This window comes from Mesoplodon densirostris, chromosome 11, assembly GCF_025265405.1.
Source record: "Mesoplodon densirostris isolate mMesDen1 chromosome 11, mMesDen1 primary haplotype, whole genome shotgun sequence".
Lineage (NCBI taxonomy): Eukaryota > Metazoa > Chordata > Mammalia > Artiodactyla > Ziphiidae > Mesoplodon > Mesoplodon densirostris.
Window position 1 is genome coordinate 85,903,750 of NC_082671.1, and position 288,358 is coordinate 86,192,107.

General features: G+C 39.1%; 4 protein-coding genes across 15 annotated transcripts; 3 read left to right on the forward strand and 1 right to left on the reverse strand.

Moving 5' to 3' along the window:
* Nucleotides 1–2,034: 2,034 nt before the first annotated feature.
* On the reverse strand, nucleotides 2,035–77,790 carry VEZT (vezatin, adherens junctions transmembrane protein). 5 transcript variants are annotated; one of them, XM_060113293.1, is made up of 13 exons: nucleotides 77,676–77,790; nucleotides 41,931–42,065; nucleotides 37,855–37,941; nucleotides 36,425–36,538; nucleotides 32,736–32,911; nucleotides 30,055–30,330; nucleotides 27,188–27,337; nucleotides 23,453–23,600; nucleotides 16,037–16,368; nucleotides 13,299–13,492; nucleotides 8,610–8,707; nucleotides 6,762–6,969; nucleotides 2,035–3,158 (listed from the first exon to the last, which is right to left on the reverse strand). In XM_060113293.1, the coding sequence occupies exons 1-13, from the start codon at nucleotides 77,772–77,774 to the stop codon at nucleotides 2,644–2,646; spliced, it is 2,532 nt and encodes an 843-aa protein (XP_059969276.1). In that variant the 5' UTR covers nucleotides 77,775–77,790; the 3' UTR covers nucleotides 2,035–2,643. The 5 variants fall into 5 exon arrangements, with proteins under 5 accessions (XP_059969276.1, XP_059969277.1, XP_059969272.1 ...); XM_060113289.1 differs by lacking the exon at nucleotides 36,425–36,538 and having other exon boundaries at nucleotides 2,037–3,158; XM_060113290.1 differs by lacking the exon at nucleotides 36,425–36,538 and having other exon boundaries at nucleotides 2,038–3,158; nucleotides 27,188–27,325.
* Nucleotides 77,791–78,322: 532 nt separating this feature from the next.
* FGD6 (FYVE, RhoGEF and PH domain containing 6) lies at nucleotides 78,323–188,271 on the forward strand. Of its 3 annotated transcripts, none has more exons than XM_060112218.1 (21): nucleotides 78,323–78,348; nucleotides 84,917–87,341; nucleotides 118,598–118,751; nucleotides 132,243–132,310; nucleotides 132,394–132,424; nucleotides 143,196–143,347; nucleotides 144,541–144,697; nucleotides 146,574–146,661; nucleotides 162,700–162,750; nucleotides 166,315–166,373; nucleotides 166,457–166,528; nucleotides 167,245–167,313; nucleotides 167,852–167,935; nucleotides 168,755–168,834; nucleotides 175,109–175,211; nucleotides 175,696–175,842; nucleotides 176,677–176,779; nucleotides 178,502–178,629; nucleotides 184,831–184,959; nucleotides 185,577–185,725; nucleotides 188,096–188,271. In XM_060112218.1, exons 1-21 carry the CDS (start codon nucleotides 78,333–78,335, stop codon nucleotides 188,130–188,132), a joined length of 4,302 nt encoding a protein of 1,433 aa, XP_059968201.1. In that variant the 5' UTR covers nucleotides 78,323–78,332; the 3' UTR covers nucleotides 188,133–188,271. The 3 variants fall into 3 exon arrangements, with proteins under 3 accessions (XP_059968201.1, XP_059968202.1, XP_059968203.1); XM_060112219.1 differs by having other exon boundaries at nucleotides 118,601–118,751; XM_060112220.1 differs by lacking the exons at nucleotides 132,243–132,310; nucleotides 132,394–132,424; nucleotides 143,196–143,347; nucleotides 144,541–144,697.
* A 12,647-nt stretch (nucleotides 188,272–200,918) lies between these two features.
* Nucleotides 200,919–242,474, forward strand: NR2C1 (nuclear receptor subfamily 2 group C member 1). 6 transcript variants are annotated; one of them, XM_060113039.1, is made up of 15 exons: nucleotides 200,919–201,226; nucleotides 205,695–205,767; nucleotides 207,074–207,145; nucleotides 209,349–209,579; nucleotides 212,600–212,681; nucleotides 213,879–214,058; nucleotides 215,133–215,280; nucleotides 215,381–215,471; nucleotides 219,561–219,745; nucleotides 220,964–221,129; nucleotides 226,706–226,827; nucleotides 234,134–234,273; nucleotides 235,863–236,000; nucleotides 238,437–238,542; nucleotides 240,707–242,474. In XM_060113039.1, exons 2-15 carry the CDS (start codon nucleotides 205,714–205,716, stop codon nucleotides 240,879–240,881), a joined length of 1,890 nt encoding a protein of 629 aa, XP_059969022.1. In that variant the 5' UTR covers nucleotides 200,919–201,226; nucleotides 205,695–205,713; the 3' UTR covers nucleotides 240,882–242,474. The 6 variants fall into 6 exon arrangements, with proteins under 6 accessions (XP_059969022.1, XP_059969024.1, XP_059969025.1 ...); XM_060113041.1 differs by having other exon boundaries at nucleotides 240,716–242,474; XM_060113042.1 differs by having other exon boundaries at nucleotides 220,964–221,117.
* Nucleotides 242,475–252,846: 10,372 nt separating this feature from the next.
* On the forward strand, nucleotides 252,847–276,421 carry NDUFA12 (NADH:ubiquinone oxidoreductase subunit A12). The gene is made up of 4 exons (XM_060113029.1): nucleotides 252,847–253,032; nucleotides 253,806–253,888; nucleotides 257,156–257,243; nucleotides 276,144–276,421. The coding sequence occupies exons 1-4, from the start codon at nucleotides 252,947–252,949 to the stop codon at nucleotides 276,322–276,324; spliced, it is 438 nt and encodes a 145-aa protein (XP_059969012.1). The 5' UTR covers nucleotides 252,847–252,946; the 3' UTR covers nucleotides 276,325–276,421.
* Nucleotides 276,422–288,358: the final 11,937 nt, after the last annotated feature.

Here is a 288,358-nt window from a genome sequence, read left to right on the forward strand (position 1 = left end):
GATATTACTCCTTACAAGAATTATTCTGTCGGGTTTCCCTGGTGGCGCAGTGGTTGAGAGTCCGCTTGCCGATGCAGGGGACGCGGGTTCGTGCCCCGGTCCGGGAAGATCCCACATGCCGCAGAGCGGCTGGGCCCGTGAGCTATGGCCGCTGAGCCTGCGCGTCCGGAGCCTGTGCTCCAAAACGGGAGAGGCCACAACAGAGAGAGGCCCACGTACCGCAAAAAAAAAAAAAAAAAAAAAAAGAATTATTCTGTCAAAATACCACTGTTAAATTTGGAAAGCACAATTACAAATTTTCCCCACAAAATAGTTTCCCCAGAGGGCTTCTTTTGGACATAGGGTGGCAGCTATTAAAACTAGTCACAAGCCTGATAAGAAAAAGTGAAATATTATTTGAAAAGTAACAAGAATATCTAGTTATATTACATGGACTTATTTATTTCCTAAGGTATTCACGGCAAGAAGAATAAAGTCCTAGACAGAAGTTCTTAGATTTTACCGGGTATAAACATCAGCTAGGTCTCATTTCAAAATGATCAACTAAGAATAATTGGGAGTATGGCCCCAGATCTGTATTAAAAAAATAAGACCTATGATTTATTCTAATGCAGGTGGCCCCATGAAAAAAAAACAGAAAAACACCGACTTTTAGATTATTATAAGAGAAAATTAGGAATTTTCACAGGGAAGATAATATTTTATCTTGGAAATATTCTAAAAGATGACAAATTTTGAAAACTACATAAAAAGAACATTCAATTAAAATTCCTAGATCCTTATTTCATGGTTTCAGTAAGTAGAATTTTCATGGAACTAAGTAACAACTAGTGAATAAAACAGATCAGACTGGAAGGTTAGGAATTCCTGATTAAAATTAGTCTTTCAATATTAAAAAGTATCACCTTAGAAAGCATTAAATAAAACTGATATAATACTATGAAGATATTTCCCCCAAGCTGGTATAATAAAAATCATATATGATAAAAGAATTAAAAATTATTAAACTCTAATTCTTATTATATAAGGTTACAGATTAAGAGAAAGATTACCAAGTTTTTCCATAATTCTTCTAAATTCAAGGAAAAAAGGAGTCTGGCAAACTAAGCAATTTAAAATGAAAATAAACTTTAAGCATTGTTATGTAAGAATATAATAGTCAGTTACAACACAAGATTTTTTTCTTGAAATTTAGCTAACTATCTAAGTGGTAAACTAGGCCCACCCTAAGATATTGCTCCTAAGAGCTTAATTATGGGTTAAGTCCTAGAATACTTAGCAACAGGCAGAATCACTTATAGTACAAAGGATCGCTACTATTCATATAAAACATAACCAAGTTTTTCCTCAGGATAAAAAATAAATTTCCTTAGATTATTGAAAAAAAAAATCCCCTTTGGTATATGAAAATTTACTCACTTGAAGTGCTAAGTTACAGGAATTCAAAAGCATTTTTTAACTCCAAAGGCATACTAGATTCACAACTTCCTTTCTAGGACAGCAGCATAAATTGAGTTTTTCCTACATTTTCCTCAAATAATGTCTATAAACTATATCACTGCATAGGAGCTATAGGTATTAAGAAACAATATACTCCTGGAAGTATCACTCTTTGAAAATGTAATCACAACACAAAATAGATGAGATTGGATGATTTGGAAAGCAACCCCTTTTAAGAGGTAGTTTGTAAATGAAGTATTAAGGAGACAAGGATGCTTTCCAGGAAGCCGACAGGATGTTTCCAGAATCTTATTAAGGTGGAGAGGGTACAGCTTCAGGCTAGAAATCAGCAGCATGGTAACCTGCTTGTGTTAATGGCACCCATTATCTCTAGGCAAACTGATAAAAGGAATTTTTTTGCAAAGTTGAGGATGAGGCCTCAGACTATAGGGATCCCACTTTGATATCATCTCTTTTCGTTGCAACAAGAACAGAAAAAGATAAACACACAAAACTGAAAGGGTAATTCTTAAAAAGGTACAATGTGTTTTTTTAAAAGATCATTTAGAAATCTTAAAATTAACCACTGAATACACATACGAACAAGGAAACATAAGACACATGTTATAAGCCAAGTAATTCTGAAACTACATTTTAGTTCCAAACCCCAGTACACATCAATTGCATGAATTCAATTTTTTTTTATTCAGAATGTGTATCTTTGTTTTAAGACTGGTATAAACAAAAATAAAATACAAACAACTTGTTACTAACACGATAGCTGCAGTCATTAACTGCAAGAATACAGTAAAAAGGAGCCATATTAAATGTTAATGTTCTTGCAACAGAATTATCCCAGTCATTTTATGGTAGTAAATTCTGGCAAGAAATGATAAATTCATTTATTATTAAAGATACTTAAAGAATTTCCAAGATCAATCAGTTGTGCTGAAAATAAAATAGCAGTTTATTCAAAAGAGGCCTTACCTTTCTCTTATTTTCCTAAAAGATCTGCCATTTACAGGTCAACTACTATTTTCAGATCAGCTGTTCAAACCAGGGTTCTTCCTGTAAATTCACATCTTAGCATTAAATATAGTAAACTTACACTCATTTTCCCTTTCCAGTGGAATATCTAGTCTTGAAGTTAAAACACTTTCACAAAAAAGAACAATTTAAAATCCTTAATGGAAATCTTGGTTCTTACTTTTCTTCTACCTCATTTTCATTTTCTTGCATTATTTGTTCTTCTTCCTCATCACCAAAAGTCTGTTCCTGCATGGTAGTAAAGGAGAGAGATCTAGCAGCCACTTCTGCAGCAAGGCCAGCAGTGAAGGTAAAATCCGGTGACAGCTGTAGCTGTGCCAGCCTCTGCTTGATGGAGGGCGGCAATGAGGCCCCGTGGATTGGGTGGGCAGGGGCCAGGCCACCTGCATCAGCCTGCTGGGACTCATCTTCGCTCTCACATTGGTAATACACTCTTTCTTCAGCTCCTTGGAGGAAGACTTCATTTGCAGAATTGTCTTTATTTTTACCATCTAGAGGGTATTCACATAAATACTCAGTCCTATTACTTATTTCATTGTCGGTTGTAGAGGGTTTATTATTTTCCTCTTCAGTATCATTTTTACAAACTTTCCCCATATCTGAATCCACTGATGGTTCTGAATTACTTATGGGTTCCACTGGGTCTACAGGACACAAGGATTTCAACACAGCTTCAAAGGAAAAAAACAAAGAAAGAAAGAAAGAAAAGAAAGAAAGGAAGAAAGAAAGAAAATAACTAAAAACCCAGCAATGATTTAAACTTTAATTTAAACTCCCAGTAGTTTTTTCTTATAAAGAACAATAAATAAATAAAAGCTAAATAAAACTTGCCAGTAAATCAATGTAAATTTATAAAACCAGAGAACTTTATAAGAGATAAAATGCCTAAGATATGAAATGAGATGGGGTTTTGATGAATATTTTACAACACCTCACATATCTCTATTCAAAATATTAAAGCAGTGGTTCTCAAGGTGTGGCCCTTGAACCAAGAGCATCAGTCAGCATCACCTAGGAATTTGGTAGAAATTCAAATTCTTCGGCTCCATCCCACACCTACTGAACTGGAAACTGAGTGAGGACTGGCTATGTTTTACAAGCCCTCCACTGGATTCTGATGCACACTAAAGTTTGAGAACCACTGTACTAAAGAATAAGCAGCATGGTTTTCACTAGTAGTATGTCAGATAAAACACCTAAGAGTAATCCAGGTAATCATCCTATCATCAACACATATATATTTACAAGTTAAAACAGCATGGGAAAAAAAATGCAACATACAATTCAACTCACTTGCCAACCACCTAACAAGACCCTGATGAAAATAAAGGCAAAACTTGTACACATTTTGTAATGCCACAGAAAAATATAAAATTAAATAAAACCTGCATTCCAGATCAACTACTGTACAAAGTGTAATACATAAATATTATATCCATACGGCAGAAGTTGTCCTTTCAAGGAAAATGAAGTTTTATTTAGCCCCTCTTGATGTTAGTAGGCAGTGGGTTGCTTGCTAGGCAGTCTCTCCTCCCATTATGAGGGGTTAGTACAATACAATATGTTATGAAGCATGACGGAAGAAAAAAAAAAGCACGTCTTGAAGATCTGGCGTTTATTTAAAAAATAATTTTGTAAAACATGTCCATTTCCAAGAAACAGGTCCCTAAGCTGCAGTAACTCCACTAGAGAAGCAGCAACAACAGAAAAAAATGGCCACAGCAGGTTCCAGTGTAGAATTTCCCTCTCTAATTCCATTCGGACTTTACCCCTGTAGGCAGAGACGAAAACAACTCTGGAAGATGTACTGAAATTTTTCATGGGCAAAGCATTTTAAAGTTTCAGCTTTTTATTTCTTTTCACAAACTAAATTAGCATTATTGCCTTTTCAAATGTAAACTATGGAAAACACATACCTGAAAAAGAGATACATTTCTCTCATCATTATATCTTTACCCATACTGTCAAGAAGATAATTTTAAAGCCACATGAAGAAAATACTAAACAATAAAAAAGGATGTAAGTTCACATACAATGTTATTTTCAGATTTCATGTACAGTGTTAGTCTATAAATCTGCTAATTAATTCTTAAAGAATGCAACATATATTAGAAGTTGATTGATATTCCTGATTATTGTTAATTAAATGGGGGCAGGTAATCTGTATAATGCACCAATTGTTAACTCTGGGTTAGCATATAAACCTCCAGGAGTATGGGGATTTTGTCTCTCGATCTATGTGCTAGGGATACAGCAGTAAACAGTATCTTAATATCTACTTGTTGAGTGAGTAATTTACTAAATGAATACTGTGGGGGATAATAAAGCCCCTATTTAAGACCAATTTAATTATAGACACAAAACAAATTGAATGCATAGGAAACAACAGTGTCTAAAATATAATACTCTTAATCTCTGGTTTATGTAGGCCATAAATATATAGACAAGCAAGTTCAGGAACTCTGTTTTTACTGCTGCTTCTGGGAAGTTCTTCATCTGCTACATGTTTTGCTGCTCAAGATGTCCTTTCATTTCACTAGAGTGCCCCCAGGTGTGAGGGTCTGTAGTGGTGGGAGAGGTGGAAGGACTGGAGCAGTAAGAGGGGGATGCATGGAGGAGAGACTGGTGGAGAGGACAGCATTCCTGGTAAAGGGATCACCATATATGTTTTTCATTAACAAAAACAGCAACCATCGTCTAATTAGATAGATATAAGTAGAGGAAGATATCTATGTTAGAAATAGTGGGGAATATAATTGGATATGATGAACTCATGATGGAGAGGCTTGAAACCAGGAAAAGGAGTTTAGATTCAATACAATTAGAAAGGGGGAACCACCACAGGTTTTTAAGATAGAGAGCTATTATCAGTGTGCTGTTTGAGAAAAATCTAAGTAGCTTTCAAGGATAGATATAAGCTATCCTAAAAACTTAGAAGCCATTTTCTAAGAATAGCTTAGAAGAAAAAGGTATTGAAAATGCAAGTCAACTAAGAGGCTATCACAATATACGACCATAATCTTATAAGGACCTGGGCTACAAAGGGGACCAATGGGAAGAAAGAAGGATAAAATCAAGAACTGGGGGTTTCCCTGGTGGCGCAGTGGCTAAGAATCCGCCTGCCAATGTAGGGGACACGGGTTCGAGCCCTGGTCTGGGAAGATCCCACATGCCACGGAGCAGCTAAGCCTGTGTTCCACAACTACTGAGCCTGTGCTCTAGAGCTCACGAGCCACAACTACTGAAGCCCGTGCACCTAGAGCCCGTACTCTGCAACAACAGAAGCCACTGCAATGAGAAGTCCGCGCACCGCAACGAAGAGTAGGCCCTGCTCACCACGACTAGAGAAAGCCTGCATGTGGCAACGAAGATCCAACACAGCCAAAAATAAATAAATTTTTAAAAAAATCAAGAAGTGTACATCTGGACAAGGGAGGATGGTAGGGCTCCTAAGAGAAGAAAAGAGAACGATGAGGAACCTTCCAGAGTATAGGTAATCTATATACTTCTAGTGAAAAAGAGAAAAGGAAGAGAAGGCAGTTGATTCTGAGGCTCCACATACTCTAAAATGGAAGGGAAGTCCCACTCTACCATCTTAGAAATCCATAGGAATTAATTCCTAATTACAAATTAGCTAGTTTGATATTGTCAAGTACTAAGCTTCCCCTCTTTCCCTTTCCTGCCTCCCATGAAGTTCGACTAAAGAAAAGATGGGTGGTTAACATAAAGAAGTTTAAGGGTAATCTTAGGTACTACCAGTCATCCAACTTTGTCCGAATCCAAGTATGGAGACAGCGTGCACAGAAGCATCTCTGCTTCCCATCTACTAAAGTGCTTAGATCAATTAAGTAACCTAATGATATAGTTAAGGCCCTAGGTTTTAACTCATTTGTTTTAATAGTGAACGTAGTTATTAATTTTGTGTTTTATTAAAGTAATTATAAAATCAACATAGGACAGAGTTTAGAATCTCAAATTCACTAAATTTGAAAACACATCAATTTATTCACAACTCACTATCCATTTCAAAACAAATTTAGTAAAAAAAATCAAATAACCGATGAAAAAGTCTAATTTCGTATTCCCAATCTGATTATATACTCACTCTTTTATTGATCAAATTAATTTTGTGTCTAGAAGAAAAAGTACTATACTTACTGGTGGATCCCTAAAATTAAAACCATAAGAATTCTATACCTAAAATAAGATTTATAGTTCAAGAAAAAAGAATCCCTTACATTGAAATAACGTTTTACTCTGAAGTCAGTGCTTACCATGATCACTAAACAGAAGTTGCTTCCACTTCTGCCTTTCTGCCTCTGATGCTTTAAATCCCAGCACAGATTTTAGTTCTTGGAGTACCCTCTTGGATTCTTCATGCTCACGCTCCTGTCTCTCTCTGTCTTCTTGAGACAAGTAACAAAAATCATCCTTTCTGAAATCACTGTCCATATCAATATCATCTACATAAGCTTCTAACTCCTGAAAATGAATAAAAGAAAAAGCACTGTACTTCAAGAGGACAATTTTCTAGTAGCATTCATTTACTTGCACCTATTGATCTCCAAGATTAAAAAAAATGAGGACTCCTGGCACAGGTCATTAAAGCACAGCTGGGTGAACAAAGCAAACATAGATAAATTGAAATCTTAAAAAAACTTACCTGATATGAAAAGGGTTGTGGATAAGAAGTTTAACAACTTCGATTGTTATTTTTCTACTCTGATACCATTCTATAGATCTAGTCAAGATTACAGCTTTAGCTTTGTTAAAACCAATCAAAATTAGCAGGGCTGCTGGTTTGGGGAGGTGGTCAGGTATGTTAGTCTTCTTTGGTAGACATTTGTGGTTCTTTCTGACTTCCCAGGAAGTTTGAACACTATTGCTAGGATTGGGGAACACCTCATCTTATGGTTCTCCTTATCTCTAAGGGAGAGGGTAGGATCCTTGCTTACTCAGCTTTCCTTGCAGTTATGGTTAAGGAAAATGAGTTGAGATCCTCTAATCGGTTGTACCTGGATCAGATCTGATTCAGAAGTTTGTTATAAAAGAAATAGGCATACTACCAAATGTAAAATAGATAGCTAGTGGGAAGCAGCCGCATAGCACAGGGAGATCAGCTTGGTGCTTTGCGACCACCTAGAGGGGTGGGATAGGGAGGGAGGGAGGGAGATGCAAGAGGGAGGAGATATGAGGATATATGTATAGCTGATTCACTTTGTTATAAAGCAGAGACTAACACATCACTGTAAAGCAATTATACTCCAATAAAGATGTTAAAAAAAAAAAAGAAGAAAAAGAAATAGGCATTTTGAGGAATCCATTTGGCAAGGATGGTGGCAGATCAAGTTTCCAGAGGTAGAGGTTCTGAAGATAGTTTTCATTATTCAACATTGATGGAGCAAGTGGCAACATCTGCACCCAGTGACTTAGCAGTGATGTTGCCACTGGAACAGTTCTTTTGAGTGATTTTGGCTGTTTACCCCAGCCTGCTTCAAGCCTGATTATCTGGACCTCTGAAATATTCTGTCAGCTATGTAATGTTTTTAAACAAATTTCTTGTAGGTTTAACTAAGTAGGGTTGGTTTCCCTTTGCAATTAAGAATACTGAATAGACAGTATGACCTAAGGAAAAGAAGCCTTCTTCAGAATGAGCAATCTGTTGTCAACAACACAATCATTTAAAAAAGTGTTTTATAAAAAAGCATATAACATACATACATGCAGCCAAATGCACAAATCTTAAATGTACAGGACTTTTACATAGGCACAGGTACTGGTAAACCACCACTCTGATCAAGATAAAAACATTTCCAGCATCCCAGAAGGTACCTTTGCTAATGCACTAATTTTTAACGCATTTCATCATTTTTGAGTATTTAAAAAATGGACAATTAGATATAAACAGGAAAATGTGTGGGTAGATTCAATGGATCCAAATGCAAGGCACTAAGAACTAATGATATGACATAAATTCAATACATTGTCTTGTGATTTTGAAGTTCATTAGAAATATAAATTCAACAACTTACGTGAACTTATCCATGTCACTTACAGAGAAAGGTAGGTAAGTTATGTACGTGAAACTCTTTAGGGGAAAAAAAAGCAATTTTCACCCTTACCTGCTCCTCAGGGATTGGATCCTTGTCTGCAATGTGTAGAGGAGGCATCAAAGGTCCCACAGCACAGTGTGGGTTTTCACATGCCATTTCAGGTTGGCCTTAAAAAGAAACACAGAAATGAGTGAGCATCTATGAAAGTGAACAAGAGTAATATCTATAGATTTACAATCTAAGTTAAACTCTTGGAGAAGAAAAACCTGTTTTTTCTCTTCCTTTTTCACCTTACCATAGTATCTGGCACACAGTAGGTACTCTAAATACTCGCTGAACAATCAACTTTGTTCATGGCACAGAAACAGGCTCAAGACAGACCCACTGTTCCCTACAAAAAACAAACTTTGATCTTGTACTTTGCTTATACTATTTTTATTCTCAGGAGAAGTTAGGATTGGAAATGAGTTTCACAGGTAAACAGATTGAAAAGATCACCCAGATGAGCTTAACTTTAATTATTTAAAATTGGTGTTTGGCATCTAATCTCGGGGTTACTTAGCCTCATGTCCAGCTCTCTCTCTTTTCTCAAGAAGCAGGGGTTAAGCCTCTAGGTTTTTACCTTTCAAGAGTAATGACAGATACATGGTTGGGAACAGAGTTGGGGGGACTCTCAGCTGGCATGGGCTGGTGTGGTCAAAGCAAGCTAGGCTGGGGTGGGAAGAACCTTCAGTAGGTGTGAATCAGCAGAAATGTGACTTAGCCCACAGCAGCAGGCGATTGGTTACATACAAAAGATTGAGTAAATAAGTAAATATATTGAAACTAATGACAGCCAAGCTTCTCATAATCACAAAAGGGAGGAACAAATATAGAGGGGGGAAGGCCAGAATAAACTATGTGGTATTAGAATTGAATTGGAGGTATTGTTATGAACTCATGGCTTACAACATATATGGACAGACAGATACAGAAATAGAGATGGAGTGTATACATGTATATACACAGATGTATTTCACAGCTCTGTACACTGAGAAGTGGTAAAAGAAGTAACATCCCAGTAGCACCTCGATCTTGGTTTCTAAATGTCATTTTCCATTAAAAGGAATGAGGGCTTCTTGGAGACAAGGCTGATGTTATGGCTGGAGGCAGGGAAAGTATGAGACAAAGTGAAGAAGTGCTCAAAGAATGATGGTGACACGAATCACCTTGAATGGGTTCCCTCTGGTCAAACTTTGGACAACCTGGACAACAAACAATATAACATAAAAGTAACAAACTACGACCTACTGAATAAAATAAAAATCCATATATCCACACTGATATAAATAAGTAAATAAGTGGAAAGGGGGGGATGCTTAACCTTATAATAGAGTGTCAACTAGTAAGTGTAAATGGAAAATGGAAGTAGAAAATTACCATTTGGCAACCATCACAGTAATACCCAATTCAAGCAGGAACTATCAATGGATGCTAAAACTGGTGGGTGAAAACATTTTAAGCTAATTTATTTTATTCACTCATAAAATTCACTCTTTTTTGTATATACAATTTTAGGAGTTTAGACAAATTAGAGTCATGTAATCACCTCTCCCACCACCATCATGATACAGAATTGTTCTATGACGTCACAACATTTACTTATGCTACCTCTTTATACCCTATTCCTCCCTCCATATCCAACGCCTAGTAACCATTGATACGTTTCCTGTTCCTATTAAATTCTATCATTTTCAGAATGTCATATACATGGAATCATACAGTATGTAGTGATTTGAGTCTGTCCTCTTCTGATTAGCATTGTGCATCTTCCATCTTATTAATGTATCAGTAGTTCACTTCTTTTTTATTTGAGTAGTATTCCATCGTATGGGTGGATACAATGGCTTACCTATTCATCAGCTGAAGGAGCCTTGGGCTATTTCCTGACTTTGATGGCATACTACGGGTATGTAAAAGAATGTCTGTTTTTCAAAAATGTGAACAGAAGTATTTAGGGGTAATGGGGTTTCATGTCTGTATCTTACTCTCAAATGGTTCAGAATAATACCACCAAAAGAATTTATAGACAGATACACAGATAAAGCAAATGTGGTAGAATGTCAACAACTGGGGAATCCGGATGAACGGTACTTAGAATTATTATTCTCGTGATATTCCTATAATTTTGAAATAACTAAAAAAAAAGATATGGCTAACTAAAAGCACCTGCTTCTTAAAAAAATTCAAACGAACAGTTTTGGGGTTTTTTTTGTGTGTGTGTGGTACGTGGGCCTCTCACTGCTGTGGCCTCTCCCGTTGCGGAGCACAGGCTCCGGACGCACAGGCCCAGCGGCCATGGCTCACGGGCCCAGCCGCTCCGCGGCATGTGGGATCTTCCCGGACCGGGGCATGAACCCGTGTTCCCTGCATCGGCAGGCGGACTCTCAACCACTGCGCCACCAGCGAAGCCCCAAACGAACAGTTTTATTTCAAGTTGTGTAGCCAAGGCTACTATGGGCATTTTAGTGGGAAAAGTTTGTGAATACTTGTATCTTACTTCATGTCATTATCACCTATGAGCAAAAGCCACATATACAGAGGACATCATGAAATGGCTTATCATCTGCCCAATGATTTGGAGACAATTTTAACAATCATGTTTGAGTGACTAAGATTCAACATCTCAGAGTATGCTAAGGGAGGGGTGAATGAGATGCATCTTTTAACACCCAGTGGTCTTCTAAATGTTTCTATTTATGGAAAATACACTTAAAAGCTCTAGAGTCATATCAAAAAGTTTAATATGTATAAATATTTGCACATATTAAAAATTCTTGGCAAAGTTATCCTTTGGAGAAAATTATTCACCATTTACATTTGAGATATAAAGGAAATCTATTGGTAATATATCGGTAATTAGCTTGTTAACATTTCCTTTGAAAGAAGTTAATACTTTTACTATCTAAGGACTTACTCAGTTTGTTTAAGACATTAAACAAAGTATTACAGATCTAGCTGTAAACAAAACAATGACTAACAGGATGATAAAGCATTACTCACCTTTGGCAGCAATACAATTTCTATACATAAATCTGATTAACCTCATAATAAGGTTCCAAGGGATAAACATGGTATTGACTTGTAGCATAAGTTTAAAGATTAATATGTCAACCATTTACAATGGAATTAGTGAAATTAGTAAAAACAAGTATAAAATCTGGATCCAAAGGAAAGCAGTTTTGCCGAAAGTTTCAAGACTGCCTTTTTACCTAGGAGTACAAGGCACTCTGATGCTCCTATTAAATAATGGCACATTTTAATACATTTTCTTTTTCTTAACATCTTTATTGGAGTATAATTGCTTTACAATGGTGTGTTAGTTTCTGCTGTATAACAAAGTGAATCACCTATATGCATACGTATATCCCCATATCCCCTCCCTCTTGCGTCTCCCTCCCACCCTCCTTATCCCACCCCTGTAGGTGGTCGCAAAGCACCGAGCTCTTCTCCCTGTGCTATGCAGCTGCTTCCCACTAGCTATCTCTTTTACATTTGGTAGTGTATGTCAATGTTACTCTCTCACCTCGTCCCAGCTTACCCTGCCCCCTCCCCATGTCCTCAAGTCCATTCTCTAGTCTGTGTCTTTATTCCTGTCCTGCCCCTATGTTCATCAGAACCTTTTTTTTTTTTAGATTCCATATATACGTGTTAGCATATGGTATTTGTTTTTCTCTTTCTCACTTACTTCACTCTGTATGACAGACTCTAGGTCCATCCACCTCATTACAAATAGCTCCATTTCATTTCTTTTTATGGCTGAGGAATATTCCATTGTATATATGTGCCACATCTTCTTTATCCATTCATCTGTCGATGGACACTTAGGTTGTTTCCATGTCCTGGCTAATGTAAATAGTGCTGCAATGAACACTGTGGTACATGACTCTTTTTGAATTATGGTTTTCTCAGGGTATATGCCCAGTAGTGGGATTGCTGGCTTGTATGGTGGTTCTATTTTTAGCTTTTTAAGGAAGCTCCATACTGTTCTCCATAGTGGCTGTATCAATTTACATTCCCACCAACAGACAGCACTTAATACATTTTAGATCCTTAATAACAAATATGCAGTACCAGCTAACATAGCATTTGTATACTATTTTTTTTTTTTTTTTTTTTTTGCGGTACGCGGGCCTCTCACTGTTGTCGCCTCTCCCGCTGCGGAGCACAAGCTCCAGACGCGCAGGCTCAGCGGCCATGGCTCACGGGCCCAGCCGCTCCGCGGCATGTGGGATCTTCCCGGACTGGGGCACGAACCCGTGTCCCCTGCATAGGCAGGCGGACTCTCAACCATTGCACCACCAGGGAAGCCCTTGTATACTATTTTTAAATGACTGAAGTATTTTATCTTAAAAGTAGACTCAATTTCTGGCCCCTGACTACCAAACTCATTATTACCCTAACTGGAAAAGAGTTTCTGGAAGTCCTAATAATGGAATAATACTATTAAAATCTATTTGTTTAATTAAGTTTTTAAAAAAGGAGGTATATGATTCAGGGAAGTTTCAAAGCATATTCATTTTTTATTTACAAAAATAAGAGCCAAGACTTTATATTCAGTGTCAATTTGTACATATAAATTTAACTTTTTTTTAGTAAACTAAGTAATTTTGTCAAGTCAGTTTCATCACATAGATAAGAAGTACACCTAATAAAATTTTACCAGAGAAGAATAAGCATATCTGATAAGGGTACGCAAAAGAACTCTCTCATACGTACCTTTTTTATCTGTGTTTCTTCGTAGCAACTTGTCCACTTGAGAAATGGCCTCTTCCCAGCAATTGTTGCTCGCTTGAACATGGGGCTGAATCAACTTTAATTTCTGTTCTAAGATTTGATAAGCTTCTGACACTAGTTCTTGTGTTTCTTTAGTACAAACAAGCTTTTCAAGTTCATCTTCAAAAATTATTACCCTGAGTAATAAAGAAAAACAGCAACAGATTTCTAAACTATGAACTGAAATGTATAATTCGCAAGGTTGATTTAAGAAATAAGTTTATAAAATGAAAAAAGCTCTGGACGTGGAAGGTGGTGATGGTTGCACAACAATATATATGTAGTTAATGCCACTTAACTGTATGCTTAAAAATGGTTAAATGGTAAATTTTATGTTATGTGCATTTTACCACAATTTTTTTAAAAAGCTTATAAAGAGTATTCATACATTTATTCCACAAGTATTTCTTGCATACATACCAGGCATTTTACAAACTGAAAGGATAAATTAAACCCATTTCCTACTTATAAGAAACTTAAACCAAATCAGGGAAATTATACATATATAATACAATATCATAAAAAATTAAAATTAACATTTTATTTCCATTCCAAATTAGGTCTAGAGAGTTGAAGAAACTTGCCCAGGTCATAGAGCGGGTAAGCTGTGAAGCTGGGCTAAATCCAGGCACAAAATGACTGAGAGATAAAGACAGGCTTGTAAGAATTCAGAAGAGGGGGAAGTTACTACAGCTATGGGTACAGACAGGGAACAGCTAAGGAGGAGGTACTTCTGAGGCAGGACTGAAAGGATGGATGAAATCGGAGCGTGTACAGAAGACGGGGAAAGTCATTCTAGATGGTACACGGGGAAAGGCATTTATACAGTTTGGCTGGACTGAAGGAAAGAAGTGAGAAATAAAGACAGAAAGCAGCCTGTAGTCAGGTTATGGCAAACCCTTTCTGTAGAATGTTTTATACAGACTTTAGTCTAAGCTGTTATAGTCCAAAATCAGTGAAAATTTTCAGATAAGAAAGCATATAGGGGCCTCCCTGGTGGCGAAGTGGTTAAGAGTCCGCCTGCCGATGCAGGGGATACGGGTTCGTGCCCCGGTCTGGGAGGATCCCATATGCCGCGGAGCGGCTGGGCCCGTGAGCCATGGCCGCTGAGCCTGCGCGTCCGGAGCCTGTGCTCCGCAACGGGAGAGGCCACAACAGTGAGAGGCCCGCATACCGCAAAAAAGAAAAAAAAAAAAAAAAAAAAAAGAAAGCATATATATGCCTCAGAAACATTAATCTTGCATCTAGAGGCCAGGAGAACAGTTAAAGGGTTAATGTCCTAGGGTAGGCAAGTGAGAGTGGGAATAGCAAAGGGGACAAGCGAGAGGGAGGGATGAAACACAAAATTTTTTAGATAACACTTTTAAAAGTTGTGTGTGGCAGTGCTAAAGAGCAAATCAGATATGATGGTTTGTGACTGGTTTGCTCTCTAGTGAAAGTATTTTGAAAGGTGACATGTAGTAGCATACATAGCATATTTCATTTTAAAATAGGAAACATACTTCCCACGCATCATTCATAATCCCTGACCAAGGTACAAAGCCCTTCTTTATCATTTGCATGTCCATCCAGTGTAGCACTCCTTCTCGAGCCACCTTCCCTCACGCTAATGCATTCCATTGTGCCCTGTATATTTCTGATTCTACTGCCAAACACTAATTCTTTATAGACCCTGGCTTTGCCTAACACAGCCTTTCCACTGAAATCTTTTTGTCCTCTCATGATGACCCAACTCTTGCCACCCACTCAAGTGGAGATTGCCTTATCTCCCATATTTCCTGTGGGAGACAGGGTTTTCTTAGAACGGCAGCAACAGACCACTGGAACGCCCCTGCCTCACAGGTTCTTAGTTTTACCCTATGCTGCAACCTTTACATCAAACTTAAATACCTATCTCAGACCTTGAACTGATGGGTAAAAACTTCTCTTCTTAAAATGTCTTTCTGAACTTAATTTCCTATCCTTGTACATCACCGGCTTCTTCACTCCAGTAAATTAGCTTTTTGATTTTACTGAGACTTCAAGTACTTTTGGCCCATTTTCTTATCTTACAAAATCAATTGCTGCCCTCCCCCTTCTACTTCTTGCCTGGTATCCAGGGTCAAGTACATCAACTACAATCTTCTCATCTCATTAAATTCCTATGACCTTCCCCTGATTACAACATGAACCCAATCATTCATTTGATCCAGTCCTATACTATGAGTATCTGTTACAGAAAAATTTCACCGAAATGACTGGACCCTACATTTCACTAAGGTGGAGTATCAAAGTAGAAGATCAACAAATATAAACTATGGATTCTACATTTTTATTATTCAGCTGGGGCCAAAAAACTTGTTGTATGCTATAGAAAAATGTCCAAACCTGCTGATTTATTCAGAAAAACAGCAATATTTTTCTCATCAACTGTATGTAATAATACTTCTCTGCTTTTGTCCTATCTTTCTAGGTTTTCTGTTGACATCAGGTAAAGTAAAAACTATAAATGGCTCCCCCAAATTACAGTACTTACAAATCACTGTTTGTCTGCTACATTTGTACCTTTAAACCATCGTTTAGGCTGCATGTCTCGATTTTGCTGCTGCTTTTTAGCTAGGACACAAGCCAACAACCACAATGGCACAAGACTGAAGCTTGCTAATCATGGGGACATTTCCTTACACGCCTTCTAAACTTACTCATTCAGTAATGCTTTCAGATGGAGCTGCAAGCTGCGTACTGCTGTGTGAACATTATTCAGTTCTCTTGACTTCTGCTGAGTTTTGGATAAACGCTGGGGTACTGACTGGTGCTGAGTTTCAAAGTACCGATAGAACTCATAGCTGCGCTTAAGCTCTTCCAAACAGGCAGAATGAGCATGAGGTAGACCTTGAGTCACATCAGATAGAATATGATGAGGCAAAAGTTCTGGAGTAAGTAAGGGCCCAGGAGGTGAATTAGCCGTAGAAAGTAACAGGGCTAACCGCCTGAAGAACTCTGAACTCTGTGCCACCCAGAGTTGGAACAAAACCTAAAAAAACAACAACAACAAGAAAAAGGACTAGATCAATAAAAAATATTGGTCAACATTCAAAACAACAAAACAAACTATAGATTTGTTTATCTTAACTTCTGGTTTAAACTTTTCACTTTATTCTAAGTAACGAATATAGCTGAGTTTGAACTAACTCTAAGAGTAGCCAAGAATGTTACGTCAAATTATATAGTCATGGCACATGGGAACTTCTGATCATAATATAGCAGCTAATACCAGTATTTTTTTTTTTTTTTTTTTTTGCGGTACGCGGGCCTTTCACTGTTGTGGCCTCTCCCGTTGCGGAGCACAGGCTCCGGACGCGCAGGCTCAGCGGCCATGGCCCACAGGCCCAGCCGCTCCGCGGCATGTGGGATCCTCCCAGACCGGGGCACGAAGCCGCGTCCCCTGCATCAGCAGGCGGACTCTCAACCACTGCGCCACCAGGGAAGCCCGTCCAGTATATAATTTAGTACAGTTCTGTCCTAAAAGAGAAATGCTGGTGGAATGAGACACAGCTAATTAGAAATGAATGTTCTTCGATGAATTATTTTAAAAATGTGCACAAAGGAGAAAAGGAGACAACAGGAATGATGGACCTACGTGAGTCCAAAGAAACAACCCATTGATGGAGCCAGAGTTTGGGCTTCAAACTATGCCATTATTTTGGCCTAGGAAATAGCTAAGAAAAAATATAAAAATCAGTCCCAGAGTGATCATACTCAGGAATGTCTGGCATGAGAAACTACAACACACATTCTCGAAAGACACACCCTGAGTCTGGCAGCAAAGGATTCCTCCAGATAGTACTATTCAAGAGGACAACATCAAACAAACAAATACAATCTAGTCTGAACAGGAGTTAGCAGACAATAAAAAGAGGATAATTTACCACTCTGGATAATTTAGATTTCAATTTTTTATAACCATGAAAATGGACATTATTTAAACTGTTTTATTAAATGAATTTTAAAATTATGCAAATAATGAATTAAGATAATTTAATGTAAACCTATTTTATTATTAACTCATTTTTTTTTAATGAGCAAGGCCAAAATCCTAAATCACTGAAGATACACTATCTAGGGATTCTTAAATATAAATACAAGGTATCTCACAAGTCTTCTTATTTAACCATTAAATTTTGTTACTAAAATGATTTTCTTTATCCTTTATTTTTTAATTCACCAAATATTTCTTGAGCACCTATGATGGGCCAGGCAGTACTCTAGGTGCTGATAATACAGCAGAGAACAAAAGTGAAAAATATCTCTGCCCTGATGAAGTTTACATTCAAGTAGGGGGAGTAATAGATATTCACAAGTAAAATAAGTTTCTTGTCTGATGGGGTATGGGGAAAATACAGCAGAGAAGGGGAACAGCAAATGTGGGTTTGTGTGTGTATATGTGAGGGGAAGAAGAGGGAGAGAGAAGCAAAGGGAAGGAGGGGTGGCTAGGAGGGTCTCTAAATTCATCTGGAGGAACTGAGCCACCATGAGGAAAGAGTTCCAGGGAGCAGAAGGTTCAAGTGCAAAGTCCTGTAGTAGGAGTATACTTGGCACATGAAGGATTCTAAGCAGAAGAGTAATATTATCTGAGTTAAGCTTTAACAAGATCATCCTGTGTTGACAGATCATAGGGAGGTGAGCACAAGTGAAGACAGTTAGGAGGTTACTGCAATAATCCAGGTGGGAGTTAACATGGTAGCTCATACCATAGTGGTTCGTGGTAAGAGGTAAGCAGCGGTGAGAAAACTGACAGAATCTCTTGACAGACTGTTTATGAGTAAAGGTGTTAACAAGGATGATTCCGGAGTTTCAGACCATAGCAATTAAAAAATCAAGTTGGCATAGGTTACTGCCATTTTAAAAAAGACAAATTTATTATCTAATCACTGCCATATTATACAGTTAAACCAAAACTCAGAAATACACATTTTTTTCTGTTTGTTCTTTGAATAAGGGAAGCCGCTCTGGATGAGGGGATAACCATAGTTTATGGGCAATTAGGAAATTTTGATTTAAAGCATTTTCAGGGAATTCCCTGACAGTCCAGTAGTTAGGACTCGGTGCTTTCACTGCTATGGCCCAGTTTCGATCCCTGGTCAGGGAACCAAGATCCTGCAAGACGCGCAGCATGGCAAAAAAAAAAGTATTTTCACAAAATGCAGATTTGTTTTTTAAAGCAGGAAATACACTCTTTATAATAATAATAATAATTTTATTAAAAAAACTAGTTAAAGTTTTAAACTAAGAAAAAAAGAGCGATAAGGACTCTGTACTAGATATTTCATGTCTCTCCTCAGGATGCAATTAGGAAGTTTCTTTCCTTTTCAAAGATGCAGCACTTGCAATTCCTAAGTTCTCCTGAGGGAAGATATGTGAACAATTAAAAAAAAAACCCCCAAAATGTATTTTCTTTAGAGGACACAATGAAGATTACAAAGGAAAACAAGAGGCCCCGATTTATTTGTAAACCATCTTTCACTACATTTTTTAAAAAGCTTTAGTTAGTGTTGCTCTTTTGAGAAAGAATTTTAAAATTTAACTTACAAAATCCATTTTAAAATTCTTTATCTGGATATAATGCCAACTGTACAAGGTGGCACTACACAGTTTTTGAACATTACAGGGATTTTCAGCAGTTTATAAACTCTGTAAATCTCAAGATAGGCTTCTTTTGGAGTCTGATATTCCTGGTAACAATGCAACATAATCATCAGGTTTAGTTATAGATTAGTTATATGTTAAAATAAAGCAGAATTAAAATACTAAAGTTTGTCTGACTTGTAAAATACTATGGGTGAGCAGAAAGGATCCAGCTACAACCAGTACCATTCGTGGTGGAGTAGAGAGATAACGAGCGAACAAGTCCCACAGTTTAGAGTAGGTCATGTCAGATGCAATTTAAAAAAACAGCTAACATTTATTAATCACTTACTCTCTCCCAGGTATCGGACTGGCAAATATTTAATCCTTTAGTGATCAGCATTATGGTTATCTCATTTTATGAACGCAGAAACAATGACTTGCTCAAGTCCACATTAGCAGTCAGGTGAGAGTCAAACCTAGAAAGTCTGACTCCAGGAGGCCCATTGTTTCTTTTTGCTGCCTGTACTTTGGCCAAAATATAATCCAGGATTTAACAAGCTTTTTAAAAAGCATAAAGAAATAGGGAAATCACTGAGACATCTTGATGAGTAAACAAAAAAATAAGTTAAAAGGGAAATTAAGAAATATGACCATAATTCTTTCTCCAAATCCTTCTTTTTTCTTTTTTAAATTTATTTAATTATTTGTTTTTCTTTTTTCTTTTTTATTAGTTTCTGCTTTATAACAAAGTGAATCAGTTATACATATACATCTGTTCCCATATCCCTTCCCTCTTGCATCTCCCTCCCTCCCGCCCTCCCTATCCCACCCCTCCAAATCCTTCTTAAAGAGTAACAGCTAGGGCTTCCCTGGTGGCGCAGTGGTTGAGAGTCTGCCTGCCAATGCAGGGGACATAGGTTTGTGCCCCGGTCCGGGAAGATCCCACATGGGCCCGTCGCTGAGCCTGCACGTCCGGAGCCTGTGCTCCACAGTGGGAGAGGTCACAACAGTGAGAGGCCCGCATACCGCAAAAAAAAAAAAAAAAAAAAAAAGAGTAACAGCTATTACCATTTTGGGTTAACCATTATACAACAAGCCCTGTTGTAGGTATTTTGTATGTTTTCTCATTTAATCTAAGGCCTTGTAGGGCAGGTATGGTAACTCCTTTTTTTTTTTTTTTTGGTAACTCCTTTTTACAGATTAGGTAAGTTCAAAGAACAACTCACTCAAGGTCAAATGACTAGTCAGTGTCAGGGCTAAAATATAAACCCGTGTCTGCTCAATTCCAAAGTCCCTGCTTTTTCATCATTAAGAATCTCCCAAATTGTTCTTTGAAAATAACTTTATTTCCATCATAGAGTAAAGCATGGTCATGGTATTGAATTTGGAAGTAAATGGAATTACCTATAGTGCAGCCACACTAAAGAGGAGCTATTGGTATATTAGTATTTTCTCATGGTCTTTTTCTAAACAGAGTTACTAAATATATATTTATGTATCCTGATTGTTTCACTGGTTTCTCCAAGTTTTTACAAAATCTTCATAAGCAAGTTGTAGCTGGTATACAATGGTTCACCATGTTGGACTTACTCTAATTCATGCAACTATTCCTCTACTGCTGCACATTTAGGCTGTGTTCCATTATTCACTATCATAAGCAAAGCTAATAAGCAACCTGGTATATAAAGCTTTAGTATATTTGAAATCATCTCCTTAAGAAAGACTTGCAGAAGTGGAATTACTGATTTAAAGCATATATCATTTTTAAGGCACTTTACTGTATTTTACTGTATTTACTGTATTTACTGTCAAACTGTATTCTGAAACGAACTTTAGGGAACTAAGGAAACCAGTAAGAAAACCATTGTAGCAGCCTCGGTAAGAATGATGGCGGGTGGGACTAGAATGGTGGGAAATGACATGAAAAAAAGTGAATGAGTTTAAAATGTATTTTGAAGGTGGAACCAACACAAAAATCTACTCATAGCTTATACGTGAAGGGTAAAAAGAGGGATAAGAAGGATAGTGCCCAGGTTTCTAGCTTAATAATTTGTATGATGCCATTTATTAAGATGGGTTAGAATGAGGTTAAAAATAAATCAAGGCAAATTTCAAGTAACTGGAAAGAAAAACAAACAGGAGAACTAGAACTTTTATGTGGATCTGAAAATTTTAAAGATGTAAAAGTTTATACGGTTCAAAACAAAATGAATCTTGAAAAATATGCTGTTAACTACACTTGCACTGATTTCCATGGTATCAAGTGAAGTTAAAGGCTAGAAATAAAAAAATATCTAAGTGGAGTTTGCTAAATACTGAAAAGGAATTTAAAGACATTTGGCTTGACTTTTTAAAAATACTACTGGAATCTTACAATGCGTACAGTTAGTTTTTTTAAGATGCTTTAACTTATGTTTTTTCATGTTATTTTTTTCTACTACTAACTCCAAAGCAGTTCATTAAATGAATATACCATAAATCTCATTACCAAACTCAAATCACTGAATTTTTAACTCATTTCGAAGATTTGCTGCTGTAGTAATATTATGAACATATATCTTTGATTACTTCCTGAGATGAATCTGTGAGCTTAAAACTGCTGGCGTAAAGGGTACATACCTTTGTGAAGACTGGTATTCACAGCTAAAGTGAAGCAGTTTATACTTTGACCACTGGTGTGAGGTCTCTCAGAATTTTCACTGACAATGAGTATTATCAACTTTCAATATCCTTGGCAAAATACTAGTAAGGCTGAAAATTTTTATCACATTTATTGGCCATTTCTGGTTTTTGTGAACTGGCAATTCACACACCTGACCTATCTTTAATAGGTTTCACATACCTTAGTGCTCTTTATGTAGAAAGAATTCAAGCCCTTTGTTTATAAATCACTGAAATTTTTTTCCTGAGCTTATTTACATTTAAAGTATACAGCATTTGGGGCTTCTCTGGTGGTGCAGTGGTTAGGAATCCATCTGCCAATGCAGGGGACACAGGTTTGAGCCCTGGTCCGGGAAGATCCCACATGCCACGGAGCAACAAAGCCCATGCACCACAACTACTGAGCCTGTGTTCTACAGCCCGCGAGCCACAACTACTGAGCCCATGTCCTGCAACTACTGAAACCCACGCACCTACAGCCCGTGCTCAGCAACAAGAGAAGCCACTGCAATGAGAAATGAGAAGCCTGTGCACCGCAACGAATAGTAGCCCCCCCCTTGCCACAACTAGAGAAAGCCTGCATGCAGCACTGAAGACCCATGCAGCCATAAATAAATAAGTAAACAAACAAACAAAACAAAACAAAAAAAGAATCCATCTGCCAATGCAGGGAACACCGGTTCGAGCCCTGGTCCGGGAAGATCCCATGTGCCGCGGAGCAATGAAGCCCATGCGCCACAACTACTGAGCCTGTGCTCCAGAGCCCACAAGCCACAACTACTGAGCCTGCAAGCCTAGAGCCCGTGCTCCACAACAGGAGAAGCCACCACAGTGAGAAGCCCGCGCATCGCAATGAGGAGTAGCCCCCACTTGCCGCAACTAGAGAAAGCCCACGTGCAGCAACGAAGACCCAACGCAGCCAAAAATAAATAAATAAATTTAAAAAACATATCTATATAGGGCTTCCTTGGTGGCGCAGTGGTTGAGAGTCCGCCTGCCGATGTAGGGGACGCGGGTTCGTGCCCCGGTCCGGGAAGATCCCACATACCACGGAGTGGCTGAGCCCATGAGCCATGGCCGCTGCGCCTGCGTGTCCGGAGCCTGTGCTCCACAACGGGAGAGGCCACAGCAGTGAGAGGCCCGCGTACCGCCAAAAAAAAAAAAAAAAAAAAAAAAATATATATATATATATATATATATATATATATATATAGCATTTAAAGTTTAGAAGTTTAATTCTTATGTAGTCAAATATATCCTTTTATGTGGTTTTTAAAATATGAAAAGATTCTTGTTCTATATAAGAATTTTGGAGATTTTCCAAGGAAAGATGCTGATCTTGTATGTTCTTTACCCATGTTTGTTGAAACAAATGGCTAGTAAATAAAATCACTCATATTGGGTTCCTACTAAACTCATTTATCTTCAAACTCTAATTTAATACAAGAAATGCCTATAGTAAGAATTTAAAGTATTTCAATATCAGAACATAAGCATCTCCTCTCTTCATTCATTGATTCATTTATTTATGGCTGCACTGCGCAGCATGTGGTATCTTGGTTCCCTGACTGGGGATGGAACCTGTGCCCCCTGCAGTGGAAGCGCAGAGTCCTAACCACTGGACCACCAGGGAATTCCCACTCTTCATCCAGTCTTCACAGTGCTGTCCCTCTTTAAAGGCAGTTTCAAAAACATCAGTAAGGCTATTATGGTAATGGTATCCAGCAAACAACAAAAGAAACAGGTGCACCATTTATGTTCAGAAAGCGCAGGCACAATCCAAATGCATCTATCTTTTCTTTGGCCCTTCCCATCCATGAATGGATTACCTTCAATGCAGGCAGGCTAAAGCCATCTGTAAGGTTATGTGCTTCCTCTTCTGAAATCTGCTCTTCACTAAGTCCAAGGCCCAGCTCCTTAAAAGGCACCACACAGATGTAGTTGGTTACATTGTCACTCTCAGAGTTCAGGGGGTAGGTTAAATTAGGTTAAGGCAATCAACAAATCCTTTTCATTAAAGCATAAAGAGTACAATAAAACTGTCCAAAATTACCTTTACTTATCTTTGTTCTGAACTTTGAGGAGATTTACATCAGTTTTTTAAAAAAGAAACTAATCTTAAAATCTAATACATTAATATACCTCAAATCTTACAGGATACTTGAGAATAAAATGTCTTTATAGCTGGACAATTAAAAGTTCAACTCTTCACAAGTGCTAAAGTGCTAATTTAGTTATTTTTCGCATCTACCTTTTGAAACTGTATTATGTACTTTATTGTATCATGGCTCAGGCCCTCACCACCCTACAGCAAATACTTCCTCTTTTCCTCCAAGTCTGCACACTGCAGGACATCATTACCTGACCGCTACCTGAAAACATAAACTACTGATGTAAGTAACACTAAGCCTGTTCCAGCTAGGTTGTTGACAGAGACTGCTGCTCTGTTTCTGCCTTCCTCTTCCTCGTACGCATCTATCAACATTACTATGTGATTTCCTCCTCTTTCATTGTTTTTGTAAAGAATTACATCCATACAATTCTTGATATCTGAACTCTTCATGCATTTATAACATATCCCTATTTTGTCATATTATAATAATCTTTTGATATAGTACTAGGCGGAATCTATAAATATTCTATTTGTGAGATTGGTTTTTATTTGGAACTGAGATGATAGTATCTGCATAAATAAAATGATGTACTGTAGCTTTCTAACCTTTTCTATGGTCTGAAATAGTTTTTTTTTTTAAACTACAAAACCATCTGGGCCAGGTAGTTAAACATTTTTTCATTCACTTAGTTTTTGAATAAGTAATATATTCACAGGATTAAAAATTTATAAGGTATTAAGGGGTATAATAAAAACTGCTTCCTACCTCTATCCCTTAGCCACCTAGTTCACCTACCCAAAGGCAAAGGCAATCACTGTTACCAGTATCTGGTGTATACTTCAAGATATCTTATGTTTATGTACATACATAAAAGGAAATCCAAATATAAATGTGTGTGTATGTGGGGATATATATATGTGTATATACACATGCACACACACTCTTATTTATCCCCTCATATATACAATCCCTTCTACGTACAAATGGAAGGGTAGTATAAATACTGCTCTGTGCACTTCGTTTTTTTTTTCCATTTAACAACATAATTTGGAGATCATTCCACAATAGTGCATCAAGACCTTTTATCAGTTTTTTACAGCTGCACATTTTCCATTGTTTACATATATAACCAGGTGCTTTCTTTTTTTAATGGAGTTCTTTTTATTAATCTCCAGTTTCTGAATTCTTCCTAGGTCAGTTTTAGAGATTTGTGTTTTGATATGAAATGATTCATTTCTCCCTACAGTTTCAAAGTTGTGGCCACAAAGTTACAGATACTATCCCCTTATAATAATTTTAATTTTTTGCTCTGTTCTCATTACTAATCTTGTATATTTCTATTCTTTTTACTTTGATCAGGCACACGAAGGTTTATATAACTTACTGGTCTTTCCAAAGAAATAGTTGGTGGATACTTTTTTAATTCCTTAAGGTTTCTTATATGGAGAATATGATCCGGCCCCTGCCTACCTCTGAATCTCATCTCATACTCGGACTCCCAACTTACTGTGCTGCAGTCTTCGAGTATGATGGTCCTTTTTCTATACTCCAATCATACTAAATTAACTCCTGCCACAAGATCTTTATACTCGCTGGTCCATCTGACTGGAACTCCATCTCAAATCTAAGTTTAAATTGCAGGCCTTCCCCTATCATCCAATCAAAAACAGCAACCCACCAATCACTCGCTATCCTATTCCCCTGGGGTTTTTCCCCTTTATAGCAAATATCTGAAAATATTCTGTTCAGTTTTTATTAATTATATCATTCACTAGAAGGCAAACTCCATAAGAACAAGGATCTTGTCTATCTTGTTCACTGCTAGGTTCCCAGTATCTAGATAAGTGACTGGCCCAGGGAATTCATACCATCTGCAATCTTTGTTAGGGCCCTCTCAGCCCACCTCACTCCCAATCCCTCACTAATCTATAGGCTCCCCGAGGTAGGGACCATGTCTATTATGTGGACCACTGTATATCTAGTGACTAGCAAACTGCTTGGCATAATATTCACTGAATGAATAACTACTTGCAGTTAACATCCCACACTGTCATATATCTATTTCCTTCTATATCTTTTCTTCCTTCTACTTGCAATGCACACTTTTATCCTCAAGGTCAACTCCTACTCATTCCTTGAGGGTCAACTCAGGTGTCGCTTCCCTGAAAGCCTTCTGTGTCTTCTTCACAGAAGTCACAGGTCAAGTACACTGTCCTGCTATGCTGGAAGGCACCCTGGGCACTTATACTGTATTATGAATATCTACTGACTACACTCAAAAGTCTTTAAAAGTAGGTAGGACAGGTTTTTGTTCTGTCTTCCTAGCACATCGCAGGCAGGTATTTAGGCAGTAAACAAATTGAATAGATAAGTTCTTGACTAAAATGAAAGTGCTTTCTCCCAATTTCCAAAGAGGTAATACAGTACAATATGTGTATGTATGTATGTATGTGTGTGTGTATCTAGATATAGTAAATCTATACTTATATAGAAAAGGTTTAAAGTCCTAAGTCCTACAGTCAAGACACAATTTCACCTCTTACTAACTGTGTGACACTGGGTAAATCCCATATAGAGATTTTATTCAGTTTTCGCATAAAGTGGAGATAAGAAAATCTAGATGGAAAGGTTTGTATAAGGATATAATGATAGAACATAAAGCACTCTGTTAACTTTCAAGCATTATATTTATCAATGTTACAGTACTCAACATACTGAAGGTACAAAGTAGTTTTTGCATCCCATTTACTCATAACTTACCTAACTAAATTTTAACTAAAATAAAGATCTTATACACTTTTACTTTCTAACAGACCTAATTTCCTGATTTAGTAAATTTAAGAGACAGACTTATTGTCATGCAGTCTTTAAGTGCTTATTATATACCAGACACTGCCTAAGCACTTTATATGCACCAATTCATTTGGTCTAACAAAAGCAGTCAGGAAGATTTTGTTATTATTGTCAGTTTACCAATAAATAAAGCAAGGTATAGAGAGTGAAGAAACTTGCTTACGGTCACCTACACAGTAACTGATTCAGCCAAAATTTAGACAGCCAATCTGACCCTAGAGCCTCTGTTTTTTGAAAGGGGAAGGATTTCCTGTTGCCAGTTTATTTCCATGTCATGACGCAAATTTGTCACGTTCAATAATTTGAAAAAATGTCTGACCTAGAGAAGCCAGGTTCTTTTGACTTTATTCTTTGGACCAGTGAAGGGAGGGACTTCAAATGTTTTCCTTGTTAAAAATGAGCCACATGAGAGCAGAAGAACTTTCTTCCTGTCTATTATTGTCATTCCCCTAGTTTTAAAATAGAAGTGATGATGGAAATCAGCTTCAAAATAGGCAATTTAAGTTTACAGTTAACTTTTATAGGATGCAGCTATGATATCTATATTCAGGACTCTGGAAACATTGCTTATTCTTACATACAGACAGAAAAGGATATTTTTTCAGCATGTATAGGGTAGCTAGCCTTGCTGCTTGAAAGTTGGCTCTTACAGTTCTGTAGACAGCTTTCCGAAGACCGATGAGATGCTGACTGGGATGCTGTCCAGCTTTATTAAATGGGCAAGCAGCACTGACCCTGTCAAGCAAACTTGAAAAGTAAAATGTGATACAACTGTACAGGTGTCCTAAAGTTTTTGTTTTCTAAATCCACAATTCTATTAAACTTAGGAAAAAAAATTCCTTTTTCATGATTTTCATTAGAAAATGCTTATAAATATCCCAACTCAGGTCTCATAAATAGATATTTCCCTGACACATATATAGCCACCAGAAAAAAGACAAATGAAAAATTTAAATCTCAAAGAATAAAGGCTCCCTCTGATATGGGGAAACAACAAATTTTAATTGAAATATAGTAGAACTGTAGGAATATTTATATAAGAAACTGTAACTTTTTGATATAGATACTCTATCTGCCAGAATATACTAAAGTGGTACTACTTTACATTTAGTTTTCAAAACCTATGTCTACAGTAAGTCTGAAAGCCTTAATTATAAACACTTTCACATTCTTAATATGCATTTACATATGTTCATCAATCGTATTTTTGGTCATTTGTACAGAACAATCAAATACTGTATAGAAATACATTCTGTACATTCATAAAAGTAGGGTAAAATGACTTACCCACCTGCAGCCACTGGCACTTACCTACTCAAAATGAAGTAGGGGACGCAGAAAGATAACAGGACCAGTGGCCAACAGGGGAATGCAAGTAGAAAGGCAAAGTAAGGGTTACTACGTAGTAGCATAGCTACTCTCAAAACTGTTCAAGAGGAGGCACATTTCATAAGCACTTTTCCAAAGATAAATGGGGAGTACCTATTTGCAACAACACCATGTAATGTATTATGCTTTTATAAATAAAACTATGAGTGATTTCATATTACATAGTTTTCCAGACAATAAGTTTTTCACCTAACTAGTAACCTCTCCTAATAGTAAAACAAAGTATTTGGAATTTATAAATTTCTTACACTATAACCACAAATTTGTAAAATAAGACATCTAACTCAAAACTTAAAAAAATGTTAAACCAAACTAAACATATTCAGGCATTAAAAATCTATAAAAAACAGGACAATGACGGATAGGCTTATTTTAAAATAAAGAAATGAGGCAAAGAAGGGTTAAATTATTTGCTAGAGAGGAAAAGCTGAGGCAGAATAAAACAGCACTAATATTTTCAATATATGGACACTATCGTTTGTGTTCCATTTTACTAACTCAGTCTTAAAAATGAAAATATTTCTAAAAAATTATGATTCAAAATTTATTATTCCTCGTAACTTTTTCAATCCATTTTCCAGTGAGATGGAGACAAGTGAAGTACAATTGTTCCATAAATTTTTCTGTCTGTCTGCATTTGAACAGACAGAAGTCATAATCCAGAGGGAAATCATGCCTAACGGACCCATTTTAGCTCTTCATGCCAATTCTATACATATGGGTAAAAGTGGGATAATGACAAAAGGCACAGAATCATCTATACAGGCCTAAGCATTAATTGGACACAGAGCCACTTTGCTTAACCTGTCAGTCCTCTTGTTGTGCAAGTCCAGAATGAAAAGGAGCCATAGTACTTACTTAGTACGATTTTTAACTTTTAAAATTTGACACTCAATATTTGCTACGCTCTATCAAGAAGAAGTGGACTTTAACTACAATGGAAAGACCAAAATTAACAGACACTAAGGACTGTTACATTTTGAATTAAGCAGAAAGAGAAATTATAAAATCTCTCTCATGTCTCTGGAGTTTAAAACAGTGTTCCAGAACACAACAGAGTGAAAAATGAGAGGATTACTGGAGATTCTTCTACTTTCCTGTTTCATGATATTCCAAATACAGCTTTTATGTCAAGATTGTTTAGGTACTACTCTAGAGTGAGCAGAGTGGAGGGTGCAATGACTACCCAAGGTTCTTCTGCCCGCCTCTTTTCATGACTTTCCAGATACAACTAATTAAGAGCAACAATTATTCTCTGCCATATACTTAGTTTCTCCCACCTATAGGTTGCAGACGTTATATGAGTTATATAAATTATTAAATATACTATACTACAACTGTCATCTGTAAGTGCTTAGCTGGCAGCCTAGTGTACGGGAAATAAGCTTTAGAGGCAGATGGAATGAACTTGAACATTTGCTCTACCGCTTATAATTGTATGCCTTTAGTTGTATGCAAAATTGTCTGGCATAGAATATGGAACATAATTGGTGTTTTCCCTTTAATAATAGAATAAATAGCCTATCCATCCGGTAGCTTAATACACTTACAGCTAGACTGTTGAATATTTAATTTCCCATATTAAATATCAGTGAGAGTATCTGAGAGTATCAGTGCCAAAATATCTACTATTAACCTAAAGAATATTATTAATACATGGCAAGAGTTTTCAAAATGAATTCTTGTCAGATACATCTACCATGTAAACTGAGTAAAGAGAGCATCTGACAGTGAGTAAAGAGAACAAATATTTATTGGGTAACTACTGCATGCGAGGATCAAGGCTCTCTCTATATATTATCTTATGTAATCACGTAGTAACACACAGAAATAATCATGATTCTCAAAGCACTTTGGTTTCTCAAAGTAGAAAAAAGAATCATACCACTTATTAAATCTAATATATAATGTATTTATTCTTTCACTTAGCAGTTAACAGACTTTAATAAGTGCTAAAGAGAAACCTAGTTTTTTCTGTAAATGCAAAACAAAAATGAAAATAGGTAATAAACATTCTAATTTAACTATGTAGTAGAAAAGAATTATTTAAAAAATAAAATGAAAAATGAACTCACAGTGTAAATCCTCTGGAAATGACTTCAGTTTCTTGAATGAGACGTAAAGCTTTTCTCACGAGGTTAGTAAAACCTCGGCTATTTGTTGCTATATCTTCCAAATGGACATTGTATTTTTTTAGGGTTATTTGTAGTTTTGCTGTCCTCCATATTCTCAAAGCTCTTATGATCAGATAAACAAATAGAATCACTCCCCATAGCAGCCAGGAAGATACAATCCACCAAGTGGGAAGCATAATGAGCAAACTAATGAAGGCAAATAGCACTGAGACATCCCTAGAATAGAAAAGCCAAAAAAATGATATCCATCAGTCCAGAGAAAGATGAGTTACTTTAGTTAGCAATTCAGGTTTCCTAAAATAGATAAAACGCTAGCTTCTTTATAAAGTATGACTTTATAAAATATGACATTTAAAAAGTAATATGAAACAGTTAAAAAATATCTAGCACCACTGTCCAGTTGCTAGACACCCACTGTCTAGAGCTAATCAGTTTAGGTAAAGGACATAAATAGGTATCTTCTGAAAAAACCTTTTTTTTTTAAAAAAAAGATATGTGTTCTTTAACCTAAAAACAAATTACAGATTTTAAAATCTGACTTTACAAATATAAAATTTAAAAAAACTTTAATTTTTACTAATTTTTAATACTAAAAACCTTAAATATTTCGAGATATCATGAGGTCTTTTCCCCTAAAATTAGACTTTAATTATCTGTGCAAAAACATATAATACCTCAAGAAAATATAAGCATTTTTCCAATTAGAAATAATATATACTTCATGAGTAATTGCTTTGAATAAAGTCATCTTATTTTATTTTATTTTATTTATTTATTTTTTGCGGTATGTGGGCCTCGCACTGTTGTGGCCTCTCCCATTGCAGAACACAGGCTCCGGACACACAGGCTCAGCGGCCATGGCTCACGGGCCCAGCCGCTCCGCAGCATGTGGGATCTTCCTGGACCAGGGCACAAACCCGTGTCCCCTGCATTGGCAGGCGGACTCTCAACCACTGCGCCACCAGGGAAGCCCCATCTTATTTTATTTTATCATTAATTTTATTTTTTATTTTATCATTAATTTTAAATAACCATCACCAGAATTCTGGAATATACATATTTACTGCAGACCGTAATATGGACAAGCTTTATATTTTTAAACTGCTTTAACTGAAGTCAAAATATGTATGAAATTTTTAAAATTTAGGTCAATTACAAATCTACAGACTAACATACATCATTCAAGCAATGAAGGCTTAGATGAAAATGTGAAAATAAAAGAAAGAGGTAAATATAGGGGAGCTGTATCTGAGGATATCCGAAAAACAACATCAACACTACTTGAAGACAGTTATATAGTCAAACTATAAAGAAAATGTAAGAATGCTTCTTTTTTTTTTTTTTTTTTCTTTTTGCGGTATGCGGGCCTCTCACTGTTGTGGCCTCTCCCGTTGCGGAGCACAGGCTCCGGATGCGCAGGCCCAGCGGCCATGGCTCACGGGCCCAGCCGCTCCGCGGCATATGGGATCCTCCCAGACCGGGGCACGAACCCGTATCCCCTGCATCGGCAGGCGGACTCTTAACCACTGCGCCACCAGGGAGGCCCAAGAATGCTTCTTAATAAATATTTGCCTGCTCTAATTTCCCTTGGAATCCTTTACTGTTAGACAATATTGGTAATATCATAAAGCAAAATCTCATCATATACTTTTATGTATTTATAGCAAAGTCTATAACGTATTTATAGGGCTCAGAATTGCTTAATGACATTTGAGGTCAAAGAAAACTTGAATATAAAGTTATAAAATTCTTAAAATCTATGCTTCCTTCTAGCAGCTCCTTAAGTTCTTATATTTTTAAAGGATAACATGCTTTACTTCATCATGATATCTGAGTGACTACATATTTGGAAAACACCATACTTTGCTATCTATTACAATATGAAGCATTTGTCAATGTGACAGGAAAGACAGATAAATTCAGAACACTGCGGCCAATGAGTGTAACTGCCCATATGGCTTGAACAGTTCGATCAATAATTTAGTTCATTTAATAAACTCATACTTTAATAGGAAGAGGCTATTAACAGTTCTGTATATATAATCCCTTTTTACTATACATATATATTTCTTTTTAACAGATTATGGCCTGAGACTTCTGCATTAGACCCAAATACTTTAAGTGGTTGACAAGTTTTAGGATAGTTTGAATTGTCTATTGTCTATGATCTCTTCTCACCCAACAAAGCAGGATTCAACTGTTTACCTCCGTGCCCCATGTCCTATCCTTGGTGTCTCTACAATGTAATTATTACATAATCTATTAATGGTAAAGAAACATACAGCACTGGCTAGGCCTTCATGCGCACATGTGTATAGGTATATGGGTAAGAGAGATTTTTTTTTTGGCATATGTTATACCTGCTTATTGGGTTGTTAAACACAGCACTAACTATACTGAGTTGAAAGTATATAATAATCAAACTGGATATTTTTTCCACCTTCACTTGAAATAGTATTTACTTTAGAAAGGGACTTTTTTTTTTTTAACCTCTGGCGTATCATTACATTAATTAAAATGCTAAAATGTTTATAATGCCTTTATAATGGAGAGCGTGATGATGGATTTCCTCTGGTAATACTCTGTATGTAAGCAACGGATAGATGTTTTCTGGACAGTACCAAATATTAGGGGTCGCCAGGGAGCAAAGTGTTGGAAGGTGTCCATTTTCCTGTTGTTGAGGTTGCCCTGCAGACAGGACACTGGGATCAAGTAGCTCAATCAGTTCCACATCCTCTTGTAACAGGACTTCCTGTTGCAGGATGGTATGTAATGAGTCGAGTCGGAATCCAATATCCTTGACATTAAAAGACCGGAAGAGAGGTATTAATACATGCATAATTTTGTATTAAATATTAAGCTCCTACCCTGCTAATAAAATTAGAGGTGTTTATTTTCAGTACAGACTCCAAGAAGAAGAAACAATAGTCAATCTATTTTCAGTATGATGGAGAGGGTTTTATTTTCATTAAAGACTGAGGTAGACATTATGGAGCCACATGTGAGTGAAATATATATTTTTAATAAACAGATGTGAAGTAATTACAGATTAATAAACCTGTTAAGCCTAATTAATTAAATTGTTGGAAAACAACATGGAAAATAAAATCCTGTAACAGAAGATGCTGTCCCTGGATGCTGTAACAATATAGCCAATATCTAAGAATTACATCAGCAGGATCAAGGCTTTCTAAAAATGGACATTTAGAATGTATTAAAAATACATCATTAAGGAATATAATACAAAATGACAAAACCATGTGCATAGCACTTTATAGTTTACAAAATGCTTTCACATATAGCAGCTTATTTATTCCTCCCTCTTTTCCTTCTACCCACCTATCAAGGAATACATACCAGGCAACGTGCTTGACATCAAAAGCATAAAAAAATGAACAAGACATACAAGACTTTACTCTTAGAGAGTTCATCGTCTAACGCAGAGGACTGAAAAGTAAGTGCAAAGAAGTGTGATGAGGTATAACTAGGTTATTATCAAAATGGCAGAGAAGGAACAAAACCTGCAACAAAAGAGAAAGTAAAAGAGGTGATGCCTAAACTGAATCTTAAAGGATGAACCAGATGAAAGAGTTGGAAGAATGGGATGAGACAGAATGAAAGCAAGTCTCTTCTAGTTTGGGGACCTGCAAGTCACCAATATTAGTTTTTGCAGAGTGTACCTGGTGGAGGGGTGAGAGATGAAGTAGCAGTGTTAGAGCGATCCTCACAGTAACCCTGTGATGTACATTGTCATCCTCCTGTCCACTCTACAGAGGAGAAAACTGAAGCTCCAAGAGATTAAGTAACTTTCCAGGATTATGATTTCAAACCCTAAGTCTTTGGTAGTTGATTCTTCTTCCCTGACTATGGTCTTCTCTACCCGAAAATTTAGTTTTATTTTGTATTAAACTTAGGAATAGGGAGATACTATTGTATGATAAAAATAAAGAGAACTTCTAATGGACAAGACCCTTAGCAATTAAAGTAAAACCAGCTAGGTCTAGGGTTTGAGGGCAGTGGCTTGCTCTTCTTCATCATTCCCACACCACAGATTGTAGCCCTAGCTAACCATGAGGACTTAACCAGGGATCTATACACTACAGATCCATACACTATGCAGTGATCCATACACTAAGAGCACATATCCTCTTGGTCATGGGCTATCCATCACTTTTAGAGAAGGAGAAGAATATTTTTAATATTAGGCCTATTTGGATATATTTCTTTTAATTATCTAAAACAAAACAATCTCAGTGGAATGCTTATCTTCCTTTTAGCCTCTAAGGCTTTTTTACCATCTACTGACACCCCCTGCACACACCCCTGCAGCACTTTCATATTTGAACTATTGCCTCCTCTCTCTTACAGTCCTAGCAGTAGGAACTACTTAGTTTTCGACATTCCACCCCACTTTCATAGAGAACAGCACAACTCACTGTATATTACTGTTGGGGGTGGAGAGGGGGAAGTGGGCTGCAGGGGAGCGACAGCAGGTGGGCAGTGGAAGGCAGGAGGGCAGGGGGTGGAGCACGGTAGCTTTCCCAGTAATCCTTAAAATAAACCTTCACATATTGGCCTTATAATTTGGTTTGGATTCCCCAATCAGACACGACCATATTCAAATACGAGTACTAAAAATAAAACTTTTGCTACAAAAACTTGCAATCAGGCCTTTTATGAGACCTCTAAGTAACTGTGTAGGGGTAAGTTTAAAGAAGCCTAATTAAATGAAGGCTAAGGCTGACGGAGAAGGGGAGGCTGTTAATGCAGATTGGGAACTCTTCCTCTCACAGACCCTCTTACGGGCATGCCGCTTAATCAGGAACTCACCTTCTTCAACGCCACTCCTTGGCATCAGACCTGCTGCAGAACTGGGATAAAGCCTCCCCCAAACCAGTGTGATTCGAGGCAGTATTAATAGTATGGGTGCTCTGTGCTGGGGGAGGTGTGCTACGTGAACTTTGGTCGCCCTCTACAAGTATCAAGACTTACTTAGTGCCTGGGTGTATATTTTGGTCCCACAACTTAAGCAAGTTAATAACCTTTCTGTTCCAGTTTCCTCATCTGCAAAGTGAGGATAATAACAGTACCCACTTCACAGGGTTGTTGCAAGGATTAAATAAGTACGTATTTATAAACTACTAAGAATATCTGGCACACAGTAAGTGCTATGTAAGTGTTAGCTGTTAGTGTTCTTAATACATATGAAATAATTAAAAATACAATCAAGAAAAGCTCACAGGATACACAAACTTACAGAACATAGCATAGATAATTATTACAAGGTGGTTGCACAAAATAAGAGATCCAACAGACTGAAGTTTCTGGGAAAGGCCTTGGGGAAGAGCAAGTACCACTTAGTGGAAAGATTCCAATAATAGAAAATGGAACAAATTTCACAGTATAATAGTACAAATATAGACATAGAGAATAGGCAAGGAATAAAGGAAAAGGAAGGGTGCATTGGGCTGATGAAAATATTGGGGGATAAAGCTGGAAAGGTAGATTAGGGCCAAATTACGCAGACTCCTTCATGCCAGCCAAAGTGATGAATTGGACTTGATTTGATAGGTAGTAGGGATCTTTGTAGAATTTAAACAGAGAAATAGCATGAGAAGATAACTTAGGATGAATTCCACTTGGATGGAATGAAAAGACTATGAGAAGCACAGCTAAAGAATAAAGAGATTTCTATTTTGGCCCCTAGGGATGGAGAAGAGAACGTATTCATGTGTCAATATACTTCAATGATCTTACACACTTTTTAATATATAGTGCTATTTAATAAAGCTGATGAGGATCAAGTGAACTAGTGTATGATAGCACTTTATAGGCTAAAAAGCACTTAAAAAGTGCCAATACCACTAACATCATACTTGCTATAAAGGAATTTTTTTTTTAATCTTTAAGAAGAAAAGTACTACCTTAATGAAAATGAATAATGGTAAAATGTTCAGATATCATGGAGCAATTGCCAGTATCTTTATAAAAGGAAGAGACTGGTTCAATATCTGTATAGCTAACAAAATTTAAAATATTTCATAATCAAGGGGAAAAGTCAAGCAATCTCATGCCAGATGCTAACTGGGCCATTCCTTGTTCCATTACTAGTAAACTATTTCTCAGGAATGAACTTCCGACAATTCTGCATAATATAGGCACAAAAGGGATGCATTCAGAAGCTGGTACTTTACAGTGAAATATGACATGAAGCATGTGGCCAGTGATAAAGAACCAAGAATGAAAAGATCAGGACTATGCAGACTATGATTAAACCACAGAAAAATGTATATGGATCCATATACCTTACCACAGTCCTAGTATTACTGAAGAATGAGGATGGCTCCACCTGGCTAGAGATGATGTCTACGTAGATGACAAGACACTTCATTGACCTTTTCAACACACCTATGAAGATGAAACCCTGAAGAGAGAACTTGCCCATATAAGATTGCTAAAAAAGTAATTTTAGTCAGTCAAAACATAGTAATACTCAAGCTAGAAAGTTGGTACATTATAATGAAAAGAGCCTGGGATTTGAAACCAGGAGACCCGAGTTCAAATTCTGATTCACTTTCTAGCTGAACATTCTTGAACAATTCAATTAATAAGTATTCTTTTTTTTTTTTTTTTTTTTGCGGTACGCGGGCCTCTCTCCGTTGTGGCCTCTCCCGTTGCGGAGCACAGGCTCCGGACGCGCAGGCTCAGCGGCCATGGCTCACGGGCCCAGCTGCTCTGCAGCATGTGGGATCCTCCCGGACCGGGGCACGAACCCACGCCCCCTGCATCGGCAGCATCGGCAGGCGGACTCTCAACCACTGCGCCACCAGGGAAACCCTTATAAGTATTCTTAACCAAACTGAAATGTCTGACCCTCAGGCTTCCAAGTGGTAAAACACACTAAACCTTATACAGCATTTGGATTAACAAATCAAAATGTGAAAGCACTTTGTAAACATCCTTTGACAAATGATAGTTTACAAGAATGATCATTATCATCTTAAGGTCACAGGGCAGCAGAAGATTCTGAAATCTGCTTACTTGTGAGAGTCATAAGAATTTTAAAACTTTAATTTTTTTTAGCTATATTACCTAGACTTCATCTTGTTAGGATGTACTCCCTCTTGGGGCTCAGAGATCAAGCTAGTCTTTGGGAAATTCGGTGATTTATCAGTCCCAGAAGACTAAATTTTATATATGAAGTTGTCAGAGAATGGTAGATTAATGATAAATAAATTAGGGAGGAACCACTCTTGATTTTGCCCAAACTTTGTAATCATAGGCTGTGGAATAGAGACAGTCAAGTTCCTAATGAAAAGGGGGAGGGTCCCACTAATAGATCTATTCCATTCCTCACGGAGAGGAATACCTGTCAGTGGAGGAAGACGGCAGCAGGAAATGAGTAATCTAACAAATAGGGCTTCAATAATTACCAGAATATCCTATTCTCAGTGGCTAATAACCTCTTAGAAGACCTATGAAATAATACTAATGAGTCCAAGTGCAAAGATCCCCAGTTACTGAAGAACTTCCTTTCCTTTTTTTTTTTTCTTAGGTGATACAAACAAACTTTAACAGTTCATGAAGCAGACAGTCTCCTTTTGAAGAACAGCCCAGAATTTCTAATCAAAATCAATCACTGCCCAAATCAGTAGCAAAACAAATTCGGATTCATCAATTTTCTCACTAATAAACCGGAGTCCTGAAAAGTGACAAAAAAGAAGTAAAGTGAACACTCACCAACTTGTGAAGTAAGTCGTCATTCTTCCTGCACTGAACCAAAATCCAGCTTTTGATGGTTTCAGCCACTTTTAACAGGATGCCTCGCTGAAGGAGATGAATGACATTGTAAAGGATTATTAAACCACACCTCAACAGCAGAAAAACTTCAAATAACTTAATTCTAATTGATCATAACTTTTATCAGAAAAAGGAAGAAAAAAGTCATCTAGGTTATATTATATGCTTTGCCAGTGTGTTGCAGCCTCCTTATTAGATCCCCAATTTACTCACACATCAGAATCACCTGGAGGATTCAGTCAGAAACATACTCCTGGGCCCCCCAACTAAAGATTCAGATTCAGTGAGTTTGGAATGAGACCTGTAAACCTACATATCTTGGGTACACTATATACTACCTATGTCCACATGACGATGGTATTGGGTACGTATTTCAAAATGAAAACCACGTACTCCAAGTTCTCAAATATTAAGAGCATTTCATTCTACAATACTAAGGCAGAAAGATATTTTAATCAATTAAAAAAACCTGTCTCATATTGAAATAAAAGTTATATTATTGAATCAATCAAAAATTCAATTTACCTTAATAGCCCATTTCCTGAGCAGGCCAGTAAATGGAGTTTACATTCATTGAGTGACTATTATATTCCAGGTACTGAAAAAGGGTCATGGGAACAAAGATGAATATACATAACTGCTGTTTTCAAGAACTTAGAAGAGACAGTACAAATAATTACAAACCAATGTAAAATCTGAAAAAGTGTGGGAAAAAGGAGGTCAAGAGGAGCTGACACTGGAGCTAAGCCCTAATAGCTGAATAGGAATTTAATAACAATGGAGGGAGGAACACCCCAGGCAAGGGGGAAGGATGAATAAAGGAGAGAGCCACGGAAGTACATGCCATTGGGGATGGTGGCATAGTTTGGGACAGTTAAGACCCAAGGGAAGAATAATGAAGTTTAAAAGGTACACTGAGATAGGTTGTAAAAGACTGTGGTCTTAATAACAGTTTAGAATTTATCCTACAGACTGTGAGGAGTCACCAAAGGTTTTTATATAAGGAAGTGAAACAATAAAAATCAGCGCTTTAGAAAAATAACTGGCAACAGTGCAGAGGCTGTACTAGCGGGGAATGAGTGTTGCCAAGAAGCATGATTAGAAGGATATACAACAGCCCAGCTAAATAATGATAAAGGCTTGAACTAGCAAAAATGGTAATAAGTAAGGACTGGCTTTTAAGACAAAGATGTTGAGTCACTTAATGACCAAATCAATGTGGGAGTGATGGGAAATTGCAAGATAATTGAGAGGGTGGTAATTTGGGAATACAGAAAGAATATTTTGTTTCAGGAATGCTGAGAAAAAAAAAATTGTTTTAGACATGTTGAATCTGAGTTGCCTGGAGCACAGGCAAATGGAAATGTCTAACAAGTATCTGGAACTCAGTGAAAATGGAGAATAAACAAAAGTGGCCAATGAGGGTAAGAAAGCAGATGAGATAGCTCAGAGAAAACAGATCAAGCAAAGAGGACTGATGCTGAAACTTTGTGGGAGGAATGTTTAAGAATAATCACAGGAACAGAAACCAGAAAAATATACAGAGAATGAATATTCATGAAAAGAATACCAGTACAGACTACTCAATAAGTACTTTAACAAACACATTTTTAAAAAAAGTTTAAAAAGGGTGGTTAATGCTAATGAGTGTTTCATCATGGACTCATATAGAAAATTTGCTTTCCAAAGAAAATAACTGCTACTTCACAGCTTGAACAGAATTTGGGGGGCAATTCTAAAAATATATCCGCTAAGAAGGAATAACAAATCTTTCTAAAATTTAGCTGCTTCATATCTAGAAAAACTCCATTTTAGAAAGATATAGCTTGTACAGTTGAAATGTGTAACATGAAGACTAAATGAATTTTCTAGACATGTGGTAATTTTGAAAAACACCCTCTGGCTATGCTTTTTACTGTTCCTCTATTTCTAAGAGGATGAAATTTTAAACTCTCATTTATTTATAAATTAATAACAACATTTCTATATGTAAAAATACCTGTCATAAATGAAAATTAAATACTTACAAAACCCAAGTTTACACACACACACTCACACACACAAGAGGTCAATGTCCATCTCCTGCCCCAGCACTATCCCTTGGCCCATTCTTTGTCTTTTGTTGCCAAGTAATCTCAAATTCAAATTTTAGTCTGTAAATAATCTTTTATTTTTTATTTATTTTTTTTTTGCGGTATGCGGGCCTCTCACTGTTGTGGCCTCTCCCGTTGCGGAGCACAGGCTCCGGATGCGCAGGCCCAGCGGCCATGGCTCACGGGCCCAGCCGCTCCGCGGCATATGGGATCCTCCCAGACCGGGGCACGAACCCGTATCCCCTGCATCGGCAGGCGGACTCTTAACCACTGCGCCACCAGGGAGGCCCAATCTTTTATTTTTATTATTTTTTAAAAAATATTTATTTATTTGGCCATGCTGGGTCTTAGTTGCGGCACTCAGGATCCCCACTGCGGCATGCAGGATCTTCAGTTGCGGCATGCAAACTCTTAGTTGCAGCATGTGATATCTAGTTCCCCGACCAGGGATTGAACCCGGGCCCCCTGCATTGGGAGCGCGAAGTCTTAGCCACTGGACGACCAGGGAAGTCCCAATAATCTTTTAGATATATCTTTAGGTCTTGCTTTCAAAACTTTTCCCAGGAACATTCATATTTGAAAGGAGCAAGGAGAAGAAAGGGTTTAAGTACAGAGGACTCTTGCTCCCCTAACTCCCACCTTGTGAGTGTTAGTGGGAAAAAAAAAAAATTTCTCTGGTGTTTACTCTGCTGTTGCAATTGGGCCCAGCTTGGTTACCTCACATTTTAGACTTTTTCTAAGAAGTACAGAAGGAAAGGTCTTTTCCTTTCTATCACACAGAGTAAATGACTAATTGAAAACTTTAAAATTCTCCTCCCGGGCCTCCCTGGTGGCGCAGTGGTTAAGAGTCCGCCTGCCGATGCAGGGGATACGGGTTCGTGCCCCGGTCTGGGAGGATCCCACATGCCGCGGAGCGGCTGGGCCCGTGAGCCATGGCCGCTGGGCCTGCGCATCCGGAGCCTGTGCTCCGCAACGGGAGAGGCCACAACAGTGAGAGGCCCACATACCGCAAAAAGAAAAAAAAAAAAAAAAAAAAAAATTTCTCCTCCCAAAAGGAACTTGAATTATAATAAAACACTGATTAAACTAGAATGCTTGAGAAATGAGGTAATCTGGTTATATTTTTTCTGTTAAATTAGAATTCCTTTTGTTAAAACTGAAATATACTGGAATTTTTATTTTAATAAATACAGCTAATAGAACATGAATCAATCTAGTAAATATATTTTATAGAACATAATTATTGGTGGCTTCTAGTATCTCAGCCTCACAATGATGTACATCAACTATGAAATATTCACTGTATAAAAGTATAGGATACTGCAGATATAAAGGGCATCAGAAATTGAGGTAAATACACCCACTCCATCATATATCCTTGAAACTGTTTATTAAGTATTAATCTGCTTTCTTATAATTTGCATTCTCTTTAAAAAACTTTTTTTGTTTTGTCTGCACTTGCTATCCCACTATTTTTTTCTTTTTTTAAAAATTAGTTATCTATTTTGTACATATTAGTGTATATATGTCAATCCCAATCTCTCTCAAAGAAAAAAATTCTAGTTACTATAGGAATCCTATAGTTAGTTGGGTTCTCATTAAGGTTTTAGTTTATTTGTCTGGTTCCTTCCAGATAACTTCAATGTTTAAATATGTAATATATTTTAATCTTCAATCATATTAATTTTAATTCATTATACAAACTACCCATGAGATAGACCAAAACAGCATGGATTCATGTTTATCTAAACAGACATGTACTACTGATGAAATAAAAATTAAAGTCTTACCAAGGGAGAACATGGAGGTGCCAACAAGGTGTTTTTTTGTTTTTGTTTTTTGTAAGGATAAGGGTAAAGGCAGATTAAATAATCAGTAAAGAACAAAAGATTTGAGTCAAAGAGAATGAGTATGCCTTCTTACTTTTGGCAGGGCTCTTGCAGGAGGCTTTTGTTGTCCCTCTGTCACTGTGCATTTTTCTGGTTTTGGTGACAGAGAAGAACATACTTCGAAGTCTGTGTGTCCCAGATCCTGTAAGTACTGGTAAAGCGGAGAATTCTGAAAGAGACATAAAGTAAATTTCAAGATAATTACTACAGTTGACCCTTTAACAATAAGGGTTTGAACTGTGGGGTTCCACTTTGATGAAGATTTTTAAAAATAAATACATATTATAGCACTACACAATGGAGGGTTGGTTGAAGCCCGGGAAGAGGAACTGAGAAAAGAGAGGGCTGATTGTGAAGTTATACGCGGGTGGGTGCCTCTAACTCCCCTATGTTTCAAAGGTCAACTGTATTTCAGAAGTTTTAGAGGCCAAATTCAACATTATGACAAGTATGCCCAAATTCTTTACAGCTTCTTCTATAAAGAATTGAATTATCTGTCACAATGCCACGTACCATTAAAAAAAAAAAATCAACAAACAATTCAACAGAGTAACCCAAAAAAGGAAAAACTAAATAAAACACAGACTTTTTTTTTTTTGAGTGAGTACCAGCAAGAAAAAATGAATTTAGGAATATAAGTAGATTTGTTAAGCAATTTCTTTGTCCAAATTTTTGTAGTATTAGAATAGATTGCTTCATAATAGCTAATTCTGGCTAAAGATAGCTCCGAAAAGGACCTACAGTGAAAAAGTTATTACTTGAAGCCAAGAAGAATTAATCAATGATCATACTATATCAATTATAAATTTATCATACCATCATATTGATTAATTCATTCAAGCACAAATGAGTATTATGTATCATATGCCAGCACTGTAAACAAACTTAAAACTCCAAGAAAGTTACCTAAAGTATGCCTACATAAAGCATATAGCAAATAAGACAGGTAGGTTTGTGCAGGTTAAGAACACAAACTCTGGAGCCAGACTGCGGATTCAAATCCCAATTCTGCCTCTTACTAGCTTGGTAACCCATGGCAAATTATAATCCTTCTCTGCTTGGGCTGTCTCATCTAAAAACAGGAATAATAATTAACACCTAACTCACAGGGTTCTTACGAGGACTAAATAAATATAAAGCATTGAGAACAGTCCTTGGCACATGGTAAGCATTCAATTTATACCTCAACTTTATATAAGCTATGTGGAAAGAGCACAGGTTTTGGAACAGACCAAAAAAAAAAAAAAAAAAGAACATCAAACAGAAACATCATCACTATTGAATGAAAATCCATGGGACAACTCTTTCTAGGTAAGTGGCAAGCTTTAATTTTAACTTTTAGTCTTCTCTAAAGCACAAAGTTGGTAAATGTTTAAAATAAACCTTGGTTCCAGTCAACAAGATTTTTAATACTTAAAAAAGACATTATGTCAGATATTAGAGATACAATAACAACCACCACCAAAACAACAGCCACTCAGATACACAGTGCTATGTGGCAAAACCTCAACTAAGCATTTTACATGTGTCGTCTCAGTTAAGGTTTACAACAAACTAAATTACCATCATCATTACTACTGTTATTCCCATTTCATAGATGAGGAAAGATTCACTCAGCTAGAGAAAGCAGGATAGGTCTGACTCCAAAGCCAGTGCTCTGAAATATTGTGCTATATTACCTAAAATTACAAATAGTCCCTCCTGTGTTTAGAGAGGAAGACACAAAAGAAGCTTACTTATAGTTTAGTTACAGAGACACGAAGCAAATTAATAATTACCGGAATGTATTGGTTGCTATGGAAACAGAGGAGAGGTAGCTAAATTAGACCAACGCTTTTAGGGAATATATCTTTGAGTTTGGAAAAATGAGGAAGAGTGGGAATTTGCTGGACAGGTAGCAATTCACTGGCTATTAATTTGAGGGAACAGGAAGATGAGTCAGATGCCTTCCTTTTAAGCTATGTTTAATTTCTCTTTTGAGAAAAATATGCAAAAATTTTAAAAATAAGGAGGAAGAATTTACTGTCTTATCCCTGTTATCAGACTTTAAATCTCTGGTGGCACAAATGGTTAATCTTTTTATCACCCATAATGTATCTTCAAATATTGCCTTGAGTTACTCCATCTGTATTTTCAAACTGAACTGTGAACCCCACCCTGCCCTGCCCCCAGAGTGGCAAAAGAACAAGAACGCTAGCTCTTTGGGCTGACCTTTGGAAAAGTTTACATACTTTAGAAAAAAACCCAAAACTTGTTTTTAAGGCAGTAGAACCCTTTCTTCAAATGAACTCCCATGGGGAAGAACAATAAATAAGATGGATCAAAGTGGAGTTACTCTAATTCAAGGGTCATCAAACTTCTTCTGTAAAAGGCCAGATAGTAAATATTTTAGGCTTTGCAGGCCATATGGTCTCTGTTGCAACTCATCAAGTCCGTTGCAGTAGTGTGAAAGCAGCCACAGACAATATATAGACCAATGAATGTGGTTATGTTCCAGTAAAACCTTATTTATGGAAATACCAAACTTTATAATTTTCATGCATCACAAAATATCATTCTTTTGATATTTTCCCCAACCATTAAAAAAACGTAAAACATCATTCTTTGTTCACCAGCCACATAAAAAAGGCACAGAGGGAGTACAAATTGGCCCAACAGCCTTAGTTTGATGACTCCCAACTCAATTAAGATCATGAGGGGGCTTCCCTGGTGGCGCAGTGGTTGAGAGTCCGCCTGCCGATGCAGGGGACACGGGTTCGTGCCCCGATCCTGGAAGATCCCACATGCCGCGGAGCGGCTGGGCCCGCGAGCCATGGCCGCGGAGCCTGTGCTCCGCAACGGGAGAGGCCACAGCAGTGAGAGGCCCGCGTACCGCAAAAAAAAAAAAAAAAAAAAGATCATGAGGTACACTCTTGCCTGCTAATTGTTCTCTGGGAGGAGGCCTGGGGGCTGGGGACGGGGCCAAACCTCTTTTTATTCAAACTGTAATGTCCTTCCTTACAGCACACTTAGCTGATGCTAAGTCAGCACTGACCACAATATCCCTTCCTTTTCCAGCTTATGTCACAGCTCACAAAATAACAAAATGGAGTATCTGTAACACAGATTTTTAAGAAGTGATTACACAGAAGAGATACAATGAATACTTTGTTCTCCCTTTTTGTTTGCACATTAAAAACATACACACTCAGTTTGGATCACCATAGTCTGGAACACTTGCTATTTCATATTTCACAAAACAGCAGCATTAATTGTTTACCTTGTGTATTACTGATAATGCCCAACAGTGTCTTTTTTAAAAAAAAAAATTTATTTATTTTTGGCTGTGTCGGGTCTTCGTTGCTGTGCGCGGATTTTCTCTAGTTGCAGCGAGCGGGGGCTACTCTTTGTTGTAATGCGTGGGCTTCTCATTGTTGTGGCTTCTCTTGTTGCAGAGCACGGGCTCTAGGCACACAGGTTTCAGTAGTTGTGGCACGTGGGCTCAGTAGTTGTGGCTCATGGGCTCTAGAGCACAGGCTCAGTAGTTGTGGCACACGGGCTTAGTTGCTCCGCAGCATGTGGGATCTTCCCAGACCAGGGTTTGAACCTGTGTCCCCTGCATTGGCAGGTGGATTCTTAACCAATGCGCCACCAGGGAAGCCCCAACAGTGTCTTTTGATACAGTAATTCTACCAGTAACTTATCCCGACTTTTCTCCAAACAAAACCTCTCAATAACTTTTTGGCTGGTTCATACTTCTGGTCAAAGGTGTGACATACATACCCATTTGTGCTACGCAACTATGAATGATGCCTTAGCAGTTCTGGTTTCTTCCTCATCTTTAGTGATAGAATTCATCACTTTCAGCCTAGAAAGCACCGTTTTACAGTTCTGGAAAATTCTGGCTTGCCAAGGCCATCATTGTACTTTGCTTCATGACTTTATGTAACTAAGTTTTTGGCAAAATTTCAGAGTAGACCACCTCTGGAGACAAGGGATGAAGGTACTGCAGGTCCAATAAAATGTTAATTCCAATCATCATCGTATTTCATGTCTGCACTCTTCTCTTTTTGGCTGTTAATGCAAATCATATCACTTTCTAACACATATAAACTCAGACTATATGAACACTAAAGCTGCACTATGTTTATGATAGTTTTCTGAGTTGTAGCATTTATTTTACTGTTTTATTTCCACTTTTACGATTCAATCACCTTTGAGCCAGAAGAAAATTTTAAATTTAACCAGTGATGGAACTTCCCTGGTGGTGCAGTGGTTAAGAGGGGACGCAGGTTTGAGCCCTGGTCTGGGAAGATCCCACATGCCACAGAGCAACTAAGGCCGTGAGCCACAACTACTGAGCCTGTGTGCCACAACTACTGAAGCCCGCGTGCACCTAGAGCCCGTGCTCCGCAACAAAGAGAAGCCACTGCAATGAGAAGCCTGCACACCGCAACGAAGAGTAGCCCCCGCTCGCCGCAACTAGAGAAAGCCCGCACGCAGCAACAAAGACCCAACGCAGCCCAAAATTAATTTAAAAAATTTAACCAATGATAACACACAAATGAAAAACAAACATCCTTTGGTTAACAAACTGAACATTAGCCAAGAAGAACTGACAAGGATAGACCTTGTAGCACATGAGCAATTTTTAAGAATGCAAAGGGATTTTTAGTAAAGTTATTATTTTATATTAATTTTAAAAATGTCTGGCAGATAAAATTATCTTTTTCACTGAAACTGACAAATAACCTGTGCACTATTTGAAAGATCTCAGATAACCAAACCATGACCAGTGGTTCTCAAATTGTTTTGGTCTCAAGACCCCTTTATGGTCTTAAAAATTATTGAAGCTCCCAAAGAGCTTTTGTTTATGTGGCTGTCTAACAATATTTACCAGATTAGAAATTGAAACTAAAAAATTGAAACATTTATTAACTTACTTAAAATAACAATAAACCCATTATAAATTTATGTAAACAACATAATTTTAATGAAAATTTTTTTTCCACAATGAAAGAAATGTAGTAAGAGTGGACTGTTTTATATTTTTGCACATCTCTTAAAGTCTACCTTAACAGGCGGTAGCTGGATTCTTATATCTGCTTCTGTATTGAATCAGTTGTAATTTTTTATTTTGGATGAAGTATATAAAGAAAATCAGACCTTAAACAGATATGTAGTTGGAAATGGAGGAGTATTTTAAGTCTTTCCTGATAATTGTGTTACCAAAGAATAGCCATACCAAACTTGACAAGTGATAATTTTGAAAAGGTTAATTTTAACAGGCAATACGAAACCATATTGATTAGTTTTTCATACTCTGTACATGCATGACAGAATGAGAGAGAGGCAAATAACGTCTTTGTATAAAACCTGATCACCCAATATAAAATACTTTTTCTTTTACAGCAAGGTGAGGCTCCCTATTGTAACAGCCTTAACCACTATATTTGGAGGTTTGCAGCTATTAGGCTTAAAAACGAACACACAGAAATTTCTATGATTCATATAATGAGTATTATTATAGGTTGATCCAGCTTTAGAAAGGGACTTTGTGTGTGTGTGTGTGTGTGGAGGGTAAGGCAGAGTAGGTGGTGATAGGTAATTTTCTCTGTTATAACTTTTTCCTTGGTTCAAGCGAAACAGAACCACAAATGTTTCAGTTAAGTTGTTTTCTTGAAGAGAAATTATTAGCACTGGACTCAAACTGTAATTCTGTAGTATTGGAGAATGTTACTGCTGCCAAAAGAAATATGAGAAATCCCAGACACAGCATGGGGGAGCTTCTCCTCAGGAAATCCTTGTGGTTCACTATTCCTGTAAATTTTAGCTGACAGAAAACACACATCGTAGCACCAGAAAGAATTTTGCTAAGTGAAAAAATGCCAACAGTCCTTGGTTGTGCTAAGATTGTTCTGATGACTGAAATATATTTTTGTAAGAAAAATAAACAAAAATAGACAGGAAACCCCAATATTTTTGCTGAACAAGCACTGCAATAAAATGACTCTTTAAGTCCCAGACTACCTGCACTTCATGCTCCCCGCAAGATATCAGATCCCACACTAATGGATATATAAAGTTTGAATGCATTGTTTATTTTCTGCATGATTTATGGTGCATTCTATAGAAGTGCCAGTACCATTATTGCTGGTTTGCAATTAGAAAGGAAGATTAACTAGTGCAGAAATGGAGGTGATGAGTGAAATGCTTTTATTATTAGGTTTGCTCTCCTAAACCGCTTTAAATCCTTATGGATAGAACAAGTTGTAACCTTTCAGGTTCTAGCCCAGAAAGGGAAGAGTAGGCCAAACCTGGCAGAATTAGACAACTCATAATAATAAATACTAATTAAATATCCTCCACGTAGCAGGTAATATGTAGGCACAGGGGAGAAAACAACACAGGTGAGGTCTTTGCTAAAAAAGTTTCATCCTATGACACTTCTGATAAAATCATGGTACACTCGGCTTTCAACAGTACCAAGGAAAATGCTGAGTAGTCTGATACTTTCCAACTAAGTTGCTAGTTTCAGGAAAACCCTCTCTTGGTCTTAGCTTCCTTAAGTACAAAATAAGAATGCTACGAAGTTCTTAAACTTTTCAGGTAGTAAAACAAAACTCATGACGTTCTTTGGGAAACAAGATAAAAAAGTGGTATGTTAAAATATAGAATTTTGTGCTAACAAGAATGCCATTTTATCCTATGTAATCGGCCAAGTCCACAATGTGGAAATTCTACAGATCAAATTACCCAAGTTTCTTCAATGAATAAATGATATAATAAAGGTGGAGGAGGTGGAGAAAACTGCTAAAGATTAAAAGGACGTATCACCCAAATGTGATAAATGGACTTTGTTAGGATCCTGGTTTGAACAGTTGTAAGAAGACATTTTTGAGATACTTGAGGCAATCCAAACACAGATTAGGTATTAGATGATATTAGGGAATTATTATTAATTTTTTTAGATAATTGTATTGGAGTTAGCATTAAAAAAAAGAGAGAGAGAGAGATTACTTATCTGTTGGAGATGCATACTGAAGCATTTACAGGTGAAATTAAGTAATGTCTGGAATTTGCTCTAAAATACTCCAAGAAAAAAGATGGGGGTGGGAGGGGAATAGATGAGACAGTTTGGCAAAATGTTAACAGCTGCTCAAGCTGAAGCTGGGTGATGGGCACATGCAACTTTCACTGTATTACTTTTTATGTATAATTTTAAAAGTCCATTATAAAAGTTTTGAAAAGTCAGATGCTAGGTTTTCGCAGTCTAGTATAAAAGATTAAGAAAATACTATGGCAGAAAAGTGTAAAATTGAAAAAATTCAAGTTATTATTTTAATCTGGGCAAAAGATAAATTTATTAAACTTTAGAATAGAACACTCAAATCTTTACAAACTCCCATATAACGGTAGTGGTACTTTTCGTATCTAGTGAAAGAGAATATGACAAAAAGCAAACATTAATTTAGTAACATCTTTAAATGAACTTGTGAGTTAATCACACAAGCATCAAATAGTATAACATGTGTACATGATATTTTATTTATTTACTAAAAAAATTTAGATAACACTGGGCAAATGTTTGGATTTGCAAACTTCCCGCAAAACTTCAGGCCACTCAATACTTCCACCTAAAACAACAAACGTCAAAAGTACTCTCGAGCAACAAGATTTCCAGTTACCAGTCTTACTGGAGGTAGAAATAAATGACCAATTACATATCAATGTCAATTATTCATATTTACTTTTCAAAAATTAATGTGAAGCTTGTGGAACAAGCAATTCTCAATTATATGATTTTTGAACCCATGCTTAGACAGTGAAAAACAAAACCCCAGTATATTCCTACGGAGCAGTAGTTCTCAAAGTAGACTTTGCCCCCATTCCCCAACTCCGACATTGGCAATGTCTGAAGCTATTTTTGGTTGTTATGACTGAGGAGGCGAGGAGAGTTACTGGCATCTAATGGGTAGAGATCAGGGATGCTACTCAACACCCTGCAATGCACAGGATGAACCCCACAAGTTATGCAGCTCAAACTGTCGACAATGCTGAGGTTGAGAAACCCTGTTTTAGAGTATAAGGAATCACAGGTTGAAAAAATGCCCCCAAAATAAGTAGCCCAGCAGCTGCTTTCATGACTTACTTCTTACTTTGGGAAAATGATTCAAAAACCAAAATGGAAAATTAGTTATTTTTCCATGACTTGCAATCTAAAAACTCAATAGGCTCTCTAACAGTGAAATGAGTTACCTTCAAAATAACTGTATCAGAGTTTATGCATTAAAATTTTAACCAGCCACCAATACTATATAAAACCAAAATAATTACAGCACTTGGTTATATATGGAGATTATTTCTTTTCTTTTCTTTTTTTTTTTTTTGCGGTACACGGGCCTCTCACTGTTGTGGCCTCTCCCATTGCGGAGCACAGGCTCCGGACGCGCAGGCTCAGCGGCCATGGCTCACGGGCCCAGTCGCTCCACGGCATGTGGGATCTTCCCGGACTGGGGCACGAACCCGTGTCCCCTGCATTGGCAGGCAGACTCTCAACCACTGTGCCACCAGGGAAGCCCTGGAGATTATTTCTAAATGAACTTCTTGTTCGTCTAACTGAACTTCAGTCTTCCAATAAAATAATTTCCTTATTAAAACATTTCTGTTGGGGTCTCAGCATATATATTTCTTATATATAAGAAATATATATGTGACTAACTGGGCCACATATGTAACTAGGAAAGTTAGGTATCTAAATAAATTTAGCTTCTTCCACAAATGGCATCTTACTAAGAAGTGGTTTCCTTTGGCTACTGGCACACCTCTGTCAATGCTATAGGCCCACAAGCAAGCACCTGCATCAGGTGCAGCCAGCAGAACCCTAAGATCCTCTTTCCAAACTAATCCTGATATACCCTCTGGATACTCTCCGTCTCTTCCCCAGAAGAGCTCTGTCAGAAGAGCTGTATACCTTTTTAGAAAAGCAATCTGTAGTCTGCAACAACTACTGGCCAAATTCTGATTCTGGCTCCTCATCAACTATTCGCTCTGTCTTCTAGATGCTAGTGATTGACTGCTAACAGCATTCCACTAGAAAAATTTAGCAAAAGGGAAACTTAAATGGCAATCATCATTTGTTCATCTACCACTAACTGAATATTTATTGAGCACCTACTATACTAACTACAGTTATACTAATTTTCTACCATTAACTTCTCCCAGAGGATATCAAGGAAAAGTTAACATTGCTTTACCTATAAAAGGAAACTGAGTTCAACTGCTCAACTTCATGGATTTTTTTTTCTTACTGTTTTTAAATTAAAAATTCAAACAGTACAAAAAGATATAAAATGTGAAAAAACTTTTTTTCCTGCCCCTAATCCCTACTCCTTCTTCCAAAATGTAATAAGCATTCTTTAGTTTGTGAATTCTTCCCCCCAAATTTGGTATCCATTTATGATTGAAAGTGGCTGTCAATAGAGATGACTAAGATGACTCCTAGATTTTTGGTTTGAACAAGTAGGTGGTGCTAGTTACTGAAATATAAAATAGCAGCAGAGGAACAAGTCTGAAGAGGGAGGCAATGAGTTAGAGGCACCTGTGAGATATTCAAATGTGAGTAACTTGGACCTAAAATATTTGGAGATCAGGAGAGTGGCCTAGTCTGAATGAATAGATTTTTTGGCAAATAGGTATGGTGGCAAACCCATACAATAGTATATAGGTATGGAAACACATGGAGTAAATGAGATCAGCTAAAGATAACACATAGTGTGAGAAGACAAGAGGGCCCTAAGAGAGATCAATATTTTAGAAGAGAGTAAAGCCAAAGCTGGAAAATAATAAGAGTAACAGTAAAAATAGTTAAGATTTGTTGAGTTGATTATATGTTAAGCATTAAGCTAAGCATATTTTATAATACCTCATTTACTCCTAACAACAAACTTCTGAAGAGGTATTATTACTACCACCCCCATTTTAGAAGGAAACTGGGGTATGTGGAGGTTAAATAACTTGTCCAAGGTCACCCAGCAGAATGTGAAGCTAGCTGGTCTGAGTCCAAAGCCTACACCCTTAACCATAACACAAAATTGCCTGAGGAAAAAGGAGATCTAAAAGGAACCACTAACGCTTCTCTCACAAATTTGTCTTACTATTTTAAGATACAGGTTTTAATTTTTGTGTGTGTGTGTGCGGTATGCGGGCCTCTCACTGTTGTGGCCTCTCCCGTTGCGGAGCACAGGCTCTGGATGCGCAGGCTCAGTGGCCATGGCTCACGGGCCCAGCCGCTCCACGGCATGTGGGATCCTCCCAGACCGGGGCACGAACCTGTGTCCCCTGAATTGGCAGGCAGACTCTCAACCACTGCGCCACCAGGGAAGCCCTAAAATATAGGTTTAAAAAAAATTTTTATTTACTTTATTTTTGGCTGCATTGGGTCTTCATTGTTGTGTGCAGGCTTTTCTCTGGTTGCGGCGAGTGGGGGCTACTCTTCGTTGTGGTGTGCGGGTTTCTCTTGTTGCGGAGCACGGGCTTCAGTAGTTGTGGCACACAGGCTCAGTAGTTGTGGCCCACGGGCTCAGTTGCTCCGCGGCATGTGGGATCTTCCCGGACCAGGGCTCGAACCCGTGTCCCCTGCATTGGCAGGTGGATTCTTAACCACTGTGCCACCCTAAAATATAGGTTTTATTGTACAGGTGTGGTGAGGTCAACAGATCAGCAGACAACTGCCATTGGAAAGACAGTTGGTTATATTCACAGATCCCAAGAGAAGGGAGCAGGTTGTGCCACAAGGGAGGGATGGGCATGTGGGCAGCACCAGGGTCAGTCAGGAGGGAGAGGAGGGAAATTATGGGAGAGAGCCTTTATTGTGCTTTCTGTGGGAAGGAATGGGCGAATGGGCAACGCAAGGTAAGCAGGCTTAAGGCTGGCAAAATGGATGATTTCAGCAGTCTCTGGAGCACAGGGGCTGTCCCTAGTAGGGTCTGGTACCTGACCCCGGTATGATTAGGCAGATAGATAGTAGCCAGGTGAGTAGTGTACTATCATTTAGTAACCTGGGAGGAGCAATCCCTCCAGAGTCAGCAAGGCTCCAAGTTGTTAAATGCATCAGAATACAGAAAGTAAAAGAGATGGCTAATATATGTCAGATTTTATATTCTATAAGGTCTAAAATGCAGGCCCTGCAGGGTACAATTTTTAATTCACTTATTTATTTCCTCCCCCCCTCTCTTCAGGCTGTCCTCATCTCAAATTATTCCCCTTTCACTGGTGGCTCTAAGTTTCACAGAACTACAGTCTCTTAAATCTGGACTTTTTTCCCTGTGAGTGTATTTTAGAAAACGGCAGCTCCTCCGAACCTTCACAGAATTGGTATTCTTATGCTCTACAGGCTCCATGATTTTTCTGGTTACTCATTCCAGGGTTCCGGTTTCCCACAGGCTATGGGGGCCATAGGTAGTGGACACCTGGAAATAGCCCTTGACTTGCTCCCTCTGCCCATTTCTCACGCTAAAGCAGTGTTTACCTCTGGTTTGGAAATGTCAGCAGAGGCTGCTAATTCTGTTTGATGCTACCAGCTGCGCTTTTTTCTCACAAGAGGATGATCAGTGTAGACTCTCATCTGTTTGTTGATTCCCTCCCCACTAATTCCTCTCCAAACAGCAGCACTAAACATTTACTGAGTAACCACACTGCCAGGCATTGTTCTAAGCATTTTTATGTACTAACTCTCATCTTTACAATAACCTTTCATGGCAGAACTCATTTACGATAAGAGGAAACTAAGGCACAGAGAGACCAAGTAACTTGGCCAAGGTCACAGAGACAGTAAATGGTAGAGCCAGGATTTGAACCTAGGCAGCCTGACAGAGTTAAAGCTGTTATTTACTCCACTACATTGCAAATAACTTAAAGTAAATAAGTTCATTAACTTGGTCTAATATAGTATTTTGTATAGTTTGCATACTTTTTAACCAGAAACTGAACTTGTAATTTTTAAATTACTTAACAGATTAAGTTAGAAAATTCAAAACAGGTCAGCATAAGTCTCCCGATAATATCTACATTTATTACCAATCATTTCTCTTTCAGGTGAGCTATAATTCATATGCATTTGCCTCAGATTACACAAGCCTAGAAGCTGGCTACAAAGAATCTTGTTTTAAAAATCCAATGAGCTGGACTTAAAAGTGGTTTGAAAGAGTAGAGTGTTATTACAATGACAATATATTCATGTGTGTTATTTGTGTGGAAAAAGGTGCCCAACATAAGGCCTGATTAAAAAGGTGCTGAATTCTTAATTTAGCAAATGAATAGAATGATCCCGAGCACTTTTCTATATCAGAACTAACGATCTACTCGACTATTACACAGTTCCTTTATTTACAGCATCAGTACTATATCAAAGCAAAATGCTAACTACTGTCAGATGTCAGATGTTATGTGAGCTCTGCAAGTCTATATTAAACACAAAAAGCAATAGGAAAATAGTTAGCTACTAACAGAAGGTAGTAGGAGGCAGGAAGCATTGGCATAGAAACCTGAAATTGTGTGATGTAGAAGTAACTGTTAATGAAGACTTTACAACGATATAAATCTGTGCTTAGAAGCCTTCAATTTCCATTCCCTTGTTCATAGAATTTATCAAATTACTTACAGGTAACGTTTTTTAAAAAGTCTGTATCAATTTTTAGTTTCTTCAGGAAAAAACTACTATAATTTAAGTTACATACTTTAAAAAGTTTCTATCATACCAGTAGAACCTCTAAAAGATCTTTTATTCAAAACAAAATCTTTAAGGAAAAAGATATCTGTAAAAGGAATCTGATGGAGAATATTTGCTGGGAAACAATTATTTATTAGCTATTAAAAATATTTTTAAAGTCTTTTATCTGAATATTGCTTAAAGCTGTAGGTCTAAATGTGATTATCAGTATAGAACAGCATTTTTTGGGGAAAATATGATTGAAAAGGATGAACTCCTGTTGTCAGTTGCTATGATTTTCTTATTTCTTCCCAGCTAACTGCAGAACCCCCAAAAATAAGATGATGAGGAAGACAAGACTGTCATTACCAAATTACACAAGGTAGCTATTTTCTCTATTTTTAATGAAGAAGCTTTTGGTATATACAGAGCTAAAACCGTCACAGTTAACAAAACCCTACAAAGGGAAATAAATTTCTCCATGACTATTAATTATATTGCCAATATACAGAATTTCTATAGACCTTTCACTTATCTTTAATCAGTACACAATCACAAAGTATAATTTAAAAATAACTACTTATTGCCACCCACCTTAAACCTTGAATAATATCATAGAAAAGTACCTTGCAAAATTAAAGATATTATAAAATAACAGGAAATACTTTTGAGTATACACATTTCAGTATAACTTCTAAATTACTATTCCAAAAGCCCCAAATCCATGTGTTAATTTAATTGTTCCTCGTTATCAGCAAAGCAAAATCTAATCATAAAACTTAAAAAGATTAAGTAAGCTAAAAGGGTTCTTTAAAATTGGTCCAATGAATTAAACTACTCACAGGCAGCATAGTTCTAATTTCTCCACTTGACCTAGAGGAAAAATTTACTGCCTCTTGACCATATTCCTTTGATCCGTACACTTCTTTCTTTGATGGTTCCCACTTGTTTCTCCAGCACTACCGTACAAAATGGCCACTGAACTGGAGGGCGTGTCTTCATCATTACTAAGCATTTTCCTATCAGAAGCAGTTCTTTGAAAAAACCTGAACATAATTTCTTCACTGCCACTCAGTATTACTCCAGAACTGCAGAAGTAGTAATAGGGATAGTGGTGTTTAAAAAATACCATTAGAGAATATTACTTTATATTTACTTAGGTTTTTTTTTTTAACCAACAGCAGATAAGACATATATTCATAAATTTTCCTGGCTGCAGGTTTCTGATATTTTCCAACAGAAATTCATCCTATCCAATTAACCTTTCATGAAATGTTATAAACAACAAAAAGCTTTAAAAACATTAACTTTACATTTTTTCCTATATAATAGTACAAATGTACTTAAGTACAATAGCATCTAGTCCAAATCAAAACATATCCATCAAAAGAAAGATGAAGAGATGCAAAGGGAAAAAACTCACACAGCTTATAGGCTCAACTGATTAAAAACAAACAGCAATAGTGACTTGGTCTTAACTAAGGAAAGAGAAGAAAGTAATCCTGATTGAGCTCTCTCTAGTTCTGATGCTACCCTTAATGTTATTCAGTATATGGTTCATCAACTGGCATATACTGGGCATTTACTGAATGTACAGTAGAAGCAAGATGAGAAAGGAAAACTATCACTTTTAACTGCTTTAGAAAAAAAAATTAGAGCCAGGTTAAACACACTGGCAAAATGTTGGGTGTGAGAAGAGCGTGCAGTAAACATTAAAACGAGGTTTGGACATTATTAGAACACATCCAACCTTATTTTCTTTTTTCCTTATTCCAAATAATAATAATAAAAAACGTGGAGACAGAATTTGTGGTTCTGTTAAGAGATAGAGGGGAGGTCGTTCTCTCAAAATGATTCATTATTCCCTATCATCAGGGAGATTCTGCGAGGAAAAGTAAAACCAAAAGAACATGGCAGGGGCTTCCCTGGTGGCGCAGTGGTTGAGAGTCCGCCTGCCAATGCAGGGGACACGGGTTCGTGCCCCGGTCCGGGAAGATCCCACATGCCGCAGAGCGGCTGGGCCCATGAGCCATGGCCGCTGAGCCTGCGTGTCCGGAGCCTGTGCTCCGCAATGGGAGAGGCCACAACAGTGAGAGGCCCGTGTACCGCAAAAAAAAAAAAAAAAACATGGCAAAATATATACTAAAGTAGAAAATCCACTTTAATAAACGTGTTAAAGAGATATGAGGTTAACGATTGTGGATTTATCAGCAAAATCTCAACAATAGTTGGCCAAATTCTGTCAGCAAAATAAATTACAAAGTGGATTTAAAAATAACAGATGTCCTCAAATATTTCAAATAAAGATGAATAGGCATTCTGATCTTCTGTAGTGGGAGTAACAATACATGTGATAGCAATATTCTAAAAATCCAGAGGCCATGAAGTCAGTACACTAACACTATAGCCATGTGGAGTACATTGAGCTTTGGGCCTTTTCTCCTAACTCCTTAAGGCATGATTTGCTCCTGGGAACTCAGAGAACACCTGGTAGAGAACCAGGAAAACTAAAATTGAGCCAGGATTTTGATCTAAAAATAGACTGGAGGGCTTCCCTGGTGGCACAGCAGTTAAGAATCCACCTACCAATGCAGGGGACATGGGTTTGAGCCCTGGTCCGGGAAGATCCCACATGCCACTGAGCAACTAAGCCCATGTGCCACAACTACTGAGCCTGTGCTCTAGAGCCCGCATGCCACAACTACTGAGCCCATGTGCCACAACTACTGAAGGCTGTGCACCTAGAGCCCATGCTCCGCAACAAAAGAAGCCACCGCAATGAGAAGCCCGCGCTTGGCAACAAAGAGTAGCCCCCGCCCACCGCAACTAGAGAAAGCCCACACACAGCAGCGAAGACCCAATGCAGCCAAAAATAAATAAATAAAATAAAATAAAATAAATAAAAAAATAAAAACAGACTGGAAATGAGCAGAATCTCTTCCTGTATTTCCTAATTAATGGAAGCTTCTAGGGGCCTACTCTCATTTAGTAAACCAACCTACCAGAGTCAAGAAAAATTTAATACTAAAGGATGATCTGGTATAACTCCTTTATAACTGATGGGAAACAAGCTCTAGAGAAATTAAGTGATTCACTCAAGATATCATTGCTAATCAATCTTAGTCTCTTGACTACTAGTCTAGTCCCCTTTCCACAATGTTTTCAAAAAATGAAAGCTATAGGACTTCCCTGGTGGCACAGTGGTTAAAGAATCCGCCAGCCAAGGCAGGGGACATGGGTTCGAGCCCTGGTCCGGGAAGATCCCACATGCCGTGGAGCAACTAAGCCTGTGCGCCACAACTACTGCGCCTGCACTCTAGAGCCCACGAGCCACAACTACTGAGCCCGTGTGCTGCAACTACTTAAGCCCACGTGCCTAGAGCCCATGCTCCACAACGAGAAGCCACCGCAGTGAGAAGACTGGTCCCCGCTCACTGCCACTAGAGAAGGCCCGTGTGCAGCAACAAAGACCCAACACAATCAAAAAATAAAAAAATAAAAAATAAATAAAAATAAATAAATTAAAAAATTAAAAAAATGAAAGCTGTTAATATAGCTACATAAGTAATTAAAAGTAATTTAAGAACTGTGTATCATAGCTTGAGACAAAGGAACCTGCATTTTAATAAATGCAATAAAAATACATAAAAGACTAATTTACTACCTTTTGTGATGTTTACATATTTTTTAAAATGTTAAAATCTATATTGGAGCTCTGAGGATACGTGATGAAGCCAAAATAGTAGAAACAACATGACCCAGACAGAAAAAAAGCAAAGACTTGTCCCTCAAGAAAAATTTGTACAATTCATGTTAAACAAATTTATTCTTGCATATGTGGTAATAAACTAGCTTTGGACTTAATGGTCAATCTTGTATGTGAATAGGTTCCGATTTAATAACTCCATTAATAAATTTCCTTTCTATTACAGATACTGATAAAAGCAGGAATTTTGCTATGCTTCTGATCTCAGCTGCTATTCAGAAGTAAATTACAAAATACAACTGTAAAGCTTTATGTACTATGGGTAACTGAAAATGCATTTTAAGGAAAAATAAGATGACATAACAATACCTACAATTTTATATGTATAATTTTTCCAGACAGCAAGCTCCATTGTCAAAATAGCAAATACTGTCAATGTATACATACACAGACGAAAACAATTTCCTTCCATTAGTCAAATCAATATTGCAAGTAGGAAAGAATCTACAAACGTTACTTATAAAACATGCCTTACTGTTCTTTAGAGATGTAAAATAACCTTTAAAAATATAAAGAAAGGAGAATCTTTCAGGCAAGAGAGGATTTTTTTGTAACTTTCTTTTAAATGTGGGAGATTATGTGAGAGGCATCTCACATTCATTTGACTGATTTAGTGCTGGGGGTCAGGGGAAGCTAAACCTGAACACACTGCCAACAAAGGGTTAACATATAATAATTTACTGAGAAGGATGAAGGAGGGAAAGAAATCAAGACAAGAGGGGCTTTCCCAGTTCTGAACAGTTACTTTCCCCAGTCATGAACAAGGGAAAAAAGAATGAATTTCAACATCGAAAGGAATTCAACTACAGAAAAGGGTTACCATGGATGGAGAGTTCATAGTTTACTCTAGGTCCCTTGAGAACAACACTGTCCCTCTAAGAAAGTTACCAAAAAATGGTTTAGATGCACTACAAATAATGCAAAGAGGTAGAAATATTAGTCCTTTAAATAATAAGTTCTTATTTTCAGGTACTCTTCCCTCTAGGAGTAGAAGGATTCAAGATAGGATAAATGACTCAAAATTTCTGCAATTAATGTATAATGAAAAAATCCAACAGCTATGAATGAGCAATATCAGAACTAGTCTCCTAAGATGACTAGAGAATTTTTACTCTCAAAACATCTTAATTAGAGATTACAATAACAGAGCAAAATGACAACATTGGTATCTCAGTATTTATCTTGCTTAATACCCACGTTAGATACGGAGTCCATCATTTTCTAAATTTTGTCCTGTTGCTGCTCAGCCTGAGTGTGAGGTTATGTTGTCCTTCCCACTTCAGCCTCCAGGGGGTAGTCAGGCTCCAAGATAAAGGAACTAACTTTGAAGATATATACGGAATCTAGCCTTGAAGAAATGAAAGTGGTCAGATTCTAGGGCAAGGACCAGAGGACCAGAAGTTGGGCCTGGGAACCTCACTCCTCCTTCCTTTTCTTTCAGACCATCCCCAGTCCTCCCAGACTAGGAGGACTCAAAGGTGACTTCTGGAGGGAGAATACGAAAGACCAAGATTAGAAGATAGTAAAATTGACTAATAATCAAGGAAACTGGTATTAAACCAAGCCATTTCAAAAAGGTTTTAAATAGGGAAAGGATGTGATTAGAATAGTTTCCGAAACTGCTTGATTTAAAATTAAAATTTTAACACAGCACATGACTCTCTGAGTTAGTTTTAAGACATAAACGAGTCTGATTTCCGATTCTGAAAATCATTAAAATAACAGTATTACACCAAGTATACTAAAAACATCCCAGTTGTGGGTGGAGTCAAGATGGCGGACTAGGAGGATGTGGAATTCATGTCTCCACACAACTAGGGGACCTACCAGGCACCGGTAGGGGACTATGGACACCTAAGGGGAAGGGAAGAACCGTCAGCAACCAGGTAGGGCATGGGGCGTGGGGGGAATGAAGGGAGAGAAGAAGTGGAGGTGGGACGGGACTGGTGCTGCTGAGGGGCGGCTGGGGAAGGGGAAGGGATCCCACGCCCGAAGGGGTTAAGTTGGGGGACCACTGGGAGGACAGAGGATCAAACGGGAGCACGGCCACGTTTCCCCTGCCCACTTGGGCCCCCAGGAACCTGCTGAGATCGGGCCTGATCCTTGGCCCACCTAGGCCCCCTCCAGCCGTGCAGGTCCTGAGGGAGGGGGAGGGAGGGAAGGGGGAGCAAAAGTAAAGGCTGGACCCTGAGGGGGGGCTGGGGGGGGAGGAGTTCCTACACCCAGCCAGACCCACCGATGGTTAGGGTTCCAGTGGCAATGAGGGGGACCCTGGGGGAGATGGTGGGGGAGGGGCGCGAAGGAACGGAAGGGAACGGGGCCAGCGCTTTCCCTGTCCATGTAGGCACCGGGGAGCCTGTTGGGCTCCTGGGCCTAATGTTCTGCCCTCGGAGCCTCCCTCCTGCCCCACAGAATCCAAGCCCCACCCCTACACCCCCACCCAGGGCCCCACCTCTATACTCGGAGACCCCCTCCAGCGTGCTGGGCCCAAACCCCCCACACACCCCACCAACCCAGGGCCCTACCTCCAAACCCCGGAACTCCACACTCCAGAGGCCCTCCTTTCCACGCTGCCTCTCCCTTTCCACGCAGGTCCTAAGCAGAGGCCCCGCCCCACTCTTGAACGTCACCCGCCCCCCCAGGTCCCGAACCACCCTAAACCCTGCCCCTGCCTAAACTCCGTCCCCATAGCCAAGGCTTTTTTTTTCCTTCTTCTTTTTTCCTCTTTTAGATTGGGGTTCTATTTTACCTTGCTGACTCGTTGTTGATTCATTTATATTTTTCCTAATAAACCTTTTATTTTTCTAATTTTATGTTATTCTTTATAATTTGTTATTGTCCTTTCCTTTTGGCTTGTTTCTCCCTGCCCCCCCCCCACTTTATTTTTCTTTTTTCTGTTGTGGTTTTATTTTACCTTGTTGCTGTTGTTTCAATTATGTTTTTATTTTTCCTAATATATTTTTTATCTTTCTAATTTTATTTTGTTTTTATTTCTTTCATATTGTACTACACCTTTTTTTGTTTCTTTTTTTTTTTTTTCTGCCATGCCATGAAGCTTGCGGGATCTTGGTTCCCAGGCCAGAGGTTGGGCCCAAGCTCCTGTGGTGGGAGCTGCGAGTCCAAACCGCTGGACTAACAGAGAACCTCAGACCCCAGGTAATATTAACTGGAGTGAGGCCTCCTGGAGGTCCTACTCTCAGCACCAAGACCCGGCTCTATCCAGCCTGAAAACTTCAGTGCTGGATGCCTCAGGCCAAACAACCAGTAAGACAAGAATACAGCCCCACCCATCAAAAAAAAAAAGAAAAAGAAATGACAAAAAAATATGTTACAGATGAAAAAACAAGGTAAAAACCTACAAGACCAAATAAATGAAGATGAAATAGGCAACCTACCTGACAAAGAATTCAGAGAAATGATAATGAAGATGATCCAAAAATCTCAGAAACAGAAAGAAGAAAACACAAGAAACATTTAACAAGGGTCTAGAAGAACTAAAGAGCAAACAAACGGTGATGAACAACACAATTACTGAAATTAAAAATACTCTAGAAGGAATCAACAGCAGAATAACTGAGGCAAAAGAACAGATAAGTGAGCTGGAAGATACAATGGTGGAAATAACTGCCAGGGAGCAAAATAAAGAAAAAAGAATGAAAAGAATTGAAGACAGTCTCAGAGACCTCGGGACAACATTAAACGCACCAGCATTCGAATTACAGGGGTCCCAGAAGAAGAAAAGAAAAAGAAAGAGTTTGAGAAAATATTTGAAGAGATTATACTCGAAAACTTCCCTAACATGGGACAGGAAATAGTTAATCAAGTCCAGGAAGCACAGAGAGTCCCATACAGGATAAACCCAAAGAGAAACACACCGAGACACATATTAATCAAACTATCAATAATTAAATACAAAGAAAAAATATTAAAAGCAGCAAGCGAGGGCTTCCCTGGTGGCGCAGTGGTTGAGAGTCCGCCTGCTGATGTAGGGGACGCAGGGAAGATCCCACATGCCGCGGAGCGGCTGGGCCCATGAGCCATGACCGCTGAGCCTGTGCGTCTGGAGCCTGTGCTCCACAAAGGGAGAGGCCACAACAGTGAGAGGCCTGCATACCGCAAAAAAAAAAAAAAAAAAAAAAAAAAAAGCAGCAAGGGAAAAGCAGCAAATAACATAAAAGGGAATCCCCATAAGGTTAACAGCAGATCTTTCAGCAGAAACTCTGCAAGCCGGAAGGGACTGGCAGGACATATTTAAAGTGATGAAAGGGAAAAACCTACAACCAAGATTGCTCAACCCAGCAAGGATCTCATTCAGACTCGATGGAGAAATTAAAACCTTTACAGACCATCAGAAGTTAAGAGAATTCAGCACCACCAAATCAGCTTTACGACAAATGCTAAAGGAACTTCCCTAGGCAGGAAACACAAGAAAAGGAAAAGACCTACAAAAACAAACCCAAAACAATTAAGAAAACGGTAATAGGAACATACCTATCGATAATTACCTTAAATGTAAATGGATTAAATACTCCAACCAAAAGACACAGACTGGCTGAATGGATACAAAAACAAGACCTGTACATATGCTGTCTACAAGAGACCCACTTCAGACCTAGGAACACATACAGACTGAAAGTGAGGAGATGGAAAAAGATATCCATGCAAATGGAAATCAAAAGAAAGCTGGAGTAGTAATTCTCATATCAGACAAAATAGACTTTAAAATAAAGAATGTTACAAGAGACAAGGAAGGACACTACATAATGATCAAGGGATCAATCCAAGAAGAAGATATAACAATTGTGAATATTTATGCACCCAACATAGGATCACCTCAATACATAAGGCAAATGCTAACAGCCATAAAAGAAGAAATCGACAGTAACACAATAATAGAAGGGGATTTTAACACCCTACTTTCACCAATGGACAGATCATCCAAAATGAAAATAAATAAGGAAACACAAGCTTTAAATGACATATTAAACAAGATGGACTTAATTGATATTTATAGGGCATTCCATTCAAAAACAACAGAATACACTTTCTTCTCAAGTGCTCATGGAACATTCTCCAGGATAGACCATATCTTGGGTCACAAATCAAGCCTTGGTAAATTTAAGAAAACTGAAATCGTATCAAGTATCTTTTCCAACCACAATGCTATGAGACTAGATATCAATTACAGGAAAAAAAACTGTAAAAAATACAAACACATGGAGGCTAAACAATACACTACTAAATAACCAAGAGATCACTGAAGAAATCAAAGAGGAAATCAAAAAATACCTAGAAACAAATGACAATAGAAACACGATGACCCAAAACCTATGGGATGCAGCAAAAGCAGTTCTAAGAGGGAAGTTTACAGCAATACAATCCTACCTCAAGAAACATCTCAAAGAAACAACCTAACCTTACATCTACAGCAATTAGAGAAAGAAGAACAAAAGAACCCCAAAGTTAGCATAAGGAAAGAAATCATAAAGATCAGATCAGAAATAAATGAAAAAAAAATGAAGGAAACAAGAGCAAAAATCAATAAAACTAAAACCTGGTTCCTTGAGCAGATAAACAAAATTGATAAACCATTAGCCAGACTCATCAAGAAAAAAGGGACAAGACTCAAATCAACAGAATTAGAAATGAAAAAGGAAAAGTAACAGCTGACACTGCAGAAATACAAAGGATTGTGAGACATTACTAAAAGCAACTATATGCCAATATAATAGACAACCTGGAAGAAATGGACAAATTCTTAGAAAAGTACAACCTTCCAAGACTGAACCAGGAAAAAATAGAAAATATAAACAGACCAATCACAAGCACTGAAATTGAAACTGTGATTAAAAATCTTCCAACAAACAAAAAGCACAGGACGAGAGGGCTTCACAGGAAAATTCTATGAAACATTTAGAGAAGAGCTAACACCTATCCTTCTCAAACTCTTCCAAAGTATAACAGAGTGAGGGATACGCCCAAACTCATTCTACAAGGCCACCATCACCTTGATACCAACACCAGACAAAGATGTCACAAAAAAAGAAAATCACAGGCCAATATCACTGATGAACATAGATGCAAAGCTCCTCAACAAAATACTAGCAAACAGAGTCCAACAGCACATTAAAAGGATCACACACCATGATCAAGTGGGGTTTATCCCAGGAATGCAAGGATTCTTCAACATATGCAATTCAATCAATGTGATACACCGTATTAACAAATTGAAGAATAAAAACCATATGATCATCTCAATAGATGCAGAAAAAGCTTTTGACAAAATTCAACACCCATTTATGATAAAAACTCTCCAGAAAGTAGGCAAAGAGGGAACCTACCTCAACATAATAAAGGCCATATATGACAAACCCACAGCCAACATTTTTCTCAACGGTGAAAAACTGAAACCATTTCCTCTAATATCAGGAACAAGACAAGGTTGCCCACTCTCACCACTATTATTCAACATAGTTTTGGAAATTTTAGCCACAGCAATCAGAGAAGAAAAAGAAATAAAAGGAATCCAAATCAGAAAAGAAGACATAAAACTGTCACTATTTGCAGATGACATGATACTATATATAGAGAATCCTAAAGACACTACCAGAAAAGTACCAGAGCTAATCAATTAATTTGGTAAAGTAGCAGAATATAAAATTAATGCACAGAAATCTCTTGCATTCCTATACACTAATGATGAAAAATCTGAAAGATAAATTAAGGAAACAATCCCATTTACCACTGCAACAAAAGAATAAAATACCTAGGAATAAACCTACCTAAGGAGACAAAAGAGCTGTATGCAGAAAACTATAAGACCCTGATGAAAGAATTTAAAGATGATACAAACAGATGGAGAGATATACCATGTTCTTGGATTGGAAGAATCAACATTGTGAAAATGACTACTCAAAATAATCTACAGATTCAGTGCAATCCCTATCAAACTACCACTGGCATTTTTCACAGAACTAGAACAAAAAATTTCACAATCTGTATGGAAACACAAAAGACCCCGAATAGCCAAAGCAATCTTGAGAAAGAAAAATGGAGCTGGAGGAATCAGGCTCCCTGACTTCAGACTACACTACAAAGCTACAGTAATCAAGATAGTATGGTACTGGCACAAAAACAGAAATATAGATAAATGGAACAGGATAGAAAGCCCAGAGGTAAACGCATGCACATATGGTCACCTTATCTTTGATAAAGGAGGCAAGAATATACAATGGAGAAAAGACAGCCTCTTCAATAAGTGCTGCTGGGAAAACTGGACAGCTACATGTAGAAGAGTGAAATTAGAACACTTCCTAACCATACACAATAATAAACTCAAAATGGGGCTTCCCTGGTGGCACAGTGGTTGAGAATCTGCCTGCCAATGCAGGGGACATGGGTTCGAGCCCTGGTCTGGGAAGATCCCACATGCCGCGGAGCAACTAGGCCCATGAGCCACAACTACTGAGCCTGCGTGTCTGGAGCTTGTGCTACACAACAAGAGAGGCCACGATAGTGAGAGGCCCGCACACCGTGATGAAGAGTGGTCCCCACTTGCCACAACTAGGGGAAGCCCTCGCACAGAAACAAAGACCCAACACAGCAAAAAAAATAAATTAATTAACCAACATCTTCTTTAAAAAAAAATAATAATAATAATAATAAACTCAAAATGGATTAAAGACCTAAATGCAAGGCCAGACACTATAAAACTCTTAGAGGAAAACAGGCAGAACACTCCATGACATAAATCACAGCAAGATCCTTTCTGACCCACCTCTTAGAGAAATGGAAATAAAAACAAAAATAAACAAATGGGACCTAATGAAACTTAAAAGCTTTTACACAGCAAAGGAAACCATAAACAAGACGAAAAGACAACTCTCAGAATGGGAGAAAATATTTGCAAACGAAGCAACTGACAAAAGATTAATCTCCAAAATATACAAGCAGCTCACGCAGCTCAATATCAAAAAAAACAAACCCAATTCAAAAATGGGCAGAAGACGTAAATAGACATTTCTCCAAAGAAGATATACAGATTGCCAACAAACACATGAAAGGATGCTCAACATCACTAATCATTAGAGAAATGCAAATCAAAACTACAATGAGGTATCACCTCACACAGGTCAGAATGGCCATCATCAAAAAATCTACAAACAATAAATGCCGGAGAGGGTGTGGAGAAAAGGGAACCCTCCTGCACTGTTGGTGGGAATGTAAATTGATACAGCCACTATGGAGAACAGTATGGAAGTTCCTTAAAAAACTAAAAATAGAACTACCATACAACCCAGCAATCCCACTACTGGGCATATACCCTGAGAAAACCATAATTCAAAATGAGTCATGTACCACCGTGTTCATTGCAGCTCTATTTACAATAGCCAGGACATGGAAGCAACCTAAGTGTCCATCGACAGATGAATGGATAAAGAAGATGTGGCACATATATACAATGGAATATTCCTTGGCCATAAAAAGAAATGAAATTGAGTTATTTGTAGTGAGGTGGATGGACCTAGAGTCTGTCATACAGAGTGAAGTAAGTCAGAAAGAGAAAAACAAATACCGTATGCTAACACATATACATGGAATCTAAAAAAAAAAAACGGTTCATGAACCTAGGGGCAGGATAGGAATAAAGATGCAGATGTAGAGAATGGACTTGAGGACACGGGGAGGGGGAAGGGGAAGGAGAAGCTGAGATGAAGTGAAGAGTAGCACTGAGATATACACACTACCAAATGTAAAACAGATAGCTTGTGGGAAGCAGGTGCATAGCACAGGGAGATCAGCTCGGTGTTTTGTGACCACCTAGAGGAGTGGGATAGGGAGTGTGGGAGGAGGACGCAAGAGGGAGGGGATAAAGGGATATATGTATGCATATAGCTGATTCACTTTGTTATACAGCAGAAACTAACACAACATTGTAAAGCAATTATACTCCAATACAGATGTTAAAAAAAATTAAAAATTAAAAAATCCCAGTTAAATTTTCTTAGGAGAAGAGGTTAGGTCCTATGATGGATATGGTGGGCTGGTTTGTTCAGCCTCTATACTACATTCCTTCCTAGTGTGACTCCTGTATTAAAGGGATGGAAAGGCTAAATGTGATATTTTCCAAATTATCTTGCAGCTAGGGTTCTAGATATAAATGAGGGTTCCCAATTTGTAAGGAAGCCAGGAAGCAGAGATTCACTTCTTGCTGCCTTCTTTTTTTTTTTTTTTTTTTGCTGCTAAACTAAGCTGTGGATGCAAAATGTTTCTAAAGCAGTATTCCAATATGTATTCTCCAGCTTACCAGTAAGGCAGAGGCAGTTGTGGAAGAGACAGTGGATGGTTAACCTGAAATACACTGCACAGGCTTAGGAGAAGTCAAATGGTAGGTGGCAAGGAAACATATTGCAGGTTAAAAAGCTAATGACTCATTCCAGCCAAATGGCAAAACATTTTATAAAACTACTGCCGCTGTAATATTTGTACCTTGAAAGACAAACCATGTGCCCAACAAGCTTTCAGCTCTGCAAAAGAAGGGTGTCTCTGCCTGTGGCCTGAGATTCCAGCTGACTGAAAACGGTAATGGGGGGAGGGGGGAGCAGTGTTCTCATGGCTGGAAAAGCCAAAAGGCAGGAAATAAGATGGTGGCCTGAAGCCTTTCCGAAGACCCTCCCTCAAAATAATGGGAACCAGTCCAGCTGCTAAGATCTAATTAAGGGTGATACCTTTCCACCCAAACCTCTTATTGCAGATGATGCCATGAAGTTGAAAAAGTCCAAAACAGAACCAGTATACAATCTACAGACTTCGGATTTAAGAGCTTGGTCTAAATGAGCTCTTTAACTGTGGTTACTTGTGTATGAAACTGCCTAGAAGCAAACAGACTGGAAATCTACTACATTTCAGGGAACTATACTGCTAAAGAAACCAACACCCTGCAAAAACTCATATTCAACCTTTAAAGCAATTCTTCGGTCCACAACCTACACCAGCAGGAATCCGGCTGTGAAAGGTATGCAGTCTCCAAGAAAGGTATACTTTAAAACCCATTTCATATGAGGCAATGGAGTGCTAAGAGATGAAGAGTAAGTTCTCAGAGGGCAAAACCAAAGGTCGTGGATGACAATGGATAAGAGTTAATCCTAGAGAATAGAACAGGGGCTACAAAATAAGTTAACCAAGGAAGTCTTCTTGAAGGAAGACTTTACAAGAAACAGATGGCACACTCAAAAGGGATAACTGAAAAGAGTTTAATGAAATGACCATTTATTTACCAAGGCGTAAGAAGGGTTGAGGTAACCAATAGGGGATAGTGAAGCACCCAGGGACTAGCAACAGCAGGAAGTTATTATCTTCCACAGGCCTAAAGGCCAAAGGAAAGAAGCAGTGTCACTGAAGCCCTGTAAGAGATGAAGTTAAAGGAGTCCCCCAAGAAGACTTGTGGCTTTAGGTACAGGAACACAATCACTACCAAATGGTAGCCCTGCTGGGAGGGAACTAGGAATATAAATATCTCTCCAGTGCTCTCTCTTCTACCCTCTTGCTATATGTTTGCGTCCTCCCAAAATTCATGTTGAAACCTAATCCCCAATGTTATCAGTATTTGGTGCTGAGGCCTTTGAGAGGTGCTTAGGTCATGTGGTTGGACCCCTCAAGAATAGAATCAGTACCCTTTTAAAAGAGATCCCAGAGAGTTCCCTCACCCCCTCTGCCATATGAAGACACAGGGAAAAGACAGTCATTCATGAACCAGGAAGTGGGTTCTCATCAGAACTCAACCATGCTGGCACCCTGAATCTTAGGTTTCCCAGCCTCCAGAACTGTGAGAAATAAATTTTTGTTGTTTATAAGCCACCCAGCCTATGGCATTTTGTTATAGCAGCCTGAACAAATTAAGATACCTCTGATTTAAGAGATCTTTCTCATTGGGTGAACCTAAATGGAATCCATAAGACAAGGAAATACAGGTGATGCGTTCCATAATCTTCAGGGTAGAACTACGGGTCTGGAGGAGCACATGAAGAAAAATCATCACTAACAATAACATCAATCCCTTGCCCATACACCTATTAAATCACCTATTAAGAACAAATCAGAAAGGAAATTACAAAATCGTGAGACAAACCACATTTCAAAACTCATGAAATACAGCCAATGCAGCACTCATAGGGAAATTTATAACCTTACAAATTATTTTTAGTACTTAAGTCTTTAACTCAAGAAGCTAGAGAAAAAAAACCCAGCAAAATAAACACAAAGTAGAAGAGAGAAAATAGATAAAAGTTAAAAATTTAAAAAAAAGAAGAAAACACTAACAAATTCAATTGGGTCCATCAAACAAAACCAATAACTGATTCTTTGAAAAATAAATCTGGTAAGTCAATACTGCAGCAAATCTATGCAACATAAAAAGAGAGGGCATGAATAACATAAGTAATAAGACCTAATTAGGTCACTTACATTAAGTCATTTAATACTCACAACTGCTCTATGAGATTGATACTGTCATTTCTACTTAATATTGAGAAAACTGACACACAGACAAGTTAAGTAAACTGCTCAAAATCACACTAACTATTATGTACTGGAGCTAGGATTTCCTATGCTATCCAACTCCAGAGTCTGTTCCTTTGACAACTGTATTACACTCCCTTTCAGAATAAAAAAAGACTATCAAAATATCCCCCCAAATAGAAAACTGGAACTAAGCAATAACCATAAAAGAAAAGGAACCAATAGACATCATCCATTCCCTATACTCCCAGCAAAGGCCTAGACCAGGGGTCCCCAACCCCCAGGGCCGCAGACCAGTACCGGTCCGTGGCCTTTTAGTGGCCTGTTAGGAGCCGGGCCGCACAGCAGACAAGTGAGGGAAGCTTCATCTGCCGCTCCCTATCACTCGCATTACCACCTGCACCATCCCCACCCTTCATTCCCCACCCCACCCCCACTCCCCCCACCCTCCCCTGCCAGCCCGGTCTGTGGAAAAACTGTCTTCCACGAAACCGGTCCCTGGTGCCAAAAAGGTTGGGGACTGCTGGCCTAGACAGTTTAAGGGCCAATTTTAGCTATGCCCTCAAGGAATAGATCATTCCTGAAAGGTAGCAGAATATGCCACCCCAAAATTATGTCATTGGGCATATTGATTATTTTGAGCTGTAGGCACTTGAAAAACAGCAAATGAAGGGGAAAACTTTCTCTGAACTCTCCCCCTTATTCTGCCTAAGACAGAGCTTCCAAAAGGAACTCAATTATCATAAATCCCCTCCCTGGGAGTTTCATCAACTAGGGAAGATTGAGTCATCACAGGAGAGGAGGCTACACCCAGACAAATTCTGTCTTATCTCCCATCTGCTCTTCTAAGGGTCCATTTATCTTTCCTAAGTAAACATTTACTCTTCCCTAAGAGGTCTACAACCCTCCCCCCATATAAATGCTATCTGAGCCTGAATTCCAAGCCATCGAGTGTTAGAATTTTCCCCTGGGTATTGACAAAGATTCTTTCCTTAATCAAACTTTAGTCAGGCTCCTGAAATTTCTACCTGTGCACTTCCTTGCAAAATCTAGTTTTAATAAGAACCCCGGTATGTCAGTTTAGCAAGCGTCTCCCATCCGCCACAACTGATCACCCTCAATATTGGGTTCCTCATCTTCTATCATTCCCCTAGGTGTAATCATGCCCCATAGGGTTAAAAGAAGCTGCTGACTAACAGAGATTCTTGAGCTTGTCTTACAGAACAAAAGATAAGGGAACAGCTTGTTAAAACCTCTCTGCTTATAAACTGCCTTCACTGATCAGCTTGCTTCAGTTTTTTCCCCTCTCCTTAATTGCATACCCTCCAAGCTTCACATAGCCTACCTAGGTAATACACCACAAGATACCTTAACCACCCCACAGATAACACCTGGATGTATGGGTTGCTATAGTAATGGGGGCAGGGACTTAAGTTGTTTTTTCAGAACTTAAGAGTCAGCTCTTGTTCAGTTCGAGCTAAGACTGGTTGGGACCACGGGCCCTAACACTGGGCCTGCACAGGTGTTGGATGAATGCTCTTTTGTTGTCAGAGGGCCAAAACCTCCACCCACAAATCATGCTAAGCACCTCCATTTTTTAACATGCATCCCTGGAAGAAGCATGTAACCAAGGTATGTATGCACAGAACACCGACTACCTCACTTTTCCCCTACCTCCAATCACCTTTCCTCGCACCTAAGACCACCCTGCTCTTTTACCCCATAAATAATATCCCACCTTTGGGAGGGTGGATTTGAGACTTGTTCTCCTCCCTTGGTTGCTTTGTGAATAAACTCCCTCTGCTGCAAACCTTGGTGTCTGAGGTAACAGAGGTAATGTCTGACTACCCTAGCCTGTCTTCAGCAAGAATCCTGTTATATTGGTTTAGCCAAAACCCCTCTTGACCCCGTGTTTCCTCTTAGTAATTAAATTCCCATTTATCCATGCTGTATTTGCAATAGAACCCAGTTCTATATACTGAGGTCTCTTTCCTCCTATTGCACGTCCTGAATAAAATGTTTTAACTGCTTTAACTACTGTCTAGCTCTGTTTTGGTTTTTTTTTAACAGTATCTCCCATGTATATATGCAGTATACATGTTGTTAAAAACAGGATAACGGGCCCCAAATGGAGTCACTTATACTAAGATCCACCTTACCAAATCAAGACTTAATTACATTTTTGGCCTCTCCAAGAAATGTAACTGAACAGGACCTGTGGAGCCTTCCCAGGACAGAGACCCTCCCCCGTATCTTCTGCTGTAGCTCCTCTTAGAAGTACCAAGATAACAGTATTTCATGCATATTTCCTGAGCTTTTCAGATGCTAAAACTGCCACCAAATGGGAGAAATTAGCTTCCTGATGATCATGTGCCTGTAGCCCCCAGACCTACTGGTACCTAAGGATTGATAATGTTAACTACCCTGTTACCTCAAGATCAACCAATCAGAGAATTGTGCATGAATTGAGATGCCAGCACATACCCTGGGATGCCCCTCCCCTCACGTGGCCTTTAAAAATGCTTTGCTGAAACCCTTCAAGGAGTTAGGGGTTTTTTGGGGCACAAGCCACCTGTTCTCCTTGCATGGCCCTGCAACAAACCTTTCTCTGCTCCAAACTTCGACGTTTCGGTTTGTTTGGCCTTACTGTGCGTCAGTCACAGGAACCTGCATTCGGTAACAGAAATAGAATCTTAAGCCAGTCAGTCAGGAACTACCCAATCAACACTAGTGAGGTAATCTGCCTGACAGACCCGTGCCATCCCCTAAAAGAACGTGACCTTGACACAACCAATCCACTCTTTTTTTTAAATTTATTTTTTTATATAGCAGGTTCTTATTAGTTATCTATTTTATACATATTAGTGTATATGTCAATCCCAGCCATAAAAAGGAACGACACTGGGTCATTTGTAGAGACGTGGATGAATCTAGAGACTGTCATACAGAGTGAAGTAAGTTAGAAAGAGAAAAATATCATATATTAATGCATATATGTGGAACCTAGAAAAATGGTACAGATGAACCGGTTTGCAGGGCAGAAATAGAGACACAGATGCAGAGAACAAACATATGGACACCAAGGGGGGAAAGTGGCAGGGGCGGGTGGTGGTGGTGGGATGAATTGGGAGATTGGGATTGACCAATCCACTCTTTGCTAGCCTAACTTCCTTGTCCCACTCCCTTCTGCCTACAAAAGTCTTTCATTTTTTACAGATCCTGGGAAGAAGATCCTTTCTGTCTGCTGGATGGGATGCTGCCTAATTCATGAATCGTTGAAGAAAGCCAGTAAGATCTTTTAAATTTACTCCAGTTGAATTTTGTTTCCTAACAATGTTAATAAACTTTTGTTTTTCTTTTGTTAATCTATCTTTTATGACAGGGGTCTCAGCCAAGAACTCGAAAGGTAGAGGGAAAATTGTTTTTCCTCCCCTGTATTCCCAGTTTGTAAAATCAGTCCTACAGCACAGAAAGTGATGGGAAGCTGCTTGACTCATTTAGGAGGCAAGCAATAAAAATGCTATTGGAATATTCAATACTGTAAAGATGTCAGGTCTCTCCAAATTAATCCAAAGATTCAAAGCAATTCCAACAAAATCTTGGTAGTTTCCTTTTTCTAAAGTGAAAATGATAGGCTGATTCTAAAATTCATTCAGAAATACAAAGGACTAAAAATAGCCAAAACAAACTTGAAGGTAAATAAAGCTGGCTGTTTTTATTCTATCAGACACTAATATGTATTATAAAGTTCAGTAATTAAAATAATGTGGTATAGGCACAAGAATGATCAAATTAACCAATGGAAAAGAGAATACCCCAAAACAAGGCCACACATACAAGGTATCCTGATTTATGACAAAGGCAACACTGTAGTTCAGCGAGGAAAGGATGGTCTGTTCAGAAAATGCCAGGTTAGGACTTCCCTGGTGATAAAGTGGTTAAGAATCTGCCTGCCAATGCAGGAGGCACGGGTTCAAGCCCTGGTCTGGGAAGATCCCACATGCCTCGGAGCAACGAAGCCCATGTGCCACAACTACTGAGCCTGCGCTCTAGAGCCCGCAAGCCACAACTACTGAGCCCATGTGCCACAGCTACTGAAGCCCATGCGCGCAGAGCCCATGCTCCACAACAAGAGAAGCCACCACAGTGAGAAGCCCGCGCACCGCAACGAAGAGTTGCCCCCAGTCGCCACAACTACAGAAAGCTGGCACACAGCAACGAACATCCGACACAGCCAAAATTAAATAAATTTATAAATAAATAAATAAAGTTGTTTCCCGAAGATGGAAATTCCTTCTTAAAAAAAAAAAAAAAAAAGAAAATGCCAGGTTAACTAGACATCCATGTGGGAAAAAAACATATGTTGACCTTTACTTGATACCATACAAAAATCAGTTCCAGACGGATAGCAGATCTAGAAGCAAAAGGTAAAATAAAGCTTTTAGAGAAAATAATCTTTGTCACCTTAGAGCAGGCAAATATTTCTTTAAAGGCACTAACCATAAAAGAAAATGGTTTCCTTGGATTATGATAAAGTTAAGAGCTTCTGTTCATTGAAAGACACTCTTAAGAGAGTGCCATACACCTCCTGAGATATTTGAGGTACACAGATCCAACAAAGGACTTATATCCAGTATATGTAAAGAACTCCTTCAAATCAGTAACAAGAAGAGATAATCCAAAAGGAAAATATGCAACAAACTTGAATTGGCTTCACTAAAGTGGATACAAAACTGGTCCTTAAATATATAAAAAGACTCCAGCTTTCCTTATCAGAGAAATGCAAATTAAAGCCAAGAGGAGATACCAGTACACACCTACCAGAATGGTAAAAAGAGAAACTGAAATTAGCAAGTGTTGGTGAGGCTGTAGAGCAACTGAACCTCTCCTGTACTGCTGGTAGGAATATAAATTGGTACAACCACTTTGGAATAATGTTTGGCAATATCTACACAGGTGAATGTATATATTTCCTATGACTTAGCAATTCCATGTCTAAGTATATACTCCACAGAAATATGTTCAATAAGACATATATACTAAAAGGTTCACACTAGCGCTGTTCATAATAGTCTCAAACTGGAAATCACCCAAAGACTATTAATAGTAGAGTGGATTTAAAAATGGTCATGCACTCACATGGAATACTACAGAGAAATAAAAAATGCTCACACGACCATATGGATGAATCTAACAAAACCAGAGAGCAAAAAGTCAGAGCAAAAAGAGCATACACAAATGGAATTGCCCAGTGTGTAAACTATAAAAATAGACAAAAGGAATCTAAGTTAGTTATTACAAGTCTGAATTGTGGTTATCTTTGGGGTGGGGAGAAGTGACTGAACGGGAGTAAAAGGGAGTTTCTGGTGTGCTGGTTGACGTTCAGTTTCTTAACATGGGTACTGGTTACATGGATGTATTCAACATGTGAAAATTCATCAATCTGCACATTTGTGCACTTTTCTTACAAATATCATGCTGCGATAAAAATTAATGTATGTGACAAAAAGCAAATAAATTAAACTACAAACTAAAAAAAATTTCTAGAAGTATGGTAAGGTTAAGTAATATATGAAAAACGTATGCAAGGGACTTCCCTGGCAGTCCAGTGGTTGAGACTTCACCTTCCAATGCAGGGGGTGCAGTTTCTATCCCTGATCAGGGAGCTAAGATCCCACATGCCTCACAGCCAGAAAACCAAAGCATAAAACAGAAGCAATGTTGCAACAAATTCAATAAAGACTTTACACCGGGTTCATATCAAAAAACAAACAAACAAAGAAAAGTAAAACGTAAGCAAGTCATAAGAAGCTAACATCCAATAGTAAAATGAGCAAAAAATACAAAAAAATGCTCAAGAAAGAAATAAAAATGTTTCCAGTAAATGCACAAAATGTAAATTATAACAACAGAATGCTATTTTTCCTATAAAATTAACAAAGATTAAAGGAAACTAATAAGGTTGTTGCTGAGGATTTGGTGAAAATACTCCTAACAGAAACTTGAATAGGTATAACCCTTCTGCATAAGTCTTAAAAAATGTTCATATCCTTTGACCCACTAGTTTCCCTTCTAGAAATTACTCTAAGGAAAAATCAGAGATGCAGTAAAAGATGGACGTATGTCAGTGCTGATTACAATTGTATTTTGAAACAATATAACTATCCAAGAATGGGAAAATAGTTATATTATGATACACATACATGATTGGATATTATGTTATTGTTTTCAAAGAGTAATGAATAGGAAAAGACTCACTGAAAAATACATATAAAATTCTATGTGATATTTTTTGTGCTTAAAAAATATCAAACATACATTTGAATAGGAAAAAAGTCTGTAAGAACATATACTATAATGTTAATAGTGGCCATGTGTGGGTGGTAGGAAAATGAGTGATTTTAATTTTGTGGCTTGTTTTCTACAATGAAATGTTCTTTGAGCATGTATTACTATTATACACAGATATCTAAGAATAGGGTAAAAAAGTATCCACCCAGTTCCCTCTCTCTAGCAATCTAAGCAACATAGATTTTTGTCTCTTCTTCATCTCCCACATTCAATCTTGTAACTGTTTCCTCGATTTTACCTTAGAAGTATCTGTCCAAGCCATTATTCAATTATTTCTTCCCTCTTTTCCAGAACTCAGGCGCTTGCCTTCCCTACTGACATCCTCAAATCCAGGCATTTCCTTTTGGTAAAAGAGCCCTATCTTCCACTACTTCTTCACTCCAGCCCCATCAAACCACTTTATATAGCGACACTCCACACTCAAGTCCCTGAAAAATCTACACCAGGTACTTTCACACCTCCCAACCTTGACATACTCTGTTCTCTTTCCTTATAATGCATTTTCTCCCCTCCATCTCTCTAAACATATTCACAATTCAAGATCCACCTCCAATATCCATTTACTGGGTGTAGTGTCTCCGAGGCCACAAGAACAGACGGCGGTTTCCAAATCAATCCTCCAATGACAGTTTGTATATATTTCAACATTTACCATTTTGTACTATTTATTGCGTAGCTCTCTGATGGTATGGAATGAGCCGTTTCTTTTCTTAAATGTCTTAAAATCTTGTCGGATGAATGGATTTTAGTAAAGTATACATACATGCCTTATACAGGGGTGTGACTTTTCACCTGTGTCTGATAGACAAATGGCAACAAAAACACTAGACTGTTTTTTTGTTTGTTTTTGTTTTCATTCAAGATGGCAGAGAACGTCTTAAAATAGTCCTACACAAAAGCACTAACACCCGAGCCTCGAATCAGAAGAACTAGCTACACCTAGCGCAACAGCAAAGGACAAAAGAATTAGACGTTGAGATGCCCCGGCCCAAATCACCCACAGTAGGTCCCACATACAGATCTTAAACCACGGTATAAGAAAACAAAAACAAAAACAAAAACTAGCACCTGCTGCCTCCATTCCGAGGGCCACGCCTCGACCGCGAACTGTGACCTGGGGCATTTCTGGATACTGACCCGAACAAATCGAGGACGAAAAAGGGGGAAGCTAAATCGTACGGGTGAGTAGGAACAAGCAGGGCTCTAGTCCACCGGCCTGGCTGGGAATTCTGGGAGGGCCCGAGGCAGAGGCCAGGCGCGGCGAGACAGCCTCAGGCTACACCTGTCAGGCTGCGTCCAACATTAGGCCCGGAAATTGCCGAGATTCGGTGACCGAGGCCGGCAGGAGCGACACCCGACTCCTCGCCCCGGGATCGGCCTCTCGCCCGGCCTCCTCGCCTTCTCCCTCGTCCTTCTCAAACAAAGGCAATTCACACGCACCGCCATTTTCCCCTTACCTCAAAAACCACCTCTTCGTCAAAATCCGGTGTCATCCTTCTCCGCCATGCCACCCGCCTCAGCACGATGGGAAATGAAGGCGGGAGAACCGGCTGCATGCGCCCAGGCGTCTGCTTCTGCAGGTCCCGTGAGTCCAGAAAACTACAATTCCCAGCATGCCTCACAGCTCACGCCCCCTTTTCAGGCCCGCTCATTGGCGCTGAGCTTGAACGTGTGGGCGGGAGGGGCGGGAACGGGCTGAAACTCGGGCTCCCTGATTGGAGGAGGCTGGGGCTTTTGTCCGCTTTTTACGGCCGCGACTAGCAGGGGGCGCCTGGAGCTCTGATTTTTTTTTTTTTGGAGCTGGAGAAGGGCGCGCGCCGGCGAAGCCGCGGTGAGCACCGCTCGTGTGCGCGCGTGGCCGTCTGCCGGGAGCTCGGCTGGGCGGCGCTCGTGCCCGCCCGCCCGTCGCTAGCGGCTCGCGCCCGGGAGCGCCGCCGGGACCCCGGAGCCGGCCGCGTCCTTTGTGCGGCGCTGGGGTTGCGCCTCGGGGCCGCGGGACGGAATGTGGGCTCTGCCGGGGCTTTTATTTTCTGCCCAAACTGTTGAAACAATGGACTGTAAGGGGAGCGGGGATTGAGGGGGGCGAGCGGGGAAGCGAGCTACACGGGGGAATCATGACTTCTGCAGCCGGTAAGTGACGGCGCTCGCTCTGCCGCTGGAAAGTTTGTAGTGAGCGCTGCAGGTCCTGGGCTCGGAGCAACTTTGTCCTCCGGGATGGGTTAGCGATATTCCCTCTACCTTTCCTCAGGACTGTGCGGAGGAGACGGTGTTTGCTGCCGGATTTTTTCTTCCCTTCGTGCCAAGAGGGGCTCTTTGGAAATAGTGTGTCTCTTGGGACCTCCTTTTAAAAGAAGACCGTGTTGGGGGCTCTTAGCGCCAGGTGAAACGGGAAATGTAAAGAGGGCGTTTACTTTTCTCTCCTAAAATTTGAGCGACTTTGCCTTTGCGTATGAAAATAGTTTAGATTCCCATGTTAAGAAATCAGTTATTCTAGGAAAGGGCAGTGTTCCCGGAGTGTTGAACTCGGCGACTAGGCTGAGTGGCTTTAACCCCTAATGTCGACTGGAAACCTTGACCCTTATTAAGTAAAGAGGTTTAGACACTTTTACTCCTGTTTTGCTGGTTTTCCCCCGGTTACCTGAGGAGCAGGAGTTGAATTGCCGATGCCAAGGTTTTGGTTCGTCTTCATCCAATTTTTTATGGATTTTTTCCCCCTATTTCTACCTGGTTAGTGTAGACAAAGCCTTATTTTTTGTCTGCCTCCTGTCGCCGTTTCCCTTTATCCAAATGGCAAAGCCTGTTGTATTACCTTTGTGTAGACTTTGAAGAATTCTGGACGTTGTATTTCTAAACATTCCGAAGGAACAGTTCCTATTTTCCAAAATAATTACTAAAGTGGTGTTAAATTCACTTATAAGAACATAGGTTAATTTTAAAGCCAGAACTTAATGATGTATTCAGTATTAAGGAACATTTTTGCCCACGTTGTAATAAATAAACTTTCATTAGACATTTTATAGTAAAATAGTGTAAAGCTTCACCACAGTTACTTCTAGAACCAGCATGTAAGTATCAGATTAAATTTTCTTAGCTTTTCTTGGCATTTATTTTAAATTCCTGCATCTTGTAACTGTCAAACAGCACTCTAAATATTCTGGTTTGTATTCTTTCTAAAGCCTAGATATATTGGAGGTTGTACGGCTAGGTGTAATCGGATTACAACTAACGAGGCAAGAAGTTTAGCCAATAGGAATAAGAAAGCAAGGGATGAAGTGTTCCCATAATAGTATTCCTGAGGAAGATGTTGTGGATCTTTCCTTTTTGATGCTCTATGTGTGTACAGGAGATATGTCATCGTGTACTGAGAATTATGTTATTTATAAACTCTCTTTTCCTTACCAAAAGGAGGCTTTCTACTTACTTGAGGTGAATTATTTTCATCCTAAATTTCTGTGCCTCACTTTAAGTTTTATTAAGGAACAAGTCTAATTTAATTTCAATTTAAAGTGGTTGGAGATTTTAAAATCCTTCCAGCCAACTTTAACTCTCCCCTCCAGTGTCAAACACATTTAAAATTCATACCTTATATGTATCAGTTTTCAGTTCCAGTCCTAACAGTTTATAATGAACGCATACAGAAGCATTTAATTCTACATTTAAATATGTAAACCGGATCTAGGTCTCAGTCTGGAATTTTATTATTCTTTCATTTGAATGACCCTCGAATAATGCAAACTATTTTTATATTTTATCAACTTTATAATTAAAGAAGTCCACAGACATTTTTGTGGTGTTTAAAAGAGGGACACTTCCTGTGTTTAGCTGAGTTAGTTGGTTTTTAGCACGGCTTGCTGAGAAGCATTAACTACTTTTTTATTCGCCCATCTGTTAAGATTTATTATTTCTTCTCATGTCTAAATGGAGAATATGGAAAAGAACTGGGGTTTTATTTGCATCCTATTCTTATAAAATTATGTGTTCATCATTCTTACAAGCTGTTTATGATGCTTTTTGGAACAGTATTCAGAATTCATTAAAACTTTAGGAATGTTATTTGAAGTTGGGGGAGGGGATGTTTGTTTACACTGACTGTAATCTGTGGTATTTGGGATGGTTGGCTTAATTTAAGGCAATAAGAAAAATGTACAACATCTAAGTTATATGTATCCTGAAGAAGAGCTTGCTTTGTTTTTCTGTGTCTATGAAAGAGTAGGCCCACAATAGAGATTTTAGAATTATTCTAATCAGTATATGAAAAAAGGAGAGATAATTATAGAAATATATTTCATATGTTTTTGAACATGTACAGGTCTCGGTGTATATGTGCCGTGCTTTGCTTTTTGGCTGGTCCAATAGCTAAGAAAGTGTTGCACGTGGACTGCCGCCATCTGTGTGTAACAGATGATGAGTGTGTTTGTAATTGTTAGTAAAATGGTACTAGTGCTTTACTTTCTTACCTTATTTTTCCCTGGAGCCAAACAGCTGTGTAAATAAAAGATTTGCTGCTATGCTCTAAAAAGCTTTGGGTCTGACTGTTGATACAGTATTAAGATCCAAAGGTGCTGGATCCATTTCCAAACATTGTGCACTTATTTCAAGAGTTTGACATTAGAGCAGACCGTAATATAAAGGCTTGTTATTTTTTGAGCTGTGTTTCTTTCAAAATAGAGCCACTAAAAAATAAATAAATAATTTAAAAATTAAAAAAATAATAATAATGAAGGACTTCAAATATTGCTATTCTATGACTTAGTTGAATACTTGTTCCTACTAATAATTAAGAACTTAGGGACTTCCCTGGTGGCACAGTGATTAAGAATCCATCCACCTGCCAATTCAGGGGACACTGGTTCAAGCCCTGGTCTGGGAAGATCCCACATGCTGTGGAGCAACTAAGCCCGTGCGCCACAACTACTGAGCCTGCACTCTAGAGCCCACAAGCCACAACTACTGAGCCCTCGTGCCACAGCTACTGAAGCCCGCGCGCCTAGAGCCCGTGCTCCACAACAAGAGAAGTCACTGCAATGAGAAGCCCGTGCACCACTAAGAAGAGTAGCCCCCACTCGCTGCAACTAGAGAAAACCTGTGCGCAGCAACGAAGACCCAACGCAGCCATAAATAAATAAAATAAATTTAAAAAAAGAAGAACTTATTCAGTAATCCTATGGAAGTTGATTCCTGCTAACTTTTCAAAATATTCTACATTTAAGTGGATACTGATTTCTTTTTAAAGAAACATCTTGTTATTGAGACATAGTAAAGACTATGCGTATGTAGCAGCTCTGACTGTTCCCAGGCCCTGTGCTTAGCATTGGGGATACAGCAAAGAGAAGAAGTACCTGCCCTCCTGGAGCTTGCCTTCTAGTGGTGAAGACAGAGGGAGGTACACCGAAGAAAAATCACACAGGGCAAAGCGGCTAGAGAATCTAAGCGTTCTCCTGAAGCAGATATCTCCTGAAGTTATCCTCTCAGAATCATTTAGGCTTTAGAGATCTGTTCAGCTCCCTCATTTGCAAGTAAGGAAGCTGAGGCAACCCATTCTCCACAGAGGCACACCCAGTTATGTTATTGGCCTCCTCCAATACACGGTTAGCTAAGCCAGAGCTCGCAGTTCTTTATTTACTTCAGTGAGTATGTGTTGAGGCAGTTAGGTACATAATGCTGCACTATATCTGTTGGTAATCGACCATGATTCATATAGTTAATTGAATTTCTAGGACACTAAGAACAGAGATTTATGAAAAATGATTGAACTAAAATAGCAAAAATTGGTTGGGTAAATGACCCTGAAGCTTCTGAAAAGGCTCTAAGATTCAGAAAGTAAAAGATTAATGAGACGGGGGTTTTTTGTTTGTTTTTTTTAGTTGTGGTAAAATACACCTAACATAAATTCACCGTCTATACTTTTTTATTTTTTAATTTTATTTATTTATTTATTTAGGCTGTGTTGGGTCTTTGTTTCTGTGCGAGGGCTTTCTCTAGTTGCGGCGAGCGGGGGCCACTTTTCATCGCGGTGCGCGGGCATCTCGCTGTCGCGGCCTCTCGTTACAGAGCACAGGCTCCAGACGCGCAGGCTCAGTAGTTGTGGCTCACGGGCCCAGTTGCTCCGCGGCTTGTGAAATCTTCCCAGACCAGGGCTTGAACCCGCGTCCCCTGCATTGGCAGGCAGACTCCCAACCACTGCGCCACCAGGGAAGCCCCTGTCTGTACTGTTTTTAAGTGTACAGTTCAGTAGTGTTAAGTACGTTCATACTGCTGTGCAGCCAATCTCCAGAACTCTTTCCATGTTACAGAGCTGATTTCTTTTTTTTTTTTTTTAATTCCTTCAAAATGCCCAGAGATAGGATGTTTTCAGAATGCTTACAGAAATGAAATCAATGTGATGGTCTGTCTGTTTTCCTTATCTTAAGTAAGATGGGAGGTAAGAGGCCTAGGGCATTCATACTTTCTCTTAAGACTTGACTTTAGGGATTTTTTTTTGTTTGTTCGTTTGTTTTTTTTGCTGTACGTGGGCCTCTCACTGTTGTGGCCTCTCCCGTTGCGGAGCACAGGCTCCGGATGCGCAGGCTCAGCGGCCATGGCTCACGGGCCCAGCCGCTCCGCGGCACGTGGGATCTTCCCGGACGAGGGCACGAACCTGTGTCCCCTGCATTGGCAGGCGGACTCCCAACCACTGCGCCACCAGGGAAGTCCCAAGACTTGGCTTTATATGTCAGGGGTTTAATAGACCATTACACCAAGCTTTATCATTAGGCTTTGAATGATTTAAAATTTTTTTCTGCTTAAGAAAACAATAATAGGGCTTCCCTGGTGGCGCAGTGGTTGAGAGTCCGCCTGCCGATGCAGGGGACACGGGTTCGTGCCCCGATCCCGGAAGATCCCACATGCCGCGGAGCGGCTGGGCCCGCGAGCCATGGCCGCGGAGCCTGTGTGTCCGGAGCCTGTGCTCTGCAACGGGAGAGGCCACAGCAGTGAGAGGCCCGCGTACAGCAAAAAAAAAAAAAAAAAAAAAAAAAAGAAAACAATAATAACATGCTTATTGAACACAACTGAAATTGCATGGTGTTGGGAATTTGTAGTGTCATTTTGGAAATACTTCATATCTTTTTTATTATAACATTATCCTGAGGAATTGAGTGAGAAGGCATCTGTCATCAGGTGATCTTGGTTGAACAGAGTATTAGGGGTTTGAGAAATTCTTCCTTGGTTGGTAAAAGGAAGTAGAGAACCCTACTTTTTTTTTTTCCTCCCTACTCATGTCCCTGTCATATCGTCCCGGGTTGGAGTGTTGTGACTAATTTCCTTTGTTGAAAAGAAACTCCTCACCAAGTGAAGAATCGAAACCTCTGTGTATTCAAGTACTTAAACAATGTCCAGCAGATGATATTTTGAAAGTTTATGTTTATGTTTTTCACTAACTACGTTTTCATTAAACGTTAGATCCTGTTGGAGGAACAAACATAAGTATAAGAAGTATAAGATAAAATACGTTTTACCTTGTCTTGGGAAATAGGACGGGGTGATAAGTGATAGTATAGGCAGAAAAACATAAAAGAACGTTAAAAAATGAGGATGTTCAGAATCTGTGTAACTTCATTTTACAGGTCTTTTGTGTGAAGCTTTTTTTTTTTTCTTGAGGTACACGGGCCTCTCACTGTTGTGGTCTCTCCCGTTGCGGAGCACAGGCTCCGGACGTGCAGGCTCAGCGGCCATGGCTCACGGGCCCAGCAACTCCGCGGCATGTGGGATCTTCCCGGACCGGGGCACGAACCCGTGTCCCCTGCATCGGCAGGCGGACTCTCAACCACTGCGCCACCAGGGAAGCCCTGTGTGAAGCTTTTATTTAGGTTCCTGTAGGTTAGTAGCAGATCTTTGCAAATCTAGCACAGTGTAATAGGTGCTCATTGAGTCCTTTTTACATAATGCCAAGAAAGAATTGCTACAATAGGAATTATGGTCATCTTTTCAATGCACTAGAATAGTGGTTATAAATGAAGGGTACACAGCATAATCACCTGGGGTAGAGCGTAAGCATGTGACTTTTTAAAAATAAAGCTCAGTGAAGGATTATAGTGAAAATTCCCATTTGACAACCCCTGCACAGAAAAAATACCAACCTTATCAAGAACCTCAAATATTACAGTATCATTACTTTTCAGTTTGGAAATTTTCTGATTTCTGTATTCCTTTTTAGGTTATTTTGTGGTTCTAGTGAGATAGGTCATTGATAAAGGACATTCACACAATTTTACTGTATGTCATTGACATAGAAGAATATGTACTGCTTATTCACATGAGAAGCTTAAAGAGTTGCATCCTACATAAACCTTAGGCAGATTCAACTCTTAGCACTCAGCAAATGAACTGAAGTGCCTTCTCCTGCATATGGATCTCAAGCAGAAGCCAGTTACTGTATTTCATTTAGTGTTGCCTGAAGATATGGTAATCCATTCCAGAGTTAGAAGAAAAACTGTATTGGACTTATTAAGCAATGTACAATATATCCAAAGCTATGTGTACTGGAACTGAAGGGCAATTTAAGGAATTTTCAAGAGTAATAATAGACTCTGTATAATATAATATAAACTACCTAGTAAAATGCAAGTTCAGCATATTGTCAAAAGTAAAAATGTTATCAAATTTAATCATTTGTCTTGTGCTTTGGTTTTTTGGTTATCAGATTTTTTTTCCTTTCTAGAGATTAAGAAGCCACCAGTGGCCCCCAAGCCAAAGTTTGTGGTGGCAAATAATAAGCCAGCTCCACCTCCTGTTGCACCTAAACCTGAGATCGTGGTTTCTAGTGTTCCACAGTCAACAAAGAAAACCAAACCAGCAATAGCTCCGAAACCAAAAGTGCTGAAGGCCTCATCCGTTCAAGACATCAGGCGGTCACCATCAAGGAAAATCATCGTGAACCTGGAAGAGCATAAACAGGAATCCCCTGAAAGCATTGACAACTCTAGCTGCAAAAACAGAGGGCATCAGAGCAGTGATTATATTTTACCAATGTGTTCCTGCCGTTCTGAGTGTAACCATAAGCTTGGAAATAGAGAGAATTTGTGTGTCAAGCAGCTTGTCTTAGGGCCCCTGGAAATGCATGAAAATTTAGAAAATAATAAAATTGGTGAGTCCTCTTCAGCTATAAAAACTCAGCGTAAATGTGATTCTAATGATGAAAAGGTCAAGAGCCAGAGTGAAGTAGTTTTAAAGGCAAGCATCCTGGAAGAGAAGCTCAAAGATGTTTTAACACAACGAACGTCACCTTTTATTTTTCCACAGAAGCACAGATTCACAGACAGTCCAGAAATGAGTGATGGCTGTAATTCCAACAGACAATTCAGAATTGAATTTGCAGATTTGTCACCGTCCCTGTCCAGCTTTGAAAAACTTTCTGATCATCACCATTGCCACCTACAACTTCCTAGTGATGAATTTCAAAATTTTGAAACTAGTCAGGGTGACAGTGAAAAAAGCAACACTTACTTTCATTCATCTGAACAAGAAGTTCTAGAACATGATAAAAAGAGTACTTTTTTATCTTCAGAAGGAGATATTAAGAAATCAGAAGTCAAAGACCTTGGTCCCTTGGAAATTCACTTAGTGCCATACACCCCCAAATTTCCAACTCCCAAGCCCAGAAAGACACGTGCTGCACGCCTGTTACGCCAGAAACATATAGATACTCCTAGTGAAAGTAATGAAGAACCAGAGAACGCAGACAGTAGCTCTCCTTGTCTTTTTGAAGATAGTTTGAAAAACAATAAAATCAGTGTTTTTCATCGGAGTGTTTTGTGTAACCAGGAACAGGTGGACAAAGTGAAGTCAGGAAATAAAAGTGAATTGAATGTGGACTTCAACGGTGACAGACAAAACTTAATCAATTCACAAAAAGCTTTGTGTCTTGAAACATCTTCCTTTGAAAATATGGCATCTCCTTTAGAGACAGACTCTAATTTGAGTTCTGACAAGACAGGAGATGGTTCTAGTATGTCACCTGCTGTGGACAAAAGGACCAGTTTTATAAGATGTAGTACTCTCTCTATGAGCCTGCCCAAGCAACTCAAATTAACCTGCACTGAACATTTGCCTACTGCCTGTAACCCGGGAGTGTCTGCCCCTCAACTGCAAAAGGAATCTATGATAAAAGATGAAAGTTCCTCAAGAATTGTCCCCAAAAAACCTCAAAGACACAGCTTGCCTGCTGCAGGAGTGCTTAAAAAGGCTGCCTCAGAGGAGCTTGTGGAGAAAAGTTCTTACCCCTCAAACGAAGAAAAAAGTTCAGAGAAGGGTCTAGAAAGAAATCACCTTCAGCATTTATGTGCCCCAAACCGTGGTGTGTCGTCCTCCTTTGATATGCCTAAACGGGCTTCAGAGAAGCCAGTGTGGAAATTACCTCATCCTATTATACCCTTTTCAGGGAACCCAGAATCCTTAAAGTCTGTTACTATATCCTCAAACAGTGAACCTCCCACTGCCCTGACCAAGCCTAGAGCAAAATCGCTATCTGCTGTGGATGTAGAAAGGTGCACTAAGCCTTGCAAAGACTCTCAAAAGAAGAACTCTTTAAAGAAGTTGCTCAACATGAAGCTGTCCATCTGTTTCATGAAGAGTGACTTCCAGAAATTTTGGTCCAAGAGTAGCCAACTTGGAGACACAACCTCAGGCAGCCTTGCTGGTGGGGAGAGAAAAGGGAGTGAAAGTGATTGGCATGGCTTGTTGGTAGAAGAAAAGAGAAATAAACCCATTAAGGCATATTCGGCAGATAACTATAGCCTGGAATCCCAAAAGAAGAGGAAGAAGTCGCGGGGCCAGACCAGTGCAGCTAGTGGACCAAGAGCTGAGTCTTTGGATGACCAAATGCTCTCCAGGGAGTCATCCTCTCAGGCACCTTGCAAATCTGTTATAAGCGGCTGTGCGCCGGAGTATGAAAATATACGCCATTATGAGGAAATACCAGAGTATGAGAACTTGCCATTTATTATGACTGTGGGGAAAACTCCAGAGCTGGGATGGCAGAATTCCAGCAGCGTGGAGGACACCGATGCAAATGTGTATGAGGTAGAAGAGCCATACGAAGCTCCAGATGGCCAGCTGCAACTTGAACCCAGACATCAGCATTCCAGGTAACACTTGGGTGTCAGACAGACACTACCCTTTTGCTTGCATCACTGAAATTAACCTTCAGCAGCCCTGTGAGGTAGGTTATGATCTCATACGTGGGAAAAAAATCACTTCCTGAGGGAGTGGTTTAGTTAAGCGTATATTAAATTGTTTCCAAAGTGCAGTCTCTTTTTATCATATAGTCGGGATGGGTGTTTGCAATGCAGCCTTTAAGTAGTTGACTTATTTTAGTAGCTGATTCAAAGAATTTGAACCAGTAGTAGTAGTAGTAGTATAGGTACTACAAGGAACACCTAGAACAGAGACATCCCAGTTCCTCTAAAGCACCAACTTGGAAGTCATAGCAAGAACCTACGGGAGGAAATTGGCCAGTTCAATGAGGTTTATTTGCTAGGTGTAAGAAATCTGTGAAGTTTTTGAAATCTGTGTTTACCTGTGTTGCCCTTGTCAGGTAAAACTTCTAAATTTGCAAAATTCACTACTCTTCGAGGATTAGTTATTTTACTTGTTGAAGGCTAATTAACAACTTCAGAATGGACATAGGAAAAATGCGGGAAAAACGTAATTACTGTCCTTTCTCACTTTTGTATGTGTGCTTCCTACCTCTGGTGTACCTACTTCATCTGTCTTAACTGAAACCTTGCACATTCTTGATGGTCCTGCTCAGCAACCCTTTGCATCATGAAGCTTCTACACTTACTTAGTGGCAAGTGTATATTTCCTATTCTGACTTCCCAGTTATGCTGTGGTATCCTTTATCTCAGTCTGATTTATGGTAGAATTGTCTGATTGGTATTCTGTTTTAAGCTCCAAGAGTTCTGGTCATATCTTTTTGTCCTGCATAAGGCCAAGCAAGGGTCTTAGTAGGAATCAGTAGAGGTTGGTTGAGTATATGAGAGAATGAGTGAAAGAGAGGGAAAGGAGGTAACTGGGAGCAGCTTCCTTCTCTCTCCCTAGTCACAAAGGGAGCCTTGGCATTGTACTTAAAGTGTTTTGTGTTTAACACGAAGTACACAGTACACAGACTTTTTTTTTTTTTTTTTTTTTTTTGCAGTACGCGGGCCTCTCACTGCTGTGGCCTCTCACGTTGCGGAGCACAGGCTCCAGACGCGCAGGCTCAGCGGCCATGGCTCACGGGCCCAGCCGCTCCGCGGCATGTGGGATCTTCCCGGACCGGGGCATGAACCCGAGTCCCCTGCATTGGCAGGCGGACTCCCAACCACTGCGTCACCAGGGAAGCCCCACAGACCCTTTTTGAAGTCTTCATATTCTTAGGTTACTAACTTCAAGCCTTTGAGTGCTTAGGTCTTAAAATAGGACTTCTGTAGAAATAGTAACACATGTGGCACATAGTAGGGGCTCAAAAAAAAAGGATTATTGGGTGAATTGAATAAATCAAATTATTAAGCAAAAATCGCATCAAGTACAGTAAATTGTTGTTTTAACTTTCAGATGGTCTCCTAGCGCTTTTCTTTACTCAGTCCTCTCTGCCCTTCCTCCTTCAGCCCATAAAAGACTTACCTTCCTTGTCTGACTTCCTTTTCTCATATCTGACTCCAGTCTGTTTACAACTGTCTACTCTCTGAATGTTAGTACCTAGGCAAAAGCCTCTCCCTTGGCATAAACATTTCAATGGAGAGTGGAGTTAAGTATCCAACTTAAAAAAAAAAAAAGTCTTATCTTCATGCCTGCTCTTCTCACCATGGAACAATTTTGTTGGTACTGCCCTCCTTTTAACAAGTTTTTGTGTATTATTTTGTGTGTGTGTATGTAAGGAATGAATTTGGCTTCTTTGTGACATACTACTATCCTTAGCTAAGACGGAGTTTTTCCTTGAAATTGGAGGTTTGGCCCTTAGTGTAAGTTTCCTGTTGGCCCTCAGGCTTAATCTGAAGGGTTTGTCATTATCTCTAACACAAGCTGTAAACTTCTAGAAATTGTTCTTATGCCTTTAGGGCACTGCTGCTTGGGTGGGGGCAACCAGCATGGAAGGGGTTAATGTTCACAGCCAGCCAGTGCAGCTGGATGGCATTCATAAGGAGGGTTCTTTCTCAAGGCCACAGGAAACCGAGGGCGGCTTTGGACAGGTTGAAGCTGTCAAGTAGGGCAGCCTGGTGAGGAGTGGGTGAGCTCTGCTTTTGAATTTTGCTTTCCGTGGAGATTTTTGTTTAGGCCTGGAGCAGGGAGGCCTAAACTGGCTTGAGATTCCTAAAATGTGCCAGCTGAATCAAAAGCCTTCAGTCATAGGGCCATACTAACAGTTTTGCCTGGGAGGTTGTACCTTTTGTAAACAACATCACGTAGAAAGAGAAAGCAAAATTCAAGCCTTCATGAGGAGGACACCTGGCCACCCCAGAATAAGGTAAATGAGAAGTGGGGCATCCGTTTCAGGTGAGCTGAGTGGATCCACGTGGAATCCTGTTTGGGAATATGGCTGTTGAAAATATAGACCTGTGTTTTAGAGTAATTAACTCAAAATCCAACACCCTAGTTTTCTAAAATGATAAGAAAAAACACAGATGAACCCTGTTTAAGATTCTTCTGCTGAAGTAAATCAAGAGAGTGTCTTTAACAGTTTCTTAGGCCTCGGGGAAGAGGTTTTGGATCTTACAGAGGGGACTGATTCACAGAGACTCACTAGTTTTACCGAGTCTACATATATAACCAAGAAGATTCTGGATTAGTAAACAGACATTTGCCAAGCTTGGGGGAGCCCATGTGGTCACCTTCTTTAGAGTATAGATGTTTCATGAATCCAACTACTTAACATTTACCAATTTATAACAACGTGTTTATAACTTATCAGGAAAGAATTGCAGGCAGCCCCCAATTCCAAAAAGGATTGTGTTCTAAAAGTTCATGATAATTTGGAACTCAGAATGTGTTTTCCAAAGAAACAGTTGTGGAAATGGTGGTAAAGATCCCAGTTTAGTCCCCCAATTATATTAACCATTACTGTACTGGCTTCGCCTTCCCTCTTCCCAGGAAAATTCTTCCTCTCTGTGCTTTGTGCTGATGCAGGAGAGTTGGCCAGGGTGGAGTTGAGCCACCGGGATGTCAGTGGAGCAAATCTGCTGCTTCTGAGGCTACAGGGTTTGTGGAAAGGGTGAGGTGACTAAGGAAAAATGAGGAAATTGGGGGCTGGGCTTGCGGTGAGAAAGACTGTAAGGCACTGAAGCCACTGCGAGTGATAAGGAGAAGGGAAGGGCTGGGTGGTTGGGAATTAGGATGCAGTGGATTTGCTTTCCCTCTTTTCTTCTTTATTATTCCTATCCCTCCCCTTTCACCCTCCCCAGTCTCCTTTGTCCTGAGTGGAAGAAACTGGGGGAGGGGGCCTGGATGGTAAGGAGCGGCACTAGGAAGGCTGAACGGCCAAATCTCAAGGGGAAGGAGGGTGAAGCCAAAGAAACATAGCTTTAGGTCTTCCGAGCGTTGTCATCATCGGGCCATCGCTCTGGGTTCTCAGAAACAATTTTGTCTGAAGTAAGATTGTGAGCCACTTTGGAGTATTCCAGTGCGTTTGGGGTATACTTAGCCTCTTCCTTGATATGTTTCAGACATAATAAATCTAAAACAGCTATCAGACCGTGGGCCTTTTTCTCTCACTGGCATGCAGGTGATGAGTGCTCATTTACTACTATTATTTAAGAAGTGTGATTTCCATAAGGAAGTTCCTCAAGTTTGGGCCTCTGCTATTAAAGAGTTAGGGACAATTCGCAAACTATTTGTGTCCAAACATTGGAATTTTCCTCTTAAAAGTGTAGTCCATTTCTTGATTCTATAACCAAGAAAAATTTTCCCTGGAAACATTCCAGGTTTTTCCTCTGTTATTTTAGTTTGTTCTTATTACAAGCACTTCAAAGAAAATGTGTGGTAATTGGGTTTTCCTGGGTAACGTAGCAAGTCCTCAGTTTATTTACTGCACAAGGCTGACCATGTGTCAAGCACTGTGCATTCAAAGGTGGAAGGGGGTGCTACTCCCTAGGAGTTTCTGCCCAGTGAGGTGGCTCAGTTATAGGACACACGGTTTTGGTAATCTAAGCTTTGTCTGAGTTATATCCCTCGCAGGGTGCGTGACTTCACAGAGATGGTGACACTTGACCTAAGGCTTATAAAATGGACATGATTGGATTTGGCATTTAGGAGGTCATTTTCTAACCTGGATAAGAGCAGGTTCATTGTTTGTTTTCTCCCTATTTTAAACACAAAACTGGACTTAAAGAGCTGCCGAATGGTATTTCAAGTCTCAGATCCCATTATGGCATTTGTGTCATAAATCTTCAGACCCCGTCTAGAAGCTGTCTCTCTTGGGTTGCATTTACCATCTCGTGGTATTGTTGGATTTTAATATAATGATGAAATTATAAATTAAGAACCCTAACGAGCATTTCCATGGTTGTCATAGCACCAGTGAGATTAAGCTCGGTTAGAAGGTGAGGGTTGGGACTCATGTGTCTCAACAGCAGCCCTTTCCTGTAAGTTATTTTCAGCATCAGCTCAGGAAATATCAAACATTTGTATGGCTCTTTAACTCTGTGTTTCTTGTGTTGGACCCATAGCCACACAGGTTTGGCAAATCTATTTGTTTACATACTTACCCTACATTTGAAACTGTGGATTTTATTTCTTGGCAGTAAGGCTTTTCTTTTTTCCTTTTAAATATGTATTAGGAATTAGTTAAAGTGCAGTATTTTGTCCAACTATATTACTTTGGTCTCATTCTTGCCAAAACAGATTAAGTGATATTTTATCAAATATATATGTTTTTAAGTGATAGAGCATCACTTTATACTTTTAGAGTGCATATTTTTAGCCAGAAATGGAAAAACAAACATCCTACATTGTGATTGTGTGTACACACACACACACACACACGCGCATCCTGTCTTCCTTGGTAAAAATACATTGTTTTGAGATAGCTTATGTTTGCACATTTGGGGGAAAAAAGGTGGCATTATTTTTTGAGATAATTGATTGGTTATCCATTGCTAGGTTTTTATTAAATTTTGAATAGTAAAAATCAAATATGTATTTTAAAAATTTAGCCAAGGTTCTCATTTTGTTTTCATAAAATTGCAATTAAAAATTAGGGCCTCCCTGGTGGCGCAGTGGTTGGGAGTCCGCCTGCCGATGCAGGGGATGCGGGTTCGTGCCCCGGTCTGGGAGGATCCCATGTGCCGCGGAGCAGCTGGGCCCGTGAGCCATGGCCGCTGGGCCTGCGCATCCGGAGCCTATGCTCTGCAACGGGAGAGGCCACAACAGTGAGAGGCCCGCATACCGCAAAAAGAAAAAAAAAAAAAAAAAAAATTAAAAAAAAAAAAATTATATCAGTGATTTTCAAAAATGAAAACACTGAACAAGGAGGTGGAGCTGGGGCACAGGACCATGGAGGTCTGCCCAGTGTGGTGTATCTTGGAGTGGCTTTTCAGCATTGCGTGGTCCAGCTGGATCTGACCCTCCAGGTGACAATGACACACACATAGCCCTAACAGTTCGCAAGTTGGGAGAGGGGTATAGGTTTAAATGCAGGTGGTTTGAAGGAGGTATGTTTAATAAAGGCTTTGATTTAATCTTGAAAAAAATTTATATCAGTGAGATAGAAATTGCTTTGCAGAATGAGATTCTGACCTGTTTTCTGGAGAAATGTTCCCAACATGAACTTTTTGGGAAAGGGCAGATGTGGGAAGGATGACAAAGAGGGCCTTCATTCTTTTCCCGAGCATTTTTAATTCCTGTAAGGACCTGATAGATAAAGATAATCAGACAATCCATCAGTCTGTGAATGGATTAATCATATAAGTCAGACGTTTGGAACCTAATGAATTTTTGCAGTAGAAATAACCAGAGTAGGAGTTGGGTTCCCAGCCAGCCCACAAGAGCATCGTTAGTATATGAAAAATGCAATGGAAAGTAACAGGAAGTGAGACTGGGACAACAGCATTACAACAGAACAATAAAGTTAAATAAATCGTTTTTATGACTCTTAAATGCTGGTGTATCCAAAGAGGAAAAGGTTAATGTGTTGATGAGGAAAATATTAAGGGAGGAGGGAACAGGATGAAGAGGTGGAGAAGATGACCTTTGGCTCACCAGTCCTCCAGGTGGTTCAGGGGAATTCCAGGTGCAGGCTCCTGTTCAGACATAAGGGGATGAGTATATTCATATTTCAGGTATTCATAAGTAATGCCTGTGCTTGTGTGATACTTTGGTAAGCTTTCTGTGTTCTCCCAGACATTTCTTTTAAATGCATCATCTTTTCATGGAGTTGCATAGATTAATTTGGTATTTAGGGAAAGCCCTTTATTTAAAAAATAGACATGTTTATATGAGCCTGTTTATTTTAATACTTTATCGAAACTATATTAGGTACAAAGAGAAGGTCGAGTCATGGTACTTTTGGGTGTGGGAAGCTACAAAGCAGCGCTGACCTTTTTATTAAAGACTGAGTTTAAAAGTTAAGTTCAAGAATGGAACTGCCGAATTTCTTCTGGGTGGTATGGAAAAACTACTTTGGTGGTTTGGTCTGGGTCTGGTAATTGTGGATCTGTGGAGGGAAAAGAGTATTTGCAAGTAGTTTTGACATCAGGCAAAGACAGCCTATCACCGGGGCTATAAAAATTGGGTCTGTAAAATAGACTGTCCGTGGAGTAAAGTACTGTGATAGTATTTCCAGAAAGGACAGCCGTGTCTGCAGTTTTCATTCAATTTTCTCATCCCTTCTTATTTGCATGTATTATAGATCCATTCTGGTTCCATGTAAGTGTGAATTGGAGTAAGGCTGTATTAGGTGTTATTACCCTTTTATATATAAAGAAACGGAAGCATTGTGGTGGTGACTTCAGGAAAAAGGGGCAAAGATGGAAATGCAACTGGATTAGTGGTTCTGAGCCCTAACGTTCAAGGGTCTGTTTACCAGACTATCCCATTTATCAAAGTGTTTTGGTTTCTGCTTCAGGAAAGGTAAAATAATAAACACTGAACAAAGCAAGTCAGTTTCCCCTGAATGTTTGGATAAAAAATAAAAGGAAAACAAACACATTTAGCCTTTTTCTGTTTGAAATAATATAACTGCTTGTTCTTTTAGCTCCTGTGGATTCTGTTGAAAACTTTGTTTTACTTAGATCATGTATTTTTTTAAAGTCAGTTTCTTGATAACATATAACAGTTGATATACTTTGGCATATGTTATTATCACTTGAAACATTAGGAATTAAAGTATAGACTTGGTTTTTAATAAACTTAGAATAGCTTGGTTTTTGTTTTGTGGGGTTTTTTTTTTTTTTTTTTCCCCTTAATCTGATAGGCAGTTCTGATTTGAATTGCATGGCAACTGTAATTTCAAATCCAGGAAAGAAGATATAATGAATAAATAAGGAGTAACTGGTAACTGTTTTTTCCCCTCTTTCTGTTGGTCTTTAGATGTATCTACAGTCATAAGTAAACAGAGATTTCAATTTAAATGAGTAGTTTTTTCACTACTTAATTTTTCTTTCAATAGCTCCACTATTAGAAACAGGAGAATAAAGCACAGTTCCTCTCTAACGCTCTGTTAGGTTGCGGGAAGGACTCCGGAGAGGGGAGGGAGGGGTAAATAATGAGATCGTTCACTAGTCCAGGTATGATTTATTAGCAAAAGTTGGAGTGAAGACATTTAAATGAGGGCCTTTGGGATAGTTTGAAGAATTTGGAAAGGATGTCTTTTAGTGACTTTAGGTCAAATGTAGTCATAGAATCATTAAAGTTTAAAACGAAAGGAGTCATTACAAATCATTCAACCCAGCCTCCTCATTCACTGATAAGACCAAGCACAGCAAGACTTGTTGACTTTCCCCACACCACAGAGATGGGAAATTGCAAAACCATGGTTCCAACCTGGTGCTTCAAAATACCACGGTTGCCACTTCTAACGCTGCTGTGGTAGCATTACAGAGACCACAAGATTTAGAAAACTCAAGTGATCTTAGTTGCAAAAAGTTTCAGGATTGCTTGTACCATTGCCTTTTTTTCTCCTGCTATGACAGATATTGTTCCCCCTATCAGGAAGGAGAGCTGCTGCACAGCTGCATATGAGCACAGGATTATATGACTCCTATTTTTTAAACGGTGATTTCAGGGAGGTTGAGTGTCCAAACTAAGCGGAAACTTTCAGCCAACAAATATCTGTTGCTGCTAATATATGTTAGTATATTAGTATTTCTTCCCTTCAACTCTCTGATTCTCACCATCAATCCAGTTTTTTCCCCACTTCACCGAAACTTTATTTATCAGCCAATATCAAGGATAAGAAATGCTGTTAACATCAGATAGCATAGATTCCATGTTTAATAGTAACAGCTACTATTTACTCCGTATTTCTGACATGCTAGGAGCTCTCACAAGAATTATTTAGTCCCTATTATCCTATAAGATAGAGATTATCTTCTATTACAGGTGAGGAAACTAAGACTTTAATGAGGTTTAGTAACTTGCCCAGGGGCACACATGATATTTAGATAAACTCAGTATGGAACCAAGTTTTCTGATCCTGAGACATAATGATTTTAAATCAGAACATGTTCATATTACAGAGTTGTCTACCCAGGGGACCATGATTGAAAAAATATTACTGTCCCCAATTTGTTCACTGTCTAGAGGGAAGACACAGGGACACCTGCAGTGATATGTATAGAATTTAATGAGCAGTTTCAGAGGCTCTTTTCATGCAAAAAGAGCTTGTGAACTGGAAAGGTTTTATCATTAGGAAATAGATACTTCAGTCGTTGAAAATGGAAGTAACCATGCCATGTTTGCATTTGGTCAAATTAGTAGTGGTTACTATTCAAAAGTTAAAATGGTTTCTGTCATTTACCAGTTGCATGTGGACATCAATGACACAGAAAAGAATTATGCATGTCTCATATTTCCCCACTGATTTACATGACACTTGCTTTTTTATCTGTTATCCCAGTTCCTCATTTCATTTTCTGTCAAGTACTTTCTGAGCTCTAAAGCACTGTCGTTTAATATTAATTACTATTTATGGATTCCCCAAAGTAAATAATTTTGTAAGGCTGAAACACCTCTTATGATAACATAATATCCCTATTATCATAATGAAAAATTAGATTTAAGTGAATGGTAGGGTTTTTTCCCCAAAGAGGCAGGTGATACACTCTCCCTAGTTGAAGATTAGAAGAGGTAGGATTTCTGGAGCCTTTTGAGTTATGAAAGTATAAGACCTGGAAACTGGGCAAGAGAGCACATTCAGTTGGGTTGTAGGTTGAAAGAAATTCTTAGATAAAGCATTTCTAACATCATTGCTGGGACCGCTGACACGGGTCACAATCACTGACCCTCTCCACCTGCGGGCTGGCAGAATACCTCCAAGGGGAAACTGATTGAGATGCCTCTTTGTGACTTTTTAATTCAGCATCTATGTTCATCCTGTCTAGGCTCCACTAAACCTGGCTAGTCTTCATTTTAAGCAAATAATGCTATAAATCATATTATAGAAAACATTTAAATTCCTTCTGTGCACATCCTGCTGGAGATTTTAATACTGTATTGGCATAAAATAATTACAGTGCTTATTTTATAACAGACTTCTCTGAAGCAAGCCTGGTAAAACCTCTACTTGGCTGTTAAAGGTAGATACGTGTGTGTGAAAGTACTCAAACTGTGTTTCATGTTCAATATCCTATAATTCTAATGTTTAATGAATTTTAACTTTTTTTCTCTCCATTTAATCCCAATTAAAAATCTACCCAGAAATAGCTACACAATTGGCTTCATCATCAGGATGTTTCATTGTCAAAGGCATGTAAATCAAGTTTTTAGTCTACAAACGTAGATACATAGATGCTTCACTGCTCTACATCACGTGTTTGCCGCCTCTCCTCTTCCCCATGTTTTATGCTAAAACAGAAGATGGAGAAGGGACAGTGGAGTGGTACTGCTTTGAAGGCTTTTGTTCTAGGAGCCAGCTGAAATCCCATGGCCTCAATCTGCCACTTTTCCATGACTCCGATGCCCAGAGACTCCTACCTAATGACAGCTGCTTTCAAAGGCATCTGGTTCTCATGTAGACATAGTGACATTTTAACTGCTAGAGGGATATTTTCAAGTGATTTTATTCCCAAGTGGCTAATCAGTGACTTTAGAGAGAGTTGGGTTTTTACATTTCATTTTATAGAATTTTTATGGAGACTTTTAGTAAAATATAGGTTTTTACTTCTATAGAAATTGATAATCTTAATTTTCCTTTGGATAAACCAGAAACCAAATAGTTACTGTTACCTCTTATTATTCCCTTCTCTCAGGCTGGTCTCAGCATTTGGAAATTGCAGGAGTGAGGTGGAATCAGACTAGAAGTCAGAGAAATTAAGGACATTAATTTCCTATCCACAAGGAATTTACAATCTGGTTTACTGTTTTTTAATTGAAATTGTTATTGATATAACTGTAGATTCACATACAGTTGTAAGAAATGGTACAGAGAAAAACTAGCTATACTTTAACAAGATTCCCTTACTGGGAACATTTTGCCCAACTATAGTTAAAATAGCACAACCAGGATTTTAACATAGATACAATCCACTGACCTTACTTAAATATGCTCAGTTTTACTTGTACTCAGTGTGTGTATATGTATTTAGTTCTATATAATTTTATCAGGTGTGTAGGTTTGTATATACACAATCACAGTCAAGATACCATACAATCCCATCACCACTAAGCTGCTTCCTGTTGCCCTTTTATAACCACACCCACCTCCCACCTACCTCACTCCCCAATCCTTGGCAATCAATACTCATTTCAAAAATGTTATATATAATAGAATCATACAGTATGTAACCCTTTGGGATTGGCTTTTTTCATTTAGCATAATTCCTTGGAGATTCATCCATGGTGTTGCATCGGTAGCTCTTTCCTTTCTATTGTTGAGTAATATTTCCAGTTAAAGGACATCCAGTTAAAGGGCTATTTCTTACAAATAAAGCTATAATGGACATTCATGTAAAGGTTTTTGTGAGAACATATCTTTTCATTTCTCTGGGATCAATGCCCAGAAGTACAATTGTGGGTTATATGGTAACTGTATGTTTAGTTTTTAAGAAGCTGCCAAATTGTTTTCCAGAGTAGCTATGTCGTTTTACTTTCCCACCAGCAATGTGTGAGTGATCCAGTATCTCTGTATCCTCACCAGCACTTGGTGTTTGTCACTTTTTTATTGTAGCCATTCTGATAGGTGTGTAGTGACATCCCATTATGGTGCAATTTGCATTTCCTTAATGGCTAATGATGTTTAATATCTTTTCATGTGCATATTTGCTATTTGTATTTCTTCTAAGGTGAAATCTGTTTCTTCTGCCCATGTTCTAATGAGAATTCTGGTTTTGTGTTTTAAAGAATTATTTTGTAATTAAGCATCATTTGGTGGCCTATGCCCTGGATGATAAAATTCAAACTCCCTAGCTTAGTATATAAGACTTTTTGTGGTCTGGCCTTTCTAATCTCATGATCTTACCCATTTATATAAGACTGACCAACATTCCTAAACACCCTATTCCTTTTCATAGTTTTGTTCTACTACCTGACATACCCTTTCCCCCAGACAGATTATCTCTCAACCCTGTAGACCTTATTCAAAAGCTACCTTTCAAGGAGGTCTCCCCTTCCAAAGTAGGAAAGGTAACAAAATACCTCTACTTCCACCTATCTACTTATCCACCTACTCAGTCTGTTTTTCCTTCCAGTACGTCCTATTCCTGTCAGTAATATCTATTTATTTATTTGCTCATCTGTCTCACCTACTAGAACGTGACCTACATGAATGAAAGGCGCTTAATTTTTTTATTGAAGTATAGTTGATTTCCAATGTTTTATTAGTTTCAGGTATACAGCAAAGTGATTCATTTAAATATATATATTTTTTCAGATTCTTTTCCATTATAGGTTATTACAAGATGTTGAATATAGTGCCCTGTGCTATACCGTAAATCCTTGTTGTTTATCTCTTTTGTATATAGTAGTGTGTATCTGTTAATCCCCAGTTCCTAATTTAGCCCTCCCCACCCCCCAGTCCCATTTCCCCAGTGGTAACCATAAGTTTGTTTTCTATGTCTGTGAATCTATTTCTGTTTTGGAAATAAGTTCATTTGTATATTTTTTTAGATTCCACATATAAGTGATATCATATGACATTTGTCTTTGTCTGACTTACTTCACTTAGTATGATAATCTCTAGGTCCGTCCGTGTTTCTGCAAGTGGCATTATTTCATTCTTTTTTATGACTGAGTAATATTCCATTGTGTGTGCGTGTGTGTGTATATATATATATATATATATATATATGTATACACACACCACATCTTCTTTATCCACTCGTCTGTTGATTGGCACTTAGTTTGCTTTCATGTCTTGGCTATTGTAAATAGTGCTGCTGTGAACATTGGAGTGCATGTATCTTTTCAAGTTATGGTTTTCTCTGGATATATCCCCAGGAGTAGGATTTCTGCATCATATGGTGACTCTATTTTTAGTTTTTTAAGGAACCTCCACACTCTTCTCCATAGTGGCTGTACCAATTTACATTCCCACCAACAGTGTAGGAGGGTTCCCTTTTCTCCACATGAAAGGCACTTAATTTTGTTACATTGCTTTATCCCCAGTGCCTAGAACAGTGCTTGGCATACAGTAGGCACATAGTAAATGTTTATTGAAGGGCTGAATGAGCAAGTGAATTTGTGGATACTTGTGTTGCCACTCCCTTCCATAGCATACTGCCTGGCATATCCTGTTTGTATCATTATAAAAGTAATAGCTGGGCTTCCCTGGTGGCACAGTGGTTGGGAGTCCGCCTGCCGATGCAGGGGACACGGGTTCGTGCCCCGGTCTGGGAGGATCCCACGTGCCGCGGAGTGGCTGGGCCCGTGAGCCATGGCCGCTGGGCCTGTGAGTCCGGAGCCTGTGCTCCTCAATGGGAGAGGCCACAACAGTGAGAGGCCCGTGTACCGCAAAAAAAAAAAAAAAAAAAAAAGTAATAGCTAACATTTACTGTATTGACTGTATACTAAGCAGTACAAGGCACACCTTTCCTTGTTCAGTGATTGCACAACACTAACTTGTCCTTCTACCAGAACTTTATTAACCTTACTCTTACCACTCCCTCCAAAAGAGGAAACATGAGGTACATGAAATATAAGAATAAATAGTGTAAGAGATTATAAGCACATTTGTATCCTTGGCCCCAGCACATTCCTGGCACAAGCCAGGTGACCATAGGTGGTCACATCTGAGTAAATAGTTGTCAGGTTATATATGCTTTTACTTGCGTGAGGTCAGAATCCAGCTGCATTTTGAGTAAACCAGGCTTCCAGAATGCACAGGAAACACCTGTTAATTTTGGAAAGCAATTACACTGATTTGGAGAATTACTGCTGTTCACTAAAACAAAGCTTCCTTGGAGAAGACAAGTGGAGTTAAAAGGCCTCACATGCATCTGTCTTTATTAATTACGTAGTGAGCACCCTTCCATGTGATGGATTGGTGACACAGGAAACATTCCAACTCTCATTCCACTAGTCCTTTTATCAAACCTGCAGAAAGAAGCCATGGAGTCTAAATTCCCACGTCAATCAAAAGCAGTTTTTAACAATTTCTTAAGTAGTACAGATCTCAAGATGTTCATATGCTATTCAGAAAACACAGACAATTGTATCACTAAGAAAATCAAAGTTTTATAAAACTCTTCTTAGATGAAAGAACTGTCCCTGTGTCTTACATGTAAAACTGAAAGTAAAAAAATCTGGGCAGTCTGTAGGTACCTTTGGAGGTAGCAAAAATGTACTAAGATATCCCAAAGTCAAGAGCCTGGTAAAGGGCCTGATGCAGCTTTTTTTTTTTTTTTTTTTTTTAAGAGCTGTCCACACAAAATTTACATAAAATTTAAAAACTCAGATAGGTCACAAGTAAAAGGATAAAGACTTTTGCTTATTACCCGGTTAAGTAGTTCCTACCAGACCGAGACCCAGCTATGCCACAGATAGCAAATATAATTTTTAAAAAAATGCACATACAAACTTAGAAAAACTATCCAAAGGCAGCAAGATTCTGAAGGCAAGTCAATACTTGGAAGTGGTTACACATTTTTCAGCTTTAGCTTGAGTGCTGGCTAAAGTCAGTGTATTGTGTAAAGGATAAAATCCTAAAAAAACAAAACAAACAAACAAAAAAACCCATTGTCTTTCTGGCCTAAAAAATCAGAGGCAGAATGTAAAGGCATCCATATTTGCTAGAAAATAAGGTTTTTATTTTTATTTATTTATTTTTATTGATCTTTGCTGCTGTTTTCTTTGTTTTTTAAATTATTTATTTATTTATTTATTTTTTTCACACACACGCTGTATTTTATTTTTACAAGAGATAAATAAACTGACACCAAGGATTGTAAATGGATGACCACAACAAAAGCAACAATGATTGCAATTACCAAACATGAAACACACTCATGCTATGTCATAATATTGACATTCAGTCCAGTAATCCTCCACTGAAACAGCTCCTTTACTTAGCAGTGAAAATTGATTTGTATATATTTTGGTGCAGTTTTTATATTGATATATATGGAGAAATGCTCAAACGGTTTAGCTACAGAAAACATGTTTTCCCTTATAAGGTGAATTATTCATAAAATTGTCTCAGGATTTGAACATCTGTCTGCTGGAATATATTATTTCAGATTCTTTGCTCCACTGTCTCCAAATAAAGTGTGTTATGAATCCCAGTATGGACTAGTTGGGTATCCAGATGGGAAAGATGTAAGAGTCTTACCTAAGAAAGTTATGAAATCTTTTAGAAAAGTATTAACTTAAGAAAACTCCTTACCTTTATCTTTTAGAATTCTCACTCTGTAACAGGTAAAATCCCATGTCTTAGCTGTTAAGAAGCTAGGTAAAAGATGCTTATGGACTTGCACAGATAACCTGTGAAAGCTATTTAATAGATTACATCTTTCCTCAATGTATTACGTACTGTTTCTAGTTAACAGGTACCTACTGCACGTTGACTGTGTGGTGGGAACCATATTTGAGGGAGTATAAAAAGAACTCTTAAAATGAAAACTATGAAGGTTTTAGTGAAGAATGTAAAATAAAGATCTAGAGGGTTAAGGTTTTCTATGACTATCAAAGAAATGGGTTTTCATCTTAATAAAAATGCATGAAATCTTTTTGTAGGACAAAATTTAAATTCTATAAGAATAAGAAGATACATCAGCTCTAATAGGTTCAAGAGTTTTTTGATGGTAAAATGAGTTTAAATATGTTTTTATACCCAGTTACTTGAATAACTGTTGATGCTTTCATACTGTAGGCTAAAATGAGATCTTAGCCATTTTCTGGAATGTGGCTTCATTAGATTGACCCTCGATGGTAGGAATTCTAAGCCACTTTAATTCATATTGAGTCCTTTCACTGTTAAGAAACAAAGTATTTTTGTAGGCTCTTCTGTACTCAACAAATTAATGTCTTCTCTGCCTACTCACTGCAATTTTGGCTCCAGTAAATATTTCTGCTGGCCTTTCTGCTAATGCTCTGTGGGTGGATCCATGAGTAAAATCTGAGTATGAACACAGGTGTTGGAGTTTATAGAAGCCTCCATGTCACTATACTTACCTGATGCTAAGGTAAAAACATTCTTTCTTCCCTGGGTTTGCCTTACAGGGAACTTATCTTTTTCTCTGATAGGGAAACACTAGACACTATAGAAGATTAGAAGTGTGTTCATTTATAAGCTGTCTGCAGGAAACACACTAAAAATCATTGCCGCAATCCACATGTCAGCATGGTCTGATTTCTTTTTTGCATTTTGGTGGAGGTCCAGATGAGGATGACTGTCTCCAGCCCATCCTTTCTCTTGCCTTTGACCTTTCCTTCCTAAGTATTAAAAAAAAAAAACTGTTTATGAGGAATGCTTGAAATAATTCAGATAAGTAAGCTTGGAGAAGGGAGAATGGGGGGTTTCAATCCTTTACATATTATTATTTTTTTAATTTTAAAAGTTATATAGAGGGGCTTCCCTGGTGGCGCAGTGGTTGGGAGTCCGCCTGCCGATGCAGGGGACACGGGTTCGTGCCCTGGTCCGGGAAGATCCCACATGCCGCGGAGCGGCTGGGCCCGTGAGCCATGGCCGCTGAGCCTGCGTGTCCGGAGCCTGTGCTCCGCAACGGGAGAGGCCACAGCAGTGAGAGGCCCGCATATTGCAAAAAAAAAAAAAAAAAAGTTATATAGAAACCTTTAAAAAAAAAAAAGTCAAATGTACATAAAGTGAGAAGTAAAATGCTCCCTCCTTTCCCTCTCATTGTCCCCCTACATTCCAGTTGAGAGAAAAGGGTTTTGTTTGTTTGCTTGCTTTTTAATATGGAAAGTTTTAGGACAAATGGAAAGTTTAGGGGTAGTTCATCTCTGTCCCCAGGAGGCTGTTGTTATCTTGGAGGTACGTGAGAAAGGCAGAGGCTGTCAGTCCTATTTCCCCCCTTGGCAGGAACAGTGTCTTCCTTCTTGCCTGTCACCTCAGTACCTAAAACCAAGCCTAACCCACCAGGAGCTCAGTAAATGGCCAGGGTAACGCACATCACAGATGGAAGAGCGGACGACACTTGGTCTTTCTAACCTGCTCCTTATTTTTCTCCTCTTCCCCTCTTTCCTGGTATCTTAATTTCTCCTTACTTCCCTCCTCTCTTCTTTTTTTGTGCTTTTAGCTAGTGGCTCAGAACAGAGGATCAGTGTTTTGAAGGGCTGTCTACTAGCCTCTTTCTGCTATTTAGTCCCATGTGAAAGTCTGTACGGGTACTTGGCTTTACATTGCGAAGTGAAGTTCATATTAGCAAAGAAATCAGCAACTTCATTCCATAAGTTACACTTGCTTCTTATGTCATTCGTAGGCCATTTCAGCCTGTTTGGTCTTTAAGGTTGTCATCATTGTGATCATTATGTACCAAAGAGGGATGAAGCTATTTATTTATTTATTTATTTGGCCGCAAGGCATGCAGGATCTTAGTTCCCCGACCAGGGATCGAACCCATGCCTCCAGCAGTGGAAGCGCAGAGTCTTAACCACTGGACCACCAGGGAAGTCCAAAGCTAGCTTTTAGAAAGATACTTTAAAAAGTATCTTGAGACCTAGCAGGATACCTTTAAGTCATTTGTGTTGGTGATGGAAATTCTTTTATAAACAGGAGACTGTATTGTGATAGGCGTGAAACCATTATTATTCTGAGCTTTGGATCTTAACTGTACAGGTAGTAAGCTACCACAAAGAAGCAGTGAAATTAAACATGGAAGCCCAGGAGTGACCTGCAAAACCACAGCTCACATGATCTCACTGCAGGAGTTCTTTACTCAGACGTGTGCACTGGAGGAGTTCTTTACTCAGAAGTATACTCTGGTGATGAGCTGTTTCACATGACTGATAATGCAGAAGCTTCTTTCTGCTGTCCTTTTTGCTACAAGTCTAGACTTCTAAGTGTCTAGAATACTAATTTATTTTTTTTAATAATAGAGATGACCCCCTAAACATATATATGAGGAGAAAGAGAGTACACACGGCAAGTGAGCTTTCTGTGTCTCAGGCATTGTTAGAGCATTATTTGTATTAATTCATTTAATCCTCATAAAGCCCTGTCAGGTAGGCATTATGATTATCCCCATTTTATGGATGAGGAAATGAAGGCATAGTGAGGTTGTCAGTTTCACTTAGCTAGTAAGTGGCTGAGCTAAGATTCAAACAGGCAGTTTTGCTCCAAAGCAGAGCATTTCTAGCATCTACTTCTAGAATTGTATGAAACTATGATGAAATGTTTGTGACTCTGTTAGAAGTGAATCTGTTTATCTCACTTCTTGAATGCATGTTTATTTTCACTTTCCTTCCGTTTTCTCTGACTCTGGCTTTAGAAGCTTGGGTAACAATTTTGATAGAAATGTTGTGATTTTTTTTTCCAATCAAGGGAGTTCAAAATAAGCAAGAAGCTGGTCAACAGTGTAACTAGTGGAAAGATACACTGATACTAAGAGTGGAGGACAAAACGCATGTCCTTTCCTGATGCTGTCTGCAGCCCCTCAGTCTTGGAAAAATGGACCTGTATTCCCAGTATACTCTGAGAAAGAAATGGGTTCCGTATGGGTCTTTGCGGTTGTTGATGATTCATAGCGGTATAGGGTAGACCTTTAAGACAGTTATTTTGTGGATAGTGTCTGAGGAAGAGAAGTGGTAAATAGAATTGTTCATGTATGGTTTTATTTATTTGTTTATTTTAAATTTATTTATTTAATTTTTGGCTGCGTTGGGTCTTCGTTGCTGCACGTGGGCTTTCTCTAGTTGTGGCAAGTGGGGGCTACTCTTCGTTGCGGTGCGCAGGCTTCTCGTTGCGGTGGCTTCTCTTGTTGTGGAGCATGGGCCGTAGAGCGCGTGGGCTTCAGTAGTTGTGGCGCTTGGGCTCAATAGTTGTGGCTCACGGGCTCTAGAGTGCAGGCTTGGTAGTTGTGGTGCCCGGGCTTAGTTGCTCTGCAGCATGTGGGATCTTCCCGGACCAGGGCTCAAACCCGTGTCCCCTGCACTGGCAGGCAAATTCTTAACCACTGTGCCACCAGGGAAGTTCCCTCATATGTTTTTTTTTTTTTTTTTTTCTTTTTTGCGGTATGCGGGCCTCTCACTGTTGCGGCCTCTCCCGCTGCGGAGCACAGGCTCCGGACGCGCAGGCCCAGCGGCCATGGCCCACGGGCCCAGCCGCTCCGCGGCATATGGGATCCTCCCAGACCGGGGCACGAACCCGTATCCCCTGCATCGGCAGGCGGACTCCCAACCACTGCGCCACCAGGGAGGCCCCTTCATATGGTTTTAAATAAGGAAGTGGACTGATTTATTCATGAGCGATAGTTTAACCCTCCCCCCTGTAGCTACTTACGGGCTCCTGAGAAGCCTACTATCTTTTTCTCCCATGTCAGTGGGAAATCCGAATTACAGGTTGTGGTTCCTGTTAGAAAATGGGAACATTCAAGTAGGCTTGGATAAAATAAGATCTAGGACCCTAAGCAGATGTCCTTTTGGTTTAACTACTGGTTTCCTTGTTAATTCCCCACTATTTTATTATAGTGGAGTCTGTATGTAATGTAACATTTAATTTTAGGTAACATGGACTAGGTCGTATTTCAGTAACACATAACAGTAATACCTTTAACTTGAGAATGGCTTGAGTTTATCCAGGCAGAGTCTGTTTAGATGTATATGCAAAGTATAATTAGGTATTCATGAAGCTAAGTTCGTATACCTTTCGATATGATTTCTCAGGATAATCCTATCAGAAACCACCAGTGCACCTGCTTTGTGCTTAAGGATCCCAGAAAATGGCACCCTCTTTGGTGGTTGTTTTAATTATGTCCTATTCACTCTGTTGGTGAGGGAGGGTCGAGGCTGGTCAAACACATGACACTGGACAGATGAGATTGATAGCAGTTTGTCGGTCACACGCACCTTAGGGGAGGAGGACATAGCATGCCACACAGGGCCACGTGGAGGTTGCACTTGGGGACAGAGGGAACCACCAGGGGCTGTAGTAGGCACACTTTGTACTATCAAGAGGGTGAGGTGACCCTGGTTTCCAGGGGAGGATGTGATTGACTAGTTTGACTAAGGAATTAAAATCCTCTACTCGGGGATAAGCCAGAGCAGTCCCCGTGGTACAGAAGGTTGTTTGGCTTGGGGACCTTATCTGAGGGAGCAGAGTGGGAAGAGCAGCTTGTACGTAGGCCCTTTGGGCCCTCTTGGTTCTCCCCAGATGTCAAGGCAGAACACCATAGTGGTTTCATACTGAGGCACAATCAAGAGCATGGGCAGAGGGCCGGGTCATGTTTTCCAAAAGTCTCACCACCTTTTCAGTGACTTAGGATTATGATGAAGAGACCGTAGCAGAAGCAATGTGGTGTGTGATGACTGACACAATGATTGACACAAAAACACGTGGCCACCCTGTTAGAGACGGCAGTCAGAGGGTGAGCTGTTCACCTCTTCCTACTCGCCGCCCACTCTCACTCCCCTAGCCTGACTCCCCCGCTAGGGTCCCTGCTCTAGTGTTAGAACTTGATAAAGCCAAGGGGAGGGGTTGGGTTTGGGTCCCCAGCTCCCTTCATGGATGGATGATGTCTCTTCTGTCTTGCCTGCTTGCTAGCCATGTTAGCAGGAGGAACCTCTTTCTAACTAGTGAATCTCCAACTTCTCATCACACGGAAATGCACTCGCCTCTCGCTCCTCATCACCCTCCACATCACTTCCATTCCTACCTCCAAGCCTTTGCTCACAGTATTTCTCCTCCAGTCCTCTCCCACTTAGGAGGCCTTTGCTCCTCCTTCCATTCACTGGAGTCCTCTCTCCCAAGTGCCTGTACCCTGCCATCTCTCTGACTGCCCCGGTCTGCATGGGCTACTTCTTTCTCTGGTTCTGTAGCCCTTAGTGCCTGTGCACTGCCTTTAGCATTTAACATACACTTACTTTTAGTTGTTCTCTTTTTAGAAAATGGTGCCTGCCTTTGCCCTACTTACTGTGATTATACTGATTCCTTTGGCCTTTATCAGTTTAATAAAGTTTCAATTAGCAGGTGAAAAGAAAAGCAACCAATAGCATTTACACTTTGAACATTATCTGTGACTAATTCTATTAGATTATCTTCATCCAACCCCTAAAAAATGATGCATAATAAGTCCACAGTAAATATTTATTGAAATAAATGGCATAGTAGTTTTATATATATATTAAATATTATAAAATATATATGTGAAAATATATGTATATAGGTGCAATAAATGTGTGTGTGTGTGTCTAAATATGAAGTGTCTGCGTGTATTCATCCCAACCTCATTATTTCTAGTGGCCTTTATTTGGTCTGGTACTAATGAGTTACACATTACATAATGAGGTAAAGAGAAGAAATGATGTTGAGTCAATATATAACTTTATTTAGACATTTTTAAAATTTTTCAACAAAATAAATACCATCTTTGCCACAATGAGAAAACTGGATTGGGAACCTGCTATCCATTTTACTTGGAGGCAATTCTTAACTCAGTAGAATGCTTTTCTATTTGTATTACAAATTTCTATCTATATTTCTTTTTTTTTTTTTTTTTTTTGGCGGTATGCGGGCCTCTCACTGTTGTGGCCTCTCCCCTTGCGGAGCACAGGCTCCGGACGCGCAGGCTCAGCGGCCATGGCTCACGGGCCCAGCCGCTCTGCGGCATATGGGATCTTCCCGGACCGGGGCACAAACCTGCGTCCCCTGCATTGGCAGGCGGACTCTCAACCACTGCGCCACCAGGGAAGCCCTTTATCTATATTTCTTGAAGAGCATTTTAAAGAATCATTCCTCAACCCACCTAAGAAAGCAAAATTGCTGGTAATTAAATGTTTGGTACTTACTTTAGCCAGTCCTTGTTTCAGTAGGCATGTTTATAACAATTTATTCCACTGTGGCTAGGAACAGCTCAGGCTCTAACCAGACACTCCCAGCTGAGCCTGAGGGGCAGGAGGGTCTGTTGGATTGTGATTGGCCTTGGGCTCCTTCTTTGTCCTTAAGATTGGACCAGGAACCCTGGAGGGCATGATCCTTACAGGCCAAGAGTTCTCCCACAATCCAGACAGCACTGCGGGAGATGCCTAATAGTATGGTGCTGTTTACTGTGGTCTCCTCAACAGTTGTGTGGTTACTCTGTGGCCCCTACAGACTGTTGAACAATCCCTTTACAACATCTTTTTCTCTTTTTAAAACTGTCAGCTGCCTAGCCAGAAGGTCAGTCCTCCTACCTATTATCTAGAGACTCATGCTAATGGCTTTCCTAAATAAGGCCCTACAGGCTGTAAGGGAAGGCATAGTCTATGTAACTTTCCCACATAAGAAGTAGTTAAAAGGGAAAAAATAAAGGCAATCTTGAATATGTGCAGACATCTGGGACTTCCCTGGCGGTCCAGTGGTTAAGACTCTGTGCTTCCACTGCAGAGGACACGGGTTCGATCCCTGGTCGGGGAATTAAGATCCAGGCCAGGAATTCTCCTACAACCCTGACAGCACTGTGGCACGGTCAAAAAAAAAAAAAAAAAAAAGTGCAGAAATCTAAACCTGGGGTGTGGGGAGGAAGGAACAGGAGTTTCTCTTTTTCTTCCTTACTTCCTTTTCTTTCTTTCTTTCTTTTTTTTTCTAAATATAATTCTCATCTCCCTGTGAAGAAATAAGCTATCTCTAAAGAGTTGGTGCTCTGAACCATCTTTTATAAAACTTTTCAAAGTTTCTGAGTTTGTGGGATGTGTGTGTGTGTGTGTGTGTGTGTGTTGTCTTTGAAAAAGTAAATAGAAATGTTTTTATTGTAAAAGCACCAAAGGGTAAATAATGAAGTCTCTGTCTTATCTCAGACCATAGTCTAAGAGGCAACCATTGTTATCAGTTTCTTCTGACTCTTTCTAGAGATATCTATCAGCATATTTGTGTTTGCCTGCCTGTGTGTCTACATTTTATATGCATACATATATATGTATATACACACATGCACACATATATGTGTGTTTTTCCTTTTTACACAGATGGATACACACTGCTGTGTGCCTTGACTTCTTTTTAATCTAGCAGTATTCTTGGAGAGCAACCTGTATCATTGTACATAGACCTATTTCATTTTTAAACAGCTGTTTAGTAATTCATTGTATGGATGTGCCCAATTTATTTAACCAGTCTCCTATTAATGGCCATTGATGAAAACTCCTTTTAAAACTGCTTATTTGTCCTTAAACCTTACTGACTCTAAAATCTGCTTACATAAAGTGGATGTGAACATCTGGGTAGGTTCTCTTCTACTTTAAGGAATTTTGAATTCCATTTGTTTTTTTAACCAGTTTTCAGAGTTTTTCCTCGATGACTGTATTTTAAATAGCAGCCTCAGGTACTTATCCTGATTTTGTTTTTGTCAGTAGAGTACAATTTTAAGAATCCTAGTAATAAATGCATTTCTGGGGAAGGGGATGGTAATGGTATTTATAAGGGTAGAAGTTGCCCCTGTAAAATTAAGCAGGCCTGTTTTTCAAAGTTCATCACTAAAGCCTGGTTTTCCTTCCTACAGAGTCACCCAAAGCCAGGTTTTTTGCTGTTGTTGTTGCTGTTTTTATTTGTTTTTTTTTTTTTTTTCCAAAGCCAGTTTTAAAATAATCCTCTAGTCTATATTTCAGGGAATACTGGATATTTTTCTGTGTTTTCTTTTTTTTGTTGTTGTTGTTTTTGCGGTACGTGGGCCTCTCACTGTTGTGGCCTCTCCCGTTGCGGAGCACAGGCTCCGGATGCGCAGGCCCAGTGACCATGGCTCACAGGCCCAGCCGCTCCGCAGCACGTGGGATCTTCCCGGACCGGGACACGAACCCGTGTCCCCTGCATCGGCAGGCAGACTCTCAACCACTGCGCTACCAGGGACGCCCTGTGTTTTCTTTTTTTTGAAGCCATAGAACTGCAACTTGCTAGTTTTAAAGGCTTGGTGGTTAACACCTCTAAAATTAATGAGCCAATGAGTAAAAACACTAATTGTGTACATTTTACACTGCAAGTTTTTGTTTTTGTTTTTACACTTCTTTTTGGTAACAAATTCCTGCTGTGCTATCCCTTATTTTAGTGATTTTATTTATTTGTATTGTGTGGGGGGGGGGTTGTTTTTTTTTTTTAGTGTGGACCATTTTTTTAAAAGTCTTTGAATTTGTTACAGTATTGCTTCTGTTTTATGTTTTGGTTTTTTGGCCGTGGGGCATGTGGGATCTTAGCTTCCTGACCAGGGATCGAACCTGTACACCCTGCAGTGGAAGGCAATGTCTTAACCACTGGACAGCCAGGGAAGTCCCTATTCTGTGGTTATTAATCAAAATGTTTAATTCCAAAAAGTTAATATACGTTAAATTATATATATATTTTTTTACTGAAATCAAGATAATAAAATCATTAATTTTTTAAATTAAAGTTTGCCCTAAACTTTAGGCACTCTAAGATACTGGGGTGAGGGGGTGGAGCGGAAGCGGGGGTGAGGATTTCTGCTCTTCAGCTGTCATAACATCAGCCATCTATAGTCTTACATATTATGGAAGCATCAGTGTTTATTTTTAGTCAAAGTAGTTAGTAATGGAGAAGACCTATCAGATGATTTGGTTTACCTCTCAGCGCAGAGGGTCACACTTGATAAACCTGATTTTTGTTGAAGTCAGATAAGTTTGTTTCAGACTCTGTGTTATTTCTTGGCTTTTATGTTCTGTCACCCTGGCTCTGCATGGACTTAAAGTAATTATGCAGGCTTCCCTTGTGCCGCAGTGGTTAAGAATCCCCCTGCCAATGCAGGGGACACAGGTTCGAGCCCTGGTCCGGGAAGATCCCACATGCCGCGGAACAACTAAGCCTGTGCACCACAACTGAGCCTGCGCTCTAGAGCCCGCGAGCCACAACTACTGAGCCCACGTACCACAACTACTGAAGCCCATGCGCCTAGAGCCCGTGCTCCACAACAAGAGAAGCCACCGCGATGAGAAGCCCTCTCACCGCAAAGAAAAGTAGTCCTCACTCGCCACAACTAGGGAAAGCTCATGTGCAGCAATGAAGACCCAATGCAGCCAAGAATAAAATAAATAAAGTAAAAATAAATTAAAAATTAATAGTAATAATTATGCAAGATCCTGCATTTGGAAAACATAAAAACATGACACGAATATATGAGTCTTGCTTTATTAGAGGATGAAAATGCCTGTGTAGGGCTGATTCCCAAGTTGTGCCATGTTTCCTGAAAGAAGTAGAGAGAAAACTTGCTTATTTTAGGGGTAGTTCCCAGGAAAATCATGTGAGTAGGGGGTAGAGAAAATTCCACATGTACTGCATAATTGAGAAGAGGACCTGAAAATAAGAAGAGGAATGGTTTTTTTTTTTTTTTTTTTTTTTCCTTTTTGCGGTATGCGGGCCTCTCACTGCTGTGGCCTCTCCCATTGCGGAGCACAGGCTCCGGATGCGCAGGCCCAGCGGCCATGGCTCACGGGCCCAGCCGCTCCGCGGCATATGGGATCCTCCCAGATCGGGGCACGAACCCGTATCCCCTGCATCGGCAGGCGGACTCTCAACCACTGCGCCACCAGGGAGGCCCAGGAATGGTTTTTAAATGGTTTTTTGTTGATTTGATGCATGATTTTCAACCTGACACTGGAATCTGCAGTTCCATAAGGGAATTGAAGTAAAAGAGTAAAAAGTTTTCTGGGGAAACTAAATAGAAACAATTTTCCAGTGAAAATTGTAAACCTATTTCATATACTTGGCATATTATAATACATAACTTATTTTTAAGTTTTTTTTTTTTTTTTTTTTTTTTTTTCTTTTTGTGGTATGCGGGCCTCTCACTGTTGTGGCCTCCCCCGTTGCGGAGCACAGGCTCCGGATGCGCAGGCTCAGGCTCCGGATGCGCAGGCCCAGCGGCCACGGCTCACGGGCCCAGCCGCTCCGCGGCATATGGGATCCTCCCAGATCGGGGCACGAACCCGTATCCCCTGCATCGGCAGGCGGACTCTCAACCACTGCGCCACCAGGGAGGCCCAGGAATGGTTTTTAAATTGTTTTTTGTTGATTTGATGCATGGTTTTCAACCTGACACTGGAATCTGCAGTTCCATAAGGGAATTGAAGTAAAAGAGTAAAAAGTTTTCTGGGGAAACTAAATAGAAACAATTTTCCAGTGAAAATTGTAAACCTATTTCATATACTTGGCATATTATAATACATAACTTATTTTTAAGTTTTTTTGCTAACTTTTCCATGGAGTGTTGTTCATCCTTCAAGTTTTCCTTGGTAGTTTTTCCCACTCATTCTGTGATAAATATGAAAGCAGCCAAAGGAAACACGTAATCACCAAGTCATAATGAGACAGCATTTGCCAAAGAATTTTGACATCCTGAGGACTAGCAGGTTCTGTTCAGTTTGGTCCAGGAGTAGAAAGAAGAGGTGGAGAGAGATGACAGAAGTTTAGGTTTATATGTTGTGACTTGGAAATGAGAAAGACACTTTGAAGGTGAGAATACTGGAATGAACTTCTTTCTTCACATTTGGGAGGAAGTACATGGAGTATTCTTTGTTTATGGGGTTCAGAATAAAATCACAGGCAGAGAGGAAAAAGATAACTGGATTTGTCAACAACTGAGAACAGGCTTCAGTGCTTTGAGCGCATTCTTCAGTTAACTTTGCTCCCCTTTTCCTTTTTGTGCCATCCTTGGCCTCTTTCCTCCCCTTGCTGGACTCTTTAATTTAATAGAGTTTCACAAGGATGTTTCCGTGGTGAACCCTGGCAACTTTTATGCCTGGCTTGGCACTGTGCAGGTTTTATGTTCCTAAAAACTCTTCGAGGAAATGGATTAATTATTTTTTAAAAGACAGTTTCTTTTGAAAATGAGATCATCCTTGATGTGACATCTTACCTGAAAGAGAAATTTGATGTACTTCCAGTATAAGATGTGCTGTTTATATACAGAAAATAACATAAGTAATTTTGGGGACTTCCCTGGTGGCGCAGTGGTTGGGAATCGGCCTGGCAGTGCGGGGGACATTGGTTCGATCCCTGGTCTGGGAAGATCCCACATGCCACAGAGCAGCTAAGCCTGCATGCCACAACTACTGAGCCCATGTGCCGCAAGTACTAAAGCCCGCGCGCCTAGAACCCGTGCTCTGCAACAAGAGAAGACACCGCAGTGAGAGGCCCGTGCACCGCAACGAAGAGTAGCCCCCTCTCACTGCAACTAGAGAAAGCCCGTGTGCGGCAGAGAAGACCCAATGCAGCCCAAAATAAATAAAATTAAATCTTTTGAAAAAGAAAATAACATAAGTAATTTTTTAAAAAACGTGATGGCAGTAAATAATCATCACTCCAAATGCAAGGATCCTTGGCACGTGGAATTGAAGGAACAGTTGCCTAATGAGTAGAAATTTACTTCTGGCTTTACTTGTCTCTGTTTTTATCCCCGTGTACTTGGAAAAAAGAAATTATTTTCTGGAAACCAGGCTTCTTCCCTGTTAGAAGCAAATCTGACTTGGAAAGGATGGGCTGGGGAAGGAGAGCCCAGTTTTGGCTCTTTCTGGTTGTTGTTGCAGCTTACTGTCCTCTACTTCATTTATCAAATTATGTAATAACTAGGCAGGAAAGTGTGGAGGAAACACTATGTCCTGTTCCTTTAACCCTAAAAGTAGACTGTATTAGGATTTATCTTCTGACAGTGGGAAGGAAGTGTAAGGAATGGAGGAGCAGCATAGGTAAGGAATCCATGTTTCATCATCAGGAATCTAAAATTATTAGATGGCTTTGAAAACGGTTCACGGTTATATGGGAAAATAGATTAATCAACAGGTTTTTTCTGTTTAATCATTTAGAGGTGAACGTGTATGTGGATACTAGGTACCGTCTTTCCTGATTTTGTTGCTGACCCCATTATCTTTCCTTTAAAATCAGATCCTTTGTTGACATATTTCTGTTTCGATTGATGTCAGCCTCATTTTGCTGGTGACTGTTCACGAAACCTCGAAGGAAGACTCAAGTTTCTCCCCCTCCTCTTTACCCTAGCTCTGGTGATTTTTCTTCTTACATACAACCCTTCCTCTCAATTCCTGATGTAGCCACCCTGGCGCAGGCTGCCTGCACTATTGAAATTAACTCCTAGATCTTCCTCCATTTCTGTCACTGTGCCTACCTCCATTTCACCCTTAGTTCATTGGTTTTGGGTTACAAGATTAATACTCTTAAAACCCCATTTTGCTGCACTCACTTTCCTGCCTCCTAAGCTTCAGAAATCATAATTGGTTTCTACTGTTTACCATTCAGGTATGTGGGGAGCTCCTTTAGCTTCCACTTAAGCTGTGAGATCATCAAGGTGATCTCACTGATGCTAATAAACAAGGATGTCCTTTCCTCTGGTTGGTGGGGGTGGGGTGGAAGGTGCTGTGCTTACACAGCTTGACTGACCGAGGAGGTGCCCTTTTTATCTCTGTTGGCACTAACAAGAAAGAAGTATGGTAGTGACAAGCTTGGAGGTATAGTAAGGAAATCTTTGAGGTCTACTGGAAGATTTGAGTCTCCTCGTTGAAGGCCTACAAGATGAGTATAAACTCCTTAGCTATTGTTCATGCTCCTTGACAACCTGGCACCTGTCGTCTTCTCCAAGCTTGTTTTCCGTTAATTCCTTACAGGAGATTCCACTTGTAGCCAAAATGTTTTTTTTGTTTGTTTTGTGAATACCAACATTCCCACTTCTACACCATTGATTATGATGTCCAGATGTCCCTTCTCCTTTAAACCATACAGTTTTTCCAGTATTCCCCCCCAAACCTTTCTTTGTGATCACCACTACCATATATACTAATGGAAGTTCTGAAATTTAATACACATTGGTTTCTAATATCATTTTGTTCATTCAGTAAAAATTTGTTGAGTGCCTATTACATATCAAGTAGTATGCTGGGGATTCAACTGAAAAAGAGAATTGCCTTGTTCTTGGGAGTTCACATTTTCATGAGAGAAACAAATATACCACGGAGTAAGATCACGTAGGATTGAGAAAAGCCAGGTAAACTAATTTGTGATAGGAAGCGGGCAGTCAGGGAAGGTTTTCTGTAGGTAAGCAATTTTCAGAACTAAAATCTCCCAAAGTTTTATGGCGGCATGTTTTGAGCCATGTTTTTAATATTTAAAGCTTATTTATTTATTTATTTGTCCCCTTGTTCTTAACTGTTAACTTTTGTAAACATTTATATTCCTAAATAGATGTGGCAACTAACTGGTTACTATCTTCTTAATAGCTCTCTGAATGTTGATCCAGGAAACACCTCTCAGCGCTCTTTAGACAAAATAAACCTACATTTCCTCACAGGTACCACAGCCCTATTACTGATTATTCGAAATTTTTATACTGTTGAGTCCAAAAGAGCTCACAGATGGGCTGATCCAAAAAATCAAATTACTGGGGTTTTGTTACAACCAGATTCTGATTCAGTGGGGTGGGGCAGGGACTGAGGTTTTATTTTTCTAAAAAGCTTCCTGGTGATGCTGAAGCTGCTAATAGATTGAATATGTTTTGAGTAGCAGAGTTTCAGAGTATCTCTTTAGAGTTGAAGAGATAAAGAATTAAGATAAAAACAGGTTGAAGGTATATTTTCTTCTATTTATATGGATGGATCCTGCAGTCTGTACATCCTAACTCACTTACTGTCAGTCATCTAAATCAACTAATTTCCCAGCTGGGTGGGGCTCCTATCCCGGCACCCAGAGACAAATGAATCTTGCCAGTGATTTGACTAGAAAGCTTCTGTTCCCCACCCCCCCACCCCACCCCAGGGGTGAGTCTTCTCCATGTCATGGGGAGCTATGATAAGATATGCACCCACCTAATTGAGGCTGTGATATGATTCCCTGAGGTCCCCAGCCACTGAGTAATAGGAAACCCCATCTTTAGCAGAAGGAAGTGTTCCTTTTGGCATTCTGCCTCCATCCAACTAGTTTGTGTAACTGTCAGGCTCCAGGAATGGCTTCTGAGGCAAGTCTGTATCCTACAATGTGTAATCAGGAACTGGAAGAAAATTTATCTTCAGCTTTTAAGATTCCCAGTTGAAATTCTCATAACTTGTAGGAAGCTTGGCAGTTGAGTGACCTGCCCATGCCCTGAGGAAGGAACCTGCTAGAGTGAAATGCAACTGTCTCTTTATTCTGCCTGAGTATTTCCCCTGACGATTTTCTGTGGATCTTTTTCTGACTCTTCTATTCTGCAGGTATTCTTTATTTATTTATTTTTGGCTGCATTGGGTCTTTGTTGCTGTGAACGGGCTTTCTCTAGTTGCGGCGAGCGGGGGCTACTCTTTGTTGCAGTGTGCGGGCTTCTTATTGTCGTGGCTTCTCTTGTTATGGAGCACGGGTTCTAGGCGCATGGGCTTCAGCAGTTGTGGCACGTGGGCTCAGTAGCTGTGGCACATGGGCTTCGTTGCTCCGCAGCATATGGGATCTTCCCGGCCCAGGGCTCAAACCTGTGTCCCCTGCATTGGCAGGCAGATTATTAACCATGGTGACACCAGGGAAGTCCTCTGCAGGTATTCTTGTTGACTGCAGACAGGAAAGCAGTTGCTACAGGCAATTTGTTCCTGACTCTTTACAACTAAAGCTAGAAAGAATTATTTCTGTTGCCTTTCTTGGGAACTTTCCTATGGAATTTCCCCCCACAGGTTGGACTGCAACAGTGGCTTTTAGATTCGAGAGATCTAAAAAATGTTAGATCTGAGAAATGTTGTTGATGACAGGCTGGCAAGAAGCAGTTGGTAAATGGCCTGGTACAGGGGTTTTGAAACTTTAGCCTGTATCCCTTGGGGGCCCTGCACCTCTAGGGTTTCTGATTTAGCAGGTCTGGAGTAAGCTGGAGAATTTGTGCCCATCTCATTCCTTCCCATGTCTTGTGATGTGGTTACATGAAAGGCAATTGGTGATAACCAGAGAGGTGGGCACATGTCCACAATAGTACATTATGATCATCATCATCACCTCCCAGTCCTTGTAGATTTGTTACTTGCTTTTAAAAAAAAAAACAAAAGCAAACCACTGAGGCCCAAAGAAGCAGCACCTCTTCTAATGTTGGAACATGAACATGGTTGGTAACCCAGCTCACCTCCTGTGAGGCTTTTTGGTTTGTGCTAGTAGAGACCTGATTGTCTAGAGTTAAGGGATAGGATGGGTGCAGCTGGGAAACTTGCTCCTTACCCACCTTCCTATCACAGAAATACATGTTGGGTTTTTTTTATTTTTAAAATTTATGTAATTTTTAAAGGTCACTTTCCATCTACAGTTACTACAAAACATTTGGCTATATTCCCCATGTTGTGTAATACATTTGAGTCTATTTTATACCCAATATGTTGTACCTGCCCCCTGCCACTAGTAACCACTAGTTTGTTCTCTGTATCTTTGAGTCTGCTTCTTTTATGTTACATTCACTGGTTTTTTTGTAAAAATGCATGTTTTTCAAGATGATCCATTTTAAACCCAAAAGTAATTTGGGTTTTGGACAACTGAGATAGGGAAAGGGAAGGGAGAGTTTTGTTGATCTGACTCTTTTTATCCCTCCAAATCCCTTAGATGTGCCTTGCTTATATCACACAGTTTGTTTTTGGTAGCATTCCTTGTTCTCAAAGGTGACTAATGAGATGCTCTCTATTGCAGCAGTTCTGGAGCATCCCAGGAGGGACACAATGATCTGGACCTTCATCTTAGTGACCTTCCTTCAGATGAAGAGGAAGTCATCAGCAGTTCTGATGAAGACAATGTCAGCTCTGCTTCTAGTAAAGGGGAGCCTGACCTGCTGGAAGATAAACAAGTATGTTGTTGGTATTTAAATATTTCTACTTTTGTGTTTGTTGGCCTCTCAGGACACTCAGAAGTAATATTTATTAACATGATAGGCATAAAATCCCTGTTCTAAATGTTCTAAAGTTAGATTGCAGTGATGGTTGTACAATCCTGAATATATTAAAAACCATTGAATTATACATTTTAAAAGTGCAAAAATATATTGTATGGAATGCAAATTATATCTCAATAAAGGTGTTAAAGAAAATTAAAAATTCTGATAAAGGGGAAATGATAGTGCTAAGTGGAAGATTAGTACAGAGTCATGCATATCATGTAGTCCTATGTACATCAGCCCAGGATGGGCCACAAATGTGGCTTTAACCAACTAATAACTCAAGGAAAGAAGGTGATAGCAGTTTCTAAAAGAAGAAGTCTTTGGTGTAGAAGCATAGGAAGAGATCTTCTTTTATAACTTCTTTGATTTTCAATTTCTCAGTTTATACAATGGGACAGTAATGTTGTTCTGAGGCTCAAACAGGATAATAGTTGCCAAAACACTTCGTAAGTCAAGAAAGTTTATGCACATTAAACATGTATAGGGCTTCCCTGGTGGCACAGTGGTTAAGAATCTGCCTGCCAATGCAGGGGACACGGGTTCGAGCCCTGGTGTGGGAAGATCCCACATGCCGCGGAGCAACTAAGCCCATGCACCACAACTACTGAGCCTGCGCTTTAGAGCCCACGAGCCACAACTACTGAGCCTGCGTGCCACAACTACTGAAGCCCGTGCACCCTAGAGCCCGTGCTCCGCAATAAGAGAAGCCACCGCAACGAGAAGCCTGCACACCACAACCAAGAGTAGCCCCCACTCGCCGCAGCTAGAGAAAGCCCTTGCACAGCAACAAAGACCTAAAGCAGTCAAAAATAAATATATTAAATAAATAAATAAATAAATAAACACATATAATATACTTCTATAGTTGTGTTTGTGGTAGGTTGTATTAGTTTCCTAGGGAAGTCGTCACAAACTACCACAAACCGAGTGGCTTGAAAACAGAAATTTATTGTTTAACAGTTCTGGAGGTCAGAATTCCAAAATCAACATGTCGGCAAGGCCTTGCTCTCTCTGAAACCTTAAGGGAGAATCTTTTCTTTCCTCTTCCTTGTGGTTTGCCGGCAATCCTTGGAGTTCCTTGGCTTATAGCTACAGCACTTCAGTCACATGGTGTGCTCCCTTCATGTGTGTGTGTCTGTGTCTTCTCTTCTTATAAGGACAACAATCAGATTAGATTAGGTGCCCACCATAGTCCAATATGACCTCATTTTAACTTACTGATTACATCTGAAACAACCCTGTTTCCAAATAAGTTCACATTCTGAGGTCCTGGGGGTTAGGACTTGAACATTTATTTTGGAGGGACGTAATTCAAACCATAACAGGTACCATAGTCCATGGACATATATAATGGGCATATCACTGATATGTGTCTAGATGCCAGTAACATTCCCTCATGAAAGTGCCAGACTCGGTCTTAGTAGGAGGAGAAAAGAAAGAACATGTGCTGCTGTGCTCTTGTCTTAACTTTGTGAAGGAAAAGCAAGCTGATGTTCAAAAGGTTATTCCTGGAAACATAAAAGTACCACCATAAAAGGAAGAAAATTACCCCTGCACCACACCTGTGTGTCTGTGCTTATCTATGTGCAGGTTATTACATTTAATCTTCAAAATCATCCTAGGATATAGATATAACATATGTACTGTTTTTCTCCTTTTCACATGAAGAAAAGGAGTTTTAAAAACAGGTTAAGTAACTTGCCTTGGAACCTCCTGAAGTGAGGTTTTTAACCTAAATCTGTCTCTGCTAATAACTTGGTATAGGTCCCAGAATCTGAATGATTTTTTTTGTTTGTTTGTTTTTAAATAGTTATTTATTTATTTGGCTGCGCTGGGTCTTAGTTGCAGCACGCAGGATCTTTAGTTGAGGCATGCGGGAACTTCAGTTGTGGCGCGTGGGATCTTTTAGTTGCACCCTGCGGGATCTTTTGTTGCGGCATGTGGGCTCCTAGTTGCGGCATGCAGGATCTAGTTCTCTGACCAGGAATCGAACTCGGGCCCCCTGCATTGGGAGCACGGAGTCTTAGCCGCTGGACCACCAGGGAAGTCCCCAGAATCTGACATGTTGATGGAACATGTTTGGGGTGGGGGTGAATAGCCATGCTAATTTGTTTTTCTTTCCTCCAAGTTTTTAGTTTTATATTTTTTGGTCTTTACTTTCAGTGCTTAATAAATGATTGTTTAAAAATGAGATCTGTTCATTCTGCTTCATTGTGGTTAGAATATTCACCACTGTTCACCCCTCCTAAATATTGACTTCCCTGCCGTTTTTACCCCCAAATTTTCTTTGTAAAATAGCTCATCTGATATATACACTCACAAAGAGATGCGAAAACCTAAGAGAATATTGTTTTTTAGAAGTTAATTATGTGTCACCTCATTTTGGGGATAATTTAATGATAAGGAGATGTTTCTCAGGCAGATCTGGTTGTTCAGTTTTTTGCTTTTTAGTAGAACTCTTGAGTAATATAGCAGAGGCCTTTTATGAATTCTGTTTAAAAGTAATGGATAAATTTCACTGAATTTTACTTGTAGTGAACAAATATGAAAAGAGGAGAACAGAGTTAAGAATTTACAAAGCTGGGTCTAGGCTGTTATCAGGAGATCGGAACATGGATTTCAGAGCAAAGGTTCTGTTTTGGAATTTGTTTGAATTATTTTATGGCCTTGACAAAGTAATTTCATTTGTGGTCCATGTTTCAGCTTCCATGACTGTATACTTTGGGTAGATGCATTTATTTAACAGGCAGTCTCCTTTGAAATGCGTTGTAATTTAAGTGAGGACTTTCATTAACTGAAAAGTTAAGATACCAAATAAGGCCTCTCTCTCGCAGTTTTACATCATTGTTTGACTTGGGTCAGAATCATTGTTCTTACAAGTTGAAGTTAATATAGAGCTTTTTATTTTGTTTTGGTTTTTGGTTATCTTTGACTTTCTATTTTGAAAATTATTGTAATCCACTGAATCATTTTCTGATAGTTACTGTCCCTCTTTAGCTCTATAGTCTTCCTACTTTGAAAGGTGAAGTAGATAATTGAATACACAGACTCCTAGAATTTTAGAATTGCAAAAGGCCTTAATCGTCTAGTCCAACACCCTACTCTTTTACATGATGAAGTAGCTATAATGAGCTTTTTGTTTGTTTCAGTTTACATATTCATGTTACTCAACACATATTCAAAAGCCATGTGCTCTGGTCTTAGATTCTGAGAAGGTGGCAGCCACCCTTGTACACTTGCTTTTTCAGGCATCTGAAGTGCATAGTGAACCAGGCGCTGCGCCCTGCACAGAAGGGGGCAAGGGTGAATAAGATCACAGACTAGAGAGAGAATTCAGACGTGTCAGCAAATAAACACAATCCACTGGGTTAAGCCCTAAAAATTCTCCACTAATAAGAGAATAATCTTGGGACTTCCCTGGCAGTCCAGCAGTTAAAGACTCTGCACTTCCACTGCAAGGGGCGCGGGTTCAATCCCTGGTTGGGGAACTAAGATCCCACGTGCTGAGCGGTGCGGCCAAAAAAAATTAAAAAAAAAAAAAAGGAATAATCTTGTCATTTGGGGATGGTAGGGAGAGCATATCAAGGCAGCCTTCATAAAGGAGGAATCCTTTGAGTGCCTGTCACCTTAAAGGATGAGTTGAGATATGACAAGCAGAAATCTTTGGGAGAGGAGGAGGTGGTGAGGAGGGATGTTGAAGCAGAAGGACAGACATGTAAGGGCAGAGCACACTTGGAGTTGCAACGTGGTTGCAATTTGGCTGAATTCACAGTGTGGAGGAGTAGGAATGAAACTAGTGAAGATAACGAGACACATTGTGGAGTGTCTTCTAAACACAGAGCAAAGAAAGTTCAGTCTTTGTTGCCCATAGGTGATAGGGAGCTGCTAATGTAGCTCAACCTGAGAACTAATGTGATCATATTTGCATTTTAGAACTAGTACTCTGGTGGCAGTGGAGAGAATGGGTTACAGTGGGGTACATCTAGAGCAAGGAAACCACTTCCTAGGTTACTGCAGTAATGTAGGCAAGAAATATAAGGAGGCAATATGGAAGGAGAGGAAAGGATTAATAAAATATTCAGAAGCACAAATCAACAGGGCTTGATAATTGTGATCATAGAGTGTGGAGAAGAAAGTAGAGTCCAGGTTTCTGGCTTTGGCCAGTAGGTATATACAGTACGTAGCAACGAGTGACTGAAGGCCATCAAATGCTTTATTCTTTTTTTTTTTTAACATCTTTATTGGAGTATAATGCTTTACAGTGGTGTGTTAGTTTCTGCTTTATAACAAAGGGAGTCAGCTATACATATACATATATCCCCATATCTCCTGCCTCTTGCTTCTCCCTCCCACCCTCCCTATCCCACCCCTCTAGGTGGACACAAAGCACAAAGCCGATCTCCCTGTGCTAGGTGGCTGCTTCCCACTAGCTATCTGTTTTACATTTGGTAGTGTATATAAGGCCATGCCACTCTCTCTTAGTCCCAGCTTACCCTTCCCCCTCCTCGTGTCCTCAAGTCCATTCTCTACATCTGCGTCTTTATTCCTGTCCTGCCCCTAAAATGCGTTATTCTTTATGAATCTTTTCCTGATTATGATTACACCACTCCCTGATTATGATCCTTCCCTCCTTCAAGATATCAGCACATTTCATAGTTGTCCTTATGTATAGTTATTTGTATATATGGTTTGATCCCTTGTTCACTTCTTGAAGGCTGGAGCTATTTCTTATTTATCTTTAATCTCCTCTTCTAACATCTACTTTCATGCCCCGTTTCAGAACTATGAAATGAGAATTTCCAAGACAGTTACCTAGGAATCTGAAATTTAAGAGCTGCCTGGTGGTTTTAGTGACCAGTAATGTTTTCAGACAGCTGTAGAGCAATGAATTAGCTGACGGTGGAGCTGTTTTCTACTACTAACCTTGCTATCAAATTATGGATATTGAATTACTAACGTCAGATTTTTAAATGATGGAGTAAAAATGGTACATTCTTCCTTTTGGGAATGATCTCAGAATAACAAGGAGGATAAGAAATGTAAACTCTGCCTTCAGTGATATTAGGAGACAGCTGAAACCCTAAATCACAATATGTGAGTAAGGGCTACCATAAGGTTCCAGTTTCTCCATATCCTCACCAATACTTGCTATTTTCTGAATTCTGATTATGCCATTCTGTGGGTATGAAGTGATATCTCATTGTGGTTTTAATGCATTTCCCTGATGACTAATTATGTTAAACATCTTTCATAATACTTATTGGCTCTTCTTATACCTTCTTTAGTGAAATGTCTATTCACCTCTTTTACCCATTTTTAACAGAGTTTTATTGAATTATAAGAATTTTTAATGTATTCTGGATACAAAATTCATGATTTGCAAGTATTTTTTCTCACCTATGGCATATCTTTTTATTTTCTTTATGGTGTCTTTTGAAGCATAAAAAATTTTAACGTATGACGTTCAGTCTATCAATATATTTTTTTTATGGACCATGCTTTTGGTGTTGTATCTAAAAACTGTTAGCCTAAACCAAAGTCACAAAGATTTTCTTCTAGAAGCTTTATAACTTTATAACTTTAGGTTATTTAACTCTATGATAAATTTTCAGTTAATTTTTGTATATGGTGTCAGGTAGAGTATAAATTAATCTTTTTGCTTGTAGATATCCAGTTGTTCCAGCAATTTGCAACCATTTGTTGAAAATAAAGAAAAAAACCCCAACTGTCTTTCCATTGAATTGCCTTGACAACTTTGTCAAAAATCCATTGACCAGGGACTTCCCTGGTGGCGCACTGGTTAAGACTCCGTGCTTCCAATGCAGGGGGCCCAGGTTTGATCCCTGGTTGGGGAACTAGATCTCACATGCATGCCACAACTAAGAGTTCACATGCCACAACTAAGGAGCCTGCAAGCCACAACTAAGACCCGGGGCAACCAAATAAATAAATAAATACATTAAAAAAAGAAGTTAAAAAAAATCCATTGACCATATTTAAGGGTTTACTTCTCTCAGTTTTTTTCCTGTTGATCTACACATCTGTCTTTATGCCAGTACCTACCATTTTTTCCCCAAACTTTATAATCTCAGCTTCTAGAAAAGAAACACATACGTTATAGTCACCACTCCCAGTGCTGCCTCTGAATCACTGTCACCCTTCGTCTCACTGACTTGCCATGCAACCCCTGAGATCTGAGATATTTAATGTTTAAATATCAGAATTTTAAGGTTGAAAGTTCAGCACTCTAATTTTACAGATGAGGAATGTCAGGCCCACCATAGTTGTTCTCCTAAGTTAAAGTATTGTTGTCCCCTGCTATAATATCTGCCTAGGGATAACATTATTATAGAGTCACTCTGCACAGTTCTCTTTAACCCAGGGCCCAGCAGAGCAAGGTCCTGAAGAGGGGGGAAAGAAAAAGGTTCAGAATAGAGTCTTAACAAGGGGAGAGTGATAAAAAGAGGAAAGGAAATAAAAGGTAGATGCCAAAAATAAAGTACATCTACTTGAAAATTTTGTATAGAGCTGATACACATTTTAAGTGGTTCTACTTATTAAATGTTTCAGCACCTGTAGTGTGCCTAGATTTATTTAAAGCTAGTAATAAAACCTCCTCTTGACCTTTAAGGGACCTCACAGCATTTGAAAATGGAGCGTGCAGTACCAAGGCTTCAGTTCTTTCTGTGGTTTAGGTTTCTGTTTTTAATTTTTAATGCATTTCTTCTGGCTTTCTAATTTTTAAAAGACATACTGTATTTTACAAATCTTAAACTTCCTTCCTAGCTACAGACGACATAGAGAAATCATTATAATAGTTAGAAAGGGGCTTCCCTGGTGGCGCAGTGGTTGAGAGTCCGCCTGCCGATACAGGGGGCACGGGTTTGTGCCCTGGTCCCGGAAGATCCCACATGCCGCGGAGCAGCTGGGCCCGTGAGCCATGGCCGCTGAGCCTGCGCATCCGGAGCCTGTGCTCCACAGCGGGAGAGGCCACAACAGTGAGAGGCCCGCGTACCGCAAAAAAAAAAAAAAAAAGTTAGAAAGCATTGATTTGCTAAAATATTTTTCAAAATAACAGTTATCTGTGTGTGTATACGTGTATGGCATACATAGCCATGGTTATTAATGCATGACTGATACATGGTCTTTAAGATGAGGCTGTGCTTAGGACTGCTTCCTGAGGAATGTTATCTACATGTCGTTTAAAAGGTAAGTGAATGGAGTTGTTCAGTTGAGCAGAACTTATCCAACCTGTTAGTAGCAATCATTCAACAACCTGTCTTAGAAAAGAGGAATGAATGGGGGATAGGGGTCAAATTCATCTATCTAATTGTCCCTTTAAAAAATAGAGTTTGGGAGCTAAAGTCAAGTAGCAGGGCTAATTAGACCAGACTATTACTCACTCTGAATTAATAACTGATTGTTCTTTAAAGATTATTTTTGGGGACTTCCCTGGCGTTCGAGTGGTTAAGACTGCGTGCTTCCAATGCAGGGGCACAGGTTCAATCCTTGGTCAAGAAACTAAGATCCCGCATGACGCGCGGCACGGCCAAAAAAAAAAAAAAAAGATTATTTTTGTAAGTAGTTGATTTCATAGCTTACTTTGAATATTTTTTGGATGACAATACTTATATTCTGATGGAGGTTTAGGATTTCTTGATATTGTATGTAAATTCTTCTGTAGTAAAATATGAAAACATGGAAGCAACAAATGCACACTGTGACGTTAGTGTTTACTCCTGGAGAAGGAGGGGAACTTTAATGTTATATATAATAATTTGTTTCATAAAAAGATTTAAACCAAGTATTGCAGAATGTTTGGATTTGTAAAAATCTGGAGGGGAGAGGAGAGGAGATATACATGGGTATATGTTTAGCAGTGAATGTTTGTAGGGACATGCCATGATTAGCAGCAGATAATGAAGAGAGATTCAGTGTGTAATAGAATTTCTGGGTGAGATATTGGGAAATCTGTGTTCTCGTCCCAACTCTGCTAATAATCAACTTTGAAGCTTGGCAAATCCCTGTTTTAAATGGGTGTTCTTTGGGATTCTGCTCTTGGTCCAATTCTCACTTTATATATTCCTTGTGTTTCATCTCCTTCACTTCCAGGACTTCTACTACCATGTTCGATTCAGTGGTTTTCGATACACTAAAAAAAGAAATCTAAAAATAAAGTTCTTATATTTCTTATATCTATATCTGTGTGACTTCTTATGAGAATAGAAATGATTATAATTTAAAAAACCTAAATTTTAACATGGTGTAAAACCTTAAGGAATCCTCTTCCTATTTACTCATTTAAATGTCACCAATGCTTTAGGTTAATATAAGTGTTTTAATGTATACAGAACATAAACAGACATACTTTAAAAAATCATTAAACTAATTTTCAGAAGAGCTTCATTCATTGTTAAACTGCATCTATTTCTTTTTAATAATAACTTTTTCTTAACATCTTTATTGGAGTATAATTGCTTTACAATGATGTGTTAGTATCTGCTGTATAACAAAGTGAACCAGCTTATACATATGCATATATCCCTATTTCTCCTCCCTCTTGCATCTCCCTCCCACCCTCCCTATCCCACCCCTCTAGGTGGACACAGAGCACTGAGCTGATCTCCCTGTGCTATGTGGCTGCTTCCCACTAGCTATCTGTTTTACATTTGGTAGTGTATATATGTCCATGCCACTCTCTCACTTCATCCCAGTTTACCCTTCCCCCTCCCCGTGTCCTCAAGTCCATTCTTTACGTCTGCATCTTTATTCCTTACTGCACTCTGTATGACAGGCTCTAGGTCCATCCACCTCACTACAAACAACTCAATTTCATTTCTTTTTACGGCTGAGTAATATTCCATTGTATATATGTGCCACATCTTCTTTATCCATTCATCTGTTGATGGACACTTAGGTTGCTTCTGTGTCCTGACTATTGTAAATAGAGCTGCAGTGAACATTGTGGTACATGACTCTTTTTGAATTATGGTTTTCTCAGGGTATATGCCCAGTAGTGGGATTGCTGGGTCATATGGTAGTTCTATTCTTCGTTTTTTAAGGAACCTCCATACTGTTCTCCATAGTGGCTGTATCAATTTACATTCCCACCAACAGTGCAAAAGGGTTCCCTTTTCTCCACACCTTCTCCAGCATTTATTGTTTGTAGATTTTATGATGATGGCCATTCTGACCAGTGTGAGGTGATACCTCATTGTAGTTTTGATTTGCATTTCTCTAATGATTAGTGATGTTGAGCATCCTTTCATTATCTCTAATGATTAGTGATGTTGAGCATCCTTTCATTAAACTGCATCTATTTTTATACATTGGTTCTGACACTGAAATTCTGGAAGCAGGTAAAAACAATTTTCTTTGCAGATAATGAAGTAAGGCAAGATAGGGGTAGCGGATTAAGAGGCACAAACTACTATGTACAAAATAAATAAGCTACAAGGATATATTGCACAGCACAGGGGATATAGCCAATATGTTATAATTCCTTTAAATTGAGTATAATCGGGGCTTCCCTGGTGGTGCAGTGGTTGAGAGTCCGCCTGCCGATGCAGGGGACACGGGTTCGTGCCCCGGTCCGGGAGGATCCCACATGCCGCGGAGCGTCTGGGCCCGTGAGCCACGGCCACTGAGCCTGCGCGTCCAGAGCCTGTGCTCTGCAATGGGAGAGGCCACAGCAGTGAGAGGCCCGCGTACCGAAAAAAAAAAAAATGAGTATAATCTATAAAAATTTTGAATCACTATGTTGTACACCTGAAGCTAATATAGTATTGTAAGTCAACTATACCTCAATAAAAAATTAGGTTAGGGCCTCCCTGGTGGCGCAGTGGTTGAGAGTCCGCCTGCCGATGCAGGGGATACGGGTTCGCGCCCCGGTCTGGGAGGATCCCATATGCCGCGGAGCGGCTGGGCCCGTGAGCCATGGCCGCTGAGCCTGCGCGTCCGGAGCCTGCGCGTCCGGAGCCTGTGCTCCGCAACGGGGGAGGCCACAACAGTGAGAGGCCCGCATACCACAAAAAAAAAAAGAAAAAGAAAAAAATTAGGTTAATAAAAATTACAAAGGCTTGGGGGCAGCGCCACGAGCCAGCAACCTGTACCACACAGGGCCCTCACTTCCTTTGACGCTCGACTGTCACAATCTCGATATTCTTAATAATTTTGAACAAGATGCCTACCTTTCACTTTGCATCAAACCTGCAACTTATGTAGCCAATCCTGTAAAAACTGAAGCATACAAAAGATTCCCTCATCCTCACACCTCCTAATCCTGCCCCCCCGCTGTGAGTGACTACCACTAATAATTTAGTTTATCCGCCTGGAGGCTTTTTACAATAGGATGCATATTCAAGTGCATACATTATCATGCTTAAGTCTTTTTCTCAAAACTGCTACATTGAAATCTACACAAAGTCACTGTGTGCTGTATCTTCTTGGAAAACACCATAATCCAGAAGGCTACAAACTTAAAAAAATTTTTTTTTTTTTTTTTTTTTTCTGGCTGAGCCAGGCCACACAGCATGTGGGATCTTAGCTCCTGACCAGGGATGGATCCTGTGTCCCCTGTAATGGAAGCGCAGAGTCTTAACCGCTGGACTGCCAGGGAAGTCCTAAAAAAATTTTTATTTATTTATTTATTTTTGGCTGTGTCAGGTCTTAGCTGTGGCACGTGGGATCTTTCCTTGCGGTGCGAGGGCTCCTCTCTCATCGTGTGCAAGCTCCAGAGCACATGGGGCTCTGTAGTTGAGGCACGAGCTGGGCTTTCTAGTTGCGGTGCTGGGGCTTAGTTGCCCTGCGCCATGTGGGATCTTAGTTCCCACCAGGGATGGAACCCATGTCCCCTGCATTGGAAGGTGGATTCTTAACCACTGGACCACCAGCGAAGTCCCCCTAAAAATTGTTTTAAAGGGGCTCTAAAAATCTCAGGCATAAGAAGTTGGTACTGAACTGCAGTTTCAGATTTTATATTGGTGTGTTTGTTTTAAAGCATGTTTTACTTAAAGCTTTAGGGAAATAGCTTAAGTTTCAGAGTATTAAGATACCTATCTCTAATGAGATTTCACTTTCTAAAATCTAGTAAAATAAACACTAAGCCTCTCATAGGCAAGTCAAGAATGAAAATAAAGTTTATTCATCAGTTTGGCTCAATTGAACAAGGGGTTCACTAGTGGGTGTATAGGATTATTTGGGGCTGTATTTAGTTTGGTGAAGGGGAAAGGTGAAGGATTCTTAGAAGTAGCTCCATTAAATGGTAGGAGCAGAATGAGCTCACAGTTGTTAATGAGACCTTTTGTTAGGGAACTTAGGTAAACTATTTTGTTTAATCCTCCTGACAACCCTTGCCAGAGGTGGTGTTATCTTCATTTTACAGATGATGAAGCTGTGGCTCAGGTCTCAGAAACTTTCCTAAGGTTACAAATAACGCATGGCAGAGCAGGAACTTGTATCCTTGAACTTAAAGTTCATGTACTTTCCACAGCCTCACTCTTTCTAGAGGTTTGTTCGTTCACGCAGTACCTGTTGACTGCCTACAGTGTCCTAGGCATAGATGCCAAGAAGGTTAGACCAGCAGCAGGACTTGCAGGAGACTTACTGGGGCAGTTGCCTCTGAGGGGAAAGAGGGAGGGAGGGAGGGAAGGAGGGAGCAGGAGTGGAAGGAAAAGCCTTTGACTTCTATGCAGGTGGGGCCTGTGCTAGGAGAGAGGGGAGGAGGGACTGGGGGGAGAGCAACCTCAGGCCAAGGCAGTTCTGAGAAAGTCTTGATCAGGCTGCTGAGGGGTCTGCATCAGGCAGGGGGGCCTGGCTCTAGTACCCTTTCCTGGTCATCCTTGCTGGGGGCAGCCTGCGGGACTCGTGGCCTGATGTTCTTGCTGTGGTGACTCTGAATGTGCAGCAGCTAGAGGCTCTCGGTCGGCCTGGCTCCCTGCAGCAGGTTCCCTTGACGGGCTGTCTGAGCGGGCCACCCCCGTGGCCACCACACGCAGCACTGTTCTATCCTGGTGGGCATGGGGGAGAGACTGACAGTGTGAGGAAGCAAATGGATACCAAAAAAAGAAAAAAAAAGAAATAAGATAGTCCTTTTCTTGATGCTCAGGTAAGCAGATGTGCTAGCATCCTAGCCATGATTTCAGTTTAGAAAAGAAGACTATTTCACACTGTTACTATTATTATTTTTAGAGACTTAAACATTGGGTAAAACTTTGAGATAATCTGAGAGTTCACTTCCTAAATAAATAAATAAGAATTAGTCACCACCATTATTTTTTCCTGTCATTTTATTAGTGACTGGCTACTGGACTGTCATGGTCACTTTTTACCCTTATTGTGACATTGCCTTGTCCAACTCTGCACTCTGTGCAGCACAAAATAACGGGGTCCTGGTACTGCCAATGCCAGCATGAATGTAGAGGCCTCTTTCTAAAACCAGATCTGACATTTCTTCCACAGAAACATCAGTGCACTTTCCTTCTAATGGCAGCAGTCATAATTTTCACCTTACATGTAATACCTGAAATTTTATGACTGCTTGTTCCTTGTTTACTCTCTTGCCCTTCACTCTGTAAACGTAGTGTTCAGATCTTTCACCAGAAGAGAAATGGAGAGAAACTCTTCTCCTTTCCTCTACTGCCCTGGAGTCAAAGCCAGCTCTGTCAGTATTTAAATGAAAACAGCTACAACAATAATCTCGCATAAATATTGAGACCTCATTCATAATCACCTCTCTTTTTTTCAAAGGTGTAACATATTTTGTCCCTGCTAGAGCTTTTAGTTTTCACACCATACGATACATATTAAAATAAATTCTTTTCAGCTCTTTAGAATAAAACTGCCTTGACTGTAAGAGCATATTTCTAAAAGGGATTTTAAGTAAGTTGAGAGTGCCTGTGGCTATAATATTGGCATGTGTGTGGTATAGATTGTGAAGAGCCCTTTTCAGATGGCACTTAAGTTGCCTGATTTAGAGTGGCTTTACTAAGGGTGAAGTGCTCTTATACATGCCTATTGAACCTTTCCTAATCTTAAATTACTTGTGTGCACCCCAGGAACTCACATCATGTGATATCTGTAGGTTTCAGTGGCTGCAGAATGTGGCTTCAGTTTTGAACCATTGACAGTATGCCCTACCAGGGCTCTGGGGCTCCTGGGGCAGTCTATCAGTCCATTGTTGATGATGGTGAGGATTACCGATTGCTCTCAGCAAATCGTGTATCATGGTTTAATAACCACATCTAAACCTCCACGTTTGCCATCTGAGACATTATATAGTATGAAATGTGTTCTAATTGAAACCTATAAGTATCAGAGCTTGAGTGTACGTCTAACTAGCTCCAAGCTGATCTTCATTATCCTTTTATGAGTTCATGTTTTCTTAATGCACTCTTATCACAGGGTGAAGATACTGGAATGAAAAGTAAAGTCCATCATATTGCCAAGGAGATCATGAGCTCAGAGAAAGTGTAGGTATCCAGTTTCCAATTCAGAAGACTATTTGTTTCCCCATTGACTCATTTAAAACATGTCTCATTGCTGTTTTTTACAGGTTTGTGGACGTGTTAAAACTTTTGCATATTGTAAGTATCTGCTAATATTTTCTTGAAGTCTGAGACTATCCACTTTTACATCTTTTCCTGTCCCTCAATATGTTCAGCATAATTAACTTAAATATATTTAAATTAACATGTATATACATGTATGTGCTTTCTAATACATGATTATATTTTTAAATTCACACATATGTGAAGAGAGAAATTTTCTAAAATGCATTAATCTCATGTATGTGTAGTATACCCAGATGATTTCTGAAACATAGAGCCTTTATATCTGTATTTCCAGAGTCTTTAAACTTTCTATCTTCATAATAAAGAGTTATTAAAAGGATAATATTTCTTCTTGGGCATTTTGCAGAAGATGTCTGCTACAGTAGAATTTTGCACAGCAATGGGTAAAGAATGTCATGATCAGTGTTTAAAACTATTCTAACTGAACAAGCTCCTAGAAAGACACTTAAAATAGACATTTTTACAACTAACTTTTTAAAGTTCTGTTTTCAGTTTTTATAATTGTGAACTTGAACAAACCTGTTGGGAAACAATTATGTGTCTGAATGCATATTCATTTTTCTCATGCACTCCTTTGTACCTGCAAGTTTTCACAAGTTTCATTACTCATTGGCAGTTAAAATGCTTTTAGTGTTACTTTATTTTAATTATATTTGGGCAAGATATTAAGACTTAACAAAAGAAAAGGTTGAAGTAGAGGAAACAATAAAAAAAGAAATGGAAGTGAATTGAATTACCATCAAGAAGTTTACTTATATGGTAATTATTAACATCATATTAAACTGAATTGCTGAAAAACGGTAGGTTTACAAAATATACACCCATTTATGTCTCTGCAAAGAGTATGATTTTCAGTGTTTTTTTTTTAATATATAAACATGAAAAATGGGTTATACTTAAAGGTGGGATCATTCACCAAATGATCCCCTTGTGCTCTGTACTTGGTCCAATAGACACATGGAGGCCTAATTCCTGTGTGAAAAATCTCTAGCTTTGGAAATTTTTTCTTAAAAATTTCTTAACATTGCTAATTTGTTTTGAGAAGTTATTTTCCCATGAATAGTTCCTCATATAACTCTTGACTATATTGGAAATTTCCCTTTTAAAATCCATATATATATATATATATATATATATATATATATATATGGCAATATTTGGTCACCCAGAGTTATTGACAAGCATATTGTCAATTCCAAAATTAATGATAAGCTTGATAAATATAAATGACTTAGCAAAATAAACTCCATATACATTTGCTGTTATGCCCCAGCCTCTATTGTACAAGCAATTTCAGGGGGAGAAGAAAATGCTAAACTGCTGTTTTTCTGGAAAAGTTAGAACATATCTCTAGGATGAGCAAACTGTATCTATTGGACATATTTTCTGATAGACATGTTTAAATACAAATAGGACCACTCCAAGGAAATTTTAAGCATCTGCAAGTGAATGAGTAAACTTGTAGAGGCAAAAATTGCTATGTTTAACTTCACTGTTCGATTTGATCAAATCTTGCATACCAATAACAATTTGTAGACCACATCTGGAGAAGCATTGGCTTAGTAGATTGTATTTCTTACCAAGTATGTGAATTTTAGAAAATAGTTTGGGGAATTTCCCGGTGATCCACTGGTTAGGACTCTGCACTTTCACTTCCGAGGGCCCAGGTTCGATCCCTGGTTGGGAAACTAAGATCCCACAAGCTGCATGTCTTGGGCAAAAAAAAAAAAAAAAAGTTTGACCTGTTAGGTCTAGCTTTCCTCATTTGTAAAATGGGGATAAAAATACCCATCTCTCAGGTTGTGAGGAATCAGTGGAATAAAGTATGTGAAAGAACCTAGTATTGTGCAATATATGGTAGGGTCTCAAACTGCTGTTACATTTTCTTCTTCTTCCCTTGTAGAGCATCAATGAATGGGAAGTATTCATTTTAATAGTACCAGGCAGTAGACTTTTCACGATTCTGTCCCTTTCAAATGCCCTTTCCACACACCCCCATATTAAAATTTCACTTTAATGAAGAAGTTCTGATTCCAGTGGGTAGAGAAGCAATTAAAAGCTTTACCAGTATCAGCTCGGTGCTTTGTGACCACCTAGAGGGGTGGGATAGGGAGGGTGGGAGGGAGGGAGACGCAAGAGGGAAGAGATATGGGAACATATGTATATGTATAACTGATTCACTTTGTTATAAAGCAGAAACTAACACACCATTGTAAAGCAATTATACTCCAATAAAGATGTAAAAAAAAAAAAAGAAAAGAAAAAAAATTTTTTAATGATATCTTCTAAATTGAAAAAAAAAAAAGCTTTACCAGTATGTTTATTTGATTTTAAAATATATATATATCCTGGTTCTTACCTATATATTTTTGGAACAAAGCATAAGCCCTACAAAAATAGACAATTAGACCAAAATATTTCCCTTATCTCAGATCTGACTGATGGCCTTGGCCTCTTCCCCGCTGATGTTGAACGGAGTGAATCATCCATAACCCACCTTGATTTGCACATCTTCAAAACCTCCTAAGCCTTTAATGTAGGAGTGGGAGTAGGTCATCTGCCAACCTCATGTTAACATCCTGTCTGGTATGTGCAAATGTTAACTCACTAGAGCCCAACATTAGCGGGTATCTTAACAACCAAGCGTTAAACAGGTTCTCAGCCATTACTAGGAGGGGTTTGTCACCAGGATAATGTGGGTGAAGCCAAAAGCATCTTGTTTGTTTCAATCCAGCACTCCCACTGTGCTGTTAAGGCTCATATTTACTCTTCTACCAAAAGTACCCCATAAAGGTAGCACGTGGATTGTTTTAATCCTGAGCGCTTCTGCTATCTGATTTCCTCTAAATGGATTAACTTCTGTGTTAATTATGTTAATTATGGTTCCCCCTGCCTGTAAGGCACCCTGTGATTTGGCCTTTAGTAATGAGGTGAAATGTTGGTGAAAGAGAGAAAGACATTCTCTCACTTGCAGACCATGTTCTGGCCATACCAGCCTCCTTTCAGTTCTTAGTTCAGTGCTAAGGTTATTCCTGCTCAGAGATTTTGCCAATGCAGTTTCCTGGAACGTTCATCCTTCCTTCATTTGCTCATGGCTAGTTCTTTATCCTTCCAGTCTGGGCTTAATGTGACTTCCTCAGAGAGGTCTTCACTGACCATCCTTTTCTCTTCAACTTTCCTGTGTTTCTTTTCTTCTTGATACTGCATATGTTTTGTATATCTGTTTGTTTACTTGTTTGTTTTTGGTCTCCTGTACTAACATGTAAGCTAGGTGAGGGCAGATATCCTGTATCTTCAGAGCCTCCCATCATTCCTATTCAGTGGAAGGCCCCCAGTAAATGTTATTGAATGAATGAATGGGACTAATTGGTTAGTGGTTAAGAATTCTGCTTCTGCCACTAACTGTGTGCTCTTGGGCAAGTTAATGAAGCCTTGTTTTCTTTGGAAAATGGGAATAATAATAACCACATAAAGTTGGTGTAATGGTTAAATGTGATCATACAAAAAACTGTTAGGCACCAGTTAGTTTTAGCTGCAGGCTAAGTGGAGGTCCTTCAAAATATAGTGTTGTTATTTAGAATGTATTTATGTCAGTTAAAATCCATACTATTTAGTTTTAATGTTATCTTAGTAAGCTTTTACTAAAATCAATCAAAATAGAATTTGTTCCTGAAAAATACCCTACTAGGTTTCTTCTTCCGTTAGAAAGTAAGCTCCATGAAAGCAGGGATTTTTATCTGTTTTGTTTATTGGTATCATACTAAATTAGTATGTTAAATGAATGATAGGAAACTGCTGAATAATACTTGGTTTGGTGAAACTCTAGTTGTTTATATTTCTTCTCCTCTTTTGTAGCAGAAGTTGTCCAATCCAGAGGTTGCTATTATATTGTATATAAATGCCATTTTCCAGATAAAACACCTTAGACATCTAATATAATTAAGTACAAATGATACAGTGTTTTTTTGCTTTCGTTATCTTATTTGCTTTCTGATGGGAGACTGGTTTAATAGACATATCTATAAGTTTATTTTTTAAATGTCTAAATAGCATGATTTAAAAAATATATTTTGAAAGAAAATGATTAGAGACTTTGAGGTCTTTTTAACAAAGATGGGCTGGTTAAGCAGTAGGTAAGTAGTACTCGTAATGAAGCATCTTTGTTCTACCAATTGCCTTAGACTGGGATATACATTACCTTGAAAATTTGAGAGACTCCCAATTAAAATCCATAGAGTTAGAGGCAAAGCTACTTGGACATTCAGATGTCTGTTAGTAAATAGAATATATCTTTTTAAAAAATGCATTATAAAAGACTTCCTTGGGCTTCCCTGGTGGTGCAGTGGTTAAGAATCTGCCTGCCAATGCAGGGGACACGGGTTCGAGCCCTGATCCGGGAAGATCCCACATGCCGTGGAGCAACTAAGCCTCTGCACTGCAACTACTGAGCCTGCGCTCTAGAGCCCGTGAACCACAGCTACCAAAGCCCGTGCACCTAGAGCCCATGCTCTGCAACAAGAGAAGCCACCGCAATGAGAAGCCCGTGCACTGTAACAAAGAGTAGCCCCCATTCACCACAGCTAGAGAAAGCCTGCACGCAGCAACGAAGACCCAACACAGCCAAAAATAAATTAAATAAATAAATAAATAAAATAATAAAAGACTTCTTCATAGAAGCCTCCAGTTTTTACCATCTTAAAATGACTTCATCTTGTTCTACTGAATATACCTTGTCTTTTCAGTTCTGAGAACCGTTTAAGTATCATTTGTTCTTTAGTTATAAAGAATCCGCCTTTAGTGTCTATTGATGTGGCTACCAGACTTTCACTTCTGAGCAGCTTCCTTCACGTGAGGACTATCCTTCACTGAATGAAGTTCATTGGTTTTTGTTTGTTTGTTTGTTTGTTTTAATTTTTGACCACATCTTGTGGCACGTGTGATCTTAGTTCCCCAGTCAGGGATCAAACCCGTGCCCCCTGTACTGGGAGCATGGAGTCTTAACCACTGGACCGTTAGAGAAGTCCCTGAAGTTCATTGTTAAGAGTGCCTTTGTCTTGCTGCTGAGGTGTTTGTTTCCCTCACCTTGGTTTGGTATAATGTTTCCTTCTGTTTATAGACCTCTGTTTGAGGGCTCTCTTTCCAAGCTTCCAGGGACTTGTGGATCTTAAATGGTGGTCATGTATCATTTAAGATAACCAAATCTCCTTTAATTAAATAAATGGCCTTATTGAGTACTCTCTGTGCACCTCACAGCATGATATGTTACACAAATTATCTATTTTAATCCTCATAACCACCCTATCAGATAGATGTCATTTCTGTTTTTTTAAATGAAGAAAGTAAGCTAACTGCCAAAAGTAACCCACTAAATGGCAAAACCCATTAAATGGCAAAGCCAGACTTTGAACTCTGGTCTGTTTGAGCCCTTGCACTAAGTGAATGTTCAGAAATTGATTAAAAATTGTTACTTGAAATCTCTGCCATGTTGTGTAGGGTACAGTGTATCTTTGAGTATATTGGCTTGCATTCAGAATTCTTTCAGTTGGGTCAGGAAACTGGAGAAGTTCTAGTTTTTCATCTTCTAAAGATGATCATTTAGGATATATTATGATGATTATTTCTTAATGTTATTAAGCAGGGGTTGGAGATTTGAGACAAAGGGTAGGTTTCATCCATGTTTTATACAGTTTTGCATTGATGATTGTACATGATATCACCAGGTCTGAACATAGAGGGAGGAGTAACTTCATTCGTCAAATATTTTCATTTTAAAACAAAATCAACGTGGAGCCTTCCCCCCACCCGCTTTAACTTCATAGTATCACACTGCTTTCTGTATATTTTTCAAAGCTCTTTGACCTTAGCAGCTGCTTTGCTTTTGCTTAATATGCAGTGATTCTTAATGCCCTACATGTAGGCAGGGAGCCCTGCAGAGCTCCCTGTCTGCTCATATGTCCATTTAGTCTTTGTAATTCACTGTGTCATCATAGTGGTTAAGTAATGCCCTAAGGTCAGGAAGCCCAGTCAGGACAGCTGGTTATTAACTCACTTACTTCTCTTTGGTCCTGGAGATATAAAGCCTGACCTGACAAACAAGGCCATCTGTTTTGTGCTTCATTGCTTTAGATGTTCAGACTTGATTTTATTTGCATTGATTTTTGCTTGCTCTTGCCCAAGTGATCAGAGCTGGTAAAGCTAGTATGTTAATACCTCAAAGGAGCTGAGTTTTTTTTAAGTTGATCTGGTTCTTATTTGTAGGTTTTCTTAGTATTATTAAGAATACTATTATGGTATGCTTTTTAATCCAGAAGCCCATTTCTGTTTCTAAAAAGGCCAAGTTGTTGGTGATCAGAAACTAGAGTGTAGATGGTTCCGTTTTGCATACAGAATCTTTGGTAGGTTTTATGTTAGAACAATAGATTGAAGTATATGTAGTTGATATCAAAAACCTCACCTGCTTACCTAACATTTTTACACTCTAGCTCCCCTCACCTCTTTTATTTTAATTACCCACCTTTTCCAGTGTGAAAAAGTATACTTTGGATCTTATTGAAAGTGCCAGTCCTGTGGTCTTGCATCCTCACTGATGTAGTCAAGGGGGTGTTGGTAAATTTAGATTCTTCTGCCTCAAAATAGTTTTGCCTCTGGCTCTTAAGTGTCATCACACTTTCCCAAATTATCCTGGCTGTTAGCATTTAGAAAAATAACCAGAGATATGTTGTAATCATCTTTTCTATTAAAAAAAAAAAAGTTTCCTCCTTCCAGTGGCATGAGTTTGGAAATGGCTGAGGTTCATGAAGAGCTGAGAAGTTAGAGACTGTGTGTAGTTCCTGTGTGGATTAGTTGCATCTGGCACTGGGGCCATTGCACATGGCTTTCAGGGGATGGTAGCCCACGAGGTGAGGGAATGAATTGGGGCCAGGGCTGCGCTGTGCAATTAAGAAGGCCATCTGTTATGAGTAGGGCCCTTGGTCTGAGTTGCACTGGCCTGGAGGAAGGGGTGCTCTTTTCTGTTTTCAAAAATCCACCATGAAGACTAACAATGGCCCTGGTAGTACTTGTTTAAAATATGTAACTCTCTGGGTCTTAGGAATAGTATTTAATAGTTGGGTATAAACTCTCTAAATTCCTATTGTCTTTGTTAAACGTTCTTCTTTTGTGCTTATAATTATATTTCTCTTTTATTCTGACATGCTACTCATAATTTTTAAAAAGGCATCATAGCCCATTCATTCCTCTAGAGCTGTCGACACCACCCAGTAGTACTGGAAAAAAAACTAAAGTTTTGCCTGGTATGTGACAGGGACCTCCAGTTAGAAGTGGCCACCTCACTGGTCAGTACAGTGTGGATTTGGCTAGTGTCTGTTGCGTGTGTCTTAAATAAACCAGTTTCCTTTTTGGCAATGGTGGCAGACATATGGAATACAGAGTCTAGCAAAAGCTGTGTCAAACAGGGTCCTTAAGCTACTTAGCAGCTAATGTCTGCTGTCATTGTCCTGGCTGAGGAAATGTCTTCCAACTGGAAAATAAAAGTCATCCTGCTGCCAAGGGACAAACATATTCATCATTTATCCTACCAGAAGAAAGGGCAGTGCTTCTTGTTTTGCTGAACAAGGAAACTCTTGCGTCTAAATTATATTAATCATTAAACTGGTAAAAAAATGCTATGGAAGATGTTTAACTGTTGTGCTTTGAATACATTTACAGTTGAGGATGTTATTCGTGGTATGTAAATATATTCTGTATAGTTCCGCCTGATGGAAAGTCTAATGACTTTCGAAAGTGTTAAGTTGGCTCTATTTTCTCTTACTAAATGTGAATGCTGATAGAAACAAGCTGTTGGGAGATGGAATTTGGCCCAGATCCATTTGGTTTCTGGAGCTGTTTTGTGTGGTTTTCTGGATTGTAGTTTATACAAGTAACGGATTCTTATTTTATATTAAAGTAATTAGTTGTCAAAGTAGTTCTTTAGTTACTGGTCTAACTAGTTGGTTCCTTTGGGTGAATATGACGGTTTTGGGCTGATAAAGTTAGTCCCAGGTACTGAGGCCTAAGTGAAGGGTTTATTAGCACTTGTTGAACATAGGATTTGCCTTGTCTAAAATATACCTTAGAAGAAGAATCGTTTTTTAATTTTTTTTTGGCCACCCCTCGCGGCATGCGGGATCGCGGCATGTGGTATCTCAGTTCCCTGACCAGGGATAGAACCCATGCCCCTGCAGTGGAAGCCCAGAGGTGGAGTCCTTACCACTGGACCACCAGGGAATTCCCAGAAGAGGAATCTTTTTGTGTACTTTTATTTATTTTTTTACATATACATATATCCATTCTTTTTTAGATTCTTTTCTCGTATAGGTTATCACAGAATATTGAGTAGAGTTCCCTGTGCTCTACAGTAGGTCCTTGTTGGTTATGTCTTATATATAGTAGTGTGTGTGTTCATCCCAAGCTCCTGATTTATCCCTCCCCCTCACATTTACCCTTTGATCACCATAAGTTTGTTTTCGATATCTGTAAGTCTTTCTGTTTTGTAAATAAGTTCATTTGTATTGTTTTTTTAAATTAGATTCCACATATGAGTGATATCATATGATATTTGTCTTTCTCTGTCTGACTTTACTTAGTATGATGCTCTCTAGGTCCATCCATGTTGCTGTAAATGACATTATTTCATTCTTTTTTTTAATGGCTGAGTAATACCCCCATTGTATTTGTACACACACACACACACACACACACACACATATATAAACATGTTCTTTATCCATTCATCTGTTGATGGATATTTAGGTTGCCTCCATGTCTTTTGTGTGTGTGTGTCTGCACCACAAGGCCTGTGGGAATCTTAGTTCCCTGGCCAGGGATTGAATCCGTGCCCCCTGCAATGGAAGTGTGGTGTCTTAACCACTGGACCACCAGGGAAGTCCCCTCCATGTCCTGGCTATTGTAAATAGTGCTGCAATGAACATTGGGGTGCATGTATCCTTTTGAAGTATGGTTTTCTTCTCATATATGCCCAGGAGTGGGATTGCTGGATCATATGGTAGTTCTATTTTTAGTTTTTTTAAGGAACCTCCATACTGTTCTCCATAGTGGCTGTACCAATTTACATTCCCACCAACAGTGTAGGAGGGTTCCCTTTTCTCCACACTCTTTCTAGCATTTATTGTTTGTAGACTTTTTGATCATGGCCATTCTGACCAGTGAGAGGTGGTACCTCACTGTAGTTTTGATTTGCATTTCTCTGATAATTAGTGATGTTGAGCATCTTTTCATGTGCCTCTCTGCCATCTGTAGGTCTTCTTTGGAGAAACGTCTATTTAGATCTTCTGCCCATTTTTTGATTGGATTGTTTGTTTTTTTGACATAGAGCTGCATGAGCTGTTTATATATTTTGGAGATTAATCCCTTGTCGGTTGCTTTGTTTGCAAATATTTTCTCCCATTCTGTGGGTTGTCTTTTTATTTTGTTTATAGTTTCCTTTGCTGTGCAGAAGCTTTCACGTTTAATTAGGTCCCGTTTGTTTATTTTTGTTTTTATTTTCATTACTCTAGGAGCTTTTTGTGTACTTTTAAATTAGGTATGAGGTTGGTGCCCTTCACAAGAAGCATAAGAAATACTAATGGTTACTGTATGTATGTAAGGGGTAGGTGCTGAAAGGATCAGGGAAGAAATCAGGGTCTTTCTTTTTGTTTATTTGATTTGCCCAGTGAATTCCTGAAGGGAAAGCAGTTAGAAAGGAGAAAGAAGATAAAGCCTAGTAGAGAGTCTGTTTTACCAAACCTTTGCTTCACGGTTTTAATTAAACCTCCTGTTTCTAAGAAGGAACAACCTTTGTTATTGAATCCTCAGGACTATAGAACAGAGTCCACCATTGTTTTACTTATCCCCTGGGGGTAGGCTTCAAGATATAGTGAAATCTAGAGAAGTACCATCTCCAACCCCACCCTTTCCAAGTCCTCTGGAGTGATAGGGTAGGGTGGGGTGGGGTGGGCCTGTCTTAAAACATGTTATAAATAGTCTTACAGGGAAAAGTGCTATGTGATGAGAAAAGGTTTTATTTGTGAAAAGTATAGATTCTGGTGAATTTATGGGGAGGTTGGATAGAGGGAGGAGAGAGTTTAAGGTCCAGAGTTAAAATGTTTTGTTGATTCTGTGTGCCAAATACATTGTAAGAAGCTTTGTGTGCAGTATCTAATTAAAGTCTCATAACCCATGTAACAGATGAGGAAAATGGAGCTAGCTCAAACAAACACAGTATTTTAGGAGTAAGGGCTTGGATTCAGTATTCTCTGATTATCAAGAATGTACCACCCTCCACATGCCTCACTTAGAATGCTCCAGCATTTGGGAAATAATTACTGAAAGTGGACAAAGGGACACTTCCAAAATAAAATTAAGATCTGGAGACTTTTAAAATAAATGGATTTTGTTCATATAGTAGTATTGGAATAATTTTAAGGACTACTTAGAGTTGCAATACAATTTACAGATACCCCTTAGTATAATTACTAAGTTTGGAGATCAAACCAAAAGATTTAAGAGAAATACCACACAGTCTGTTTTAAGACCAAATATCCACCCCAGCCATTTTGTGTGTGTGTGTGTGTGTCCTATCCAAGTAAGTGGGATAGGAGGAAGTGGGTACTTTACAATTTGAGTTCTTCGTGGGAAATACAATTTGCAGTTTATATTGTTGTAGGGAGGAGAGTGACTGGGGAAAAAGCTTTTTATTAAGTTACATATGTATGTGTATTGTTTTTCCTCCTCTGAACTGTAACAGGATTTCCGGGATGCAGTAGCCCATGCTTCCAGGCAACTTGGGAAACCAGTGATTGAGGACCGGATCCTAAATCAGATCCTATACTACTTGCCTCAGCTATACGAGCTCAATCGGGATCTCCTGAAGGAACTGGAGGAAAGAATGTTGAACTGGTAAAAATGGACTGACTAGCTTTCCCAGTTTCCAAGTTTAGATGAAGCCATAAGGGCCCTGCATATGACAGAGAGGCATTGTTCCTGACATTGTGTTTTTTCAATATATTGAGTTTTCTTGGCAGTTACCTGCGGATTGATCACTTTGGATGGCCAAAATTCACTGTTGCACCTAATTCAGTACTCTAAATTTTTAAATTCTTTGGTAATGTTGCCTCAAAAGCAGGAAGGGCCCATAGTCAGCCAATTTAACTTTCTATAGGTGACCTTTATAATCAGGATTTTTGAAATTGGGAGAGTTTAGTTGATGTATTCACATTGGAGACATTTTTAAATGTCTCATCTATCTTTTTGGAGCTTCAAGCCAGGAAACTGCATTTTGGAAAGGAGGGCATTCACCGAGATAATAGGAAGATTTGTTGTTTGGTTTGGAAAATTTACACATATATGACATTGTTGCAGATGTTGTAGATTTTAGAACAGGAAAAGAATACCAAAGGTTAACTGCTTTTATTGGTCTTTAGACAGTAACAGAAACTTTGGTGACATCTTTGGAAATGTGTACAGTTTGGTCTAGGGGGATTGAATTTATTGTTGAAGTCCGTGGGGAACCCAAAATAACAACATGGTGTATCACCTACTTTCATGATAAAAATGATGAAAATTTCCCTCTAAGCGTTCTTTATACATAATCCAGGAAAATACCTCTGCCTGTTTTACAGATACCTTGCTTCTGCATGTTGGGAAAATATGCTAAATAGTGATTAATGCTTAGCTGCAGCCTAAGTGTAAAATTACACAGAGTTTAAGGGCTGAGGAATGATTAAAAGCTATTTTTTAAAAGCATGATAAAATAAAACATAATTAAAAAGAGTTTTCCTGTCCATACTTTATCATTACACTTATAAAAAGTTATCTTAAGAGTTCATCTGAATTTTCTGAACAGTCTCTGGCTATACAGAAGCATGAGATGGTGAAAGCAGGGAGACCAGTCAGAGGACTGGCAGAGTCCAGGCAAGATGTAATGGTAGCAATAATGGAAATGGGAAAGAGTGGGCATTTGGGGATATTTCTTACAAGAAGAGGGAAAAAAGGTAAGTTGATGGCTTGGAAATGGGGCTCTGCTCATCACTGGATATGTTTTGGATACCGTAATGACTCTTTTTCTGTTTTTGTCTATCCTCTATCCTTAGGACAGAACAACAAAGAATTGCTGATATCTTTGTAAAGAAGGGACCATATCTAAAAATGTATTCCACATATATCAAAGAATTTGATAAGAATATAGCTTTGTTGGATGAGCAGTACAAGAAAAACCCAGGTTTTGCTGCTGTTGTTAGAGAATTTGAGGTATTTTTGCTACCGTCCTCTGTTTTGCTACCATTTCTCTGTTTTGAAACTAAAAATATTAGTGAATTCCAGTTACAGCAAACTAGAAAAGTTTTAGAAGTATTAAGATATGGCTGATTTCTAATTTGTACGGTAATTAAACTTTAAAATCATTTGTCATTTTTTCTTCCCTCTTTTCCTTTCTTCTGAAATTTTCATGCTATTGATATTAAGAATGGAAGTGTGGTATATACAGCTATGGCAACTGATAATTGACCCAGGTTTTCATCAGTGTCCAGTGAGTTGTTCTGTTGCCTTGGCAGCAAAAGAAAATATGATGGAGAAAGTTAGCTGTCTAATATCTAATGATGCTTGCATGATCGACGCTTTTTTGTGTGTGTGTGTGTGGTACGCGGGCCTCTCACTGTTACGGCTTCTCCCGTTGCGGAGCACAGGCTCCCAGACGCGCAGGCCCAGCGGCCATGGCTCACGGGCTCAGCTGCTCCGCGGCATGTGGGATCTTCCCAGACCGGGGCACGAACCCGTGTCCCCTGCATCGGCAGGCGGACTCTCAACCACTGCGCCACCAGGAAAGCCCTTTTTCTTTTTAAAGCTTATGTCTCATTACTTCTCATTTCTTTTTTCTTTTTTTAAAAATAAATTTATTTATTTATTTTTATTTTTGGCTGTGTTGGGTCCTCTTTGCTACGCGCGAGCTTTCTCTGGTTGCGGCGAGTGGGGGCTACTCTTAGTTATGGTGCGCGGGCTTCTCTTGTTACGGGGTTTGGGCTCTAGGCACGCGGGCTTCAGTAGTTGTGGCACATGGCCTCATAGTTGTGTCACACGGGCTTAGCTGTTCCACAGCATGTGGGATCTTCCTGGACCAGGGCTCGAACCCGTGTCCCCCGCATTGGTGGGTGGATTCTTAACTACTGTGCCACCAGGGGAGTCCCTCGATGCTTTCTTAACATGCATTGTCACTATACTTTAATAATTATTCTACATACCAAACCCTGGATGTACATATTTAGAAAAAGATAGAACCATCATACTTGAAAAAACTCTTTCCTTCCCACTTGAGCTGTGTAAGAAGACCAGGACATCTTAGGAGGCAGGGACATTTTCACTTGGCCATTTTGATGTCACCCCACAGTAAATACCTTTATTGGAGATAGGAGGAGAGGCTCAGGAATGGGCACCAGTATCTGTTGTACATACTAAGAAAAAAACTTTCAGCAGAATCAAATGTCCTTGTGGTCAAGTCGAAAGGGTTCCAGAATGAAATGTTCCCATATACAGTGTGATTTGGGGGCTGTGTTTTGTAGCCATTCATCTGAGAAAGTTTACATTCTTCGGGCTTATAAGACAAGGTTTGCTTAGCAAGGCTGCTTTTCACGTTGTCCTTAATTTCTGCATTCTCCCCAGCACCAACTGTGGTTATTATGAGTATATTGATGATAGGCTCTGATGGTTATTTGAGTCCAGTTCCCAGTAGTTTTATCTCTGCCACCTTATTTTGGGGGTCAGGCATTTCGTTCTCGGTTGTTGGGTTGGTGTGTGTTCATGAATACACTGGTAGATGCTTTTCTGAGTGGTAGCAGCTGCCTCTGACTGGCCTACCACGCAGACCGCAGCCTCCACCCTCCACCCTCTGCGAGAGGGCTGTGAATTTCCCAATGAGTCAGTGATTTCAGAGATGTCTCTACAAGAGCAGGTAGACTCCGTGGTGAGTGGTTCTGGTTTCCCACTCAGCCTAGGAGCTGTGCCTTGAAGGGAGCTTCTCCATGAATCCCAGAGTTGCTGGCTATTTAAAGTTCGGCTTCTCGAGCACTTGGATCTGGGTCCCTTGCTTCTTAGGAAAATGCGTGTGTTTACTTTGGATGCCTTTTCCTTTCAGATGAGCCCACGCTGTGCTAATCTGGCCCTCAAGCACTACCTGCTCAAGCCGGTTCAGAGGATCCCCCAGTACAGGCTGCTGCTAACAGGTGGGCTTCTCTGGCAGATTACCAAAAAGCAACTCCTGTCATTCTTAGGAAACCCTGCCTTTCCTAAGAACACCTCTCTTTTTCTATCCGGTAGCCGATTTTCCTAACACATGAATTTATACACTGCTGGCAGCCTCACGTAGACATTGCCGGCACTGAACTTCTTTAGTTCTTTGGTCATCCATGTGCATTCTCTGCTCTAGGCATTCATACATGTTAATTCCTTTTGCTCAGAACTTCTTTTACGGTCTCAGCCCCACAACGCTGTGTCGTTTTACCTGGTTAATATTATTAATTCCAAGAAGGTACTTTCTCAGCCACTCAAGAATGAGGTTTAGAGTGTCACTCCCACATATTTGTATATCAACTACCATGGCCCTCTAGTCACTTACTTCAAAGGGTTGTTATGAGGATTGATTGATGAGCTATGTGCTTAGAATAGTGCCTTGGTCATAGTAAGTTCTAAATAAATATTAGCTGCTATTGTTAGTAGTATCCATATCCTTATCATCATCATGATTGTCATTATGTCTGGTCATTGTCTGTATCTTCTACTGGAACTTCAGGATTACAGGGCTGTGTGTCTAGTTTACCACTGTAATAGTTAAAAAAAGAAAAAGCTGTGATTTGAGTGAAGGCACACACTGTGCTCAGGACTTTATATTCATTGGGTCTTTAAGTCTTCACCATAGCTAGACATATATCAATATTATTTACGTAGATGAAATAACAGGCTTATAGTGATTGAGTGGCCTGGCATCATGAAAAGCCAGTATAGTCTCAGTACCAAGCATAGTATCCAACACATACTACTTACTACTAGATCCTCTGTGGTATTTGCCGAGATGGATTGGATATGCAGTGACTTAATATACATATATAATGTGCATTAAGAACTATGTCAAGGACTTCCCTGGTGGTCCAGTGGTTAAGACTCTGCGCTTCCAACGCAGGGGGCACAGGTTTGATCCCTGGTTGGGGGACTAAGATCCTGCAGGCTGCATGGCATGGCCTAAATAAATAAATAAATAGATAGATAGATAAGTATCTAGATAAATAAATAAAGAATTGAAGAATTGTGTCCAAATGCACAAGAATATTCAAATGCCACTGCCACTCAAAATTCAATCAGTTGTAATTTTATGTATATAGATTTTGAGGTACTTGGTTCCTATTAGTGTTCTTAAGCAATGGCACCCCTGCTTTAATCCTTAATCACTTTCACTTAAGCCAAGAGCTATACTGAATGAGGTAGGTGAATTCTGGAAAGCCAGGATTTCCTGATTTCACTTTAGGCAAAACCTTCATACCTTCCAAGCTTGCTTAGTAAACTGCTGATGAGGAAGTCCTGCCTTTCAGCCCCAGGACTGGCTACCCTAGGTATTTCTACTTAATTTGAATTTCTAACTGTGAATCAGGCACTAGATTTCTCTCTGGAATGACGTAGGCAAACCAAATAATTTGAGGATATCCTGTCCATCTGTACTTTCTTTCCTCTGCATTTGGCAGAGATTTAGACTACACAGGGCAAAAGGAAGTGCCCATGCATGTGTTGTGTTTTTGCTAGATAAATTCAATGCTGTATCATAAATGAGCTATTGAATGGCTTAGGCTATTTCTACAGCTATCGAATTAAGTACTGTTTTTAGTGGCAAAAGACTATGGTTTCAAATGAGAGAAGGATGGAGCAAGGTTCTGAAATTTTCATGTAAAAATATTTTTTTTCCCACACTGTGACTGATCTAAGTAAAAGAGTTACACATGTGTTTAATGTAGGTTTCATACTGAGTTTGATTTTAATTGATTAATGGTGAAATAGCAATGGCAAGTTTTAAAAATTCTCTTTAAGAGAACAGATTTCATTTGTTTTATAACCAACATGATGTGAGCGTGGGGTTAGTTTTGAGCTTTGTCTTCTTTAATCTTAAAGCCCTCCCCACCCTTAACTTGGAAAATCTCCATTATTTAAATGATGTACCACACTTTATATATAGCAGACCCTTAGTGGATTTATTTGTTCAAGGTTACAAAGTCAGGACTAAAGTTAAAGAAAGAACATAGACTTTGTAAAGCAATAACCGATGATTCATTCTATGCCTTTTCTTCCATTGATTCAAATTCTTCCCTTCCTCCACCTGACCTGAAGTCCTCCATTACCTCTAAAGCCATCTCTGATTACTCCAGTTCTCCTTAACCCTTTGTATTGGTGCAGTGTGACTTAGTAAATATTTATTTGATGCCTTGTGAATTTGCTAATATTTATATGACTTGAATGTTGATTCCTTAATTTGATTATAAACTCCTTGAGGTCAAGGAGTGAGTCTTTTAATTAATGATTAATAATTTAGTGCACCCCAGTATATCTGGGTCCCTTTGGGATAGCTTGGAAGCTGTTTAGGAAATAATTCTGGTTGGTTTTAAGCTACATTTAAAACATCCCTTTAACCAAAATATCTGTAGCTTAATTAAAGGACAACATTGAGAGAGAGAATTTCAGAGACAGTCTCTCCTCCAGAGAGGCGAAGTGTCTTGCCCCAGCAACACAAATAGTGTCTATTAGTTGAAGCGCCTATGGTCATATAATCCTAAGGACACGTGGGGGTCGGTACCAAAAGTTTGTTTTATACGTATTTTTATTTAAAACTCTTATTTTCCAATGCTCCTTTTTGTTATGTTCTGATTTCTGTCTACTCTGCAAGATATTTCTACTTTTGTTATCAAAGTGCCCCTATCTACGCACTTAGATTTTTAGAAGTTGGATTTTAAGTCTTACGTTTGCATCTGTTCAAACATGTGAATTAACTCTGGATCCTCATCTTTGGATAAACAAGCTCAATGATTTAATCCTCCACACAACCTTGTGAGGGAAGTATTGATACTTTTATTTCCATTTTAGAATTTGGAATAATTCCAGGGGCACAGAGTACACAGGAACAGAGAGAAAGAGTGAGATTATTTCAGGCAACTCCTGACAACTTCAATTTATTGAGTTTCAGCCAGAGAAAGGGATTCCTACCTGGCTTGGTATAAGTAGGTTTGTGCCCACCTTGGCTTCTTGAGAAGGGAAGATTGAGAAATGCAGGGATGAAGTACAGATAAGATAAGATAATTTCTTTTGGAATCCTTTAGAGAAAGGTAAGTGGAAATCCCCAGATACAGCAGTCCTGCCCCTACTGTTCAAACAAGCATCCTATTGTCTGCAGTGTTTTCTTCAGGACCTAATTTGGGTTTCTAGTGGGTATTTTACTTAGGCTATTTCTTCCTTCGTTGTAGTAAAACATTTCCAACTGAATTCTTGGTAATATTTTTTTAAGCTCAGCTCAAAATAGGATCAAATAGAATGTATATGTTGTATAATGAAATGCTTAAGATTAGAATTGTTTTTTTTTAAGTAGTAAAGAAAGTGATTTACTTAATTTAAGCAGGGAAAACTTGTAAATTTTACCTTTATTTTGGCCACCTAAGAGCAGTGGATCTGGCCAGATCTTTCAGTCTGTGTGGGGCCCAAATCCTATGTGAAGTTAGAACAAAGGGGGATCTTGGGGCAGCAGTGAGGGAGCAGTTTTTAAAAAGTGAACAGATGCTGCTAAAGGAGCAGCATTAATTCTTTACCACTGCTTATTTCCTTCCTCCTCATCAGTTCAGGGTAGAGACTATCTGTTTTATCCTAACTCAGTGTCTGCATAGATTCTGGCACAGAACAGGGACTCAGTAAACTGAAAGACTTAGGGAAATAAATGTTGTTCCTTTTTTGAGGTTGAGAATCCCTATGCAGGGATGCCTGTGAACATCTGACGGATGGATGGATTGATAAATTGCTTTTAAGAGTAAAAACACTCTTCCAGTTACCCAGAAACAAAACTGTGGAAAGGACTAAAATGCTTCTCTTTCCTTGTCTTTCCTCCGTCATAAGACCTGCTGACTAGTTTTCCTCTGCTTCTGCTTCCTGCCCTTTCCATTTCCCTTGTTATGCTCCAGGCCAGGCCTTTCTAAACTCACGCCAAGTTGTGGCAATATCTTCCTATTGGTCATGCTCCCTTTATCACGCCCGCTTCCAAGAAGACCATAGAAAAAACGCACTCCTCCCATGTCTCCACTTGGCTCTCACACTACCACACTCAACGCTTCTGACACCAGATATATAGGTTTTTTTCCACACCAAGCGACTCTCTTCAACACCAGCTACGTGTCCTATAATTCAATTCAATTCTGACACTGTCTACCTGGAGATAGTGGGCTCATTTCCACAAGCCTGACCTTTCCAAACTTCAGATGCCATTCGCAAGTCCCAGGCTGTAACCTATATTTCTGACCGACCGACTGTAAATCTGGGTTCCCATGGCTTTCTCCTTGGGTTTGAAAGTTTGCTAGAATGGCTCACAGAACTCAGGGAAACACCTGTTTACGTTTACTGTTTTATTATAAAAGGGTATGCTAAAAGATAAAAATGAACTTCATATGGAAGAGATACATAGGGCAAGGTATGGGGGGTGGAAATCCCATGCCCTCTCTGGGCACACCAGCTCCCTAGAACCTCACCAAACCCTGTATTCTGGGGTTTTTATAGAGGCTTCATCACGTAAGCATGACCCATCATTAACTCTACTTCTAGCCCCTCTCCCCTTCCTTGAGGGTGGAGAGTAGGGCTGAAAGTTTTAAGCTTTTAATCATGGCTTGGTCTTTGTGGCTACCAGTCCCCATCTAGGAGCTGACCAAGAGTCACCTCATTATAACAAAGGACACGACTGTCACTTAGGAAATTCCAAGGTGGCTTTGTGTCAGAACTAGGGTCAAAGACCAGATATTAGAACAAAAGATGCACCTACTGCCCTTTTTTAAAATTAATTTTTGATATGATATATTTTAATAGATTTATTTATTTATTTATTTTTGGCTGCATTGGGTCTCTGTTGCTGCGCGCGGGCTTTCTCTAGTTGCGGTGAGCAGGGGCTATCTTTGTTGCAGTGCGTGGGCTTCTCATTGCGGTGGCTTCTCTTGTTGCAGAGCACGGGCTCTAGGCATGTGGGCTTCAGTAGTTGTGGCATGCAGGCTTCAGTAGTTGTGGCTCACGGGCTTTAGAGTGCAGGCTCAGTAGCTGTGGCACACAGGCTTAGTTGCTCCGTGGCATGTGGGATCTTCCCGGACCAGGGCTCGAACCCGTGTTCCCTGCATTGGCAGGCGGACTCTCAACCACTGCGCCACCAGGGGAGTCCCACTCCTAGTGCTCTTATCTCTCAGAAAATTACAAATATTTGGGGAGCTCTGTGCAAGGAACCGGGGCCAGAGACCCTACAGTTGGCCCTTGGTATCAGCAGATTCGGAACCCATGGATAGGGAGGGCTGACTTTACTACACCACTTTATATAAGGGAACTGAGCATCCACAGATCCTGGTATCTGAGGGGAGTGCTGGAACTAATCCCCTGCAGATACCAAGGGATAACTGTGTATATGTTTTCTATCATTTCACAGATATACTTTTATTCTGCTTATTAGGAAAGTTGAAAACCTGCTTATCCTACCATAATGATGGATACATGTCATTACACATTTATCCAAACCCACAGAATGTACAACACCAAGAGTGAACTCTAATGTAAACTGTGGATTGTGGGTGGTCATGATGTGTCAGTGTAGGTTCATCCATTGTAACACATGGACCACCCTGATGGGGTATGTTGATGACGGGGTAGGCTGTGCATTTGTGGGGGCAGGAGATGTATGGGAAATCTTCATACCTTTCCCTCAATTTTGCTGTAAATGTAAAACTGTTCTGAAAAGTTAAATCTTACTTTAGAAAAAAAAATGATTTATCCACAGTATAAAGACCACAATTATATACCTGTTCTATATAACCAAAGAATTGCCCAAACCTTATTTTCCTTTGTTCTAGATGCATTCATTTTCTTACCTTCTCCTGAAACCTGACTTTCAAGGCCAGATTCTCACCTCCATTAATCAATCACCTACTCATTCAACCAGTATTGATACAGGCTGGCTCTGAGCTGGGCACCTGTATACACTGGCAGACAACACAGTGGTGGTCCCTGCCCTTATGGAGCTTACAGTCCTATTCTTTGGGGTCACACCCAACCCCTAAGGGTGCCTCCCAGCTCCTAAAATTTATATTGATCTGGTCACCTTTTTTTTTTTTTTTTTAAGTTTAACACATTTCTTTTCCTCCAGGTCTTTTTTTTTTAATATTTATTTACTTATTTTATTTTTGGCTGCATTGGGTCTTTGTTGCTGCACGCAGGCTTTCTCTAGTTGTGGCGAGCGGGGGCTGCTCTTCATTGCGGTGCACGGGCTTCTTGCGGTGGCTTCTCTTGTTGCAGAGCACGGGCTCTGAGCACGCAGACTTCAGTAGTTGTGGCACATGGGCTCAGTAGTTGTGGCTCACGGGCTCTAGAACTCAGGCTCAGTAGTTGTGGCACACAGGCTTAGTTGCTCCACGGCATGTGGGATCTTCCTGGAGCAGGGCTCGAACCCGAGTCCCCGGCATTGGCAGGTGGATTCTCAACAACTGCACCACCAGGGAAGTCCCTGGTATTTTTTTAAATTAATTAATTCATTTATTTATTTATTTGGTTGTGCCAGGTCTTAGTTGCAGCACACAGGCTCCTTAGTTGCAGCTCGTGGGCTCCTTAGTTGTGGCAGGCGGGCTCCTTAGTTGCGGCATGCAAACTCTTAGTTGCAGCATGCATGTGGGATCTAGTTCCCTGGCCAGGGATCGAACCCAGGCCCCCTGCATTGGGAACACGTAGTCTTATCCACTGTGCCACTAGGGAAGTTCCTGGTCACTTGTTTGAGTGAGAATATTCTGAGGATTTATTTTTGTAGGGGTCACTTTTCTTTTTTGAAGGGATCTTTTGTGCCTATAAAAAATATGTTACATATTATAAAAAAACAAACTCCCTCTTCATCTTCTACCATCCAGGGATGACTATCATATATCCTTTTAGGGTTGGTGTTTTTTTGTTAGGTAGGATTTTTTTTTGTTTGTTTTTTATTGTCTTTATTTTGTGTTATATGTATTATAAATTTTTCAATGAAAAGTCTTTTATTTGTGGAAAGCTACTACATTGGTGTTGAAACAAGGTGAATCAGTGGGGATCACAGTGGAGAAAATATAATGAAAATATAATTTAAAAATTCCTCTGAAGTATTTTTTCCATTTCTGTATTTGCGGAGGGGGAGAAAAGCTTTTGAACTTTGATTAAATTTGGATCAGGTAGTTTCTTTGATCTTGTTCAAAATATTTATAAGTGACTTTAACAACATATTATATTACTTTTCCTATAATCTTTGCCTTTAGTCTGGGATGGCATTAACTCCCTCTAGGTTTTAGAAATCCAGGATTTCCCATGTTGGTAGAAAATGGGATATTAAAAACATCTGTTCTGTTCTGAAGCTATAAATTTGAGTTATGAACAGGCTAATAAGCAGATTTGACAAAAGATCAGAATCGAATTAATACATGACTTTTAAAAATCCCTTACTGAAAATTGAAACTTTTGCTTCTGAAAATTCAAACTTCTGCTTAGCAAGTGTTTGTTTGAAAACCATAGGCTAAAATCATTCTAACACTTTCTGTAGAGCAGAACTTGATGAAAGGCGAGGCTGTCCTGGATGCCAGCCAAAGAATTTATTTTCTGAGGAACCCAAAGGCCCTGATACAAAGCAGCTCCGTCCATGTAAAATGGGAGGGTGATAATTAGCTCAGCTCCTGTTCTGTTGCAATTCTTTTTTTTTTTTTTTTTTTTTTTCCGCATGCGGGCCTCTCATTGTTATGGCCTCTCCCGTTGCGGAGCACAGGCTCCGGACACGCAGGCTCAGCAGCCATGGCTCACGGGCCCAGCCGCTCCACGGCATGTGGGATCTTCCCAGACCAGGGCACAAACCGGTGTCCCCTGCATTGGCAGGCAGACTCTCAACCACTGCGCCACCAGGGAAGCTCTGCAATTCATTTTTAATTGTAGTTGTGAATAAGGTATTTTGAGAGATGATGTGTAATAAATTATGTCTATGAAGTATTTTAATACTACAGAAAGACTTCAGGATATAAGAGGTAAGCACATTTTATCTGCTTGTTCTATTAAATTATAGCTTTTAAATGTAATCTCACTTTCTGTATAAAACAAGTGTTCTTAACCTTTTTAAGGTTAGGCCAGAATCCCTCTGGGAATGTGGTGAATCCTATGGATCTTGTCTCGGAGTAATTTTTGAAGTTACAGAATAGAATTCATAAGATTAAGAGGAAACCAATTGGCCTGAAATAAAGTTATTAAAATAATTTTGAGGAGTGACAGAGTAATACATGTGCTTCTTTAGGTAATACATTAAATAGGAAGAGGTGGTGTGGATCTAATAACTGTCATGATTTTGAATTTACTGGTGAGAGTAAACAATATTTTGAGATGCCTGCAACAACCGTAATGTCATATAAAAAAACATGCGATTTCTATGGTGATAAAGCCCTGGTGTCATTGATAATACTGTGATTTGTTGACTACATTCGTAACGGAAGGAAATTCCGTATTTCACTTAGAGATTAGTAGAAAGATTTTTTGGTTTTGCCTGTCCAAGTTTGCAGACCCTCTGAATTCTACCCATAGACATTACTGCAGAGCCATTCTTTTTCCAATTCTCAGTATAGATTTGACTCAGATTCCCTGCAAGTAACCAAATGCCTCTATTGCTGGAATGGGCCTTGCCAAAGATCTAGCAAGCTGACTCTGTTGCCAAAGAGTTTCCCTCTTAGCATGTGTCAGAATCATGGGCTCACATCAGGAACTGTTCCAGGGAATTCCCTCATGGTCCAGTGTTTAGGACTCTGCCTTTCCACTGAAGGTGTACAGGTTTGATCCCTGGTCAGGGAACTAAGATCCCGCAAGCCGCACGGCCATTTAAAAAAAAAAGAGAGAGAGAGAGAACTGTTCCAGTTGGAGAAAACACTGAAATTCAGTCAAACTTGAATTCACTTTGGTGTTTATATTTGCTTTATTCTTCACTTAGCAGTTCTTTGGGTAGTAAAATATACTTCTCTCCTCAAACCTCAGTAATTAGGGTAGTGGGGACCAAATTTGGATAAGAGGTTCCTTAAGTGAGACTTGCCTCTGTCAAGGCCATTTCTGTACATGTGAGATTCTCACTTGATAAACTGGCAGGCTTAAATGTATCCACAAAGAAAAGCAGTCTCAGTGAAGTCAAAATAATGGATGTTTACATTTGTTGACTTTCCTATGGGTCTGACTCCCCTAAGGGCATTCTGTATATGCCAAGCCAACATGTCCTGCTAAAAAGGGACCAAAGGGAGATTCTGTCCATTGTAAGATCTGATCCAAAATTTTGTCCTAGGACGAGCCTGGCATCAGGTTTGGTTTGTGAGTCCTTTGGGCATGCCACCTCTGGACCAGACTTATCAAAGTAAGCCAGGCCAGGGTTGCCTCATGTGGCTATGTCCTGACAAGGGCTCCTGGCTGAGTTCTAAGTCCAGCTAGCGCTCCACTTGCCATATTGTGTGCCCTGGCGAGGGGCTGCATCAGCCCAGGAGAAGTGGCCTTTTTAATTCACAGAAAAGCATTGTCAGCTTTCCAAGAACATGAATCTGTGAACCTGAGAGCCCGGAAAGGTCACTTTTCTAACTTAGGAATCTCTGGGCCACATTCTCAGAGGCCAGAACTGACCTAATATTTGAGAAGCAGGAGAATTAGAGCAGAGACTGCAGCACTTTTTAATTAGACCCTCAGAGTATCATCTCAACTGCTTAGTAAAATATGGAGCAAGAAGTGGTAACCCTAAATGAGTGTCATTTAGTCCATCATAAATTAAGGAAACATTTGTTGCATATGCACCAGACCTTGTTCTAGGTGCTGGGGGATATAAGGATAATTAATTCAGGCTCCTGGTCCTCCTGAAGCCCATGATTTAGCATTTGTGCTTAAAGGGATACTTGACACTATAGAACCATTAACTTAGCTTTTAACTAGTTGCTTGCACTCCATATTCTCATTAAGGTTAACTTAGTTTGCAGTTTTATCCATACATATCAAAATGATTTTGTGTATGGTAATAAATACAGTACATCATTAAAGAATATTCTGAGAGGGAAACATCAGTCAATACGTATTTTAAAACATCAACGGTTAAAGACACATAATACCATTGCAAAAACAGACCTATTGATTAAAAATAATAATTATTATTCTGCCATTGGAATAGGGAGGTAACTTGAAATAGACTGTTGTTTATAAGAATCTAATGTTGACAAAGTAGGAAGTGCAAGACAATAGAAAGGATTATTTGGTGAATAACCTGTTAAAATTTGAAAAACTAACTAAAATTCATACATTATTGGATACACTAAAAATAAAATCAAAACTAAATATAAATAGGCAGAGCACAGAGGATTTTTAGGGTAGTAAAAATACTCTATGATACCATAATGATGGATACATTTCATTGTATATATTTGTCCAAACTCATAGAATGTACACCAAAGTGAGCCGTAATGTAAACTATGGGCTCTAGATACTAATGATGTGTCGATGTAGGTTCATCAGTTGTAATAAATGCCCAACTCTGGTGGGTAATGTTGATACTGAGGGAGGCTGTGCATGTGTGTAAGCAGAAGGTATATGGAAAATCTTTGTACCTTCCCCTCAACTGCTCTAAACATAAAATTGCTTTAAAAAAATAAAGTCTTAACTTAAAATAAAATTACATATGAAGCATTAAAATATAGGAGAACCAGGGAAAAAATAAAAATTGGTTATTTATTAAAACTCTCAGGGTAGGGAGAGGAGGAGAGATGATTTTCTAAGCCCCCCAAATTAATGAAATTATAAAGGAAAATATTGACACCTTTCAACTCTTCTATATAATAAAAACATTATAAAGGTTTAAAATATAGTTGAAATAAAAAGATAAACAGTACATCAGAAAACATTTGTAGCAAATACGAAAAAATACTATTTCACTCAGAATATTAAAACTTTTATAGATATCTGGACTAAAAATATGAACAAACAATTCACTCAGAAAAAGTATACATAATAAGTACACTGTGGCATGTTTAAGGTCCTCTGAATTATAAATATCAATTAAAATAAGTTATCAATTCCCCCTACTACATTAGCAATAAAAAACTACAATACACAAAACTCGCAATCATTTAGTGAAGCTGGTATTTTCATATATAAATAATGATCTTTTAAATTGGTATATCCTTTTAGGAAAGGTTTCTCATGAGATATATAAAGTACTTAAAAAAAACAAAAACCTTCTCATTCCCATTGATATTCTGCCCCCTGCACATACACACCCAAAATGTGAAGTATAGAAAAAGACAAATATATCAAGACATTGACCACTGTTTCTTGTAATTAAAATAATCACACAATTTATTATTCAAACCCAGTAACTTTAAAGAGTGCAAGGGGCAGTATTTATAGTAATACCTGGACAACAGGTATATGCAGAATCATATGGGCAAATTAGGATGTATGGCCATCCAGTTTATAACAGCCAAAACAAGATAACTAAAAAATGACTTAAGTCTAATAATAGAGTACCTAAGTCCCATATCATATATCCCTGGAGTGGCATGTTTGCTACTTCTATGTATTAAAAAAAATGTGCAGGTTAGAATACTTTAAATGTGCTATAAAATTCTATATATTATTAAAATTAAGTAAAGTCAAGCATTTATAAAAATAGAAGGAAATACTTCAAAATAAATAGTTGTTTTAGAGAGATGTTCATGGTATGCTTCATGGTACTTTAGAATGAGAGTCATTAGTTTTTCAATCTGGGCCAAGCCTACTTATTTTATATATGGGGATACTGACACCCAGAAATGCCACAGGACATGGTCAGAGTCACATGCCTACCTCTGCTAGACATGGCTGGACAAAGAAAGTACGAATCTGTCTTCTCACCCCCAACAAGGGCTCTTGAGCTCTTCGCCAAGCCACCTTCAAGATGGCAGCAGTGTGTCTTACAACCTGATACTTGATCTTTATTCTGGTGTTTAAAATATCATCTCTACTCTGTTTCACAAGTCAGGATAATTTTAGGTGGCTTCTTTTAACATTTGAAATTTTGGCAAACAGGCTTTCATTGACTAGACTTATTATTCTCTGGATCTCATAATTCTGTATTTTGTTGCCGATTTCATTACATATTTAGGGAGGAAAGAAGAAATCTAGATAATACAAAGCAAGACATGTCCTTGAATTCAAAACACTTGACTTTGGAACGTTACCCGGTCCTGTATGCTAATTTCCTCTGTGCTCTGCCATCACTCGTTTCTGAGCACACAGTCCAGGAACCTTACTGGGTGCTGTTGAATTTAGAAGTCCCCGATTCCCACAGATGACTCATTTTTAGGAAATGGTTCCTGCACCTCTGAATCATTTTCTGCTTTAAGTTGATTATTCGTTCATTAGGCAATCAAGGGATTGTAAGACTTACTAGGAGCCCATGTATTGAAAACTTAGACCTCTCACAAGATATGATATTTGTTGGGTCCTCATTCTTTCACTCTGGTTCTCATATATGAGGACAGAGTTAACTTGCATAGCCCTTGAGACTGCACATGCTATGTTTTGGTTAGTTTTGTGCTGCTAATGTTGGATGATGGCGATGATGGGGACTGATCAACTTTTAATCAACGATGCCACCTGGTGGCCAGAAAGTACATTTTGTGGTGTCCAGGCATGCTGTACCAACCTTTTTTTCTTTGATAGAAATAACCTCCGTAGCATTTGAGGCATTTTTATTACTGAAGTTTTGAAACATCCTTGTTTGGTTTGGTGGAAACAGGAAAGTCAGAATACTACAAGTCCGACATGGCGAGTTGAGATGACTCCTCCGCTCTCCTCGATTTTTTTAAGGAAGCTCCAGCAGGATGCTAGGACCTAAATGATCTGTAGTAAACAATTCCAAATGGCCAATGCAGGAGTGTCTGTCTGGTTTGCCTTCCTGCGTTTCACCTGGGTTATGACAGTCACTGGGGCAGCTGGTGATTTCATTGCTCCTTCCATCTGACTCAGAGGGTGATCAGTCTCGTTCTTCTCATTCTGTAGTTAAGGCACTAGTGATTCTTAACTGAGGGGATCATGGTCTTGTCTTCCTAGAAAAGGTAAAAGTTCTCAAAAGGAGTATGTACTGCAGTGAGATGCCCTGAAAATATGGATGAATACATGAGAAAGTAGAATTTCTAAAATTCAGTTTTGGAAAGGTGAATTTTGCAAGTTGAATTTTAAGATTTTTTTTTTAATTGGCAAGGAAAGTAAACCTTAACCCCATTTTCTCCTTGATTAATAACATGATTTTGCAACATTTTTATCCTGGGTTTTCTGCCCAGCCAGTTTGTGTATTTCCACTTTGTTCCTAAAAGTTTAGGTTGGCGAGCAGCAGCTGAGCTTGAGTACAAGGAAAGAAAATGCAACTCAGAAGCTTATTGGGCTCAGCACAGTGATTCTGAGGTCAGGATTTCCTAATATGGACATCTTCCAGTGACCTCTTTTGGTTTAGAGAAATGTCTCAGCTTGCATGGATATGCTTCTGTATTAAAGAACAAGAATTGAAGACAAAATGGGAACTTGCTATGAATCTGATACTTAGGTAAATCTGCTTTCATTTCCACACTCTTCAGCTACCTGTGGCTTTAAGGAACATCCCTTTTGATTAATGAAGTAGCCCAAGAAGAGTAAGTTTTTCTTGCTAACCCTGTCGCTCTCATGGAAAAGTTAAATATTTGGATTCACTAAACATGGCTTATATATGGAATGCATTCTGAGTAGGGTCAGAGTGAGATTAAGTTCATTTTTCATCTCCAGATGAGGCCAAGTATAGTGTATAATCAATGTATTTTGTTAATTTTTGTGGGTTTCTTATTTATTTGGTTGGAAGAATTGCTCTCCAACTTTTATGTTCAGATTACTTTCAGATCTAAATTGCTTGTGATGGTCTCTGGCAAGGTAGAACCTATGCCTGGGCACAGAAGCTTAATGTCGTCATACACGATATCTTGCTGTGGCTTGTTGCCAGGGCTGGATATTTATAATGTGCATGTCTAGACTCACACAGGTTCTTGGATCACTGTGTCAAAGATGTATAGTTTCAGCAGTTGGGTGTGTATGTTAGTCGTCTATTAAGTTTGAAAATCTGGCACTAACGTCCAAGTTCCCCTTTGTGCCTTTGAGCGTGACTTAATAAATCCATGAGATGAAATTATATCTGTTCCATAATATTGCTAAATGGAGATTGGATCTGATAAAAATGCATTCAGTCTTTTAATATGCCTTTCCTCTTTCCATTTCCCAACTCCCACGGGCATTAGGATTGGTTTCAGCCTTTATTGCCTTTTACCTAAAATAAGACACAATCCTGTCTCAAAAAAAATTATTTTTTAAAAATTCATTAAGCATTTCTTGTCCCTTGCATGCAAAGTCTCTGGCTAGGTGCTATGAGAGATAGAAAGATGAATCAGATGTAGGCTGGCCCTGCCCACAGGAGCCTTGAGTCTAATGAAAAAGAAAATGATAGAAGGCATACAGTAACTGCTGTGTAATGTGTTATTCAAAGGGAAGGAATATTTCTTTCAAATGGAAAGTTTGGTAAGAGAGGAGGAATTTGAGATGAGCCTTGAAGAATTATGAGTAGAATTTTTATACGCAGAGACAGAGAAAGGATTCAGAAGAAGGGAACATTAAAGACAAAAAGTATGGAGCCAGGGAACACATGGGAGGTGTTTAAGAAATTGTGCAGAATCAGACTTAAGAACAAAGGGCCTGTGTAAGGCAGTAGCAAGAGAGAAAAGCAGAAAAGTCAACAGGAGCCATGTAGCGGGGACTTGAAATTCCAGGAAATAGAATTTGTTTTAATCTGAGAGTTAATGGGAAGTCATCCAACATTTCTCAACAGAGAAGGAAGTATTACCTTGAAATCCTGTAACATTCCTTGGTTACAGGATTTATGAAATATAACCTATTGCCTTAAATGTTTTTTCGTATTACTAGAACCACTATATACCATGTTGCTCGTTTACAGACCATCTTTTTTTTTTTTTTTTTTTTTTTTTTTTTTTTTTTTTGCGTTACGCGGGCCTCTCACTGTTGTGGCCTCTCCTATTGCGGAGCACAGGCTCCAGACGCACAGGCTCAGCGGCCATGGCTCCCGGGCCCAGCCGCTCTGCGGCATGTGGGATCTTCCCAGACTGGGGCACGAACCCGTGTCTCCTGCATCGGCAGGTGGACTCTCAACCACTGTGCCACCAGGGAAGCCCCCCGAGACCATCTTCATCTAGACCAGGGTTTCTCAACTGCAGCCCTATTGACATTTTGGCGCAGATAATTCTTTGTTGTAGGGCTGTCCTGTGCATTTGTAGGATGTTTAGCAGCATCTCTGGCCTCTAACCACTAGATGCCAGTGGCATCCCCTTTCCCCAAGTTGTGATAATCAGAAATGTCTTCAGACATTTCTAAATTTCTCCTGGGGGGCAAACCTGCCCCCATTTGAGTACCACTGGTCTAGATATATGTACTGCATTTTTCTGGTGTTCTGGGCATTGTTAGACTCTTAAGATTGCTAGATCTCAGAGTTCCTTAGACATTCAATCTATTAATGCTTGAAATTTGGTACTAAACATGCATCTGATCTTGAGATTAAGGGACTTTGTGCATGTTGGAGTTAAAGAGCTGAACTGGGCATCAGGAGACCTGGGTTCGGGTTCTGGTCCTGGCTCTGCCACAAAGAGGTTGTATTACTTGAGTGAGACCGTGTCCTCGGTAGCCTGATTCCTCATCTCTAAAATCACTAGTGCAAACTCTCAGGCTCTTTCTAGCTCTGATTTTGTGTCCTGATTTCAAATTGACCCCAGGGCTTTATTCTTTCATTTTTAGAAAGGTAGCACAAACAGAGTGAATATGTATATTAACCAATAAGGCTGACTAGAGTATTGAATAAGAAAGACAAATGTTTTTTCCTTAGTGCTTTATTGTACTAAATACCATAACTTTTTTTCCTTTTCTAGACTATTTAAAAAATCTCTTAGAAGACGCTGGAGATTACAGAGACACTCAAGGTAAACAATTTCTGTGGTCTCATGTGTTATAGAAGTTTTTAGATTATGTTCATTTGAACCTGGAAAGTAAAAACGTAACAAAACCCATATACAGAACTGTGTTTTATTCATAAGAAGCCTTTTAAAACTCTGTTTTAGGCAGATTAAAATAGAACTAGATAAAGTGGTGCTGGATGCAAGTGAAATTATAGGGGCAAAAGATGCCCATGGTCAGGCAGCCATTGGAGCCAGCCTCCTGAGAGAGTGGTCCCAGCATAGTCTGTTGTCAGGGAGCTTCATCCTCCTGGGCTCAGTCTCTCTGTGCCGGGGTGCATTCACCTTCTCTAGATGTCCACTGCTTTCAAAAACAGAGATTGAACCAGTTGATCTGCAAGGTCCTTTCAAGCTTTAAAATCATGAGTCCAGGGCCTCCCTGGTGGCGCAGTGGTTGAGAGTCCGCCTGCCGATGCAGGGGATACGGGTTCGTGCCCCGGTCTGGGAGGATCCCACACGCCGCGGAGCGGCTGGGCCCGTGAGCCATGGCCGCTGAGCCTGTGCTCCGCAACGGGAGAGGCCACAACAGTGAGAGGCCCGCGTACCGCAGAAAAAAAAAAAAAAAAAAAAAAAAAAAATCATGAGTCCATGAAGTGATCAAACTACACAAATTAGAGATAAGGTCTAAAATAGTCTATTATTCTGGGGCTGTTTAATGCTGGGCATTAGCCTTACCATCCTTCCACGCCCTCACCCCAGTAGTACTTAAGGAAAATAGTCCATTACAACACAAGGGACTCGTTGATATTCATGGGATAATCCACTGTGTGTGTCTGTGTCTGTGTGCGTGTGCATGTATGTCTGCTGTCTTTCTCTCTCTCTCTCTCTCACACACACACACACACACACACGAGGATTTAGTTCTGTTTAGGAGAGTAGTGTTTCTTTCTATTTATTCCCGAACTACCTCTTTTAAATGTCATAGGTATAGCCCTGGTTCTAATCTACAGAAACACATTAGACAAATCCATCTCCACGCCATTCATTTTATGAATTTTGATCACATTCTTGTGCATCCTTTACATTATCAGATTACAAAGCTGAAAGGTTTTTAACCCATTTTTGTAGAGATTCTTATTCATTCTATTAATCATTTTACTTCTTCTGTAACATCTTTTATTCGCAAGTGTTATGCCTTTTTTTTTTTTTTTTTTTTTTTTTTGCCGTACGCGGGCCTCTCCCGTTGCGGAGCACAGGCTCCGGACGCGCAGGCTCGGCGGCCATGGCTCACGGGCCCAGCCGCTCTGCGGCATGCGGGACCCTCTCGGACCGGGGCACGAACCCACGTCCCCTGCATCGGCAGGCGGACTCTGAACCACCGCGCCACCAGGGAAGCCCCAAGTGTTATGCTTTTAAAGGTGCTTTTTTAAAGGAAAAGTTTGGAGTGGGGGACATGACATGCTTCTTATCTCTGGTAAACGTAATTTAGTTGAAGAAGAAAGTCTGTGATAGGGACTTCCCTGGTGGTGCAGTGGTTCTGACTCATGCTCCCAATGCAGGGGGCCTGGGTTCGATCCTAGGCTGGGGAGCTGCATCCCACATGCATGCTGCCGCTAAGAGTTCTCATGCTGCAACTAGGGAGCCCACGTGCCGCGACTAAGACCCGGCATAATGAAATAAATAAAGAAATATTAAAAAAAGAAAGAGAAGAGTCTATGATACCTGTCAGATAGAGAACAAAGCAGATAGCTTTAAAGTAAGGATGCACTCAGCAGTATAGAATCATTTGGAAGATGGAGGAAAGTGTGAGGATGGAAGAGGCAGAGCTCTGCTTAGAGGGAAGTAGAACCAGAGAGGAGTTGATGAGAGGTGGTGGACGAGAGGATGAGGGGGCATTCCAGGTCAGAGTCTGTCCCATGAAGATAAATAGTTTAGACAGATTTTAGCAGATCGGGCCTCAAGAAAACATCTGTCCCAGGGCTTCTGCCTTCAAGGAAAGGGAGTTATTAGCTCCATTTTGCAGGTAAAACAAATACAGGGCCAGAAATTAAGGAGCTTGTTTAAAGGAAATTACACACTTCAGCAAAGACCTGGCTTAGGATAAGCAGTGAACAGTGATGTGCACTGTATGGCCAGAGGCAATGCAGTAAAGTGATGAGATTGCCCAAGGGTGAGGGAAAATGAGACTAATATACCTTGGGAAGATAAGCAGAAGAGTTAAAGGAACAGAGTCACCAGGGCCTCTTAAAGGAATGATATGAGGAAAGTAGAATTGCAGAATGGATGGGAGAGGTCAGAGCTTGGAGGCCAGGTGACCAAATAGCAGCAGCTTTTTTACTTCATCCATTCATTAAATTTTAAAGCTTTTATCCCTGTCTGCTGGAATTTCAAGCAGGCCAGAAAGCAGGGAATGTGTCCAAGGTCACCTCTTGAATATCTGCCATGATGAGTGCCAGATGCAGTAAATTCTGATACGTGGTTTGAGTCTCTATAAGGAAATACAGCTTTCCTTTAATAATGGTGATAATAATACATTTAAAGACTATAGAAACCTCCAGGGTTGGTACCAGAAAGAGTATCCCTTGGTAGGTAATAGTAGCTGGACCAAAACACCTCAAACCCTTTCTGGAAATTGATTTTTTTTTTAATAGTCCTTTTAGTGACGATTCCTGTCATTGCCACACCAGCCTCAGAAGGGCATGCTTCCTCCTTTAACACTCTTACCAGTTTTTCTCAATGGTAGGGCTTCTGTCATACCAGATAACTGTCTTTGTGTGGATTTCTAATTAGCATTGCAGGATGTTTAACATCCCTGGCTCCTACCCATTAAAGGCCAGTGGACCTTCCCAGTCATTGTGACAACTGAAAATTATCTTATACATGTCCAAGTGTCCCTAGGGGAACACTATTTTCTTGAATTGAGAACAACTGTAGCCCAAAAGGAGACAAAGTACAGACTTTTTCCTTTATATCTAGTTATGAAGATGACAAGACTGAAGCATTCAAAAACATTTAATAAAGGCAAGAGGTTAATAAAAAGAATAAAACACAGGTGAAGCTAAATAACCCAACTCACAAAATAATGTGTGTAATTTCCTAAGGTCTAGTATGCTTCCATGTGGCGTTTCTTCCCTCTTGGGATCAGACTAAGAGAAGGCAGCTAAGCCCTGACCCTCTTAAATAGCTGGTCCTCATAATTCTGGTTTCCTATCCCAGGATCCTTCTCTCCCAAGACAGTTTATCCTGGAATGGTCCTCAGCTTCCAGGTAAAATCCTATCCATCCTTGTAAACTTCAACAGAATAATCAACTCTCAGCACAAAACAACCCTGACGTTCATACTATTGATACACATGGTCTGTAATGTATCTTTAGAGTCTTTCTTCGGCTCATTGTTTCATAAGTACTGTTTTTCCTTGGTTTTGCTCTCATCGAACCGCATCGCCTATATTTCTGGCTGCTCACAGTTAACTGATCTCCTGCAGTGGTCCGTGGCTGTGAACTAGCCGTCTTGTTGTCTGGAGTTGCTCAGTGTTGCAGTTCATTGGTAATGATAGTGATCGAATGCCCCTTCTGTTCCTACATATTTTAGATGCCCTTGCCGTTGTTATAGAGGTAGCCAACCATGCCAATGACACCATGAAGCAAGGAGTAAGTATCTTCATTTCAACGGCCGCTGTACTGTTGAACCTGGGAGCCCGTGCCTTCATATGCTCTGCATTCTCTTTCTGTAGGACAACTTTCAGAAACTTATGCAAATTCAGTACAGCTTAAATGGACACCATGAAATAGTTCAGCCTGGACGGGTAAGTGTTTTAGACTGCCTTTTGCAAACTTAATACAATGGATTTAGGCACGGTTTGTAGCTATTTTCATTTGAGTTATGAAAATAGGTTATTTGTTATTGTTACTCTTCAGTGATCCAATCTGGATCAACTAAGTTCATTCTATCCTTTCAAAACATTCATGATTTAAGTCATTGTGACAAGAAGTCCAATTCAATTAGGAGAACGGCAAGGGACCCCACAGAGTATCTGATCAAATAGGATCATTTTATTGTGTAATACTAGCTGACCTCACACAGCTTTAAAGACAATTTCAATTAAAATCTTTAATGTAAGAGAAGATTATGAGGGGAGGGAGAAAATTGGTATTTTGATGTTCTTCACAGAGCACAAAAGTGACTGAGGGAATGAATTCAGGAAAATTACAAAGTGCAATTGTCAGGATGTTGGCTATGCCTCAAGATCAAGTACACACTCAGTCAATTACATTTCAAACCGTATGGTACCCCTGGGCTCAGTATTGGAGTTTTGAAACTCTGCTGGCTTATCCAATTCCTAAATGACTTACAGGGTTTAAAAAGAAGCCATGGCTGTAAAAAGTAACAAGTAAACTATGTCTGCCAAGCCTCCATGCAAAATAATTCTGGGGAAAGAAGGTCAAAAAGGAAATTACATGTATATGTATATTGTAGTTGTGTTGTGAGGGTACTAAATGGGTGTTTGTTTGGATGAATCAGGTTTTTCTCAAAGAAGGAATTCTGATGAAGCTATCTCGGAAAGTCATGCAGCCCCGAATGTTTTTTCTGGTAAGTGGCCACGTGTGTTTCTGTTGAGCCCGAGGCAGGGATAATTGCTTAATGAAAGGAGACGGTTGTTTAGGACAGATAAGATTGGCACATTCAGACAGCAGTTTTAGTAGGATCTTTGACTGGCTGGATTGCTTGTTTGCATGTCAAGTATAGGAAACAAAGTCTTGTATGATACATAACTAGAAATTCACTTCCTTTTTGAATTTAGTTTATTTCATCTCTGATTTGGAAAAATTGATTCAATCAGTGATTTGTTTTGGCAGATTATAATACCTTAGGTGGGATTTAGAATTCAGAAAACGTTAAATCTGTTACAGAACTTGGAAAGAAAGCACAATTTCTAGAAATTGCCTTCTAGTAATATTCTAATAGAACATTCTAGGTGGTTCTGGTTTTATAAGCAGAATATAAGTATTCTATTCAGAGAGTTTTAAACAAAGAGGTAATATTGTTCCTTTATTCCTGTATCTTACCAATATCTTTGTAGCTGAAATTTGTTGCTTTACTTTGTCCTATGAAATGTTTCTACTTTCAGTTTAATGATGCTCTGTTGTATACAACACCGGTGCAGTCCGGGATGTACAAACTGAACAACATGCTCTCGTTGGCTGGAATGAAGGTCTGTGCATCTGTTAGAAGATTTTTCTTTTTTTTTTTTTTTTTTTTGCATGAGATATTTTTTTACCCAAATGTATTTAGAGAAAAAGCCCTAAGATAATCATCTTCTCATATCTCTATCTCTTCTCTCTCCATGTGTTACTGTTCATTTATTCATTTTTGTAGTTATTTGTTCCCTCATACATTAATTTGGTCATAAGATATTGAGAACTACTATACTGAGAACTACTATAAACAAAATGTGTTATCGGTTTAGTGAAAAATATAAAGATGAATTGAAGCATGATCCTTTTGTCTCCACCTCTACTCCAATCCCTCCAGGAGTTTAGCAACTAGTTGGGAAGCTAATACGCTGCATATCAATACCTAGAAAATAGACAGTAATAAATATCACTATAAAGGCACAGTTAAAGTTTGTGGGAGCTCAGAAAATAAAGAACGTGCAGCTTTTGATGGGACATGGTAGAGGGATTGGTGGTAGTTAGGAAGAGGGAGACTTGAGGAAGTCTTTTTGGAGGAAGAGCCAAGAGCCTTACAGAATTGGTCACATTTGGCCATGCTGAGATGGAGGGAAAGGCATTCTAGGTACAGGGAATAGTGTGAGCAAAGGCCTGAAGGTGGGGAAGTTGGGCCTTCTTGTATGTGGGTATTTAAATTCATCTGGAGCACAGGGCAGATGAGGGAGAGTGATGGTAGATCAAGCTGGATATGACGGCTGGGGGTGGGTGTCAGCGGTGGGGGCATTGGGCAATTTTAGCTATGCTTCAGCAGTGAGGTGTTCAATTGGATGAGTCTGCTCAATCATTTTGTTTTCTTCCAGGTCAGAAAACCCACCCAAGAGGCATATCAGAATGAACTAAAGATTGAAAGTGTAGAACGTTCCTTCATACTCTCAGCCAGGTAAATTTAAAAAATGTATGGGTGAACATTTGTCAGTATTGCAGAGTCAAACATCTCCAGCATTTTTCACATTTAGGTTAACTAGTAAACTTATTTTTTTCCCTTTCTTTTCTCTCCTAATACCATGCAGTTTACTCTTGACTTACAATGTAGGTAGGATGTCTAAGAGCTGATGCAGTAGTGTGCTAGAGGTACAAAGACTAAAATGTTCCTCTGAATGGAATAATAATGCCGAAAAGTGCTTTGCTGATCTTTTTTTTTTTTTTTGCGGTACGCGGGCCTCTCACTATTGTGGCCTCTCCCATTGTGGAGCACAGGCTCCGGATGTGCAGGCTCAGCGGCCATGGCTCACGGGCCCAGCCGCTCCACGGCATGTGGGATCCTCCCGGACCGGGACACGAACCCGTGTCCCCTGCATCGGCAGGCGGACTCTCAACCACTGCGCCACCAGGGAAGCCCTGCTGATCATTTTTTAAAAGTGGTTATTTCAAGTCATTTTACAATGATACATAATGTTTTTAAAAACATCTAGTGCTTTATAGTTTACTAGGAAGTTTCCGTGTAACCTTCAGAGGTCATAACAAATCTACTGAGGTAGGTGTCATAAAAAGGAGGAAGACTAAGGTACAGAAAAATTGAGTTGCTTTCTTAAGGATGCATAGCTGGCAAAGTCAGGATACAGGTAGAAACTTTCTGCTTTTAAATCTGTTGTTATTATGACGTACCACATTGCCTCAAATCAGAACCTACAGTGACTTATGTGTAAATCAAAATATATTACCATAATGTAAATCAAGTACTGAGGAAACCTGGGGCTGTGTGACTCATACACACATATATTGGCTGAGTGGTAGAAGTGCATGTGTGGCAGGATTTGACTGGTGAAGGGAGAGTCACCAACAGTCATAGCTTGCTCCATTGCTGAATCTGCATGACAAGTCTGGGCGGCTCTCAGATCTCACCTTTGACATAATAAAAATCGAGCAAACATTGATGTAGCGCTTACTTTGTGCCAGGGACTATCCTAAGCACTTTCTGTGTGTTAATTCATCAAATCTTCACAGTAACCTTTTAAGGTAAGTGACTACTATTATACCCATTTTATGGTGAAAAAAGCCAACCAGCTGTTAAGTAGCAGAGCAGTGGCGCTGAAATTTGAATCTGACACTAAAATTCATGCTTTTAACCATTCTGATATTGCCTATGTCTGTGGATGTCAAGGACTGAGACCAAATGTGCTGACTTCCCAAATCAGACCGCAAGAGCATCTCCCTGGGTCGTGTCACTCTTCTGAAATGGAATGGCCACCGCTGCCTGACACCAAATCTCAGGATGACAGGAGAAGACAAATTCCTGTATTCAGGGTTTGTCAAGTGCTTCCCAGCTACCAGCAAGAGCAAGCAGAGTTCCGTCAAGGCAGGGGGCACCTGAAGCATCCTCCAGATCAGTATTTAGAAAGTGAAAGTAGGGGAATTCCCTGGCAGCCCAGTGGTTAGGACTCCGCACTTCCACTGTAGGGGGCATGGGTTTGATCCCTGGTCATGGAACGAGGATCCCATACGGCCAAAAAAAAAAGGTAAATGCTTGATCACCTGGAACTATGCCCTTTTTTTTCTTTCTTTCTTGAGTCTGAACAAAAGTGCAAAGAACATCAAGTCCCTGTACATCAGGCTCCTGGCAAATACTTAAGCCTGGTTCTTAAAATCAAGAAAGTTATTTTCAAAGATCCAAAGCGTGTATAACTGATTCACTTTGTTATAAAGCAGAAACTAACACACCATTGTGAAGCAATTATACTCCAATAAAGTTGTAAAAAAACAAAACAAAAAAAAGTCTTTTAAAAACAGACCAAAAAAAAACAAAACAAACAAACAAAAAAGATCCAAAGAGGACATGCCTATAGGGAAGTTAAGTTTTCAGTTGCACTTAAGTTTTCTAACTAAAATAGGCTTTTATAAAAACAAAATTCTGTTTATTAAAAATTAAACAATTCAGGAAATGATGGTTGATCTTTCTTTCTTTGGTTGCCTATGAGGTAAATATCTGGATGTCGAGTGTTTTTTCAGATGGGCCTCCTAGACCTTAGCAAGATCATTGGATTTTTAAGTGTGATGGGAAACCATCCAAAGGTTTTAAGCTAAGAATTGGTGTGACATCATTTTTATTTTTAAAAGAGCACACTGTCTGCCTTGTAGAAGTAGACCGCCAGAGACTAGAGTAGAAGTTGGAAGACCAGGTAGGAGGTTGTAGATGGTGATGTCTGGACTATAGTTGTAAGAAATGGTTCAATCAGGTAGAGCCAATCAGGATGGAGTGAATGTGGGGTATGCAGGAGAATGATAAACCTGGAAAGTTATTGATAAAAGAAAAGTAAATTTCCACAGGAGGGTTAAGGTGGCATGCATGCAAGAAAGGGAACAAACACATACTAAATGCCACCCATATGCCAGGCTCTCCTTCTGAATTCCCCCAACCACACTGAGGTACAGTGTAACAGGTAAAAAAGGGATAGGAGGCCTCTTGTGATCTTGCTCCTGTCTGCCTCACCAGCCTGATCTCCATTCACTCTCCTTGTCACCAACCCCACCAAAGCATGGCATGTTCCATCAGCATGTGGATCTGCTAATGATTCTCCATGCATGCCAGCCTACTTCACATCCTTCTGCCTTGCACAGGTGGCTACCTCCACCTAGAATTCATCCCTTTGTTCAATAAGTAATATGGAGCGTCTCCCCTGGGCCAGGCATTTTGCTGGGCATCAGGATACAGGGGACAATGAAAAGGGCCTTTCCTTCCCTGAGCTTATAGTCCATTAGGAAAGACATACACTTAGCAAGTATTACCACAGTCAATTATCAGGGAGATTAAGTAGTATACAGGGAAACTACCAGGTGCTATGAGGCTGTAAAACAAGGGATCTTAAATTAGATTTGGTGGAAAAAGGGCAGTTAGGGATAGCTTCCCTAAAGTCCTGTGTCTGTTAAGAAGGATAAGTAGCTGTTGGACAGCTAGGCAGAGAGAAAAGGAGGAGGCTTCTGGCCATTAGGAACAGTGTATACAAAGGTCCTGAGGTGGAAAGGGACATGGTGTATTCAAAGAACTAAAAGGCCAGTGTGTCATGAACATAGCGAATGAGAGGGAGAGTGACCCAAGATAAACCTGGAGGGCCAGGGAGAAAGATTATGCAGAACCGTCTTGTGGATTTTGGTCTTTAGCCTAAGAGCCACAGGAAACCACTGAAAGGTTTCTACACGGGAATGATGTGATCGTATTGGCATTTTTAAAAAGAATATCTGGTTGCTCTGTGGAGGATGGTTTGGGAGGGGAACTGAAGGAGACGAGTAATGGGACGGAGAGAGGCAGAAAGAGTGAGTCTCCAGCCTGTATAGCGTATTGGATTGCTGTGATAAGGAAAACTGGGAAAGGTGCAGCTTTAGGAGAAAAATCAGGAATTTAGGTTCAGATGTGCATATTGAATGTGTGGTGCCTATAAATCATCAAAATGGGGTCATCAAGGAGGCAGTTGATGTCAGGAGCTGGATGTCAGAAGGAAGACTGGACTAGAGGCATATCCTGAGGAGTCATCAGCCTCGAGACGATGACCAAAGCTAGGAGACTGGCTGAGGGTGCACAGGGAGACCGCAGAGTTCCCTGTCAAACACCTGTAGTTGTCCCAATAGCACCTTAGTCATCACCTCTGCAAAGCCTTCCCTGCAACCCAAATAAGGTAATTAACTACTTCTATGTTACTTATCTATCTTACATTTATTATATCATATGGTAATTTTTACCTGACTTTATGTCTCACCTCAGTTAGATGTGAGCCCTTGCAAGTGAAGTGTACTTTGTGTGCCCAGTTCATGGCGTAGTACCTGGCCCATAGAAGGCTCCCGGTAAATGTTACTCAAATAAACTTAAGTGATGTGGCCTTTGGACCTCAGAGTTGCATCCCACAGTTAACACAAGAAGTAAATAGTGTGGCAAGGTCTAACACACCAGAAATCTCTTCTGTTGGAGAGTTTTTTCCCTTAGAAATTATTTCCATTCATTGGGGAAATGGTGCTTGTTTAATGCAAATTTGCTATCTGGTAATGTCCACATTCCATAAAGAAAAGAATACTTGGCTTAACTGTGTTTTTCTGTGAGGAAGATGCTGATTCTTCTACTAGCCATGTCACAAAGGCAGAGCTAGAACATCTCCACTCGATGCTGTAGGCAAATGTGTGTGGTCTATGAGAAATGTGTTATCAGCTGATAAACATTGTTTTGGCAGAACCCCACACAAGAGAGAGCCAGGAATGATTAAATGAAAGAACAGCATATGTGACATGATTTGCACAGTCGAGTCACATTCCACGTGCTCCCAGGGCTCCAGGAAAATCAGACGGCAATCCTCAAATTAGCCATCTGCCTCTCGACTTTCTGTTACTTTTTCCAGTGAAAAGTTGGGGAGGGAGAGAGGGCAGGGGGGACAGTAATATTTTATGAATGTTTACTTGGAACCTGAGCCTATGTTCTCATAGTGTAGTCCTTCAGAGAACAGGAACAGAGGCCAGAGGTGACATGGTGGTGAAGGGTTCCATCCTTAGCCACACTTGGATCTGATACCAAGTCACCATTTAGTACAGAGCCTGTTATCTAAAGCAAATTATCTAACAGTTCAAATCCTCACATTGCTTTTCTGTAAATGGTGATGGTGTGTGACGTTGGGATTGGGGGAATGGGGTGTAAGATCCAATGTATTTTCCATGGGGTACCTCTGAGGATGAGAAGTGATGATGTTTGCAAAGAAAGCATTCAGCATAGTTGGCTGATACGTAGTAAATGTTAAACCAGCGGCAGCTAGTTGGGGCAGTGATGATAGCATAGTAGAGGTAACTGAGGCAGGCAGGGTTTGTTTGGTTTAGAGAGAGAGGGGCTGTTTCTATTTTAGTTTGGTTTTGGTATATAATGAAACTTTGAGAAATATACTAGTTTTAAAATTTTATTTGTAAACTTGATATCTTCCTTTTAACATCCATATGAGCGCATTTTCTAAAAGGCACTGAAGCCATTTAGTAGGAAGATACATTTCTGAGAATGATTATTGTGGGGAAGGTGAGTGGTTTTTAAAGTTATCTCCTTGACCTGCTCTGGATTCATTAAAATATGCCTATTTGTATCATTTTTTGTGATGGAATTTTTCATTTTAGAGTCATTATTTAAAAGTTAAAATATACTTAAAATTAGAGTGAATAATACAATGAAACTGCATATTCAGTCACCCAGACTCAAAAATTACCAAGATTCTGCCACAAATTTTCCTGTTTTCTAAAGTACTTCAAAACAAATTACAAATATCAGGTCATTTTACTCCTACCTACTTTAGTATGCTTCTCTTAAAAAAAGGAAAGTTTACATTTTCTTATACAATCATTCCCATTATTATGATGGATTTTATCATGATAGAGATTTAAATTCTGTCTCTACAAACACACGCACATACACACACAGTACGTAAAATGTGCCTCTCCCTCTTGAGTATGCAAAACAAAATGGGCGATACCAGTGATGATTCTGAGTTACCATAGCATTTTTTTAAGAGGGAGGTGTGGTTGCAAAAACGGAGAACAAGAATGTGTTTTTCTGAGCAGGCTTTCCCCCTATTTCGCCCATTTCCATCTACATTCGAGTCACATAGCTCCTGATGAACTGAGGGTTAAGAACAGAAAATGTGATGGGCCAAATAGGTAGAGGAACCCTAACAACCACTGAAGGCTATTTCCCTTATTAACCACTCCTTCAACATCTATTTATGACACCAAAAATATGTTTCCTTGACTCCAGTGCCCTTTCTAGAATATTTAGTAACCTAAAAATATTTAGTATTCTATGCTGTCAATTTGGATTTGAAACTTGATTTCTTGGAATATTTTTAGATTCTAGGACTATATCTCAGGAAACTCCTTGGTTATATAAATAATCATAATTATTAATTGCATGAATAGCCCTTAAGCCAAACAAAAATACCTCCAAATTTAGGAGACTTCAAAAGCCATTCCGTAGAAAGCGGTATTTTTGGAAAGAAAAAAAGCATTGTGTTTGCTAAAATGCCGTGTGTTCTCTAATGCCTGCTCTGATTATTTGTGCACATAAACCTCAGAGTTGTTGCCTGTGACTAGCATTGTTGGAGGGTGGTGGAATCTGTTGCCATGGCAGAAGGAAAAGACGTAAGAAAAAGGCAAAGAATAAAAGCTGACATCTGGTTGACAGAACTCTCTTTTGCCCCCAACAGTTCTGCCCCAGAAAGGGATGAATGGCTAGAAGCGATTTCCAGGTCAATAGAAGAGTACACCAAGAAAAGAACCACATTCTGTCCTAGTAGGAGTCTTGATGAGGTATTGTCTTTTCCTTCTTATGTTTTTGCAGTGCATTTCAAATCGTTTTTACCTTCAAGAAACTTTTCCCAGGGGGTTAGAAAAGCAACATGTGTTTCACAGAAGGATTGGAGGTGTGTGCGTAATTTCAGCGCTAAATATTCATTCTGTTAATGTCTAACTACAAGTCTATGATAGCGTATAGTGCATTCATATTTTTTCTAGTTTTAAAACCTCATTGTAGAAAATACAATATAGTTTAAGGAAGAAACTAATTGGCTGTTATTGCACTACCACAGGCATCTTTTAAAGTTAATTTTGCACTAGAGGATTGTTGGAATGTAGCTAATCTTAATATCCTAATAACGTGAAAAATATGATAGCTCATATTTCATCCACATCCTTAATGATGCCATCAGCACTGTGAGCTGCCAGTCCAAATAAAAAGGCTTGATGCTGTAGCAGGCAGTGTGCATAGAGATCATCAGAAGTCATTCTTCCACAGGCTGACTCAGAAAATAAAGACGAAGTTAGTCCTCTTGGATCCAAGGCTCCCATCTGGATTCCTGATACCAGAGCTACGATGTGTATGATCTGCACAAGTGAATTTACTCTGACCTGGAGACGACATCACTGCCGGGCCTGCGGAAAGGTTGGAGAGGATCACACTCACCTCCCTTGTGATTTTCAATAGCTCTAAGCTGCACATAACGAAGAAGCACGTTTCTCCTTGTAAACCATTGGGGGTGGGGGGAGACACTGAATCGTGGCTGATATCTCCTCTACATATTTAGGCACAAGGCAATCTTATTAGGGAACTTAGCTCTTCCTAGCCCAAGATTACTTCAGAATGTCAATAATAGATCATGTTCATTTTTTAAAAAACTAATAAATTCAAATTAAATAGATGCTCACATTTACAGATAATTATTGAAACTGCATTTATCTAAATACTAAGTTCTTAATAGGAGGAAACTTTCAGTGTTGAAGTTATCACTAGTGATGTTTCTAAGTCTTCATGACGTTATTAGTAAAATGAGCATCATAACAATGACATCCGAGAGTTACTGTAAAGATTTAATGGGTCTTATTTAGACAGCATGTAATCTGGGCCAGACACTGGGAAGAGGCACAGCAGAGGTGTTCATAGTTGCAGCAGTGATGATGACAGTGATGATGATGACGAAGATGGTAAATACAGCTAACATAGGACTTACTACACACCGGGCACTGTTCTAAACATTTTGCACATGTTAACTCCTTTAGTATATTATTATCTGTAGTAAGCACTCAGTAATAATCTGTGGCCTCTTCAAATGTGGTATTGTGTGTGAGTTCCCTACATGCCTGAGCTCCACTGAATTTTTATTCAGACTCAGTGACTATGAAAAGGTTTTGAAAAGTAGACAGAACTATAAATTCTAACATAACTGGTGGTTTAGATACAAAGGTTATTCTAAATGAAATAATTCCAATGTGTTTTCAGATTGTATGCCAAGCTTGTTCATCAAATAAATATGGATTAGATTACCTGAAAAATCAACCAGCAAGAGTATGTGAACATTGTTTCCAAGAACTGCAGAAATTAGGTAATATATAAGTAAAGATTTAATTGAAAATTCCATTATTCCCCAGATACTTTCAGGCAACCTTCTGAAAGAATCATCTTAGGCACATTAGCAAAATGATTGGTGATACTTCTCTCAAAATATTAAGTATCTTGCTTTCTTAACTTAGTTCAGCTTTCTTAACTCATATTTTGTGGTAATTCCAAGAAAGGTTGGACTGAAACTTATTTTTACTCTGAAAATGGTTTTGCTGAGGATCCTGATTATAGAAATGTAATCACAGGATAAAATGCTTGGAGTAGTTATAGGGGAACTTTAACTTCCAAATAATTTTCAAGTTTCTAGTTTCACAACTGTGTGCTCATTACAAATCATTTTTATCTATTAGTAAAGTAATTCTCTATGGAAACATACTAGGTAGAACTTTGTTAGCCTTATTCTAATCACTTGGACTGATGTAGTGAGGTTTTATTTTACATCTAAATGTGCAGCTTTTCGCCAACTACAAAATGATAAATCATATCTGCCTGTTCATTATTTGCAAGTATCCATCCCTACAGTTAAGGTGAATGCAGTTCAGGTCTATATTTTAGGACGAGATCCTGAAACTTAAAGGATCTAAATTTTTAAAAGATTATCCTTCATTTTGATGAAGAATAGCTTTTCGTCATCAATGAGAATATCTAAATGAATATAACTAGATGACATGCCATTTCAGAATCCATATATTTATAGAGGAATCGTTTGTTATTATCTATATACATTTTCCAAAAAGACACGTCCACCTAATCTTTTGCCACCCTTATGTTCCTCCCTTTGTTCTCCGGTTATATAATATACGCTCAAACATTCATTTTTGAATACTCCTCCCTCATCACACACACCCATTTGGTCAGTAAATCTTGTCAAATTTATGTTTGAAAAACCTGTCTTGCTCTTGAATTCTTTATCCACCTCAGCCCTAACAAAGCCTTCATTATCTTTCATGTGGACTACTGTCCTAATTTCCTAACAGGTTTTTCTGCTGCAAATCCTTCCTCTTTCCTACTGCCAGATTTATTTTTCTAAATTCAGTCTGCTCGTGTTACTTCCCAGCCCAAAAGGCCTTTGATTTCCCACTGCCTAAAAGACAGTCCTTAGAACCAGCCATTTTTTTCCCAGCCTCACCTCCAAATAGATGAACTAATTTCATATCTGTGTACTTTTGCTTATGCTGACTTGTCTTCATGGAGTGTTCTTCCTCCACTTTTTAGCTTGGCAAACTCCTACTTATACCTTAACGCTAACTCAAAACTCTCATTCTTTTCCCAGCTTTCCTTGAACCTCTGCAGTGAAAATTAATTACTTCCTCATCTTGTCTCATAGTCCCTTTTCTATCATTTTGTTCATTGTAATATTATTTGGTCATGTATCTGGATACTAAATGATGTTGTCAGTTTGGTTTTTTTTTAAAGTCAGGAGGGAAATTTTTTCAATTTTTTATAAAGTTGGTAGTACATAAACATGTTTCAGAATTCTTAAGGCGCAAAAGGTCAATCCTTTCATATGGCTTGCAGTTGAAAAAGTATAAAATCATAGACATTGGGAAGTCTTCCTCCCACTCAACTTCTAGCCTGGGGAAGTGTCATAAGTTTCTTCAGTATCCTTCCATGGATATTTATGCAACAACGTTTATTGATTTGGATTAAATTGAATTGCAGAATGCTTACCATTGGTTATATAAGTGTACCCGATTTGTTTTAGATCACCAGCACTCTCCTAAGATTGGATCTCCTGGAAATCACAAATCTCCTTCAAGCACCTTATCATCAGTCTTACATAGTATTCCATCAGGGAGGAAACAGAAAAAAATCCCAGCTGCTCTCAAAGAAGTAAGTGTTTCCATTAGACTTGCAACCCGATAGAGGCTGAATTATTCATACACTTATAATACACTATTTTTCTTTCATAAAGGAAGATGTCATTTCCCACCACTATTAAGACATGCATTTTAATACTGGTAATGGATGTGGTTGAGGCCTCACTATCTTGCTTGATCTCCCTTATGACCTGAGTCATTTAGAAAATGCCTGTTGAAAGGTTTGGAGAACATTTTATAGCAATGATAGAAAGGAAAGATAACTTGGACACGTGTGAATTTTTAAAATTACTTTGAGGAGACCCCTTCCTTTCTCCTTTGAGGAGAGGGAAGAAGTCTACAGAATATTTGGGGCATTTTATTAGCATTTACTCATCTGCATGGCTTGTTTTTTATAGGCATTAGTTGGTTATATACAGCTGATATCACTGATAGTACGTTGTTCTTCCTTTAACTTAAAAAAATTTTAAGTGATAATAGACTACAGAGTTAGACCTGCCACTGGACTAAATCCACAGGCATCAATGATATCCTATCCCAGTTCCTCAAAATCAGGTGTTCAGTCAGCCAGTGTCAAGAATTCAGACAGTCCTGCCTTTCTGGTCACGCCTATTTTGATTTTTATTAATTAGTTCTACCTATGCTAGTTCTGTGGCCAGGAGAGTAGTTTTAAATTCTGTTCTCTTGCTTGGTTGCTGTGGAGGTCTTCTATCATGGAAAAGTAAACAGCTCTAAAACTTTTACCAGGATCATGTTTCTCATGTAAAGTTGAGTGTATTTCATCATGGCCATTGAAACACTAGGCAGTGATTTATAGCCAATCTCATGATATAGTAAGAATAGGACTTACAGTTCCATTTGCCAAGTTTCATGTGGAACTGGGTAAGCCAACTGAGTGAATACCCCTGAACTCTATTTCTTCCATCACACAGTTCCTGAATCTATATCTACATTCAAAAACCTTAAGGTTCTTAACCAACCAAATTAATGTTAAGTTCTCTGTAATTTTTCACCTCTCCATGCTGATGTCACATTTTAAAAATATAATTCTTACCTGTGCTCCCCTCTTTAGTCGAAACTCCACAGCACTGGCTACCAAAGCTCATTATGGTCTATAGACTAGACTCAACCTAATGCCAATCCTTTTTTGTACATCCTTCCACCCAGCCACACAAACAGGCCTTCCTGGCTGCAGCCATTTCTCCCTTGACTCCACTGGTTCTCAAAGCATCCTCCAGAGCGGCAGCGGCACCGCCTGGGAACTTACAGAAACGCAGATTCCTGGACCCACCCACACTGCATGGAATCAGAAACTTTAACCAGCGTTCTTGGTGATTCAGATATGTGTCTACTAAAGTTTGAGAGCCATTGCCTTGCTCCTTTGTGGTCACATGGGGAAATTTATCCAGTGAAGTGCTGTAAAAGTCAAAGTAGTCTCCTCAGAAAGCTGTGTTTTTTGTCTTTTTTAAAAAAAAAACTGAGGTGATATTCACATAACATATAATTAACCATTTTAAAATATACAGTTCAGTAGTAGTTGGTGTATTCACAGTGATGTGTAACTGACATATTGCTCCAATTTCAAAACTTTTTCATCACCTCATAAGAATACCGTGTCTGGGCTTCCCTGGTGGCTTGGTGGTTGAGAGTCCGCCTGCCGATGCAGGGGACGCGGGTTCGTGCCCCGGTCCGGGAAGATCCCACGTGCTGCGGAGCGGCTGGGCCCGTGAGCCATGGCCGCTGAGCCTGTGCGTCCAGAGCCTGTGCCCCGCAACGGGAGAGGCCACAGCAGTGAGAGGCCCGCCTACCGCAAAAAAAAAAAAAAGAATACCGTGTCTGCTAAGTAATCAGTCCCCACTACCCCCTCCCTCCAACCCCTGGCAACCATGGATCTGCTCTATGTATTTGCCTATTCTGGATCTATCATATAAAAGGAGTCATACAATATATGACCCTTGTGTCTGGCTTCACTCACTTAGCACAATGTTTTTGAGGTTCATCTGAGTTATAGCATGTGTCAGCACTTTGTTTCTTTTTATGTCTGAATAGTACTCCTTTTTATGTACGTACTACAACTTAACCATTCATCGGTTGATGGACACTTGGGTTGTTTCCACCTTTTGGCTATTGTGAATAATGCTGCTATAAACATTTGTGTACAGATTTCCATGTGGACCTATGTTTCCATTTGTCTTGGTTATATACCTAGGAGTGAAATTGTTTGATCATACAGTAATTCTATATTTAACTTTTTGAGGAATTAGGGAGTTGTGTTCTTATTCCAGTGATGTTCAGTACATTTTTAGAAATTCCTCTTTTTTAAAATTACATACATTCAGAGCCTCAGCACCCTCAGTAATGGCAGGCTGCATCTCTTGAGTTGGATTTCATTCATTCATTCATTCATTCATTTATTTATTTTTTGCGGTACGTGGGCCTCTCACTGTTGTGGCCTCTCCCGTTGCGGAGCACAGGCTCTGGATGCGCAGGCTCAGCGGCCATGGCTCACGGGCCCAGCCGCTCCGCAGCATGTGGGATCTTCCCGGACCGGGGCACGAACCCGTGTCCCCTGCATCGGCAGGCGGACTCTCAACCACTGCGCCACCAGGGAAGCCCTATTTTTTATTTTTATTTTTTATTTGTTATTTATTTCCTTTTTAAAATTTATTTATTTAATTTATTTAATTTTGGCTGCTTTGGTTCTTCATTGCTGTGCATGGCTTCTCTAGTTGCTGCAAGCGGGGGCTACTCTTTGGTGCGGTACGTGGACTTCTCATAGCGGTGGCTTCTATTGTTGCACAGCACGGGCTCTAGGCACGTGGGCTTCAGTAGTTGTGGCTCATGGGCTAACTAATTGTGGCTCGTGGGCTCTAGAGCGCAGGCTCAGTAGTTGTGGCGCATGGGCTTAGTTGCTCTGCGGCATGTGGGATCTTCCCGGACCAGGGCTCAAAACCGTGTCCCCTGCATTGGCAGGCGGATTCTTAACCACTGCCCCACCAGGGAAACCCATTTATTTTTTAAATAAATCATTGGAAGGAAAGTTTTGTGAATCAATTAGTTGATTAAGCTGGTTAACACCAATTTTGCTTTTAAAAAGATAATAGAGGACTATGTATGACTATTCAGTATTGGGATTAATCTTGTATGGCTAATAAATTAATTGTAAAATATTCCAAAAGAGTAATGTACCAAATATTTTGGGCAATGATAGTAACACTTAACATAAGTACATAGTGGGTATCCCAGTGTGACTACATTTTAAGAGAAACTTCCTTTAAATATAAACATTTTAGTTTTTTTTTTTTAAATTACTTAGTAGTCTTATACAGGGATGTTATTTCTGTATACAAATGTACTTGCACTTGAGAGATATTTCTAATTTAACATTAGATATAAATTTTCCACTTGGGACTTCTCTGGCAGTCCAGTGGTTAAGACTCCATGCTCCCAATGCAGGGGGCATGGGTTCGATCTCTGGTCAGGGGACTAAGATGCCGCATGCCACCTGGTGTGGCCAATAAATAAATAAATAAATAAAATTTCCACTAAACAATATATCATCCTTTTTATGAAATGTATAAGAAATAAATACAATTACTACATGATTAAAGATATACTTTAAAATTCATAGACCCCATCTCTATTAGTCTTCTATTGCTTTGTACCAAATTACCACAAATGTAGTGGCTTAAAACAACACACATTTATAATCTCAGGAGCTTAGATGGGATCTCTTTAGGGCGGCAGTCAATGTGTTGCCAGTGTTGAGTTCTCATCTGGAGGCTGACTAGGGAAAGATCTACCCTGCTCCTAGGGGCTGCCCTTAGCTCCTTGCCACCTGGGCCTCCCCACATGTCTGTTTACTTCTTCAAAGCCAGCATGGTAGAAAGTCTCTAGAGCCAGTCTGCTAGCAAGATGGAGTCTTATGTAATGTAATATAATCATGGGAGTGATAGCCCATCACCTTCACCATATTCTATTGGTTAGGAGCAGTCACAGGTCCTGCCCACACTGGAGGGGAGGAGATGCTACAACAGCCTGATTCTCAATGGGAAGCCACCTTGGGAGTCTGTTCACCATACCACCAATAAGGCAGTTCCTAAACTTGGCTTTTATATCTCTATTTTTCCTATATTTAAAAAGAGAGGGCCTCCCTGGTGGCGCAGTGGTTAAGAGTCCGCCTGCCGATGCAGGGGATACGGGTTCGTGCCCCGGTCTGGGAGGATCCCATATGCCGCGGAGCGGCTGGGCCCGTGAGCCATGGCCGCTGGGCCTGCGCATCCGGAGCCTGTGCTCCGCAACGGGAGAGGCCACAACAGTGAGAGGCCCACATACCGCAAAAAGAAAAAAAAAAAAAAAAAAAAAGAAAAGTTTCAACTGCCACATTATAATCACTGAAGGCTTACTGTCTTTTACCTAGAGATTGAAACACTTTCCGCCTTTTATGAAGCAAAACAAGCTTCTTTTCTTTTAGACCAAAATTTGGGGAGCAGAAACTGATCTTTAAAATCACCATTAAGGGACTTCCCATGTGGTCCAGTGGTTAAGAATTTGCCTTCCAATACAGGGGACTTGGGTTCGATCCCTGGTCAGGGAACAAAGATTGTACATGTCACGGGGCAACTAAGCCCGCGTGCCACAACTACAGAGCCCACATGCTCTGGAGCCCAGGAGCCACAGCTAGAGAGAAGCCCGAGTGCTGCAACTAAGAGCCCTCATGCATCAACGAAAGATCCTGCGTGCCACAATAAGACCCGACACAGCCAAAAATAATAAATAAATAAATAAATAATTTTAAAAAAATCACCATTAATAATAGAATTTTCTGGGAATTCCCTGGTGGTCCAGTGGTTAGGACTCTGTGCTTTCACTGCCAGGGCCCGGGTTTGATCCCTGGTCAGGAAACTAAGATCCCGCAAGCCACGCAGGCATGGCCAAAAAAAAAAAAAAAAGAATTTTCTATTTACTTTTGTATTGATAAAGTTTTTAGAAATCCAAAAAGTTATTTCAGGAACTGAGTTAAAGGTTTAAGTAATTTTCCCTAACACCCAAAATAAGAAGAGCAATAAACAATATATACTGTCCCAAAATACAGCTTTAAAAAGGCATTTTTCTGGAGTGGGTGTGGAGAAAAGGGAACCCTCTTGCACTCTTGGTGGGAATGTAAGTTGATACAGCCACTATGGAGAACAGTATGGAGGTTCCTTAAAAAGCTAAAACTAGAGCTACCATATGACCCAGCAATCCCACTACTGGGCATATACCCTGAGAAAACCATAATTCAAAAAGAGTCATGTACCACAATGTTCATTGCAGCTCTATTTACAATAGCCAGGACATGGAAGCGGCACATATATACAATGGAATATTCCTCAGCCATAAAAAGAAACGGAATTATTTGTACTTAGGTGGATGGACCTAGAGTCTGTCATACAGAGTGAAGTAAGTCAAAAAGAGAAAAACAAATACCGTATGTTATCACATATATATGGAATCTTAAAAAAAAAGGTTCTGAAGAATCTAGGGGCAGGACAGGAATGAAGATGCTGACGTAGAGAATGGACTTGAGAACATGGGGAGGGGGAAGGGTAAGCTGGGACGAAGTGAGAGAGTGGCATGGACATATATACACTACCAAATGTAAAACAGATAGCTAGTGGGAAGCAGCCACATAGCACAGCAAGATCAGCTCAGTGCTTTGTGACCACCTAGAGGGGTGGGATAGGGAGGGTGGGAGGGAGATGCAAGAGGGAGGAGATATGGGATATATGTATATGTATAGCTGATTCACTTTGTTGTACAGCAGAAACTAACACAATACTGTAAAGCAATTATACTCCAATAAAGATGTTAAAAAATAAAGTGGATGGATCTTAAAAAAAAATAAAAGGCATTTTTGACATGTGGAATTATTATTCATCTTCTGGCAACCGAGAAAATACAGGTGAACCCACAAAGAAACACATACATGCAAGCACAGTTAAACCAGGTAAAATTCTGGAATTGCTTCTAAAAGGAAGGATTTTATGCCCATGGCATGGCAGTATTCAATTTGTACAGCAGCAGATTTTGAAAATAAACAATTTCATTCTGAAACATGATATTCTTATTATGGTTATTGCTTTCAGCACCAATGATCAAAAGCAATTTTGTGATTTTAAATTTTGTTTTTGTATGAAAACTATTAAACTGTGTGTGGGGTTTGCTTACCTAGGTATCAGCGAACACAGAAGATTCTTCTATGAGTGGCTACTTGTACAGATCAAAGGGCAATAAAAAACCTTGGAAACACTTGTGGTTTGTCATAAAAAATAAAGTGCTATATACGTATGCTGCAAGTGAGGTAAGATCTGAAATCTAAACATGAATAATTTGAGGGTCTTGTTTTATAATGCTACCTGGAAATAATTACATTTGCCTAATTTGTCTCTGTTTTTTGTTTTGCTTTGCTTTGGGAGGGGGGAGATGTTGCTGTTATTTTTGACATGAACAGTGTCCTTGTTTTGTATCTAAAGAGCTCTTACTCAAAAATGTTAGGAATTTTCCATAGTGTTAAAATGTAAGTTTGGGGAGTGTCATGTGACTACTGACTACTTCACTAAAGGCAGAGGTTCGGTGGGACTGGGGTAATCACCTTTCTGAGCTACATTTTCTGCATCCATAAAATGAAAGTAATATAATTACTTACCTCCTGTGGTTGTAGAGAAATAATGTGAAATTCAGTGGATATGAACACACTGAAAACTGTCTGGCACAGTGTCTGGCTCATGGTGTAGGTGGGGCAGGGGTGTCCCAATAAATATCGTTGAATAAATGAAAGGTGAATAAGTTGCTAGAATTACCATTGTTTTATATATATGTATTTGAAACTAAATTGGAGTTACATAGATCAAGAGTTTGCAGATCTGAATTTTGTATCAATTTAGAAACCCATCTCCTTTTGTGTCTTTGTAAATTTAGGACGTGGCAGCTTTGGAGAGTCAACCTTTACTAGGATTCACTGTCACTCAAGTCAAAGATGAGAATTCAGAGTCGAGAGTGTTTCAGTTACTGCACAAAAACATGTTATTTTATGTATTCAAAGCAGATGATGCTCACTCGGCTCAGAAGTAAGTAATTTAGACGTATTTTTCTTTCATACATTAGATTTCAAGTTGTTACTTTAACTGATTGATTTTAAAAATAACCTACTTCCATGCATGGAAACAACGAAGAACTTAAATCAGACATACAATTTAGAAAGAATTTAATGTATTATTCAGACTCTTTAGAATTGTTTTAAAGACAGGCAAGAGTATCTGGAATATTTTCAGGAGGCAGAGAGGAAAAGAAAATAGGTAGTTCTGTCCAAAATATTTTGTGTACACATGACCTTCAAGGAAGCAGCATGATTCTCCTCTGCTGAAAGGAAGGGAAGCTGAGGTTATTTGACCTCTCCTCCAATGAGGTTAAGAATCTTCTCTTGAAACATTCCGGGACTTTGGCAATCCAATGATTCAATTGTGCCATGGAACAGCAGGGGTTTAAACAGCTGCTTGCTGACTTACTCCTTTGGGGAAAAGGTCAAACACATTAAGAGGCTCCCATGCTGTTCCCAATGACTGAGTAGAAAGAAATGGATATCATTTTAGGTGGAAAAGGCTGAAATAGTCTCTTCAAAATTCCAACAAGAATATTTATTTAGGTGTCATGAGATTGCTTAACATAGAGAAGCATATCTCTGTGAAACTGAGGTCCTTTCTGAACCAAACAATTCAGTTCGTCTCCCTTTCATTTGATTTTCATTTTGGCCTCACAAAATATACATTTTATTTTCACTAAGAGGTGCTCATGTTTTCTCAATAGGCTTTAAAAGTGCATGCAGATCAAAAAGAATACTTTAAATAAGCCAGGCTTGTCTTTTCTTTAGGCAGTTAAAATTAATGTACCAGAATTACACATGTTCCTGAATAATAATCAGGTACTTTTGAGTACTGAAGAATATTTTTAAATTATGACACAACTATTTTTACTTTAAAAAATAGTTACTTGGGGCTTCCCTGGTGGCGCAGTGGTTGAGAGTCCACCTGCCGATGCAGGGGACACGGGTTCGTACCCCGGTCCGGGAGGATCCCACATGCCGCGGAGCGGCTGGGCCCGTGAGCCATGGCCGCTGAGCCTGCGTGTCCAGAGCCTGTGCTCCGCAACGGGAGAGGCCACAACAGTGAGAGGCCCGCGTACCACAAAAAAAAATAAAATAAAAAAAATAATAAAAAATAGTTACTTGGATAAAATAGTAATTGCCCTAAAATTCTGTTGGATATTATATTTCTCATCATTTTTACCTGAATTCATCATCAAGCTGATAAGCTTTTGAATATATATCTTTATGTCATTAAGCTGACAAGATAGAAAGCCCTTCAAGACAGAGCTGAATGTAGTTGGGTGAAGGGTATCAGCTTACTTGTTATTTAGAATTAATACAGGCTAATTTATAAATTTCTCTTTACGTTAATATCATATGCATTGCTGTATTTGCACATTATAGAATATTAAAATGTGTTAATTTTAATGGAAACTTTTGACTTTTAAAAAGCCTTTTTATTATGGTATAACTTATATTCCATTTGCGTTTAAAAATTTTTTTTAAATTCCATCCTTAAAATGTGAGATAAATCTGCTACAGGCTACTTTTACTAATTACATTGAATGATTTCAAGTGTTCATGGTAAGTTTAGAAGCCATTACACTACTGGGGAGGTACAAAGAAACTACCTCCAAGTGCCTTCTGAATAATTGTAGCTGTGTATATTGTCAAATAAAACTTTTGAGGCAAAAGAATTTTAGAAAGACTTCTATGAAAGTGAGACACTTTTATATTGCATGCAAACTTTAGATCAACTGAGAGTAGACTACTAGATACTAGATTCCCTTTCACTGAAAATATTAGAATAGGTCTGGACTACAGATGCCCAAGGAGTCTCTGGTTGGTAGAATTAAGAGATGAGGAGACAGGGACAGAGCTAGTATTCCCAAAGGCAGAAAGGGGGTTAAATAAAGGCCTCTGCAGATATATCCACTTCCAAAATCAATTAGATGGGATCAGTAGAACTTCATAGAGCCTTTACATGGAATGGCCCCTTCCTCATGCTTCAAAGAAATAAGAGAGGCACAGGAATTCCCTGGTGGTCCAGTGGTTAGGACCCGGCGCTTTCACTGTCAGGGCCCGGGCTCTATCCCTGGTTGGGGAACTGAGATCCTGCAAGCTGTGTGGTGTGGCCAAAAAAGAGAAAGAAGTAAGAGATGCACTTTTCAGGCCAAAGTTTGGTCCAAATTACCAAATAAAGGGTAGTTCCATACATACAGAATTCTCATTTTCTATAGGAAAGATCTTAAATATACTGTTAGAGTAATTGGATCCACAGGCACAGCTATTATCTATACTGTCTTAACATATATTGGATGATTGTATTTTAAAATCTAACAAATTTCTCTTATAGGTGGATAGAAGCATTTCAAGAAGGCACAATATTGTAGCTGTATTTGTTTCATCTCTTGTGTGATTCCAAAAAGGTGGAATTTCATCAGAATAGAGTAAATGCAGAACAAAAATTTTAAATAAGTGAACACTGCCAAGATAAATCCAACCAAAATCTTCATCAAAGAAATTATTTTGCTAGGTATAAGGTAATTTTTATAAAATGTTTGTTTTTCATGTATGTTATTTATTAAAAATTTGATGTTTACTTAATGGTCAGAGTTATTTCTGAGACTCACACTGAATTCTAAAGTACCTTTTCTTTAGAAACCAGAAAACTTATCTTAATACTGTATTAGCTGTTTGTGACACAGTCCATACTGTTTTCTCAGTGTGTTTTACAGTGTTACTTTGTAACATTCTCACTAGTGGTAAGTCTTTGTAAATAAAAAAGACACATCAAGGAGCAAATTTCCATGCAGTGTTTGGTTTGGAAATTATGATTATAAAACAGCTGGTGAAAAAAACGCATGTCTTTGAATCAATAAATTTAGATGAATTTTTCATCTTTTAATGGTAAAACACATGGCCAATTTCTACCTCAGTAACTGTGAAATGAAATTCCAGTAAATTATCAAAAGTATTTCTACTATTATGTACCTCTTTTGGTATGAGATAATGTTACATCATCAAGGAATTATAGCAAAGGGATAGAATCTGAATTTTCATCTAACTCAACAATGAGTAGGAAAAAGGATGTTTCCATTTGCAGGGGAACACAAATAATCAACTCTATGGCCTTTACATTAAGTCTAATCTTTTTTTAAAAAACTACCATTTCAACGCAAACATAAGTGTATTATTTCTTTAAAAAGTAAAATATGGCAAGCATTATATTACATGATGTCCCTTGCTATTGTAAGTATTCTGAGTCCAAGTCAATGGTGGTATTTGTATCTAAAAGGAATGTTACATTTTCTATAATATTGTGATTTTTTAAATGAACTGGAATTACCATATCAAAAAACACAAATTCTAAGCCAGTATTAGCGGAAATTGTATAGTACCATTTTTTAAAGGATTTTTAATACCACTTTGTGTTATGTCCTCTCTGGTAATTAAAAAAGTATATTTTTCTTTAACCAACTGTCAGCGTACCTCATTAGGAAGGGTTTATATTCCTAATTTTGGTTCACATACTGTTTAACATATGAACTACTTTATATATAAAATTGATTAGCAGAAGTAAAATGAAATTAACACTATGATTAAAGTCATTCCTGATGTTCAAAATATACATTTATTGACTGAGCTTAAACTAAATATAAATTATCTTAAAAGGCAAGGTTATCCATAGAATATTTCATTAAAGGGCAAAATAAATTTCCCTTCTGCTTTTATATAAAGGATTTCCTAACTCAGTATTGTATTTATGATTGCCAAGAGAATTACTGAGTGCCTTCTGAAGCCTTCTGAATGTTTGTTGCAGCACCAGGGTATCTACTAGATCTAGAGTAGGCTGCTGCAGTTTTTTGGCTATTGCTTGCTGTGGAATCACTTTGAATCCTCTTGCAACCTCACATACAATCCTCACATGCTATCTCCCAAATCTTTTTGTCACTGTAGGTAAATTAACACTTCTTTGCAGCTCATTAATTTTAACCAAGGTAGCATAAATAAGGCTTCCATGTTAAATCCCTGCAGTTTTTAGTGTGTCCTTTTTGGAGACCAAGGTTATGCCTTATACAGTGTTTCCTTCTGTTTCATTGGGACTAGCATTTGCAAAACAACAAGTTATTGGAGTTCCTCCCTCCTCCTCTTGAGCTCTCAACCTTCTGACTACAAGGTTTGGTTTAATCTGAATCTAAAAACTATCAACCAAGGCTATTCTATCTTCCAACTGTTGGCTGAATCAAGAACCAGTTAAACATTTAAATACAAGAAACATTGCATAACCTTCTAGTAATTCTCCTAATTACATGTGAAACTCATGTATGATTATGCTAGCTATTGGCTTAGCCCCATGGAGGGCTTTGAAAATTAAAAAATATAGCGCCTTTTGAGGAAGCTATCAGATTACCAGCACCCCTCCACCAAGATTTTTTTTCTAATTTTTGAATTTTATTTTTTTATATAGAAGGTTCTTATTAGTTATCCATTTTATACATATTAGTGTATATATGTCAATCCCAATCTCCCAATTCATCACACACAGACACACACCCACCACCACTTTGCCCCCTTGGTGTCCAGACGTTTGTTCTCTACATCTGTGGCTCTTTTTCTGCCCTGCAACTGGTTCATATGTAGCATTTTTCTAGGTTCCACATATATGAGTTAATATACGATATTTGTTTTTTTTCTTTCTGACTTACTTTACTCTGTATGACAGTCTCTAGATCCATCCATGTCTCTACAAATGACCCAACTTCGTTCCTTTTTATGGCTGAGTAATATTCCATTGTATATATGTACCACATCTTTTTTATCCATTCGTCTGTCAGTGGGCATTTAGGTTGCTTCCATGACCTGGCTATTGTAAATAGTGCTGCAGTGAACATTGGGGTGCATGTGCCTTTTTGAATTATAGTTTTCTCTGGGTATATGCACAGTAGTGGGATTGCTGGGTCATATGGTAATTCTATTTTTAGTGTTTTAAGGAACCTCCATACTGTTCTCCATAGTGGCTGTATCAATTAACATTCCCACGAAGAGTGCAAGAGGGTTCCCTTTTCTCCACACCCTCTCCAGTATTTGTTGTTTGTAGATTTTCTGATGATGCCCATTCTAACTGGTGTGACGTGATACCTCATTGTAGTTTTGATTTGCATGTCTCTAATAATTAGTGACGTAGAGCAGCTTTTCATGTGCTTCTTGGCCATATGTATGTCTTCTTTGGAGAAATGTCTATTTAGGTCTTCTGCCCATTTCTTGGTTGGGTTGTTTGTTTTTTTAATATTGAGCTGCATGAGCTGTTTATATACTTTAGAGATTAATCCTTTGTCCATTGATTCATTTGCAAATACTTTCTCCCATTCTGAGGGTTGTCTTTTCGTCTTGTTTGTAGTTTCCTTTGCTTTGCGAAAGCTCTTAAGTTTCATAGGGTCCCATTTGTTTATTTTTGTTTTTATTTCCATTACTCTAGGAGGTGGATCAAAAAAGAACTTGCTGTGATTTATGTCAAAGAGTGTTCTTCCTATGTTTTCCTCTAAGAGTTTTATACTGTCCGGTCTTACATTTAAGTCTCTAATCCATTTTGAGTTTATTTTTGTGTATGGTGTTAGGGAGTGTTCTAATTTCATTCTTTTACATGTAGCTGTCCAGTTTTCCCAGCACACTTATTGAAGAGGCTGTCTTCATTGTATATCCTTGCCTCCTTTGTCATAGATTAGTTGACCATAGGTGCATGGGTTTATCTCTGGGCTTTCTATCCTGTTCCGTTGAGCTATATTTCTGTTTTTGTGCCAGTACCATATTGTCTTGATTACTGTAGCTTTGTAGTATAGTCTGAAGTCAGGGAGTCTGATTCCTCCAGCTCCGTTTTTTTCCTTCAAGACTGCTTTGGCTATTTGGGGTCTTTTGTGTCTCCATACAAATTTTAAGATTTTTTGTTCTAGTTCTGTAAAAAATGCCATTGGTAATTTGATAGGGATTGCATTGAATCTGTAGATTGCTTTGGGTAGTATAGTATACTCAGTTTCACAGTATTGATTCTTCCAATCCAAAAACATGGTATGTCTCTCTATCTGTTTATGTCATCTTTAATTTCTTGCATCAGTGTCTTATAGTTTTCTGCATACAGGTCTTGTCTCCCTAGGTAGGCTTATTCCTAGGTATTTTATCCTTTTTCTTGCAGTGGTAAGGGGGAGTGTTTCCTTAATTTCTCTCTCAGATTTTTCATCATTAGTGTATAGGAATGCAAGAGATTTCTGTGCATTAACTTTGTATCCTGCAACTTTACCAAATTCATTGATTAGCTCTAGTAGTTTTCTGTGGCATATTTAGGATTCTCTATGTATAGTATCATGTCACCTGCAAGCAGTGACAGTTTTACTTCTTCTTTTCCAATTTGTTTTCCTTTTGTTTCTTTTTCTTCTCTGATTGCTGTGGCTTCCAAAACTATGTTGAATAATAGCAGTGAGAGTGGACATCCTTGTCTTGTTAATGATCTTAGAGGAAATGCTTTCAGTTTTTCACCATTGAGAATGATGTTTGCTGTGGGTTTGTCATATATGGCCTTTATTATGTTGAGGTAGGTTCCCTCTGTGCCCACTTTCTGGAGAGTTTTTATTATAAATGGGTGTTGAATTTTGTCAAAAGCTTTTTCTGCATCTATTGAGATGATCCTATGGTTTTTATTCTTCAATTTGTTAATATGGTGTATCACAGTGATTGATTTGTGTATACTGAAGAATCCTTGCATCCCTGGGATAAATCCCACTTGATCTTGGTGTATGATCCTTTTAATGTGTTGTTGGATTCTGTTTGCTAGTATTTTGTTTAGGATTTTTGCATCTATATTCATCAGTGATATTGGTCTGTAATTTTCTTTTGGTATCAGGGTGATGGTGGCCTCATAGAATGAGTTTGGGAGTGTTCCTTCCTCTGCAATTTTTTGGAAGAGTTTGAGAGGATGGGTGTTAGCTCTTCTCTACATGTTTGATAGAATTCAGCTGTGAAGCCATCTGGTCCTGGACTTTTGTTTGTTGGAAGATTTTTCATCACAGTTTCAATTTCATTACTTGTGATTGATCTGTTCATATTTTCTATTTCTTCCTGGTTCAGTCTTGGAAGGTTATACCTTTGTAAGGATTTGTCCATTTCTTCCAGGTTGTCCGTTTTATTGGCATGGAGTTACTTGTAGTAGTCACTTAGGATGCTTTGTATTTCTGTGGTGTCTGTTGTAACTTCTCCTTTTTCATTTCTAATTTTATTGATTTGAGTCCTCTCCCTCTTTTTCTTGATGAGTCTGGCTAATGGTTTATCAATTTTGTTTATCTTCTCAAAGAACCAGCTTTCAGTTTTATTGATCTTTGCTATTGTTTTCTTTGTTTCTGTTTCATTTATTTCTGCTCTGATCTTTATGATTTCTTTCCTTCTGCTAACTTTGGGTTTTGTTTGTTCTTCTTTCTCTAGTTCCTTTAGGTGTAAGGTTAGATTGTTCATTTGAGATTTTTCTTGTTTCTTGAGGTTGGCTTGTATTGCTGTAAACTTCCCTCTTAGAACTGCTTTTGCTGCATCCCATAGGTTTTGGATTGTCGTGTTTTCATTGTCATTTGTCTCTAGGTATTTTTTTATTTCCTCTTTGACTTCTTCAGTGATCTCTTGGTTATCTAGTAATGTATTCTTAGCCTCCATGTGTTTGTGTTTTTTAGTTTTTTCCCTGTAATTGATTTCTAATCTCATAACGTTGTGGTCAGAAAAGATGCTTGATACGATTTCAATTTTCTTAAATTTACTGAGGCTTGGTTTGTGACCCAAGACGTGATCTATCCTGGAGAATGTTCCATGTGCACTTGAGAAGTGTAATTTGCTGTTTTTGGATGGAATGTCCTATAAATATCAATTAAATCTATCTGGTCTATTGTGTCATTTAAAGCTTGTGTTTCCTTATTAATTTTCTGTTTGTATGATCTGTCCATTGGTATAGTGAGGTGTTAAAGTCCCTCACTATTATTGTGTTACTGTTGATTTCCTCTTTTATAGCTGTTAGCAGTTGCCTTATGTATTGAGGTGCTCCTATGTTGGGTGCATATATATTTATAATTGTTATGTCTTCTTCTTGGATTGATCTCTTGATCATTATGTAGTGTCCTTCCTTGTCCCTTGTAACATTATTTTAAAGTCTATTTTATCTGATATGAGTATTGCTACTCCAGCTTTCTTTTGATTTCCATTTGCATGGAATATCTTTTTCCATCCCCTCACTTTCAGTCTGTATGTGTCCCTAGGTCTGAAGTGGGTCTCTTGTAGACAGCATATATATGCGTCTTGTTTTTGTATACATTCAGCGAGCCTCTGTCTTTTGGTGGGAGCATTTAATCCATTCACGTTTAAGGTAATTATCGATATGTATGTTCCTGTTACCATTTTCTGAATTGTTATGGGTTTGTTTTTGTAGGTCCTTTTCTTCTCTTGTGTTTCCCACTTAGAGAAGTTCCTTTAGAATTTGTTGTAGAGCTGGTTTGGTGGTGCTGAATTCTCTTAGCTTTTGCTTTTCTGTAAAGCTTTTTATTTCTCCGTCAAATCTGAATGAGGTCCTTGCCGGGTAGAGTAACCTTGGTTGTAGGTTCTTCCCTTTCATCACTTTAAATATATCATGCCACTCCCTTCTGGCTTGTAGAGCTTCTGTTAACTTTATGGGAGTTCCCTTGTATGGTTTTTTTTTTTTGCGGTACGCGGGCCTCTCACTGATGTGGCCCCTCCCGTTGCGGAGCACAGGCTCTGGACATGAAGGCCCAGTGACCACCACTCCGCGGCATGTGGGATCTTCCCGGACCGGGGCACGAACCCATGTCCCCTGCATCGGCAGGCGGACTCCCAACCACTGCGCCACCAGGCAAGCCCCTCCCTTGTATGTTCTTTGTCGTTTTTCCTTTGTTGCTTTCATTAATTTTTCTTTGTTTTTAATTTTTGTCAATTTGATTACTGTGTGTCTCGGCGTGTTTCTCCTTGGGTTTATCCTGCCTAGGAATCTCTGCACCTCCTGGACTTGGGTGGCTATTTCCTTTCCCATGTTAGGGAAGTTTTCGACTATAATCTCTTCAAATATTTTCTTGGGTCTTTTTTTCTCTCTCTTCTCCTTCTGGGACCCCTATAATGTGAATGTCGTTGCATTTAATGTTGTCCCAGAGGTCTCTTAGGCTGTCTTCATTTCTTTTCATTCTCTTTTCTTTATTCTGTTCCGTGGCAGTGAATTCCACCATTCTGTCTTCCAGGTCATTTATCCTTTCTTCTGCCTCAGTTATTCTGCTATTGATTCCATCTAGTGTATTTTTCATTTCAGTTATTGTATTGTTCATCTCTGTTTGTTCTTTAATTCTTCTAGGTCTTTGTTAAACATTTCTTGCATCTTCTCGATCTTTGCCTCCATTCTTTTTTTGAGGTCCTGGATCATCTCTACTATCATTATTCTGAATTCTTTTTCTGGAAGGTTTCCTATCTTCACTTCATTTAGTTTTTCTGGGGTTTTATCTTGTTCATTCATCTGGTACATAGTCCTCTGCCTTTTCATCTTGTCTATCTTTCTGTGATTGTGGTTTTTGTTCCACAGGTGCTGGATCATTGTCTTCTTGCGTCTGTTGTCTGCCCTCTGGTGAATGAGGCTATCTAAGAGGCTTGTGCAAGTTTCCTGATGTGAGGGACTGGTGGTGGGTAGAGCTGGGTGTTGCTCTGGTGGGCAGAGCTCAGTAAAATTTTAATCCACTTGTCTGCTGATGGGTGGGCCTGGGTTCCCTGCCTGTTGGTTGTTTGGCCTGAGGTGACCCAACACTGGAGCCTATCCGGCTCTTTGGTGGGGCTAATGGTGGACTCTGAGAGGGCTCATGCCAAGGAGTACTTCCCAGAACTTCTGCTGCCAGTGTCCTTGCCCTCACAGTGAGCCACAGCCACCCCCTGCCTCTGCAGGAAACCCTCCAACACTAGCAGGTAGGTCTGGTTCAGTCTCCTGTGGGGTCACTGCTCCTTCCCCTGGGTCCCGATGCACACACTACTCTGTGTGTGCCCTCCAAGAGTGGAGTCTCTGTTTCTCCCAGTCCTGTCGAAGTCCTGTAATCAAATTCCACTAGCCTTCAAAGTCTGATTCTCTAGGAATTCCTCTTCCTGTTGCCAGACCCCCAGGTTGGGAAGCCTGATGTGGGGCTCAGAACCTTCACTCCAGTTGGGTGGACTTCTGTGGTATAATTGTTCTCCAGTTTGTGAGTCACCCACCCAGCAGTTATGGGATTTGATTTTATTGTGATTGCGCCCCTCCTACTGTCTCATTGCGGCTTCTCCTTTGTCTTTGGATGTGGGGTATCTTTTTTGGTGAGTTCCAGTGTCTTCCCGTCAATGATTGTTCAGCAGTTAGTTGTGATTCCAGTGCTCTCTCAAGACGGAGTGAGAGCACGTCCTTCTACTCCGCCATCTTGAACCACTCTCTCCGCCAAGACGTTTTAAATGTGGAATAGTAACATTCCCTTTCCCCCTTATCAATCCTTCATAACTTCACTGAAGCTGATCAATTATTTAACCTTGCTCATTCAATGTCAAATGAGAAACCTAATTATATACATACATCTTGTTGTAAAGCTACTTTCAAAAACCTCTTTTTTTTTTTTTTGCGGTACGCAGGCCTCTCACTGTTGTGGCCTCTCCAGTTGCGGAGCACAGGCTCTGGACACGCAGGCTCAGTGGCCATGGCTCACGGGCCCAGTCGCTCCGTGGCATGTGGGATCTTTCCGGACCGGGGCACGAACCCGTGTCCCCTGCATCAGCAGGCGCACTCTCAACCACTGCGCCACCAGGAAAGCCCCAAAAAACCTCTCTTGATAGCTAATATTTTAGCAAAAAAAAAATATTGGATGCATTCTATAAATGAGGAGAAAGTATAAATAGTACGTAGAGGGACTTACCTGGTGGTCCAGCGGTTAGTACTTCCCCTTCCAAAGCAGGGAGTGTGGGTTCGATCCCTGGTCGGAGAGCTAAGATCCCACATGCCTCATGGCCAAAAAACCAAAACATGAAACAGAAGCAATATTGTAACAAATTCAATAAAGGCTTTAATAAATAAATAGTACTTAGATCCCAAGCGTACTGTATTTACTACACTGATACATGTGCTTCCATCAAATCCTTTTCAAGTATCTCCTTTTATTCATAAGGAAGAGAAAAGAGCAGTTATAATGCTAAGCCCAAAAGGATGCTGAAGGAAACCTAGACAAGAGATGCCAGGTCAAGCTAGGGGAAGGCTGGCCTTCTTAATATGTGTCTCCAACCAGTGTTCTTCCTTTATCTGTGGCAGCTGTAAATGCAGAGGACCCTCCAGAGTCTAGGAGAATGAGAAAGGTTATCTTTGGCATCATCCCACGTTTCTGAACCTCTCCCCAACCTCTTTTCCCCTGTTCCCTAATGTATCCAGTATCCTCCTATTGTCCTGTGCCCAAGATACTTAATTCTTTTTTAACCAAAACCTTGATTCTTTGAGTATGTAGTAGCATTTTTTAAAATGAGATCATCAATGAAACCTTTGTTTAATATAAAGTTGTAATGAAACAACTAATTGAAGAAGACAACTTTAAAGTGTAGTTTTATTAGCCAAAGGTATGTGTTATATCTGGTTGGTAGAATATATCTAGAAATAGGGAAAGCCTGCTATTTAGTAATTCAGTTAAAATGTAAATGTTATCACAGCATATGTTGATATGTCTCAGAGTGTGCTTTCATTGTACTCAGGTTTTGAAGTTTAAGATCCATTGTAGTTAAATATCGCCACTGGAACTTCCAGAGAGATAAATCCCATTTCTCTTACTACACTGCCCACTCCTTGAAGACAGATACTATATCTAATATGTCAGTTTCTCACAAAATACCTACCCTGTGTCTTTTAAGTGAAAATATTTGTTGAAGAAAGTAAGGACAGGATTCTGGTCATCTCCAACTCAAAGTCCCCAAAGTTCCCTCATTATAACTCAGATCTTAGACCTGCTCTTTCCACCATCCTGCAAGTGCATATTTGCAAGTACCTGTTGGATATCTACATCTTAAGCACTTTAAACTTTACATGCCTAAAACTCAATTTCTTTTCATTCAAATCTGTATATTTTCTTCTGCAATGGAAAAACACCATTCTAGACTCCAGAATCTGCCTGTGTCAGCGGGACCCTCTAGAATTGCCTTTGTATCCTTTCTGTCTTCATTGTCCTTCTGTTATTGCATCTGCCCTAGCTCAAGTCCTTGTTACCTCTTCCCAGTGACTGGCATAACTTTTCTTCTAATTCCAATGCCTTCTTTGCATGGTCCCATTTTAAACACTGCCAGAGCCATCTTATAAGGCATAGTTCTAATCTAGTTTCATCCCTGCTCTTTACAACCTTCATTGGCTTCCGAGTGGCTTGGCGTGGAACACTTTTCCTCAGGTATCATACATTGCAGGTAACCCCAACCCAACCTTTCTCTGTTCACATCATTTTGTTTTTCTTCATCCTTTCCCCCACCTCCATTTCTGCCTATTTATCCAAGACTTCTCTGTAACAATTGATCCTAGTCCTTCTGTCTCTGTTCCTCCTCAGATCTACTGTCTCCTTCCTCTATGCTTCCGTAGCCTTTAGCTCCTAAACAGACTTTCTTATGGTGCTTATCACATCCTAGCCTTGAGAACAGCAATTGTATCTTGTTCATTTGAGATTCCTCCTCAGCATCTGGCAGAGTGCCTTGCATGCACTGGACACCCAGTATTTGGTGAGTTAAATTAATTCAAATGGATCTTTTTTTTTTAATTCCTCTAATAGGCAAATCATTCTGGAGCCTATGCCACTTTTAATGTTATTTTCTAATGGAAATTTTCTAGTAGGATTTTTGTTTTGTTTTAAGATAAACGTAGTAGTAAAATTTCAAAAAGCCTCAATATCAAATCCCTCTTTTTTGGGGGGGGGGGGTTCTTTTATATGAGTTGGTCATACAGCATGTTAAGAACCAATCTTGAAATACTTTTTTTTTTTTTTTTTTTGCGGTACACGGGCCTCTCACTGCTGTGGCCTCTCCCGTTGCGGAGCACAGGCTCTGGACGCGCAGGCTCAGCAGCCATGGCTCACGGGCCCAGCCGCTCTGCAGCATGTGGGATCCTCCCGGACCGGGGCAGGAACCCGTGTCCCCTGCATCGGCAGGCGGACTCTCAACCACTGTGCCACAAGGGAAGCCCGAAATACTATTTTTTTTAAATGAGAAATTTATAGAAACACTTTTTACTTAAAATGATAATATAGTTTGTATCTTATTGTCCAGATAGATATATAGATCCTTTATAAATAAAATATTAGCACTGTAAATAATGTTAATATGTATTATATTTATACACAATAAATTTACTAAATCTACTTTTGGTGTGATGATGTCTTTTTTGTTTGTTTGTTTGTTTGCGGTACACGGGCCTCTCACTCTTGTGGCCTCTCCCGTTGCGGAGCACAGGCTCCGGACGCACAGGCTCAGCGGCCATGGCTCACGGGCCCAGCCGCTCCACGGCATGTGGGATCTTCCCGGACTGGGGCACGAACCCATGTCCCCTCCATCGGCAGGCGGACTCTCAACCACTGCGCCACCAGGGAAGCCCGATGATGTTTTTGTTTTTTTGTTTTTAATTTTTATTTATTTATTTATTTATGGCTGTGTTGGCTCTTCGTTTCTGTGTGAGGGCTTTCTCTAGCTGCGGCTAGTGGGGGCCACTCCTCATCGCGGTGCGCGGGCCTCTCACTATCGCGGGCTCTCGTTGCGGAGCACAGGCTCCAGACGCGCAGGCTCAGTAATTGTGGCTCACGGGGCCAGCCGCTCCGCGGTATGCGGGATCTTCCCAGACCAGGGCTCGAACCCGTGTCCCCTGCATTGGCAGGCAGATTCTCAACCACTGCGCCACCAGGGAAGCCCCCGGATGATGTCTTTTAAACCATAATTTTTTATAGTCACACATTTAAGGATGAACCACACTGACCTGTTTTCCTGAATCATAATTAGGGGAAGCTATTTCTCACCCACAAAAGATGCTCCCCAAATGGCATATTAGGCACTGAGAATAGAGGAGGTCTCAGATTGCCTTTTCCCATTGGACCTACAGGATACTTTCTTAGCTTTTGCCTTTGGGACAAACTTAATAATTTGATCCCAAATTTGGGTGGATGGAGGAGGGGCTGCCTTAAAACAACCAAACACACAACAAACGGTACTAAAAGGAAGAGGGAGACTTCTAGAGAATGAGGCATACAGCATAGTTTTACTTGTTAGGGGTTTTTGCTTGCCCCTTTTCTTTGTCCAGCCGCCTAGTTCCAGAGGGAAATGACAGAGGAGATGTTCTCCTTACCAGTGCACTTTTGTTTTCCCTGACTTGGGTTTCTGGCCTGAATCCGTGACCGCTTTTCTAGTGCCAATCAAAACTAAGAGACATTTTGAGGACCCCCTTCTCTTAAAATCTAAACCACACAGTGCTTTGCACACAGGGCAGCCCTTGCTGCCACACCTCGGTGCCTCAGGAGCCACTATCAGAACGTGAAGTTCCGTCAACGCCTCATTTCTCAAATCTTCATTGACCATTAGGCACTGTCCTATAAGCTCGGGAATACACCGCTGAACGCAACAGACTAAAGCCAGTCTTCGGAAGCTTTCATTCTAAGTGATTATATTAAATTCTAGCTCCATTTAGCCCTTATGCCTATTTACTCACAAGACTTTATAAGTAAAACTTAGCCTTACTATATAGAGGACTATGCCCCAGCTTGTTTTATTTAAGGTTATTTAAAATACTTTATCGGGATCTACCCAGTTTTGTTAGTCCTCTAATAAGCCGTTTAGTCCAAGCTAAGAGCCTGAAACAGAGCCCACTTCACCACAAATTAGAAACCGAACTGTCTAAAACTGATTGGGTTATCTATCCTGGCTCAAATCTGAACAGTCTCAAAACTTCCTTTAACGACCGCCTTTTGCAAACGGAACGCTAAGGCCACGCGGCTTCTCGAAGTCCCGAATAGGGACGCGCAGCTGCGGCGAGGCAGTCTTCCTCCCATCCGATAGGGGATAGTCGACCTCCAGAGGCTGGGTTCTCTCATCCCTCTACCCGGGGAACGTCACTACCTCCTCTCGCCGCCTCTCCACTGCACGCAGGCGCAGGCGCGGACGGGAGCGCGCACCGAGGAGCCGAGGGAGGGGTCACGAACTCTGACCCCCCCCCAAATACCCAAACCCAGAAAGCTCCCTGCCCCCATTTTTTTAACCCTCCCCCCTTCAGCTTTCTCCAACCTGTCTCTTCCCGGAGCCCCCCCGCCGCCCAGCAGCCGCTGCAGCGGGGCTGTCGTCTACGCCCGGCGAAGGACGTAGCTCGGCAGAGAAGCGCCGGTAAGAAGGGACTGGTGAGGAGAAAAGCAGCTGCAGCGGCGCCCGGAGCGGGGACCGTGGGGAGGTCCCTTCTTCCCAGGTACGAACGGACGCGCCCCCAGCGTTCCCAACAGCCTGCGGCTTCGGCCGGCAGAACCCGCCCTCCGGCAGTGCCGCGGCGCGCTGCTCGGGGCGGGCTGGGAGCGCAGAGAGCGGCCGCAGCAGCGGGACCGAGTGCCCGGGGCTCCGAGAGAGGCCGAGGCCGGAGCCGGAGCTCGGCGCGGGGCTCGGAGCCCGGAGAGGGGCTGGGGCGGCGGGCGCGAGAGGGAGTCCCCGAGCGGCTCGGCGCGCACGGCAGCCTCTCCCGCGGCGCCTCTGACCTTTCACCTACAGGAAAAGCTTCCGTCTCGGTGGCGCTGCCGCTTCCCCCGCCTGAGGGAGCCGCGCGCCGCCCCCGGGTCCGGGGCGCCGCGTGGGCTCGAGCGCCAGCGGGATGCGGAGAGGCCGGCCTGGCTGCGAGTGGCCGCGAGCCGAGGCCCGGATCCCTTTCACCGCGAGCCTCTGGCTAGTTCTCGTGCTTACACAGGACGGATGGAATAATGCTCTCAACTTTCACGACCGACGGGGGCGGGAGTGGCCGCTGCCTTTGGACCTGTATCTTTTGAGAAATAAAATGGAACGGCCAAGGGTCCTCAGAGCAGTGGGCATGTCCAAGCTTCCAGTAGCTCTTTTGTTAAGAAACTGTACCTCCGACTCCAGCAGATGCCGTTTTACGAATGACAAATGTTGCCAAACCTGTCTCGTAACCTTCACTAAATACGTCAGCTGTTGAAAAAAAAAAAACTGGAAAGGAAAAGCAAAAAGACTTGAAATGAAGCCCTTTAGGGGTTTTGTGCCTCCGGAACTTGTAAATAGGCCTTCGACTTTGGAGGGTTTTTGAACAGTGTCTGCTGTGCGGTTGGTTGATACACAATGATTGATTTTAGATTTTGCTTGTATGTCAGTTTGGTAGATCTAAAGGAGATATTTCTAATTATTCTTTTAAAAAAGTGGGTCGCATAAAATGTAATTTCATCATTCTTTGTAGGGACATGTCAGTCTTTTTTTAGGAAATCAAAGGCAGCAGACATTCCCAAAATATCTACTCTTTGTATGTCTGCTACACAAAATATAATTCCTACTCCTGGGGAATAGAAGAGACAAAAGAAACCTCATATGATAAAGGATTAACAGTCTATATAATCATGTAACTTTTAAAAGTCATATAGGACCCTGTGCACCCTCTTCAAATCTTTTATGAAAGCCATGGACTCTCGCTAGAAAAATGCACCTTCCCATAAAATTTTGCATACAATATTAGAAGTGAACAGAAGTTTGTTCTTGAGTCCTTGTTAGCAGCCTTAGTATACACAATAAATGCTGTACCCGTCTAGAAAGATTGGATTGAAAACAAAAAAAAATTAGAACTGAGTTTTAAAGGTGGGGAAATTTAAATGAGGGAAGAGGAGCTTGGCACTGTATATTGGGGAATAAACAACATTCCAGTTGTCCTGAACAGAGGCCCCTCTGGGACTGGTAGGAGATAAAATGCGAAGATGAGGAAGTCAGACTATAAAGGAATGCTGCTTTGTGTCTGCAGTGGCAGGCATGTTATAGGGGCTTAGTAAATACTGAAAACATACCAGGAGAAGGGCTGAAACTTTATTCTTTGACCATTAAAGAGACATTGGTACTTCTGAAACAGGAGACTGAGGATGTGTTTCAGTTCTGTAAGCATCCTGAGATCTTGCTGTTTGTCAAAGGTGCTGACACAAAGTTGATTTTTGCCTTCTAGGGGCTTTTCATATACACAGTTTGTGTATATTAAATAATCATCCAGGAAAGTCAGTTCTGGGAGTAGCTGAAATTTGTTGTCTGTTTCACCCCACCAAAATATAAATTTTACAAGGGGAAGTTTGTTTTAATACTCCCTGCTCAATCCCTAACATTTAGAAAAATGCCTGGCTCATAGTAAGCACTCAACAAGTATTTGTTGAATGGAAGAATATTGAATGAATTATTGGATCAATGAGTATGAACATTTTTAAGGCACTTCATAGACATTTTAAGGTACTTCATAGACATAGGCAAATTTCTTTCTAGAAATATAACAATTTATACTTACATCAACAATATGTAAAGAATGCTTATTTTTCCTCAGTTTTTTGAGTTAAATTTAGTCTTGGAAAACAAATATGTTGATCTAGTGATTCCATAGCATTCATGGTAGAGAAGCCATTAGCAAAGACATGGAAACATGAAGCAACATGGTAAATTCAAGGATACAAGTAGTGCATATGGCTAGAATGTAAGGTTTAACAAATGACACCTCACGTCCATGGGCTTCCCTGGTGGCACAGTGGTTAAGAATCCGCCTGCCAATGCAGGGGACACGGGTTCAAGCCCTGGTCCGGGAAGATCCCACATGCCATGGAGCAGCTAAGCCTGTGCACCACAACTACTGAGCCTGTGCTCTAGAGCCTGCGAGCCACAACTACTGAGCCCGCGCGCATAGAGCCTGTGCTCCGCAACAAGAGAAGCCACCGCAATGAGAAGCCCGCGCACCGCAAGGAAGCATAGCCCCCGCTTGACGCAACTAGAGAAAGCCCACGCACAGCAACGAAGACCCAACAGAACCATAAATAAATAAATAAACAAACAAATAAATAAAAGGACACCTCATGTCCTATAGTTAAAGGAAAGCCTTTGAAGAATATTAAGAGCTAAAATTTTATTAAATATATATGTTAGAGCAATCTGGCAGCACAATATTAAAGTAGCATTTGGGTGAGTATTAATGGACTTTGAGGTCAGGAAACTGGGAGAATGGCAGGAAAGGGACAACAATCAGTGTCAGATAATCCATGAGTAATGAAATTGGAACAGAAATGAATGAATGACGATAAAAGTCACTAAAAACTGTAGTGTAACTGGCTTAAATGAATCTCAGAGGAAGAGTTTTTCATGTGGGAGAAAATAAGTGGCCTTGTTCAAAAGACTACAACATTAGCAGTGTCCTTGAGATCTACATACAGCGCAAGCCAGGAATAGAGATGGAGTTACCCTGAAGAGATCTGTTCAGGACCCTCTTGTCTGATGGCTTGGACCCCCATGAATTACATGGGAGGCAGCAAGACTTCTGGGAATTTCATGCCAGCAGAAATGCTGCCAGCTTGGACTGAAGGGGACAGAGATGGGATGAAAAATGAATGAAGACTGTTGGATTTCTGAGACCCTACTGGATGGGCAATAGAGCTATTCAGTTTTGAACATGTGTTATCCTTCAAGAAAAGGGAAGAATGACCCCCCAAAGATGGGTCAGAGTTTGGGAGGGCTGCCACTGCCATCATGGACCCAGAGCACACAGACCTGCGAAGTAACTGTCTCCTTGGTTGGTTTCAGAGAGGTTGAGGGCACTACTTTTCAATCTAGTGAGAGAGAGTTGAGTAATTAATCTAAATATTGTGTATTGCTTTTAGAACAAGTAATTGAAGCATTTAAGGTTTTAAAAGTAATTGAAAGAAATAATTCAGACAATTTGGTAATTAATATTAATTATAATTACAGAATATTAGTGAATTTATGATAGTATATAATACGATAAAGTCAGAAATAATTTTTGTATTCTTGACTACCTGATACAGAGAAAAAGCAAAAGCCGAAGTCAACCCATTAATCTTACTGGCTCTCAAATCCATTTGAAGACAGTTTTACATTAAAATTCAAATTAATAGAACAATGAAGAACAATCACAAAATTCTAGAGAAATCTAGTCTTCTGAATGAATGCAGTTATTTTGTCAGTGTTTACAATATACTGCTTTAAAAGTGTGTTAAATGACTACAGGGATGTGGTTTTTTTTTTTACAGGCTCGGTTGCCCTTATTCAGTTAATAAACTATTCCTAATCTATATCAGAGGTCTGCAGTTTAGGCTTCAGTATCTTTTTTTTTTTTTTTTTTCTTTTTGCGGTATGCGGGCCTCTCACTGTTGTGGCCTCTCCCGTTGCGGAGCACAGGCTCCGGATGCGCAGGCCCAGCGGCCATGGCTCACGGGCCCAGCCGCTCCGCGGCATATGGGATCCTCCCAGATCGGGGCACGAACCCGTATCCCCTGCATCGGCAGGCGGACTCTCAACCACTGCACCACCAGGGAGGCCCAGGCTTCAGTATCTTTGAAAAGTGAAATTGGTTGGTATTGAATAGTTTGGGTTTTTTTAATAGACGTTTTCAGAATTTATAAAAGCACAGTGAATAGTTTTATGAACCCCTGTATAAACTTCAGCAGTCTTCAGTAATTGTCAGCACATGGCCATTCTTGTTTTGTTTATTCCTTCCCACCCCCACCCACACAGCTGGATTATTTTGAAGCAAATCCTAACTATCATATAATTCCATTTGTAAATTCTTCAGTAAATATGTTTTATGGGTATAATTGTAAATTATACAGTTCAGTAATTCTTCAGTAAATTCTTCAGTAAATATGTTTTATGGGTATAATTGTAAAAAAGCATCTTTTTACGTTTGGCAGGACACTTGGCAATTAAATCATGGCAACCATAGAAGAAATTGCACATCAAATTATTGAACAACAGATGGGAGAGGTATGTCTAGTTTACCGTTCATTCACTGCTTCACCAAACTTATTTATACCAAGTGTAGTATATGCTAGGTTTTGGTGGTACAGAGATAAAAGATACCCTTGACTTTAAGTGCACTTTGATCAAGTAAATCAGAAAGAGAAAAGCAAATACTGTATGCTAACACATATATATGGAATCTAAAAAAAAAAAAAAAAGCTTCTGAAGAACCTAGGGACAGGACAGGAATAAAGACGCAGACATAGAGAATGGACTTGACACGGAGAGGGGGAAGGGTAAGCTGGGACGAAGTGAGAGAGTGACATTGACATATATACACTACCAAATGTAAAATAGATAGCTAGTGGGAAGCAGCCGCATAGCACAGGGAGATCAGCTCCATGCTTTGTGACCACCTAGAGGGGTGGGATAGAGAGGGTGGGAGGGAGATGCGAGAGGGAGGGGATATGGGAATATATGTATACGTATAGCTGATTCACTTTGTTATACAGAAACTAACACAGCAAGGTAAAGCAATTATACTCCAATAAAGATGTTAAAAAAAGAAACCCTAAAAAAAAGTTCACTTTGATCTAGTGAGAGACAGTTGAATAATTGGACAATCATAATAGGATATGGTAAGTGCTGTGATAAGTGTATAGGGTGTTATGGGTGCACAGAAGAAAAACAACTAATGAAGAGTTGTGGTAGAGTGAGGATCTAGCCAGGGAATGTTTCTGAGATTCCACAGGTGTGGAATCTGAGGTTTAATGGACCAGTAGAAGGACATCCATGTCAATAGATGGGTCTTCATTTTTTTAAAAAGTTACGTCCTAGTAAGAAGTACCATAATCTAAAGGTTTTCAAAGTATCATCTAGGAACTCTTTCAGAGAGTCAGCAAGGTCAAAACCATTCTCATAATAATACTAAAATGTTACAGTATTTGCCTTTTCACTATCATTCTCTCACAAGTATATGGTGCAATTTTCCAGAGGCTGCATGTCATGTGATATTGTATGATGAAATATGTCAACATTTAAAAGGTGTACATAACTCACTGAACCAGTGTTTCCCAAATGACCAATACACAATGTTACACAGTCACTCATGAGTAAAGGATTCACATTGCAGGATAGATTTTAATATATAGTTTCTGATTCCACATTGCAACTAACCTCTAAAAAAGCTATCACTTGTCAAATGTTGGTGTCATATTAAAGAACAGTTTACACAGTTTGAAGAAACAGTTAAGATATTCTTCCCTCTTTTACCCAATAAACGTAAAGCTTGATTTTCTTTATATATTTTAACCAAAACAACATGTTGCAGCAGGTTGAATGCCCAGGAAGGTATGAGAATCCAGCTTCTATTAAGCCAGATACTAAAGCAGTTTGCAAAAATGTAAGTCAGTGCCACTCTTCCCATTGAATTTTCTTTTGTTTGGAAAATTATTTATTTTTCATTAAATATGTTACTTATGTTAACATTTAATGGGTTGTTTTTATTTTATTTCTTTTATTTTTTAAATAAATGTATTATTTATTTTTGGCTGCATTGGGTCTTCGTTGTTGCACGCAGACTTTCTCTAGTTGCAGGAAGCAGGGCTACCCTTCGTTGTGGTGTGCGTGCTTCTCATTGCTGTGGCTTCTCTTGTTGTGGAGCACGGGCTCTAGGTGTGCGGGCTCCAGTAGTTGTGGCTCGCGGGCTCTAGAGCGCAGGCTCAGTAGTTGTGGCACACGGGCTTAGTTGCTCTGCGGCATGTGGGATCTTCCCGGACCAGGGCTCGAACCCGTGTCCCCTGCATTGGCAGGCAGTTCTTAACCACTGTGCCACCAGGGAAGTCCCTGGGTTTTTTTTTTTTTTTTTTTTTTGCGGTATGCGGGCCTCTCACTGTTGTGGCCTCCCCCGTTGCGGAGCACAGGCTCCGGACGCGCAGGCTCCAGACGCGCAGGCTCAGCGGCCATGGCTCACGGGCCCAGCCGCTCCGCGGCATATGGGATCCTCCCAGACCGGGGCACGAACCCGTATCCCCTGCATCGGCAGGCGGACTCTCAACCACTTGCGCCACCAGGGAGGCCCAGCCTGGGTTATTTTTAAATGAATTAATAAATATTAAAAATATTTTTCTATTTGAATTTCTAATACGGTAAATATCAGTAGATACAACCTACATAAACAGAAGTTCTTTGGGCTCTCAGTGACTTTTTTTTTCTTTTTTTTTTTGGTGTGTAAAGGGTTAGTGATTCAGAACTTTGCTGTAAATTTTGCATAGAAAATAGTCTTGATGAAAATAATTTCAGAGAAATAGAAAAAAGTTGGAAACAAATCAGCTTTGCCATTTTAAAATTGAATCAAGGAATTTAATTGGCTTAATGAGTTTATCCTGTAAAATATTTGCCTAGCAACAACAAAAACCGTCAATGCTAGGCTGTTCTTTTTGTTCATGAACTTGCTCTTCCCCAGACTACTCCATCTCAGTAGATGGCAACTCTGTCCTCCCAGTTGGTCAGGCCAAAATTTTATAGTCATCCTCAACTCTTTCCTCATATTCCACGTCCAGTCCATCAGCATATCTTGTCAGCTCTCCCTTATAAAATATCCCATATTTAATCATTTTTCACTGCTAGCATGGCTGCTACCCTGATCTCAGCCTATATCTCTGCCCATATATTATACCCAAGTGCTGCCATTATCTGTGCAATAGCATCCTATGTGGTCTCCCTTAATTCTGTTCTTGAACATTCATAGTCTGGTCTTTGCACTAAATCTAGAATGATCCTATTTGCAAAAGATCCTGCCACTTCTCTTCTCTGTAAACCCTTCAGTGGATCTCCATGTCATCCAGTAGGAAATCAGTCATTTTATGGCCTACTAAATCCTATTCAGTCTGGCCCCTCTTGTCTCTCAGATCCACCTCCTACCATAAATCTCTGTCTCCCATTCTATTTCACTCACACAGCTCTTGGTGTGCTCTTGCCTCAGATGTATGGAACACACTCTTCCTGCCCCACAGGCTGCTGCTTCTACCTGGGATGCACTTCCCCTAGCTAGTTCTAAGCCTTTGTCTGCTACTTACTCAGGTCTGTGCAAAAATGTCATCTCCTCATCACTGTCATTCCATCAATGACTCTCACCTTATTCTGCTTTATTTTACTTTGTAGCACTTAATACCACCTGACAATATTATTTGCTTATTTGGTTTTTATCTGCCTTTCCTCACTAAAATAAAAGCTTTATGAGAATAAAAATTTTGTTTTGTTTATTGCTGTATCCAAGGACTCAGAACAGTGATTGGCAAATAGAATGTACCCAATATATGTTTGTGTAAATGGAAGGTGAAAAGGAGAGGAAGGGAAGGAATCAAAATAGTGAGATCCATGTGTTCTTACTATTGTAGCTTTATTTGCACATTTGTTTATTTCTGTAGGATAAGATGTCAAAGTATTGCTAGATTTAGTGGTGTGTGTGTATGTGTATTATATTGAACGTATGTATGTAATGGTATGCTTTTCTAGTCTAGCTTTGTCTCAAGGTATGAGAAACTTGTGCTTAGAGAAGAAAAAAGATTAAGTTGACTTGATTACTAATGACATGATTGTGTTAGATTGTTACAGAGCAGCCAACTGGCCAGAAAATCCAGATTGTGACAGCACTTGGTCATAATACCCAAGGCAAACAATTCATTCTGACAAATCACAGTGGCTCTACCCCAAGCAAAGTCATTCTGGCCAGGCAAGATTCTACTCCAGGAAAAGTTTTCCTCACAGCCCCAGATGCAACAGGTGTCAACCAGTTTATTTTTACAACTCCTGATTTGTCTGCACAACACCTCCAGGTAAATAACTAGAGTTTCTTTTTATCTTACCCTTGAAAAACATAAAAAGCATATCATAGGTGTAAGTCCTGACATTAAGACTTTATGTCCTGCATGTTCGGTAGGAAAAAATCTTGCATAAAATTATGTGCCGCCCTCGCCTACGAGCCACTATTCCTTTCCTCAAACATCCTCACACCCATATATTTTGGTGGGTTTTTAGTGGCTCACAGTAAGAGCCAATCTGGCTAGTTTGGGCAGGAAAAGATTTAACAAAGAATGTAGAGAGCTCCAAGAACTGTTAGAAAGGCTGAAGAAACACTTGTAGGTCAGGTTTCCAAGAATAACTACCGGAGCATGCTTCAGAACTTCTTCTAAGTGACCTTCTGCTTCTGCACAGTTAGGAAACGTCCAAATCAGGAGCATCTATAGAATTCTATAGCTGCAGTTTGCAGGACCAAGATGCCTGTGCCTTGAACAAGCAGCTGCCAAATCAAGAAGCTGATATTCTAGCTGCCAGCTTTGTCACTTTTGCTTCCTCTGGTGTCAATCAACTACATCTTCACTGATGTAGCAAGCAGTCTATCGTGGTTATGCAGCTGTTTTTACCACTGCTTGCTATGTTTGAATACAAATACAATGAACCCTTAAGTTTGCCTCCAGAGACTTTGAGGAGGGTGAGTACCAACTTAAAATTGGGTTCTGTATTTTGTGATGAAAAAACTGATCAAAGAAAATCCCTTTTAGGATTGAAAAACTCCAAATTCATAAGATACAAAATTATGCCTATGTATCCTGATTGGTTCTATTATTCCAATTACATAATTTATATTATTTTTAGAAACAGCTACGGCAGAAAATGGATAGGATATATAAAGTTATCTTATCAGAAAGACGGAAGTCACTAAAAAAATGTATAACATTATCCATACCTTAATTTCTTTATTTTCTTAACTAACAGACTCGATTTTTTTTTAGAACAGTTTTGTGTTTACAGAAATATTGAGCATTTAGTATAGAGAGTTCCCATATAATCTCCGAACACACAGTTTCTCATATTATTAATATTCTACATTAGTGTGATACAATTGTTATAATTAATGAACTAGTAGTATTTATACATCAACTGCAGTCCATAGCTTTCCCTAATTTTTACTTAATATCCTTTTTCGTTCCAGGATACGATACTACATTTGTCATGTTTTCTTAGACTCCTCTTAGCTGTGACAGTTTCTCAGACTTTCCTTGTATTTGATGATTTTTGACAGTTTTGAAGTATAATGGTCAGGTATATTATAGGTTGCCCTACTGTGGGACTTTGATGTTCTTTTTTTTTTTTTCATGGTTAGACTGGGGTTGTGGGTTTTGGGGAGGAGGATCACAGAGGTTAAGTGCCATTCTCATCATATCATATCAAGGGTACTTACTATCATCATGTTTTATGACTGGTGACATCACCTGGCTTAAGAGGTGATATAAGATTTCTCCACTCTAAAGTTACTCTTTTTCAAAAGACTTTCTCTATTTAAAAATTAAGATGATATTGGTACTTTGCCTACGTTATGGATCATCTCTAAGAGCAATGAAAGAGAAACAGGTGTAGGATAGAATCTCCTGGACCAAAAAGATTTGATTTCTGGTCTGGTGACCAAGATGGGATGTGGGCAAGCCCATTAACCTCTCAGTGTCTCTTCCACCCTTAGGAATAATAGCAGATAAAATATTAGCACCATTTGCAATAGATATGCTATTAAAGAAAAGAGTGATACTTGTAGATGCTTTCAAAGGACATCTAATACCAGAAATTGTTCGTTTATTTAAGTTTTCATTGAAGACTGATTTTTATGGTGATATAAGAAGAAATGATGCCACTATAACATAGTAAGGGACCGCTATTTTATTTTATTTTTTATTTTTAAATTTTTTTGGTTGTGCCGCTTGGCTTGCATGATCTTAGTTCCCCTACCCAGGGATCGAACCTGCACGCTTGGCAGTGAAAGTGCAGAGTCGTAACCATTAGACTGCCAGGGAATTCCCTGGGACAGGTATTTTAATGACTGTTTAAAGTTTTTAAAATCAGAATTATTCCTGAAGGCATTCACACCCCTAAGAGAAGAAAACGAGTCAAAGTAGAGGTTTATTTTGTGGGCTGTTTTAAAGCAGGGGAAGATGTTTACTAAATGACGCATTTTTTGGCTTGAATTTAATTTGTTCACATTTCAAAAGATTGAAAAAAAATGACAGAAAGATTGAAATATAAACCTAAAAGAAGAAACTAGTATTTCTTTGCCAGTATTACATTAGCTGCACCTAGTGATGAGCTCTTAATATAATTTAAAGAAGTTTGGTGATTTGCCCAAGGCCACCCCACCTAGTCCCCACTAACTTGCTGTCATTAACAGACTCCAGAGTCCATGCTCTCAACCTCTACACGTAACCCAAACCTTAGACAGCTCGAAAAGTTTATACCTTTGTATATCAGTCATGTTCCATAGTTATAAGTAAATGCTTTAACATTTTTTTCTTTATAACTCCTTTTCTATTAAAAAAATTCAGATTTATCTTTTTATGCTGTTATAGCTTATTTTAGTCATGTCATTCCATGTGGAAATGTTTTGAGTTATTCAAAGACAAATGTCATGATAGGACTGATAACTGCTGCAGTACTTTAATGTGTTCCATATGAATAATAAATACGTAATGGGTGAGATACAGTAAAAAATACTCATGTATTTGTGTGTTTAAGACTCTGTTTACTTTAATGAAATTGTTATGGAACAAGTTATCAAAAATTAAAAAGGTATTATTTCTGTCTGTGCTTTTTATAACATGGGAGTTTTAATCTATATGTAAAGAAAATTAAGAATACTTTAATCGATGCATGCCTAATAGAGTTCAAAGTTTCAGAATAACTTATGAAAAAGAAAGCAAAAAGTAAGATTGACTGAATGTTCTTTTAATTTTTTACATGAGAATATTACTAAGTAACAACAAATTATTGTGTTTTTGTTTGTTTGTTTGTTTGGGGGGGTTTTCTTTAGCTCTTAACAGATAATTCTTCCTCCGAACAAGGACCAAATAAGGTTTTTGATCTTTGCGTAGTATGTGGAGACAAAGCATCAGGTAACATTAAAAATAACCTCCTATATGTGTTCTCTTGTTAAAATAACTATCTCACTACCATGTTTCTTCTACTGAAAGTAAAAAGAAAAAGAAACAGGTTGTTTTTACGATTCATATTTGTAGCCTATGAAATTTAACTGATTTTTCCCCAGAGCTTTTTATTCTCCTAAAGGTTTTTTATTTCAGTGCAGTTTAATGTGATCTTGCAATGACATAAAATGCATATTTCAAAGAGTTATGAAAGACAGTTTCACTTTTTGAAAGTAAACCAAACGTGGAAATTTTTCTGAATGTGAAACCAGTTTTGTCAAAGGAATTGCTTAAAAATTAGTTGTGATCCTTAATAACATGTATAATTAATTAGGTTGTTAATCTACCTGTTGAGTCCTGTTCTCATTCCAGGAATACAGAGTAACAGATTATTGAGGTGGAAAAGCTCTGGTTAACCTCTGTGTAATGCTCTGCATAGCTGAGCAGGCACTTCTCCAATCCTATTTCTAGTACTCAGGGTTATGCCATTTTAGTTCCTTCATGCCAGAAATACACACCCATATTTGTTCATATAGATTCACAAGTGCCAGTGGGATAAGTTTAAGGGCCCAGCTTGTTTTCTTTAATCTTTTTTATCTTTTCCATAGCTTCATTAAAAAAAACCTCCACTAGAGCTTTTCCCAGAGTATATTCAGTTTGTTAATAGTTGTGCCAAAGAGATGGTTTGTGAAACGATAGGCTTATCAAAGTATAACAGATTTCTCCAGAAATTTAAAAAGTGGAACTCACAATGAGGAAAGATTATTAGATTTCAAATACTAACTGACATTATATTCTTTTTTTGGAGCAAAGTTTTTAGAATAAAATAACTTTTTGCAGTATATAACAGAACTATAATTTGTAAGTGATCTCAGAAGTGAAAATAGTTTTTATATCATGGGGTTATGGGTGATTTTGTTTCTTCTCTTTCTCAAATTTTCCATGCCATTGTTAAGATTACTTTACAAAATTTAAAAACTCATACTGTAATATATTTTATCAGAGAATAAGTTTGTGCCATTCTCTGGTAATTCCTAAAAAAAATTTTTTATGTCATAAACTCAGAAATCTCAGTTTCATTTCATGTTTAAAGGGAAGAAATGGGCTTATTTCATTTCAGTTCTGAAATATGTGACTTTTGTGTTTTCTTAAACATTTTGTCTTTAGGGCGTCATTATGGAGCAGTAACTTGTGAAGGCTGCAAAGGATTTTTTAAAAGAAGTATCCGAAAAAATTTAGTTTATTCATGTCGAGGATCAAAGGACTGTATTATTAATAAACACCATCGAAATCGTTGTCAATACTGCAGGTTACAAAGATGTATTGCGTTTGGAATGAAACAAGACTGTATGTATTAGCTTTAAAGGAGAGAATACTTTTTAAGAATTCAGGCACACTCTTAGAAGTGTGTTAAAATTAACACGTTAAAATATGTCAAATATATATGGTTTTTAATTTAAAGTTTTCCAACTAGAAATATAGAAATATGTGAATATGTATGTATTTTTTATACATTCAACAAATCTTTATTGAGTGCCTTTATGCCAGGCATGTATTTTTAGTTTGAACATGGTAATAATAATAATAAAAAACCAACTAACTAGATACAAGTTTAATTTTTGATTAAACTATCAATACTAAAGTGATTAATAAGGTAATGACAATAGCTAGTATTGAGTTCTCATTATGCTTTACTCTGTGTATAGCGTATGAATTAACTTATTTGTTCTCACAGCAAAATTCTCAGTAGATGCTGCTGTTATCCATTTGACATTTGAGTGAACAGAGGAAATTTAGTAACTTGCCCAAGGTCACACAACTAATAAGTGGCAGAACTTGGACTTTAATCTTGGCAGTTTTTTTTTTCTCAGAAAATGTATATTTAACAGCTACAGTATACCATCTCCTAAGTATCATGAAATAAAATTGCTATAAAATAAATTAAATATATTACCTCTGTTTTATAAATGAAGACTAAGCAATTGAATTGCTTCTCAAAAGTCTCCCTGCCCTTATCTGAAAAAAGCTTTAACTTGGGTCTATTTGTGGTTCTCTATTAGTATTGTTTTCAGTTGGTTAAATATTACTTCATTTTTTAATACTCTTATATAGGTAAGTAAAGGACTCCTAACTTCAGGTTTCCTTTTTGACAGTGAGCTTTTAAAAAAATAGGAGGAGTTCTACATTTCTGCCACGGCTGGGGCAGGGAGAGAAAAGAGAACACGAGATGCACATTGGCCAGTTTTACTATTTTGAAGCAACTTTGTTGAACTTGCAAAAGATTTCTAAAGATTGATGGTTATCTTTGGAGTTCAGTTACTGTAACCATGTCTCCCATTAGCAGCATTGCTGACCTAAAGCTTACATTTGTAATTGCCTGTAAATTCTGCATTGTGATATAAGTTTGACACATTTTTGTAGCTGTTCAGTGTGAAAGAAAACCCATTGAAGTATCAAGAGAAAAATCTTCCAACTGTGCCGCTTCAACAGAAAAAATCTACATTCGAAAAGACCTTCGAAGCCCATTAGCTGCAACTCCAACTTTTGTAACAGATAGTGAAACTGCAAGGTATAGTAAAAACAACCAAAAACCACATATATCAAGGAGCTGGTAATTTGTTTTTCTTCCCAGTGAAACTAAGGCTAAAATTTGTACTTATTTGTTACAGGTCAGCAGGACTGTTAGATTCAGGAATGTTTGTGAATATTCATCAGTCTGGCATAAAAACTGAGTCAACTATGCTGATGACGCCAGATAAGGTGTGTTTAGTACAATTAATTTAAAGCTTAAATTTTTTTCCTTTTCTCCGTCAATTTGGCCAATAGATTTGGTCTTAAATATTCCCTGTTACAAGTTGCTTTTTTTTTTTAAACATAAATTATCATCAACTATTTGGTAGTGTCAAATGACAAAACTAAAAGATTTTAGTGATGAGTTTGATGTCCCTTATTTAAGGGAAAACAATCCATGGATTAGCAGATTACAGTGTTCACAAGCAGTGGAACACTCTTCCAGAGGAAATTTAGTCAAGAGTGAGTTTTATAGAGCATTTGAAGCAGCAGTGAGGAAACAGGGCTTAATTGGCTCAGAGGTTGGGGATTCTCTTGTGACTCTATCGAGTCCTGTTGTCTAGGGTAAGGTGAGCTCACTAAAGCTGGAGCAGGAGGATTGTGACTGGTGTATGATCGGTTTCCTTGACAGGTGTTTCCTTTAAGTGCAAACTGACTTAGGTTTTTGAAGTGGACCAGGTCACTAGAGCAGCCTCCGTTTTGCGAGTCCTGATAATACAAATTAACTTTATCAGTAGAAATGTTCATTATTCCACTAGAACAATTATAGCTTCAACATAAAAATGACAAACATTTAAATGTCTTCCAGGTTTCTTTTTTTATATATATATAAATTTACTTATTTTATTTATTTTATTTTTGGTTGCGTTGGGTCTTCGCTGCACGCGGGCTTTTCTCTGGTTGTGGTGGGCGGGGTCTACTCTTTATTGCGGCGCGCGGGCTTCTCATTGTGGTGGCTTCTCTTGTTGCCACGGGCTCTAGGTGCACGGGCTTCAGTAGTTGTGGCACGCAGGCTCAGTAGTTGTAGCTCACGGTCTTAGTATTTGTGGCGCGTGAGCTTAGTTGCTCTGCGGCATGTGGGATCTTCCTGGACCAGGGATCGAACCCGTGTCCTGTGCATTGGCAGGCAGATTCTTAACCACTGTGCCACCACGGAAGCCCTCTTCCAGGTTTCTTTCATCTTGAAATAAAAGTCCTCAGAAATAGAAATGTATAAGTATAAAATTCTTTATATTCCTTTTGTGTTCTACAGATTTTACAGAATTAAGATACTTAAAATATTTCAGGTGAAGAGAAATTCCTAACGCACCTCTCAAAACATTGACTTGAGTCAAAAATAGGAATAGGGTTGTATGAGCTCTCATATTATGTATCCAGGTCATCTGTGTTCTCTTAGAGAGTTGGAGCAGCTCTTTATTGAGCAAGGTGTCTGAAAGAGAAAAGGTTTGCTTATTTAGATCCAGCATGTAGAGTTTCTCTAGTGTTAAACATTTTTCCTGAAGACAGATTTCAGAAAGACTATGAATAGTGTTTCTCTCAGGCTATAATGTGATCTGGTTTCATATGCCCTATAAGATTATTCAGTCTATATATGGCCAGATTTATGCTGTTATTTGTTGCTTGATACTTTAAGGCACTCTTAATACTTGTGCTCTGGAGTTAAATTTCATCTGCCATTTACTAGCTGCATAACCTTGGGCAAGTTATTTGACCTCTTAATGCCTCAGTTTCTTTCCTCATCTGTAAAATAAGGGATAATAAGAGTGTCTACCTTACAGGCTGAGCTTTAGCATGTTGTTATTAATTGAGGAGATTTGGTATCTTACCATAAATATACATCGTGAGGAATTACATACAAGATTTCACTTACCCTTATCTACATGGTTTGTGCTTAGAATGGTGGTTACAATTTCATTGACATTACCTCCATTAGGACAGGAAGAGAACTAAGTTTTGTTGAAAAATTACTATTTGCCCAGACACTGTAGTTTTCTATATGCTTTTATATTAAATTGTATTAACAGTCTCGTGCGGTTAGTTTCTGACGAATGGTCCCCAAACTGTGAAGTTACAATGTGAGATCTTTCCACATTAAACATCTAGTTAGGTACACGTTATGAAATGGAAGAGATTATATAGGTGTTTAAGTTTTAGTTGAAAATTAGAACACCTAAAAATGTTAACTCCTTTTACTCATATACATACAAGAAGGCTGGAGCAGTGGTTAGGAGCATGGGCTTTCCAGTCAGACAGTCTGACTTCCCATCCTGCCTCCACTGCTTACTGCTGGAGTGACGATGGGTAATTCTTCTTATCAGTAGTAAAGGGGTGATGATTCCTATTTCACAGGGTTGTTGTGAGAATTAAGTAAAAAACATGTAAGTAGCAATCCTGTAAGAAACTCAGTAACTAGTGGATTACTCAGTAAATGATTCTAGGACCATTCATTAATTTGGGGAGAGCACAAAACTTATTTGCCTACTTATTCAGTGAAATCAATTTCACATAAACTAAAGAATTGATAGAAGAAACGAAGTTTAGGACTTCCCTGGTGGTGCAGTGGTTAAGAATCCGCCTGCCATGCAGGGGAGACGGGTTTGATCCCTGGTGCAGGAAGATCCCACATGCCACGGAGCAACTAAGCCCGGGCGCCACAACTGCTGAGCCTGCCAGCCACAACTACTGAGCCCATGTGCCACAACTACTGAAGCCCACACACCCTGGAGCCCGCACGCTGCAACTACTGCGCCCACGTGCTGCAACCACTGAAGTCCGTGCTCCTAGAGCCCGTGCACTGCAATGAAGAGTAACCCCCACTCACTGCAACTAGAGGTAGCCCCCACACAGCAATGAAGACCCAACACAGCCCCCAAAAATAAATAAATAAAATTAAAATAAAAAAAAAAAGAAATGAAATTCAAGGAAACATATGTATCCTCTTAGGGTTAATAACACTAAAAACAAAAACCGTAAGGGTATAATGAGGGGACTTTCTCGGTGGTCCAGTGGTAAAGAATCTGCCTTACAATGCAGGGGACGCGGGTTTGATCCCTGGTCAGGGAACTAAGATCCCACATGCCACGGGGCAACTAAGCCGTGTGCCACAACTGTTGAGCTCGCACACCTCAACTAGAGCCCACATGCCACAAGCTATAGAGCCCACGCACCCTGGAGCCTCTGCGCCACTACCAGAGAGAGAAGACCCGCACACTGCAACTAGAGAGAAGCCCGTGCACCACAATGAAGAGCCCGCATGCCTCAACGAAGATTCCCCATGTGCTGCAACTAAGACCCAATAGAGCCAAAAAAAAAAAAGCTATAATGAAAAAATTTAAATATCTGTGGTCCCATCAATAGGCCATAGAAGGCAACGAAGGGCCTTTCATTAGGTTAGGGTAGAATAATTAGAGCATTTATAAAAGAATGACTAATGAATTGAAGCACATAAAATATATAAAAATATGAATTTAAAATGATACTCAGAATTCATCTTTCCTCGTGAGAGGTTGCTATGGCATGGATGCATTGCTCTAAAAATAGATATAAGTAAAAGGAAGAAAAATCAAGCACCTTCCTGCCCTTCCTGTACAGATTATATTTCTGCGTAGTCAGAGAGTTAAGGATAGAAAGTTTTTTCATAAAAGAATTATAACTTATATGCATAAAAGAATACACATTAACAAAAATAAGAGCTGAAGACAAACGGGAAAACGTGCAGTGTATAACAAAAGCCCAGTATCTTAAATATGTAAAGAGACTTTCCAGCTACACAGTGCCTGATGTTCAATGCATTGAACACAGTGGCTGGTAAAAGTTGACATCCTAGAAGTCTGTTCAATAATCCACTTTCCTTTTTTTTCTCTTTTCATTAATAAAACATTAATTTTATCCTATATAACTTTAAAGTTTGTATAATAAGTTTTGGAAATTACTGTAATATTATCAGAATTTTAATGCTAAAAAGAACTTGAAAGACCATCTAATTTGATATCACTTTACAGAGAAAGCAATTGTTACATGGATAGATTAGCCAGTAAGTGCAGTTTTTAGTGTAAAGTAACTTTTGTATAAACATTTCCTAGGAAATGTACCTGATATTTTTAAACTTGTAGTTTCCTCAAGTTCCTCAAAGCTTAGAGCTCTTTGATTTTACTTTTTGGATTTCATTTATCTTAGAGTACTTTTCTTTTGGCATTTCATACTCTAGAATTAGATATTTCAGATTTAAAAGTTTACTGATACCAATTTACAGAATTTTAATTATTTTTTTTTTTAAAGGCTGAATCATGTCAGGGAGATTTAAGTACATTGGCAAGTGTGGTTACATCATTAGCAAACCTTGGAAAAACTAAAGATCTTTCTCAAAATAGTAATGAAATGTCTGTGATTGAAAGCTTAAGCAATGGTGATGCCTCTTTGTGTGAATTTCATCAAGAAATGCAGACTAATGGCGATGTTTCAAGGTAAGGTCTGTTTTGATCATGTGTCCTTTTGCTCAAGTGTCCTTTAGTATTTCTTAAAATATGTTTATGTTAAATATTATTTACAGAAGTTTCAAAAAACATATTTCTATTAGACTTAGAAAACTTAAGGCATAAGTAAATTTTAATTGAAAAATTCTATTCAATATAAAATGTCCAGCAGGTTACGTTGTAAACAGTGAGCCATAAGTGAATATAAGATTAGAAATGTAGTCATAAAATTCAGGAATTTTTTTTGCAATAAAGATGATAATTTGGGTCTGATTTTTCAGATATCTTAGTTGCCAGATTTAATCTTTTGTGTATTTAAAGTTAAATATTTGTCTTCCTAGGCAGTCATGTTCATTTTCCCCACTAATTTCTAGTGATGAAAATAGATTTTAAAAACTTAGTTGAATCAATTACGATTTTAAGTTTACACTTCAGGAAAGTCAAGAAACTCGTATCAGAATTCTACTTTTCCTTCTTTTGGTATTAATACTTAGGATGCAGAAACCAGATTTTTTCAGGCTTTTTTCACACTATTCATCTTCTGAAATATTGAAGAAACTGCATTTAAGAGTCTCAAATAAGTACTTTGTTAAATATGAGATTTTAAAGAACTGTAGAAGGCATTTCATTGTAAAATATGGGGAGCTATTTTGACTAGTTAATTTGCTAATATTATTTGCCATCCTGATGTCAAATCCTTATAGTTCAGATATAGCTATGTTACCATAAGTTTTAAAGTATTCTCTGAATTTTTAAACAAAATTAAAACCTAACTTTGTGTTGTGTAGAATACAATAAAGTCAACATAAGTTCTTGCGCTTGTTTTTCTAAATAACTTCTGTATGTAAAATAAATGGGCTGATACCTTGTAGCATCAAACGTATAACTTGTAAAAGCATATTTTCATACCAAAGCATAAGAATTTTTCTCCCCTTAAATTACATACGTTTTTTTAAAAGACTTTAATTCTCTGGTAAAATACATTAATATAATAATATAGTTTTTCATACTACATATTTGAAGTTTAATTTGTTGCTTTTGGAGAGAGTGAGTCAAAGACATCACTGAAATAGAATGCTCAGTGATACACCAAAGTTCTATTTTCTAAACAATTTTTAAGGCCTAAATCTTAACTTCAGAATTTTATATAGAATTTTCATTTTATTGTGGAGATTGGCCAAGCTCACAGCTTCTGATGTCTCCTTATAGGGCATTTGACACTCTTGCAAAAGCATTGAATCCTGGAGAGAGCACAGCCTGTCAGAGCTCAGTAGAGGGCATGGAAGGAAACGTACATCTAATTGCTGGAAACTCAAGCATAAATTACATCGAAAAAGAGGGGCCACTTCTCAGCGATTCACATGTAGCTTTCAGGGTATTTCTATATATATATATATATATATATATTTCATAATTTTTATGTTGGTTACCATTTTGATTTTAATTGTCCTTTCAAAAATCAAAGTATATTTGTTGTGCTTTTAAAGTCAGAAATACCCCTGATAGAATTTGAGTCAGCAGCTAAAACATATAAAATAATGGCTCAATAAAACATCCTGTTTATAAATCATAGTCATTATATCAAATAATGTGTTTAAGAGTATAAAAGTTAGCTTTTAGAACATTTAGACACTTTTTTCATTAAATATAGTTTTGTTGATGGTGGTATTTTTAACTTAATATTGGCATTTGTGATGTGTTGAATCCACTGGTTTATCCAGTGCCTAGCTACTACTACTTTAGTGTAAACCAGTTATCTAAGACCCAGATATTCTGCTTTTACCAAGTAACTACAAAGAACACAATTAATTATATATTGCCCCAATTAGCTAGCTCTCAGCTTTATTTTAAGAAGGTTAAAATTATTTAATTCTAACTTTTGGTTTTTAACTTTTTATACTTTAACCACTTGGAGAAGGTACATTTGTAATTTCTTTTTTGCTTCCTTAAATATGTTAATTTATGATGGAAACAATACATGTGGAATACTAGAAACAATGCATGTAGAATATTAGAAAATAACTTTCTGGCATTTGATTTGTCATTCAAATCATATTTGGACCACAGCTATAGAGAGGCTGACCATTGAGGCCCTACATTAAGACCCTGCTGTTCTGACCCCTCCATTTTAACCACTCTTTATCTTTGCTCTGCCAGTTCTCAGTACTATTAGCGAATCATATGCAAGTAAGTGATTGCAAGTACTTAGGAGATTTCAATTAGCAATGCATGGCAGTCCTGGAATACCTGAGGGTAGTTGCTCTTGACTTTACTATAGATTACAAATTTCCATGGATTTCTTACGAAAATATGCACAGTTATCAAATAGATATGTGTGCTACTGGCAGAAATAATGAACACAAATCTAACACTGGCCAGGACTGCATATGATAAAATTTATTCTTGTAAAATTGGACTTGTAGAAATGGCCCAGAGAAAACTCACAGTGACTTAAATAATAATGGCTGTAATTTGATATAGGCAATAAAACATATCAGTGAAACCAGTCTTTATGGAACATTTCACCAAAGATAATTTACATGGAAAAAATTAGAAATGTTTTACTTGCACTTTACAAGAAAAAATTTTATGGGGGCTGTAAGAACAGGCAGTGGGAATAATCAGTGTCATTCTTTAAAATTTTGTTTTAGACAGGTGAATTGGGGAAATTAGAACTTTTTTTTCCCTTCTAGAATTGGTTTTTTTCATTCTGTCTTTGACCCGCCATACTCTGGGTATCCTCAGAATCAGCACTATGAAGTTTCTTGCTCTCCTGAAAAGGACCGCTCCTTCTTTCTCTGATTCTTATTTACAGCCTCTTGAGTTCTACTTTTCAGTGAGTTCCCAGCCTGGTACTGTCATGATTAGTTCTCTCATTGAGATTTTATGGTCATGAGTTTCAAGCCCTGATATCTATAATCAAAAATTCAGTCCTCGGGCTTCCCTGGTGGCGCAGTGGTTGAGAGTCCGCCTGCCGATGCAGGGGACACGGGTTTGTGCCCCGGTCCGGGAGGATCCCACATGCCGCGGAGCGGCTGGGCCCGTGAGCTACGGCTGCTGGGCCTGCGTGTCCAGAGCCTGTGCTCCGCAACAGGAGAGGCTGCGACAGTGAGAGGCCCGCGTACCTCAAAAAAAAAAAAAAAAAATTCAGTCCTCCCAATTGCTGAACTAACTAGCATTTTGTTTCTCTCTGGCATTTTTGTGTACAGTGCAGTTTGCACATGCTTTCATGCACATTCTTTCATTTGAGCCTCACCACGGTCTGTTGAGAAGCTTTGGATTTTTATTGTCGTTGTGTAAATGAGAAGAGATTTGGAGGCTTTCGTTGTCTTATTGAAAGCATTCCAGACATTAAGAAGAAATAGTCTAATATTTAACTTGCATTTTGATTCTGAAGAATCTAGGACAATAGTAATATTTAACATTTTTATTAAACTTTAGTTTCTGTTGTGATTTCCTATACTTTATTCCACTTGATTTTTAAAAATTTCCTATACAAATAATCAAGGTGGATAGAATTACCATTTAGAAATAAGCATATGAGACAGAGGTAGGTATTTCTAAAACTGTTCTTCTCTGATGTTCATTATCTCAATATTAGAATCACAGTCCTTCTAGTCACCATGTTTGATGTTTGGGAGACATTGTCATTCTCCCCAAACCTCACTACCTTCCATTCTATGACAGAATCCTAACCATTCTATTGTTTGAATTTCTCACTTCCTCTTCATTTTTACTGCCATATTTCATTCCTTTACAAATTTTTTACTTAAACTGTTAATAGTAATTAACCTTTGCTTCCAGTCTCCTCATCTTGTCCTGTGCACTGGTAGCAGAGTGATATTTGTTTAAAAAAAATCCAGTTTTGCTTCTGTGCTGCCTAAAATTCTTCAGTAGTTTTCCATTGCCCATCGTTTCTCAGACATGCCTGTCCCTTTCTTGGCCCTCTGTAGCTCATTCAGTTTCCATTTTATTCCTCTGTTGAGACTACAACACCTAGCTTAGTGGCTCACAGGGAAAGATGCAGTAATATGGTTGCTGAATTACTATGTAATCCAGGGTCACACAGCTAATTAATGACAAGTTGGAAGTATTATAGAATCCAGGTCTGCTAATTCAAGTCAAATGATTTTTTATTTTATTTATTTATATTTATTTATTTTTGGCTGCTTTGGGTCTTCGTTGCTGCGCGGGGGCTTTCTCTAGTTGTGGCGAGTGGGGGCTACTCTTTGATGCAGTGCACGGGCTTCTCATTGCAGTGGCTTCTCTTGTTGCGGAGCACAGGCTCTAGGCGCGTGGGCTTCAGTAGTTGTGGCACACGAGCTCAGTAGTTGTGGCGCACGGGCTTAGTTGCTCTGCAGCATGTGGGATCTTCCAGACCAGGGCTCAAACCCATGTCCCGTGCATTGGCAGGCAGATTCTTAACCACTGCGCCACCAGGGAAGTCCCCTGATAACTTTTTAGAAGCTGTATCATTCAGCCTGTTTTCAGAACTGCTAGAAAGGTAATTGCAGACAAGTAATGACTTCTAAAATAGGTAGCCAAGTTTAGTTCATGTCAATACTCTTTTTAAAAATCGTCTTAATATAATAAATGTGTATAATTTGAAAAATGTGTTTAATTCAATTTATAACCTGAAAATCCACAGGCATTTTTGGGAAACTTTAACACCTTTGTAGTAGAAATTCACCTTCTCTGTATAGAGGAAGAAATCTTTGTCTTTTCAGTCTAAAAGACCTGTTGAATGAATTGTTTCTTCAGCTAGCATTGGCTTTCTGATTGATATTGCTAGAGGTATATCTTGCTTTAAGAAAATTAAGTATGTAAAACAGATAAATTACAAGCCATTTCCTCTCTCTATAAAATAATACAACATGGCAGTCTTTTGAATAATGAGTTCTTCTAGTATATATTGCAAGTGGTTTCAGTTTTATGATTAGAGCAACAGAGACTTTGCAACGTTGCCACCACTGTTGTGTAAATCAGGGTGCATCTGTATACTTTTAGCCCTTATATCCAGTTTTTACATATTATAAGTATTTCATTTGTTTAAAAGTGATTTTAAACTACTTAGCAAAGGGTAATCTTGTTTTTGCAACTTGTTCCTCCCCCATTAAAACTAGTAATCTTTGGTAATCCCCGACTTTTCAGGCTTTGTTTCCCCTACTCACCTTAGTTCTGAAAACGTATGATAGGTCCCAATTTGTTTTTCATATACTTATGTGCAGAAACAATTGCATCCTAATAATTATATTTATCATGCTTAATATCTGCTTACCTACAATTCTTTTAAGAATTGTCTTAAGTAATGTTATTTTAATTTACTGCTCCAGTAAACATTTCTTAAACATTTAAAAAATTATCTTTTCACACATGGAATTTCAACTGTCAGTTGCCCTGTTGTTTTATTACTTGACACCATTTATAAATAGATAAACCATTTATGGCTAATATTGAACAAAAGAAGTTAATACTTTTTACATTTTTATATAACATTTCCAGAGAACTTTGATATCATTTTGATGAAAACCTTTGATCTGTTTGGCATCGTAGACACCTTTGAGAATCTGATAAAAGCTATATATGCCTTCCCCAGAAAAATACATATGGATGTATCCACCCATCCCACCATAGAGGTAGCCACTGTTTACTGTGTGGTGTATCTCCTCCTGTCACATATATATAATATAATACATATAAAATGTATATGTATATACACATACTCTCTACTTAACATAAATTGGGTCATCTACATATTATTTTGCTGATTTTTCTACGTAGATGTCTGTGAAATGTTTTTCCTATGCTATCTCAGTTTATCTTACTAATTTTAATGCCTACAAGATACCTTATAGCATGGATTATTCTTTTCCTTAGAGATAGAAGTTTGGGTTATTGCCAGCATTTAATTTCTCTGTTAAGAGTGGTGCTGAAATGGACATCCTTATATGTGCTTTTTTTGTGCATGTATGCAAGTATCTTTTTGGAATAGAGATTTAGAAGTGGCATGGTTAGGTCATAGGATAAACTCAATTTTAAAATTTTGATAGATACAGCCAAATTGCCCTTCACTTTACCAATACTCAGAAGTATGTGTTTCCCTGTATCATCACCTATGCTTGATATTATTGATCATTTTAATTATTTTAAAATAGAAAAAAAGTTTATGGATGAAATTACATTTCATTTATAGCAATAAAAGTTCTCTTTAACAAGATGTTCAAAAATGCTTTTAGAAGTATTTTGATGTAGGATATTTATTTCCAACACATTTAAAATAATTACCTACGGTCAGCAGTACAGACTGATAGCCTGTGAGCATTATGGCCACAGACACATTTTGTTTTACCTGTAGATTAAATGGGGAGATTTTACAAAGAATCTGCTCTTTGAAAAATTGAAAGAGCTGGTAGTACTGAGCCCAGATTCCCATAAGTTTTCAGTGTTGAATTCAAGTCACAGTCATGCCCTTTATCTGGGAATATGCACTTTCCAAATGGCATCAGCAGGCCCACTTCACTCATTATTCTCCTGACCCTGTAAGCATTTGAATTTGTTATCCCTGTAGCCTAAATGAAAGGGGCATTTAACATAAAGGATTGCTCCTTAAACTGAATTTGTTGTATATCACTGTTAATGAAGGGAGGGAAGGAAAAGACATGTTGTTAGACCAAGACAAAAAATAATTTTAAAAAACAACCAGATGTCATGGTTGGTATTTGTTAAGTGGAATTCTGCTTTATCTGAATTTGCTTTGTTAGAAACTATGGTCTTCTCATTTATTCTAAATCCTATTTTTAGCTGTAAAATCTAGTGACTTGGATTATTTCAAGATTTGCCTTTGGGTTAATAATTAGTTATTTGATATGTTTACATTTAACTTTTTCAAAGAAATGATGATTTAGAATTGTCTGACGTAAAATAACTTACCTCAGTCCCTGTTCTCACTAGCTCACCATGCCGTCTCCTATGCCTGAGTACCTGAATGTGCACTACATTGGGGAGTCTGCCTCCAGACTGCTGTTCTTATCAATGCACTGGGCACTTTCGATTCCTTCCTTCCAGGCTCTAGGGTAAGTGTCTTGAAGTCCTTGAATATAAGTGTGAGTTTCTAGCACAGACGTACATTAGGCAAGAACTTTTATTTTGGGAGGATTTGATTAAAGGGGGGAAAAATGATATAACATTATAACTTGAAATTTTGTCATTTATATGATAAATCATGGCAGGTGGTATTTACTGTATATTATTTTTATGTGGAAGATTATCTGAACTTCATAATTTGACTAAGTTAATAATTTGAATGAAGTAAATGCAGTGGAGCTGATAAATCATGGCCAGCATTTGTAATAGGCCGTCTTTGATTGACTTAAGTTAGGGAGGCTCTAGGGATGTCTTGGGGTTGTTGTTTCCCTCCACCACCACTGTTTCAGTGTCACCTCAGGCTTGTTAGTAAGGTGCTGAAACTTGTATACACTGAATATGTTTGAAAATAGAATCATGTGGTTGCTCCAGAAAAGGGTAAGAAAATGTAAATTACCCCATATGACCACTGTGATGATTTGGAAGTTTGGTTCTGCTACTGAAGGGCACATCTGTATTCTGTTTGAATTAGATGGTAATGGAAAATGGTCTACTGTAAGAAACCCAAGCTTCATCTAAAGTTTGCCAGATTTATTTATATTGCTTTAAAGTAACTGGGATGAAGAAGCAAAGAGACAATGGAAAAAGTTAAGCCCATAGTTAGAAAAGTATTGTTTGAGTTGTAGGACCTTCCTCTACAATATGATTTCATAAACAGTTCAGTTTCATATCCTGTACATCTGTTTTCCCATTCGCCAAATAGGAATAATAACTGCTCATTCTTTATCCTTAGAGAATATTTTGAATATAACTAAAAAACATATCTGAATCATGACTGTAAAAGGCATATATAGAACCCCACTATAATTTGACTTATTAATCAGTGTTGGATGTACCATGCATGAAATCATGTACTTAAATAATATAGTTGCGTAGACTAAAAGCCTGATTTAGAATGGTTAACCTTCAATTTAAAATGATTGATAGCCCTCTCTCTCAAAATAACATTTAACTTTTAGGATTTCTCCAGTCTGCTTAAGAAAAAATTAAAATACAATGTAAATTTACATGTTAACAGTTTATTTATTTTAAAGCATTAAGTGTGATTCCCTAAGCTTGTAACTGGCATACATATGCTTTGAAAAGTAACCTGGTGATATTTTTAAGAATAGGCTATCAATTATTATAGTAAAAAACAAAAGGAAAGATGTAGCAGGGAGTGATTTGAATTCCTTGAGTTGGTTCTAACACCATTGATCTTAAGTATGTCTGTTAAATTGAGTGTGATTATCCTATAGAAATAGTCCGAATGTTGGAGAAACCAGAAATAAAGCCTGGACTTTCCAGTTATAATATACTTTTATAGTGGCAGCCACATTTCCCTGTGATCTGTATTGAAAAATCAGTTTCAATATAACTGCCACGGAACTCTTTGCAATTAGAATTAACTATTGTGTAGCATTTGAAGTCATTAATTGCTACGTAAACTCTTATTTATTATCACTATCTAGATAATTTATAGTTTGAATTAATCAGATGGATGACAACTAAGTACTAATGATGGGAAATTCTTTTATGCTGTAATAAAAGCTATTCTGAGTCTCCTAGAAACTGGCATTGCTTGCATTTTTATCTCTAGATACAAAACTTGGAAACAAAGCCCTAATTTTATAGAGAGAAACAAACCAATGTTACTCATTTTCTAAAAGTCAAGTTTGTTTTGGTCAGTTTAATGGAGGGGAACAGTAGTTTAAAGAATCTTATACAGTGGGTAGTTAATACTATTTGTATTTTACAGTCTTTCTCTGTTTTACAAAGATGTTGCTTTTCTGTTTAAGATTTGTAGTGTCGATACTTACAGGAATTCAGTTGTTTTTTCAGTTCTATCTGCATAATTTAGGTAAGTGACTACAGTAATAGATTCAGTTGGAGGGAGGGGCACTGGACATGATTTGTCTGGAGTAAAGGCAGCAATCCTCTTTAACTAGATTCTTGTAACCAAAAGTTCCAAGCTATCACCATTTGCTACAGGAGACTTTACTGAATAATTTAAAAACCTTCCATTAAATGCTAACCCTGAAAGTTGACTCTTTTAAAATCCCACTGAGACACAGTAATGTTTACTATAACTGTGGGTTTGAAACCAGTTCTCTTGCCATATCACGATTTTTCCCTAAGGAAAAAACAGATGCTACCAGGTAAAGTATAATGCCTTGCTTATATAAAGCCAAATGGTTAGGTTATCCCCCGGTATAGGTGAGTTCAAAAGTCATATTCCTTTATCAAAATAAATAGTATAAACAATGATCTGATCTCTAATTATGAGTACTACATACATATTTTATTTTATTTTTTATTTTTTTGCGGTACACGGGCCTCTCACCGCTGCGGCCTCTCCCGCTGCGGAGCACAGGCTGCGGACGCGCAGGCCCAGCCGCTCCGCGGCACGTGGGATCCTCCCGGACCGGGGCACAAACCCGCATCCCCTGCATCGGCAGGCAGACCCCCAACCACTGCGCCACCAGGGAAGCCCTACATACATATTTTAATGAACATTAACAATCTAGTACAATTGTTAGAGGAAAATACCTATATCTATTTGTGAAAGAAGTTACGTTTACTCTTATGCAACTTATTTTATTTATTAACACTTGTGTTGCACCTGACTGCCTCCTCTACCCAGCTCTTTTGTTTCTCAAAGGAAAGATGTTTTGAAAATAGGTGGTATAATGTGACTACAATAGTCATTTGTTTGTTTTCCCTAACAAGAAAAAACTGGCAGCACACATGCCCTTACACCACAGATATTAGCCTTGAATGGAGGAGGTCTCTGCTGAGAAATTTGACTTTAGCATTTTACTTGCTAAAATTTGTAATGATTTATTTTAAAAAATCATAGACTTTGACCACCTCGGTTCAAATTCTGGATTTAATTCATTTGCTAGCTCTGTTATTTAACTGAGGCTCCACTTCTACATCTGTAAATTAGCAGAAATGCTTCCTTGCAGGTCATGCTACTTAAGGTAGCTGATCGGTGTAAACTTCTTCAACGCAGTGCTGCTGACAAAGTAGATAGTAAATGCTCATTTTCCTTCATACTCTTAGGAACCTTCTTTTTAAAGGAGACTTGCTGTCTTTCTTTCTGAATGAACTTTGAAGAAACATACTTGAACAATGTAGCTAACTATACTACAAGGATTTTATGTTTTGGATGAAAAGTGTAAATAGAGGGACTTCCCTGGAGGTCCAGTGGTTAAGACTTTGTCTTCCAATGCAGGGGGTGCGGGTTTGATCCCTGGGCTGGGGGCTAAGATCGCACATGCCTCGTGGCCAAAAAACTACAACATAAAACAGAAGCAATACTGTAACAAATTCAATAAAGGCTTTAAAAATGGTCCACATCAAAAAAAATCTTTAAAAAATGTAAATAGATATCTTTCTATAATTGATCTCTGCGATTAGCTCCTTCACTTTTCCTTTGGAAACAAAATAATCTGGTGGTTAATTCCTCAATTGCCACTTTTCATCTTTTTTCCTTAGGGGTACTCATCCTTTGCGCTGATACTCCTTAACGTTTTCTCTGAGTCTTCCTCAACAATGCCAGCGTATTTTCTTACTAAGAGCTGTAGCACAGGCCACTAAAAACTTTGACATTTTTAATCAGTTGGCTCTGTTTTTTTCCCTTTCCTTTGATCACTGGTTGACTACCTTGGTTAGCTGTTTCCTCTTTTAAACTTCAGAATCAGCGGTTAAGGTGAAAACCAAATTACTTCAGACTTTTCCATCATGTTTGCTTTTAACCTTTTCCTCATGTTTGTAAAATGTTAAAGTAATACTGAAGTATAGCAATATAAAGTAAAACTTTACTCTCCAGAGGTAACTAACCCCACTGTTAAAGTTTGGTTTCCTACCAGATCTTTTCCATGCCACATTCAATCAAATACACAAACACTTACACATCCTATTCTTTGCCTTTCTTTTTACACTTATATAATGGACATCTTATATCAGCATGTGTATTCTCCTATTCTTCTTAATGGCTACCTAAGTATTCTATTTTATGGATTTATTATAATTTACTTATCCCTTATTAGTAAACATTTGGGTTGTTGCTAGTGTTTTGCTGGTGGTCGTGTTATATCCAAAGCTACAATAAGCATTGTAGCATTGTATATATATATATTTTCCTACTTGTGTTAGTATTTCTACAAGATAGCTTCTTACAAGTGGCATTGTTGAGTCTAAGAGGGTATATACATTATAGTTTTTTGGCAGGTACTACCAAATTGTCCTCCAGAAAACTATTCAGTCAGTTTATGCTGATACAAGCAATGAATGAGAATGAATGCTTATTTCCTCACACACTCCTCAATGCTGGATTTTATCCATCTTTTATGATAAATGAAAGTAGTATCTTGTTATCTTTTATTTCATTTGATTTAGTTTGAAATTGAATCTTTTTCCTTTTTTTCTTTCTTCTTTTTTTTTTTTTTTTTGGCCATGCAGCTTGCAGGATCTTAGTTCCCCGACCAGAGATTGAACCCGGGCCCTTGGCAGTGAGAGCACGGAGTCCTAACCACTAGACCACCAGGGAATTCCCAAGATTGAAATTTTAATCATTTTTATATGGAGATTTTTTTAAAATTTATTTTTGGCTGTGTTGGGTCTTTGTTGCTGCACACAGGCTTTCTCTAGTTGCGGGGGGCAGGGGCTACTCTTTGTTGCGGAGCATGGGCTTCAGTAGTTGTGACATGCAGGCTTCAGTAGTTGTGGCTTGTGGGCTCTAGAGCACAGGCTCAGTAGTTGTGGCACACGGGCTTAGTTGCTCCGTGGCATATGGGATCTTCCCTGACCAGGGCTCAAACCCATGTCCCCTGCATTGGCAGGTGGATTCTTAACCACTGTGCCACCAGGGAAGCCCTATATGGGGATTTAAAAATACTGATTTTCTCTTCATTTAAACTTTACTTTCAAATAGATTTTGATAGCCAGTTTCTTATGGCAAGTAATTCTTCTCAGATACTGAATGGAAATGAGAGATCAGCTTGGAGATAAAATTTCCCCTGAATAATTCCCAGTGAGAAAAATTACTTTCTGTATTCTGAAGTTGACAGTATTAGCATTTGTTTGAATATATTCAATTCTTAAATAAAATGTAATGTTGTAAAGGTGGCTGTGGTTCTTAACTTGATGAATGATTTATGTTAAACATGCTGATTATCCCATGGATTATCCTAATTTTAAAGATTTATTAAGAAGAAAAAAGTTTAAGTGCCTTTTATCAGGATGTACATATTTCCTATAGGATGTTCTTAACACCTTAAATCTCTTTAGAGAAAGGGAAAAGAAATCTCATTCTTTTGTTATCTTGTTTATAATAAAGTGTATAGTTCTTGGTTTAAAGATTGCTTAATTGGAAAATGGTCGTGAGTTCTCACTTCTGCCTGTTCTGTATCTCCTACAATCAGAAATCATTTGCAGATTCATTTTATATGCTGTCTACTGTGCTGTTCACTGAGATACAGAAATGAATAAAGGAGTCTGTGCATTCAATGAGGTTTTAATCTTGTATAGGAGACAGATTCCTAAACCAGTAAATTAGAATACCATGAAATAAGTATAAAATATAAGTATATCTATGGCACTGAAGGGGTGTAATTAACTGTCTTGGGGAGAAGAATGTAGTAAGAGAATGTTTCAGTTAAAAAGTGAGCTCTGGGGGCCTCCCTGGTGGCGCAGTGGTTGAGAGTCCGCCTGCCGATGCAGGGGATACGGGTTCGTGCCCCGGTCTGGGAGGATCCCATATGCCGCGGAGCGGCTGGGCCCGTGAGCCATGGCCGCTGGGCCTGCGCATCCGGAGCCTGTGCTCCGCAACGGGAGAGGCCACAACAGTGAGAGGCCCGCATACCGCAAAAAAAAAAAGTGAGCTCTGGGACTTCCCTGGCGGTCCAGTGGTAAAGGCTCTGCGCTTCCATTGCAGGGGGCACAGGTTCGATCCCTGATCGGAGAATTCACATCCCACATGCTGTGCAGCACAGCAAAAAAAAAAAAGTGAGCTCTGAGTTATATTTTGAGGGATAAATAGGAATTAGCCAGTAAAACAAATTGGGGAAAGCACATTCCAAGAAGGGAGGGCAGCATTTAGTAATTCAGTCATCAGTTTTTATTGAACACCTACTACATGCTGGTTATCACCTCAACAAGTTTACCATTGTTCTTCCCTCTTCCTGGAACACTAGTTCTCTAGGGGTTTTTTGTTTGTTTTTGTTTAAGTTCTTTCCCATCTTTCTCTACTTAGATGTCAGCCCCTCAGAAAGGCCTTCTCTCTACTCCCACCCCATTTTCCAATGCATCATCCTACTTTATAGTAATGTAGAATTTTCATTACCAGAAACTAATGTTTGTATAACCGTATATATATGTGTGTGTATAATATTTATATAAAATATTTGAAGTGATTTTTTTTATAGTTTCCCTTCTGTTTCATGAAGGCAGACTTTATTCATCTTGTTTATTGCTTTTTCTCCAGTGCCTAGAACAGTGCCTGGCATATACTTTATTGTCATGGCCTATTCACATAATTCTTATATTTGTGTCTCATAACAACTCTTTGAGCAAGATATAGGGCATATAGTGTCTCTGTATTTTATATAGTTAAGCAGCTGAGACCCAGGACTCTTTGCCTAATTTCAATCAGTGGATCTAGGTTTTATAACCCTGGTGGCTTGACTCCTATTCCAGTACTTGTTTTACTTTCTCAAGCTGCTGAGATTTTTTTATTCAGAAACTCAGGAAAGGCCTTCTGACCCTTCTTATCTTTGTTACTCCTAGCAAAATCTTTGGTGTCTCATTTATGGGACACTTATATCTCATCTGAAACATAGAATAAACCAATTCTCCCAGGAAATTGGTTGGTTATCTTATCATCAGATAATTCTAACTGCCCTTTTTAAGAAGGTTTTTAAATGTATGCTTTTGCTTTTAATTTTTTTTAAACACCTTTACTCCATCTGTTTCCATGAAATGTGGGCTTAAAGCCCCAACTTATAGTTTGAAATACTACTTGCAACTGTTCTTATAAACTGGCTGATTGATTAATGAACTAGCAAATTAAATTTCTAAACCTTATCAACTAAAGTCAGGTACACAGAATAAAGAATTGATCAAGTCCATTCCCGGTTGGCCATTTAGAATAATTTTAGTTCAGTAACATTGTATTTTTAACTATATGAGTCAGTTGTAAAGTTTTATAAAATATATTTTAATATTTGATATTTGTTTATTTTGTTTTTATAGGCAAGAAAACAGTATATTATTGGTGAAAGCCTACTGGAATGAACTTTTTACTCTTGGTCTTGCCCAGTGCTGGCAAGTGATGAATGTAGCAACTATATTAGCAACATTTGTCAATTGTCTTCACAGTAGCCTTCAACAAGGTAAAAAGCACCTTACTTATTTCCTTTTCTAGGATATAAGAGGGGGGCGTCAGTTTTATAGTATTATGTTTAAAGTTAGGTATTAAAAGATACCGACATCCTTTTTACTTTAGATAATTTTTACATTTTGATAAATTCATTCCTTAATCACCCCAAAATAGTTTTAAATGAGAGCACAACAAAACTGAAACAAGCGTATTTAAGTGCTATTTCTGATCAGGCCTCGTGAATTTTTTGTACTTGGATATACATACCAAAGAATCCGGGGTAAGTTATATAGAGATGATCAAATATTTATAAATGTATACTTCCCACCAGTTTTTTTTTTTTTTTTTTTTTGGTGGGGGTGCTGTGTTGGGTCTTCGTTGCTGTGCGTGGGGTTTCTCTAGTTGCGGCGAGCGGGGGCTACTCTTTGTTGTGGTGCACACTCTTCTCATTGCGGTGGCTTCTCTTGTTGCGGAGCATGGGCTCTAGGCACGTGGGATCAGTAGTTGTGGCTTGTGGGCTCTAGAGCGCAGGCTCAGTAGTTGCGGTGCACGGGCTTAGTTGCTCCACGGCATGTGGGATCTTCCCGTACCAGGGATCAAATCGGTGTCCCCTGCATTGGCTGGCGGATTCTTAACCACTGCACCACCAGGGAAGTCCCCCCACCAGTTTTTAAACTGCCTTTCTTCATTGTAGCCCTTTGAATCCCAAGATAGGCTAAACTTTTTTTTTTTTAATCAATTCATCAGGATGTGTTCTCTCACTTAAACAGTACTGAAGAGTCACAGAACAATCCTAAGTCTTTTTCCTTTTCTTGATGCCAAGGTGATTACAACTCCCATTCATTTGAGGAGACAGGCAGGCAGGCACTGATTTATAAATGTTTAGTTTCAGAATGGCTTGTGACTAACCAAGAAGGTGCCCCATCCTCAAGTGGGAAGAACTACTTTTTTGAGTTCAGGAATAATTTATAAGTTGAGAATTACATTTACTTCCTTTGCATATTCCATTTCCCATTGTTTTACATTATTTTTAAAATATCTGCTTCCTCCTCTTATTTAAGGACAGAGAAATAACCTTAAAATCTCATCAACAGTAAATCTACCAGAAGGCAGTACTATATAAACAATAAATTTTAAAAGTTATAAAATTTTATTTTACTCAGATTTTCTTTGGTCTTGGCAGTATTTTTTGCTAACTATTTGTTTTTGTTGTAGTAGTATGGGTAACTTAAAAATCTAGATGGTTTTGCTTATTTTTTTCAACCAATATAAGCTTAAATAAAAGCCTGTTACCAAAATATGAGTCTTTTGTACTTTGGTTGTTTGGCCAGTTTTTTAGTCTTTATAGCTTATCTTCTCAAAGGTATATCTTGAAACATTACATTTAGGGTTTTTTATATTAACAGCCTGTTTTGTTTTTTCTTGAACAACGTCTGAAGATCATTAATTAGTTTCATTTAAACTTGCAGAGATACTGAATTTTAAACATTTAAAAAATTGGTTGTATACAGAGCTGGAAATTAGAAAGAAATATATTGGATAAAAATAGTCATGCATTTTTGCTGAAAATTAGAAGCTTTTGTTTGTTTTTTTTAATTAAAGATAAAATGTCAACAGAAAGAAGAAAATTATTGATGGAACACATCTTCAAACTACAGGAGTTTTGTAACAGCATGGTAAAACTCTGCATTGATGGATATGAATATGCCTACCTGAAGGCAATAGTACTCTTCAGTCCAGGTATATAAACATTTACTTCTTATTTAAAATACAGTGTTTGAGGATGTGGAGAAATTAGAACCCTCATACATTGCCATTGGGACCGTACATTGATGCAAAGTGGAAACAACCCAAGTGTCCGTCAAACGAATGAATAAACAAAATATAATATATAGATACAATGGAATATCATTCAGCCATAAAAAGTAATGAAATTCTGATACATGCCACCATGGATGAACCTTGAAAACAGTATGCAAGTGAAAGAAACCAGTCACAGAAGACCACATATTATATGATTCGGTTTATCCGAAGTGTCTAGAATAGGCAAATCTGTAGAGAAATTAGTGGCTACCAGGGACTAAGGAGAGGGGAGAGTGACTGCTAATGGGTACAGTTTCTTTTGGGGTGAACAAAAATGTTCTAAAATTAGATTGCGGTGATGGTTGCACAACTCTGTGAATATACTAAAAGAACTATTGAATTGTATACTTTAAATTGGTGAAATTTATGGATGTTAGACATCTGGGTATGAAAAGGAAAATTGAAGAAATCAGTGAAATGACATCATATACTTTTAGTCCTGTTCAACACTTGAATGTTTAGATATATTTTGCTAGGCATCATTAAAAGGCAAAAAGAGAGATGAAGATTGCTTTGTTAACGGGTTAAATTTCCAAACATCTTATTAGAGTTTCCAGCAAATAGAAAAATGGATCTCTTATCTTTCTGCCAGTTTCTAGTTTTCATGTATAGTAAAATGACAGTAAAGCTACAATCAATTTTAGAATACAAAAAATTGGCTGTTCTCTTAGGCTCTGTATTTTTTCATTTTGGTATGTATTTCTGTTACTGTGTATGATAATAAAATTATCTGAGGAAACCTGCTTCTTACCTTCAATGATATCAGTAAGATAATTAAAGCTTTTTTGTACTATTTCTCCTAATGTTCAGATAAGTTAATAACATGTATCACCATTTTTATCACAACCAATTTGCCACCTTCATTTTCCTTAAAATTGAAAGAACATAGATTCAACAGTAGAATTATAATGTAATTTTGTTTTACTAAGTATTCTATTTCTATTTGCTACTTTTTTAATTCTCTTCAGTCAGGGCAGCACTTTCCATATTTTAGGCATAAGTTTTATGAAATTCTTTTAACATTTCCATTTTAGTGAAATATTTATATAGGTTATTTCATGTTGGTATATTATTCTTCTGATAGAGATGATGTTCAGAGTTTCATAATTTTATAAGTATTTTTTTAACCTAACCATGGTGAAAGGAAGGTTTTCTTACTAAAAAAATATAGAATATAATCTTCATGAGGGGTGGGTGAAATGGGTGAAGGAGGATCAGGAGGTACAAACTTCCAGTTATAAAATAAATAAGTCACAATGATGTAATTTACAGCTTGGTGACAATAGTCACTATATTATAAACTTGAAAGTTGCTAGAAAGTAAAAAAGTTCTCGTCATAAGAAAAAAATGTTTTGCAACTTTGAATGGTAACAGATGGTAACTAGACTTATTGTGATCATTTTGCAGTGTATACAAATGTCAAATCATTATCTTGTATACCTTAAACAGATATAATGTATGTCAATTATACTTCAGTTAAAATATGTATTATTTTAATTTAAAAAATTTTAAAGAATATAATCTGCAGATATTTCATTGGTTAAAAATACTTTCAATACTGTATGTTAACACATATATATGGAATCTAAAAAAAAAAATGGTTCTGAAGAACCTAGGGGCAGGACAGGAATAAAGACGCAGACATAGAGAATGGACTTGAGGACATGGGGAGGGGGAAGGGTAAGCTGGGACGAAGTGAGAGAGTGGCATGGACATATACACACTACCAAATGTAAAATAGATGGCTAGTGGGAAGCAGCCGCATAGCACAGGGAGATCAGCTCTGTGCTTCGTGACCACCTAGAGGGGTGGGATAGGGAGGGTGAGAGGGAGATGCAGGAGGGAGGGGATATGGGAATATATGTATATGTATAACTGATTCACTTTGTTATATAAAGCAGAAACTGACACACCATTGTAAAGCAATTATACTCCAATAAAGATGTTTAAAAAAATACTTTTAACTAAGCTAAGTCGTTTTTTTGTTTCTGTTGAAAGCAAACTGATCAAAATCCCTTCCACCACTTTTGGAATGGAAAAACCTATTTATTTTATTTGAACCCAATGGTTTCAATTTTTATTAGATGTTAGAATACATGTATGAGATAAAATAGTTTTAAGGGTTTAAAGTAAAATGCCTGGTGTTTACTGGTTGGGTTATTAAATATATTATTTGTGGAATGAAAGAGCCACACATATGATGGGGCTTTTTTTTTGACTGAATTATTTTTCCCACCCCCTTCCATCTCCACTTGGTGCCTTATTAAATGAGTATTCAGAACTAAAGTAACAATATATTCCTTAATGTTTCAGATCATCCAGGCCTAGAAAACATGCAGCAGATTGAGAAATTTCAGGAAAAGGCTTATGTGGAATTCCAAGATTATATAACCAAAACATATCCAGATGACACCTACAGGTATGTAGAAGTTAAATACTGTTTAATTAAATTCATCTTAAAAATTTTTGTGAATCTATTTCATTATTTTCTATTCCAAGTGTAATTAAATTTAGTCAACTTTGACCTTTGAAATAGTTAATGCTATTAAAAGTGGTAGTGTATTGTTCCAAGTACTTTACATGTAATATTTTATGTAAGGAGACTTTAGCACAGAGAGGTTAAGTAACTCGCTCAAAGTCACACAATAAACAGCAGAGCCAGGTAGTCTGACTCTCACACCCAAACTCTTTCTTCAGTTGAAATAATGGATTTTATTAGTAAAAGGGATGAAAAATGGATGAATAATAAAATACCATTAGACTATTTGATAATTAATTTTGAAATTTGGCTTATGATATTTCTAACAAGGTATTTACCATTGTCCTTTCAGAAAAAAAATCACTTTTTTAATAAAATAAACTCAATTTTTGAGTAACTAAGCATTTGGCATCAGAGCCAGAGTACGTGGGTTTGACGCCTGACCCTGTCACTTGACCCTGTCACTTACTAGCAGTATGGCTTTGGGCAAGTTATTTAACTTCTGTTTCAGTTTCTTTACCTGTAAGATGCAGATAATGGTACCCACCTTTTATAATTAGTATAAGGATTAAATCAGTTAATATATAGTCAAAGAGCTTAGAGCAGTGCCTTTTACAAAGTAAGGGCTATATAAATGTGTTTACTAGTATTATTAATTTAACATACTTCAAACTTCATAACTTACTATATTTTACATATAATAATTTTTACATATGTTAAATAACATGTTTATAAGTCAGGTCCATCATGAAAATCAGCTGTAGTTTATCTAACCAGTTTTCCTATGCCGTGTCCTACCAATTCTGTGTATATAGCTCAGCTGGTGGGAACAGACAGGAAATGAGTAGTTTGAGCAGTGGAGTGCATGGCTACAGAAAGGTTACTTAATTCTGGGGCTGCTGGTTTCACTTGTTCTCAAGTGTTAGAGTCGAAGGCCTTAGAAAAGAGGAAGGATTAATGTGCCACCAGCTTTTCAGAAAGGTGGTTCTTTTGGTGTTGGTTTTGTTATGATTTTTTTTCAATTTTTTAAAGTTTCAAAAGTTGTCTTATACCTCATTATACAAATAAATACAGTATTTAAAATGTTCCTCCTTTTTGACGTAACAGCTGCTTGCTGATCTCTGTTCGATTACGTTCCAGGTTCTTGGACCTCTGGAACTCTTTCTTAGTTTCTTACATGCCTAGTTATTTTAAAATAATACGTTATCTTTAGATAGCAGTTTTCAGCTTATAATGTACTTTCACACAAGACATTGTCCTGCCTTTAAGAACCTCACTAGCACAGAAACTGGCAAGGATCATTTTGTTGATTGTCACAACACTGAAAGAGACAGGGAGTGGTGGCTTACACGCATTCACATAGCTATGGGGTAATTGAATCAGGATTTGGATCTAATGGTTTTGATTCCATAACTTAGGCTCTTCCCAGTAATAACAACTATTGCCTATTTTACTATTCCCAGTACTTTTTTGAAAAGCAAAACCAAGAGAACTGTAATCATTGAGCCTCATGTATCCTGATAACATAAAACATTGCTGTTCTTATAAACTCGAATGAGTTCCTAAGCTGTTAAATTTATAACTTGATCCACAGTTTAATAATTTAGTTCCATGGTCCGTAAAACCAACTGGAGGTAGCACAGCATAGCAGTTAGGAGCAAGGCTTTCCAATGAAGTCTGACAGACTGCATATATATCTCCAGGTGATTGTCATACACTCTAAGGCTTGAGAATACTAAAGGTTTGGGTTTTTTTGTTTTTTTTGTTTTTTTGCCATACACGGGCCTCTCACTGTTGTGGCCTCTCCCGTTGCGGAGCACAGGCTCCGGACGCACAGGCTCAGCGGCCATGGCTCACGGGCCTAGCCGCTCCGTGGCATGTGGGATCTTCCTGGACCGGGGCATGAACCCGTGTCCCCTGCATCGGCAGGCGGACTCTCAACCACTGCGCCACCAGGGCAGCCCTAAAGGTTTTATTTTAAGTTCTGAAAACTAGATCTTTATTAAATTAGGCCACAGACAGTATTCATGCAGAAATTACTTACATCTTTCTATTAAATCACTCTGATTTACAACCTTGTTCCCCCTTCCTTTTGTCTTTTGAGGTTGTCCAGACTACTACTCAGATTGCCAGCTTTGAGGTTGATGAACGCTACTATCACTGAAGAATTGTTTTTCAAAGGTCTCATTGGCAATGTACGAATTGACAGTGTCATCCCACATATTTTAAAAATGGAACCTGCAGATTATAACTCACAAATAATTGGTCACAGCATTTGAAAGCTGAGATCTCCATTTAAACTGATTGTTCTTTCTTACTAGAACACAAGAAGACACCAAATTGAACTCATTGCTTCCAGGGCATCTGGAAATTTTTACTTTAAAGAGTAACCAAAAACCAAGATATTTTTATCTTCCTTAAGAATTTTTGAAGTGACTGGGCAGGTAGCAGGAATTAGAATAATTCCTGTCTTATTTGAGTGAGTAAAAAATACTATGGATTTATTCTTGGCTGAGATGACACCTAGAGCCATCACCTCTTGACTAAGATATCTTCTTTTATTTTATAAAACAAATAAGTAAGTCTCTTTTTTCCCCAGAATTGTGTTCTATTCATGTTTAACTTCATTATGAACTACTACAAACGCTTAATGGTCAGAAACCCCTAAGGAGGATTTTCTTGCATTTTACTCTTCTATATTATAATCTGTTTGTTTTAATTACCTGTCAAAAGAAGATTATTTTATGCTCAGTGGTATAATGATAACATTAGAACTATAGGAAATAATAAGCGAATATAGGTATTTTTTTGTCTTTTGTAAATATCATGGCACCCTTAGCATATATCACTCTCATTGCTGGCAGTGAGACATAGGCCATTTGTGATCTTTTTAGTGTTGTATATTATTAGTTATAAGCACTTTTTATTTATGTATGTAGCAGAAAATTGTTTTTGAGAATAAGAGGGTTCATGTTTTAATATTTTTGGTTTACTGTGTTATAAAAGTAGCAGAGACTGATTGAGCCCCAAATGTTTCAGTATTTCAAAATAGATATTAAAATTGTTGCTCTTCCATTCCACAGAAAGCATCTGTCATCTCTCCCTCTTTTCTGACCTGCATTTATAGTTTCCTGACCCTTCTATGGATTTTAGACAATTTCTTTTAGGTCATTAGAAATACCTACTTTGTGAAATAATGGATTTATCGTAGCCAATCTGTGTTTTCAAGGTGAGTTAGACAATTATTTTAAAGCAATTGGTAATTTTTTAAGACTTCAGTTTTTTAGTATATAAAGGAATATGCACTGATTTTTCACTGTAAAGCGGGGAAGGGCTGTTTTAACAATAGCATGAGCATCAGCCTGAAGTGCTGCCTTGTTACTACCACAGCAGAAGCATTTTAGGCTCCTTGGATGTCTTCCACAGTAATGTTTTCCTTAGCGAAAACTAATACTGTTAAATATTTCTTTGCTATAATTTCATGATGAATTATTTTGGTATGTCTATTTGTTGGGTTTTTTTTAATATGGAGATTTTATTGCACTCAGAGTACATTTTTTATAAAGATTTTTGCAATAGAAGAGAAGCAGAATTTGGGGGAAGGGTATGGATTTTACTAATAGTTACTTTATAGTAAATAAGTTTTAAAGTATCAATTTACAGTCTTTATCAACTTATTAAGGGAAACAATTTTTCCCTATTTAAAACATGATTTTTGTCAACAGGTTTATTTATAATTATCAGCTGGGAAAACTACACTTAGTACAAAATACTTAGATGGAAAAATCAGTAGGTTTATATCTTTATAAACCCAGTGAAGTAAGCCAGGGATTCAAGAAAAAATTCTTTTAAATAATGTACTAATGGTTAATTAAGATACATGTTTCAGGTATTTTTCCTGATTATAGTTATATTTGGAAGTGTTTTTTAAAACTATATTAAAATGTGACCTGCATTACAAATTTCTGTTTTCTGCCAGTATATTTGATTTCAGAGTCCTGTTTCTTCAGTGTTTGGTCATCCTTTTGTTTGTTTGTTCCATTGTTAAGAAATCTCTGGTAAGATTTATTACAGTACTTTCAGGAAGGGAGGAGTACGGAAAACATTTTTCATATCCCAGTATTTTAGGATGATTTACAATTCAGTTTGAAGACTTGCAAATATTGCAGTTTGACTGTTCCTTAAAAATCTTTCTCTCCTGAAATCTCAGTAAAGTGTAACCACACAATGACAAATGAAACAGGAGAGAAGAAATCAAAGGATAAGAGAGTTGAATAAATTTTTGGGAAACAAAATGCAGGTAAAGAAAGACTGACTTAACAGAGCCAGAACCAAGGAAACTGAATGCCTGAAAAAGGTGATACATTGAGAAGAAGCCAGTATACCAATGTCCAGAAACAACGTTCAGTACCTGGAGGATCCAAGTGCTCATTTTCAGAGATGGTGCTTGGGGCATAAAAAAAGGATTGGTTGCAAATCTGTTGACAGAATCATTAAACTATCTTTCTCTGTGCTTGCTTAAGTCAGGTGACCAGTTTCTTTCTTTTTTTTTTTTTTTTTTCTTTTTCTTTTTTTGGCCGCGGCATGCGGGGTCTTAGTTCTCCCTACCAGGGATCACGTCCATGTCCCCTACAGTGGAAACGCGGAATCTTAACCACTGGACTGCCAGAGAAGTCCCCAGGTGACCACTTTCAATCCTTCAACCTTTTCAAGCAGGAGGCCAGAGGTTAATAACCTTGAGAAACTAAACCAGAAGATGATAGGATTTATAGGATACCAGGGATAACAGAAGGCTTGGATTAGATAGTGTTGAAAATACGGATTAAGTGAAAGTCTGCATTGAATATGGGTGCCCTAAGCATGTTCCCAGAATGCTGGCCACTGGGTATAGGCTTCTCTGCCAGGATTCTTCTCTTTGGAGAAACTAATCGATCCCAGAGAAAAGATCTCCAGACACTCGCTTTTGGTTGTGCCTTGATAAAAAGACTACTTGCCATTTTATCACTCTTCAATGAATCCCAGTATTTCCAAGTCATATATGTCATGAGGTTTCCATTCAGCTTTCTAGTGCCTACAATTAAATATGAACATAGAACCAGGATCATCAGATATTTGAGAAAAATTTCTAATACATAAGAGATCAGATATAATCTGATGGGTGGGGGCAGATACAATGCAGTGATCAGAAAAGTACCCCCAAATATAATTAATATTTTGAAACAAAGTAGATTTATTCATTAAATGAAAACAATGCTTTGAAAAGGAAAAGGAAAATTTGGAGCAAATTTTCTGGAAATTTAAAATGATAGCCAAAGCAGTTCATTAGAAGGGTTGGAAGATAAAATTGTTGAGGAACACACCCTGAAAGTACAGTTGACCTTTGAACAACAGAGGTGTTAGGCATACAACCAACTGCAAATCCTGTAGTACTATAGTATGTATTTATTGAAAAAAATCTGCATGTAAGTGGACCCACACAGTTCAAACCCATGTTGTTCAAGGGTCGACTGTATAAAGACAAAGAAATAGAAAATGAGAAAAGACAAAATTAGAGAATCAGAGCAGGATGGCTAACATTTTAATAGTAAGAATCTAAGAGAAAACAAAAGACTTGAAGTAAGGAAATTATTAAATAATACAAGAAAAGTTCCACAGAAGGACTTGTGCCTCTTAGGTTGAAAGATTGACCCATTAAATGAAAGAAGATCCATACCATTCTTGAAATCAGAACAGTATAATCAAAGAAGATAATGTATTGCTGCTTCTAGCAGTATTGTGGAATAGATACTCTGAAGGCCTTTGATCTATTGCTGGGCTCACAAGAAGTGGCATGAGTTCTCAAAGAAGCTAAGGTTGTCGCAGGTCATGAACACTCCCTGGTCCTGGCAGAAGCAAATAAAAATCTCTGGAGAAAACATTCATAATTTAGATCAGAGTTGTGCACACTTTTCTGTAAAGGGCCAGAATGTCATTATTTTGACTTTGAGGACCTTACCATGTCTGAAGCAACTTCTCTGCTGTTGTGCAAAAGCAGCTATATAGACTATACATAAATGAGTGAGCATGGCAGTGGTCCAATAAAACATTTACAGAATCAGGTAGTGAACTGGACTTAGGATGTATCTAGGCAGCCTCACTAGAAGCCCAGTATAGACAAAGGCTTATCTTGACAAGATTTGCTGGTTTGTATGCCTTTTGTCTAATGGGGTTGCTTTATAAATTGATATGTAAGAAACTGCAAGAAGTTAAAACCATTGTGTCATCTTGGGCTAAAAGATACAGAACAGTGCAAAGTATAAAGGCTTTTGGACTTTAAATCTTCTATGGGCAGGAAGAAAGCTGAAAAAACTACTCAGCTACAGACATGGGCTCCATTTTGTGAGAAATGAAGGGTAATTTCCACGTGGCTTTTGGGGCAAGTGTTGATGTAGAGAGCCAGTGGAAGCCAGAGAGGCAGAGGTGAGTTTAAAGTCTAGCTGTGTCATTTTGTAGCCATAGGATTTCGTCATATTCGTAATAAAATACCATAAACCGGGTGGCTCATAAACAACAGACATTTGTTTCCTCACAGTTCTGGAGGCTGGAAGTTCAAGATCAGGGAGCCAACATGGTCAGTGAGGTTCTTGTAAAGGCCAGCTTGCATGTTGCAGACTGCTGACTTCCTGCAGTGTCCTCCCGTGGTGGAAAGGGCTAAGGACCTCTCTGGAGCCTCTTTTAAAAGGCACTACTACCATTCATGAGGGTCCGCCCTTATGACTTAAGTATCTCTCAAAGGCCCCACCTACTAATACTATCACCTTTGGGGGTTAGGATTTCAGCATGAACTTTGGGGAGACACATGCAGACCACAGCACTCAGAAACCAAGCAGCATTGCTTCCATATAATTTTATTCATTGAGGCAGACACAAAGGCCTCCCAAATTCAGGGGGAAATAAACTATTCCTCTTGATGGGGAATGGCAAAATTCTGGAAGAGTATAGGGAAACAGAATTTTTTTGCAGCCATTTTTTAGGAAAATCTGTTACAGATAGTATTATATTTCTTAAGCTTGGTTGTACGTTCTTAAGATTAAATAGACTTAGACTTCTTTTTTTTTTTTTTTTTTTTCTTTTTGCGGTATGTGGGCCTCTCACTGTTGTGGCCTCTCCCGTTGCGGAGCACAGGCTCCGGATGCGCAGGCCCAGCGGCCATGGCTCACGGGCCCAGCCGCTCCACGGCATATGGGATCCTCCCAGACCGGGGCACGAACCCGTATCCCCTGCATCGGCAGGCGGACTCTTAACCACTGCGCCACCAGGGAGGCCCCCTAGACTTCTTTTTAATAAATGTATTTATTTTTGGCTGTGTTGGGTCTTCATTGCTGTGCGTGGGCTTTCTCTCGTGGTGAGCAGGGGCTACTCCTCATTGCAGTGTGCTGGCTTCTCATTGTGGTGGCTTCTCTTGTTGCGGAGCATGGGCTCTTGGCATGTGGGCTTCAGTAGTTGTGGCTTGCAGGCTCCTTAGTTATGGCTCACAGGATCTAGAGCGCAGGCCCAGTAGTTGTGGCACACGGGCTTAGTTGCTTCATGGCATGTGGGATTTTCCTGGACCAGGGCTCGAACCTGTGTCCACTGCATTGGCAGGCGGATTCTTAACCACTGCCACCAGGGAAGCCCTAGACTTAGACTTTAGTATGTATTATTCACAATATTTGATAAAAAATAAATAAGCCTTGTTTAAAAAAATTAGGTAATTTTAGACTCTCAGATCTCCAAAATTCCCTGTATCCAGGGGAGAGAAGTAAGTTCTTGAGAAGTTGTAAGCATAAACTGGCCCTTACATGGATACATACCAAAAAATTCAGTAAACTATATTGGAGAACGGGACAGAGTGTGTGTGTGTGTGTGTGTGTGTGTTGCAAAAAAGCTAAATCATTGTCTTCTATGTTGGGAAGTCAGATAATGCCTAAAATCAGAAAAATCTAGAAATAATATAAGCATGTAATTTTTAGATATGGTAGTGAATATAAGATAAGCAAAAAAAAAAGCAGCTAAAGAGTTGAAACAATTCCCAACTGTTTTAGGGAGTTGGAAATTGGGTCCAGAGGCAGACCTTTATGATTCTTTCAACCAAGTACATGTGTTCAATGGACTAAATTTAAAAGAAGAAGAATAAATGGATGAGCTAAACAGCAGATTAGATTGCAGAAGATAGAATAAAGATTTCTGGCAATATTTTTCTTCACATGAGCAAGGCAATATTATCTGAATGGATTCTGCATATCTCTTTGGATTTTTTTTTTTTGGCTTTGTAATAATATTAAGTTAATGACAAAAATCAGAACGGGGGGCTTCCCTGGTGGCACAGTGGTTGAGAGTCCGCCTGCCGATGCAGGGGACGCGGGTTCGTGCCCCGGTCCGGGAAGATCCCACATGCCGTGGAGCGGCTGGGCCCGTGAGCCATGGCCGCTGGGCCTGCGCATCCGGAGCCTGTGCTCCGCAATGGAAGAGTAAATAAATAAAATAAAATCAGAACAGGATGTTATGAAAAAGCAATCAGAAATCAAGAAAGAGTCCTTGAAATCAAAACTATCAGCATTGAACTGGGGAAAAAAGTCTGTATCAAGACTGAATATACTGTACCTAAATAAGAAACAAATTAGTGAACTGGTACATAAAGGTGAAAAAGTGGCTCAGAATGTAAACCACAAAGGTGGAAATGGAAAATATGCAAGTAAAGTTAAGAGATACGACAGATCAATCCAGAAGGGCCAGTGTTTACCTTATATCCAGATTCTGAAAAGAAGAAACAGAAAATGGAGTGGGAAAATTATTGAAAGAACAATGTCTATAACTAAGAATAACCCATCTCCATAAAGACAGTGTTGAATTCCAACAAGGATCAACCAAAAAAAGCCCAAGATAAATATTCATGAAATTTCAGAACTTTAAAGAGAAAGAAATATCTGAAAAACACATTTCTTGCAAAGGAATAAGTATCAGATTGGCAGCAAGATTCTTAACAACTATATTAGATATTAGAGGTCAGTGTACCAGTGCTTCCTAAGTTATATGGAAAAATCATTTTGAACTTAGAACTCTATGTCTAGGTAATCAAGAGGGAAATTTTATTTCCAAAATGCATTTTTGCGAAAAAGAATGCCTCAATAATGTACTCCACCAAAACAAATACAAACAAAACAAAAACAAGCAAGCAAACAAATGACGGCATTCTAAGAAAGAAAAGTATATAGGATCAAAGATGTAGTAAGATTCATTCACCTAGAAGCACAGGATAGGAAATCAAAATAATCTGTGAAAACTTTATTCAAGAAGGCATATGCCTCTTCTGTTATTAAGAAGTAATTTATCAAACATTTATTGAGAACTTATGATATACCAGCACTGGGTTAAGTATTTTTTGTGCCTTCTCTTTTTTAATCCTCACAAAGTCCCTTGAGGTAGGTAATATTATTAGCCCTGTGTTACAAATGAGTAAACTGAGGTTTATAGATGCTAAGCAACTTGCCCAATATAGCTAGCTAGGAAGTGATAGAGCTGAGGTTTGAACAAGTAAAAAACCCTAGGGAAGGTCTCCCTAGAGAAATGGCTGATTGTAGGTCTAGGGCAGGAAACATACTTTCAAGGTAAGTATAGAGACATCTTCTCACACCAGAAGGAAGAAAGCAAACAAAAATCACTGGGTTGTGTTTCAAGGACTCAAGCATCAATCTGAAGAGGTTTCTACTTGCCAGAGATAAGATAACTTGGTAATTAATTAGAATAGTAGCTGTAATAGATTGAAACATAAAGAACATATTTAAATCCATGAGTTCATAATGATACTTTAAAAGTGCTAAGGACATGGTAAACACAAAGAAAATACCTATAGAAGATACACACAAAAAAATGAGAAAGTAATCAAAGTAAGTCACTACAAAAAATAAACACAAAGGCAGCAAGAGAGGAAAAAGGAACAAAATAACAAGACACGCAGAAAACAATGAACAAAATGGCAATAGTAAGTCCTTCCCTATCAGTATTTACACCTCAAGAAAATAGAAAAAGAAGAACAAACCAAACCCAAAGTTAGCAGAAGGAAGTAGTAGATTAGAGCAGAAATAAATGAAATAAAGAATAGAAAAAAAATCAGTGAAACTAAGAGGTTTTTTTTAACATTTTAAAAATATTTATTTATTTATTTTGGCTGCACAGGATCTTAGTTGCAGCACATGGGATCTTCGTTGTGGCATGCGGTCTTCTTAGTTGTGGCATGCGGTCTTCTTAGTTGTGGCATGTGGACTCTTAGTTGTGGCATGTGGACTTAATTGCAGCATGCACATAGGATCTAGTTCCCTGACCAGGGCCCCTGCGTTGGGAGCGTGGAGTCTTACCCACTGGACCACCAGGGAAGTCCCAAGAGTTGTTTTTTTTAAAAGATCAACAAGACTAGCAAACCCTTAGCTAGACTAAGAAAAAAATAAAAGACAACAAAAATCAGCAATGAAAGGGAGACATTACAACTGATGCCACAGAAATACAAAGGACTTTAAGAGTCATTATAATGCCAACAATTACATGCCAACAAACTAGATGGATAAATTCCTAGAAACACAACCTACCAAAACTGAATCTTGAAGAAATAAAAAATATGAATGGACCTGTAACTATCAAGGACATTTGATAAGTAATAAAAATCTCCCAATAAAGAAAAGCCCAGATGGCTTCAAACAAAGCTAGAGGCCTCACATTTCCTGATTTCAAATTTTATTACAGGGCTACAGTAATCAAAACAGTATGGTGATCAATGCAACAGAATAGAGAACTCCAAAATAAACTCTCAAGTGTATGGTCAAACGATCTTAAACAAGGATGCCAAGGATACCCTATGGGTAAAGGATAGTTCTTCAGCAAATGGTGTTGGGAAAATTGGATATCCACAAGCAAAGGAATGAAGTTGAACCCTTACCTTACACCAAATATAAAAATCAATTAAAGACCTATACATAAGATGGAAAACTATAAAACTCCTAGAAGAAAACTTATGGGAAAAGCTTCATGACATTGGATTTGGCACTAATTTCATGGGTATGACACCAAAAGCAGAGGGAACAAAAGCAAAAATAGACAAATATGGGACTATATCAAACTTAGAAACTTCTGCACAGCAAAGTACAACAGTGAGAAGGCAACCTACAGAATGGGAGAAAATATTTGCAAACCATGTATCTGATAAGGGGTTAATATCCACAATATATAAGAAATCCTACAAGTCACCACCACCACCAAGAACAACAAGAAAAAATTTTTTAAGGAGCAAAGGATTTGAATAAACATTGCTCCAACGAAGAAATACAAATGGCCTCAAGCATATAACAAGATACTCAACATCATTCATCATCAGGGAAATGCAAATCAAAGCCACAGTAAGATATCACCTTATACCCATTAGGATGGCCACTATCAATAAAAAAACAGAAAATAACAAGTGTTGGTGAAGACGTGGAAAAATTGGAACTCTTCTGCATTGTTGATAGAAATGTAACATGGTGCAGCCATTATGGAAAACTGTGGAGCTTCTTCAAAAAAAAAAAAGAATTACTACATAATTCAGCATATGTGATATGTGTGTATATATGCGTACACATACACACACACAATTCTGGGTATATATCCCAGGGAATTGAAAACAGGATCTAGAAGAAATATTTGCACTCCCATGTTCATTGCAGCATTATTTGTAATAGCCAAGAGGTAGAAGCAACGAAAAACACCCACCAAAAGATGAATGGATAAAGAAAATGTGATATGTACACACAGTGGAATATTATTCAGCCTTAAAAAAGGAAATCCTGTCACATGATATAACGTGGATGAAACTTAAGCCAGTTGCAGAAAGACAAGTCCTACATGATTCCATTTATAGCAGGTATCGAACACTTAGAAAGTAGAATGGTGGTTGCTGGGGGTTGGGGGTAGAGGGGAAGGGGAGTATTGTTCTATGCGCACAGAATTTCAGTTTTACAAGACGAAAAATAGAGATCTGTTGCACAACAATGTGTACATAGTTAACACTACTGTATTGTATACTTAAAGACAATCAAGGTGGTAAATTTTATGTTCTGTGTTTTTTGCCACACACACACACACACACACACACACACACACACACCCCTCAAAGATCCTAGGAAACCAAATTGTAATTTTGAAAACTGTTAAATAAGGGAGAGAATCATGCATCTTTCCTGCCTTTCCTGTATGAACTGTATTTCAGGAACCAAACAGTTGAGGGGTTTTCTCTTTATAGATTTGTGGCTAATAAATAAAGAAGGAATGAAATTATTTAGGCAATGCTCAGCAGTGGCTGCTACAATCACAGAAAATGAAACAAGCAGACACCCTGTGTACTCCTTAATAGAAGGATATCATCACCTGTGAAAATGTACTTAACAACTAAAAAAAGAACCCAGGGCTTCCCTGGTGGCACAATGGTTAAGAATCCACCTGCCAATGAAGGGCACACGGGTTCGAGCCCTGGTCCGGAAAGATCCCACATGCCACAGAGCAACTAAGCCCATGCACCACAACTACTGAGCCTGCGCTCTACAGCCCGCGAGCCACAAGTACTGAAGCCCGTGAGCCACAACTACTGAAGCCTGTGAGCCACAAGTACTGAAGCCCGCGTGCCTAGAGCCTGTGTTCCGCAACAAGAGAAGCCACTGCAATGAAAAGCCCACGCACTGCAAAGAAGAGTAGCCCCTGCTTGCCGCAACTAGAGGAAGCCCACATGCAGCAACGAAGACCCAACGCAGCCAAAAAAAAAAAAAAAAATGTATATATATAAAAAAAGAACCCAAATTTTGTCAAGCACCTAGGTTTAATTACTAACATATGGAAATACAGGGGATAGAGGAACACAGGGACACAATCAACAAAATCCAGACAGTGGAAACTCTACAGAAGAAATTACCAGTTTCTTTGTCAAATAAATTTGAAGGACAAAAAAAGAGGGTGGAAAATAAGGGAATCCTATAGATTAAGAGACATTTAAAAGAAAATCAACATACGGACCTTACTTGGACAAACTAAAAAAATTATCAAACGATTGGGGAAATTTGAACCCTCCTCAGAGGATATTTTATATTAAGCAATTATTAACTTTTTGAGGTGAGATAATGGTAATATGGTTATGTTTTTAAAACAGTTCTTATATATTGGAATAATTCAGATAGAGTTTTTTTTAAACAGGAAAACAAAAAAGCCACAGTTCAACATAAATTCCAATGTGACATTGGGTTTTGAGCAACTGATAGAATCTAAGAAAAGAAAATTTGATCCTTATATTTGGAGGTTTCTCTTTTGGGGTTGAAGATTTAGTAGCATAAAATTACATCTCTTCTCTGGGTCCAGTCTTATTTCTTGGTCCTCTCAAGAAATAATGTTGTGTTTCAATTTATAAAACTCTAGACAATTATGAAAACTTTCAGTTATGGATTAGAATATAAATCTTGACCTTTTTAAAGAAACGATATGGTAGACTAGAGTCTGGAAGAGCAAAGGATGGGATGAGGTGAAGGAAGTGACCATGTGCTAAGTTTCTCATCTCAAATAGTTGGGAATCAGAGACTTCCAAACTGACCAAACTGATGGATCAAGAAATATAGGTTTTAAAGCATATTTAAAGACGTAAAGTTAGCTGCTAGAAAATTAGAAATAATAGCGTTCATTTCATTCCCTTTATAAAAATTTAAATATCATGCATGGATTATTTTTCGAATACACTTTAAATATCTAAATTTTTAATTTTAAACTTGCACCAAAATCATTAAATACTTGGGAGTAGATACTTAATCTCGTACTTTTCTATTCCTCCTCCTCCTCAGTCGCCTACCACAACGCTGGTGTCGAATGTGCTTACTTCCGAATGTGCAGTATCATTTCGTGCTTAATATTGAATTCCTTAATGGTATCTTGTTTCTAAAGAATCTTGGCTCTAGAAAGGATTTTTGGAGTAGTCAGGCAATCACTTTAGATAAGGAAACTGAGGTCCCCAAAGGAGGAACCTTCACCTGGGAAAGCCTAGTTTAGGTGTGAGCTTACCACTGTATGTCCTGCCTTCTAAATGCAATCTCTGAAAACTTTGCTTCGGAGGGAAATCAACCAACCGCACCTTTTCTGGAAAGCGGGAAGAGGCCTGACGGGGGAGCTCCAGACCCGCGCGCTCCAGACCCGCGCATGCGCAAACCACCTCCGCGTGCCGCGCGTGCGTGGGAACCTTCTGCGGTCGGCTCCCTGCCGCCGAGTGGCTGCTTCCCCCCGGTGGGTTTTCCGCAGCACGCCGGGGAGGCGGGGCCTGCGGGACGAAATGGAGTTGCTGCAGGTACTGAAGCGCGGGCTGCAGCAGGTCAGCGGACACGGAGGCCTCCGCGGCTATCTACGGGTTTTCTTCAGGTAAGCGGCCAGAGCCATGCTTTTGGCCTCTGGGGCTGGACTTGCGCTGGCTGGCTTCTTGGAAAGTGCCCTGGGCTTGGAGAATCCGCAGCTTTTCTCAAGGACAGCCTTTGCCCGCTTCCCCTGGGCCAAAGTCTGTCTAGGGGTCTCCCGGAGACAGGACCAAAGCCGGCTCTAGAGACAGAGCCATGACGTGGAGGCGAGAGCATATGGGCTGCACCCCTGCTCTGCTTACTGGAGAGCAGTGAGCATTGCCAAACACTCACTGCGTGACCTTGGGAAAGTTTTTTTTTTCCCCTCCTTCGCTGGCCTTCACTTGCCTTCCCTGTACTGTAAGGAGTTGAGCGAAGTGATCACAGTGAAATACTTGAGCTTCCAGATTTCCTGAAGTTTTTTGCTAACTCCATTGCCTCATGGCCTAGGGATAGTAGATAAAAGTAGTCTTGTAATTTGGCGATATTGCATCTATCTATTTAGTGTACTTCAGGCACATCAGTTAGGTCAGTTTCTCTTTTCTTGTGCTGTAATGGTACTAGGACAACAAGAGCAGGGATTCTGGAGCTCTTACCTGAAAGCTGATTCTCTGACAATGAGTGGCCGTGAATCTGGGGATGAACGCTAGAAGTATACAACCAGTGACCATACCCAGCACCTCCTCATTTTTCTAGCTGGCACAGCTGCCTATGTTTGTGAAAGTTGGTATTCTCACTTTATGTGTGTGTTATGAACAAAGAATCTTCCTAAAATGTCTGTTTTCTTTTGGACATTCCCAGGGCTAATGATGTGAGGGTTGGCACATTAGTGGGGGAAGACAAATATGGAAACAAATACTACGAAGACAACAAGCAGTTTTTTGGTGAGTTCAGTATTTTTTGGTATAAATAATGGGAGTGAGATTGGGATTTGATTTGACTTTGTTTTCTTTAATGTACAAGGAACTTTTACAAAGTACTTGTAAAAGGATGAAGAACTCAATAGAAAAAAGAAAAAGATAATTCACAGGAAAAGAAAACTAAATGACCAACAAAGGCATGAAAACGTGCTCATCTTCACTTTTTTTAAAAAAAGAATACATTATTTAAAAAATTTTTAAATTTTTATTGAAATATAGTTGATTTACAATGTTGTGTTAGTTTCAGGTGTACAGCAAAGTGATTCACTTTTTTAATTCCTTTTTTTTAATATTCTCTTCCATTATAGGTTATTACAACATATTGAGTATAGTTATCTATGCCATACAGTAGGTCCTTTTTGGTTATCTATTTTATATGTAGTAGTGTGTATATTGTAATTACAGACTCCTGATTTATCCCTCTCATCCTCACTTGTAATTACAGAAATGCAGCTCAAAAAACAGTGTTATCTTTTTTCACCTATCAAATTTTGAAGTATTTGCCAATCTGATAAATTCCAGCTGGGGAAATGCCATAAGAATATATGGATTAATGCAGTCTTTTTGGAGGACAGTTGGTAAATTTTGTTAAAGTTTACATTGCACATATCTTTTGTCCCAACACTTCTAGGAATTCACCTCAAATATCCTTGCAAGACAAAGACACCCATTGCAGCATTGTTTTATTAGTAAATTCCAAAAGCCACATTAGTTATGCATCAATTGGATAGTGATGAATTACACATTTTTTAGAATACTTTGTTGTATAGAAATATATCAAAGATATGTGTAACATGAAAAACTCTAGTTGCAGAACAATGTTTGATATCCTCACAGGGAGAAAATATATGCTTTTTTAAAAAATTTATTTATTTATTTATTTATTTTTGGCTGCTTTGGGTCTTCGTTGCTGCACTCGGGCTCTCTCTAGTTGTGGCGAGTGGGGGTTACTTTTCATTGCGGTGCACGGGCTTCTCATTGCGGTGGCTTCTCTTGTTGTGGAGCATGGACTCTAGGCACGCGGGCTTCAGTAGTTGTGGCACGTGGACTCAGTAGTTGTGACTCACGGGCTCTAGAGCGCAGGCTCAGTAGTTGTGGTGCACGGGCTTAGTGGCTCCGCGGCATGTGGGATCTTCCCGGACCAGGGCTGGAGGCTGTGTCCCCTGCATTGGCAGGTGGATTCTTAACCGCTGTGCCACCAGGGAAGTCCCCCACACCATTCTTTTTAATAGCAACACTGTATTCTACTGTATGGAAGAACCATTATTTTATCAAAGTTTACTATTGGTAGACATTTACATTGCCTTCAACTTTTTACTATTAGAGACAGTGCTGCAGTGAACTTGCTTGTAACTATGTCCGCATTCACTTGTTTAAATATTCTAAAAATAAATTCCTATAAGTGGTGTTGCTGAGTCTGAGTATGCACATTTAAAATTTATATATATATATATATATATATATATATATATATATATATATATATATATATAAATAATGAGATTGTTGAAGCCCAGCTCTGTCATTATGGCCTAACTCTATGAAACCTTTCCCAAGGTTTCCTCTATCTGCCTTCATATTCCCCTGCCTCATAAGATTGTAGTTTACTTTTAGTTTCTTATTCTCAAGATTGGTTTCTCTAATAAAAGAAACAAATCCTGGCTGAAATCTTTTCAATCTCTTTAATAGATAAGTTCATGTTTAAATAGCGTTAGTCGATATTTTTTTATTACATGTTTACCTAGGAAAACTCTATAAATGCAGATTACATTTTGCTTATTGGCTTAAAATTCATTACAGGGATGAATTCCATATTCCCTCTGTGGGGGTGAAGGCAATGAGGAAGAGATGGAAGGAATTAATGTGTATTATGTACTTACATGCCCAATACTGAACTAGGTGTGTGTGTGTGATATTTGTTTCATAGCAACCTTAAGATGTAGGTATAATCATCCACTTAAAAAAATTTATTTATTTTATTTATTTATTTTTGGCTGCATTGGGTCTTCGTTGCTGTGTACAGACTTTCTCTAGTTGCGGTGAATGAGGGCTACTCTTCGTTGCAGTGCGCAGGCTTCTCACTGCAGTGGCTTCTTTTGTTGCGGAGCACAGGCTCTAGGTGCGTGGGCTTCAGTAGTTGTAGCACGTGGGCTCAGTAGTTGTGGCATGCAGGCTCTAGAGCGCAGGCTCAGTAGTTGTGGCGCACGAGCTTAGGTGCTCCTCAACATGTGGGATCTTCCCTACCAGGGCTTGAACCCATGTCCCGTGCATTGGCAGGCGGATTCTCAACCACTGCGCCACCAGGGAAGCCCTAATCATCCACTTTTAATAGGTAAAGAGACTGAGTCTCATAAAACTTGCCTAATATACACTGATAATAAGTGACAGTCTTGTATAGTGCAGGGAACTCTACTCAGTACTCTGTAATGGCTTATATGGGAAAAGAACATAAAAAAGAGTGGATATATGTATAAGTGATTCACTTTGTTGTACACCTGAAACTAACACAACATTAAATCAACTATACCACAATAAAAATTTTTTAAAAAAAGTGACAGTCTTCATTAAAATCCAGGTCTTTGCCTAACAGTTTTGTAAATTGTGGTTATGCTTTCAACTATTTCACAGAAATTTTTTAAAGAATACAGCATACTGTTTTGATAACATGAGTTGTTCTACTTATCTAACCATCATGTATAGTGTTTGCTTATTATGTAATAATCACCAATTTCCGAAAGGATCTCGTGGTTTGTTTAAAAATATTTATATGGAAACACATAATTCAAGTGTGATTGCTGTGAATACATTTCTCCTGCCCCAGTCTTAGGAGGAGCACTTTTTCTCCTGAATACCCAGAACAGCTGGAAACATATTCCCTCCCCTTCCCTCTCTGATACCCCCTTGTAGGGGGAGCTGGGGGAGAAGTAAGGGTTCTCCACTGTGAAAGGGCTGAGCCCTACCCACAGAGTGAGTCTCAGTCCCCATGCAGGGATTTTGCTGAGGCGGCCACTAGGTTGTTGATAAAAGCTTGCCATACACTTCCTGGAGTTTCCCTTCAGTAATACACCCAGGACTCTAGTTCTCTAACATTTCTCTTATGTAAGAGCATATAAAAGTTTTTTCTTAACAAAAAAGGTTGTCTTCTTTGATGTTATGCAATTATAATTTTTTTAAAAGGTGGTTTTTATTTCCTCACATCTCTCTAAACTACATTTTGATCTTTCCATCCAGGCCGTCACCGCTGGGTTATATATACTACTGAAATGAATGGCAAAAACACGTTCTGGGATGTGGATGGAAGCATGGTGCCCCCTGAATGGTGAGCTACGTCAACATTTTATTTTATTTCACTTGGCAATATTGGTTTCATTACACAAATATTTGTTGTATATCTATTCTTAAGTTATTCTTAAGTTAATTCTTAAGTTAACTTATTCTTAAGTTGATGTTGTTCTGAAAGCATCTATCCCAATTGCGATGGCTGCATGACGAGTTACCCTAAAACTTAGTACCTTAAAACAACAATAAGTATTTATTTCATAGTTTTTGTGGGTCAGGAATTCAGACAAGCCACATCAGCGATGGCTTATCTCTGCTCCAGGATGTCTGAGGCTTCAAGTGGAAGACTCAAAGGCTGGATAGTAGAATCATCTTGTTACTGAATTACATCCTATGGACCCTGATTTAGATGGACACAGCACAAGCTTTACTCAGTGGCCTAAGAATGGAGAAGTGGGAACTATGTTCACAGATCAACTTCTCACCCAGGTGGCAAGAGGGATTTAATTTTATTGAGTAAAGACAAAGGGAGGAGGAGTGAGGCTAGTGATAGGGGGGCAGATGCATTAGTCTACCGGGAAGGGCAGGGCTCCCCGCACCCTCAGGGTGTGGGGTGCCACTCCCTTTTGATCCTTTTTTGGTCTTTAATGTCTGGTCATGGCTGCCAGTAGGTGTGTCATATAATATGCTAATGTAGAAAAAATCAATGTATAGTCAGACTCTGGGTCTGTTGGAGGTCAGATTCATTGGCTGGTCCCATCTGGTTCCATCTGGGTTATTGTTTGTAGCTTCCTTTCTTATCTCTGGACCCTTTAACTGAAGGATTTATATTCACTCCTGCTAGAGGCAGGGGTGAGGTGGAGGGGGGGTGGCAGGTTTTGAGCAAGGACACTCCTGCCAGAGGCGGGGGTTGGAGGGTTTGCGTAAAGACCTGGAGCAGCTCTGGCAGCAGTCTGAAGGTGTGTTCACTCAGTGTCTGGCAGTTGATGCTGGCTGTTTAGCTGGGGGCGTGGCTGGGGTGTTGGATTGGAACACCCTCCGGTAGCCTGAGCCTGCTCAGGCAAATGCTCTGAGACCAGGCAGAAGCCATGTGGCCTTATCTGACTTAGTCTTGGAAATCATCCAGTATTGAGTCTGCATTCCCTTGGTCAAGGCAATTGGAAAACTCTGCCCAGGTTCAGCCAGAGAGGTTACGACTATCTCTGGACGGAGGGGTGTCACCAATCATATTCCATGTTGGGGTCTGTACTAGTGTGTCTGTCTTTGAGGGAACACAGTGTGCTGTGTTCTCACCTGGCCATAGTGAAGAGAAAGGCGGAAAGAACTCTGGCTCTGATCTTATTTGGCAGTTTGACTTAAAGCATTAATTCCTTAACCTCCCTGGAGCTTGGATTTCTCATCTGTAAATTGAGAGCCCCCAAATTCCTTAGGTCTGTAAAAACTGTGATTTTTAATATGCCTATTCTTTTTTTTTTTTTTTTGCGGTACGCGGGCCTCTCACCGCTGCGGCCCCTCCTGTTGTGGAGCACAGGCTCTGGACGCACAGGCTCAGCAGCCATGGCTCACGGGCCCAGCCGCTCCACAGCATGTGGGATCCTCCCAGACCGGGGCACGAACCCGTGTCCCCTGCATCGGCAGGCGGACTCCCAACCACTGCGCCACCAGGGAAGCCCTAATATGCCTATTCTGAAATGAAATTTTAAATGCTCTTACTTGAGTTACCAAATTTTTAATAAACTATTTCAAAGCAAGTATTTATATCTATTTCACAGGTTGTTGGTTGATACACATTTAAACTGTAGAGAGCTTTTCTAGTTGGTCTAGAAAATCTCACACAAAAAACTAAAAATAAGTATCAGGTTAGCTGTGATATTTTATTTTAGTTGAACTTGATCATCAGAAATAGTTTTGTGTTCTATTGAGTAGAAACTAGGATAATCGCAGAGTATTCACTTTCGTTCTGAAGGCTCAGGTAGAAACCCAGGCATGTGACCTAAGTGAGGGAAGTACAGGTGTGAGACAGCTGGGGGTTTTGGGGACTGTACTGAACTGAAAAGCACGTACTCCATCAAAGGGGGCGGCAGCCTTGTTCACTCTCTCCAGTTCCATCAGGTAGGAATTCAGCCAAGGGTTCCTGGATAGGATTTTTCAAGAGAAAGTGGAAATCTGTATTTCTTTGTGAGACTTCTTGTTTTTAAATGTTTATTTTAAAGATATTTGTCAGTTTAAATACAGCACTGTCCAATAGCACTTTCTGTGATGATGGAAATGTTCTATATCTGTGCTGTCCAATAGGGTAGCCACCAGCCCCACGTGGCCCAGAGCACTTTGAAATGTAGGTAATGCAACTAAGGAAGTGAATTTATTTTATTTAAATTGAATAGGCTGGGCTTCCCTGGTGGCGCAGTGGTTAAGAATCCACCTGCCAATGCAGGGGACATGGGTTCAAGCCCTGGTCCGGGCAGATACCACGTACTGCAGAGCAGCTAAGCCCGTACGCCACAGCTACTGAGCCTGCGATCTAGAGCCCCCGAGCCACAACTACTTAGCCCGCGTGCCTAGAGCCTGTGCTCTGCAGTAAGAGAAGCCACTGCAATGAGAAGCACGCGCACCGCAACGAAGAGTAGCCCCTGCTCACTGCAACTAGAGAAAGCCCGCGCACAGCAACGAAGACCCAACACAGCCAAAAATAAATAAAGTAATTAATTAATTAATTAAATCTATAAAAAATTAAAAGGATAAATTGAATAGGCTACTTGATTGGACAGAATAATTTTTTAAAATAGTATGTGAGCTAAGCAAAATATGTTTGTAAGATTTTGCCTACCTCTGGTCCAACACTTGGACTAATTAGAAGCATTTACTCATGTCGGTGATGTAGTTTGAAGACCACAATATTGGATTCTGTCTTTAATAAAACTCATTGGCTCTTAACATGAGAAAGCGGCACTGATGTTACATTTGAGGCTGGATTTTTGTGCTCTTTTTAATGGGAAATAATAACCTATGGTCTGTTAAAATCTGAGGAGCTGTGATTTTAGGTTTGGAGCTGTCTGCCTTCTCGAAGGGGCATTCTGTATATACGTTGGCACTGTTTGAGACCAAGATCTCAAAGTGGAGTGTTGGCTTTAGGAGGCGAGGTATCCTGCTAGTTTTCATTTGTTTGGTTGTTTTGGGGGAGGGGTTGGTCCTAAGAGTGTGTGGAAGGCCTGTGGGCTGTCATGTTCAGACTGATGGCCATCTCCTTCAAAGCACCTATCTAGATTGGGGGCTGGGGGAGGGAAAATTATGTGGGCTGAAACACATTTTAAATTATTAAATAGTTAAAAATCTGAAATGATAAAAGTACTATGCAGCCAAGCAAGTCCTTTTATATATAAGATCTGAGATCACATAAAAAAAGAAGCTGAAAGCTGTAGAAGATAACATCACCTGCTGGGGTGATGCCTGAGGGCAGCTGAGGATACAAAGCTGAGTTTCTTTGTGGAGTGGAGCCTCCTAAGGTCTGAGTACTTTGATGACCCTTGCTTGTAAGGGAAGCTTAAAGGCTTGTGATGAGTCTTTGTAGGGAGAAGTGGTACAGATAAGCTCAGCTGTTTGTTTCTCAAAACCCCCTTTGCTGAATGAGTGCAATACATTGTAGAATTCTAACCTTACCTTTGATTTGATCCATGAATACATCTGAAGTTGGGTTGATTTATCTTTTATTAGAGAGCCAGGTATTATCTTACATATAGAGTAATGAATTACAAATACAATTTGTCATCTTTATTCATTTACATAATTATTGTGTACCTACCAGGTGCCAAGAAGTATTTTGGGCACTGGGGATACAACAGTGAGTAAAACAAAGTCCTTGCTCTCATGAAGGGAAGCAGAAAAACAAATGTGTTATATATTTTAGGCAACAGTAAATGCAAGGAATTCATAAAGGGATAAAGAGCAGTGGCCCTCTCTTGTAGGGGAGGTGGCTGTTTTATACAGGGGTTAGGGAAGGCTTCTTTGAGGGCGTGACATTTGAAGAGGGGAGGAGTGGGGGGTGGGGGATGAAGAGCTCCAGGCAGCAGAAACCACCGGTGCAAAAGTCCTGTGTGTTTGAGAAGTATTGCTTGTATTCATAGAACAGCAGTATGGCCAGTTTGGCTGGAATGGAATGAGTGAGGGGAAGATGTCAGGAAATGAGGTAGGAGAAATAACTAGGGCTTTCAAGAGCTACATCTACATGTAGAGCTTGTAAACCATGGGTAGATCCGTTGGCTTTTTTCCTAAAGTTCTCTAGAAGTCATTGGAAGGTTAGGTAGGATGTGATCTGTTTTACAATTTTTTTAAAATTGGGGAAAATCCCAAACTTTTTGAAAAGTTACAAGTATTTGAATCATTTCAGAGTTGTGAAAATGACGTCATATCATGGCTGAATACTATAGAGTGTAATTCCTACAGCCAAGGACATTCTTCTACATAACCACAGTATAACCATCGAAGTTAGGAACTGAACGGTGATACAGCACTGCTGTCTAATCGTCAGACCCTCTTCAAGTTTCATCAGTTGTCCCAGCAGTGTCTTTATAGCAAGGGAATCTGGTCATGCATTTTATGTGGACCTCATTTCTCTCTAGCTTCTTTCACCCTGGTTTGGTTCCTCAGCTTTTCCTTGATTTGTATGATCTTAACACTTTGGAAAATTACAGGCCAGTTGTGTTGTAGAATGTCCCTCGGTATAGTTTGCAGTGTTTCCTCATGACTAGATGGAGGCTATGCATCTTTGGCAGGAATGTCACAGAAGCAGTGTCAGATTCTTCTTGCTGCATTCTGTTAAATGGCATCTAGTTTTGATTTGTCTCATTACTGAAAATTTCTATCACTTGATTAGGGTGTGTGTGCCAGATTTCTCCATTCTAAAGTTACTCATTTTCCCTTTACAATTAATTGGCATTTTGTGGGGAGATACTTTGAGGTTATGCAACTACCCAGTTACTCGTCAAACTTTATTTATATCAATATGAACTGTCATTTTAATCAATGTGTTGTAATCCATTACTATAATTCGTTATTTTATTGCTCAAATTGAACTCAGTTTGACCAGTGGGAACCTGTTCAGTCTGCATTTGGGGTCCTTTTGAAATATCCCCCTCATTCTTGGAGCACTTTCTTGCTTTCTGACAAAAGGTGTTCCAGGTTCATCTTATATTTTCCCTGCCCCACCCATGAAAACAGCCATTTCTCTGAGGAGCCCTGTGTTTGTTTTATTTTCTGACTTGCTATTTTTCAGTAGAGAATAGTATTTAGAAACTAATATCTGAGTACAAGGTACACTCATTGCTGTTGGGGCATCTCAGTGGGCAAGCTCAGATGGCTGTAATGATTGTGTGTGTGTGTGTGTGTGTGTGTGTGTACATTTCGATTTCTATATCTCTTTTTCACATTATATATTGAAAACCATACGTTGACAGCAATGCCACTGAATCCAGTCCAACACTGCAGGTTATGTTCTAGTTTCCTCCCTTTCTGTATATGTATCTGTTTCTCTTTTATTTAATAGAGTTACTTATTTGATGAATTCCACTGTAGGTAACCAAGTTCCCATTGCTGCCTTCCCACCTCCCCACCACTGGCCTCCCTTCTTAGCTCACTTTGCCTCCAGCACCCCACATCAGCTTGCCACACGCCTCCCCGCATGTGGCTGCCCTCCTCTCCCCATTCAGGCTCTGTCACCTTACTGGGCTGGTGCCACACACCTCATCTCCGCCCCCCCATGCCAAGCAAAGACAGATGCCTACCTTGATTGGCCCCACCTAATGGCTCTTGGACTCTGATTTAAATGTTTAAAGCATCTCTGTGATTGCTATGAATAGAGGAAGGGAGCCTTGTGGAAGTAGGCTGATTACTTAGGGAACTATTTATGTAGTTGTCTGGGCCAGCTCCATCCAGAGATGATGGAAGTTGGATAAGGTGTCAGTAATGTAGGTTGTGAGATTTGGAATTGTTTCAGTTGCCTACTACTGTGTAACAGATTTTTAAATTTTAGTTTAAAACAATAAACATTATCTCACCATTTCTGTGGGTAAGGAATTTGAGTACAGCTTAGCTGGATGCCTCTGGCTTAGAATCTCACAAGGCTACAAAGAAGATATCATCTGGGGCTGCAGTCATCTTGAGGTTTGAATTTGGAAGGATCCACTGCCAAACTCATTCACATGTCTGCAGACAGACCTCAGAAAACTTGCTTCCGAGAACACTCATGTGGGCCTCTCCACAAGGCCACCTCATGACATGACAGCTGGCTTTCCCAGAGTTACAATCTGAGTGAATGACAGAGAGCACCCTAGATGGAAGCCACAGTCTTTTTTTTTTTTTTTTATGCGGTACGCGGGCCTCTCACTGTTGTGGCCTCTCTCGTTGTGGAGCACAGGCTCCGGACGCGCAGGCCCAGCAGCCATGGCTCACGGGCCCAGCCGCTCCGTGGCACGCGGGATTCTCCCGGACCGGGGCACAAACCCGCGTCCCCTGCATTGGCAGGCGGACTCTCAACCACTGCGCCACCAGGGAAGCCCACCACAGTCTTTTTAAACCTAATCTCAGAAGCGACATCCCACGCTGCTGCTGTATTCTGTTTGTTAGAAGTGAGTCAGTAAGTCTAGCCCATACTCGAGAGGGGATTACACAAGGGTGTGAACACCAGGAGGATGTGGTCATTGGAGGCCATCTTAGAGGCTGCCTACCACAGAGACATATTTTGAAGTAAGATAGACTCAACAGGATTTGCTGATGGTTTGGATTTTGAGAGAAGAGCATAACTTCGATGTTTTTGGCCTGAACTATCTGTGGCACATTTACTGAGAAGAGGAAGAGCAGGCAGGATGGGGGAAGCAGAATGGAAGGGGTAATCAAGAGTTCTCTCCGAGATGCCTGTTAGACAACCAAGTGAACATGGTGCGTAGACAGTTGAAAACACTAGTCCAGAGGTCAGCATAGAGGTTGGTGCTAGAGATAGGCCTTGAAATGAGATTTCACCTAGTGTAGTATGCAGTTTTCGTAAATCATTGGTAAAAGGTTTGAGAGAATCTGATCTTCAGTTAAATGTTACCCTGGAAACCAGATGAGATTGTATCAATCATATTGCTGGATAAAACTGATTCCTGACTGGTAAACTGCATCTAGATTGAGAGGCTTTATAAATGCCTGATGAGTTAGCTATGTTTGGGCTTCCCTGTCTTGCTGCTCTTAGAACTAGCTTGTCCCTTGTGGCAATGGCAATCCTGAAGCCATGCCCATGGAGTTGTTGTTAGTAGAGATGTCAGCTTTTGTGGACATGAAGCTTTTAAGTCAGGGCAGCTCCTGCACCTGCCTGATGTGGCTCTCATCTCCCTTGAGCCTGTGCTGTGTCACCTAGGGAGTCAAAGAAAATAGCTCCTGGACGGCTAGGTGGGCTGTCACCTGCATGAACTACTGCAAAGTCTCCCAGTGAGAGGAACACCTGATGCTTCCCAGCTGGCAAGCTGTGGTTCCTGTCCTCTGTCCTTCTGAGTTTTCTGGTGCCCAGTGTGGCCTATGATGGTCTTTGAGTCTGTTCAGTAGCTACATAGTCTCACCTGGGGAAGGCTTTCTCTTCAGAGCCATCAGTGTTTTTGGTAGAACCAGGGACCATCTTTAATGAACTTCTGTGGCTCACGTAACGTTCCCTGATCTTGTGGGAACATTAGAAATCTTGCGGGTTTGTCTGTTTTGTCTCAAGGCTTTCATTTTCTTTGAATGTGTCAGCAGTCGGTAAGGCTGTTAGGTCTACCAGTAGATAAACAAAAAGTATTCATGGTGGTGCAAATGTCTGGGATGGGCAGGGGAGCTACACAAACCTTGAAAATTAAAAAAAATTATTGCCGAGAACCTAGCACAGCCCCCAGCTTACATATAGTTCATTCCATTAAATGAATATTTATTGAGCACCCCACTATATGTCAGGCATTGATGGGTTTATATATTCATAGTAGTGAACAAAATATATGATCCTCTCTTGGAGTTTATAGTCACTTTAATGAGTACTAGCTAGTAGACTAATACTATACTATAACTTAGTGGCTGTTATTTTTCTTTGTTACAGTCCCTTCCTTCATTTATGGGGTCAGCAATGAGATTTTAATTTCTTCTTATTTAACTTGATTGAATAGAATATTCAAAGTATTTCAGTAGATTACAAGTACTGTTTTATACCACTTTTGATTGCCCTTAATTTTATCTTTAAGTTAGCTAATTGCTACCATCTATTCAGTAATGCTCAATAATCTTTCTTTTCATTTTTATGGTAGTAAACCAAGTAAGTAATCAGTATCTACATGAAATTTGACAAGATAAAATGTTGTTGAATACTAGTAGAAAGGTAGAAAGTTTGGGCTATTTTTTGCATAATAGTATAAAATTGCTCTTTTCACCTACATCAGGAGAAACAAAGTTTTTTGGTTTTTTTTTTCGCGGTACGCGGGCCTCTCACTGTTGTGGCCTCTCCCGTTGCAGAGCACAGGCTCCGGATGCACAGGCTCAGTGGCCATGGCTCACGGGCCAGCCGCTCCGCGGCATGTGGGATCTTCCCAGACCGGGGCACGAACCCGTGTCCCCTGCATCGGCAGGCGGACTCTCAACCACTGCGCCACCAGGGAAGCCCAAAACAAAGTTTTTTGTGTGTGTGGTTTGAAGTATTGGAACTCTGAAATCCTTTGAACCAAGTTAAAAAAGAAAAAACCATGGCTTGCCTGGATTTTTCTTTACTGTGTATGTACTTTTTTCCCACTTGGTGGCACCTTCTGTTCATTTTAAGTAATATGTCTTTCCTTCCTCCATGTAGTGCACTAGTCTCTCCTCATATATTACCTTTTCTTATTAAAATTAATGTTTAAATTACTCAAGTGATACATAAGTACTTTTTTAAAAAAAATTACAGCATATGTTAAAAAGTTTTTGCTTTTTTTTTTTACAGAACTTAATTTTGCCCTTGAAGATTTTTCCAGTGCCATGGTGACATTAACAGTTTTTCTCTTGTAGGGTTAATTTATTTAAGATACTTAACATCATTGTGGTCAGCTTTTTTTCAGTTGACAATATGTTCTAGAAGCCTTGTAGAGGAGTAAGGTGGCAGATGAGGAGGATTACTTGGAGGTGACAGAGAAGAATCAAGGATGATTCTTAGATTTGGGGCTTGAGAGGTTGGGTAGATGGTGGTACCATTCATTCAGATGGGAAGACTGGGAGAAGGGTAGGTTGTGAGGGTGGAGGGTAGGAATCAGAAGCTTCTTTTTTGGATGTACTAAGTTTGAGATACCTGTCGGAAATCCAAATGAACGGTTGTGTTAAGTAAACAGCAGGATAGATAAATCTGGAGCTTAGGACAGAGGTCAAGCCAGCAAAGAAGAATAGTAGCTATTAGCAAAGTAAGAAGGAAGGCAAGAGAGGTTAGCATTTCAACAAACATGGGAAGTCTAACTGTATTGATGTTTGCTGAGAGGTTAAGTAAGATAAGGACAGAGAAGTGTCCACATGGGTTTGGCAATATGAACTTCATCGAATCTAAATGGAATCTGTTCTTGAAAAAAATGTGGAGAGATCAGAAAAGCTTAAAAGAATCTGTCAGGGGGCAGGGATAACCCATATACACCCCTAAGAGGCAACCACTGTCAACATTTGGCATATTTCCTTTAGTCCTTTTAAATAAATTTTTGTATAGCTGTTGTGTTCATAATCAGTCACTTTTATTTTGTTTCTTCTGTAGATAATATAAGCAATCTTCCATGCTATTAAAACAGTCCTTATAATCATCATTAAAATATTTTTTCTGATTATAAAAATGTACAATTGTTATAGAAAACTTTGAAAATCCAGAGAAATACAAGGTACAAACAAAAATAAACTCTAATTCCTTGGCCAAGAAATAAGCACTGTTAACATTTTGTTCACCGATTCAACAAATACCTTAGTGTCTGCTTTTGAGTACAGAAGGAATGTTTTTAAAGGTTCCCAGTGTGGAGAACAGGTTGTAGTTTATCGGTCACACCTTCTTTAGAAGAAGGTTTGTGATTAGAAATAACTATATATAGATATATGTGTGTATACATATGTATTTCTTTATTATACACAATATTTTCTCTTCCCCCTCCCCTCACTTAATATATCACAGATGTTTTCCCCATTTCACTTAATATTCTACTTGTCAGTTTGAGTGTTTTAGTATCTTAGGGGCTTTGTATATAGACAGGGTTAATGGCAGTTTGGGTTTAAAATGAATATTCTATTTACTATAGCTGCAAATTTTAAAACATAGTTGTTCTTAAGCTTTGAGGTTCTATTTATAAATAGGATAACAAGATTAGTAAATTGAATATTTTTGCAGAAAGATAAAGAACAGTCATATTCTCTTGTTCTTTGGTGAATGTTTGATAAACTTTAATGGAAAGGATTAAATTCTCCTAAAGAGTTATCTCCATTTGCAAGTTTAGTTAATTACATCCCTTTAAGCATTTTAGGGCACATTTATAAATGTAATATATTTGATTTTTTAAATATCTTCAAATGCCCAGTGTAGGTAGATTAATGAACCTATCAAGCAAAATGTCCCTAAGCCCTTAAATGACTCTTGTTTATGCAAGCCAAAAATTTAAGGGTCCTCCTCAACTCTTTCTCTAATAACCAGCCTATCAGCATGTTCTTTCTGCTTTACTTTCTGAATATATCCCATGCCTGATATACCTATGGCTGTTACCCCAGGCCAAACCACAGTAATCTCTTGCCTGGACTTCTACAACTGCCCAACTGGTTTGCTTGCATTCTTACAATACACCAGTATTCCCAACATACTAAGTGATTAGGGTGATTATTTTAAAATGTAAGTCGGATCACATCAAACCTCTGCTCAGAACTCTCCACTGGCTTTCCATCATGGTGAGAGTTAAAATTCCAACTCCTTACATGGTCTGCAAGGAGTTGGAATGTGATCCTGGCCCTTCCAGGTCTGCATACACTGCCCTGTTCACTGCCCTGCTAACTTTTGACTTACTAGCCACACTGGTCTGCTGGCTTTTCCTCGAGGGGTGAGCACACTCCCACCTCAGTCACTTTGCACTAGCTATTTCGCCAGGTGTGGCATGGCTCATGCTCCTCAGGCTGCCTAGCTAAAAGAGCCCTGTCCTTCTCTCACACTGTGTCCCCTTCCCCTGCTCTTGTTTTTTCCTTGGTAGCACTTATCTCTGCCTGGCATTTTATTGCATAGTATTTAATTTATTGTTTCTCCAACTACCATACTTCTTGATGGTAAGAACTTTGTTCACTGTTGTGTTGCTAATGCCTAAACCAGTGTCTAGCACATGGTAGTTGCTCAGTAAATATTTGTTGAATTAAAGGGGACATATTGTTTTACTTGAAACAACTGTTATTTTGCTTTTGGGATACAGTAATTTTATTTGCTTCTGGTAGCTGATCCAAAAATGGTATGTCTTGTCACTTCTTTTACAGCTTTTGTATGAATTTGAAGCTCATATTTACCTCTAAATTCCACCCTAACTTCAACCTGTCCTTTTTAGTACCTTGTCCCACTGAATTGTATCTTATAATCTTTTAAAATATTATTTTCCTAAATAAATGGCCATCTCTCAATGCCAGAGAATATTTTCTTCTTCCTCTTGATGTATCTGCTTAATCTATCCTTTTTCAGGTAGTAGGTGTTGTGTAAAATACTCTGAACTGAATTAAAATGAGTGTTATTCAGTACAATGTGTTGCAAGCTTCTTTTCAAAATAGATCCTTCCTAATGTTTAGTTTCTGCTCCGGAAAATCAGAATATAAGAGGCTATGTTCTAAGAAACTATAAACTGCATGTTTAAGTAGATATTCCTGTGTTACAGAATGTTACTTTATAACCTTTCTCTGTTAAAATGTGCTAATTATAAGCAGAAGACAAGATTGTTTTGATTTTTAAAATTCAGCTTTTGTTTAACACATTTCATTTACTATTCAGTGCTTCTGATTCTAACATTTTACAAAGATGAGTTGCTGGAAAATTTTATACCTGGAGTGTGGAAATAATGTATTACTTTTGGTGAACAAGGAACTACTCTTGATTCCAATTTCCAGAATAAATCTGTATTGTGTTCACAGGTTAGCAATGTATTGGGTTGGCCAAAAAGTTCGTTTGGGTTTTTCCATAAGATGTTATATATATAATATATGCTAGAGATAGTCATGTAGAAAATTTTGAGGTTTCTAGATTTAAAAAAACAGTTTGAACCTTTTCTATGTTTGTGCGGTGGAATTGTGCGTAGGAAAAATTTCCATTAAGGTAGACTGAGAGAAACAGTCTACGTTTGTGCGGTGGAATTGACGTAGGAAAAATTTCCATTAAGGTAGACCGAGAGAAACAGTCTATCTGCCACTAAAACATTTAGTACTTTAAAAAGAGTGATTTTTTTTTTTTGAAGTGATGGCTTAAAGTGGGATGAAATGAGGTTAGAAGTAGAAGAACCTACTTACAGTCTCAAATAAATGACAGATGAATTGAGCAGGATTTTAAAACCATCTCTAGCTGTTTTGAATTAGAAGGACTTTTCTTTCTAATAGCTTTGTTTTATCATACAAAGTAGTACATGTTTATTACAGAAAATTCAGAAAATAACAAAGCAAATAAAAGTGACCTATTATCCTACCACACCAGGATAAACTACTGTTAATTTTTTTTTTTTTTTTTTTTTTTTGGTACGCGGGCCTCTCACTGTCGTGGCCTCTCCCGTTGCGGAGCACAGGCTCTGGACGCGCAGGCTCAGCGACCATGGCTCACGGGCCCAGCCGCTCCGAGGCATGCGGGATCTTCCCGGACCGGGCCATGAACCCAAGTCCTCTGCATCGGCAGGCGGACTCTCAACCACTGCACCACCAGGGAAGCCCTACTGTTAATATTTTGATATATATTCATTCCATCTCCTCTTTTCCTATGCATATGTATCCCTTGTTTTTGTTTTTAATGTAAGTGGGTTACTTTTTGAAGAAGCATCCCAGTTTTGAATCCTAGCATCACTGTCATGGGCAAGTTATTTAGACTCTCGGTACTCTAGTTTCCTCATTTATTAAATTGAGATAATAACATCTGTCTCATAGAGTTAAGAATTAAATGAGTTAGTATTTGTAAAGTGTTTAGAACAGTGCCCATGACTTATAAATGCTATTTAGTATCATTAAGTAAATTAAGTAAATAACCTGCTTTTTAAGCTTAAGTATGGTGAGCATTTTCTCAAGTCATAAAATATTCTCTGTAACATAATATTTAATGAGACTTTAATGTTCTGTCATGTGGATGTGCCCTGAGTTATTTAAGTATTCCCTATATTATTCTTGGTTTTGTTCTCTCCATGTTTTCACTGTTATATATAAAGCTTAGGTCAGCATCCTTGTCTGTAAGCATGTTCCCACACATTCTTATTTCCTTATGGCAGATTCCTACAAGTAAAATTACTGCATCCAGAAGTGTACACGTTTTATAAGTGTTTGGTACCTACTGCCAAATTGCCTTCAATTTACATTCTCAGGGTAAATACATTCAGCTGTATATGAGTTTGATTTCTCTGTAACTTCACAAATACTGGGTATTATTATTATTTGTTAAAATCTTTGCCAGTTTAGCAAGTAAAAAGTTATATCTTGTTTTCATTTATATTTCCTTGATTAAACTTCTTTTTTGTTGTTTGCCATTTTTACTTTTTCTTTTTATGACTTATCTTTTAACATCTTTTATCTATTTTTCTATTGGATGTTTGACTTTTTCTTTCTGATTTGTAATGATAGATAAACTACTTTTCTGTATGTTACAAATATTTCCCCGTTTTTTATTTTTTAATCTTGTTTTCAGAGTTTTAGTACATAAACACTTCAATTTTTATGTAGTAAAATTACCATTTTCTTATTTATGGCTTTGGCCTTTGATATTAAGCTTAGAAATGGTCCTTCATATTCTATAAATATCAATATATCTTATGAATATAAATATTCACACATTTGTATCAGTGCACTATTAATCTATCTGCAATCTATCCTGATATATGGCTGGGGAAACCTAATAATTTTTTTCAACAAAATTAATTATCCTAGAATAATTTGTTGAGAAATGTTTACTTTCCCCAATGATTTGAAATGCCAAACTTACCTTATATATCCTTTAGTCTGGGGGACTTTTTTCTGTTTTATTATTGTACTTTTGTACCAAAATCTTGGTACAAAATTTTTGTGCCAATTTTTATACCATTCTAATGTTTGTGACTTTAATGTCTGGTAATACTGGCCTTCCTGATTATTGTGAGTTTTCAGAATGTTCTTAAGATAGACTTGCAGCTGATCCTTAGAATTATAATTGTCAAACCCTATTGAGATTTTGATTCAGATTGCATTTAATTAAAAAGAATAATTACTGAGCTAACAAAGTTTGAGTTGGCTATCTTGTAGTGGACTGTCTTTGGTTTTTATTGCATTAAGTGTATCAGTCTTATCCTGTGGTTAGATGGATCTCAAGATTTTGACAGATACTTAAGTGCTATTGTAATCCCAACCAGTTTTCATCTATTAATTGTAATTAAGATCCTGATCAAAATGTTCTCTTCAGCCATTGGGAAACTGTGTTCAAGCCTCAGTGTGTAACATACATGCTGTGGGACCTTGGGAAAGTCATTTCAATTCTGTTTCCACAATTTTATTTATTTATTTATTTATTTATTTATTTTTTGCTGTACGCGGGCCTCTCACTGCTGTGGCCTCTCCCGTTGCGGAGCACAGGCTCCGGACACACAGGCTCCGCGGCCATGGCTCGCGGGCCCAGCCGCTCCGCGGCATGTGGGATCTTCCGGGATCGGGGCACAAACCCGTGTCCCCTGCATCGGCAGGCGGACTTTCAACCACTGCGCCACCATGGAAGCCCCACAATTTTAAAATATGAAATACTTAGTATTAAATAAGTGACTCAGTGATATGCATGAGAATGTTTTGTAAACTAAAGTGGGATGGAGTAATAATAGTTTTAGTATAATGAATATTTTTACCTCAAAAAACAATCTGGAGCGGGTTTTTTTTTTAGTCTATTTTTTGAAAAATTGAAAAATCTTTAGTATTTCTTGGCTCAGTAATGTTAAGTGAAAACATCTGAAACATGAACATAGGAGCCAGTCTTGATTCCCAAAATTAATAATGTATATTATCCAAGGAAAAGATTCAAAGCTGCCTATATTTTTGTTGTTGTTGGTTGTTATTTGTTAATATTTTATTTCTGGAAATTTTCTGAAAGGGAAAATTAAACTTTTATCGTTGTTATTAATATCCATCTTAAAGACTGTTTTCATTTGCAGTGATTTTTTATTTTTTATTCTTAACATTTTTATTTATTTATTTATTTATTTATTTTTGGCTGTGTTAGGTCTTCATTGCTGCACGCAGGCTTTCTCTAGTTGTGGTGAGCGGGGGGGCTACTCTTCATCGTAGTGCGTGGGCTTCTCATTGTCGTGGCTTCTCTTGTTGCAGAGCACGGGCGCTAGGTGCGCGGGCTTCAGTAGTTGTGGCATGCAGGCTCAGTAGTTGTGGCGTATGGGCTTAGTGGCTCCGCGGCATGTGGGATCTTCCTGAACCAGGGATCCTACCCATGTCCCCTGCATTGGCAGGCAGATTCTTAACCACTGCACCACCAGGGAAGTCCCTACAGTGATTTTTTTAAATCTATTTTATATGGTATATATTTTTATTTCTTAAATTTCCTATTAGGCTGTTTAATTCTTTCTTCACAAATAAATCCCTCCATTTTGTACTTTGAATGGCTAACAACCTCAAACTTAAGTGAAGTAGTATATTTTCAAAGAAGGGGAAAGTGTTCTTTTCCTCTTCCTTTCCACACTTTTTCCTCATACACAACTGAGGATTGGATCAGCCACTTATGGGATTTATTTCCATTTGAGTTGTGTTGTATTTGTGATTTAATATTTTTGTTATTAAAGATATTTTGAGGGCTTCCCTGGTGGTGCAGTGGTTGAGAATCTGCCTGCTGATTCAGGGGACACGGGTTCGAGCCCTGGTCTGGGAGGATCCCACATGCCGTGGAGCAACTAGGCCCGTGAGCCACAACTACTGAGCCTGCGCATCTGGAGCTTGTGCTCCGCAACAAGAGAGGCCGCGACAGTGAGAGGCCCGCGCACTGCGATGAAGAGTGGCCCCCACTCGCCGCAACTAGAGAAAGCCCTCGCACAGAAACAAAGACCCAACACAGCAAAAATAAATAAATTAATTAATAAACTCCTACCCCCAACATCTTCTTTAAAAAAAAAAAAAATTCAAGCTTTCTCTCTTAAAAAAAAAAAAAAGATATTTTGAGGACTTCCCTGGTGGTGCAGTGGTTAAGAATCTGCCTGCCAATGCAGGGCACACGGGTTCGAGCCCTGGTCCGGGAAGATCCCACATGCCGCAGAACAAGTAGGCCCATGTGCCACAACTACTGAGCCTGCATTCTAGAGCCCGTGAGCCACAACTACTGAAGCCTGCATGCCACAGCTACTGAAGCCCACGTGCCTAGAGCCCATGCTCCTCAACAAGAGAAGCCACTGCAATGAGAAGCCCTCATACTGCAACAAATACCCAACGCAGCCAAAAATAAATAAATTAAGTTTTAAAAAAAGGATATTTTGACACACTTGAATATATTTGAGTACTGAGTTTTTTCCAAAGTGTAATCTATTTTCATTATATTTATCTCTTTTGTATTTATAACTTTTTGCCTTTCCGCCAGTCTCCTTATTTGTAGTCTTGCTGACTTTATCATCAAGTTTAAGTAATTTTATATTTTGTCCTGTAAGATAATAACAGTGATATAAAATTGAAGTGGGTCTGATGCCAGCTCAACACAGTTTTCTAGACAATACTCTTAGTCCATTAGCATATTTAATTAATTGGAAGAAAAATGACCCAGATGAAAACCTGTTTTGCAAAAACTCTGGTGTGGAAATCTAAAAGGTATTATTTCTTTAGGCTTTATTTAATAATATAACAGAAGGGTTATATTAGCCTAGCATACTATAAACATTTTCTTATTTTATAGTTTCTTATTCTAACATAATGAGAATAAATAGCTGTTTAGTCATTCCCTGACTCTAGCCAGTAGCCTTACTGGATGACTATTTTCAGATTTTTTGTGTTGGTGGTAAAAAATTTCTTTTAGTTTTCTTTCTTTCTTTCTTTCTTTCTTTCTTTTTTGGTCATGCTATGCAGCTTGCAGGATCTTAGTTCCCCAACCAGGTATTGAACCCAGGCAATGAAAGCACTGAATCCTAACCACTGGGCCACCAGAGAATTTCCCCTCTTAGTTTTCTTGAACATTTTCCATTTCTCCATGAGCTCTCAGTTAAGTAACTAAATAGGCATATAAAAGCTTTGGACTGTGGTTCCTTCAGTATTTTAACTTTCAGGAGTCTCGATGGCAATTATTTGAATAAAAATCTTCTTTAGTTGCTTAAGCTGACTCAGATGGCAAACGTTAACTATTTCTGCTGTGCCGTAACTTACACAAAGCCCCGTGATACATAAGAGCCTTGGTTTTGACAGCTGATCCCGCCTTCGAGTAGCTCGTGGAGCCTGTCTCGCTACCCCTGTCGCACTAGGTTTCAGAGCTCATGTTAGTAGTTGTTTATTGGTCCAGTTTCCTTTGGAGGATGTAAGAGAGAAACCAGCCCAGCGTGTACAGACTTCTTCATTCTTTATTGTGTTAGCTGACCAGGATATAATTATCTTTAGACACAAATATAGCAGCAGTAATAATATTTTATCTCTATTCTCATAGGTCTTAGCCCATTACCTAGCTATATCTATCAATTACTGTTAGCAAATATTCTTAAACTTACATAGCATCATAAATTTTTCTCATTAGCTTTAGTCTTAGTTATTTTACTGAAACTTCCTCCACTTGCCCCTTCCTCTGTAGCTGGGCAGTCCTCCACCCACCCCCCTTTTTTTTTCCTTGGAGCTGCAATTCTGTGCCTGTCACCTCATTCCCTTTTCCCATAGGGTCATCTTTGTCTTGTGAGCTCTGAGTCTTGTTATGAATTCTCTCTCCCCTTCCTTTCCCATATAAATTCAGCTTGGCTTTCTGCTCACTTCTACTCTTTGTCCCTTGGACTTTGATTCTGTCTCTTCTCTGTTTTTAGAGAGACAGTTCTCTATACTCCAAGGAGATGCCTAGCTTTCTTCTTTAGGCCAGATTTCTGGCACCTCCAAGCAAACATCTTTTGATGAACACTTGAAGCTGAAACACTCATGAACTTTGGGCTGTGATTTAATAATTTTATTATAACAAACTGTGTGTCCTCCAGTGTTCGGACTTAAGCTTGGATTTAAGATGCATGCAGAGACCCTCTTCTTCAGCAGGAGCTTCATAGGTTTCAAACTAGAGCTTCGTGAACCAGAGCATCCTGAGCATACTGAAACTCCGGAATCAGCCTCTAGCATCTAATAGTAATACTGTACGTCATCAGTTCTAAAATACATTTTTATACGTAAAATTAGGATACATGTTATAATCAATAGTGTCACAGTTTAGTTAGCAGCATTTTTTCTTTCTTAGAGAGACATAAGATAATGGTGTATCTTAAAATTGATGGTGTCCTAGATGTGATGAAATACAATAATTACAACAGCAATAGCTAACATTTGTTGAGTACCTACTATGCACAAGAATTTTTCTAGGTGCTTTATGTGTATTGTCTCATTTAATCCTTGCACCATTCTTAGTAAGAATGTTCAGATGAAAAAACCCAGGCGTAGAAAAGTTCAGCTAGTTAGTGATGGAGCTGAGATTTGAGCTCAAGCAACACAGTAGCTCGAGAACTGCTCTCTTAACCCTCCTCCCACTACACTATGCTGCCTCTTCATAACTGTCTTTTTTTCCCTCTTTAAGGCATCGTTGGCTTCACTCTATGACTGATGATCCTCCAACAACAAAACCACCTACTGCTCGTAAATTCATTTGGACAAACCATAAATTCAACCTGAGTGGCACTCCACAACAATACGTACCTTATTCCACCACTAGAAAGAAGATTCAGGAGTGGGTCCCACCTTCAACACCTTACAAGTAAAGACAACGAAAAACAATTTACATGTAAAATATGGGGCTTTTCCTGTAATTGTACTTCTGCTTACTGTTAACTTGATTAAAGTTATTTGATTAAACAATGTCTGTTGTGCTTTTTTGCCCTTAACTTTGTCATTTGTCACCTGCAAAATAGAAGCTCACAAACATGGGAAATTGAAGTAGACTTCTGTTGGGCCGGCTACGTCATTTACATTTCCCTCTTGCCTGCGTGGTTGTGTCTGTGCTTCAGCCCTGCTGCACTGCCACAGCTGATTGATAGGGGAAGACCTAATGCTGAGCTGAGCCAAACAGATTTTCCCGTGGGAATTTGAAACTTGAACGGAGCGACAGAGGGGCTGAGCCATCGGAGTTGGATGACTTTTATGGTAGCACCGCAAGGAGAAGTTTATCAGAGGTGTCCCATTTCCTGAGTGTTGGTTCTTTCATAGTTTAGTTGGATCTGTGAACTATCCCAGGATCCATCTATTCTAATATATTTTAATTTAAGCTAAGTAAGGTCTCTTTTTTTTTTTTTTTTTTTTTTTTGCTTGCAAACAAAAGAGCTTTAACTAATGTCCAGATTGGTTCCAAAGAATGGGTTGTAGGCAAAAGACCTTCAGGGAAATAAGGAACCTTTGGAACCGGTTATGTTGGGTAGGATGAAAAGGCAGTGCCACCTCCCTCTGTATTCTGGATGGAAAGCTAGCAGCTGCAGTAATCAGCTTATCAAGCTCTTGTTGTTAGTCGCCAGGATCCACGAGGCCCCTGAGGGCTAAGGTCCTTGGATACTGGTTAGCAGCCACCACAGAACAATTTAGCGGTGATGGAAAAAGAATGCAAGGATTTTAGAGTCAGATGGTTGCTTTCAAGGGCGCCGGATAATTTAAGGGAGAGAGTGAACCTTAATCCCCAAATCTCGACTCAAGGCATTGTGAAACCCAGGGCAGTGTATGACCTGGCTAACTCCTCAGGTTTCTTAATGTGAAAATTAAGGGATAGAATGGGGAGCTAACTTGGTATAGGGATATCTGGAAGGAATTAAAATGTCTTTTGGCTGCACCTTAGTCACCTGGGGCGTTTTTAAAGCTCTAGTGGCCCAAGATATTAAACCAGCATCTCTGAGGGTGGGATCCAGGCATCAGGATTTGTTAAAGCCTCCTCTTCTACCCTGCCCACCCCTCAATAATTCCATTGCAGCCAAGGTTCTGAAACCACTGAGCTAAAGAAAAAAACACACCAAACTAGTTCTGAAGAAAAAGAGTTCTGAAACTTTCTCAATCATAAGAAATTAAAGTTTTCCCACAGCCTCACTGCTGAGTATCCCTTACTTAGGGTTGAATTCAGGTTGAATTTGGTGCCCTCAGGAGATACTATGTTCAATGTTTCATTTTGGGCAGCTGTCTGCAATTTGCTGATTGACCAGTATAGTGCAGCACCACACACTAAAAGCTGGCCTGTGCTAGACTGAGATTTCGTATGCTCTGTCTACCACTTCACTGACTTTTCTGTCAGGGCCTAAAATATTGCTTTCAAATGCTAGTGGGAATAGATTGGCAAGGGAAACTTGTGAGCAGTTAGAAATTCTGTCCTGGCTGCTGTTCTTTCTGGGTCGGGTATGCTGGCGGTTCACCTATTAGAAAAAAAAATGCGTGTGGTTCTCACGGGGAGGGACAAGGTGGACAGAGGTGGTAATTAGGAAATGGTCTGATCTGCAACAATCTCTGACTATGGTAAAGTTATTGTAGGGCCTCTAGGAATGAAAGCAACAGGCAGCTACCTTAGTTCTTAATCCAACTTTTTTTAAAGCCAACTTTGCAGGTCTAGGTTATAATCACTTGAATCGAGCTAGATCACAGCTTCTCTCTTAATTCTCATACCTGAGTTAATTCTCAGGGCTAGAACCCTTGACTTAAGGGCTGTGTGATATGAATAGATATGTGTACTTAGAAAAAAGAAATATCCAAAGTTTCAGTGGATACTTGTTCCAAATTAGCACCAACTTTGCGGGGATTGAGAACACCATGGCCCACTGATCAAAATACAGGATGTGGGCAGCAGATTGGACCCCATTTCACCGTAAGCCCGTGGGAACAGCTGAACTCCTTCCCTTTCCCCCACCCCTTGTTTTATTTCTTCGGTTCCTAAGTGTAGATGGTTGGACACCCTTTGCAGAATCTCAACATTGGCTCCTTGCCCTGAGGAGAGTAAGTGTTCTTCTGGTAGGAGGCCAAGGGGAAGCCACGGGAGCATTCCTTCCTTACCAAAATAATAAGTGAAAAAGCAGTGTAATTACACTGCTTTGGGGTAATTACAGAGTTAAATACAACCATCAAAGGGTAGAAAGATACAAATGTGGTCATTCCTGTCATGCCCACATATACAGTGTACTTCCATTTGACCAGTGAGAAAGATGGATAGGTCTTGGAGGATAACAGCAGCCTACAAGATAAAACTTAATCTTGAGGCGATCTGAATTGTAGATGCTATTCAGTGTTCTCTTTCTTAGAGCAACTTGATACAGCATCTGGCATTTGATATGTTAACTCTTGGTCTAACCGCTGCATTTCTACCCATCTTGGTTTGTAGAGTCCATCAGCAGTTGCTTGCTTTTACCTGGCAGGGACAGAAACAGCTTGACAAATCTGTCCAATGGATGTCAATTCTAGCCATTTGCTACACGAGGACATTTAATGCCTCACCAAACCATGGGATGTCACATTAGTCCACTCTGTTGATGCAGAGCGGGAAATATCAGATACCCAAATGCCTTGGTAAGACGCAAATATGCCAAGTATAGAATCTGAATCTCATAGAAATATAGGGACTTGACTCCCTAGTGAATTTCTCAGTGATTCAGTGGTCTAGCACATGTTGAGATAACCCCTTCAGTGTTAAGGACAAATTGCTCTACCTTGCCTGTTCTACAATTAAGAAAGGCACGGTACCCGAGGTGCCCTGGATTTTAGAGACAACATATAGCATACAGGTGTTCTGCACTTATTTGTTTACCAGGTGACCTAAAAAGATGGCAGTGCAAAACCAGTCTCTTTAGGTGGCCCAGGCTGTAGTCCAAGAAGCTCTGCTGCTCAGCCCTCTCAGAGTACCTGAAAGATGGGAATACTATGCTGAAGTCAGAAACAAGTCTCTCCAGGAGAATCACCATGGAAGCCCACAGGATTTTGGAACAAGGCCATACCCCCTTCAGGAAGATTACCATTTTCCTTTTGTAAAACAGCTCCCATTTGCTGCTGGTATGTTGGAGACCCTGAGACATAAGGTGCTATCTAATCCACCTACTCAGAAAGTTGCCATTTCCAGCAGCACTCCATTAGATGGGACCAGAGCAGGTCATGAAGGCGCTTTAACCTTGTGTAAGCAGATTTCTCCCCACTCTGTGCCTTTAACTACCCTATTCCCACTCTTTGCCCCTACCAGTCTGTCCCTTTGCCCTTGTGGAGAGTTGTTGGCCAATTAATTGAGAATGGAAAAAGTCAAGCCTGGCTTATAGATGTTGTTGAACAATATGAACTACCAGCTGGAAATGTACTAGTGTATACCGCAGCCCCTATTCGCGGTTATCTTGAAGGACAGCACAGAGCAAATCTCACCAGGCAGGATTTCAAGCAATGCCTTTTATCATGTACTTTGACTTGAAGAAAACATGACCTGAGTCAGGCTCTAAAACAATCACTGGCTATATGGTCAGAGGCTTAAAAAAAACAACATTGAAAATTGGTGTGAAAGTTTTGGGAAGGGCTTTGCCAATGAACCTTGAGGATGGAACCTAGAATTTAAGAAGATTTAGAACAAAGCATCCAAGTACTTCCAGGGATCACCTCCTGAGCACAAATCCTTGTCTTAGCGTCAGCCTCTGGGGGAACCCAACGTAAAACACGTGTAAGTCCAGCAGCCTCTTGGTGACAAGTTCATTTCATTGGACTTCTTCCATTTTGGAGAGAGCTATGATCTGTTTCCATGGAAATAGGCAGTTATTGTCAGTGTGGATCCTATCATACCTTGGCCAACACTTAACATTCATGGGCTTAGAATGCCTTCTGCTTTGTCATACACAGAAGAGTCCCCCTGGTCAAGAAACGCAGAAAACTTCACAGAAAAGAAGCAATGAACCAATGTCTGTGGGAGCCCCTGCTTGTGTTCCTGACGTGCCCCTATTTCTCAGACATCATCTTTCTTGTTTTCTCCCTCTATCACACACCACATGTCAGTCACACCAGCCTTCTTTCTTTTCTTTAAAGAACCAGATTCATTCTTGTGTTGGAGCCTTTGCACTTACTCTTCCTTCTGCCTGGAACAGTAACACCTTTGTGTTACTTCCTCTTTTGTATCACTGATGTCTCACTTTACCAATATGACCTCCACAGCAAGATGTTCTGTGTCCATCTAATCTAAAGTAGCTCCCCTGAAACTTCCTATTATTTAAAAATTCTATTTATATAAATTTGCTTATTTTATTTTCTTTATAGTATTTATCGTTCCTTTTTGAGAAATGACATGAACAAACTTATTCCGGGAAATAATCTGTGTATTCGGCATTTACTGAACACCTACTATCACCTGAAGTAAAACAATATTGATCAGATTTAATATTTTTGCTAGAGGTGAGATGACTGAAGTTAAACAGCAGCAGCCCTGAATAGCAAATTCTAAAATTTTAGGAAGTAAAAGCACTTGGGAATAACATTAAAGCACGCAAGTAATTATAAATAGAGAACTGAAAATGTTTCGTTGAGCGATTTTTATAGGAGAAAGAAAAAAGTACAGTAATTGCCATGATGTTGCGCTGTGTTTCCAAAAAGACTGGTGATTATATCAAGGGTTTGTAATCACTTGTGTGATCAGTTTGCAAAGACCTCTAGGCCTGCATCCTTGTTTTAAATCATGTTTCCACAGAAAAAACCTGTTTATAACATTCTTCTCAAATATGAGTTAGTTTAGCCACTGGTACCAAGTTCCACAAGTATGAAATGCAGTTGCATCATTAGGGCACCATAATCAAGCCACATTTGTTAGCACTGGCTCCAGGAAAGTAATGTCTGTCTAAGACTTAGGGAAATAATGGAATTACAGAAGTGGACATGTAGTGGTAGATTGTCTAAGAAATTCTTTGGGACAGTACTGGCCTTAGAAAAGTTGTTTCCCAGGTTGATGTCTGGTGTTGATCTAGCCCTCCTGTCCCAGGGCAAAGGGGACACACAACCGCTACCGTGTTGCGCATTTCACCTCCGTGAATACAGTATGAATGGTGTCCCCTGGAGTTGTGCCCCACGTCAGTTCTGGTTTACCTACCAGGATGTATGGGGGAGTTAATCCAGTTCCTGGAAAGCATATGTGTGGGCATCTGTTTGTGCTTGCCCCGCGTCCCTTTTCCTTTCTTCTGGCATAGAATCCTGACTTATCTTGAGGACCATCCTTCCCCTGCTTTCAGTCCATATGGGTCAGTGGATATGTACCCACTCTCTAATAATTCTCAGAGTATCGTATCCCACTGGCTTCAGTGACTGGTTCAGGAATGAATAAGTGCCTGAAGACAGACCAGTGAAACTCAACTACAGGACTTTAGTTGGAAACACTGGAAAATAGAATTCCTCATTCTATAAGACTTGAAGCTTGGAGGATAGATGCCAGATGTGGCTGGGGAGCCCTGCACCAAGGAAGGGAGCCTGAAAGTGAAGTCAATGAAAAGGAAAGTGGAGCCAAGAGAAGGCACAAGACAGATTTATTACAGTATTTAACACCTGGCTCCAGACCTGCCTGAAGCTGGAATTCACTTAGATTTTTCAGTTACGTGAACCACTAAATTTCCGTGGTTTTTTGGGGGGAGTTTTGGTTTTGGTTTTTTCCTGAATCTAGATTGATTTAGGCTTCTTTCACTTGCAACTGAATGTCCCCATGGTTATAACATCCTTATGACTTTGTTACTTCTCCTCTGTAGTAATGAAATTTGTTATTGGTATGCACCATCTTTCTTTTTAGATGTAGCCCTGATTAGGAATTTTTGATTCATAAATATGGGTATTTTATAGGCCAGTAGTGTTTGTTAGGATTTAGTACTATAAACTAATAAAAAACTTTATTTTAAAAACTTAAAGTTTGTGTTGAAGTGGGTGCCCACATTCCATGAAGTGTCTGCATGTGCATTTGAGGATATATCCAGGTCTTTAAAATTCGTGTATGTTATGGTTCTACTGGATGATTCCGGTTAGAAAGGGCTGCAGATCTGACTTCATGTAGCCTGGACTTGGAACTTTAAGCCACAATAAAATTGCTAAAAAATGGACAGTCATTTTTATATCAATAAATAAGGCTAAGCATCAACCCCAAGATTTTAAGGGATTTAGGATACCCCTTTCAAAGCAATAGAAAGAGGATGAAAAAAATATGTGACAGAAAAATCTGTGTCCTGATTTGAAATTTACATATTAAGTTATCATGAAAAAATATTTCATTTATGAAAAGCAATTTTTTGCAAGTAGGATCCATAAATTTTTAATGTGAGGAGTTTCATCTAAATCACTAGAAACATTAACTCTAACTTGAGCTAGGTGGAAAAAACAAAAACTGACTCATGGAAGAAGCAGTTGACCATACAAAAGCCATCCACACAAAATATGTACCTCTCACAAATATCATCGAATCTAATAGAGCCAAATCCGATTGCTAAGAGAGGATGCCCACAGGAGACAGGTTTGCTCAGTAGAATCTGGGAAGCACCTATAGTTTGAAAAAGCACAAACAACAATAAAACATAATTTTTCACTGGAAAAATGAATAAAACAATTCACCCTATTATTTTCATAATATAAACTACAAGAAACAAAACTCAGTAAAATTCTGTTAGGACATGTGAGTTAAAAAAGGATTGAGAATTGGGATCGACTACTCACCGGCCTGGGATTTTTTCGGGAAGGGAGGGAGAATGATGGAATGAGATAGTGTTCCAGGATGAGATAGTGATGGTGTTTGCACAACATTGTAAATATACTGAAAACTACTGAATTATACTCTTTAAAATGGTTTATAAGGTGAATTTCATGCTATTTGACTGTTACCTCAATTTTTTAAAAACTCAATTCTAATAGGTTATTGACAGTAATCCTGTGTCCTCAGCATAAAAGAAAGTGACGTTCACCCCACTATAGATCCTCTTAAAAACTACCTTGTCCCTGGGCAAGCACCATATGATTTTTCCACTTTTTGCAATTGTGCTTAATATAGATCAAGCTGAGTCTCTTTCTACACATTCCATTACCTGAAGGTAAGTGCAGTGTGGCTTGAGGGTGGATGAGGTTTGGAGTAGAGGTCTGGTGGGCAGTTGGGGGGTGGAAAGGAAGAGGGGGGAGGAAAAGGAGGATAGGGATGCCAAGTTTTTGAGCATTATGAGGCCACACAGAAGCTGGTTAGCAAATAAAAGGGGCTGGAAGGCTGATCTGACCAGGATGTCCTGAGATTGGATTTTGATACCTCTGGCTTGGGTAGAATCTCAGAAAAATCTACTGGGGCTTTGTCCTAAAATATAGAGATACTTTGACAAACACCTCTTTTTTTCCCCTTAATTTTACTGAATCATAGTTGATGTACAATGTTGTGTTCATTTCTACTGTATGGCAAAGTGACTCAGTTATACATATATATATTCTTTTTTTTTTTTCTTTTTGCGGTATGCGGGCCTCTCACTGTTGTGGCCTCTCCCGTTGCGGAGCACAGGCTCCGGATGCGCAGGCCCAGCGGCCATGGCTCACGGGCCCAGCCGCTCCGCGGCATATGGGATCCTCCCAGACCGGGGCACGAACCCGTATCCCCTGCATCGGCAGGCGGACTCTCAACCACTTGCGCCACCAGGGAGGCCCTATCACAAGATCTTGAATATAGCTTCCGGTGCTATTCCATAGGACCTTGTTGTTTATTTATCCTATATATACTAGTTTGCATCTATTAATCCCCAACTCCCAATCCTTCCCTCCCCAACCCTCCCCGTTGGCGACCACAAGTCTGTTCTCTGTTGACAGACGCCTCTTTGTTTTGGACTGTGGATGTCTCTGTAGCCTCAGATGACCTCCCTTGCTGCGGCAGGGCTTTACCAGCAAGTCCCAAACAAGGCTGCTGCATTTGGAGGTAGCTTCACCTCCAGGCTGACCTGAATTTTTCAGTTTGAGAATTGCGATGGACATTAATATTTGTCATATAGCTGTGCTCGCCCAAGCTCCCTTACAGTCCCCCACACCCTAAATTAAAACCCCCCTTAACTAGTTTCCCATCAGTGAAGAAGAGCGAAGATCTTATTCTCACATTTTCTTTCGTGGTCTTTTGGGGCACAGTCGTTCCCTGACTTTTGACTGAGTAACGGCTTCCTTGCCTTCTTTCCTTGTTGAGCAGTGTTTTCTCGTATCAAGTTTGAGGTTGAGATTTCTCTTAGGGTCCTAGAATTAGCAACCGTCTCATTTTGCACACCACAAATGTGTCTACTCTGGTTTTTGGAGAACACTTTGAAATCTTAGAAATTAACTTTTTTGCCCAACTATAAGACACATTTATACAATTTATGATTCAAGAATTGTTTCAGACACTCAATTGTTAGACTCCTATTTTATTAACAAATATCCCACACAGTTTTGTTCTTCTTTCCAGCACTGCTGAATCAGGGAAGCAGCCTGGTAGACTGGAGAGATAATTGACTCTAGTGTTGACCTTTAGCCAACTAACTTTAGCTTTGGGCAACTAACAGCTTCTAGGACCTCTTTCCTCATCTGTAACAGGGATAGTCAAACCCTCCTAACAGAGTTGTCAGGTAAAGCAACTGACACATGGTAGCCATTAGTACTATTATCATCCTACCTTAATTATCTTGGTAGAACCATAGGCAAAAGATCCAAAAACCTAACAAAAATTTTTACATAGTAATAATTTAGTTTACTGATTTACAACTCTCGAAAGCATGATCAATTTTAGGCCTTTTTACTATTACTCATTTTAAATAAATAGAATCATAAATGTTAACTAGTTCAACTAATACTAAACGTCAATACTGATCACTGTACAAGAATGAGAGATACTTTTTTAAGTTATTTTATGTAACATTCCTTTAAATTTTAATAAAAACTAAATTTTGAATTATTTTACTGATTAAAAAATGCCTAATAAATGTAAATATTCTATTTGGAAACAAAGTTCAAAATGTAGCTATTATACTAGATTTTATCTTTATCATACCTTCCTTTTATTTATGGGAAAAATGGGATTTGATATTTTCAGAGATGTACAGCTGAAGTCCCACTTCCTGTGGTGACTAATTATAAATGATTTAGGAAGGTTAAACCGAATCCATAGTACATCCCAGACAGCTGTGGATCCTGTAATGTTTTGCCTTTGCCAAGAAAACTTAGACAAGCTAAGGATACTAGCGGGTTATGAAAATCACTCTCACCGCCAGTTCAATAAACGTGGTGGACCCGTGTTATTGTCTGCTTGGTGCCAGTTTTTTCTCTTTTGGAGAATACAGCATCCCCTTTCTTTGAGGGACTTCTTCCCATCCCAGCCCTGCTAACCAGAGTATCCTACCTCCTGTCCTTACACCAGGGGTGAGCATGTGGCCCAGGCCTGACCAGTGCTAGCACCATCGTCCTGGCCCCGGCTAGTAGCCTACGAGAAGGCATGCAGTCCGGCCTAGGGTAACAAATCCTCCCCTGGGATTTTTTCTAAGTGAAGCTAGTAAGTTCTCTTTCCTCCTGAGGCCACAAAACTATACAGAGCTCCAGGGTTGTTACCAGACATGATTTATCCTCAGAGAAAAGCCCAAGGAAATAAAGAACCCATAAAAGCAGAAAGAGAAAGAGTCCCAGGCATGTTAATCCCTGGTTTCTAGCTCCTCAGAGCTGCTGTAATTCCCAGATACCTTCTTTGATTCCATTACTTACTCCTTCCCCCAAATCCCCTTTTTGCTTGTGAAGTTCAAGCTGAATTTCTTGTGTTGACAGTAGAAAGTACCCCCGACATGGGCTTCCCTGGTGGCGCAGTGGTTGAGAGTCCGCCTGCCGATGCAGGGGACACAGGTTCGTGCCCCGGTCTGGGAAGATCCCACATGCCGCGGAGCGGCGGGGCCCGTGAGCCGTGGCCGCTGAGCCTGCGTGTCCAGAGCCTGTGCTCCGCAACGGGAGAGGCCACAGCAGTGAGAGGCCCGCGGAAAAAAAAAAAAAAAATTACCCCCGACAAATGCAATAGAACATTAGTATTCTTCAGCTGGTACTTGGTTAACAATCAGTGCTTTCCAAATTTACGAATAGAGTAGCATTTGAGAGTCGTTTTTATTCTTCTGAGATATGATTATTAGTGTCTTATTTAATACTATGTGGTTTTATAGGAATAAATGTCATTGTAATTAGATCAAAGAGATTTATTTGATAGCCTTCTATGACCTTCAGTTTTCGACAGATGAACTGGTTTTCTCTGGTGAAGGCTGTCGTGCCAAACCTGCGCTTTGGCTGAGCACTGTGGTTTGGGGGGTCACTTTGATGACGCCTCCTTTAGCCTAATTCAGCTCTTGCTCTTGCTTCATCTGTGCAGCCTCCTAACATTAGATCAGCTTACAATTGCCAGTTCTGGTCTGACAGTCAGTACCTAATCCATGTTACTTCTGACTGTGTTTCAGTGGATCTTGTGCTTCTACTCATGGCGCTTATATCACATAATATTGATCTCTTTTCAGCTGTTGCTAGGAAACACCATCAGCATCCATTCATCCTTTAGAATTACAGTCAACTCAAGCTCTTCCTGACTTGAAGTTTATTGCAAATGTAGAGGCAATGTCAGAAGATTCCCGTTCAGTTTTGTGAAGGGTCATCAGGAGTGTGGTTGACTGAGAGAGGATAAGGAATAGCTGTGCAAGTCAAATGTCTGTTAGGGTATTCCTGCTCCTTTAGATCTAGATGAAATGGACTTAAACTCTCACCCCTCCTTTTACATTTGAAGCAAGTCCGATAGTCTATCCAAGGATTTGGGGAAGGGCAGAGTTTATGTTCTTGCAGGTTAACCTCTGGCCTCAGATTCCCATTTCTTTATTTTTTTTTAATTGAAGTATAGTTGATTTACAGTGTTGTGTTAATTTCTGCTGTACAGCAAAATGATTCAGTTATATATATATATATATATATATATATATATATATATATATATATATATATATTCTTTTTCATATATTTTTCCATTATGGTTTATCACAGGATATTGAATATAGCTCCCTGTGCTATACACTAGGACCTTATTGTTTATCCATCCTATATATAATAGATTACATCTGCTAACCCCAAACTTCCAGTCCTTCCCATTTCTGTTGAATTAGTTCATTCATTAGAATATACAGTCCTATACATGCTGTCCATTTGTATCCTACATCAACACACCGTAGAAGTCATCCCCTTCTCATATTTCCTTTAAAAGTTACTCATGATAGATATTTTAGTGCCTAACAGGCTTTAAAGATTTGGGGTGACAGATGGTCTTACGTTTCAAAAAGATTATCAGTGTCAAAATTAATATCAGATATTCGTAAATGTCCTTCTGCACTCTGCTATGTTGCTTGCTTCTCCTCTCTTCCGTTCTCTTTCCTGTCATTTCCTGCTCTAAGATGGGGGAAAAAATAGGAAACTGAGTTCTTCTCATTTTAAAATACAGAACAATTCAGCTCTTACTATCCTACGCCCAGCTCTCTTTGCATATCTAAGGACTGCTTTGTCATTACAGTGTAGAAGGGCCAGGTTGTCAGAGAGTGGGGATGGGGCTCACTGTGTCTTACACAACATTTATGGGGCTCACTGTGCTCCAGGTTCTTTTCATGTATTATCTCTTTTGATTCTCACAACCACCTTGTGAGGTAGGTACTGTTCTTGTCCCTCTTACGAATGAGGAAACAGGCGTAGAAAGATAAACGGCTGTGCCCAGGGATCTTCAGCTAGTTAACCTTGAATCCAAGTTCCAGTGTATTCTAGCAACTGTTAGAAAGAAACCCAAGCCAAGTGATTCAAACA

Excerpts from the sequence above, each read along its gene's own strand:
- VEZT (XM_060113293.1), bottom strand. The coding sequence starts at position 77,774 with ATGCAGCCGGTTCTCCCGCCTTCATTTCCCATCGTGCTGAGGCGGGTG. Across the intron at positions 27,338-30,054 it reads ATTTCCAGAGGATTTACACT|TTTGCTTGACAGGGTCAGTG; the intron begins GTGAGTTCATTT and ends TTACTTTTCAAG. Across the intron at positions 16,369-23,452 it reads TTAGCCTGCCTGCATTGAAG|GTTTTGTTCCAACTCTGGGT; the intron begins GTAATCCATTCA and ends TTGTTTTTTTAG.
- FGD6 (XM_060112218.1), top strand. Across the intron at positions 175,212-175,695 it reads CTAGTAGGAGTCTTGATGAG|GCTGACTCAGAAAATAAAGA; the intron begins GTATTGTCTTTT and ends ATTCTTCCACAG. Across the intron at positions 184,960-185,576 it reads ATACGTATGCTGCAAGTGAG|GACGTGGCAGCTTTGGAGAG; the intron begins GTAAGATCTGAA and ends TTGTAAATTTAG.
- NR2C1 (XM_060113039.1), top strand. The coding sequence starts at position 205,714 with ATGGCAACCATAGAAGAAATTGCACATCAAATTATTGAACAACAGATG. Across the intron at positions 215,472-219,560 it reads TGCTGATGACGCCAGATAAG|GCTGAATCATGTCAGGGAGA; the intron begins GTGTGTTTAGTA and ends TTTTTTTTAAAG. Across the intron at positions 236,001-238,436 it reads AATAGTACTCTTCAGTCCAG|ATCATCCAGGCCTAGAAAAC; the intron begins GTATATAAACAT and ends TTAATGTTTCAG.
- NDUFA12 (XM_060113029.1), top strand. The coding sequence starts at position 252,947 with ATGGAGTTGCTGCAGGTACTGAAGCGCGGGCTGCAGCAGGTCAGCGGA. Across the intron at positions 253,889-257,155 it reads AGACAACAAGCAGTTTTTTG|GCCGTCACCGCTGGGTTATA; the intron begins GTGAGTTCAGTA and ends CTTTCCATCCAG. Across the intron at positions 257,244-276,143 it reads AGCATGGTGCCCCCTGAATG|GCATCGTTGGCTTCACTCTA; the intron begins GTGAGCTACGTC and ends TCCCTCTTTAAG.